This window comes from Festucalex cinctus, chromosome 13 (genome assembly GCF_051991245.1).
Source record: "Festucalex cinctus isolate MCC-2025b chromosome 13, RoL_Fcin_1.0, whole genome shotgun sequence".
NCBI classification, from domain to species: domain Eukaryota; kingdom Metazoa; phylum Chordata; class Actinopteri; order Syngnathiformes; family Syngnathidae; genus Festucalex; species Festucalex cinctus.
This window is the reverse complement of record NC_135423.1, coordinates 5,369,578-5,655,000: the sequence shown is the minus strand read 5'-3', so window position 1 is coordinate 5,655,000 and position 285,423 is coordinate 5,369,578. Positions and strand designations below refer to the sequence as shown.

The 285,423-nt window shown below is 40.3% G+C and overlaps 3 protein-coding genes and 1 long non-coding RNA gene across 5 annotated transcripts in view; 2 read left to right on the top strand and 2 right to left on the bottom strand.

The window, feature by feature from the left end:
* The first annotated feature begins 37,037 nt into the window (after positions 1-37,037).
* On the top strand, positions 37,038-40,549 carry LOC144033345 (uncharacterized). The gene is made up of 2 exons (XR_013287944.1): positions 37,038-37,213; positions 38,595-40,549. It is a non-coding gene; the product is annotated as an uncharacterized LOC144033345 (long non-coding RNA).
* Positions 40,550-47,255: 6,706 nt separating this feature from the next.
* dph1 (diphthamide biosynthesis 1) lies at positions 47,256-273,884 on the bottom strand. Its single transcript, XM_077541010.1, has 20 exons — positions 273,694-273,884; positions 247,382-247,530; positions 247,214-247,301; positions 237,963-238,083; positions 206,087-206,225; positions 185,766-188,567; positions 169,798-169,957; positions 140,943-140,992; positions 111,930-112,096; positions 110,227-110,376; positions 98,459-98,522; positions 77,653-77,774; positions 71,551-71,705; positions 68,719-68,840; positions 63,019-63,087; positions 61,642-61,798; positions 59,807-59,907; positions 49,958-50,036; positions 48,079-48,213; positions 47,256-47,769 (listed from the first exon to the last, which is right to left on the bottom strand). The coding sequence occupies exons 9-20, from the start codon at positions 111,982-111,984 to the stop codon at positions 47,680-47,682; spliced, it is 1,299 nt and encodes a 432-aa protein (XP_077397136.1). The 5' UTR covers positions 111,985-112,096; positions 140,943-140,992; positions 169,798-169,957; positions 185,766-188,567; positions 206,087-206,225; positions 237,963-238,083; positions 247,214-247,301; positions 247,382-247,530; positions 273,694-273,884; the 3' UTR covers positions 47,256-47,679.
* rtn4rl1b (reticulon 4 receptor-like 1b) lies at positions 112,506-257,835 on the top strand. Its single transcript, XM_077541008.1, has 3 exons — positions 112,506-113,071; positions 253,902-254,353; positions 255,334-257,835. Exons 1-3 carry the CDS (start codon positions 113,059-113,061, stop codon positions 256,219-256,221), a joined length of 1,353 nt encoding a protein of 450 aa, XP_077397134.1. The 5' UTR covers positions 112,506-113,058; the 3' UTR covers positions 256,222-257,835.
* Positions 273,885-284,905: 11,021 nt separating the features above from the next.
* The window catches only part of rpa1 (replication protein A1), a 24,046-nt gene continuing 23,528 nt past the window's right edge, over positions 284,906-285,423 (bottom strand). For both annotated transcript variants that reach the window (XM_077541072.1, XM_077541073.1), the window contains exon 17: positions 284,906-285,423. This exon is cut by the window's right edge and continues 108 nt beyond it. The gene's annotated coding sequence lies outside the window, so the exon portion shown is untranslated.

The window sequence follows — 285,423 nt, the reverse complement described above, 5'->3', positions numbered from 1 at the left end:
ATTAGGGATAATGAGGGGCAGGTGAGGAAGGTAACAATCAGGAGCAGGTGAGCACACACACACACACAACATACAGTAGGTTTCATTTTAAGCATGTTTTCTCCTGCGACTTTCTTGATTTTTGCCACGGAAACTTGTAGCTTGGTGTAAACAATGATAAAACTTCTCCCTTCCGTGGCGCGTGTTCAACCCGCGACTTTTCACTGCATCATTTCAGTGGCGTCCTGTCCACGTTTTAACACTGTGCAGCACTTTGCGCTAAGCGTGAATACCTGTCTTTATAAGGCAGCGTGCTGCGGCGGCGGCGTGCAGCGACAGCTCCAGGCACGCCGAACGCGGAGGCCCCCCCGACACGGCGAGGTTACACGCGGAACACGTCGGAGGGCGGTGGAGCGGCGTGGCGGAGGACGGCGGCTTGCCTCCATCACCTGCCTGACATGCAGCTGGAAGTTGGAAAGGTGGAAGGAAAATAGCAGTATTAGAAATATTTGTGCGACATCACTTATTAACTTGACATTAGACATCAGATTAGCTCCATTGTTGTTTTGATGTGGAAAAATGAACCCCTTAGGTACAGTACGTAGCAGGAAAATTAATCTTACGTACAGTAAAATCCTCTCTATTGTTGCGGTTATGTTGCAGATGTAATCGTGAAATCCGCAATATACAAATACCTTATTTCACACATTACTTAGCCTATCTGTGCTGCAGGAAATTTGATGCGCTCAATAGTCGTGATGGTATGTCGTGTGATTTCTTTATTCTTCTGTAATGCAATTAAATAAGCAAAAAATGTCATACATTCTGGATTCATTACAAATCAACTAAAATATTGCAATCCTTTTATTGTTTTAATATTGCTGATTATGGCATTTTTTGAGGAAATATTCTAATAATTTGAGATAGGATATTTGAGTTTTCTTAAGCTATCAGCCATAATCAGAATTTACATGTGTAACGGAACGTATGGTGTTCCACAGGGTTCAATTCTGGAGCTTCTGCTGTTTTCATTGTATCTGCTGCCCCAGTGTTCCATCTTAAGGAAACTGCAACAATGTGTCGATCCCTCTGTGTTTACAGTAAACAAATTCTGTTTTCCCAAACGAGCAAACTTAACTTGCCATCTTACAATTTACATTAAAAAAAAAATCATGCCCAAAGTTGTACGTTATAAAGTGGACCAAAAGCATTTGCTTTCCGTAGGCATAAAAAGCAGGATTCCAGCGAATAACAACAAAACTAAGTATTGTCCTTCTAGAAACCAGAAGTTTGCTGTTCAAGTTTGTTGTTAAAATTTACACTACCTCAGACTAAATAAGTATGCCACCATCTAGTGATCAAAAGTGGAATTCCATCTCAATACACAAAAGTGTTAGACCAAAACGCTAACTAAACAAACAAACAACAACAAAATCCATGAAAGTGTGATACTGCACACCTGGAACCTACGATGGAGGGGGAGTTTGCTGTATTATTTTTCAAATTTCTCTTCTAATCAAATGACATGAATCACATAGAAACCCAACAAAACTGTACCTATGGTTACGACACTTGTTGCTAGGCTAGGTTTCATACGGCTCAATAATAATAAATATGTCCCAATATGCCATATGAGTACTGATGTAGAAAATTCAAAATTTTTATGATGTAAACGTTTTTTAAGTGTCTTGTTAAATTATTTAATTTCCTCAAATTGAGGCCCCTGCTTAAATAGTCCCCATGTGTAACCCACTTGAACAAATAAACATTCCCCTTTTAAATATCAGAACAAAAAGTCAAGAAAACAGAATGATCTCAATTTGTAGCCTACATTAACTGCTCAGCCTATTTGAATTCAGTCACAAACTAAAAAAGCAGCACGTAAACAGTCTCTCAGAATGAAATCTGAAGTCTTATAAGTCATCCTATGACTTATCGGCTCCACAATGTGTGTGTCCTCGCAAACTATTTTGTTCTACCCGGTCTGCCAGTCTGAATTTTTCAATCCCGGTGACGTGTCGGCTGCATGCGCCACATACGCCAAACTGCAAACATATTCGACCAGTGTAATTTGGCGGCTTGGTGATGAATGAACGATCACTTACATGGAATGCAAAGTAAGCAGTGCGGACTTAAGTGAATAAGACAAGTTAGGAGTATTAACTCATTCACTGCCATTGACGGAAAAAGAGGTCAAATGATTACATTTTTTGCTGGGCTGGCAGTGAATGTGTTAAAAGCTGATTATGGGATGTACGGCGGGGATAAAGAATAAAGAAACAGAGGAAGGGGAAGACCCCCAGCAGGCCACACAGACCCAACCTATCTGCTCGTCTGACCCAGCCGGCTTCTTATGAATGGAAGGAAATTGTCTCCATTTAAAAAAAAAAGAAAAAAAAAAAAAGAAAGCCAAGTTAGAAAGCTGGAGTCGTAATAATAGAATCAACTTGAGAAGAGCGCAGAGAATAGCGAGAGGAGATCGTTCGAAGGTAGAGGGACATGCAAGTTTGTTTTATTAGCCTTCAATAAATATCTGACAGATTTCCTGAGGAAATATCTGGGATCACATGTAGAATAGTTTAAGACTGATGTCAACTGCAGCAACATATGAAATCTATTAGCGAGGAGCCACAGCAGACACGCGGGCCTGAGAGGGAGCGAGGGAGGAATCAGCGGAGAGAAAGGGAGAGTGAGAGAATAGAGAGAGAGAGAGAGACAAAGGCAGTGCTGCTCAAAGTCAAGGAGGGGGCGAAAAAAAAAGAAAAAAATCTCTCAGCCTTTCCAAATTCTTCGAGAGGTAAAAAAGTCAGCCAAGACGCAAAATCAGAATAAGGGGAAGGGGGGGAAAAAAAAAAAGGAAAAAGAACAGAATCGTATGCACGCGCACACGCACACACACTGGAGCAGCGATCTCTACATCCTGTCGGGTTCAGGGCCAAACGGTGAAACGAGTGCCCAGACGGCGCTGGCAGCCCCGGGGAGGGATGGAGACAAATTCCCTGGCAGAAAAAGAAAAGTCAAAGTTGGCAAGAGTGGTCTACTGCCATCTGTATTGCAACAATCAAAAAATATATATATATATATATATAGATATATATACTATACTTACTGCATAAGAAAACATGATCCTATATTCTGGGCAAAGCTCCTGAGCCACTTTCGAGTGACTGATGGAGTCTGCACCATCAATTCACACTCACATTGACACCAGTGGACCAATGAACCTAACATGTATGTTTTTTTGTTTTTTTTTGACAGGACAAGACAAAAGGGATTCAAACTCAGAACCCGCTAACTGTGAGACGGACTTGCCAGCCACTAGCTTACTGTGCTGCCCTTTGCCAAGTTGAAAGCGCACGCACAATTTCTACCAACAGATCAACAAGTAAGTCCACTTTGTTTCCCCAGAAAATACAAATTCCACACAGGAAGGCCCGAGCAAAGATTCAAACCCGGAACCTCAGAAATGTGAGGCAGATGTGCAAACCACTATAGGCAACCGTGTCACATACGAATGGACAACTTATCCGAACACGTGTCTGTGGCCTTAAGTGTTATTTTGCTTATCATTGGACAGTGACCAAGAGTTAATCATACTATTATTTTTTTGGGACATCTCAAAAACAAGATGAGATATATTTAGTTGCTTTGCTTAGTTTTTAGAGTCTTGTTTGCGTTTATTTTTCAAAAATGCTTTAAGTAAAAATTTTTTAATTAGTTTTATTGTTAGTTTTAAAAAAAATGGACTATTTGTTGAGTGCAAGATTTAAAAAAAAAAAAAGTCACCTTAGGGCTAAAATGTGGCTCAGTGATGCACAGCCCAGGTACGAGTTGCCCCTCCCCACCCCAACTACATAATTAGTTAAAGTGACACTTGACTCATTTTGCGATTCTCAGCAATAAAAAGTTCATATTTTGCCTAGAATGAATTGATAACGTCATTACTTTTCATGAACAATTAATACCTTTAAATTGGTTTAATAACACATTTTGTCACTTGCTGAAAATGACATCACACGTACTCAGGAAACCGCTAACGACCAATCACGGCTCACCTGTTTTCTGAGTTTGGTCATGTGACGTTTGCAAACGCAGCCGTGATTGGTCGTTAGCGGTTTCTTCAGCACGCGTTGAACGTCATCTTCAGTCAACGGCACATTGCAAAAATCTGACTCCACGCTTCTAGCTAAGATAGCCGCTTTAGAGTGCCTCGTTGTCTGCCGTGAGCACGTGCACATCACGTAGAAAAGGTGGCGCAGCGGGCAAAAAAAAAAAAAAAAAAAAAAGTCTGACATTAAATCCAATGTGTGGATGTGTGTTTCGAGCCAGTGCGGCCGATTTAGAGTGCCCCGTTGTCCCGCTGTGGAAAAGCCCTGCCACGACCTATCGATTGAGAAGATTCACAAACATCGACGTGTATGAAAAGTCACCACGTGGGAGAAAGCTCAAACGCTCTCACACGTACACACAAAGTGGCGGTTCTATAACTTGGAAAGGGGAAGTCGAACTGGGCCGGTGGTGCCAGTATGTCTGTGGCAGTGTGGCAGCCATAGTGTTCCGCCACCCTCACCCTTGCTCTTCACCAACAGACCCAAACCACAAGCCAGAGAGGCCTGGATGACTATACCCACCACACACGCACACACTGAGCCAACCACAAATACCAAGTGAAGAGGTAGAGTTCTGGAAAAATGAGAGCGAGTGAGGTTTCTGTCGTCTCTGAACGATGGGGGCCCGAGAGGGCACGCAGAGTTCAGCGGCTGCACACATGAGCGACGCGCAACACGTAAAGCGGCTGTGCAAGCGACACAGGCGATGACGGCTGTGAAATATGGCGGCGTTGCGAGTTACAAGCCGGGGAAAACGCAGATTTATTGTCCCTTCCCAAGGCTGATGGCATTCATCTGCGCTCGCTTTCCAAGCAGGCGATGCCACACTCGCAATGGGGCAGGACAGCTTTTTTTTATTTATTTTTTTTTTTAAACTAGTATACGCTGAAACATGCTCACTATGAGAAATTTGAAAATCCCAAAGGGGGTGTGCCGGTCAATATGGCAGACATGTTCAACAAGAAAACGTTTCCGTTTGCACTTTGCACATTTATTCTCTTAACTCATTTGCTCCCAATAACGTGTAAATACGTTTTTTTCTTAAGTGCCCCTAAGACGTATTTATACGTTTTTTTATGCTAGAGCATACAGAAGGCTTTGATTCGGCCTCTCAACTGCAAAGAACGGTTGCAGAAATGGTAGTTATTACACAAACGGCCAGCAGGTGGCAGCAGAGCAAAGGAGATCAACCAGAGCCATCTAGAAAAAAAGCTCAATTACTTACAATTTTAAATAGATTTGTGAAAACTGATGAAACTTAGCTCTCTTCTAATGCTAATTGCTGCAAAACGGAAACAGATAGAAACATACTTTTTTTTCATGATGAAAGAAGAGACTTTAATCTTTCTTTTGATAGGTTCCATGCTTTTATAGCCATAAAACACAATATGTGGGCCTTGCAAAATCAGTCAAAATCCAGTAAAACAGCCGGGAGCGAATGGGACTGCTTTTGTGAAAATGGCTGGGAGTGAATGAGTTAATAACAAACTTTTATGAAATTAGAAGCAAAATGTAATTATTTTTCCTGAAACCTTCCCCTCCCAAAGATTTAACTAATACTATAGTTTTAGTTATTTAATAAATGCTTCGTTTTAGTTTACTTTTAGTTAGTTTCAGTATTAGTTTTAGTTTTTTTTTTTTTTTTTTTTTTTTTTTAAATGTGTATTACTTGTGAGCAATATTTTAAAAACAATTGGAATGACGTCATCTGAAGGTGCTTTTCTATTGGCTGCTGCGAGATGACATCGCTTCTGTCTGACACACTTTCAAACATCCTTATTCTGGCGGTTAATATCAAAATGAATCTACTTAACATCACATTTAAAATCATCCCCAAAGGCTCATGCATTCAATTAATTACCAAAGACTAAAATGAAGGACATTTTTGCTATAATTATAGTTCGTTTTGCAAACATGAAATGTAGTTTTAGTTAGTTTTTGTTTTTTAAAATGCATTTTCGTTTTTATTTTATTTTGTTAATGAAATTGTTTTAGTTTTTTCGTTAGTTTTAGTTAACTAAATTAACCTTGGTGACCTTAACGTAATGTATCGTGGCTTTAAAAAGTCCGCCTCCGTGTAAATTCCCCATTCGCTGGGGATCATGGAACGCATCACCTGCGAAAAGTGAGGGAACGCTGTAAATCTTCTAAATACATGTCCGCTACTCAGAGGAGTTAAACGTGTTTTCAAGCCAAACTGGAGTAAAACCACCAACTCTAACTTTACAACTCGACATCTCTGTTGCTTGTTCGACCGTGTTTACAAAGCAAAACTGGCTGAGCCACAATAAAAAGCATCATTTCACTGGAGCGCGGAACACCGTGTACATTGGCCGGCGTGCGCGTTTCCATGCCACACCCAGGACGGCGCATGTCGCCTGTGTCCAAGTTTTGAAGCTGAGGGTTCCGGCATGCGTTCGCCTGCTCGTGTCACGGCCCAGCGGAGTCGAACGTGATGAGAAGCCGGTGCCGGAGCCCAAACCCGGCCCTTATATGGCGCTCTGGAGCGGTTTTCTCTCCTGGCCGCCGTCTCGCCCTCCTCTCCAAAAGCGCTACGAGGTCGAAAAAGAGGAGAGGACGTCAACGTATTTACATATTTTCAGCAAAGTGGGGATATGCAGGCGAGGCGCTGGTCAGCGGGGACGGACGGCTGAGAGTGGACATCTGGGGCCCGGCAGATTTTGGCAGAAGGCCGCCGGCTCCCTCGCCGCCTTATCGTTCCACGCAGACGAAATATTATCCGGCTGACAGCGCCGCGCCGCGCCGCTCGTTATTGGACAAAGGGAGATGTTGGGAAAGTGTCCTGGTGTGCAAGCAGGCAGTGGTGGGGAGTGAGCGAGGGCAAATACTTTGTTACTACTGTACTTTAAGGAGATTTTACAGTACTTTACTGGAGATGTGTTTTTATTTTTTTCCTGATGAATTTTTACTTTTACTCTTTACTAGTGGTGTCAGGCGATTTAAAATTTTTAATCGTAATTAATCGCAGGACTTCAATAGTTAACTCACAATTAATCAGAATTGAATGCATGAGCCTTTGGGGATGATTTGAAATGTGATTTTAAGTACGGTAGATTTATTTTGATAACTGTAAAAAAGACGTTTGAAAGTGTGTCACACAGAAGTGACATCATCTAGCAGCAGCCAATAGCAAAGCATCTTCAGATGATGTCGCTCTCATGTTTTTTGAATATTGCACACAAGTAATAGACATTTCAAAAAAAAAAAAAACATACTGAAACTAACTAAAAACCAAGCATTTCTTAATAACTAAAACTAATACAAATTAACAGAACCCCCTGAAAACTAATTAAAACTAACTAAATTTAAATAAGAAAACTCAAAATGAAATCAAAACTAACTAAAATGAAAATTCCAAAACTATAATAACCCTTATCAGTACTCACCCGTCTCTAAATACAGCAGTGATATCCAAACTACGGCCCGGGGGCCATTTGCGACCCGCCGTCCATTTTTCAGTGGCCCGCGACATATGCTAAAAATGGCATTTGGCTCAAATAAAATAAACGAAACAAAAATGTTTGGAGATGGTCAAAGTAAGAAGGGAGGGTATCGGAAAAAAAAAAAGGGCTACTTTAGTTAACTAAAACTAATGAAAAAACTAAAATTAAAATAAAATAAAACCAATATTGTTACCGAAATAAAATAAAAACGAAAACTAACTGAAACTACATTTTATGTTTACAAAACTAACTAAAACTAACTATAACTATAGCAAACATGTCCTTCGTTTTAGTCTTTGGTATTTAATTTCATGCATGAGCCTTTGGGGATGATTTTAAATGTGATTTTCATTAGATTTATTTTGATATAACCCGGAATAACGACGTTTGAAAGTACGTCACGCCGAAGTGACGTCATCTAGCAGCAGCCAATAGAAAAGCACCTTCAGATGACGTTGCTCCCATGGTGTTTTTTTTTTTAAATATTGTGCACAAGTAATACACATTTTTAAAAAAATCTAATACTAATACTAAAACTAACAAACTAAATTAAGCATTTTTAAAGAACTAAACTAATAAAACTAACAGAACCACCCTGACAACTAATAAAAACTAGCTAAAATGAAAAATTCCAAAACCATAATAACCCCACTGCCATATTACAAATAAATTGGTTTATATATTGTAGCATTTGTCTAAATATGCAAAAGCACAAATAAATTATTTGCACAATTTTTAGGACTAAACACAATTTCTCTTCATGACATTATGTGGCCCTTGCGTCCTTCTGATTTTCTGTATGTGGCCCTCAAATGGAAAAGTTTGGACACCCCTGATATACAGTATATCACAATACTTGGCATTTGAACAGGGGTGTGTAGACTTTTTTTTTTCTTTTTTTTTTTTAATATCCACTGTATGTCATGTTTATCATTAGTGTCTGTTTGATCCTATCGCGTTCATCTTTTTGGCCAGCCGAGTGCCCAAGGGAAGCGCACGTCTTGTTAAACGCGCACGCATCCATTCGTGGTCTCGACCCTTTCCCTCCTCTCATCCCTCCCAGCTCCTGCATCTGCACTGCAGCTCCGTGTTTCTCTTGGCAGAACTCTGCAGGCTGTCCCTGCGTGCCTGAAAACCAACGTTCTCCCCCTCGTCTGCGTCCGCCAACATTCACATTTCTCACATTTTCTGCCTGACTCTCTTTTTCAGCTGCAGCCTCCTCCTCACTCCTCTGCCAGCCCAGGCAGGACAGGGTGGGACAAAGTCGTCGTCCTCTTGCTAACATTACATCCACATGCGCCCCCCCCCCCCCCCCCCCCCCTCCATGACCTGTCTCCCTTTCTTCCGATGTCTCGCCGTAATTCACTTTTGCCTGCGTCCAGATCGTCTCTCTCTGGTGGTTACTTACCCTTTTCGCTCTGATGGAGCGAGCCAACGCAGTGCAGGTGTGTTGGACTGCGCGATTACGTCCTCTTTTTTTTTTTTTTTTTTTTTTAATCCGCCCAGCACTTTTAAATCGCAACTCACCGATTTGGCAGATTTTTATTTGGAACCGGTCCTCAGTTATTCGTTTTTTATGCTCATCTTGACCTCGAGATAGGTGCAAGTGACACAATGTGTTTGCCTTGACATGCAAGCTTAGATGGTCTAGAACTTTTCCATTTGAGGGCCACATACAGAAAATCAGAAGTAGTGTGGGCAGTCTAAGGCACACCTGTGCACTAATCATGGTGTCTAATCACCATCTTGATACAGCTGTGAGGTGGGTGGATTATCTCGGCAAAGGAGAAGTGCTCACTATCACAGATTTAGACTGCTTTGTGAACAATATTTGAGAGAAACGGTGATATTGTGGATGTGGAAGAAGTTTTAAATCAATCTTTGAGTTCATCATAAAAAAATGGGAGCAAAAACAAAAGTGCTGCGTTTATATTTTTGTTGTGTATATATAAGGGTAAAGACATTTTGGCATTGAAAAATATTAGGGGGTGTGCATCTCTCCAACGATTCACGAATGAATCACGATTTGATTCTGTTTGATTTAATATACCGGTAGTATAGCCCAGTTTGACTGGGTATGACGCAACAAGACAAATATATCGAAATTAAGCTGTAGGCCTTTCCTTCAAAAATGTATCTGTAAAAAAAAAAAAGAAAAAAAAGATGATGTCAATATATTTTTAAGTGGAACGATTCGATTCGGTTCAATTGAATGCATGTGCCGATTCATCAGCCGCCAATGCACTCATGACCTCGAAACGTCAAATGTCGACAAGAATGCGTCAGTACCGCTTGTCGCCTTGTCATCTGACATACACGTACTCGTACCAGCACGCTTGTGGCAGGCGACAAGTGTCAGTTTGGATGTCGTGGTGAGATAAGGAAAAAAAAAAAAAAAAAAGGCCTCAGACTGGGGCCCTGTTGTGCAGGTGTAACAACTGATCAGTGTAACCTTTCTCCAGTGTGTGTGTGTGTGTGTGTGTAGTGACTGACAACAGCTGTGCATGAATTCACCGCTGAGGTTTTCACCTCCATCCCACACAGGCCTAAGTATTTATTATTTCATTTATTTCTTCTAAACTTTCATTTAGTTGAGGGGGCTTTATTTCCTCAGCGAGACCCGGCGGGGTCCGGGCAGTGCCGCGTGAACTAGTGTTCTCAGGGAAGAAGGAATGAAGAGGGAGGAGGAGGAAAGAGAGAGAGAGAGAAAGAAAGAGGCTGTCTCTTGGGTGCCCTTTTTTGCCATCCCATTTCCTATGCATCTGGTCTGTGTTTGTGTGAGCGGGAGAAGGAGGGGGGAGGGAGGTAGAGGCCGTCTGGGGCCGATTAATATCAAATGATTTATAGAAACTTTTATGGAATAAAACAATAAAAAAAATAATAAATGCGCATGTGCATGTATGCGCACTCGACCTCAGAGAGAGCGATGCTTTCCTAATTCGGCGGGAATCAAAAACAAATTAGCGCCGGAGAAATTGGACACAGATGGAGGAAAGGAGTCAGTATGCGGGAGACTCCTCGGTTAAGGTTGAACAATTAATCGGATTGAAATCGACATTGAGGTGTAGCAGAATGCACGATTCATTTTGGTTGGTCGGTAGGCTTATAGTTTTGAAATAGTTTGGACCTTTGCATAAGCGTAGGTCGCCACTTTTTTTTTTAAATTTATTTATTTTATAAAAACATACGACATACGGTATTGGTGGTTTATCAGCATTTTTAAACAAGTGTTTGGGCTTTTTTTTTTTTTTTAATCATTGCCTTTCAATAGGCATCAATCATACACTAATTTTTGCGGGCCGGTCTCTATCGCTCACGAATAATAAAATAATTTCACCGTAGAGGCAGAAAATGACTTGAAAACGCTGCGACAATGTATTCAAGTTAGGTGGGCTTAGTGAGTGGCAATGTAAGATGGCCGCAGGTGGCTTCACTTCTGTTAACAACAAGCAAGCGGCACTGTTATGCTGCATTCGAGGATGGTCGGAAGTCGGATACATCGGAGATGATTTTTCCCAGTTCCGACCTGAAAGCGTTCGAGGCCAAAGTAAACAACCAAAATGGCAGATATCGGTAAATTGTTTTTTATTTTGGTCCTCAAAAGTCATTTTGACCTCCAGCAAACTTACCTGCTCGCAATTTTGCTTCATTTATTGTTTTTTTTATCAGCAATTCATACAGTTCAGTAGTTGACCGTATAATTTCATGCTGGGAGATAGCGGCATACTGTCACACACGTTATGTTTCGCGGAGTTATGTCGAATATTTGTGAATGAAGAAAGCTATCTAATTTTATACTCGAGTAAATTGTGTTTTGCCATTCAGAGCGTCCGTCAATGAAGTCGGGCTCCATTTTGTCCGACTTCGCAAGTGGAATTTTGAGTTCCCGTGCACACTTCCTGGTTTGAACTCGGAAAAGTCCGACTTCCGACCTTCCTCGAATGCAGCACAAGTCCATCATGTATAAGTCCGTGGTCTCAGGGAGCGGCCATTTTGTCACTTGCTGCCGACTGAAAATGACATTACAGTTGCTCCGGGCTAAGGTAACGACAAAATCCTAGCTTAGCTTGCCAACGTCAAGGTGAGCCGTGATTGGCTCCTCCTCATGTCATTGTTTGATGAAACACAAAAAGTTGTGAATGGGGTATATGCCACGGGAGAGGCGGGACTGTTTTTTTCCACAACAGTTTGTTTCCGGTTCGGTTTTGCGACGTGTGGGCTGCGTCAAAAATACTTGTGCTTCCAACTTTGTGCCCCTGTTTTGCGCGTTCGCAACCCGGACCGGAAATAAACTGATGTGCAAAATCACGTGCCGCCTCTTCCGTGGCATACACCCCATAAGCATCAGATTGGTTTGCATTATCGTTGTCATCTTTTGGACTTGTTTGTATACCGCTAATTGGCAGAGTATTGTGAAGCTAAGTATTGAACGCTTAAAAGGCTGCAAATCAGTGTTTAGGAAGTTAACAACTTTACCTTTGGTTTAGCAATCATAATCTTGAGGGAGGGGGGAGGGAAAAAAAAAATCATAATTATTGTATTTGTCAAAATCATTCAGCCCTTCTCCTCGGTCAACGGTGGAGGGCGACGCATGCAAAAAAGGGAAGGGGGTGAGCGAAAGGACAGGGATGATGTGGAGGAAGAGCAATGAGTGGGCGGAGGACAAGTGGAGAGAAAGGGGAGGGGGGTAATGCGGTGGGGGGAATCAGGGGAGTTCCCATGCCCTGTGCGCAGGAAGTGGCTTTAAGAGTGAGCATGTGTCCGCACTGTACGAGTGTTTGAGAGGGCAATGAGATGAGCAGACCTCTCTCTGGCACACAGCTGCATTTCCTTGCCAACGAGACCCCCACCCCTCCCAAACTTTTCCCTACCCATCCATTCTCATTCCTCATGTGAGCGACGCACACACACACAAACACACGCGCGCGCGTTGCTGATTTCCATCAAGCCGCAAGCCACCCGGCTAAGTGGCTGTTTGCTGAGCTGATGCGCTCGTCTGGCCCAACGAACGTGAAGTTGATTGGAGCGGGTGTCGCACCACCACTAATAGCAGGGGTGGGCCGCGTCGGCCCCCATTTGACTGCTCGCTGCGCGGAGAGGTTTTGACAAGGAAAGTGCATCCTCATTTGTAGCGAAGGTTTACGGTATATCTGCGGCTTAGACATCAATTGAATAGCATTTTGTATTACTCGCTATAGTTCATTTTGTAGCCCTAGCAAGTTTTTTTTTTTACAAAAATATGTTACATGTGACCTCACTAGTCTAAACATGATATTCTGATTGATATTACATTTGTGGAAAATGAGTTATGAAGCATAATCCAGCCCTTTTTATTCATCTCGGGGAGCGGCCATTTTGCCACTTGCTGTCGACTGAAAATGACATCAGAGTTGCTCTGGCAATGACCAATCACAGCTCAGCTGTTTTCTGAAACTAGATCTGTGATTGGTTGTTACCTGAGACCTGAGCAACTATGATGTCATCTTCACTCGAAAGCAAGTGGCAAAATGGCTGCCTTCTTATATTGATAGAAACGGATGGATTTTGCTGTTAACTCTTATTCCACTAACACAATATGTAAACAGAATACCATAGACCCATAAAGCTGCATAGATTATTACTGTGAAGAATTATTTTTTGGGGTTGACTTACCCTTTAAGAAATGTTTTCTTTTCCTTCTCAGACTGAATTATTTCAGAACGATTGTCAACGTCAGTTACACATTTCAAATTCCTCTGACAACATTCCTTTTTAAATGAATGTTTTGCAGAGGATTAAATTTAAGGGTAGGGGGCAAAAAAACTGCATCTCCTCCACGACTTGCAAAGATATTCAACACTAAATACTATTTTCCCATTAGCCACAGCTTTGGAGCCATCTTGTGGCACTTTAAAATAACACATCAAAATGCGAAAAAAGTGGGTTCAAGTTGACTGCACTTGGGTGAAAAAGCATGCCACAGACTAATGAACACATTTCAAAAATGTTACTAAATTGTTCTACAAATCCGTAATTTTGTTTTGAGATAACAAAAACAAAACATTTGTCCGCCTTCCAGATTTAGAGCTGGTGTGTCACAAGCCACAGTGACTGTAGGCAGCTGCTAACAAGCACTTTTCGGTATGAATGACTTCCTGCTCTGTGGGTCTGGACTTTGGCATCTGTCAACCCACCAGGCCCACAAAGTCAAAATGGAGAAGAAAAAAAAAGAACAAAAAAAAAGAAAGAAACGATCACATATTAAAACGCAATTGCAACACAAAGGGGGTAAAAACATTTGAAAATCTTTTCCCACTCTTGCTGGTCAACCCTCCCGAGCGCCCGCCCTCCTTCCTCATCCCAGCCCTCCGCACTCCCTTGGCACTGCCACCCACATACCACTTCCTGTTGACCCCGCTCACCTTTTATACCTCCCCTGCCGAGCGTGTCTCTGGTTGCCCCCCAGGTAGCGGCCAGCGCCAGGAAAGAGACGGGGGCTGTTGTTGCTCGTTGGCAGGCCGGCGGAAAGCCGAGAAGAGCTTCGCTGGAAACTCCATCAGCGGCTTGGATGGCTCTCAGCTGCGCTGTAGCGAGCGACGAGTGCACTTGGAGCCCCCTGCTGTGTTTGTCTTTCTGTCACATTTTAATAGCTTTTCAGCCCTTCAACAGAACAAATGGCGCAGAGAGAGAAAATACAGTTATAGTCCCCGCGTTAACGGAAATGATCACGTTAATGTACAAGAATACAATCGGCACTAAAAACGCAGTGTCACATCTGGAAAATGGAACCTCTCGTTTTAGCAAACCAAACTAAAATGGGGGAAAGTTTCAAGATATGTAACACACGAAAATAAAAAAAAATCAGTGGCACTTTTGGTACTTTGCCTTCCCTGGGCACTTAATCAACTTAATCAACCTCTTAATGTCGCCACTTTTGGGTCACAAACCTGTTCTGGAGCCTGAGGAACCATAGATTGGTTATTTGTGTTTCTATGGTCACAGCGATGCCACTGTATTTTCGAAGAGTAAAATGACGTACTATTATGAAAAGCCAAAGGGATGTTGCATTATCCACTTCCTCTTTAGCGTCTTGCTAAAGGAAGCAACACAAAGAGCCTCTAAGTATGTATAGTGTATATATATTGTAAATGTTTTGTGTGAAATGTAGAGTCATTATACATTAGAAGGGTTGTTGACTGCAAGTTAGTATCAGAGAAATGGAAAAACTATGTTAACTTTTGATTAGCATTGAGCTAGAGATTAGCATTTAAGATATTAGCGCGCCATTAGCGCGTTAGCTTGCTACAGTCTACCATGAGACAAGTGGAGAACACAATTTTGTTGTAATTTATTTTACAACAGCATGAAAGTGTTTTTATGTGTTTAATGATACGTTTTACACCCTCTGTGAGTTATCTCTGCATTGAACAAAAGTGCAAAACCAACTATAATACACAAAACCTCAACTTTACTGTTATTTCAAGATACATGTCATTCAATAAATAATTTGCTTTGACTTGGGAGCGTTGATTACTGACTCAATTTACAAGTGCTATTTAGCGATTTTATTTCGACCTGTTTGTTTCTCTCAGCTGAACGTTACTGTCACACTAAAAATAAAACAAAGAGAATTACACGTTGCGTATTTAAAGCATTACTTAATTTGATAACTTCATTATTTTCCACGTACAATTAACACCTTTAAAAATTTATTTTGCCATTTGTCGTCGACTGAAAATTACATCACGTGCGCTCGGGGCTCAGGTAATAACCAATCATTGCTCAGTTTGCAAACGTCACATGACCAAACCCAGAAAACAGATGAGTGTTGTTTTTTTTAAATACTTTTTTAAGCCCCAAAACTTGTTTAAAAATGCTGATAAACCACCAATATCGTATGACAAATCTTCTTACCGTATTTCTTTCAAGGTTTTCAACCTGATGATGATTTTCAACCTGGTGCTATCTGAGATCATCACCTACATTCCTGCTGTTGTTGGCCGTATTCGAGTCAAGGCAAATGAGGCAAAAGTTCAAATAACTCGACATAGGCAGACCACGAGTCGTCACGGGTATATATTCTTTATCCTCTGCAAAGAACGGCCTATATTACTGCCGTACTGAGAAGCTACGAAAAGAGCTGAGCCTCCAGTACGTTATATCTGTATGTCTTAATCCTGCCACCAGGTGGCAACGCTGCGTACAATGGAATATTTAATTTTTGTAATTTATAATATTATTGAGTGCTATTTTTGCCATTTAAAAATGACATTATAAAAATGTTTTTGTTACATTATTTTATTATTAATATATTTTGCTTTGGTAAAAATAAACGCCAGACCCCTAATCATTCTAAAACATATTGGATAGCAAAGTTTTTCGGAAATGAGTGTCATCTTTTTCGCTCCACACCCAAAAAAAAACGTCGAAAGTGAACTGAAGGTTAAGTCGCTGTCACAGTTTCACAATGAAACCGTTCGCTCCTTTGGCCGTGTGAAAAACGCGTTCTGCCTTTGCCGCCGCAACAACTCACTACGCGACTATCTCATAGATGTGTAAAAAAAAAAAAAAAAAGACAACGTGTGCTCTCTTTATTGCAGCAAGGCACAAGAGGCCTCCATGCTGAACCCGTGTGTGCGAACATGAGACACTTCCGCCCTCGCGGGACTGCTCAAGTGTGCGTATTTGCGACCGCACTGAAAGGAGAAAACAAGAACGACGGCATCAGAGATGCAGCGGAGGTACGTCTGTGGGTACAAATGTATACATAGACACGCACACGCCAACAGCAGGCAGGCAGGCAGTCAGCAACAACACGAGTTTCACTTCTGCCTGGTGTGGCAGCACTCTCGAAACACCACAGGCGAACCGGGGTGAAGGGGTCATGTGCAGGTCAGGGCACACAAATGCCGCTTTGGTGGTAGATGTTCCCGAAAAAGAACCCCCGAGGGGCATTACGGGGAGAGAAAAGTCAAACGAAAAAAGCGTTTGTGGAATGCGGTGCCAGCGTGTTCACGTCGCTCTCGGGAGGTCGAGCTGGTGAGAGTGCTCAGACTTGCCCGCGTCGCCACAGGGCGGGAAAAGGCAGACACACAAGTGGGGAATGTGTGCGTGTGCGTTTGAAGATGACACACACTTCAAATGAGATGGGGAACTTGACCCTGGGAACTGTGTGAACGCTCGCCGACATGATCACGCCGGTGAACGTCACGCGAGCACTCATGCAAAGGCCTCTGGCGTGCCGGTACACACCTCTGTGGGACGCGCGCTCACGCGGATGTGGATGCACACATACATGTAAAGTATGAGAGAAGAGCGCGTCGCAGCGAAGCGACACAATGGAGTGTGATTCACACTCGTGAAGGGTGTTAACGTGTCAGTGTGTCACTCAGCTCCGTGCAGCTAACAGTCAGCAGCCTGCCTGTCACAGGGGGAGCCTGCCCCTTAGTGGCGCAAGCATGCAACTGCATGTAGAATGTGCAAAATGCAGCAGAGAAAATGGCAGATTGCCGGTTTTTTTTTTTTTTTTTTTTAAGTTTGTTTGTTTGTTTTGAAGTTGTCAAATACACTGACAGAAAACTACTAATTTGACAGACTTTTTATTCCAAAATAATTACCATGTGAGCTTGTGATGAGGACAAACTAACACTTAGGGAAGACTGCAGACGTTCAGTGAAGTAAATAAATGTGTTTATGTGCATTTTAAGCTGACTCCAATACGCGCCTCTCATGTGTATACTGTATAATATTTATACAGTTGTGCTCAAAATATAACCTGGTAGAAGTTGTGAAATGCTGTCAATTTGGATGGGGTTGCGGGGGATCACTAACGACTCAATGAGCAGTATATCATTAGGGTCAACTATGTTTTATTGATTGTGCTATTCTGAAATACACTAGTTTTATTTAAAACTAACTGAAAATAAAATTAATATGTTTTTCCTGATCGCTCATGTTATTTAAAGTATGGCACAAATTCTGACAGGGTATGTAAACTTAAGACCACAACTGTATCATAAAAATAATATACACTATTGGATATATTAATTATTACAATTTTGTCTTATTTAATGTTAACCTTGCTGAGAAAAAAAAAATTCTTTCTGTTAGGAAAAAAGAAAACATTGGGTTTCAAAAGACAATTATCACATTTCGTTTGACGTGGACTTTTGGGAATATTCAAAATCATAAAACCAAATTTTATTCATAACATGCAAAGATGGGCCAAAAAAAAATCATATATGAGGTTTAAAAAAAAAGTTAACATTTAATAATAATAATAATAATAATAATAATAATAATAATAATATAGACCAGTTTTGAATTAATGGACGTTTTAAATTTTAATATTTAAAATAAATCTGATTACAATTAACAAATTATTTAGTATGATACATACGTTTGTATGTAGAATTATTTATTTTTTTAATATATTATTTACAAAAAAAATCTATGAAGACATGATATAATTGAATAAAAATGAATGAATTCCAACTAGCCGATGGCTAAATCAAAGCAACACATAAAACTGTTTATTCCAACAGAAAAATATTAATTGTTGCTCATTTTTAATGGTCTAAAACTTCAATGTACCTGTAATCAATTATTTCATCATATTTTTTGAGTATATGAGGGAAAAATATTTTTGAATTGCATTCACAAATTATTGAATGAGATGAATGAACAAAAGATGAATTACAAATGAATTGATACATCAGAATTAACCAGCTGTTTAAAAATGGCTAAATTAATGTCACAAATATTACAGGACTCTTGAACATGTAAATGCACAGTGGACCGGATTTAACGATGGAGTGGGCCATATATGGCCCACAGGCCATATTTTGCACACCCCTTTATCTACAGTCCAACCATGACGCTTTCCAAAGTAGCTGTGAGTAATTCGCGTTAGCATTGCTGCCTGTGTAACAGCAAGCTCTTAACAAGAAAAACAATTGACAACACTTTCAACACAAACACATCTGGCTCGCAGACGCTTTAGCAGCTGGAACTGCATCTTCATACACGACACGTACTGTACAAATGTGACAACGGTGTCTCTTTGTCGTGATATCGTCATGTTAGCTTGTAATGCTAACAGCGCAAAAACGCGACGGCGCCTTCAAACTGCCGCGACACGAGATTGCGCCACGAGATTTGAGTTGAGAGAGCATCAATGAGATGAACTCTTGCGTTTTGATTTGGCTTATCAGAGTTAAGCTAGGCTGTTTTATTGATTTTGCGCTTTACTCATGACGGTAAATATCTATGTACGTTGGTGTGACAATTAAGAACGTAAAAAAAACATTAACTGTTATACTTTCCACTTCTTAATTATGACCAATTTTATTTTATTTATTTATTTATTTATTTATTTTTACAGAGGTAATGTCTTTTTTACATTTGCACAACAATGTAGAACGTAACGAAATTGAGGTTGGACCTGTAATTTCGCCTCACACTGAGCATGAAAGTATTGGACAGATGCCAGGGAAAAATATAAGAAAATATGCTCACCACTTTATAGGATGTAGTATGCTGAATAGATGAATGGATATGTTAAAAAAAAAAAAAAAAAAATCGAAAATAAATAAATAAATAAATAGATAAATACATACATAATTATAATATTATATATATATATATATATATATATATATATATATATATATATATATATATATATATATATATAAAATTGAAAGTAACAAACAAAAATTCTGGATGAAATCTATTTCTTTTCATCCTATATTTTCTCATTTTATTGCCATTTTAGGTCAAAATGGCAACAAAACACATCACTATAACGAAGCATTAACGCATGCAAACATGACAAGCGTACTCCAGTAACATCACCTGCCAGTTGAGACAAAGCAGGCCAAGCAGGGCTTGTTTAAAAGACGTCATCGGGCACCAGAACAGCGGCCATTAGTCAACGACTTTAATACGCCGACGGGCATGAACAGCAACGGCAAGAATTAAAATGAGTTTATACGGTAGCCCGTGCAGACGCACAAATCACCTGCAGTGTCAACACAGCGTTGAGAGCGTTTCTGTCGATTATACACACTCACTTGTAGGTGTGTATATAGTGTACGGGGTCTGCCGCTTTGGCGAGCGATGAGGTCATTTATCTACGTGGAGATGAAAAGTCTACACCCCCTTTTCCTCAGTTTATTAACCAGTTATTGTGTATTTGGTTTTGCTTAATAATTCAAAAGATAATTACAAAAAAGTGATTTGTTTTTCTAATTATCCAGCTTACTTACGTACGAGTATGACAAACTGGCATGCTAACTACACTCACGCTGAGCTCCATCAGGTTGGATGGGGATACAGCCATTATCTGATCTCTCCACGGATGTTCAATCAGATTTGAGTTTGGACTCTGGCTGGGTCACTCGAGGACATTCTCAAAGCTGTCCTCAAACCACTCCTTTGATATCGCAGTGTGCTCAGGGTCGTTGTCCTTAGAGGATGTTGTAGGTAAAAGTTTGAAGTGGGGAAAAAAAACATCTTAAAATAACACTATAAAGTGAAGTGCTGTGAATACTTTCCAGAAGTATTGCACATCATTTATATTTTAACTAACTTGTTAAAAAACAAAACAAAAAAACAGACATGTTATTAACGAGCTAACAATCCTCTCTCGTTACTATGCTAACAGACTCGCTAACATTGTGACTTCACCGCTTCACCCAGACTGAAAAATGTCAAGAAATCAAAATTGATAAGATGGATTTTTTTGGTTAGACATTTATCACCCCGAGGTGACACCCTAATCACTTTGGCAATTGGAGATTTTCCTCCCCCGCGCCATGAGGTTCGCATTTGTGGCTTTCGGTAGAAAAGATGGTTGGATCGATCCATTGACATTTTGGTAAACATTCAACGAGGACATTTTATGACTTTGGTGACAGCTGAACTTTTTACTCTGGTCCTTCGTCAAAGTTGAAATATTAAATGAAACAGTAGGACAATGTATGGTACTTTGGGTTCTGACCAAATAAAATAAGCTAGTTATTACACACAATGAATAGCGGACATATGACAAAAATAATTTCTGTTACTAGTCAGCAAAACCTGAAAAAATGACTAATATGCTAATTAACAAGCCACTTTGCAAGGCGAAAGTAACGTTTTATGCGAAATCAAAACGTAGCAAGCCATTTTGCATCGTAGCCATCTTATTTGGAACTGCTAAACACACCATAGCAAGATAGTTAGTTACTATTCTAACTTGTGAGCCACTATACGTAACCTAAGACGATACTTGTGAACAAACTGTAGCAAGCTAACCTCTTTTGACTTTTTCTAATGCCCAAGACATTGTACATGGCGCTTACCATACAAGCTAGAGAGGCTAATAAGCTAGTGAGCTAATTCGTATACTAACTATGAAACTATCTTAGAGTATACCTGCCTACATTCATGACCAAATTATTTGATGTTAGCAAAGTCCCCACAAGCATTTTAGCTTGCTAATTGGCAACTTGTCCTAAGCATGGGAGAAAAAATGCTTAGAAAAAATTAGAGAGCTAGTTATAAATGCTTCGCTGTTGTCAACAAACGTTAACAAGCTAGTTAATATGCTAAGTAACAAGCTAATCTGCTTCAGTGTCAGTAGTTTGTTTCTAGCACTTATAATCATATTTTAGATTAGCTGATGAGTCAGCTCATTTAATCAATTTTCAAGTACTTCTGGGCAAAATGTTTGTAGCTAGTATGCTACCTACCAACCAGTTACCAGTTTGTAAATGCGCTAAGTGGTGACCTAATCTCCTTCAGTTTCAGAATAGTTTGCTTTCAGCACTTTGTAAACACAATTTCAACGAACCAATTGTTAGGCTAACTCAAAGCCTGTATCCCACAGAGGGGTGAACATTTGCAGCGCTAATGAATGATGATTTCATATCACATCAGAGAACTAGCAAAACGGTTTCGAGAAAGTTTAGGAAACTCTGCGACCTTGAACAAACCTTGCCAACAACATTCGCTAGCGTCGCAATTTCTCACAAACGTTCAACCCTCAGTGGAATGCGGGCTTAGAACGACCTCTACACATCTACTTTGTGTTGCTATGTTATATAAAGATTTTGAAAATAATTGGAAGAAAACAGTGAATAGATCCCTTGTAATCACGACTATTTATCAAATCCTCCTACTGTCCTTGATAATAGATTTCTATGACAAATAAACGTAAACAAGATCTCACAAGAGCAACGAAAAGGTACACAAGAGCCCTCGGAACATTCGTAATGCACAAACAGCGCAGTGACGCACACTTTTAATGCGCTACAACAAGTGTGTGTTGACAGTAATGAGAAGAGTTGTCTGATGTTGTACTTAGAAGCGGCCTTGTCTGCGCATGAGCCTCGTTCGCCGCGTGTGTACGTGTGTGGCGAGCGTGTTCATGACGAGAGGCAGTAACCATAGCAACAGCTGCCTTGGCACCGCTGTGGCCTCTCTCTACCTACTTCATAGCCATTGCAGTTACGCCGCAACTGTAGTGAGTCATGATAAGCAAAAGTGATTACCCATAATGCCCCAAGAGTGAGCTGCACAAATTTAATAAAAGCTAGTTGCTTGATGGGTTGCTTATTTTTAGAGTAAGGCTTCATAAACATTTGACTCACATTTTTGGACCCATTCTGGCCCACATGACTTCATTGCTGCGTAATGCGCAAAACAAAACAGTCCATGTGAGTGACAAAGCATACCTGCTGTATAACTTTTATTATGGTTATGGATTTTTCTTTCTTTCTTTCTTCTCTTTTTTTTGGTAATAGATAACAGCATAACAAAAGTATTGGGACACGTCACCAGTGAAAAATGCAACAAAATGTGAAAATTGCTCACCCCTTTGCAGCTATGTTGGACTGATAGATGGATATGGAAAAAAAAAAAAGATGTTCAAATAAATATTTAATGGATTAAATGTAAAATAATAATAATAATAATTATTATTATGCTACATAAATAATACGACACCAAATTTCTGGAAATAACCCAAAGTGTACCCACAACGTTGGCAGCATAAATTGTCCAAATTGGCTCGCTAAAGATGAATAAATACTCAGTTGGTCATAGAACTGATAGATTTTGAAAAACAATCGTTTATAATAATCGTTAATAATTGTTTTTTCACCTTAATATTGTGATTTCGATTTGTGATAATTTTTTTAGGCCCTTTATTTATTTATTTATTTAAAAAAAAGCAAACACTGGCAATAAATTATTGTATGCCACAACAAACAATATTAGATGTATTGTATATCAATGTTTTTGTCTTATAAGTTAGGCCTATGGTAAAATAAAGGCAAATGAATCACGAATTAATATAAAAGACATTTTTAAAATCTACTTTTATTACATTTGTTAACTTACTAAATCCTATGTCAGATTACAATAATGCAAATGTTTCATAAAACAATGTTGCCCTTTATAAGCACTAAACTTACATAGACAGTATATGAATAAGTACCTAAGAAAAATAAAGCCTACCAATTAACTTAATGAACATTTTTTTCCCCAAATTGCGTTCTGCTACATTGTAATGTCGATTTGAATTCAACGAATTGCTCAGCCCTAGTTTATGATAATAGTCACATAATAGTAATGATTGATTACTGCATTGCCTGCTGTTCCTTTTGTGTCACACACGTGATGTGAGAATCTGTCTATCGTCGGTGAGTTGAAAAGGCCCTCGAGACATATTTGTAATTGTTATCCACGAGTGCATGAAATTGATTTGACAATGGAAAACCTCCGCCGTCTCCACCTTGCAGCTAAACCTTGCTCGTACACGCAGCAAATTTTGCTCGGCCCGGCCTTAACGCCGCCACATGGAAGCAATATCGGAACACGCACAAGCACGCAGCTTGAATCCATCTGGTGGAGAATCTTCCAGACGATTCCGCAGCTTACCTTCGCCTTGCCGTGCGCAGCTGCGCGCCAGCGCGCAGGTGCTATCCAGCCGCGCGCTCCCCCGGGCGTCCGCCGTGCCGAGGAAGATAAGGTCTGTTTGAAAGGCAACGAGAGACGGCGTTGGTCAGCCAAGCCTCAGTCGGCCGGTCGAGGCCAACAACAGCTGCTCGCGTGTTTGATCTGGAACCAGAACTTGACAGCACATCATAACCGCGTCCAATCGGCCGCTCTGGAACAATAGCGACCATGTAAAAGTCAGCATCGGAAAAATAGAACAACAACAGAGAAACGCACCTTGGCTGATGTGTTGCGAGGGATTGTCGAATGAGGGACTTCGAGCAGACGTGTATGTTTTGTTGGCGCACAAAATTCAATGGAAGTTATGACCGAGCGTGCGAGAACAAATTGAGAATAAAATCAACTGATAATAAGAAAAAATAGGACTCCTCATGCTGAACACTTTTAGATCATTTTATGTATTTTAAGTCAAGGAACCCTATTGGTAATATTGTTATTTCTCCCAAGCCAATCAGCAAAGAATACTAAAAAAATATATATATATCATCCAATATACTGCAAAAGTATTAGTATCAAAATGTGTTTTATTTAATTATTTTAAAAAAAAGTTACACGGACTGGGTTCCTGTATTTACTGAACAAAATTGCAAAATAATTGCTCTTTTTATGCTATTTGATGTCATTTCATGTCTTTCTAATTGGAAGAAAATTATTTTTGTATTTCCTGGCAAATTTAAAAAAAAAAAAAAAAAAAAAAGGTTCAGACTTAAAATATTAATTAAAAAAAAAAAGAGCAAAGAAAAATGTCAACTGTGTCAAAATGTCAAAAAAAAAAAAAAAAAAAAAAGGATGAGCAAGGACTGATACCAAGTATCGTATCGGGCCAATACCAGGCCTTATTTCAAGGTATCAGTACTCGCTATGGCAACAGTTACCAATATCGGGCCAGCCTCTTGTGGCTGTTATATGATCAGGAACTGGAGATTACAACAATAGAAAATTGCCATTAATTTCATGAAATTTGTAAGGGGCGGGAGGTTGAATCTATATTTGGATATAGAAATCATCCTTGAAAAATCTAAATCATAAATACTGGTAGTATATGTACTTGGTATCAGAGTTGAGTACTTACACTGGTATCGATCTGACAAAATATGGTATCAAACATCACTTAAAAATAATTTTTAAAAACATTCTTTGAACGTTATAAACACAGATTCAATGGCTTCTCATGCAGGCCAATTAAAATAAAATGACGGTAATTACAAAAAATATATATATAATTAAAAATGTTACAGTTTAAATAGAATGAAAGAAAAGGGTAAAATACTGATAACTTTTTATTTATTTATTTATTTTTAGGTCTTTTCAGGTTGTATGATGTTTATTACCCCTGAAATTCGCTTTTTTAAAATATGCATTTTATACATTATATTTACAGGCATAATTAACAAACGAAAAAAAGATTTAAAATAAAAAATAATAAGTTAAAAAGGTAATTTAGCTGAAAATGCTTACTGCAGTTTTTCTGTCTCATATTTTAGTCTATCTCCACATAGAGAATAGCTGGTGGAAAATATACATATTAAGAATTTAAATAAAATAAAATTCAATCAAAGAATCCGTCATACGCATTAAAAGGTGTCAGATGGTTTGAACATCTCAAAGGCAGATTTGTTTGACATAAAAAAAAAAAAATCATAAAAATTTAGGAAACAATGTTACCAAGCAGCAACAATAAATAAATGGATAAATAAATAAATACATACATAAATAAAGTACTTTTGACAACTACATAAAGAATCTTAACGCACACACACAGATGATGTGTCGTGTGGCGATAGCGCGTCCAATCTACCGCCGATCTTTGTGAACTCTCGATTTAGCAACTTGACTTCCTCCAAAATGAAGCGCTGTCAGTGATAAGTTACACTTGTGGCCCGCTGCGCCATGGAATGTCACAAGGCGTAAATCACCCACTGGCTGCTCACTTGCTTTTGCTTTTAATTAGCCCTCTAAGTGTGCGTGTGTGTGCGTGGGGGGCCCGCAGAGTGCACCCACGGGGCAAAGTCGCTTGTGCGCTGCAACGGCACCGCATAGCATCAAAAAAGTCACTTTGAGAACAAAAGGTCAACTATGTAGCCTTGTCATTTACATTTAGCTCATCCGCCATTTTGCTCTCTGTCGCGGCATCTTCCTCCCCCCCATAAACACAGCATTGTAATTTGTTTGTTAGCTGGGTTACGCAGAATCGACTTTCTGTGACATTTTGTGGAGGGGCGGGGCTAAGATTGAAATCTTATTTTGGTGTGGATGAAGTTGTCAACATTTTTTTTGGTCAATTTAATTTCCTAATCTAAATTGGAGAGGGGGGGGGGGGGTATACACCTGTAACTGTTAGGGATGTAACGATAAGGGCAATATCGTGATATCGTGATATTAAAACTTTCACAATATCGTCGTCGTCATGTTCACAATATTTAAAAGGAACACATCTGTTCAAAAAGTCAGGTTGATTTCTATTTGTGCAGTTCTAGCACCCTGTAGTGGCTAGTTTATTAGTGCAATTTAATTTTCATTAGAGATGTTTTGGCCTTCTATGTTTAAAATCTATGGTAAATGTCAGATGAAGGCGAACGTAATTTGCTTGTGAAGCGATCAATGTGACCCCCCCCCCCCCCCCCCCCCACACACAATATCGTGATATCGTATCGTGATGTTTGGATATCGTTACATCCCTAATAACTGCATGTATAGACTCGCCAAAAATACCAAGAATGCAGAAAAAAGGTGAAATGAGCAAAATGCCACAAGACAATTTTCCCTCTAAACTGACGTTTGCAAGTAAGATGAAGTGAAACTAGTCAAAAGACGCCACACCACAACAGGCAGCAGCCAAAAGGTCGTGACCCCGGGTCAAAGCAGTGTGAAAGGAGGGGAAAAAAAAAAAAAAAAGTCACCAAAAAGCGTCACTTGTAGAGAAGCAGTCGATACGCGGGGCCCGCGTGGCTTCCCCTTCGCTCGCCACTTCCTCGTCTGCGAGGGAAGTGGGCCGGTGCCAAGGTCAAGTGCTTTATGGCCAAACTCGCCACATTCCCACAAAGTCGGCGACGGCCGACGTGACTCTCGACATGGCGGCCGACCGCGGGGAGCTCGGGGCCGTGCGTCACGGCAAATACTGTACCACATACTTTCAGATACACTGGACCGATTGGGTGTTAAAAGTGAGTTCGGTTGTGTAGTTTACTTGGAAATGAAATGGAGCAAAAAAAACAAAAAACAACAAAAAAAAAAACCTTTTTTTTGGGGGGGGGGGGGGGGGGGGGGGTTAATGGATTAATAGGAAATGATAAAATAAAAAAAGAGCAATTTTTATTTCAATGTATTAAATATTTGGTTACTAATTCAAATTCTATTAAATTATAAATAAATAAAAGTTTGTCAGTGTTGCATTCTAATACAACAACTGTTGAACTCACATTCCCTTTTGAGGATGACTCATAGGTGGCATCTGATTCACTTCTTCTTTTTTATATATAATTGTACACTATTATCTTGTTTTCGTGGTGCCATAACATCTTCATGTTATATGAAAGTTCTGCTTTTAAGAGGCCACTGTGCATGTGTTATATTTAACGCAAAGCTTGGAAAATGTCAATTTCCACTTCCAGAGCATTTTTTTTGTTTAAAGTACACAGGTAAATTGATACATATTAGGGTTGTGCACGAATTGTTGCCGAGTCAAATCGAGTAACAAATTGGCCACTGCAAACAAAATGAGGCACAATGCTGCATTGTACGGTTAGTTGAAAATATCAGGTGCAATTCCACTGTCGACCACTAGATGGCGGTAAACTTATTTCGATTGAAAGAAATATGAATGTTTTTGAACGTTATTGAATGCTATCAAAAAAAATTGGCGTCACAAACTGCACAAAAGAGGCCCTGAGATCCGAACCTGGAACCGTTGGACTGTGAGGCGAACCACTAGGCAACCGTGCTGCAAACGGACTATTTTCTATCTACATGAGCGTAGCCGTAAAACTCCTGCCGGGCGCTCACCCACGCTGCGTTTAGAACGCTATATTTTGCCACAAAAGTGCAATATTTGACCACAGGCGCACTGTATTTTGCCATATTTTCGAAGCAATTATGGTTTTGCGGTTAGGGCGAGCAAAATTATTTTCATAACAAAGCTTCTTTCCCCGCCATAAAAATACGGCCGTTTTTCGACAAAACCAATCACCTTTGGTTGAAAATCCCACTAAAGCGTCCTAATGACAGGCTTGCGCAAGGCGAGTGCCACCGGCTTGGAAGCGGGTTGACCCGTTCCAAAAAGCACAACCCGCAAATACCCCAACACCCCCTCCGTGCGCGTCTCCTTGTGGAGCGAGCCGCCCCCAAATTGAAAAGGACGCCACTGGGCGGCTTTTGAGTGTGTGTTGGCACATTGTGGGAGAGGCTGACCAGAGCCGGATTACACACAGGCAGCGTGTGCGGCGCGTCGCTTGACGTGCCGCGCACTAAATCACTGCGGATGAGCGCCGCGTCGTGACCCGCGCTCGCTCGCTCGCTGCAGGAATGTTAAGTGGCGACGACGTTACAGTCACGCTGCTGGCACCGCACCTGCAATGTGAAGCGCTATCAAGGCCTGCACTTTTTTTTTTTTTTGCATTATGCATGAATACGTCACACTGCACTTGTGGAACATCGGCCCAAGTGAATGAGAAAAAAATACTTGCCAGTGGCTCTGAGGGGAAAGTGGAATTACAATATACCTGCGAAGGGGCTGTTGAAACACCCACGCTTTTCCCATCAGAGGGGCTCCAGATGACCAATTTCCCCATTGGAAGAGCTTAACACCCGCACTTTTTCCAGAAAAAAAAAAGGTTCAACACCCACATCTGTCTTGGCCAAACGGTTCAAAACCGCAACCTTTTCCCACAAAAGTTCTCAACACCCGCACTTTGCCCAGCATAAGTCAAGTCAAGTCATCTTCATTTCAGGGTTCAATACCCACACTTGAACCAGTAAAAAGTTTCAATAAACATGCTTTTCTTACTAAGCAGGCTCAACACCCTCACATTTCTTACTAATAAGGCTCAACACCCACATATTTTTGTCAAAAGGGTTCAATACTCATATTTTTCTCAGAAAAAGTACTCAACACCCGCACTTTACCCAGCAAAATGGTTCAATCACCACTTTAACCAGTATAAAGTTTCAATACACATACTTTTCCCAAAAAAGGGCTTAACACCCAGACTTTTCTCAGCAAAATGGTAAAATACCCACACTTAACCCACAAAAAGTGCTCAACACCCAGACTTTATAGAGCGAAAGTGTTCAATACCCCTGCTTTACCAAATGGACTAAACACCCACACTTTTTCACACTTTCCAATGAACACCCACATTTTTATTAGCAAAAGGGTTCAATACCCACACGTTTTCCACAAAAAGTGCCCAGCAACTGCACTTAACCCAGACAAAAAGATTCAATACACACGCATTTCTTGCTAAATGGGTTCAACACCCACAATTTTCTTAGTAAAAGGTTTAACACCCACATTTTTCATGGCAAAGGGGTTCAGTGCCCACACTTTTGCCACAAAAAGAGCTCAACACCCACAATAAGGTCTGACAAGCACCCATGTCAAGGGCTCAACACCGATAATTTTCCTGGAAAAATGATTCATCAATAAGCACTGAACAACATCCACACTTTTTTCAGAAAAATGGTTCAACACCATCATTTTTCTTAGTAAAAGGGTACAACGTGTTTTTCCCAGCAAACGTGTGCTCCACACTCCAAACAGGCATCCTGAGGAATTCCGTATGCTCGCATTTTACGAAGCGAGCTCATACGACACATGCACACGCACGTGCGCGCGCCTTTGTCTTGAAGAAGACCAACAAGTTGCACTTCCTGTGGATTATTCGTGTGACGGCACCACCGTCGAGGCAGGCGGCGCTCAGGCCAAAGTTGTCCAAAGCGACACTGACATCTGCTTGTGGACAAGTCACATTACAAGTGGGGAGGAGTCAGAAGAGGTTTTGTGCACTCGACATTTTCAAGCAGTCAAGTGGACACAAGTATTGGGACAGTAAATTATGGCGTCACATTTTGCAGCTAAACACGGCAGACACATAAAAAAAAAAAAAAAAGAGCATGTTCAGCTTTCATGGCAAATCAAAACTAAAAAATAATCATGTCTCTGTAATGGTCAATTCATCCATTTTCTGAACCGCTTATTCCTCACAAGGGTTGGTATAACCCAATTCATGCTTTTCTTGCTAAAATAGAATATTTTGTCATACATGAATTTTCTCAAGAAAAAAAAACCTAGTTAAACACATAATTATTTGTTCATAAAGATGACAAACTATTGTAATTGTCACAGTAGGTCAAAGATGGAATGAAAAGATGAATTCAGTCTGTTCAATTTTTCAAAAAGTCAAATGATGGAAATTTAAATGCGTCCACAATACAGCATAACATCATGATGTTGTTTCTCTCTTTTACCTGCACTTTCATACACGCGTTGCTAACTGAGGTTACGGCAGAACAATTTTCAAAAAGAAGCTCATTCAGGTGTTGTTTTTTTTAACCATTTTTTCCCCCCATTGAGATTGTGATTATTTTTCCAAGGTCCTCTTTCTGTTTATTTCTGAATAAACACAAACAGTGGATGAATTTGATTTGCAATGAATTCATTTTCATCAACATTTACTTGAATTTCCAAACCACTATGACTTGCAGTCTTTTAAACTTTTCGCTACCATAACTTTACAAACAACAAAAAGACAAAAAATGGCATGTAAATGACTAAAATATGTTCATTTTGTGAATCAAATCATTCATGCACATTTTAACTTGCCATTTTGTGCAATATTCTAATTAGAGTAGTTTGATTGAAAGAAAGTAAATGTAACGCTTTTATTTCACAATTGATTTTACCATGTTGTTATTATTATTATTATTATTATTATTATTATTATTATTTTTTTTTTTTTTTACATTAAGTCAATTTAAATTGTGAAAAACATTTATTTCTCCATCCATCCATTTTCTTGACCGCTTATTCCTCACAAGGGTCGCAGGGGGGTGCTGGAACCTATCCCAGCTGGCTTTGACTGGTTGCCAGCCAATCGCAGACATTTATTTCTGTTTCAGGAAAAAAATACAACGCCAAATAAAGGTTTGCATTCAAAAAAGAAGACACTTCTAAATGATCCGTGTGCATTCAATTATGCTTCAAATCTCAGTGCGAGACTGCCGACAAGATATTTGAGGCCAATTCTAATCCCCTTTGGCCAAATTGTAGTGCGAAAAAAACAAAAAAAATAATCTAAGATGTATTTGGCATCAAGCAGATCCTCGACGACGCCTTTTATCGCGCGCACCTTTCCGTTCCACTGTCAAGGTTATCCAGGGGAGATGATAGAAAGATGTGCGTGCGTGCGCGTGGGGGAGGGGAGGGGGTGGCGGGGTGACTCATCTGGATGAGTCATGTGCATTGTGTGTGGACAGCTCAGGGATAGATGGATGGATGGATGGATGGAGGGAGGGATGAGGGGGTGGATGGCGACACCTTTGAAGCCCCTCCCCCCCTTTCCACCTGTCTGCCTGCATACAGTAAGCAAATGTGTTACACTACATCTGACACATTTTTTATGCCACGACACTCCAATATGCGATATATGATATAGTTGCTGAATATTGCAATATCGATATGATTGCGATGTTTAACGTACTTAAAGAAATGACATTTTTATTATCTGATGAAAGAATTACATTTTTGTCATGAGGTAAAACAAACTCAATGTATTCTTAATTAATTGTGATTATCTTTTGATAATGTTCAATTATTGGATGGCAGTGCACATTTTCGTGTTCCAACTATGTTTTGCATTTGCATTATTAGGGTTGGAACTCGGGGCGTGGAAACCAAATAAAAAGAGAGGGTGAGGGGGGGATTTTTTTTTAGAGAGTTTCTCTCCTTGAACTGAAAGTTTTCTCTCCTTTTTTGTCATGTTTAATAAATGTCAAACAGGTAAACCTGACAGTCTGACTGGTCAAATTCAGATAAAAGCATAAAATTCCATATCAAACTTATTGCATGTCTTTGCGATGTGCATATTGCATAGGCCAATATTGCGATATCGATATTTTTTCGATATATTGTGCAGCCCTAATTAATATTATTAAGATGTAACTGAAAAGTTGCTTGAAAAGCGAGCCACCCGCAATGAAAGGATTTGCTCATGTTGCACATCTGGGTCAAGATTTTGATCCAATACGGTCTAAAAATAACCCATATTGATGGGTTCAAGCTACCAAGAAATGGGTTAGAAGCTAATCAGGATAGCTGTGGTGAAAACTAATATTTATTACCAACGTTGTCTAAGACCAGTGCTTCTCAAATAGTGGGGCGGGCCGCCAGGGGGGCGCGAGGCTTCGTCTACTATTGGGGTCTTTTTTTTTCCCACCTTAAATTATGCAAGTAATCAACGGATTAGAAAAAGAAAAGGATGAGACGTCCTCTCAACATTAAATGCCGGAAAAATTAACACATAAGAGGTGCATTTTAAATTTGGCGGGCAAAAAATGTTGACAAAAAGCCTTTTTAATTAATTAAGCGATTAATCGTGATTAATCCAAATTTTAAAATGTGATTAATCTGATTAAAAAAAATTAATCGTTTGACAGCTCTAACATATATATATATATATATATATATATATATATATATATATATATATATATATATATATATATATATATATATATATATATATATATATATATATATATATATATATATATATATATATATATATATACAACGGAATCCTGCTCAGTGTCGTTTGCGCGACGGTGACGCTGAGGAGCGACACGAGCCGTGAGGAAGGACGAGTGACGAAGCGGAATACTGATGAGCGGAGCAAAGTGTGCCAATGCTGACTGACTCCCTCTGAAAACGTGGGAGCAGCGTGAGCGATAATGCAAATAAAACACAAAACCACAAGAGGGAATATATCTGAAGCGCTACAAGTCAAGGATACGCGAGCGTGTGCGTGCGTGCGTGCGTGTGATGTTGAGAAATAACGCCTGAGGGTGAAAAGTGACGTATGACATCATTTATTCATGAAAGCCCGTGTGTGAGGAGAGGCAACGCTGGAATGCAGCGCGAGCGTGTCTGTTTGCCAAAACTGACCGGCGATGTCTTTGAATCCTCACACGGGTTCGACTTGCTCATTTTGGCCTCATTAGCTTGTGTAACCGCTCATTTTTTTTGTGTGAAAGGGAGTCATGCCAAACTCTTTAATGAGAAGTTGAAGATTATCTCGTTAAAATATTGATCAAATCCGATCAAAGTGATGCGACTCACATGGAATACGGTATCGTTTAAAAAAAGAGCAATGCATAATGGTATCGGAAGTAGGCCAGACCGATTAATCGGACGATAGTCGCGCTTTTAAAATTGGCTGTTTTTGGAACATATCAGCCTGCATTTCTTTTTCAGAAATTTCAAAAAACACAACCACAGTGTCTTGCACAAGGACACTTGGGCATGATCACAAGGGCTGAGGATCAAACCCACCACCACTCTACCACTGAGCCATGCCATCCCATTTACGTAAGTTCCCCTCCCCCTGAATTTTCCTGTATATCTAATAGGAGCGTGACCATATATCGATATCGCGATAAATCGTGATGCTTTGTCTCCCGATAGATTCTCGACACGCCTACGCATGTATGGCGATATTTGCAGTTAATATACAGCCACTATAACGGTTCCATTGTTGATAACTTATTGAGCAATTACTTGGCGGGCCACTAGGGGGAGCGCCTCATAAGAGTGGCGGGGAAAGACGCTAGTTTTCAGGCGAAGAAGAAGACTCATCAGCTTACTTGTACTTGTGTTTATAAATTATCTGTCCAGCTCAGTGACTCAGTTTTGAAGACATTTCTATGAAAAATGTGTATTATATCTTCAAATTTAACATTTTAAAACATATTTTATGTTTCATCTTTTTGAAGCACACAATTTCTGAGGAATATTAATTTAATTGGATTTAATATTTAAGTAATTTTATTGACTTTTGCAATGTTCCACAAAAAAAAACAAAAAACATGTTGCATGACAATAGTGTTTAAGAAAGACACAAATTTGTTGACAAAAAATTATGTTTGGTCTGTTTTAATCTTGTGTTTCAGTGATGGTACAAAAAGAACCGAAAAACAGTTTGACTTGATCATATCGTGGATTAATTACCTGACCAATATATCGATAATCACTTGAGATAATCGTTATCGTGAGCCTTGTATCACATATCGTATCGTATCCGTATCAGAGGTTCCCACCCCTAATATCAAAGTGCATTTTTCAAAAATATTAAACATAACTTCCATCTCTTCTCCTACTCGACGTGACTTCATGTCAAAAGCAAATGTGCACGTGTACCTAATGTTGTGTCCATCAGAAAGGACATCCGTCCGTCGCGTCCGTCCGGACGATCGCACCATGCGACGATGACCCCCGTGTGTGATGCGATGTCAGCGATGTCAACTCCTCCCACACGGAGCGTCTTACCTTGTCGCTCGCCTTGCACCAGGTGAATCATCATCAAGTGACGCGGGCGCCGCACTTGTGATCCTTTTTATCATCCTGCCGCTTGCTCGTACGATCATCGGCGCGGCAACGGCCATCGAGAGAACACGTCTGAGGAGAACACATGAATGACACGTAAGAAACATTTTGGGTTTTTTCCCCTCCAGTTCCCTTTTTGTGTGATTGAGGGTCACTAATATTGTCAATAATTAGTTACGTTTGACACTGTGATTTATAGTGATTTCATTTTGAGGGCAAAGTGTGCAGTGCGGACTTATCATTTTTTTTAAAAGTTCTGTCATATTTGTAGGGCCAATTTGACCGTCAAATTTGGTTCATCAAAATTTTATCATATTGCATGTATTGTATTTTTGTCATTGTGTATTCAATGATCCTAATTGGATCATTAATTTAAACAATTGTAAAATGATTTGTGCTATGAAATAATTGTAATTATGAATAATACATACTTCAAAATTGAGAATGATTTTATGAAACATTTTAAATTTGTGCAACAAAAAGTGTAAATCAATTTTTTTCAGGGTGTACATATGTGTATATATGTACAGTACATGTTTGGATATACAGTGTGTAGTATGTGTTTAATGTATTTATGCATAGTGTACTTTTATATATAGGTTAAGCTTAATTTATGTGCATCGAATTGCTGATTATTATATCAGGTTGTATTGCACAAATGTTTCCTGTTGCAGCTCAATATGCAATTTGAAAATATAAATGTAATGTAATTTTAATTTTTTATTTAATTAATTACTAAATTACTTTTAGAGTTAATTGGTACATATAAATTAATTTCCACTGAATTAATTGGTGAAAATAAATCTAAATCTGACTCAGTTATTTAGTCGATCTAAATGTTTTTTTTTTTCAGATAGGTAGTAAAATTTTAGATCATATTGCCACGTGAAATTGATTTGAATTAAATCGTCCTACACTATATTATTAGTCAATCCAAAATATTTCAACCAGTGACATCATTAGTTTGTATTTAATAGTTTTGTTTAAAACTACTTAGTTCAAATCAATTGTTTTTAATCAAAGTTGAAGTACTTCAAATCTATTCAATTATGTTAATTGTTGCCACAATTCATTTCAGTAGATCAGAATTTAGTGTATATAGGAACATATATATATATATATATTTAAAAAAAAAAGTACTTCAGCTAACAGTTCTTAAATATTTAACAAATACATTTTTGATAAAAAGTTCAAATAGAATGGAAGTAATTGTTTTGCATACTGTATGAAAGTTTTGCTTGACTTTTTTTTTTTTGCTTTGACTTTTCCACCAAAATGCTCAATTGGAGGTTTTCGCTGACAAAACAAATCATCAATCAAAACTCAACATGATTATGATTATCTCATCAACTGTGTAATTTTTGTGTGTGTGTTTGTGTAGTTGATGGATAGCGATGAGATTGTAAGTAGTGCAAGGTCTGGCATGGCCACAAAAGGGAAGCAAAAATTTGTGCGTGAGGTCATCATGATGATTGAGTGTTTCCGAAAAACAACAACAACAAAAAGACGACGACGACATGCCGAAAACATCATGAAACCCCCATAACCAACTTGAATCTATTTTTAAAAGCTTTATTAACTCACATCTTTCCATATTTGATTGTGATGCAATTTGATGTCAATATTATCTCCTGCCTGGCGTCAACTGAAGTGGCACACCAAAAATGTGGGTGTCATCCCTGCTTTATTATTAGCTGTTATCATTTCCTGTCCTGACACGCCAAAGCATCTGCCGATGCCGTAATAAACATATGAAATCTGCGCACGCACATTTCAATGCATGACTCACGCTTCCATCACAATTCATTCATTTTTTTTATTATTATTTTTTTTTAAAGGGGCATTTTACTGACTCACGTATCATAACTTAATGATTATATAAAGAATGTTGAGATTTGAACCAGCCCCAAATGGGAAACTGTCAAAAAAAAAAAAAAAAAGAAAAAAAAATGAAAGCACAAGAAGTGCCGAGAGCCACGCAAAAAAAATAAATAAAAATGTGTGCTAATTCAATAGCAATAATGATCACTGTCAAAGATTGATTTCATGAATAATATGTCCACTGACAGCTACAGACACAACTACAAATAATAATAAAAAAAATACTTCATATTAAAATACAAACAGATGTATGTTTGTATATGTTTATATAAAAATAAAATGTGTTATTTAGCTTCCAATAAATTCAGCTTTCTTATAATATAGGGCCAAAAAAAATTATAAAAGATAAAACAACCTTTAATTTTTTATTGTTATTATTTATTATTATTATTATTATTATTATTTTACATCTTAACCGATCATTATGGAGGGCACTGTACCTATATACTGACTAGTAATAGTCGACAAACTACATACTGTACCTCTTACAATACAGACAATATGTATATAAATAAAATATTACAGGTTACATGTACAGTACGAACACACTGTGTGTGTCGACTGTTCATGATTAAATTACAAAATAAATACGAACCATAGTCTCCTTATACTAAAAAAAAAAAAAAAAAAAAAAATGTCTGTTCAGAAAATACAATACACGGAATTAAACATAACATCTGTAATGTCTCTCACAAGCAGGTGCAGCAGTGCCGTAAACCAGTGAGACGATTGGATAAAAATAGTTTGGAGTTTTAACTTTGGGTACGTGTGCATGGTGGCCTCTGGGGCTAAAATAAACCCCCCCACCCCCCCTTCTCCAAAAGCCCCCATTCACCCTCCCTCCCCCTCCCTTTGCCAGTTTCCTCGATGACGTAGGAGCCCACGTAGGTCGTTGGCGGAGGTGATGCTTCTGAATGAATGAACGTACCCAACCCACCCCACCACCCCGCCACAACCGCCCCCTCTTCCCTCCATCACCCGCATCCCCTCCCCTCTTCAGTAGCTAGTACTACAGCATGCCTATAAGAGCTCAGCCACGAGACAGCCGGGCGCTCCATTTCAGCGGATGGCACACGCATGCAGCCAATGGAAGGAAGGAAGCTTCTATGATATTGAAATGATTATTATTATTATTTTTTTTTTTTGGAAGCAAGGACACGATATGATTGCTCAGTTTCACCACACGTGGACATAAAAAGGTAAGACTTCACGCTACTCCAGATTCAAAGTCATTTTAATTTTAAATGTTAAGCAAAGTGGCTGGTGAAAAGCGCCCCAAAAAATGTAATGATATTTATTTTATCTTATATTTTTTAATTCAATACACTTTTCTCCCCTCTCTTGTATTTGATTTTTGGCATGCGCATCATGTAGAAGCTTTACGGTAGCGGAAGGAGGCTGGAAGTTACTGCAGTGTGAGTCACTTTGGCGCACATGGGCCGTCACAGCTGTGTGTGTGTGTATGTTAATAAGGCGGCACGATTTACCTCAGTGCTCCCTAAAATCATAAAATCACAATTTTTATGTAAATATTATTCCTCAATTCTCCCTCTCTTTTGTTATCCTCCTTTTCATTTTTTTTTCATCTTTGGAGAAGGGGGTGGGGGGGGGGGGGTGACATCGTGACGCGTTAGCGATGAAGTCAAGTTTGCGTCACTCCTTGCGCACACGCGCGCGCCAGCCAATCAGGCGGCGGCAGCGGGCCTTAAAGAGACAGCGCACCAGCGGGGCCGCTGTCACGGCTGACGTCCGCGCTGCCGGGCACCCTGCAGCGGGAGCAGGAAGAGGGAGGGAGGTGTTTGTGATGCAAAATCCCCAAGGTAACTCCTGGGGAAGAGCGCGTTGAGCAGAATGAAAATGAGGGCGGCGGAGGAGGGGCGGCGGGAGACCCACGGACGGGAGCCCAAACCGGCTGGAGACAGCGAGAAGGGGGAAGAGCGAGCGGCGCTGTCCCTGGTGCTGAACGAGCATCGTTTGAAAAGATGACGCTAAGCCCGCCATCCCTTTTTTTTTTTTTTTTTTTTTTTTTAAATGTACTCGTCCATTTATCTCACTTATTTACACTATCAACCGTCAAATACTTGGTAATCTTCCATATTTAAAAATGACAATCCATTACTTGGTCAAACTGGTCATCCATATTCTTCAACTTAGCAAATATATAGACAACAAAGCGTACAATGTGATATTGTAAGCTTTTTTCTTCCACAGCACTTAGTGAATAATGATACGTCAATATTCCTTGCTAACTTTTTAAACGACGACACCGGGATGAATAAGTGAGTTTTTATTATTTGTCACAGTGTGTTCAAGTGGTTTTGGGCAGTAAATTGAAAACCGGGTCGCGCAAAAGTCGTGCCGACTTTGGCAAGGTAGAGGCTCATAAACTGCCAGTATTGAGAGTGGGGTGGTGGTATGCATGGTGAGCATCGAGTAGGGTCATTTTATACATCAACACGGACCAGTGAATTTGTCTGCTGAGACATATCTAATATACACATCTATTCTTATTTGCACCCTTACATCCTTCCTTTGTCAAAATATAATTTCGAATTCTGAACCTAACAAACTTGTTTTCAGAACCATGGACAGTGACCTGCGCCTTTGTTATTTCTCTCAGTTAGCCCATGATGAGAAGCACCAAGAACAAAACTTGCCAACTAAATGGCAGCCCCAGCTGTTGCTCCCTACACACACACAAGAAGAAGAAGAAAAAAAAAAGAGGAGGAGGACCAAAACACATCAGACGAGCGCTGGCTGACGTCAGTTGCGCTTGCATAAGCCGCCAAAGCCACGCCGCTCCCGGACGTCCTTATCCTGTGTGTGACTCATGGATTATTGGCATCCAAATCGATAGGACATGAAAAACAGAAAAAAAAAACTCAGCCGAATGCTGTGTTGTTGTTGTTGTTGTTGTTGTCCGGCTGGCTGCCAGCTTGTTGCTTTCCAGCCAAGTGAGCTGCTCGTCAAGTTCTCATCATTGTCCTCTTTCTCTCTTTTTTTGTTTTTTTTGTTTTTCTTCAGCCTGCAGTCAAAAGTGTGGTCAGTGCATCAACACCTTGGCTCTAGACTGCTTACTGCTAAAAGTCCTCCCCAGTACAGTAACAGTCTACAGTCATGGCTACTGACGCCTGGCGAGAGCTCAGCGGGGAAGAGGATGCCTGGCAAGTTTTTTTTTTTTTTGGCACCACGTCAGCTGCAGGAGCGACCAATAGCAGCACCTCACATCTCTCCTCTGTCTCCATGGCGACCGTGGCATTAGATTGTTACTGTAGCAACGGCACCGGTGGTAACAGTCTACAGCCATGGTCGCTAGGGGGCAAAAAAAATACACAACGCCCCTTTGGGGGGACAAAGTGGCATGGAAACGCATCTAGAGTTGCTATAGTGAAATATGTAACTGCATAAATGTGTTTTTGGAGAACAGCAGATAATGATTTTTTTTTAAGTAATAAAGAATAGGACCGAATTGATATGGATTTTTAGTTTACTTTTTTTAAATGCTGATTACAGTTTTCGGCAGTTAATATATATATATATATATATATATATATATATATATATATATATATATATATATATATATATATATATCAGAGACCCAATTAGTTATTTATTTCAAAAATTATTTCAAAAGTATAGACTGAATTAAACGATTGTTTTTTTTTGTTTCCATAACACAACAGTATGAATTACAGCCAGAGCATTTGATTATTTTTACTATTTTGTATTTAACTTGTGAACAGTTTGGAAGGAAAAAAAAAAATGAACTGATGAATTTAGCTTAAAGCAACGTGAGTAAAATTGACCTCAGGGAATTATTATTTTTTTTCTCTTCTTGTACTCGAATAAAGTGTAATTGTACATCCACTCCAGTAGGTGGCGAGCTCAATGTCAGAGAGTGCACAAGGAGTATTAGCACCTCACAAATTATATTATATATTGTCAAGGTCAGAGAGTTGGCGGTGTGGGACAAAATAGTTTCTTCCTGGGGTGACAAAAATTAATTGAGAAGCACTTCTATGGTTCCTTACTTTCATTATGGAAAGTAAAAAAAAAATTATATATTTATCAAATCAATAAGTGTCTTGAACTTATTACAGTGTGAGTCAATGAATAGATTTCAAAATCTTGCTGATGGTCTGTCAATCTGTAAATGGTCTTGGAGCAAAATACTTGCAGAAGCAAAAAAAAAAAAAAAAAACCCTCCGGTCGTCTGAGACAGGATGCAGAACCAAACAAAGTGAAGCAGCATTTAGTTGTTATGCTCCTCACTGTCTTTTAAATCAGAACGGAAAACAAAAAATTATCCTTAATTCACATGAGAATATTTTATTCCCTTGTTTTAACCCCCATTTGCTCACTATCTTTTTATCATTTTAGTCAAATTATTTTTAGTTAATTTATGATTTTTGCAATGCCTAAAATGACATTTTGTTTCTCTTTGTGTGATACTTGTAATGCTTTATGTAACACACTTTGAATTGTCTTGAACATGAAATGTGCAATACAAATAAACTTAAATTTTCAAAGCGTCTTTTATTCATGTCATCATTTGTGGATTTAATATATATATATATATATATATATATATATATATATATATATATATATATATATATATATATATATATATATATATATATATATATATACAACATTGTGTCTTAACATGTTATGTCCTTGACTTCCTGCCCATGCATACTGGACAGCATTTATTTCATGACAAAGTAAGCTTATAAATAAATAATATTCTTTAAACGGCTGGGCCCGAATAAATAACGATAGTATGTGCTATAGTTGCGTTTTAAAAAATAAATAAAAGATTAATGGACATGACCTTGTTTCATTCATGTTTCAGGGTTGGCCTTTGGGTTTTAAATTCTGTTCTGCTTATTTATGGAGTGATGATGATGACAAAGCCTACAGTCAATACAATTTTGTATGAAAGGTACGGCAACAAAAGTTGTACAAAAATTAAATCATGCAAAAAAAAAAAAAAAAATGCTCGTGTTTTTTTCTATTCATTTATTTAAACACTAAGTCCTTATTTTGTAATTATGTAAGAAAATCGCAGTTTTAGCAGCATTTATAAGTTATAACCATGTCCGTGGCATATTAATAATTCATTCATCAGGAGGTCACTACAGTATAAAGGTGCCTTGGTACATGGTTTCTTAAGAAAACGGTTTCAAATTTCAAGATCTCAGGAAAGTCGGCTTTTACCGTCCCAGGCAAGGTATGAAACCGCTAAACAGACGACAACAGGGATCCGTTCTCCAAAACGAATTCCGTCCGTTCGCCAGTATCTTGCGATGCAATGTGGAACTATTCACTGCCCTTGTTAACCCTGCGCCCACATTGAACGTACCGATATTCGATTTCCGAAGGAACTGGCGCCAATTGTTGCCTGGGCGATAAACTCGTTGCCCTCGTGAATCATACTTTACGCAAACTTACCTTACACTGGTTGGCACCGCTGCTGAGTCATCTGGAGAAGGTTGCTACGTGATGCGCATCAGTCCGTCCGTCAGTCCGTCCGTCATGTACAAGGGCTGAGGGTGGGTGGAGCCAAACCCTGTGACATCTCCATCAGGTCTGTGATCTGTGAAAGGAAGCACCTGCAGCATCGCCGACACTCGACAGACACTCAATTAGGTGCAAACTCTAAGTGGGGGTAGCAAAAAAAAAAAAAAAAAACTTTCAAGGCTTTTTTTGTTTTTAAGAATTGTTCACTATTAGCCAAATTGCTACTTATTGTGAAGCAAGCTGATGTCACTATGAGGCAACGTTTAAAGACAGAGCACGCGTTTCGCTCTCTGTGGGACTTGGGACCAAGAGTAAAATAAAACGGTAGTTGTGTGCTGGTTAATCTAGAGCGTTCTCTGCTAGCGAAGGTTTGGTGTTAAAACTGTTCAACTTTGGATGAAGACAATAGGAGTTATTTTTGAAATCACACCTATGAATATTACATTATATATTATTGTTGGGTAAAATGTGTATTTTTAAAGCAAATCAACATCAAATTTAAGCTCAAAATACTTTTAAAAAACAGATTTAATATCAATATAATTTAGAAAGGATAATAGGTCAAAACAATAACAAACATAGTATAACAGGAAGTGGAGTATTTGGTGTGATCGAGATATAATTTAAAGGAAGGGGAAAAAAAACAGTGCAGGACCTAAAATTGATCCCTGTGGCACACCACATTATTTTAAAGTCTTTTTAAGGATTATGTATGTAAGTTTATCATAAAATTTCTGATCGTGAGGTGGGATAAAAAAAATATATATATATTTGTGCACACTACCAGGGAGGCCAATCAGGTGTTTGAGTCTATTTAAAATAATGATATACTGTATCAAAAGTGGCACAAAGATCCAGAAGAACAAACACTGATAATTTCAGTCTCTGTGCTGTAGTTAACCTGAAAAATTTTACTCTTCAAAAATCCTGAAATTCATTAAAAAGTAGTGATAGACAGATATGCTTTTTGTCAGCGCCGATACCAATACGATTATTAGTAGTCAAGGAGGCTGATAACCGATATTTCAAGTCAATACTCATTTGCAGTAAAAGAGGAAATACTTGCGTCAAAAAAAATACAAATAATAATAATAATAACTTTGTTGAAATGCCATTAAGAATGTTGGTTAAAACAACTTTTCAAATTTTCAACACTTTGAATGTTCTTTTAATTTTAAATATAGAGAATAGATAGCTTTATTTAAAAACGATTTTAAAAAATGCAAGGAGCTTTCCAGGTCACCACCATGTGTTAACCTAAATTAAAAACTAAGCAAGTCAATCAAGTTTTCCAAAATTTCAACATAAATTCTTAATTTTAACCATTTTTTTCTTTACTTTTTAAAAATAAAAGTGTAGAGAGTTCCCAGTGTCAGCATCAGCATTTAAAAAGTAAAGTGGAAATTTAAATAAATACATAAATGAATCCATCTCATTGAGCGACAAAAATTCATGCAAACATAGCAAGTTTTTTTTTTTTTTTGTCAGGGTTCATAAAAGGTTTCAAATGATCTTCTCAGACAAAAAAAAATGTCTGAACATGTTCAAAATTTCTTTGCAACCTGCATACCTCAGCAATGCTGCAGATTGTTTGTAAGGATGTGTCATTTTAGGTATTTTATTTTTGTTTAGGCAATTTTTGTATTTTTTTTTGGTAACATCTCGGAACCTTTTTTTTTTTTTTTTTTTTAATTATTAGTTTTTTGTTATTTTTGTATTTGGTAATCCCTTGCAATGTTGAGTGCTCTTTGCAAGTCTGTTTATTTGTATGACTTTCACTTTGTATGTTGAAAAATGGTAAAATAAAAAGTTACAAAAAAAATAAAAAATTCTTTGCAACAAGTAAAAACTGTGACTTATTACTAATCCTGATATAAAAACTCAAAATTCGCTACGTTCCCAAGCATTCACCGCTCAGTGAGATGACAGCTTTATCGGCTATCAGATTCGTGAAAAGGCCGATGCCAAAAGTTGTCAAAATGGCACTCTCCCTACTAAAAAGTCACAAAGTTTAATAAAAACAAGAGTTTCTAAAACGCCACTTAAAAACAGGAAGTTACATACTTATGTCACAAATTGTTAAAATCATTCAAAATCTCAATTGCTCGTCGTCAGAAGAGGCGTCCACATTCGTCAATACATGTTAGCAAAACGCTGTCATAAGGGAACAGAAATACATAAGAAAAAAAAAAAAAAAAACGGATCTGACGCGTAACGTTCTTCAAGCCAGTCGCAGAGCAAGCCAAGACATCCTCGAGCGTGAGATGCTGCTCCGCTTATACTTGCAGTGGGCAGCAGCAGCATCCATTAGTCACCAATGAGTCACATTTCCTCCTCGCTCTCTTACTGTTGTTTTGTTTCCCTCTTCGGCCTTTTTAACAATGACTCAGCCGACTAATGGAAGTTCTTCTAAATCAGCATTATTTTTCATAATAACAACGCCACTTGTTCCTCGAGGATCACAAGGGACACCGCAAGCAATAATCACCCCTCAAAAGGCATACGGATCATGTGATCGCTACAGTTGTGTCATACAGGAGCTCATTTGTTTTTGTTTTTTGCTATTTACAACATTATTCAGACATCTTAGAATGGTTAAAGTGGGTCATGGAGAGGGAAATTAAGGACAGTGGGCTGTGGAAGGAGTATGACAGCACTGTGCAGCTTATTTAAGCGCGTGTGTGTGTGTGTGTGTGTGTGTGTGTGTGTGTGTGTGTGTGTGTGTGTGTGTGTGTGTGTGTGTGTGTGTGTGATGGGGGGGCTTGTGGTCCAAAGCATCAGGGACAAACTGAGCTCCTACGCAGGATTAGTCATCTCTTTACACCACTTATTTGTTTTCCTTTGAAGAGTCTTTTTCGAGCTTCATGCACTCGGCGGCCAATATTCACACCTTGAAAATAAACAATACCATCAAAACAATGAACCACCACACTTGTAATAAAGGAGAAGTGCATGCGTGGTCCCACCCAGGGTCAGCAATGACTGTTATATATATTGATTTATTATTATTTATTTTTTTACTTTTAACTTCGATATATACTCATTATTTACGCTAACTCAGTTTAATGGGTTGTATTAACAAATATATGTACTGCTTTCAATTGTATTTATCATATGATTATTTCATCACATGACGTAATATAGCTGACTTATTAGCATTTAGCATGATAGCCTTAGTAGATTTGGCTTATGACCAAAACATTCTCTCTCTGTTTAGATGCCTTTTTATTATTAACTAGAATAATTCAGTTTAATGTGTTGTAGTCTTTTTTCTTTTCTTTTTTTTTTTTTTTTTTAAATTAATCACGTTAACGTAGCTATCGCGTTGATCAGTATTTAAAATAATGGGGTTTGTGGTTTGTTTTAGTGCTTTTAATTCATTTGAAAAGGTTTATGTTTAGGTTTATTGCTTTCAATTGTTTTTATTGTTTGACAACTTAAAGATTTGTTAGCATTTAGCAAACTGGTCTGCATCCTAAAATTAGCTTTATACTGTACTTTCAGTTTTGTTTAGATGCATGTTTTTATTATAAGATTTTTTTTATGATAAGAATAGTAAACATGTACAAGTTTACAACTTTTAATTGTACACACTTTTAATGCATAGATTGCCATCACTACATTATGGCCCTCAAGCATGTTCTTTCTACATATAGAAAATTGAGATACACATTTTCATTATATTGCCACTTGTGAAACTGCATTCCGCATTAAAAACAAAACAAATCTCACAGGAACATCGTCGTCAAGGACGCTATGCAGCTGATGAATGCCTGACAAAAGATGTATATTCGCACCAGACACTGATTGTCATTATTCTTGTCACAACAAACTTAACAGCCTGCGTTCTGCTCCCACATATACTTTCGTTAACTGCGCTTTGTCACCCACCTACGAAGTGTCTCGACAGTTCACACGCAACACATTGAGGTGTTTTTAAATGTAATCAAGATACGAGAGGACAGTGCGCTCTCGAACGCACTTCCTGAGTCATGTGCCAAACGGATCCCATGCATGGACAGCTTCAAAAATGCATTGCAATGACGAATTTATTCATTAATAGCAAGCAAGCAACAAAAATAGGTAGGATGCTTCGACAACTCGGCCTCTCCTGAGAGAGGGGTGACTCAACAGCATTGCAAATAAACTACGCTAACAGTACCACCTAGTGGTCACACTTTGCCATGCAGTTTAACACAAGTGGGATACACGCAGCCATTTTTAATATAGCCAAAGGGAAGGATTTAAACAAATGGACAAAAAAAAAAAAAGCCTTTTGATGAATCTATCAAGCCAGTGTATTGGCAAATATCTGCTTTTTGAGATATTTGACTCAATGTAACTCAAGGTGGATGAAAAAAAAAACAATAGATTGGGGATGTTTTACATTTGACATTGCTAAAGCGCAAGCAAACTATGCCAATAATAAATTACTATAAAAGCAAAATACATAAATTCTGGCTTTAAAGAGGATATATGGAAAACTGAGTTTTCGTTATATTGCACACAAACTGTTGGGCTTTCCACCCCCCAGCTGCCATGGCAACCAAAGTCCGATTCAAAATTGGCCCAACACAATTCAAGGAACAGGGTGTGCAAAGTGTGCTGTAACTTATGATTTTCTGGATATTTTGCCTCCCCGCAAAACAGGCAGATTTTTTGGGGCTTTTTTTTGGCTTTTTGTTTTTTTAAATACCAGACAAAGACATTCTTAACCCCCCCGAGCCTCCCAAAGAGGCTGATTTTTGCCATTTTTTTCCCCTGTTTTAAGTTTTAAAAATAAATAAATAAATTCAAAAAAAGAAAACAAAAAAAATGGGAAGCAGTCAAATTATTATTTTTAATTGTAAGTATTCAAAAAAATTCAAAATTTGTTCGACCGATGAATTGGTTATCGGAATTTCATTCAGTCAAATATCAGAAATGGCATCTGCCAAATGAAAGTACAAAATATTGATAGTCTATAGTCTAATATTGTATTGATAGTGATTGATATGACTGATAGTCATTTGAAATTATGGGGAAAATTGCATAATACAGTACGTCTTGTAGGAAGAAGTATCAACTTTTCCGTCTTTACTGTTCAGAATTATTATTTTTTTTATTGCTGTTTAAGACTTTCAAACAAAATTTGTCTTCAGTCAGCTTTGGAAAAATCCCTTTCTGATCTTCTCTTCAGAGTTGAAGATTAAATTAAAAAGCCACACTTCAGTTTTGGGGAAGGCACTCATTAAATGTTCTTGCTGCCTCCTAACAGGTAAACAACAACTGGTAAAACAAACATGAAGGTCTTTGCGTGGCTGATTCATTTTTTCTTTCTTTCTTTTTTTCTTTTTTCTGCCGTGCATTCGCCCGTACGCCTGAACGTGAGACACATGACGAGGAGGATGGACGTGTTACCAAGGAGACGTCGTGATGAGAAAAGTGTTGGAATTTTTCTCTTTTTTTTTTGGCGTTAACACCTAAGCCCCACCCATGAGGAATGTGGGTGAGGGCGGGGTGGGACGAGTTCTCAGGTTGTGCAGAGGACAGTCTGCTTTTTTTCCTGCAGCAAAATTTGTGTTCTGACATATTTATTTATTTATCGACAGAATCCTCCATCAATAAATAATGAGGACGGAAAGCAGTCGTGACTGGTGGATATTCTCGCTCCAGACTTGCATCTAGTAAAAAAAAATAATAATTTAAGCTGCCAAAAACTCAAACAGAAATAATCAGGATTTTTTTTTTCTCATTTATTGTGTGGAAAAGTGGCATAAAAGAAATAGAGTGTTGTCGTGACAGATCTATTTAGCAGTATTAAATAAATAAAGTGTTCCAAGCACGCTCCGTCGTTTAAATCAAGGTCAAATAGGTCGCCCCCGCAACGACACTCTTGGTTCATTGTCTCTCTTTCATTTTCCTCCACACGCTCCCCCTGTGGCATCTCTTCATTACATTTGCGTGCAAAAACCCGGCGGCTTCTCCAAAAGGGACTCAAGAACATGCATGACGACCTTACTATGAGCGATTACCTCCAAGTGCGTGCACATGTGATCCTGAATGCTGCCGTGTGATTTGCTGGAAGAAGTGAGGGCATTCTTTCTGGCAGGTCGGCTTTAAGTGTAAAAACCCACTTTGTTGTGCTGTCGCTGTGTCATTCCTGTTGGCAGCTGCAGGGGGCGCACTGCGCCTGGGTACACTGCGGGTCGGCTTTCTGCAGGGAAAAGGCAGCTGGAGAGGCAACCTGAAATAATAATAATAATATTAATAAATCACATGGAATCAAAAACGGAAGAACAGTTTTCATAATTGGCGAATTGAAGGTCGTTCCGCATGTGCCACTAGGTGTCAGTATGACCACGTGCATACGGAAATAATCATAATAATGCATTTCATTTATAATGCCTATTATATCACACAATCTCAAAAGGCTACAAGTAGAGAAATATAAATAAATAAAATAAATAAATAATTAAAATAAACACTATCAAATAAAAAATAAACAAACAAACATATAAATAAATAAATGAAAGATATCCCGCCTCTGCCTCACCCGGGCTTGTGCGCGAGGGGGCCGAGCAGGCTGGTTGACCGGGTGGTTGGGGGTCCAAGGCCCCAGGCTCTGATTGGAATAGAAGTCCATGGGGTAGACCTCCTTCCAGGTGGTCTCCTGCAGGGCCACCGCCGCCTGAGGGAAGGTAGCGAGAGAGCAGAAAAATCAACGAGAGACCAAAAAGGTTTGGGATTTGACGGTTTCTCTCCAGCAAAAAGTGAATTTTTAAGAGTGTTTTGATGTGCGGGGAAAGAAGAGAGATTGACAGGAGAGATGAGACAGGTGTCAAAACAGCCAGCTTGAACAGGTGAGATTGTCACAAAGTTGTCGGTGGCTGCATTGGCAAATGTAACACAGGAGCTGCTGGAGAAGAAGTTTTGCTTTTTTTTTTTTTTTTTTTATTTAATTTAACTTGTTATTAACGTTTGTAACTAATTGTTTATCTCTTAGTAATGTTATCAGCCACAGAGTAAAATTCGGCTCAAGGGACATTTTGGCTTTTGGTCTGTGGTTGTCGGTTGCATGTCAAAACAACAAACAGTGGTTTTAAAAAAAAAAAAAAAAAAAAAAATATTGCTAATATTAAAAAATCTTACTAGGTAACTTACAGTAGTAGTAGAATTTATATTCTGCCTGATATGATTTTTTTTTATACTGCCTCCTGGTGGCCAAGGCAGGCACGCCAGAAGGAGAAGCACAAATAATTGGATTGGAACATGAAATCATGTTGCAAAAAAAAAAAAAAAAAAGTTTCTTTTTAATTATGTCATTGCTGGAGGGTGTTACACAGGGTTCAATTCTAGGGCCCTGCCATTTTCATTGTAATTGCTGTATTGTATTTGCCATCCATGCCTTCATACATCTATGCTGGATTACTGTAATGTGCCAAATTTTGTCAGCGTAGTCTTCGTTCAAATATCTCTAGGTGGTCCAAAATGAATTGCTCTATTAAAAAAAAAAAAAAAAAATGAGCATGCTTTTCTAAAGTGCAATATTGCAGATTCAACTTGGTTCAAATTCAAGTGACGGGAACAAAATGAAAGAATGAAATTGAATGAATTTTTTTTTTTCCTCCCCACTCTTCTTCTCTGTCCTTATTTTGGCGCCCCGCCTCTCCATCCTCTCCTCCTCCGCTCTGCGCATGCTATCTTGCGCCGCTAATCCCCACTCCGACAAGAGAGCCGAGTGCGTCTTATTGACTATAAATATAACATGAGAGGCCCTGAAAATAAGTGGCCCCGCCCCTCTCACTCCGCCCTCTCGGCTCCTTTCCCTCCCGCCACTGTCATCTTCTCTCTAAATGCCACAGCACATGTAAAAGCACTCACTTCCGAGAGACGGGATGCGTTCCTTACAACTCAACTGATCTGGATGCAATGTTTAAAAAAAAAAAATAAAAAATGGCTGCAAGGGAGAGCAAAGCAGGCTCCCACACAAAAAGGAGCTGCACTGTATAACCAGAGGAAAAACAATCAGCATTTTCTATTCAAAAGCGGTGAGTCCCTCAGAGACATTTCACGAGGATGTCTGAAATGAATTAATAGCTCACGTTACCAAACCGCGGCCACAAAAACCAAAGCCGTCACAATCCACCTTCCTTCCTTTTTTTTTTTGTTTCTCTAATCCAGCAGCAGCAGCTCGCTTTGAAATGGATCTTGTTGAGGACCAACATGGAGGGGCGGTGGCGGCTGTGCGATCACGCAGCCTGCAGGGGGAGCTGCTCCGCCGCGTCACCATTTGAAAAGACTTTTGCCACCCTTGACAATGGAGCCGCTAGAACGGCACAAGGAGGCATCCGGCCGTCCGTCGGTGGCGCCACCCGCGCGGCTCGTGCGGGCGTTTGAAGAGCCGCGACGGCAAGAGCGAGCGGGTCATTCACCTCATAGGGGGACAGCAGCGGTTTGGAGAAGGCCGAACCCCAGTCGATGGACAGCCGCGGACACGCAATCTGCACCCACCTGCGGGAGACGAGAAGGCACACGAATTCCCAACAAATCAACCAGATGGAATGTCATAGTGAAAGTATTGAGTAATTCGTCACTATGGGATTGAAATAAAAAAACGATGGTGGGATTCACGTGTGAAATGACATTACAAACAGTTTTACTAACTATATAGACAAATTTCTCTATTGCCTCAATTTTCCAAAATTCCTGAGAAACTTTTTTCAGTTATTGGTGTGAGAAGTTTCAAATAATAAATGAAGGTCAGTGCAGTTTCAGAACTCTTGATGGCAATAATCCAAGGAAGAGAAGAAATTAGAAATGCAATTGATCAAAAAGAAAAATAAATATGAAAATAAAATAGATTTTGCCACAATTAATCATTCAATCCTCCTCAATAAGCTTGAAAAATATGTAATTTGGGAAGATGCTGCTGGACGGTGGTTAAAAAGTCATCAAAAGGATAGAGTGCAATATGTCAAAATGGGGCAGTACACATTCAATAAATGTAATATTTCTTGTGGGGTCCCCCAAGGTTCAGTGCTAGGGCCAAAACTCTTTCATTTGTATATCAATGACATCTTGAACATATCTCAAGCACTAAAATGCATTATTTTTGCAGATGGTACCAATATTTTCTATAGTATATACGAGCTCATAGCTACTGTGAACAATGAACTACTGTCTGTATATTGAAAAGTGGATGGACTGGATTTAAATAATCTTGACATAAACAACTGTACGACAAAATAAAAACAAATTACAGCCAACCGGACATGACGCCGACATGGACATGAGTGCGCTGCTTACATTTTCATTCCAATTAATTAAAAATATTGAGTTCTGAATCCTTTTGTTTTCCCTCCTTTAGTGGCGCCACCACACAAACACTCATTTACAATCTGGAACATTGTATGTGATGTTGAAATATAACGGTTATGGACCGTGGATTCCAATCAATGCAATGTTGTGGAATCCGATCTCCGGACAGACGAAAGAAAGGTCAACTTGAATGCCAATGATGGGATGACAAAATGTGAAAAAGGTTATGATACAAAGCAGACCAGCATTTGCGAGGGATGCATTGTAATACAAAGGTGACAAAAGTCAAGCCATTAAAAAGTTTTCATTTCTTCAGATACTTTTGAAGTTCTCAGAAAATGTTCATATTAAACATGAAAGTCTTGGGTTGGGCAATTAATCGAAATGTGATCATGAGTTTGACTGACTTCTCACGATTCTAAAAACATAATATAGGGCTGGAGTATAGAGTGGATTGTTCTCGATTTGATTCAATTCAACCCGATATTGATAAATTATGGAACATCAATTTTTCTTAACTATCAAGGACATCATAAAAACGCCACAAACATTAAATTGGAAATTACATTTTGCGCGGGCAGTAACTGGTTAATGATTTTGTTTATTATTGCAACACGTTGACATCAGCAAGGATGAGATGAAAATATTTTCATAATTGTAAATATAAATTAAAAAGATTCTGAATTGTCTTAAAGTGCAAGAAGTGAGGTCTTTCATAAATGTAAGAAAATACTTTTCAATTCCTGTGAAACTAAGATACAAACATTTGTCCTTTAAAATTCTATTGTCTTATGAATTTATGGGGAAAAGAGCTATTAAAAAAACTGATTCATGGTTTTTATGAATCGATTTCAGGCTCAAAAAGGAAAATCGGTTCGATTTCGATTTGATTATTTAAACCCAGCACTATTATGATGTGAGAAAAACGATGAACGTGATGAAAGTTCTTTTGCGTGATTTTTAAGATGTTTATTGACACCACCGTTGAAGGTTATTGTAAAACTAAAACACACAACAAAAAGAAGTACACACATTGTATAGCACACATTGTTTAGCTTAATGCTAAAACTCAATGGAAATCCCTATTGTCCGGCTAGCAAAAATTAGCATTAGCCATCAAAGTCGGTATTTAAATTCAAATAACGAAACCTCGCACACAAACGCTGTAGGAAAACATACAAAAACAACTTTTTCCTCCAAGTTATATTTAAACTTGAATTTTGGTAGTTGAATTCATGCAACATTTTGAAATCAATGAATAATCGTGTTTACTAACCATGATTTTAATATCAATCAAAATAATGATTATTTTTCCCGAATTGTCTATTAATGTCACATTTATGAGACGTCTTCAATTATTTCAACTTTATTTTATTGTAGGCAAGCATGTTATGTACCACCTGAGTTCCAAGACACCTCACCGAGATCCTATTAGGGAGGCGGGGCACATATGCGTCCACTCTCTCACACATAGCAGCCGTGCAGCCTCCACCTGATCTCAGGCATCTGTTGGCGAGATGTGCCCTGATTCGCAAACAGCCGCGCTACGCTCTGTGACTGCGGAAGCAGTCAGGGGATGAGTGATGTTGCAAAAGGGGGTAGGTGAGAGGTCGGGGGCTTTCGGGGACCAAAAAAAAAAAAAAAAGAAAATGCAGTGAGAGGAAAAAGAAGGAGAGGTTAGGTGAGTGTGAATTAAAAAAAAAAAAAAGCGAGAAAGAAGCACCATTCAGGTCTCCATGGAGGTAGCCTACATAGCTGGCAGACAGCGGAGTGGTGGGAGGGAGTAAGGAGGACTGCTGGGTGGGGCCTGTGTATGAAAGAGATGAGGAAGACGCAGATAGCGGAGGGAGGAAGAGCAATAAAGATGGAGCAGATGGAGATCGAGGGCGGAGGGGCACGAGGCAAGGAGAAGAAGAGAGAGGCAGCAAAGAGTGTCTGCCAGAGAAAGAGTGTTTACTCTTGAAAATGCATGAAGTGGGGGGGGGGGCTAAACAGCTGGAGGGGAGAAAATGAACAATGGGGTTGGTGGGGGGGCAGGTTAGCTTTTGCAGATCAATCCTATGCACGGCTCCATCGCCAGCGAGGCAGCCCACCGTTGTCCCTAATTCCAATGACAGAGCTCCAGCTATTGACGAGGAAAGATGAAGCGACGCGTGTAAAGGCCAAGAAGATAAGGCCAGATGTATGATGCTGCTTAAAGAGGCAAAGATGGAGGAAAAGGGGGCAGGGCGGGTGGGATAAAAGCCTAATCGCCTGAATGTCAAAATTGCCCATCTGTCTATTCTCCCTTTTGCCAACTTTTGGCAAAGTTTCTAAGCGGCTGAATTGATTGCACAGTTGACTCCCGCTCGGCACAGAAATATTCCGCCCGCCCTTTGGGCGAACGCGTGGCGTTTTCTCATTTTCAAATTCTGTTGTGTGTTTTTTTCTTCGCGCTTCTAAACGTCTCTCTTTCTCTCTCTCTCTCTCCCGAAGAGCGAATTGTTTTCCATCCCTCGTAATTTGAGAGCCAGCTGAGTCACACACACTGGCGGCAATCTCCTCACGGCCGGCGTGTGTGCACAAGCGAGCGGGATGGTGAATTGGAAATAAGACCTTTAAGTCCATCAGTTTGAGGCGAATAATTTGGACGCTTTTATGCTTTTTTTTTTTTTTTTTTTGCATCGCCAAAGGCAATCAGCTGAGGAGGACACCTGTAATTACAATAAAAGGGTTTGATTGTGATTGAGTGGATGCGTAACATTCTGCATGTATGTAACTTGCTGTTATGTACAACAGTCAGCTGAAAGGGACCGGAAGTGTGGTTTCAAAAGCAGAACAGCAGTTCATAAGCAAATCAGGACTCTCAGTCCACTGGGTAAGCAAAAAGGTCTAAGAGGAAAGTCAGATGAAGCAATGAACTTGGGGTTATTTAAAAAAACACAAAAAAAAACCACATGACAACCGAAGAAGACAAAGCAAGGAGGAATCTTCTGATCTCCTTTACGAAGCATATTTTAAAGAATGTGGATTTTTGGTGCGAGTAAAACTGTAGTAATATAGATAAAATTAGGTAATTATTGTTTTTTTTTTAGTCTAATTTCATGTATTGACTATTACACTATAATATAAATAAAATCTTAACGATTGTGAATATTTGATCTCTGGAGCAGATTAATTGCATTATTTATCGGTGTGGGAAATGTATGTAAAAAGAAAGAGAAAATTCCTGCAGAAATTTTAAATTTCACTGCTGGCTCTTGCAAATCCTGATGCAATATTTGCTGAAGAGTTTTAAAGTAGGAATGGTTTGAATCACTGAAAAATTATGGAAAATAGAAGATTTATTTATTTTTTTTCCAAGAACTTTGATCACTTCCTGTTCACTTTGCAACATTTGCTGTTCAATTTGGGGCAATTCTGGGTAATTTCCTGTTGTGCACTTGGATCACTTCCTGTTGCTTATGGAGCAATTCCCAACCTGTTCATTTAGAGACACTTGCGGATTCTAAATTCCAGATTAAATTCAGTCGGCGTCTCCTACAGCAACACCTCCTAAACAACATGGTAGACATGCTACAAATAAGATCTATCCACTAGTTTCAAGACATCTGTGGAAGCTATGTGTACTTTTTTTTTTTAATCTGTTGCATTGGTAGATAATTTAACTTAATTTAAGTAGTATATTCCTCATTTCATGACTTTTTTTTTCCTTGTGGATTTAAGTCCAATTTTTGCAGTGGGTGGTGAATTTCTACTTCTGTTCACCGTTGATTCTGCATATTTGCACTGCGCTTGCGTGTTTTTTTTTTTTTTTTTTTTTTTTTTTTTTGCAGGCAGCGAATAAATGGTAAATGGACTGCTTTTATATATAGCGCTTTAACTACACTCCATACACAGTTAATTTGTGACACTATATCATTCATTGCTGAGAATTTGAAATGTTTCTATTGTGCCCTGCGATTAACCGGGGACACATCCAGAACGTACCATGCTTCTCGGCCAATGTCAGGCCCCTGAACATGATAAGTGGTAGAAGACAGATGGATGGATGGAAGCTTTTCAAGAGACCCCAAAATAACTCCATCCCTCTCTCTCTTTCTCCTAATTACACTTCAGAGGAGCTGTGCAGTGCTGATGGGCAGTGAAAGAGGACAGGAGCAAAATAGTGAGCTTTTGGGCTCGTCTCTTATATGGACAAGATTGAAAGCAAATGATCCAAAAATGAGACGTTTTTTAGACTCTGAGACAAAACCTGTCATGTGAGCGCTCAACACAACTGGAGACTTGACAACATGTAGCGCTGCTGTAACCACGCGCCGTACTCGCCACCTTGCCTCATTCCTGAAGCAATTAGGCTTTTCGATACTTGCGAGACGTAACACGCTCACAGAAAACGCTATTTAATTGGGCTGTTGTCAAAATCTCAAATGGAAGAGATTAAATGCGGCAATGCATTGGCTGGTATGGCGGCGGTCTAGTGGAGATAAGCGTGTGTGGCGAGCAGATATGTGTACAATAGTACAAAGCCTGCTCGGGGATCGTCTAATTACACACTTAAGAGAATATGATAATGGCGGCTCTTTTTTATATGACTATGTGGGTGTCTAAAGGCGTAGAAAGCTTGAAATGGGACTGTGCGCCGTGTGGAAAATTCTCTCTCGTGCTTCCATCCCTCCCACAATGCAACACGATGGATTCGGCACATTGCGAGACGCCTGGTGGCTTGTTGTGTCTATTGTAGCCGGGCTCACAAAAAAAAGCAATCATATGGGACGAAGGGGGGTGGGTAAAGAGAGCTGCTGAACAATTTCCAGCTGTGCGGATCAGATAAGCCAAAAATACACGCAGGCGGCGTGTCTGATAAATTACGGATGCAATGATGAAACAATGGCAGCGGCTTGTTTAAAAGACACCTTCCATACCCCATCCCGAAAGTTGACTCGATGAGTGACTGAACGAGCACAGTTGGAACATCTGGACGTCTCTCGAAAGTTAAACTTGTCGTGTCAGGCACCAGAAGGAGCTCTTTCAGCACTTGATACTTTTTTTTCCTCTTTCCTCTTTAAGTCATTGAACGGCAGCCATTTGCACTCATCACAAACTAAGAGCGCCTGCAATTTTACATCATTTTGACTGACTTTTTTTCACACCCACAGAATATTCTGTGCTATGATTTATTACATTACATCAAATCCACCAAATGAAACAATAGACTCTCTTCTTTCAGAAAAGTTGGAATCTACCCATTTTCATTCTCGAGTAATCAGCAGTCGAACATTGGTTAAGTTTCAGGAAATTTAGCCGCATTGCCCAAAATCCAGAAAAAAGAAGAAGACTTTTTGTAAACATATAAATCAAACGTGTAAATGCATCTTTGGCAACAAATAAGTTCATAATTTAACTACAAATACATTTGGCTTGTTGAAAAACTCGAGTATTTAGTAGTACTAAAACATGACCAAGAGCACAATTTCTGTCCTAATAAAAAATACTTCTATCTCATATTATGAAACAAAACTCTGGGAACTTTGGATAGCCTTGGCAAAAGACATAAAAGTTGCATAGAAATTTTCTGTTTTAAAAACTTCCCATCAATATTTCTTTCTTATTCATTTTACCTCCTGAAATCTTATTAATATTCTGGGATCATTTAGCTATAAACCGCTCTAGTCTTAAGTGGATTAGATAGAAAATCGGTGGACAACTGAATTGAGCTACTGTTTATTCCCCTTAATAATGTTTGGGATTTTTATTTGTCCAAAAAGTCAATTTTTCCCCATGTTTATACAGAAAGTAATGACCAAGTCCCGATACTTTTGGATAAAGAAAATACTACCTTTGAATTTAAACACTTACATGTTATTGAAAGAAAAGTCATTTGGTCTGTAATGAGGTTTTGTGGACGGGTGAGCTGGGCCTGACTTACATAACTTGAAAGCTGCACTCAAACATCGGTCTCAAATAGATGGCCGGACAACAAAAAAGCACTTTCACCATTTTCCAAGATCCGACCCCGTTCAACTCCCTCAGCATTGCTCTCTCGCTCTTCTCAATCTCGCTCAAACCTGCCGTCTTTTTCTCACTCACTCACTCCTCCCCTCACATATCACACCTCTTATTAATGCACCGCAGGGCTGAACAATTAATCAAACTCAAATCGACATGGCAATGTAATAGAATGAAAATTTTAAATTGCAAAGGTTGTAAAATAACTGCTTGATTTAGGTCGGGATCGCATTTGCAATTATCAAGGGGGGGGGGGGGGGGGGATTTTATTTTTCAACATGGTTCAGTCGTAAGTGCAAGTATGACAAGTATAATTTTGAGGTCCACATTCACCTCCATCCTCAAATTGCGAAATCCCCGGCAACTTTCAATTATGATTATAAGAGCAAGACTGCGCATTCATTGGCGGGGAGTTTATCACACCGGGATTATCAGCAGCATGTTTTATCGACCTACTATAGATCCCTACGTGCTTCAACATCCCCAGTCTGCATGGCATACAAAGGAATTCTTGTTTATTGAGGTAATCCTTTCCAATTTAACAAATACAAAGACGTGTAACATACAAATCAAATCGCCTTTGATATGCGTTGCCTGTCTGCTGATGAAACTGGACAATGTGTCACTGCTGCAACGGTAAAAGCAGACACACTCCCCATGAATTTCAATTATATTACTGAAGCCGTAGCCTGTTTGTTATCTTCATGACGACGCCCATCCGGCCTTCGACTATTCATGCACATTTCAGTCATAACAGCAGATTGTACAATGATGCCATTCTTTTGAAAAAAAAAAGTGCTGCTCAGAGTGTTTTCCTTGGACCACTTTGGAGTATTTCGAAATACAAGCTGCCAATCGGCCGATTTCTTGCTTTGATTTGTGAGGTCAATGATGTGTGGTGGCAGGGGACTCAACTCACTTCACAGCAAACGCAGTTTGACAGATAACAATAGGAAATTTTCTTGAGGAAAAAAAAAGGGCTTCAAGCTGTTTATTGACACTCAGCTGAAGGTTACTGTCAAACTTAAAAAAAAAAAAAAAAAAAACTGGGGCAGATATTCTTTATCCTTTACAAAGGACAACTAAAAATTCTGCCATTATGAGAAGCTGAGAGATTAGGTCAGACTCCACTCCATTGTATTTGTATGGCTGTATTGTACACATTATTTTTTATAAAGTATAATATTACATTGTGCTATTTTTATTATTAAAAACAAGATTTTTTGGGGTTGTTGTTTTGGGGAGACTGGAACAGATGAATGACATTTCCATTCCCTGCAATGGGATAAGACGATTTGAGATCGGAACAAATTCAACTCGTATCTCAAGGCATCACTTCACACATAAAAAAAAATAGATTAGGAGATAAAAGAGATCAAGTATATTTTAACAGGTTCTAGTTTTGAAGCACATTTTCCTTCTGACATTTCTGTGTTTGGACTACCAAAATCAAGATACAGTAAAAAAAAAAAAAAAAAAAAAAAGGGAAAATGTAGGCAGGCAGTTTTCTTCTTTGTTTCTAATGTGATATTTTCTGAAACAAAGTTTGACAAACACTTCTTTAGGACACAAGTAGCTTTAACACAAGGGGGTAAAAAAAAATAAAACAGAAAAAAAACCAGAATTTATTACGGGCACAATAGGAGGACAAGTGTTGTATTTACTAAACTAAAGTGAAAACTTGTGACCTTTTCAAAGAGAGTATATTAAATCCTCCATGCATGCACTGTGGTAGCGGCACAAAAGGGAAAAGGCCACAATGATGCATTTATTTGCAAGCCTTAAGCAAACGGCACAAAGCGAGCTAATATTCCTTGTCATCTCCTAAACGAATATTTTTCAAGTAATGGTTGCTGCAGCAGGGTCAATATCACAATAATGCACTCTTGGTGTCCTCATCTGAATCGCTCAGTCGTCATGAACATGTAGCCGAATAATGAAACTGCAGCACAATGATACATCTATTAAAATGTGGTCCTTTTGTGTTGTATCTTTGTTTTCCCCTCATGTCCCACAGAGTGTGTATAATAGGTGGTTAAATTGTACCTTTTTTTTCTTCTAAAATGATTTTAATGTTTGGGTTATTGGGGGGGGGGGGGGTCATTTTTTTGGTGATGTGTCTTCTGTTTTCATAACCACATTGAACATTTTGCAAGTGTCACTGAAATTGCAGTCTCCCCTGTCATTATGGGTTAATGGCCACTTTAAGAAACCCTTCTGATGTTTCCAGTGATATTACGCCCAGCGTTTTGTCTTCAATAGAGGCTGACGGAGTGGCTAGTTGAAGAATAAAATATGTTTTGTTTTGTTTTGTTTTTTTCAAAATGTGTGTATAGTTCAGTGCTCATCAATTATGTTTTGTTACTCCCCACCAGGAAGAAGAAAATATTTCACACCTCAGCAACCCTCTGCTGCCACTAAAACAGTATAATTTGTCTGTCTATAAATTTATTTTAAGTACACCTCTGCAAAGGAGATAATAATGAGACAATGAGAGCACCTCTGCCGCCTACTGTAGTGGATGTGTAATTACACTTTATTCTAATACAGGAAAAAAAAAAAATCTTCTTCTTAGAAAATGTTGTTAATAAAATTTGTATTATTTTTAGCCACAGCCTTCCAGTACTGATATGTTACAAATTTTGTGGTAATTCAACAGTATTAGTATTTACGCCTTATTAGGTCAAAATCGTGCTGGGTCAAATCATCAACCCGATACGCTGGGTATAAATAACCTTGCATTGGCTCCATCCTTTTTTGGACCCAGGACTGGGCTAAGCGAGTCCAACCAATTTGGGTTAATTTTGACCCGGCAGATTTAAGAGTAAGTGAAGGTCCTTGGTAAAATCTTAAAGTTCTAAGTGCAGATGTAAGGTAGGCAATGAGAACAATTGGCCAGCATCTTCTTAAAGGCTGTGATCAAGCGGTGCCCTACTTTTGGTAGCGTGTTAGCGCATGAGCATCTCATTACTCACGCGTCGACATCAGGCAGCAGATCCAACTTGCTGGGGAAAATCTCAGACAGAAGAACTCGGGTGAAGCGCCTGCCCAGCGACTGCAGCCTTGATTCCAGGTGCTACAGAGAGAACAAGTGCTCAGAATGTGTAAAACACGATTTTAGGTTGCGGCACCCTAGCCACTTGCTTTCATGAGACGTTCATGCAAGCACGCGCTTATTCAATTGCTTTGTCCATTGAACTCGTTTTCTTTCACGCGAGATCCAGAGGGAATGTTTCCAAAAAGTAGAAAAAATCTGCACAAGGTCAGTGTCAAGTTGAATTCATCAAAAAATTAAGGGTGAAGAGGTCCCACAATCAATTGACTTTTTGAAGGACATATCCTGTTATAACACCTATCCCACGCAGATATGTAGAAATCTCATAAATGTTAGTTTTAGTAAGATAGAAAAAAAAATGTCTCTGTCCATGTGAATAACTTTTTTTTTTAATTCCAATCAGATGATACTTTAAACGTTATCTAGCACTCCACTTCTTAATCTCTACAGATCAATATGGCAGAGAAGTTCAGCTTTTGTAAATCCCCCTTCAATCCTCCTCCTCGTTTATGCTAAAATTTAACCTCTCCCCTCACTGGCGGGCAGAAAGACTGCCGCCATATGCCTTTCAGTGCACACCGATGACATTTATATGTGCTTCACGTAGTGGATTAGCATAGGTTCTAAAGCAAATCATACGTTGAGTCATGGCACGCGTGGTCTTGGAGTATTTCAAGCATGAAGGTTCCAGATACTATCAAGCCCTGCAAAGTTTGATAATGGTAGCGCCGTTTAAAGTGGGCATTAGAGCACTTAGATGTGGAAAACATGCAAGGCAGAAGTCCTGCGGATCGTTTGATAATGATTTACCTGGATGAAATCTTCACATTTATAATGGATCAGTATATGAATACGGTAGTACTTTATATGAATGGGCTTTTTACATGTATAGTTCACACTGTCCTATTGATTTTCATGATGGCTAAGATCAATAATGTGAAGTCTGTGGGCCGTTTAAAGCAGGAGGGAGGACTCTGTGGTATTTTTAGAACAAATGAAATTTTTAGCTAAATTGTCAAAAAATAAATAAATAAATAAATAAATAAATAAATAAATAAATAAATAAATAAATCAAATTACTAATGGTCATCCAATTCATATGAGACCACAAAGTAGTAGAATACAATTTTGAAATTGCAAAGACTGTAGTTAAAATTAATAATTAAAAAAAAAAAAAACTACTTCATTTCAGTCGATTGGGAGACTATTTTTTTTTAAATATGTATATTTTACTTATTTATACAGTTTCTAGATATGTTCAGTGCTTAAAAAGTGCAGTCTACATACGGTATTTTCATATCTTGCAATACTACCTTTATTTTAGCCTATGTCTAACTTTTAAGACCAAAACATTTATGTATAATAAAAGTGATATTATTAATTGTAATACAGATTATTATTGCTTGTGTTTGTTAATAAAATATACTGGAATAGGACCTCAAAAAAATGTTTAATCACAATCCCAATATTGCAGAAAAAAAAAAAATCACGATTGTACAATTTTAAAAAAATGTTCATCGCTACTCATATTTACATATATGTGTATTTTTAAAAACTGTAAACATTCTGTATCCATTTGGTGGATTATATATAACAATTAGCATTGTTTAAAAACAACACTGGCTTTTGCAGCGTCAAGATTTCCAGTGCTGGAACCGCTTGTTACTAAAAATGTCAAACTGAAAAATATTACAAGCTATTGCAGAGCAGGCCTTAAGGACACAAACAATGCTGAAACAAAACGCACACTCTCACCTCCAGAACCTTTGGGTTTCCCTGACGGCCCAGCGTGCCCAAAATGAGGCCCCATCTCTGGGCTGAGCGAGCCTTGTCGATGGCCTCTCGCCTCAAGGCACGCATAGCCTCGTGGTCGTAGTACTCCCTGGAGAAGACTTTATTGTAGGGGTCGTACCTAGACGGAAAAATAATACACATTTTTTCCTAACCGCAATCCAAGTGACGATTGTTCAGATGTCTATCCCAAGGACCGAAATGCAAGACGAGATTAAAAATCCAATCATGGAAACACATCAAGTATGACAGGAGTTGGTGTAAACTCGAGCCACTTCAGACTATCTAATCTGCTTTCCTTGGATACAGGGGCCGTCACTTGAGATTAGAATCTTGTTTGTGACAGAGACCGGTGAGCTGTGCAGCTGTGCATATACCTATAACACAATTTCACTTTGCATATAAACAGCAAGTCATAAAAAAAACAAAACAACATATTTTGTCCTCGTCGGGTGTTATCAGGACACGGCAGCAAAAGATCACAGTTTTGATTTATCTAATGCATCCAGTACAGCCCAAAAGTTTGGACACAGATCCTCATGCAATGCATTTTCTTTATTTCATAACTATTTACATTGTAGATTCTCACTTGAAGGCATCAAAACTATGAATGCACATGTGGAGTTATGCAATTAAAAAAAAGGTGAAATAATTTAAAACACGTTTTATATTCCAGTTTTTTTGTTTGTTTGTTTTTTTTAAAATACGGTAGTCACTCTTTGCGCTGATGATTTTGTGCACACTCTTGGCATTCCATTGATGAGCTTAGTCAACTAGTCACCTGAAATGGTTTACCAACAATATTGAATGAGTTCCCAGAGGTGAAAATGCCAACAATCTCAGCAACGGGTGGCTATTTTGAAGAAACTACACTCTAAAACATGTTTTCAGTTATTTCACCTTTTTATCGTTAAGTACATAACTACACTTGTGTTCATTCTTAGTTTTGATACCTTCAGTGGGAATCAATAATGTAAATAGTAATGAGAATAAAGCAAACATTGAATGAGATGTGTGTGTTTTTTAACTCTGTTTTTGATGGGCAACGTCAAGGTAAAATCTTCTGAATAACACAAAGCGCCCCTTTCTGAATGGCAAAAAAAAAAAAAAAAAAAGTGGATCTGGCTGGTGTTCAGTGCAGTGTGAAGAAGTTTCGTTTCTTATTAACGCACCTGTAAAATACCCATCCTCGACTCGGGATCATTAAAATTTTTTTGCTATTTATTTTTATTTTTATTTATTTATTTTATTTTCATACTTTTGATCCTCTTGACAAACAATACACGACTCCTACATTCAAGAATGAAGAACACAGTTCATGTTACGTATCATTTCGCATACCTGTAGGCAGGAACATCTGGATTTGCGATCATGATGGACTCCAGGTGAAATCTTCCATCTCCCAAATAGCTTTAAAAAATAAAAAATAAAATAAAATAAAAATCACCTTTAATTAAGAGAAATCATGACAGAAAATCAGGAGAAAACAATTTGTGCAAATGTAAATTCCATAAGCAATTTAAATCTCTCTCCCTCCCTCGCTGCCCTGTAGGCCACCTTGTAACAGAAGACTTTAAGACCGAGCAGGTCTCAGGCCCCGAGGCTGAAGCAGAGGATCAGCCCAGCTATGTTGTCCGGGGAACATGACCCCCCAACGATTGGAGCATGCTGTTTACAGAGAATGCAAGCCCTTTCAATTAACCCTTGGCCTTCTACTGGGGATTCAGCAGACTCCGAGCGTAGGCAGTGTGTACAAACAGAAAAGAACGCCGAGGCATGGAGGTACCTGAAAACACCACGCAAGGCAAATCTATTTATAAACCACAATTCTCTCCAGCGAGAATAGGAAGTGATTCACACAGCATATAGCAATGGAAAGAATAAAAATATGTAGTAAAAAGTACAAATTCAGAGCACATAGAAAAATGCTAATTACGGGGAGGATGTTGTCAACCCAAGCTCTTTTCTCTCTCATACTGAGAGGTTTTCAGTTAGAGCCTCCCTGGAGTGAGAGGTTGGTCCACTCTGTCCATGGATTGACATTTATTAGTCCACTCCTCACACTGTAGAGTTCTAAAAGAGTGTTTGGAGGAAGCATTTGCACAGTGCAACCAGGTTTGGACAAGGATTGAAACACATTCTTGCCCTGAGCCAGGACATAGCCTGAGGTGGCGACTCCCTGAGTTGTGTGTGCCACAGAGCAAAGGCGCTTGGAAAAAAAAAAAAAAAAAAAAAAAAATGCTCCATGCAGCTTTTTTAACTGAGCTACGCTGCTGGCAGGTGTTGTTGAAACCCCGTCACGATGCGGCTGCCAACTCGTCTTGGAATCCAAAACGAAAGGAGCTTTGACAACGAAAGCTCACGATCTGTTTTGTTCATTTAGTTTCCCCTGGTTGAAGAAAAGTCCAAGCAGTCACAAACAGAACATGTCAAAATGTTCTCTTTGCTTAATGTAGGCTATTTAGTAGGCTAATTGAAGACTTGTTTATAGGACTGCTTCAATCAATTTCAAGATATTAAATGAAAAAATGGCCTTGCTGATTGATGACTCCACATTGTTTGCACAACTGTCATTGGTTGGCACTATAACACTAATAACCTTACATTACATAGAGCCACTGCGCTTATGTGTCACGTCTCTCATAGTTGCTTGTTACGTAAAAAGAAGCGCAATATCGCAATATTAAAATTTCCACTATATTGTCGTTGTCATGTTACGATATTAAAAGCAGCACGTCTGTGAAAAGCCCAGGTTATTTTTCATTTGTTCAGTTCCATCACCCTGTGGTGGTTAGTTGATTAGTACAGTTTAATTTGAATTAGGCATGTTTTGGCCACCTGTTTAAAATCCACACTAATGTCCAGATGAAGGGGAACGCAGTTCTTGTACAAATTAACTAGCAAGTGAGTGCCTTTAGAAGTGGTTATTTTCTGGACTATAAGTCGCTCCGGAGTGTCAGTCACAATTGGTCAAAAATGGATAATTAGGTAGAAAAATCACAAGTTGCACTGGAGGATAAGTCACATTTTTTTTGCAGGTAATTTATTTTACAAACTGCTTGTCCAAAAACCGACCTTTGGTCATCTTGGAAGGTAAGTTATACATTAAAAAAAAGAATAGAGAACAGGCTGAAGAAGTGTACGATATGCTAAGACAACGAAGGTTCACTACTTGCAGTTTGTACTCTGTAGAATCAAATTTTTTTGGGGGGGGCATTTGTGTTCAGTTGTTCTCAGTTGTCTTTGTAAGCTAACGTTTATCGTTTAAATATTTAATTTGTATGGAGTAGGCGATATCGGTGCATCAGTCTGGACTTCCCTCTTGTGGCTGTCTGTGAAATGATATATTCCTGTATATTTTTTCCATGTATAAATCCCTGTGGAGTGTAAGATGCAGGAACAGCCAACCTATGAACAAAAGTTCAAAACTGAAACTAAGACAGCATGGTCACGCATGGAGAATCCATTCTCTTGTATCCAATCACGGCTTGAAGGTTCACACGGAGAATAATTGTGTTTTAAGAGGGCGGGGGTCGAAGGTCAATGCCCCCTCTCATTACTGCACGCTGTGTACAGTCTCAGTAGGATGTGCAATTAAGATGACTAATTGTTGAATATTTATAGCGGCCGGGAAAGCGCTTTTGATGCTTTGCTGTGTGGTCGACCTGGAAACGTGTCCCGCCAAGATTTGATCGCCATATGTGTTGCATGTGCGTATGTTAAAAGCACACAGTAAAAGCTCTCTGTGCATGTGTTACATCACATAGACTATTGATTGTAAAATGCACTCCAACGGTCTCTTTGTTCCACCGCTTCTCTTTGCTTGAAAACATCCAAGGCCCTCGTATGATTATATGGTGAACAATAAGCCGGCTGCACTTCTGTGACAGATGTCCTCACTTCTCACTCGCTTTCAGAAGCTGCGCTTGCCAAAACCTCGCAACGCGCCCATCTTTGCATGTACATCTGCACATTGGTCTATTAGCAGCCAGAATACGAGCAAAGGAAGCGTGGAAGTGGTTGAGCCGTATGTGAATTGATCAATTATACATTCATTATACGGCACGCTGTAAAGACTGGCTTGAGAAAGAATGAGACCTCAATGATGTGGAAGCCCTAAAAAAGCATTCATTACCTAAATGGATGCATGCTGATAGAATAATTTCCCCATGAGGTTCATGAAGTTTATCTAGTCATCCGTCCACCTTCCTTGGGTCAACGCTGCAATGCACACAGGCTGCAAGGTCACAATCAGTGAACGATTGGTTGGCGCACCACTACTCTGCAGATCATAATAACCCACAAACCATAGTTGCACAAATGGTGGTCCTCTTTACGCTTTTGCAAAAAGCAACATGTATCGATTTGTGAAAGGCATCGATACACAAAATAGATAATTGGTAGTCTCCCATTAATCAAAAGGAAATTTACACTGAAATGACGGAATTAATAACAGATTTAAAAATGTGCTCTAAATTAACTCATGAACATCAGTCGATGCTTTATTTTTTTGTGGTAAAACCGAATTATTATACATTTGAAAAAAATAATAAAACTGGTCTTTGCCAAATGTAGCAAAGCAGTCCCAGAACATAACCATGCATCCTCCATGTTGCACAGTAGGGACAGTATCCTTTTCTCTGTACACATGACAGAGGCAAGATTAATGGTAACCTTTGATTGACTTTCCCATTGTGGGACAAATAAAGGTAAACACCACAATACAATACTGCTCCAGAATCATTGTGGCATGTCAAAATGTGTTACAACAACGGATGTAACAAATATAAAAATGTTTTGTTTTTTTTTCTTCCTTTTGTGGTAGTTACAAAACATTATTGCTTGTAGCAAGGGCAAAATGCAGATGATAAAATAAAAAAACATCTTTGGTTGTAAAATTAGGAATTCATTTTGTTAAAAAAAAAAAAAAAAGATAAAAAAAACTGACTGAATTGTGACATCCCTAATTACAACAAATTCCAGTTTGATTTTAATTTCCTTCAGTGACGATTGTTGCTTTTTCTTTTGACGAACAAAAGGGTACCAACAATTATTTCTGTACCGTGTATACAGAGAAAATAACATTGTGCCATAAAACATGGAGGTGGCTCGATTCTGCTCTGGGGGCTGCTTTGCTTCACAGGCATCGGACATTTTAAATCTGTGCAGGATACAGTGAAATCTCAAGACTATTATAGCAATCTGGGGATAAATGTGCTACCTTAAGTCAGAAAGCATGTCTCCATTGACTAGTCATGACTAATTGGTTCAAATCAGATACAGTTTTAATGTTCCAAATATTTTGCCATCATAAAGAATGGGGATTTGCTGCGCTCCTTTTCTGACAATACTGCTGTTGACATGGTAGGAAAAATAATTGTCTTAAAAATTCCAGCGCAAACATCAGAAAACAATGATAATATGCTGTACACAAGTCCGAGCAGGTAAATAGCAAAGCTAGGTAGAAACTAATAAATACCTTTGTTACTAAAGCAATTATACAGCCTTTGAAGGACGTCTTGTCAGCATTTACTGGATGTGCTGGTGTGAGTGTGAGCAGCGAGCGAGCTCGGCAGTGGGAAAGCTCCAGACAGCAGAGCATACCAAATCTCAGACAAACCAATCGATTCTCCTTCTCATCACAGCCCTCCACACATCAAAGCAAGCGCACATTGGATTAGTAGGTGAAGCACCCTAACCCTTTCACTTTCTTTTTCCGTCACACCCCAAAGGCACGGGAGGGGGGCGAGCACATACTCGCACACGCGCGCTTCGCCACACACCTTTGGAGCGCTCTCCCCGTGGGGCCTGGCTTATGCATATAGAGCCAAAGCTTGGCCTTGTCCCGTCAGTATAATCTCATGCTTCGGGAGGGTTTAAAAAAAAAAAATCAAAAAAAAAAATCACATGGACCGACAAAGACCAGTTGATGCACCTCTGCGTTCTTTCATCTGGGAAATGACCCCTGATACCACTGGACAGCAAAGAGCGCCAGCAGGTGGATACAGATTGTGAACTGCTGCCTCCATAAGCGAAAATTTGTTTTGTTTTTTTAGTGCATGCTCACCGGCGCACAAGAGAGGACGCACATTTGCTGGAGAGATCCAACCCATTGTTGTACAAGCACTGGCCAGCAGGTATGTGCATAGGTAGAAGCCTAGCGGTGCTCAAGAACCTGCCCTTTAACCCCTAATGAGAAACGTGCCCTTTCTGCCGAAGCCCCTTTTGGAGATAAAGTGGTGCCTTGAGATTCAGAAGAGAGGAGTTTGTGATATGAGCACTGTCAGATACAATTAGTATATTTTAAGCTTACATAAACATAAACAAAAGTAAATGTAAAATAAACGTTAAAACAAAATAAATAAATAAATACATATAAAATACATAAAAATAAGTAAACAAAATATACTTACTTACATGTCTATTTAAAATAGACCCCGGTCATCATAGTAACGAAAGCCAGACGCACCATTAGGCAATATACAAGGCGGGATGGCTCACTAGCATGGGACATCCCCGCCCCCCAAAACGGGTAATTTCAGCAAGACAAGAATCACTCTCTCCCCAAAGCACGAAAAAACAAAAGTGTACTATAATTTTTGAGTCTTCATGCATGTAAGACTGGGAACTGTTTGTAAATTGTGAGAAAAAAAATAATACAGTAATGTCATACATCTCCTCATGATCGTTGAAGGTAATTTATTACAAGGAATAAAAAAAATAATTGAAAAGTTGATGTGGGCTGGTTGCAGCCACAAGTGCTCGTGTGCGCTTGTCTGAATCCATTGCAGCGTGATGTTATTTTTAGCTTCGCCTGCTTCTGGCCGCCCATAAAATAAAATAGGCACAGAGTCATATCTACTTGTCACAGCTTGCTATGACTGGTGTGATGTCATGCTGATTATTCCTTGAGTAACAAGGCCATGGCGATGGCAGGGGTAATAACGGGAGTGTAGAGGAGGACTACTATTTTTGGTTATGCAAATGGATCAGCTGACGGATGGGGCGAAAACAATATGGAGGTGAAACAAGATTTCTTACATTATGGCATTGACGTTGCGGTCCAAGCGAGGAGAAGTGCAGCCCAAAATTTCTCCGGGTGACAGAGGTCGACACTGTGGCACCAGCACGTCGTACTCTGGCTTGAGAGCTGCACTCACAGCCTGTATAGCACAAAGAAATGAGAAAGATGGAATACATTTAAAAAAATAAAAATAAATAAATAAAAAATCATACTTTTTGTTTTGCTCAGCCTCTAACCTCGCGCCAATCTGCTCGGAATAATTTGCAACGCTGAACATTTCATCGTTCACTGTCCTCCCCTGCGAAAGCGTGCACAATAATGTTGTCGTGACTACGCCAGGCGATCACTTTTTCATTAGCGCGCACTTCCCATTAATGCTATGCTCGCTTTTATGCTATGTCATATTCATCAAGCTGCTTCGCTTGCAGACATTTTTCATATTTCTTCGCACACGCCAGCAGGCTATTATCATTGTTCATCGAAGCCCCTGATTGCCTTGTTCTTTGCACACATTTTCTCATGTTTTTGCAGTTGACAGCCCACCCACCATTTTTCTTTGTATTCCATACCGGAAAGAAGGAGGAAAAAAAAAAGAGCAGGAGGCAGAGTGAATCCAAAATCAGGCAAAGTGGGATATGTATGCAAATTATACAGGGGAATGAATGTCGGGATTAAAATAGGGCAGTGATGCAAAAGACGGAGAAAGAGGTCAGAAAAGATTACACTGGAGATGCGATCCAAAGTCATCGTCACTCGGTCATTAACGACTTTGCTCCTCTCCGTCACAGGACTGCCAACTTGATTTGAAGCACGGACGCGTCATGGAATAAATCGCTTCTTCTCAGTTGCTTGGACTGTATATTAATTGAGGCAAAGTGAGGAGATGAGAGCGGCGAGAACAAATTAGCTACAGGGCATGGAGGATGACGGATGAATTGAACGATTAAAAGCTAATTTAAGGCAGTCAACAGGGAATGAGGGTGAACTCTGAGCTTCTGCCGCCCATACTGCAGGACCTTTTTGGCAGCCTACACTGCGGGAGTTTGGAGGCGAAGTTCATACGGTGCAGCTAAATACACACATGGGCGCTTTCAAGCATGTGGAAAAAAAGTGACCTGCAAGGCAGAGCGTGGTTTCAGTTTAACAGCAGTTCGGTTAGGGGGAAACCTAATGAGTCTGTTCAAATCATTAAGACAGACTTATAGAACTAATGTAATGAAGTCAAATAAATTCCATAGATGATGTCAGCAAGCAGCTGAGCGGGCTTCGGAGTTCACGCCAGCCTTCAAATCCAAAATAACTTGTGGCGGATTTCTCAAACCCACACTTGAGCTGAACTTGGCTGCAGACATAGAAAATGATTAAATAGAAAAATACGCAGAAATATTTACATGTGCCTATGCAGTGAAGATACAAATACTTAATCGTATCAATGAAATGAAAAACGTAATGATTGCATAATTGGTTTATGCCTCCGCTTACTAGTTTAGCTTTACACTGTTTCACAGTGGAGGAGACTTTCTAAAAAGCCTTTGCTTTAGCGTCATTAACATAAAATGTGCAGAATTACGCCGATTATTTTTGGTGAGAAATACTCTACTACTCCTTTTCCCTCAAGGTATTCCTGTGATAAGGTGCTCACACGAAGAATTGCATCAAGTAAGAATTCATTGTACATTCTCACTGTTCTATCAGCTGAAGCTGTTATGAAAGTGCTATAGAAAGTTGACTTATGAACCATCAACTTTTTTGTTCAGGTCAGTTTCATGAGTTTTTTTCCCCCCCCCAATGATTCTGTTTAACCACTCAAAAGTGATATTGGATTTTCATTGGTTGATTTTTGTGTGGCGGCATGACTCAGCGGTAGAGCGGTCGTCTCCAAATGCAGAGGTTGTAGGTTCGATCCCCGGCCCTTGTGACCATGTCAAAGTGTTCTTGAGCAAGTTAGTAAACACCCAGTTGCTAAGATATATATTATTACTTTTTTAGATTCAAGTGATCACTGTGGGCTTTTCTTTCATTAACCATGGATTAGTATAGACAATTTTGCCCATATATGTACATACCAAATTGAGAAAAATCCTTTAGGACCAGATGATGGGCTGCTGTAGAAATCAAGAGTTAAGAGCTGGCTTGCGCATTTCAAGGTAAAGAGGTTTAGCTCAGAAGTGTGTTATTATTAAATTACTTTTCTTCTTTTCAACAAACGTTTCATGTTTAATTGTTAAGAGCCTTGTTGGAATATAACGTCTTCCCTGGATAAAGATTTCATTGCGCAAAACACACTTGCTTATTAGCCTCAAGACACTTCATTAGTTTCATTTTAAGATGTGCATATATTGGATTTTAGAAGAGCTTCTGTATTCTACCTGACATGAGTTAACCATCTGAGATGGAAAGTCAAAGTGTGGTCAAGCAATGACCTGACTTGCACACGTTGTACTTTCAAGTTGTTGCTGATAAATGTCGGTCCAGAAGGTGTCGGTTTGCAACATTTCTAACTCAGCAGAAATTCTTCTGATCGGCAGCTGTTAATCATGCCTCGCTCTTGCATGACCAAATGACTTGAAAATAATAAAATCATCCCCGTTTAAAAGTAGTTCAAATCAAAATCTGGCCTTAAGTAGGCACCATTTTTAAAGAGTCAAACAACTACTACTCAGAACAGACATGGACATAAAGAACAGTAACACACAATCAGCTGGATGAATGAACAAACTGTCTTGCGATGCCCATCCCCAGCGTGAAGCCAATCCACTTGCCTAGTGGAGGCATAATAAACAGCAAGCGATTCAAATTCTCCCGCAACAAAAAGGCTTTCGTGTGATCCCACGCCAGCGCCACCTTACCTGCAGCGCAGCCACAAACTGAATGGTGCTGACGAGCGCCAGAGACTGTCCGGGTGTGAAGTTGAACTTGACCGTGTCCAGGAAGTGTGCGTTGTCCATCTGGATGTCCACAAACACGTAGAGCATCTTAATTCCGGCCGTGGAGTCTATGGGGACTGTGGAGACGAAGACAAAAGAAAAGAAAAGTGGATGAATAATTGAAATGGCGGTGTCAGGTGAGCCTGTGGCACATGCACTATTGATGACGCCTCAAACATGAGTTCATGGGACATGTTCATGAGTACATAGACGCCGTTGTAATAGACGAACCTCGCTGTGTGATGCAAGGGGCTTTATTATTTAGGTAAGGCAGAGATAAACGTGATTACTATTAATGTCACTTATTTCACGGGCTATTTGGGAAGCAGTTGTGCCTGCTATGTTGAAACACTCTTGGATGAGTTAAATGTTGAACAAAGTCCAAGAAAATGGAAGGAAGAAAACTATTAGCACCATTAGCGCTGATCATCGCAATTATTCTTGCTTTTTTTGCGCTACACCGATTTTGCAGATGGTGGTGTTGTTTTTTACGACAGAGCCAATGGCCCGTTACGTTGCATGTTGCATGAGCCGGTATTTCATGGCCTAGATTAGCGTAACACGGGAGAGGGATGAGAGCGAAGTGTGACAAAGGGGAGAGGAGACCAGCAGGGCTGTGAGATATGACTCGGGGGCCGAAAGCAGCTGGGATGGAAGCGAGGAAGGAGAAATTCTTATTAAAGAGAGATGGAAAATGCCAGAGTTGAATTTAGGAGCTGGAGGTAGAACATTTAATACCATAGTGTATACATTCCGCATGATACAAGGGCTACAAGTGTTATAAAGCAAGTGTGTGTGTTTGAAGGTTGTCAGTTACTTGACAACAGAAGCGATTTATGACATCCGGTCTGAGCTGGAAAGGGATGGCTTGAGAATTGGGATTTTAACAAGTGGGCTATCTTGCGCGGGTTTCCCAGGACTTTAATATGTCATGAGGGGAGGGGATGGGCGGTTGGAGAAGTTGAGTCGAGTCTACAATCAAGCTTGCAAGCTGTCAATTGTTTATGGGCACTCTCAAAAGGTAAAGGGCGAACAATCGATTTGCGCTGAAGTGAGGATGGCAGCCGGCTTTTAAGACGCTACAATTAGAGACAGTCAATGGGATGGACAGAACTCACTGGCCTCATCAATGCGGTTATTGGTGCCGCAAGATGTGCACGTTAACTTAATGATCGTCTGTGATTAACCAAATGCCTCACCTTCAACTTGTCTTTTTTTAATACCTACCTTATGAGACCACTTTCAAGTTTAAGTGAGTTAATTCTACGGACCTTGACATGGACAGAAGTTGCTTCTTTATTGGGGATGTCCATACCAGATTAGTCTTGTACAATAAAACAAATTGTACAATTGTGGCAATAAAATTTTTGATTATTTGGGCATTATTTGACTTCGGTCAAAAAATTGACTATACCCTGGATGTGTGCTCTTGGAGCAATTGAAGTAAAATGAGTTAAGACAAGTGCTACATGTGTCTTTCTAAAAATGTCAAAAGTTCGTTTAGGCAACAGAAATCGACGAAAGTTTGGCGTCAATGGTAAACAACCAAAAGACAGGGATGATGCTAAATTTAGCTGAGGAAAGGGGGATAAAATACTTGCATCAAGAACTTGACTTTTTTTTTGCCAGATTTGACCGCATTGTTCCAATTCATTCTAAAGGTTCTGAAGTTACCCTTGCCATGTCCTTTGGTTCTGAAGAGGGAACACTGTATTGGACCAATGAGGGACATCTGGACATCACACAAGATGCCAATAATGAGGTTTCTAAACTACAAGGATAAAATGGCAGTCACCTCAACTGACCGGACCCAAGAAAGAAATCGGCTATTTGCAACCTTGCAACCAGAACGCATCAGCTAAAGAAACAATTCCTCTCTATCAGCCAAGAATACGCACCCTTGGACACAGAATTTCTCAGATATTCATGGAAGTAAAAGCACAAACCTGAGTGTATAACTGGTCTCAAACTGTGAGGAATTGTGGATGAGTGCAAGTTTGAATTAAAATTAATCACTGAGCTTCTTAGAAAATTGGACTATCAAACATGAGCATGGAAATTGCTCCAACTAGCATAGTGTGATGGAGTTTTTTTTTTGGTACTTTTTCCGCCTCTCGAGTCTACTGTGGGTGGACTCATACTCATTAGGTGGACCAGTTTTCACCATAACAAGAGTCAGTTGGACACCCTCATGGGTGTGGTGAAAGGAGGTGCTGGGGGGTGGAGGGGGGGGGGGGGGGGATTTCATGTTATTTTTGTTTTTACACTTTTAGAGTTAGTGTTTGTAATGCTCCACATGCTTATTATGGTTCAGCTTGCTCAATTTTTTCTCCTTTATTTCTTCATCTTCCTAAAAATGACTCCAGAAGTAAATCCAACTTTGTTTTTCAGAACTTAAAAAGTAAAACAGGTGTAAGGTTTTCTTTAAAGAAACACCTTTGAAGGAGGTGAACCGAATGTGAATGAACCTAATAAAGATTATTCAAAATTATTCGTAGAATTGTTAGTAACTGAGATAAATGGACAATTTGCGATTGTGAGAAATTTACTTGCACATTTGACGCTGGTATGGATAGGTCAAAAGGTGCTTCTCAATCACATACCAGGAATAGTTTTAAAACAATTCATCAAAGAATTTGAATGACATATGATTAAAGTGGAACCCCAAATTGAAGGCATGCTCCTGTGGATTATCAATTTATCAAACAGTTACAAGTCAACAATTTTCTAATTTCATTATATTTTTGCAACACACTTTACGAGCTGAATGTGATTTAGACCGTATACACCATGTCGTTAGGGATGTAAAGGGAAAAAATTGGTTTGAGAGCCATCTAAGTAGCATTTTTTTCCCCAACATAAAAGGTCACCAGATGAATAATGTGTAAGCTATAAAGGAAGGCGGAGAAATGAATTCTTTGAATACAACACTAAGCCATATATAAAAGGAAGTTTTTCAAAAGCATTTATTAGCGTTCAATGTCAACGACATGTCGTGCAGAGCGGTTACAACTGGGGGACAAAAATGTTTTTAAGAAAATTGTTTGATAGAAATAACCAAAGAAAGGAAACAGTCAACTTTAAGAGCAGAGAATGAGGAATTATCTGCATTTAGAGCTACTGCCACTATATTAAGATTACAAACAAACCAAATACCAAATGAATACCAAATCTGAAACGGTGTTGAAAATATGGCAATTAGAATCAAAAAATGAAAATTACAAATATCCTGTAGAATGCATTGAGAAACCTGTCAATTCAACAAATTTGATTACGCTACTAGATGTTTTTTTGTTTTTTTTAAAGATAAATTTGACATACCACACATATCCATCCATCCATTTTGGATATTGTGAAGAACTGGAAACAGAAATTAGTACGAGAGAAATTGAAAACACTCTTGATTGGTACAAAATCAGGAAAAATGGCAGGCCCCTATGGTCTTCCAATTGATTTGTACAAAACATTTTAAAAATAATTTGATTGTGCCAATCCTGGAAACGTTCCGTGAAGCATTATAGAATGGAAATTTCCCATGTCTTTTTAAGAAACTCTTCTACTGAATAAGTATGAAAATCTGAGGACGAACATTCTGCTTAGTTTGATCAAGATGAATAAACTTAGCAATACGATGACAAAATTCTACCGCTAATAATAAATGTGAAATTGTAACAGGCAGACAAGGCTTTCATGATGTAAAAACAAAAGCTATGAAATACAATTCATTATAATAAAGAGATGCCATATTCCGCTATTCTGTCTTTAGATGACAAAAGGGGCCTTTGGCAGGGTGTAATGGTCTTATCTCCTCAAAATGTTTGGAAGATTTAGATGCGCTAATTCATTTATGAAATGAGTTCAATCTAACACCACAGCAGAAATGTTGTCTAATGGAAAAATTTCAGTACTCATAAATATTTTTTTTTATAAAGCTGTCGTCAAGTGTGTCCTCTCTCTCCCTTATTGTTGGCAATAGCAATTAGGTCAACCCACAACATCAGTGACTGGGAATGGGACTGAGGGAATACATAAAGTCCCTTTAAACAGACGGCATCATTTCATTGGTGTCCAACTTGTCAGAGCTTTAATGCATCTCATTAAAACCTTTAGGAAAAGCTACAAAGTAAGTAATAGTACATCTTCTACATTGTTATTTAATCATGATAAAAGAATCCAATTCCTATCGTAATTAAATTTAACACTGTCGAACGATTTGAAGATAAAGGGGTTCAAATTCTGTTTAGACTCCAACAGGTTGTTGATGCTAATTAACCCTCCTGGATGAAGGTAATCAATGAATCAACTGATAGGTCTATCTCATTCCCAATATCTGTAATTGGCAGCGTTAATATATTGTAGATGACCGTGCTTTCAACCAGCAAAGGCGCTGCTGACTGCATTTATGCTCATTTTTTGGCCTGAAGAAGAACACAGGACGTCTTTCAGTCCGCTGCTGCTGTTTCTTTGTCTTTGGTAAGCTAAAAATAATTCAATGTTTAATTAAATGGGTTAGTACAGGGCAACTACAACAAATGACTCTATGGTCAATCAAAAAATAATGAAATGCCCAACATTCCCAACAAACACGTCGTCGTATAGAATTGCCATTTTTGTATTGCTTTATATTGTATGTAGATTGAGAGATTTGAACTAGCTCCTCTTGGTACCATTTTATATTGAGCATTGATTGAAAGGGATGTGTGAACATTTGTCTGAGGGTTACAAAGCATTCTATTTTGATTTGCTTTTTTTAGAATCTGGGTCTATAGCGAGAGGAGCTTCATGATGACAAAACACAAATGATGACAGCGGCACACAAAAGGAAAAAAACAAGAGTATAAACATGAAAGTCGAAGACAGTTCCTCTACGAGTCACGACAACTCTTTTGATCTGTCACAGGTGCCTGACACGATGCGCATGCGACGTCCTTGTGATTGAGTGGCGGGGAAGGTCAAGACGAAACGCACATGAAAATTCATATTTAATACACGCTGGCTTTAGTAAAAAAATAGTGACAGTGAGTCCAAAAATTCATCCAAATCAATGAAAATCTTCACCAGAAGCAATCTGATATTTCTTTTTTTTTTTTTTTTTTTTTTAATGGCGCAGCCTCAGCCAAAAACTATATTGCAAGCCCAGAAAACATGCAATGATGATGGACTCATTTCCCAAAAGACTGAATCAATACATGCACCTGGCCACTTTTAAGTCTTTCCAACACAACTGTGGCGATTATGGGTTTGAAATACTTTTTTTATAATTGAAATTTGATGCACTTAAAAGCGGTGTACTCACTAGAGCAAACTAGCAATCGTCAAAGCAATCGCGTTTGCTTCTATTGGGTTCCCCATTCACAATTGTGTCCTATCAGAGATGTAAACATCAGTAACACATCATCTCACAAGTGGAGGGCATTAAAATTCTGCAGACTATTGCTGGTATTTGGACGAGGCAGCAATGTAGCAGAACGATCGATTTGGGTTTCCTCGCTTGTTCGGTAAAAGCAAGCCAGACGGAGGGTGAATGTCCGAGAGAAGGTGGTGGACACATCGAATGCATGTTCCTCATTGATCTACTGGGTCAATGCCATGTCTAGGTTCCAAAAAGGTCTAATGTGCCTGCCAGATATCCTAGTACCAATGTATGTTCCAGTTGATCAGTACTTCTTAACAGTCTGAACTCAGCCTTCTTGTAGGCCATCCCATTTGTATGATAGTGATTAATTTGTGTCTAAAGCAATAGCGGCAATGCTGCGTTGATTCAACTACAGTATTTTTAAACTATGGAGGACCAAAAGTGCCAAATTAAAAATATTAATAAATCAATAAAAGTGAAACTAAATGAACATAACAATAAAATTAAAAAATGTAATACAAACAAATATAAATGGAAATAAATAAATACAAGTAAAAATATATATATATAAAAAAATAAAAAATGTGACTGAAAAAATAAAAATAAATCTCAAAATAAATCTAAAAAATAAATACAAAAATAAACATGTAAACAGACAAAACACTCACCGAGACAACTGTGGCCATAGTGCACCATGAAGTCGGCTCCCAAGGCTCGGGCGGTGAAGTCGTCCAGGCAGCACGCGCCGTACGTTACGTCCCCCATCACTATGGTATCCGCTTCTGTGAACCTGTGCGAATGCACACATGAACGCTAATTTGTGCAGTCCCGCAGAAAACTACGCACCCCTGCTGACCATCACGCGAATCGATTCTCGCGGCATGTGATAAGGAGAGAGTTGAATAAGATCAATTGCCATTCACTTACGCGTGGGCAGAAATGACCAAATACTATGTGACATCAATCAATGGCTGAGTCACAGCATATCGGGAGCGTTTTTCTAGCAGGCGGTGACATGTGTGAGACAAGCTGTCTGCTGGTTAAATTCCACAAGTCCTCTACATCAAGAGAGGCTCTTGGGTAGTACTGCAATTTTATTCATTAACATTCCGCTCATTCATTCTAGTTCTAATCAATAAAGTGCTTCCTCACATTAAAGGCGTCTTCCGTTTTCACTCAGGAAAATGCACTATATAAATACAGGATGTATACACATGAACTCCTTCTCAATCTACACCTCTGGGCTTCTGTTAATTCAAGTGTTCTCTTCAGTTCAGAGGCTGCATCAAAGCCTTCTGTATGCTCTAGCATAAAAAACAAACGGATAAATACGTCTTTGGGACCATGGTAACATTTAGAATAGAAGGAGCAAATGAGTTAAATAAAGTGGAGTTGAACTGATCACGGCACCATGGCAACAAACCAGACATTGTTTTTATGCACGACAGGTCAACCTCAGCTCATGGAAGGAACAGATGACTTGCACTCTCCTCTTGCCATTTTACAACGCAGTTAAGTCCCTCGCACTAAAGAAACAAGATGCGTGGCATGTACATGTAAGCAATTTATGTAATAGTCTCTTAGCGAATACATTTATGGCATGAATCAACAAAACATGTTGCTGTAAAGAGAATACTGAACGCTTATTGCATTCAGCAGTACAATAAACTATTCAGACGTGCTTGCTTGCTTGGATGCTTTACAGTTTGTGCAAATCACATGTCACATCTTTTGGGTAAACAAAACAAAACATGATGTGATTATTCAGGTACATAAGGTTGTAGCTCTGCTGAGAACAAATCCCACTACAGAAAAACAAGAGCATACTTTCATTGCTATTTAGAGGCAAATAAAATGCAAAGCCAGATCGTAAAGGTTAAGTAAAATGAATAAAGTCTGAGAGGACGCGGTAGGGGAGCGGGAGCAAGCCCGAGGCCTTGTTAGGGAGGTAGATGAGGGGGTGGCTGTAAATGGAGGTACCACAGTTCTCTGGTATTTGTGGCTTTATTCTGACAGATTTCAGTAAGACAGAGAAGCAGAAGAGAGATGAGACAAGGAGGCTTAGGGAACGAAGGCAAGCGATAAACAGACGTGGCTGCACACTGAACAATCTGTAGATACCGACGGACAGTTGATAATAAGCCTCCTGCTGCCCAATCTTTCACACCCGCATCCACTCGATGTGTTTATCCCCGGTTCGGCTCCTCACAAGGGACTTCAGTCAAAGTTTCTATTTAGCGTTCCCTCCCTCACTCTCTCTGATGTAATCTGGTTTGTGGCCTCCCGGGGATCTTCCTCATCATCCCAGAGTTTTTGCTGCCTATTTTTCAGTGTCCCTTCTCCCCCTAATGGCTGCTCACAAGTCAAGGGCGGTAGCAGCTGAGCCCTGCAACACACACACACACGGGCACCCCCACACACGCAGCGACTTATCTGAGGAGAATAAATATTTGCCTTCAAAATCGGAATCACTTACCCTCTCTATTGTCAAGGTTTTGTCTGTGTTGTGTGCATCAAGCCTACTGCGGGGGATAATTACACTCACCATCTGACTGCCGGCATAAGCAAGCACCATGCGAAAAGTGCTCAAATAATGGCCGGCCATTCTGCTCATTTAGCCGACAAGTACGTCATGAAAAATACGCCTCCGCCAAAAATAAAAAAATTAAAAAATGCCATACGTTTTCCACGAGAGAGAAAAAAAGTAGCAATACACTTTTCTCACACATGAACAAGCGTTGGCAGTCTAAAAATGAAGTTAGTATAAACGTGACAGTAGTACATTATTCATTTGTTGTAATACTGTTTCCTCATTCACCGACTGATGAATCTAGAGCAGTCTTGGAAGGTCAGGATCGGACCCACAATCTTCAGGTTAGGAGACAAACACAACTCAGCAATGCAGCCGGCTGGTCAGCCTTCGCTCTTGCCCTGCATTTCTTCACGATAGCCATTTTAGCTTTTAAAGTCGGATTGAATACGAATGGCAGTAGACCAGCAAACCCCTAACACAGTGTTCTCTCACTTTTCGCAGGTGACAGAACTGGTTACACTTGCTATGCTATGCTTCAACTCTTTACTTTCCTTGTACTGCCCCAAAAAATAGCGTACGAGAGCCTGGTGCGTAAGCTAGGCTCTCGTACTGTTTTTTGGGGCACGCTGAACAATCAAAAGACACAACCGAAGAACGTCTGATTGAAGGAGTGCGCTAGCAGCGTATTTCCAAACAAACCCGCAATGACGGAACTGGGATTTTGGAGGCCACTAGCTCTAATGTTCATATTATTGGTTTTTATCAAATGAATTTACTTTTTTTTGTTAATGGTCCAACCTAGAAGGAAGAGAAATAGCCGTAAAATAGTGAGGTAAACCCACAAGAGATGAAGTTATGGTTACAAATGAAAATCCCACGATACAGTGAAGCCACAACAACGGAATTGCAAAGTAGCGAGGCAAGACCGTAGTACTCTCTCTACCCATTTAACTCTTTCACTCCCAACCATTTTCACTTAAGTGTTTTCCTGGATTTTGACTGATTTTTCAAGGCCCGCGAAATATTATGTTCTATTTGCTGTAAAAATATGGAACATACCAAAAGAGAGATTAGAGTCTCTTCTTTTATCAGGGAAAAAAAAAAGTACATTCCTATCTGTTTCCGCTGTGCAGCAATTAGCAATATAACATAGCTAAGTTTCATCGTTTTTCACAATTCTGCTTTGAACTGTGGGAAAACTGTGGGAGTTTTAACATGGCCTGGTTGATCTCTTATACTCTGCTGCCACTCAACCATTTTCTGCAGTAGAGAGACTGCATCAAAGCCTTCTCTATGCTCTGGCATTAAAAAAAAAAAAAAAAAAAAAAAAAAAAAAAAGGTATAAATATGTCTTTGGGACACTTAAAACATTTAAAATATAACGTATTTATACGTTTTTGGGAGCTAATGAGTTAATAGATGACTACCCTAATTGTAGTCGACGCAGTTGACATTCTCACTATTTGTGGAAATACAGTTTGCACTCTTATTCATAAAGAAAATGCACTGATGATTCACTGCAGAGTATTCAGAACAATGTGAGAGGCATTGGGGAGCATTGTATCTAATCAGCCATCTATTTGCAAGATATACCGTTCTCACGTTATCTCAGCTGGTACTACCTATCTCGTCATTACCATAACCAGAATTCTAAACTGTCACAGTAATAAACGCTATGAATTTGATTAAGAAGTCGATACGAGACATGCGATGCGTTCGGACATGGCAGGATAATTACTGAAGCATGCGTGGTCCTGCATCCCAACGGGGCCGAGGCGAGGAGATGGAGTGAAAGGCTGCGAGTGAGGGAATGGAAAGAGCATCGGTGTTAATCAAATCCCAATCATATTCCGTCTCACGCAGGAAATACTGCACGGCAGTTTTTTATACGTATGAGCAACAAATTCGATGAAAACGTCATAATCTTTTCCTTATCTCCTCTGTCAGACGCTTTCGAGTTTTATGTATGGTTTTACTCATTTCCGAAATGTCATTAAGATCTAATTAAGATGTCAGAGAAGCTTGTGAACTGCATAACAGCTCTTCCTAATTAGGTCGGCAGTGTAAGTCTCAATACGGATGAGAAACTACCAAACGATTTGAATCTGTAATAAACTCACTGCCACAAAAACATAAGTCGAGAACAAGACTGGTGTATTCCATGGATGCACATGCGCTCCCACGCACAAAGATTTCAGTCCGAGCCGATTGTACCATCCTACTGCTTGAGCCACAGTTAAAGAAATTAATAGGGTTGCCAAAAATAGACTCTGGCATTATTATTATTTTATTGTGGCAGGAGATGCACTGAAAGCAGAGTAATGATTTGGAAAAGCTGAAACTTGTTGGCATTGCGTGTTGCAGTCTATGGAGATGTCACAGCAGGCGAAGAGAAAAGGGGAAAAAAAAAAAAACACTTGAGACCCACCCAAACTACTTTCATCAATGACACCTAACACTTGACAATACAACAATAGGCACACATGCCTTCCTTGAAATTCCATCCAGCAAAAGAGCTGTATGCAAAATTCCGCCTTTACAAAAATACCTGGAATGGTACTCGGTGGCATAGATCTCCGCCAAGGCCACCCAGCGGGGGTGCTGTGATTGCGCTTCTTTGTTCACCTGTTTGTTAGAAATGCTAATTCCCATTTCAAGGATGGACGACCGAGCGTGCAACGCGAGGATTAACGGTGTCATTTTGAGTCCACTGAATAATGGCAATTCTTCGATCTGCACATTTATCTTTATCAGCCAAACACAAAGTTTCATGGAAATAAGTCACATTGTTTTTGCATAATCCTGTTATTCAACAAACCAATCTCTTTGCAAACTAAACACAATTGATGCTTGTGGGTAACACAACAATGAAACTTATTCAGTAGAGTACAATTTTTTTTCCCCCAAAACAATCCAAATTTGGATCAACGTCAGTCATATTCTGCAGCTACACACCAAATGTCATTGAAATCCTGTGTTACATACTTTGTACAAAACTGATTTGACAAGAATCTATTATATGGGTTGTTGACAAAGTTAAATAACAAATCCATCAAATCCTTAACTCTTAAGCGCCAAAAATTTTCATCATGTTTGTAAAATAAAAAATGTAAAAAAGTAGATACCAGGGTACGTCTGGGTGACAGAAAGTGACTAGCACTGATGAACTAAAAACGACGACATAGCTCAAAGGTATGTATTATTTTATTTTTAGCTATTTGGCAAAATATAAGCTGCTAGCTAGCATGAGCACTACAGCATGCAATCCATTTCTTTGTCAAAAGAGAGCAACTGTGCCATTAATTTGAGCAACATTAAAGTCAAATGGTATTGTAGAAGAGTTAAATCTTATACCTATATTTTATGAAAACTATTCGGCTGATGAATAGGTTATCGGAACTTTATGCTGCCTAACATCAGAATCCAAATCGGACTAAAAAAATATTCCTATTAGTCGAACCACCGTCAATATCACTGCCAATTACAACCAGAATGATACATACTGATGAATACTTCTGCGCCAGTGTCAATCAAGATATTGTACAAGTGGCGGTTTTGAAACAGCTCTTGCACTGGAGTGCACTCCGTAAAGAGAAATCAATGCAACAAACGGCACTAATTTCTAATTAGGAGATTTGGAATGCAATGTTACAGCATAATTAGTATGACCTTTGATGTAATGCTGACGTATAGATCCCCTCGCAACAACCTCATGTTGTTTTGGCAGCAACAAAATATTTGGCTCAGCGTGCTTACAAATGAGAGTCAAAGGCACTTTTGTTGGCTTAGCATGTTCTCCCAGTAGGGGTGAGACTTTCCTCCGGGAGCTTCCTTGTACTCCAAACAAATGCAAATTGGAAAATGGCAAATGTTTGCAAAAATTGGAAATCTATCAGCCTTTCACTCATTGCATGCTGGGATGGACTCCAGCATAAGTTAGCCAGATGGTACAATCCAGCTACGTGTTGCATCGACAAACCAACCATTTACGTGTCCAATTGCTTTACAAACAAAGAACGGTACGAATATGGGTAACTACTACAATTGCATGGGCCGCCTTTAGTGGTATACAAAAATATCCATCTATATTAAATGTTGAAATAGGGCATAACGTTACCATGGTTTGTTACAACAAATATACCTTTAAACTCATTTTTGATGAACACTTGAGCCTACTTGGGCAAATACTGCCTTTTAATGTTGGTCATTATGATGGTAACTAGGTGGAAATTGAAAACCACTCCCATAAATCATTCAGAAAATGGTATTCTGTAATTTTCAGGAAGAATGTGTAGTATTTTGAGACAAAAAATATACGTATATATGTTAATGCATTTGGAATTCTTGCATCATTTTGAGGACATGATAAAACATAGCAAGTCAGCGATCAACATCAATAAAGAGACCAACATTCAGTAACCACAAATTACAGTTGAAGTTAGGTGCAAATTAAAATTTGTGATTTTTAATGTGAAGATACATCCTAATGTAGGCTCTGATTTTCTTTGCCAAGTCTCACAATAATTATGGCTCAAAAGTAATTTTGAGATAAGTTGAACCCTTTTTGTGCTAGTTGTTATTTCCAAAGACCACCACCAAAAGTGGTACAATTTAGAATTCCATCCATCACCGTGTGTGACAAAAAATTGTGCCCTCACAGTTATGCATCCGTCAGATGTTTTCAAAGGACAATTATATTTATTAAGTTTAGATGTAGTGTTTTCTGATTAAATATTTCAAACCTGGAACAAATTCACTTAACTCATTCACTGCCATTGACGTAAAAAGACGTCAAATGATGCATTTTTTGCTGGGCTGGCAATGAATGTGTTAATCCTATGCAAAAAATGTTAGCATTTCCCCTGTATTTAGTTTTATTAGCATATTCAGGCAAGAGGGACTCTTTTGTAACAGCAACCATGTGCTTGTTGCTACCATCCCAGTGGTCAGTCAAGGTAAGGTTTCAGTCGGTGTTGGCCTGCTGGTGACATTTATATATTTAAAAAGAAAAAAGAAAAAAGGTAAGTCTTACAAAAAAAGCAGAGGCGTAAGGCTGCTCTCCTCGGAAGCAACGAGACAAGCAGGTCAGTGAGGTGCGAAGAGGTGCAGCAGCACTGCTCTTGGCACAGTTGCCACTAGTACTTTGCGGGCTGACAGCTCAAATAAGCATGTGCGGTGCCATCTGCATACCAAGTCACGGGCGAACCATCCCCCTTGGCTCATCTTTTATTCCATTACATTTCAGGTATCAGTAACCATCAGTCTATTTGGTGTCCCTGAGTGGGCTTTTGGAACCGGAACCAAGCAGGAAAGGATCTGGAGCAAAGTACCATCATCAGTTCACCTTTGTAGAAGGGATGGTAGGTTGGGAGAAAGCACGTCATGATAATACTGGTTTTCCCCAAATAATAGCTTCTAATACCGTCTGTCTGTCTAACAGGTGTGACGTCCAGTGGAGTGGCTATTTGAGGATATACAATAAGAACAAATCTATTACTACCAGATATTTGAATGGAATTCATTGGGTCATTTATTTTCTTTTTATCAAAATATGTATTTTATGAACAAATAGAGACAATAATATATATCATTATTTAAAATGACCTATATGGTAGGGCTAACCAACCACTCATCCATTTTCATTTAAGATAACTATATAGTTTTTTTATTTTGTTTCTCACGATCATAAATACACTGAAGAAAAATAATGTTGTATTAAGTGCTATCAAGTTGTGACTATCCTCTTGTGGTCCTTTTTTTTAAAAAATCTATGTACAGTAAATATGTATCTCCATGCACCAATCTGCAACAGGTAAGAACAACAGGTATTTATTTGCTACATTTATTTTGTGGTTGTTATATGCCAAGTTATATTAAAAATTGAGATTTGGCATAACATTTTGAAATCAGTGAATAATGGTTTATATTATTAAGTGTGATTTCAAAATCAAAATAAATGTGATTACTATTTTTTTTTTCCCATTGTAGCCCAGCCCTACTACTGTATATAGGAATACAGTACATTTTTTTCCCCATAACGCTGCACAGCTCGACTTGTCATTACCACATTCACCGGCCACTAATTCAACTAAGAGAGCTTTCCTGAATGACACACCGATGATGGGTACTTATCCAACCAGTGGCCTTAAACAGATTCAACTTTCACCTCACCCGGCTGCTTGACGCAATCCTCGACAACTCCGGAAATAGCCGTGTGATTCAATTTGACATCCGATAACACAAGTCCCATTTCCACGGCCATCAGAATGGCGCCGCTAAGAGCTACATCACAACCTGTTATGCCATTATTGTGCTGTCTTGCTGCATTGTGATGCTATCGCCACCAAGGGACACGTACAGCGGTATTGCGCATTAGAGTGTTATTTCCACACTTGGCGACAAGAGTGCAGCCATTTAGGAGCGAACAGATGCTAATGGGCTAGGCGCTAAAACATCTGCTGCACACAAAAAAAAAAAAAGGCAAACCTGTGCGTCTTCCACATGACAAAGAAAGAGGGAGGGATTTGGTGAGGATGACAATGATGGATTTGTTAACTTTGCAAAACTGCTATTTATACTCTGCTTCCTGTTAGCACAACATGGGAAATTACCGATAAAAGTGCTCCCCTTGTCTGGCGATACTTTCGCTCTCATTTTATTGTCACAAGTCTTCCAGAGTCAATATTGAGATATGTAAAATGTGAAACATGTCTCGCAGTAATCACTGAACATCTGCCAGGAATGCTGCATGAGGCAGCTAGTGCAGGATGACGCTTAGACAGATGTCGCTAATACCCTTCGATAATCCTTTAACTCTCCAAAAAACAAGATCATTACTGCCATTTCTGTGAGTGTATGCTATTTGCCGTGACATTTGTTCAGCAGGCTGATCCAGGGATCATTATTATCAAGATTACATCTTTTAACAAATTGGACCAGAAATTGCACAGCAAAAGATCTTTAAAAAGGTTGCTAAACAAAAACAAGGGAGCGAAAAAGCAATCGTTATTAGAACTTTGCCTGTGCATTTTGGCGCCATGAAATGTCAGATGAACCCCGGGAGAAATTTGACCACACAAGATAATGTGGAAAAGGAAACAACAGGGAATGAAAAGGTAAAACGTATTAGTAATGTAATGCCATGAAAAGAACAAAAGATGGCTTTAACCATTGTCTCATGTCTTCTGCAGCCCTCAGTGAATTCATCTCACAACAGGCTAAGGGAAAACACAAAAATAATCTTAAAGGGGGAAGGCCAACTGTCACACAAGAGACCAACTGTTGCACATGAATCAGATTAGACAGAATGAAAATGGAAACCAACTAGTTTGTTGGAAAATTCACCACCAGAAGCTGCTAACTATTGCCTATGACTCAGTAAGCTGGAAATGACATTACAGATGCTCAGCACTCAGGTAACGATCTTAAATCACCCGTTTTCTGAATTTGGTCATGTGACATTAGCAAGTTGAGCCGTGAATGGTCAGTACTTTTTTTATTTTTATTTTTTTATTTTTTATTTTTCCTTTCGGACAATCACTGTGACAAATTTCAAAATTTGAACAGAAAAGAAAAAGGGCTGACGGGATGAAGCCGAAGCTTATTAATTCCCGTCCCCATAACAATCCATAAAATGTACTTGAGCCCTGAATAAATGCAATTATCATTTTCAGTCAACAGTAAATAGCAAAATGGCCGCCCCTTGAGATGGATAAGATTTTGTTGATTTACTCCTATTCCACAAATGCAATATAAATCAGAATACTGTGTTTAGACTACTGCTACTGTGTAGATACTGTAAAGAACATTTTTGGGTGGCCACTCAATACCACTGTTGGCAACAATTTGTAAGATGTCTTAACATAAAAATAATGTACTTACTTCATTGCGTTCCTGCTCTGACAACATTATTTATCAAGCACGGTGCTCCACTGCCATTTAAGCTTACGCTCCTCATGACATGAAAGATGATAAATAAGGCTAATGATTATGAAAGCCCTTTCTGGTTGCAATTGATGAGGCCACATCCATCTAATTCCTCTTTCGCTCATCCCCAAGGCCGATACCCATCATCTGTCACTCTGCTAGTTCAAGTCATTCCGGCCTCTGCCGCTTCATTTTTTTCCCCCTCTTATGCTGCTTGTCACAATTTCCCTGAGCTACCGTCTATCATTTCATCTATCGTTTAAAGGGACACTTTACTTATTGATCCATTTTTAGCAGCAAAAAGTTGCTACTTTTTCAATAATTAATTTGGTGACGTGATTATTTTTTTATGTACATTTAATAACTTTTAAACCATTGTTAAAATGAATCGAACGCCGGCATGTTTGTTACACGTGACTAAATAACCCGGATGTTTACGTCACTAGTGTGTAAACGCTACACTATGGAAGCACTATGCAACGCAGCCGTGCATCTAGCGTCAAACCCGGAAGGATTAAACCTTATCGCTTCGAGCCAACACGACAAAATAACACTACCGAAGGAAAGTCTGCCTTGGATGTGAAAGTTGTGGCGCCAGATGGTCTTTTCGGGCACAAAATAAACTTTGACGAACAAGTGAATCAGGCGGGGGGTGAGTGGTGCTCGTGCGGGAGCTGCAGGAATGGACAATCCGCTAATGAATGTGTGCTGTCTGGAAATGAAAGAACTCGAGGATCGGTTCCTTGCGGACAATCTCAACTGCATCCTGGAACATCAGACATTCAACATGGCAATACTAAATAGACATTCTCAGGATAGCTTTGGTTGCGATGAAAGATGTGAAGAAGAAAAGTCTTGGAGGAGCAAATATCCAACAGGTAAAGTGACACACAGTACGAGCAATGCAAAACGTGTGGAACTGACGAAATATTTCAGGAAAAAGAAAAAATAGTAAAATTAAATGTATCGTCGTTACAGCACCCAACCTCCCCTAGCTGTTTTTTTTTTCTTTTTTGCGTAGCGTCCCACTGCGGTCAGGCCAGCCGCCACTCGAAAAGACGAAGTCAAGCCAGCCGCCCCAACGATTGTTAATACTGTGCATTACGGTAACGTGCCGACGTGCCCCTGCGTTGGCCACCTTCAAATGAATTATGAAATAAAACAGTCCGTGCAGTATAATAACCAATGCCCCCCCACCCCCGAAACATGCCTACCTTTCGCTTTAAATTTGCTTCGCTTCTCCGAGATCTTTCAGTGGCCGTAGTTAGACCTCGATTTGTGCCGGCTGTTGTGAGAGTGAAGGCTCCGTGTTGCTAGCAGTTGCGGCTCCTCCATCGGCTTGATTATTTCCCACGTCTGGTTCTTTAAAGATACTCGGTACTGCGTTGGGCTTTAGTATTAGGCGTGTGGCGTACCCCATCTCAAATTGTAACATATATTCGAAGTCCTCATGCCTGAAATGTTCGCTGCGCGCACGCCTGCTTGTCCTTCGGGAGGTTGACAGCACTTAGCAAACAAACCATTGTCTACTCAAGTAGCTTTTTTTTTTTTTTTTTTTTTTTTTTTTTTTTTTTGGGGGGGGGGGGTCTCGCGGGTTTTTCCTTGCCGACGCCTTGCAAAATTTTGCAATACAGTAAGGCATAACTGACGTTTGTGTCTTCCTCGTTGTTATGTCTGCGTGAACTACTGTTCCCCAAGCGAGTATACACACTAGTGACGTCACCACTTGGGGGCGTTGCAACACGGAAGTACTTCTATGTTGAAAAAAGTTAAATAAATCAATATAGGAGTGTATTCTTCAGCTCTTATGCATGTTTCGTAGCTATACTAACTATTTACTGCCAATCAAGCCATACATGTAAAATTAAAGGAGCCTTCCTTTAATGTTTGCAAACGGCCACTCAGCTGGAGTTTTTGCCCAGCTTGATGAAGTTATCCTTTATTTACAGCCTGCTGCCTCCCTTTTCTCTAACCTTCTTCGCTCAGTAGCAAACATACCGTGTGAAACAATCAATTGCAGCACTCGCTTTTCCTGTAAAATAAAAAAATCCTGTGTTTTTGTGTCCTACCCAAACTTGTACTTCAACTGCACGTGCGCTGTCAGCAGTGACGGGATGTTTTCCAAGCTTATGCTGAAGTCCAATACATTTTATAGGATGTGCAAATTATTTCTTATTTATCCACAATTGCAAGGGCATGCAGGATTGTGTTATACAAGCGAAGAAAGTGTACAAGGCCACAAGACGCGGTGGACGGTGGTGTAGGAGGGAGGGAGGGAGGGAGGGGGAGAGAGAGAGAGAGAGAGAGAGAGAGAGAGAGAGAGAGAGAGAGAGAGAGAGAGAGAGAGAGAGAGAGAGAGAGAGAGAGAGAGAGAGAGAGAGAGACACATAACCTTCAGCACTGAGCACTACTTATTGCTTAGACTGCTGCGAAAGAGAGTAAAATGTGTTTATATCATTGCTTCATAAATGAGGATTCAATCTTCTAACCCAGATGCCATCTTCACAAGCGGAATAAGCAACCGCTGCCTCCACCTGCGTGCACTCATTACTATTGCCACTTCTCATTTGGAAGCCATGGGGCACACATTAGGAGAAAACAAACATAATCGTCACGCTTTCTTCTACGTCTCCGTCCGTTAAACAAGAAGTGCTATTCTCCAACGTGTATCTCGGTATGGAATGAATCTACTTTACTGTCATGACAGCTCAGGTAATTGTGTAAGTGTGATCTGCCAAGAAGATAGCGTATTATACTGTGTCAGAACCAATTGGGTTTTCTCGTCTGTTTGGACATCACGTCCTCCCAGATGAGATGTGAATTGAGCCGAGTTCCTTGGTGCACTTTGTCCATGAGTCTCTGTGGGATAAAGGTGCCGCTGATTCACTTAACACCCCGCTGTCCTGCTACTGTAGCATAGCTAACTTTATCATCAATTTCACCTTCAAGAAAAAAGGGAAAGTACCTGGTCTTGCCGACTGTCAGGATGCGGACATTGTGAGTTCCAGCAAACGAAGGAACCATTTTGGAGGATAATCTTTAACAGGGCATTAACTGCTTTATTTCAGCATTATATTGTCAAAGTTATTAAAGAATAGTTGATGAAGCAATTAGAAAATATGTCACTCAAAAAGACTTGTGCAAAACTATGCAACCACAGAGCAAATGTATCCCACTGTAATAGAAGTTAAACACCTTTAAAGTAGTTATCATTAGTTTGGGAAAATTGAGGCAAAATACAGCCAACTTTTACCATTTAACTTTTTTAGGGTCACTCAGCCATCTTGATTAGGGTGAGTCAATTGTTTTGAATTGATTAATCAAAAATCAATTCCACGCAATTTGCAGGCTACTCAATTAAGAGCAGATTTTAAATAACAACACATTAGGGTGGAGTCTGAAAAACGTTAGCTTAACAACAATGTTTGGGATTTGTTATGTGCCGAGGTTGGATCCCAAAGCGCAGACACCAATAAGATTTTAACTATTTATCAACATCGAAAGGCGGGAAACAACGAGAGCTACACACAGGAACAGAGGTAATAATCCGACAAACACACACACTTCTCAGACCGCTACTACAGACAGTGACTCATCTGATTGGTTGTGACTAAGTAAAGGATTAAAGATTGACATCACAAAGCTCATGACATCACATATTATAAAACCAGTTGAAACATCACGTAGCGTTTTTCCAGTTGAAACCAGATGATGGTTACATCAGTTCAAAACAGACACTTGACCTCACGGTCGTGAACCCAAACTTAACCCTGTGACCCAGACATGACAGGATTGTCCAGTCTTCTTCGTGGCACAACTGCAACTCAACCATGGCAAGAGAGCGAGTGACAATTTTTTTTTTAATACCTTTCAACGCCGCACCCCCCTTTCAAAATTATTGAAACCAACACTGATTATATCCATGCCGGCAAATCAATACATGCCATGCTGGCCGCATGGATACTCAGTCCCTTTTGGGATCTGTGCTTACAGCCAGCATAAAATGAGCTGCTGTGATGATATGAAGGCATTCATCGCAGGCTCCAACAAGTCTCACTTCCTAATGGTAGTCTTGACATTTACCCTGGGAGACTGTATGCTGTGGCTGCCGCTCCCACAGAAATGATTCAAGTGGCTGTCCAGAATACAGATGGATCTATTTTGATGGAGAGAGACGACGATGGCGAAGGACCCGCAGATGCCTTGGGGCTCTGCGGGCAGTCTGTACCTTGATTTACCAACACATTGCCTCTGACAGGTCTGTTACTTTGAGCCTTCTAGTGCCCATGTTTGACAGTCGTCTCGACTTGTACATGATGGAGAGAGACAAAGAAGAAGAGGTACAGTATGCCAATTGAACCATGGAGCCGTTTGCTGTATTTTGTCAAAGTACGCAACGTTTCCAACACAGTCAACAACATAGGTCACCTCACTTGCAAGTTCAGATTTGAATACTGAGCATATTACTTTGATATTCGCCATGTCATGTTCAAACAAATATATATATTTTTTTAGGAAATCCAAAAGTAGACTCCAAATGTAAAACGCCAATTTGGAAACTTATAAATCCAATCAAGCACAAAAGCTGTGTAGCAAATGGCAACGTAAGATGGCCGCCGGTGGCTTCGCTTCTCCAGACGTTGACTAAGCGGCATTGTTAGCTCATAAGTCTTTTGAAATACAGCAAATGCTTCCAGTGCAGTCAGCTGCTGACGTTTGGTGCGGTTCATATTCACAGTGTGCTTTTTGCAAGTGGACTATAGTGCGCAATCACGTCGACTGAAGAATACATAATAAACAAATTTGATTGCACGGTTCATTTTGAACTGGGCCAAGTCGCAGTCTAGGGCAGGCTGTCCAGTCTCCAGACTCAGTGTGGCTTGCCAAGTTATCATGTACAATCTTGAATATTTCATCCAATAATGTAGAAATTGCCCTGTCCAAACCCTCAATGTCACACACACGCTAATCATGTCAACATACAACATTTGGAACCTCTTAAAACTTAGTCCAGTTAAGTCAGGTGTTTTTCTCGTGCTCTTAACTCAAGCTAGCCTTAAGGTGGTAACAAAAACGGAAAACGGGGACTGGGCCAACTCTGGTTAAAAAAAAAAAAAAAAAAAAAAAGAGAGAGAGTCAACGTTATTTCAGTGCAGCCATGAAAAGATGCCCAGTTTTTCCATGGCATTGCATTTTTCTTTCTGCAGTATTTTGCACTTTTCCACTTTTCTTGGCACTTGTATCCAACTGACACTGAAGCATCACATCCCATAAGGCAATACCTGTACAGAGTGAGAATGGGTTCAGGACCGGCGGGATACGGTAACAAAGCTGCCAAGTGTGTGTGTGTGCTGCGTATGTGTGTGCGTTTTAACAGCTTGCAGGTCAGCTGAGGAAGATTGAGTCTGAGTGGATGATGAAACGACGAAGATTTGTCAAGCAAATACAAAAACTGTAACAAATCTAGCCTTGAGTCAACGTGTGTTGCTTTTGGCCACTATTTACAATTATTATGGAGATTTGGTGTGACTCTATCAGCTCTGACTCTTTTGCATTTTAAACGCTATTTATAATGGGGCTTTGCGACGGTTACAAATTGCAAATGCCTGAAATGTTGCTGAAGATTGAAAGCCAGGGCTGGAGGACATGTCTGTGTGGGCTTAGTTACACGTCTATCTTATTCGAGGACCTTTTTTTTCCCCTTTCCTACTCTTGTTCTATTTTAATTTAAAAAAAAAAATGTGGGCCTTGTTTAACTACAGAAAAAAAAAAAAAGATCTGAGATGGCTTCTTTTTTTTTTTACATTCCACAAGTAATATAAATGTGCCACTTATAGCCCCATGGCATGATTTCATTTATAATATGTTATTAACCCTAAAATCTAGTAAATCAGTTCACCTCAACATAATGTATTGTTATGAGCAGCACAATCAATTAACATTGAGAGTTGATTGTGTGGAATTGAGTTTTGATTAATCATGTCCTGAAGTGATTGAGGCAGAATGAATACAGCGTACAGAGGGACCTCGGTTTACGAGATTCCAGAGACACGATTTTTCCAGGTTGTGAATACGCAATGAACTAATTTTGCGCAGCGTCGTAATTAACATCATGAAGCACAAGTAGGCACTGGAGTTCAGGACATTTTCCATTTCTTGACCACTTATTCCTCACAAGGGTCGCGGGGGTTGCTGGAGCCTATCTCAGCTGGTTCTGGGCAGTAGGTGGGGTACACCCTGGACTGGTTGCCAGCCAATCACAGGGCACACAGAGACGAACGAGTTCAGAACAATTCCGATTTAAAACGAAATCACCACTCCCAGGAAGAAAATATAAAAAGATTATTATAAATGTTCCCCATGGTCGATCACGGATATTTAATTAAATGTCTTTACCTTGTTTAGACGTTTATCTAATACACTACCATGAAATTCTCCGTTTCTGGTTACGTCAATTGACACGTTTGCATAGGTTCTAGATTTGTTGATCGGCCAATGAAAAGAGTACCATAATCCCTCTCTCACAACCACTTTTCCCTTTGAAAAAAACCTAAACTCATTTGTTGATTTCTGATGCATTTGGCGTGAAGCAGACCTTGGATTAAGTTCCAAGCAGACATTTCTATCTAGCATCCAGTGAATTTTACACCAGGAATGTCACCATTAAATGCCATGGCTCTCCCTAGGATTTGGACATGGTGGCAGCAGCATTCAAGCGGCTTGCTCGCTGTTGCTCTCCTTGCTGTCACCCAAGCAGCAGCACAAGTATGTTCACAGAAGTATCTTTCAAAGCTACAACGAGACAGCTGACACCATCAAAAGCAATAAAACATATGGTGCGGTGACAGCACATGAATCACTGCCCGTCCGCACAGGCTATCGTTTATCCTGAAAGCTTTTTGTTTACATCTTTGACTCGCTGACAATGTCAAGATCAACAAACGAAACCGGGGTATGAAAAACAGAGAAAATCAGATAAGCAGTGTTTTTGTGGCAATAAATCAACTTTTGTTATTCACTTTATAGTGACAAGATTAGACTTCAATCGATCGTGGGAGTTCAGTGTACAATGCATGGTACGTCAGTCTGATTTAAGCCGAGAGACAGGAATCGGCCACCAACACCACCAACATTGAAGAACTCCATCGGCAACATTCTAAGTGACACGAAACCAGCTGAAATTTCAATACATACTGCAGTTTCAAGTGCATAATATACTGTGTGTGTGTCAAGTCTATCAACTGCAGCTGCCAGCTTGTCCTCAGTAGGAATTAGTTGACCATTCCACGGAAGCTCCTTACTCCGAGGGCAGCTTAGCCCTTTTTATTTCCACTGGCTACTGTGGACCTCTGCCCCGTTGATACTAGAAGTAAAAGTAGAGCTCGTCAGCTCATAAGCCGGGTGACAAAAGAGCGTCTGCCTGCTGGGCCAGCACCCAAACGTTGCATCACTGCCTCAGTCTAGACACTACCTTAACATCTATAAAGTGATTCCCAACCAACTGTGCAGTCAATTTACCAACAACTACATACCGAGCCTTACGCTTAATAGCAACGTGAAAAGTGGCGGCAATCTTTGTGGGATTTTCTAAAAATAACATGGAATGAGCACTTCAAATACCTCTTAAAATCCCTCATAACAAATACAAAAACAATTGACTGCTTACGTACATGACCTATTCTACTGTTCACACTGCTTTTCTCACCAATAATCTTCCATTGTGCTAGTTAACTAGAGTTTATAAGGGTTAAAGGGCAAGTGGCGGCGTTTGTCACGTGACACTTACTTTTTCCCGTTGGTTTCTTGGAATTATGACCTGTCCGAAAAAATTGGTGGCTATTTTAACTGTAGATTGCTAGCAAATCAGAGATACAGGTCTGCTGATTAGCAATCCAAATGAAAGAATCGCGAACGCTGAGAAATAATGAAGTTATACCATTCTACTCTAATTTGAAGATTTGTTAAGGCGCTACCACAATAGCATTCTTCAAAAAGGTAATTTTTCCCACAGAAAAAGCTACTGTACATTTCTCTTCAACTCTTCAGCCGATTTTCAGAATGCTTGCTGCCTTGCACTCAGCTTGAAGTGGCCTTTCCAACCAGACTTTTTGCATTTTAACAGATTTTCATTTTGGGAAATCCTGTCACGTACTTGATACTAACAACATGTTGGTCTTTGGGTGAGTCTGAGAACTAAAATAACGTCAGCAGGTTGGTTCTAAAGAGCATTCTCTATTCAGGCTCCAGTACTCTGAAGTACCCTCACCGTGGAAATTACAACAGCTCCCGCTGTAGAAATGATTAAATCTCGACTTCTACACTCTCATATTTGGTTACACCACTAAAGTTATGCAATTTAGTCTTTTGCGGTGACTTACATTTGGATTTTGGCCTGTTTTACTGCCACTTCTCCTCTGGTGGTGTGCTGTAAGATTTTGCTAATGTCAAATATGTGCCTTGGGTCAATAATTTGGGTTGGGAAACACCACATTAGTAGAATGATAGGTTGACAATAATGGATGGGGAAATGCTGTCTGCTTTTTCACCCAGGCTGTCCTGGATAAATAAGAGTCAACTTTTTTTTTGTGTGTGTCTATTTTAGAGTATATTGTTTGATTGTGTACACCTATTGTGTGTGTTTTTTTTTAATATGTATCAACTGCAGCTGCCAATTTGTCCTGAGTAGGAATAAGCTGACCATCCCATAGAAGCTCCTTACTCTGAGGGCAGCTTAGCCCTTTTTATCTCCACTGGCTGCTGTGGACCTCTGCCCCATTGATAAGAGTGGAGCTCGTCAGCTCATAAGCTGGGTGACAAAAGACTGTCTGCCCGCTGGGCCAACACCCAGAGGTTACATCGATGCCTTAGTCCAGGCACTACTTTGTCATCCATTAGTAGACAGAGGTTGACAATAGCGTATGGCGAAATATGCCTCGAGAGACCATTTCACTCAGGTTGACAATGCTGGCTTCTGGTGCCGTGACCTAACTAATTTGCTTGAGACAAATGAACATCAGTTCGAGGAAACGACTATAGACTTACTCCAAGATCATCTTGGGTTTGTGTCGTAATTGGATAAATTACAACCACAAGGGACTGTTCATTCTCGCACAAGATTCCAACCCTGGTATTTTAAAGTGATAACGGTTGAAATGGAAACAGTTTGGAAGCAATATCTGCTTTTAATTGGCATTCGTCTTCCAGTTTAATTTCCACGCAAGATCAGCTGAGATCATGATGACCTCAGGTCCACTGTTAGTCCTCAAATTCGTAATTACAAAGATGATGCGACCGTCAATTAAAACTTGTCCTTCATGCCAATTAACTAGTAAAGTGACACACCCTTCCCAATTCAATATTTAAACAATCAGAGGCATTTAAATGCAGGTTTTCAGAACTTGGACAACATTTAGCCTCAATGTGTAAATCTTAATTAAAAACTTGCACTCCTTTTTATGAGGGTCATTCTGACCCTGCTTCCCGAGACAGGCATTATCGTACAGACTACTTAGTGAGCAGGATGAATAGTGAAGAGGGATCAAGGTTTATCAGCATTTGCATCTTATTTAAACACTTTCCACTTATCACACCAAATAAATACTTGCATTGTTATGCGTTAGATCTCCGGGCATGATGACTTTGCGAAAAAGGACAAAGAAGATGAATTAGCCTCTTATTTAAAAGAGATAAAGAACTCCCATCACACTTTACTGACCTTTGGAGGTTTAGATATCCTACTAAAATTGTCTTGATTACAGCCTGTCGAATGATTGAATGAGGCTGAAGTGCGAAAAGCCATCTGGTCTCTGCTATTGTAGTCACAAAAAACATCTTAGTAGTCTCTGGGAGAAATTCAGCGGAAGACTAAGCATTAAATGACTCAAGTCATTTGCTTTTTTTTTTTTTTTTACTGATCTCATTAGAGGAAACAGACTTGATGTAGCAGACTTTATAAAGTTTAAATTCAGACCTATTAATGTGGACTGTGCAGGAATGTGATTCTAAAGGCATAGCAGAGTGACAGCTCTCAGTCACATGGAAACAGGGCTGATAAGACCAAAGCCTAGTCATCAGAACTTCCCTTTTTCACGATAAGGAAAGTTACACAGAGGAAATGAGTAATGGAGATACAGTGACAGGTGTGTGATACATCTGGATCTAAAGCCACATTCAAATTAAGTTAATTATTTTCATGATTTGTCATCATTTTCTGACACCGAAGTGCAGTAATGAAGTCAAATGGCTGTTATCCAACTTTCCTGTGTGAGATCTAATATCCAGGAAGCCTTAAAAGTTCATGAAAGCACTGGCCATTACACCCCCTATCTGGTCCATCTAATAAACACGTTAGTATCGACTTAACATCTATAAATGGAACCCACTCTGGGTGTTTAATGACAGAAGGCATTTTCTTAAAGGGGACAGTTAGCAGGCAGCCTTCCTGGGAAGCGGCGGCAGACAGAAGACCAAAGGGACGACAAGAAAAAGGACAAGTGAGCAGTTTTTGTCTGCATATTCCATCGTGGGCCTCAGGTGAGTGCTTTGCACAACACGTGCCTCCTTTTACAGTCATTTTCATTCGGCACTATGTAGGCCAAACCACAGGGTAACAGAGAAGACAAACTATTATGCATGGAGGACATTAATATTGAGGTGCCTCTCACTGAAGAAAGGGAGGGGGAGGAAAAAAAAAAACTTTTAGCTGCCTGAGTGATGGAGTGCTGCTGTGCAACATGGGCGCACACCGACTGAAACCAGATGTAATTAACAAGAATAATATCTTCTCTGTTCTCCAACTCTTAGCGCCAGAGTGCGTGATATGAACGCCGCACTGGCATAATCACGCCTCATTTTGTGCAGAAACCCGCACTGAACGTGATAACGCTCTCGCTCGACTAATGAGCGCAGTGCAAGTTTGAAAGCCACCGGCTTGACTTTTGCTCTTTCCACTCGCTGGCAGGCGCCGGGCTATCTAAAAGCCATCTAAATACGAAATTTCCCCAGCTGCAACATACCTCTCGATGATGTCGGCGATGACACAGGCAAATAACTGCAGGCCCTCCGGAAGCTGCAGAGCCACTGGAATGAGAAGAAGAGGCAAACAAAAAAGAAATGATGTACTTGTGTTTTGAGGGATGGCAACCCGATATGAAATAAGTGCGAGGCAGCAAAGCTATTCATAGGCCAGTGTGCACCACTGGCAGGGAATAATGACATTTCAGGGCAATTTCCCCTCTGCCACACTCGCACTGTTGGTTTATTTTACAGGCTGATGGGCTGTTGGAAATATAGTGTGAACCAATAGCCACAGCTTTATCTCAAGGCTTCTTCTACCCCCGTCACTCTGTGCCTGATAGTGTGGGGAACTACTATGCTTTTTATGCATACAGCCAATCATAATTGCTCACGTTTTGTTCACATCCATAGGCGAGATTTGGCCTTTCACTGACTTTGCAAATATAGGCCCACATTTTTGCTCTTCAATGCAGCCAACAAGGCCCCAAAGCAAACATAAAATATGGATGAACTGATTGATAAACTACTGATGGTCCTACTGATGGTTTCACATGTTTACAAATGAGGGCCATCCAATCGCCTGATACGCCGCCCAGGCTGAGAGGAGCCAATAATGAAAAACATTATTCCTGGTTTCATGTTAGCGTCAAGAGACACATTTTAATAAAGCAGCCAAACCAACTTGGCTGTCATCATCCTCTGCATCCTGACAGCAGGCGGTGAAGGGCTGCTCTTTTGCATGCATACTAATTTAAGGAAGGATTACACAAATGACGACTCGGTGCAAATTCTGCAAGATTTGCTCATGTAAATGCGGGGGCCAGTGATGCATGAAAGGGGTGCTACTTCTAAAAGCCAGCTGGCACCTTGAGGAGAAATACTTGTAAAGCAGTTAAGATTTTAATAAACCTAACGTCTATGAAGCACTCGGCATCACAAGTTCCAACACGGGGGACAATGGGAGTGATCAGACTTCAATTAATAATTACAGTGAAAACTGAACTTAGCCATAATTAAATAACCTTAAACGGCAGTTATGCAAAACCACCAGTGAGCATCTGAAAGAGTAAGTTTACAAGTGTGTTCTCCACACCACAGGTGGGTAACCAGGGCTGTCCCAGTAGGGCACAACCGGAAATTTTACATTTTTATGAAATAGGTAAATGTGACTCTAATCCTGGATGAGCAACAACAGTCCTGATGTTTCACTTTTTTTTTTTTTCTTACGTGAAATGTAAAATGAAAAAAAAAGTGAAATGTTCACATTGACTGATCTTCAGCAACTTCGGGATTCATACAGTTGTTATTTATTTTATTTTTTTAAGCAATTACTTTCCATAACTTCTCCGTAACCTTTCAACTAATTTCCAAGACAAAAAAACATACACAAAGCAAACAAACAAAAACCACGTCATAATCTGATTCATTGTAGTCCAAGCTCTACTCAAACAATAGATACAACTTGGTATAATTTGTCATGTTTTAATTGCAACAGCAGCAACGCTAACACAGTTATCATTAACAGATGAACCATCTGATCTCATTCCATCAAGAAATGGAGAACATGCTTTAGGGCTAGGAATACAATCTACCGAGTTCCCAAAGCAAAGTACCCACGTGGTGTCAACATATTACATTGTTTTTCTCACCACATGCAAATGTCCTCGAAATCTGTCTGTTGCAAAACACTATCTGCCTTGTCATTGAAACTGCAACCATGGCTGCTACGGCTGCAGACGAAAGTGCCATTGCCTATTGCAGCATTCAGCAAGTTTAAATTCCTACTTTCAAAAAACACGTGTTGTTGACATTACATTGCCCTGACATTTTGCTGGCAAATATAACATTTCAAAATCCACAATGGTGAAGAGTGGCTGAGAGTGCCGATGTGCCGATGCTTGTTTGCTCTCTGCTAATGTCAATGAAACATCGCATAACAGATATAGTGTGACGTTGCACTTCTGTGTCAATTTGAACTTCGATCACACATTGTGCCATTTTATTGATTTTACGCATACTAAATATTATCCATGTAACAGTTCCATGACTTTTCCAAAACATTATAGAAAATTTTTAAAATAACTTCGAGTAACCTGAAACTGCATTTTCAATGTCTATACCTTTTCTAGTTATTTCATGACTGTGCAAACTCTGTTTATATGTTGACAATTGTCTAGTTTGTGAAGTCTGATGCCAAAAACCCCTAACCCTAAATTGGGTGCTTCCTCATGTGGAATAGGTGCTAGCACAGTTAGTAGCTAGTCTGAGGTATCTGGACTCAGGGCCCAGCACCCAAGCCTTTATATTGTTTATAGTTTAATGAAGTCAACTGCACAAGGCAATGGCAAGGCAACTTTATTTACTGAGCGCATTTCATACACAAGGTAACTCAATGTGCGTTACAGAATTAAAAGTACAACATTTAAAAGCATTAACAAACAAAACAGCCTAAAACATCTAAAAACAAAGTTAGAGAAATAAAAGGTAACATACTAGATTTACTAAGATAATATAATTAACAATGCAAAACTGCAATCACAGGAATGTGTGTGGGGGGGAGGGAAGACAGTTTTAACCTTGATTTAAAAACATTCACATTAAGGACTAACCACTTCTGCTTGTAAGTTATTCTACTTGCGTGCAGCATAACAGCTAAGTGCTGTTTCACCATGTTCGCATTGAATTTTGGGCTCCACTAATTGACCAGCATCTGTCCCTTAGAGCCCCACTAGCATTTCTTTAATGTATTTAAGACGTAAGCCATTTATAGCCCGAATACAGCAACATACCTCAATTGACAATCCAGTAAACATCAATTTGTGTATTTCTACAAGTTCTGGGCATAATTACAGTTAAAGCATTATTTGTTCTTGTGTCTTTGCAGGTATACCCCCCTTGACTTGACTTATGGTCAATAAACTTGTGCACAAGAAAGAAGATCACAGAGAAAGATCAAAGAAAAGTGTCGGGGTAAATCCAAGACGATATTAGCACTTACCGTGGGAGGTGCTATAGCAACTTTGAAGCAGAAAATAAATCTTACACAAAGACAGAAAATGGACAGCAAAAAAAGCTCTGTACGGACAAAACCTTCTGTCTCGCATGCTTCAGCAAGGTCAAAAGCTTCGTCCACCGAGGCTGCAGCCGCCAAAGCTCGTGCAAAAGCAGAGGCAGCAAAAGCACGTCTGTCTTTTGCACAAAAAGAAATGACACTCAAGTTAGAAAAAGCGCAAGTTGAGGCCAAGATGGATATGCTCTCACTGCAGCAAGAAGCAGCAGCGGCTGTGGCCGAAGCAGATGTCCTGGAAGCTGCTGTTGAAGGCAGTGTTCGAAGCAGCACCAATCTTCACCTCAAGCAGTTATTTGAACCTCCAGTCGACACATTAGAGCGCACAAAAGAATACGTAGCCAAACAGGTTGAAGCACCACTCCAACAGCCATTGATATGGAATGAAACACAGCGTTATGAATCACCAGATGTGTACTCCAGTCATCACCCACAAATCGAGAAAGGGCACAGTGAACCTCGAGATGGCGTTGATTCTACAAAGACGACACCTCTGCAGTCACAGGACACTCCTGCCACCCACCCGTATACAAACAACATGCAAGACAGTCATCAAGCTTACAGATCAAGCTACAGCCCTTATCATCTGCCGTCTAGCCTCACAGCCAATCAGCCTATCCCTGACCAATCCAAAGTGATTGACTTTGCAATATATTTAGCCCGTCGTGAGCTAGTCTCAACAAGCTTGATAAAGTTCAATGATCAGCCATGCAGTTACAGGGCATGGAAACAGTCCTTCATGAATGCAATCAAGGACCTCAATATAACACCAAGTGAGGAGATGGATTTGTTGGTTGTGTGGCTGGGGAGGGAGTCAGCTGAGCACGCCAAACACATCAGGGCTGTTCATGTCAACTCCGCAGAGAGAGGACTAAGAAGAATATGGGATAGACTGGAAACCTGTTATGGCGCACCTGAAATGGTGGAGGACTCATTGTTTCAACGAATCCATCGCTTCCCAACAATCTCCAACAGAGACTATTTAAAGCTCCATGAGCTGAGTGACTTCCTCATAGAATTAAAGGCAGCCAAAGAAGATGGAGACCTGCCTGGTCTTGCATATCTAGACACAGCACGAGGGCTAAACACATTGGTTCGAAAGTTACCATTCAACCTGCAAGAAAAATGGCTCACTGTAGGAACAAACTACAAATTACAACACCATGTAGCCTTTCCCCCTTTTGATGTTTTTGTTGACTTCATTGAAAAACAAGCTAGAATCAGAAATGACCCCGGCTTCAAATTCAGAGCTCAACTTGACACCAAACCACACAAAACCCAACAAAACCCGAATTGGCACAAAGAAATCTCAGTACACAAGACTGATGTTCTGTCTTCTGCTTCTCCTACTTCTGCCAAACCACGCTTCGGGGCTGATGATCCTGAGAAACAGTGCCCTATTCATAAAAAGCCTCACCTGCTCCGAAAATGTCGGGCCTTCCGTAAAAAGCCATTAGAGCAACGCAAGGCCTTCCTGAAAGAGAACGGCTTGTGTTTCAAGTGCACATCTAACCAACACAACGCAAAGAATTGTAAATTCATTGTGAAGTGCACAGAGTGTGAGAGTGACAAGCACATATCGGCACTTCATCCTGAACCGGCAGCAGGGATCCAGCAGCCAAGCCCTCCTACACAGTATGGTGGAGAGAAAATCCCAGAACCTTGTGCAGAGGTTAGTAGTCGTTGTACAGAGGTATGGGGTGGTTATCAGAGCAACAGATCCTGCTCAAAAATCTGCCTTGTCAAAGTATATCCAACCGGCTGTCCTGAGAGAGCTTTGAAATTGTATGCAATCATTGACGAGCAGAGCAATCAATCACTCGCTCGTTCAGAGTTCTTTGACATCTTTAACATTAAAGGCCCTTCCGTTGCATACTCCCTCCAAACCTGCTGCGGGGTGACAGAAACCACCGGGAGATGCGCTTTAAGCTACAAAATTGAATCTATGGATGGAAAAGTGTGCCTCTCCTTACCGACCCTGCTGGAATGCGAGGGTATCCCGAACAACAGATCAGAAATCCCAACACCGAGCGCTGCAGCTAACCACACACACCTTAAATCAGTTGCTTTCCTCATCCCAGAGCTGGATCCAAATGCATCCATTATGCTTCTTCTCGGGAGAGACATCATCTCAGTCCACAAAGTGCGCAAGCAAGTGGATGGTCCACGTGATGCTCCCTATGCTCAGAAACTTGACCTTGGATGGGTGATTGTTGGAAATATTTGTCTTGGAGGCGTTCACAAGCCTACCACAGCTAATGCTTTCTACACCGTTACTAGAGAACAAAAGCGTACTACAGTCTTCAAGCCCTGCCCAAACCATGTAAAGGAGACAAACAGCCAGGTCCCCACTCCTTGTCACCCAAATGGAACCTTCTTAAAGGGATACAGTATGAAAGGTGATGACCTGCACTCGACAGTGTTTGAGCAGAGAAGAGATAACAGAGTATGTCCATCAATTAATAACATCACATTCCTGCAAATCATGGAAAGAAATTTGGTAAATAAAAGAAACAGCTTGGTAACTCCGCTACTATTTAAGACTCCACATCACAAGCTCCCTGATAAAGTGGCCCTCCATTGTCAAAATCAGTCAGTGAAGAATGCTGAGCTTGGTGTCGGCCAGTTCGCCAACCGTGGTTTTTATGCAGTTGACGGGTTAAACTCACTTCCCTCAGTTAAGGCCACATTAGAGGTACCCAGGAGTACACAAAAAAAGTTGTGATAGACTTAAACTTGAGGATACACAAAAAAAAAAATGCCTCAACCAAAAGAGAAGTTGTGAATCATTCCCATCTCAGGAGCATGCCATTTCTCATCTCACTGATGTCACACCCAAGTTTCAGAAGAATCTTCCAGTAAAAGCTCAATGTGATCAATGGATGTGTCACATGGTGCAGTGCAGACTTCATGGTTTGCCTCAAAAGATTGCTGAAATTCAAATTCATCACCTGTCCACTGAACCTTTATTCATCAATTTTGAGTTAGGCCCATGGACAGTGTCCTCACTTGGAACAAGGGGTGGCTTTGTTCAAAGCAAATGGTGGACTGCGCTATTCACCTATACGAGTTGAACAGCTGTGCACGAAAAGGTCTACAAATCATTAGATATGTCCAGTTTTATCAACCCCCTTCAGCAATTCCTGGCTATCAGGGGCCAAGTGGAACTGATCCATTCTGATAGAGGAACCAACTTTACAACTAGCTCAAGATTGAAGTACGACATCAACTCCATTGAAACGTTACTGTTAGATAACAGTTTCAAATGGATTTTCAATGTTCCTCAAGCAGTCTCACATGGGCGGAGCATGCCTAGAATATGGAGAAGTTTGCAAGGGAAGATTAAGTCAAAACAAAAACAAAAAAAACGATAGGAACAGTGTTCCAGTGGCCAGTCACAAACAATGCTGCTTATGGGGCCAAAGAAGCCATAGTGTCCTTTTGGAGAATTAGGTGGCGGTTGTTGATTTGACTCAGTGCTGTTATATTTATTAAAGCTACACTGTGTTAGTAAGTAGGAAACATTTACACCTGTTGTCACTTAACTCATTCACTGACAGTCATTATAGAAAATTTTTACATTTCCAATACTCACGTGATATTACATTCAATAATTATATATAAACCCAATCTACCAAATAACAGAATAGACTCCCTAGTTTTTGTCCCGTCCCGTTCTTTTATAATTGACAGCAGAAAAATGTAGGTTTGCCAAAATACAGCCATTTCTCCCATGGACTCTGAAACTGTGTTTATTTCCTATAAAATGGGGCAATGATGTCATCTACCGGTGGTTGGGCATCAGTAAAGTTGTTTCCAAGTTTGATATTTACAGTGGAGCATGCTCAGATTCGCCCCCATTTAGCACCGCTCTAAAAAATACAATTGACAAGTATACTTGTCAAAGGCAGTGAATGAGTTCACATCTTTTGCAATACGAAGCATTGTATGTATGTACTGCTAACTGACATCTTCATACAGAGGTACCTTGACTTAGGAGTGCCACAACTTGCATTTCTCAAGTTATGAGCTGGTGCTTTGTCGATTTGCTGATTTTCATTGCGAGTAATACAATGATTGAGCACTAGATGGCGGGAATAAACTTCAAAACATCCAGCAACCAGCAGTTCACATGGTTAACTTTGCAGTGAAACTACAATACTGTACATGATCGTTTTTTTTAGTTTTTTGTTTTGCTTACAAGTGATTTTGAACAATTTATATTTTCCGACCACGGCTCCTAAGAACGTGAGTGCTGAGAAGACGACACAGATGATGTTCATTGAATTACAGCTTAAAATCATGGAAACGAGTGAGCTGTGCATGTAGTGGACTTGGTAAGGTGAATGGGTATAGCACTTCTACAATATGTACTATGTCAACAAAGGCTATAACAGCAGGTATGGGTGTAAAAATACAACAGTTATAATTAGTTTTAATCCAAAGGGGTTAAAATAATATTGCAGATCCAGACCAATGTAGGTGAAAAGATGGAGAAGTTGCTGAAAGTGAGGGAAGGGTGGCGAAAAAGGCGAAGGTGAAGTTCAGTGAAAGGGAAAAATATGAGCAGTTAAGGAAAATCAGTATTTAAATTCAATTTAATTATGGTATTACTGTGAGTTTTATACAATTTGTTTACAGTTTGTGTTTTTAAGTAACTTGAACATGTACTGTATTCGGTTTTCCACTCATTACTGTGCACTGGATTTGGTAAAATAAATAAATAGAAAATGATACCAAAAGCAGGCTGGTCTGTGTTTTAGAGCTAACAATATGCACTGTGTTACAAAGCTGAATAGAAAGCGTGCTCTCTAAATCCATTCACAGAAGGATTTGGAATTGTTTCAAGAGTGATCTGTATTTGTTGCCTGCTACTGTGCTATGTCAGGAGATTTTTGGAGTTTGTTGGTTTTCAAATGGCTACAAAAAAAAATAAAAAATAAAAAATAAACATTAGCAGGGACACAAACACGAAGCAATGACTTGCCTTGCGTTATACTTTAAAACAGCCTTTCCGAAGGAGATGCATAAAAAAAAGATGTTTCCATCGCCTCTGTTATACTGTACCTCAGCTCACTAAATCCATCAGCATGAATACTTGAAAATGAGCGACAGCCACTGCAGTGCGCCAGTGTTGTCACATGCCAAAGTAAGAATTGCCAAGACTCTGGCTGCGGCAGCATTAAACAAGAAAAGAATGAGATGGAGCGGTAGATGGCGTGACAGATAGAGCCGAGCCGAAAGCAGTGGTTGAGAGCGCGGCGTACCGCTGGAAAGGTTTAGGGGTCACAGGCAGACAGTGAGAGACAGGTCATTACACGAGAAAGGGCAGTTTTATTAGTGGAGAAAGGTTTCCGAACACACCCTCGCTGCAGCTGACAGAGGCAAAGAGCCGTCTCTTTGCATCCTTCAACAAAAGGCTTAAGGGGATTGCTGGTGGAGGTGCACAAATCAGAGTTTTGCAAACCTTCAATGAAGTGCCACATTTCAACAATTTCCTCTTGGAAAGCATTCATTTTCATCATCATTCTAACATGTTTCTCATCTTTTTTGGGGGCCCCAACATGCCCAAAAATATGCAGGACCAAAAATGCCGAAAGGAAGGAAGAAAGAAAGAAAGAAAGAAAGAAAGAAAGAAAGAAAGAAAGAAAGAAAGAAAGAAAGAAAGAAAGAAAGAAAGAAAGAAAGAAAGAAAGAAAGAAAGAAAGAAAATAAACACAAAAATGAAAACAGATTCAAAAATAAAATTTAAAATTAATGTGGAAATAAATACAAAAATATATAAATATAATTAAATGTCAATCAATAAATAAAAAAGCTTTGCTCTCACATTTATTTATTTCATGCTGCAGCATGTCAGCATGAAATGCGTCGTGAAATGTTATTCAAATGGCGGTCCTAAGTGTGTCTTAGGCATGCATGCATGACTAATCGAACATTACACAGAGAAGAATTAAGTGCGACATGCCAATCTAGATTCAAAACATGTTTTTGTTTAATATGCTGGAAAATCTTAAGAAAATCTGTAAAACAGCCTTTGGGATTTTTGTTGCCCACATTCAAACGGCGTTGGAAACATTTTGAGATGAAAACAATCTCATCATCGCAGCGATTCTTCCCTGCCATGCTTTGCCCAATGGAGCATGAAAGTAAATGTATCACAGAAAGAAAATGAGAAGGAACTAAAAAGCCCCCCAAAAAAACAACTCCACATCATACTGCTTGTGTTTTAGCCTTAGGAATGATTTAAGACCAGACTGTCAAGCGAGCTTATCATTTGGCTGCCTGAGTAGCGCATGCAAGGACCTTGGAAAAGTGAGCAAATCCCAGAGCGCTCCACAAGTCTCCCTGGGAAAGACGGCAGGTTTTCAAGGATGCCGAGACACTTCAGGGCCGCTTCCGCTTTTTGCTGTCTTCCATGTCTTGATTAGTTCTTTGTTTTGCTCTGCCTGTCAGATTTGATAGTCATATTTTTTTAGGGCACACTTGATGTTTCGCATGCAAAAAGCCCATTGTGACATTTTTGTTCACTCAACCGTGAATCCATTTTATATACAAATGGCCATAAAGACACTAATGTTAATATTCCCAAATCGAAATAAAAGTGTGATCTGCACGATACCCCAAATCCAACACTAATAATAGATGTCCATAACGTGGTGGTGGTAAGGATATAACCATCTAACACTAAAATGGAGAGGTTGGACGGTTTCTTTGGAAGAACATAAGTTTATGAAATAATCTGTGCCTTGGAAACCTGCGGCAATGCAGATGGTTATTACTGGGTCCCCTGGCAAAAAATCCTAAAACAGCCAATCACTCCTCTCCTATATTGCTTTAGCTGCAATATTGCCTATACATATCAAAAACATTGTAATATTTCTCTTTCCAAAACCACTAATCCTCATGCGGGTCACAGGTGGAGCTGCAACAATCAACAGATTAAAAGACAACTAATTGATTATCGAATTACAATAGCCATTATTTGACTTAAAATTGTACAAATCCTCCGGAAAAAAAGGAAATATTTATACAATAAATATTTATATAGTGTTTTGTTTTTAAATAAAAAAAAAAGACATTAAACACATCTGTTTTAACTTTGGAAAAAATGATCAACATTTTTCCCTGCTTTCTGACATTTGTTGGACCAAACCAGTGAGTGAGTCATCGGTTTAAATCGATTACAAAAAAAATAAAAATATTTGCAACTGCATTATAAATCACCTGTCATCGATAGTTTAACATAAAGCAACCTCAGAAGTGCACAGTACATCAAACTTCACATTAATTCGCACCCAAGTGGCCAAACAATGATTGGCTAGTAAATAGTAATCTTAAAAAAAAAAAAGATACATCAAAAAAATTATTTGTATCTGATTATTTGATGGAATAATGGTGACAGTAGTCGATTTAAAAAATATTGAATAGAGACAGCCCTAACTGAAGACTCAATTCTGAATTGCGAATTGGTGCGAACATGAGTGTCTATGTTTGTTTGTTTTTTGCTTATGTGAGCCCTGCGATTGACGTGCGACCAGTCCAGGGTGTAACGATAAAGGCAATATCATGGTATCGCAATATTAAAACTGCCTCAATATATCGTCGTCATGTCACGGTATTAAAAGTAGCACATCTGTTAAAAAAAAAAAAAAAAAAAAGTCAGGTTGATTTCCATTTGTGCAGTTGTAGCGCCCTCTGGTGGCTAGTTTTGAGTGCAGTTTAATTTTCACAAGGCATGTTTTGGCCTTAATATGTATAAAATCCCCGCTAATTGTCAGATGAAGGGGCATGTAATGTGCTTATGAACAGAGTCAATATGTGGAGGAATTCCAATGTGTGCTTGCATTAGCAAGCAAGTGTCTCAATATTAAGTTTTTGATTGTAGGTTGTTTATAAGCATTGCTGTAATGTATAACAGCACAATATTGTCTTTTTTTTTTTAGTATGTGCTCTTTTTTTTTTTTTTTTCTTACAATATTGTGACCTTTTTTTGTATCGTCAACCTCCCCTCAATATCGTGAGAATTATATCGTTACCTTCATATTGTGATAATATCGTATCGTAACCTTTGGATATCGTGACATCCCTAACGACCAGTCCAGGGTGCACCTCACCTCTCACTCAAAGGCACTAAAAGCAACCAGAAAGCTGAAAATGAAGCTCCCTGTCAGAGGTGATAAAACAAGGCAATTAAAATAAAATGTGGCTCACAGGCTTGACTTTATCCTGCTCATGGTTATTTATACACATACTGTAGGTAAAAGCCAAAAACAAAAGTCACTTGTTGTTGTCTTTCGCCACTTGAAAAGAACAGTATGGGGGTTTATTTCCACGCCTGCCAAGGAACAGATGGACGTAAAGAGGAACAGGAGGAGACAGAGGTGACAAGTTGTCTTGCTTCAGAGAGGGAAGCTGAAGTTTGATTTAAAGAGGAAAAAAAAAAAAAAAAAAAGACAGCAAAAGCGGTTCGGGCTAGCAGTCTTTTGAAAGCTACTGCATCGCCATCTGTGCAATTCCAGCTTCCTCCCACATCCTCAGGCATGCAAGGTGAATTGAAAACTCAAAAAAAAAAAAAAAAACAAGTGACAAACTTGAAGCCGATGAGTTTTTGAATGGCTGTTTTCAAGTCCATCATAATTTTTTAACAGGTACAGTGCATGCCAAGTGTAAGGATGGCTTGAGTGCAGCTGAGCTCACCTCTTGTCGCCTTGGCTTGTCTCACTCGCCACACGGTCTTGGGGATTTCAAAGTTGTAGTTCGCAGGTAAGGCTTTCATGGCTTCCCGCAACTCGGGATCCTGCAGGATTTCATCTGGAATCTGATTGGCTACCCGCCGAGGTCCACGGACTAAAAGAACATTTCATGACAAGAACAGTCAATCCGAATCTGGTGCACAAAGCCAAAATGTGTCTCATGTCTTCTTAATAAAATACTAAGTTTCATGTATGAGCTTACAGACCCCAATCCACTAATAAGATCTTTCAGCAAAGAAAGTTCATTATTTTCACTTGATTATCCGTATGCTAAAAGTTAAAGAATGGTTATTGCTGTTTGTGATAAGCCCACGGCTGCCGTTTTGTTCGGATCAAATGCTCTGTGTACTTTCCATCTGTTCACAGAACAGTTATTGTTAATCGCCTGTGTGTTTAATTGACTTCAGATGGATGTGTAGCCCAATGCATGAATCATTAACTAGCCACGGTGTTAAAAAAAACAAAACAAAAACAAAAAAAAAAACAAAAACAAAAAAAAAAAAACAACAACTTTGATCCCTGAGGTAATCTTTGTGTGCAGTAGCCTCAATTAGTCATACTAAAAAGGATAATCACATACCACAGTATACATGCAATAGGTATGAACAGGTTTCTAGTAAAGGTATATTTAAAAAAAACAAAAAAAACAAAAAAAAAACACTAGAACATAGTTTAAGAGATCCAAAATCCACATAATTTCAAGATGATCGCTACCAGGTGAAAAAGATTGAACTTTTATTTTTTCTCTTTCTTCTTGAGGTACACAGATATATATAGTCAAATTGAATGCCAGGAAGTTTTATATTACACAATGCAATGTTTTGAGTTTGTCTGGTGGAGTGAAAAAGAAAAGTACAAACACACAATTACTGGGATTCCACATAAATGTTTATCAATTGTTATTATTATTAATTTATTCAAGCTGCTATTTATTCAGCAGTTTGTAAAGCACTTATTTGTTCATGGGAACAATAACAGCGACTTGTCATGTTTTAAATTGGGCGTTTTGTGTAGAAGTGAAATATCTGTTATTTTAATACTAATTAGTTGGTGTATATATTACACACTACCCTAAAATTGGATGTTATTAAGTGTTACTTGTTTACTTTTATATTGATATGTCACACTGTGTGAAAAGGGTTTTATTGACCATTTAAGATGTTTATTTTGTTACTACACTATAGTGGCGTTTCTGTGATTTTGATATTTTATATTTAAGCCTATTTATTCAAGACAGGATATTTGAATTTTTCTTTTTGTCACTACTTTGTCCTTCACCATTTGTGCTATTAAAAAAATACTACTGTTTATTTGGTTTCACGGCAAGACAACTGAGACAGTTTGGATGTAAAGCGCGTTTTTCCTTAACTACATCATCAGCGGAAGCTCCAAATGACTCGGGAAGAATAAGAAAAAAAAATGTGACTTTGAGACATTCCTATTTGGTGATTTCTACATGGTTTGAAACCAAAGTGCGACGTTTATATCTTCGTTTCCTTTTGGCCAATGTGGAATGTTTACAATACGTAACGCCACGACTCGCTTTTTGCGTAAACTCCGTCGTCTACATGCGAGGCACTTTAAAATACCCCAAACATTTATCTGTCATTCGTGTCATTAATAGCAAAAGAAAACCTTGGCAATTACCTGCTGGAGTCTTTTTGACAGGAGCTAGTAGCACGTCGCTCGAGGGCGCCGCCATGTTTTCTCCACAGTCTAAACAGGAAAGGGCCAGGCCAAAGCAATCGATAACAGAGCATCGCCTTGGACTGCGTCGAGCACCGATGAGAAGTAACGACCAGCGAAGACAATATCTACGGATTGAATAAACACCGCGTTACCTTAATTCATCTAAATTACCGTATTTATTTAACTATACATATATAAAATATAAAACAATGTTGTGCGGAATAAGCGGTTAAGAAAATGGATGGATGGATGGATGTTGCTTTTAATAACCAATCATCCCAATTCCAAATCCGATCGATTTTGGAATTGCTTTTGGAAAAGTTTTCTTATTTCCGTGACACCAAAGTGTTTTTCTTGGTGTCTTATTATCGCTATGCTGAAGTTTAAATATAGTTTTGCGCCACGCATGAGTGGGTTTCCCTGCTGGTGTGTCTGTCTGGCTCTCTCCAGTGAGAGAGACTGTGCCCGGAGGAGGGAGGAGGGAGGAGGAAGGAGGAGGAGGAGGAGGAGGAGGAGGAGGAGGTAGGAGGCGGCACAACATCACTTTCTCCCTCCTTGAGCGCCACGGCGTGCTGCGCTAATGCAACGCACAGACCACAGACTTCTTTCTGCACACACATAACTAGTACCAGAGTATATTTTTAAAATGTTTATTTTAAGGATACATCCATGGAATTGTCTGCTTTTACTCCTGTAATTATTAATTTTTGGAAGGAGATGCAGTTGGAGCGACTCTGACTGGTCGGAAGGAGGATCGATTTGATTTATTTTTTTTATATTTTTTCATTTGGAGAAGCATTCAGTCACCAAGCCTCTTTCGCTGGAGTTATCAGCATTGTTTCTGACTGAAGGGATTTTCTGCGCCTTTCGCGATGGTCGCCACCCGGTGTCAAAGCTGCCAATGTTGAACTCTGCGGAGAATAATAACACCTGCACAACGGGAGCGACAATTAAGTGACTCTTAGGTTGGGGGGAAAACAACAACAACAACAACAAAGGAGGGTCTCCGGATCAACTTCCGAAAGTCTGGAATATTGCAATCGATGATTTCCAGCGGACAGAGCAGCAGATTCACTTAATCGACAACATGTTTAAAAGGGGTGAGTGGCATTTAACTTTTAATGAGCATATTTGCTTCTCCGGATCGTGCACACGTGCAAACGATGCGTGTTCATTTTCATATCGCAAGTGACGCTGTCCTGCCTGCCTGGCTCGGATCGAGTGCAATATTCATGTGTGTGCTTGTTGTACCACAACTGATGCCGCAGTGCAGTTTATATGACTTGTGGCCGGGTCACAAGGCTTATGAATTGTTGTTATGATTATTATTATTATTGGGCTTGATGGACCACAAGGTTAGTCACCCCCGGCCACACACGAAATGGGGCCAAGACATCATATGTGACCAAACCCTACCATAATAATATTTTAATATCAAGTTTCTGTGGGTGAGCTGGGGGGGTGCGCCTTATCTTGACTTGTTTATTTTTGGGCAATTGCTTGTCTGAGTCACTTGTCTGCAGGAGATGGATGACAGCAGCAAGACATTAATACTCATGTCTTCTCATCTTTGGAATCCATGCGGATGCTATAGCACCCCCCCCCCCCCCCCTCCCTCCTCCCACTTGAGGAACCAACAACTACAGGCTAGCTGAGTTCTTCTAACGACCTTTTCGAAATATTCCAGTATAATGCTGTAAATACAGATGCAGGGATTAGCAATAACATTAATTATACTGATTTCAATTGAGGTCATACCAAGTAGTTACCACATAATGAGCTTTTAAGCTGATTTTTTTCCCCTCCTTGTAATTTTAATAATGAAGGGATAGCCAGATTTTGATTCCAAAACAGAAACCCACATGTAAATCCTTCCTTGTTTGTGACCTTGGAGTGCAGTTTTAAGCTAATAAGCTCTCTTCTCATTTTCTAAACATGAGCATGGCTTTGCGGCAAGTTTTGTGAAAGAAAAAAAAAAAAAAAAAGCCTGTTTAACATCAGGCACAAGATATAGCACGAAAACAAACATGGCTGACAACCTAAGCGTGTTGACTACACAGATTTACATATGAATGGACTGTCAATAGCCACTGGCGGCCATCTTACATTGCCATTCACTCACATGGATATGGACTTCTCCGCAGCATTTTCACATTATTTGATTTGCCCCAACAGATTATGTTGAACATTTCGGATCTAAAACTATTTCACAAACGATGTTCTCGTCTTTTTGATGGAAAAACAACATCAAACACAATGACAATATATCAATACGTGGCTATTATGGCTCCATGCTATGAGCTAGTAAATTAGCCAGCATTAGTTAGCGGTCAGATTAACATTATTGTTGGAAAGTTATTGCCGTTGGATTGATGTTATATTATTATATTAAAAAATAAAAAATAAATAAATAAAAAAAACTTTAACCTCTCGTTTGTCCCATGTGTTTGTGCATGTTGCACTAGCTAGCTGCAGATTTGTAAGTCACTGTCATGTGACACTCAGTGACAGATTAGCAGAACCAAGATTTTACAAAATCATATTTTCGTCTAGTTTTTTATCATGAAATAAAATGTTCATAGATTTTAGACCTGTTTTTTTTATGTGAAGTACATTGTCTCGCCTTCATTAGTGGACAAAAATGCAGACTCATTTAGTCACAGTTATTGTTTATGAATGAGGGTTTTAGTCTAGTCTAGTCTAGTCTTAGTCCAGTGAAAAATATGTGCTGACAAAATTATTTTTGTTTAGCTTTAGTTGACGAAATTAACACTACAGTACAGTCATATATTTAGGCTAAAGTCTGTGGCTGGCTAGCATGAGGGTATATTAAATAGGGATAGACCGATAATCGGCCCCGGCCGATTATCGGCGCCGATATTTGGCATTTTGACAAATATCGGCATCGGCCATGTTTTGAATCTGAAGGCCGATAAAGCTCACTGAGCAGGGGATACTTGCGAACGTAGCGAATTTGGGGTTTTCATCAGGATTTGTAAGATGTTCGCAGTCAGTTTTTATTTGTCGTAAACACATTTGGAACATATTCACACAATTTTTCACCGCAAAAATCTTTTTGAAACGTTTTTACGAACCCTAACAAAAACCCCAAATGAGCTACATTCACATGAATTTGTTACTCAGTGAGAAATTATATATAGTTTGAAAGAATTCCCCCCCCCTCCCCATTTTACTGCAAATGAATATCGGCTTGAAATATCGGTTATCGGCCAACTTGACTACAAATAATCTGTATCGGTATCGGCCTTGAAAAAACCATATCGGTCTATCACTAATATTAAAGTCAATAGTGGGTAGATGCTAGCAAAAAAAAAAAAAAGTCACATCAAATACTTTCCACATAGTGGATATTCATATTCATATGTGAAGTCTTGCAATGAAAGTCAAGATACTGTTAGTTGTCTCAGCGTCTCCTGTGAGTGGCACCAACTTCTCCAATCCACCCTGATTCTTGTTACTTAAGGCCAACACGAGAAAACGATCTTTTGACATATACACCAATCGCCAGGCACAGAATTGACAACTGGCCTGCCATGGCGGGTGAATTACGCAAAGAGTTGCTAATAAACGCTCACGATAGCACTGCCACGACGACACATCTACTGGTGGCCGTTTACACACAGCGGCGTCTCTTCTCTCCGCCGCGGGTCACGCTGGCACCGGAACACTGTATAGATAGATACCACTGCACACTGCTTTTAGTCTGCTTTGTCAGACCCAATCTGTTTTGGATGCGCGCGTGTGTAGTGTGCCTGAGGGGGCAGCGAGAGAAACAGCCTGTTTTCCTTTGCCATCACATCGATTATTGCTGTTCCAAGAGTCGAGATGAAACACACGGCGGTGATGAGTGCTTATAGCTGGAACAGCTCGGAGGGGAGGACCATTGTCGAAAAACTGCCTTCTGACAGCTTAGTGCAAAAAAGTGCTGCCATATCGTTGAAAAGGAAGCGTCACGAGGTTCCGAATTGTCTGCCGGAACCCGACGTGAGTCACGATGCATATTTATGAACGCGCTCGTTCTCTTCGACGCGTCAGCAAGCATGCGTGTCCTGCTTGCGTGTGTCATACTAAATGAACATGCTGGTAAAAAAAAAAAAATATTATGAGGGCTTCAACATGCCCCGCAACTGTTAACATGAATCGATTAGTCGACAAGTATTCGATTATCAAATTAATCGACAACTATTTTAATTATCGAGAAATCGTTTGGAGCTATTTTTTAATTTCAAATTGTCCAAATCCTCTGATTTCAGCAGATCAACAGCAGTTGACTGATTTATGTAGTTCTTCAAAAAAAGAAGATTTATCTTCTGTGTTTAATCAAAATAAGACTTTTGCAAACATCTATTTTTACTTTGGAAAACAATGACCAAATTTGGTAACATAGTGCATCAATCTCCCCTTATTTAAATCACTATACAAATACGAAGTACAAAATAAACAACCAATCACTGGTTAATAAACAGTAATCAGGGGGAAAATATGCTTTTGTAATACACTTTAAATGAATCAGATTAGTCGATTGAATAATCGATAGATTGAAGGAATGCAAGATTTATGAAAAATTAACCAGCTATTCGGTGAAATGGCTCATTTCAACTCTTCACTAAAAAAAATTGTCAATTGATGTTGAGCAATTGTGATTTCATAGCACTTTTTAATGACTATTTTTGCATTAAACTGATACTTTACTTATTTAGCCATTTTTGGCAGTCAAACATTAATATTTTGCCTATAATAAATTTGATATTCTCATTATTTTTTATGTACAATTAGTACCTTTAAAAATACATTTTGCAACTTGCTGTCGACTGAAAATGGCATCACAATGGTTCAGGTAACCAATCACAGGTCTGCTTGTGAATGTCACATGACCAAACCTAGAAAACAGGTGAGCTGTGATTGGTTACCTGAGCCCTTGTGACGTCATTTTCAGTCGACAGCAAGTTGCAAAATGTGTTTTTAAAGGTACTAATTGTACGTGAAAAATAATGAAAGTATCAAATTAAGTATAGAGGAAATATTAACTTTTTATTGCTATAATGGGCTAAATCAGTGAAGTATCCCTTTTAGCATAAGCATCACCTAATAAGATTAAAACATTGATGTATAATAAATCTGATTGTTTATTGTAACAGATTATTGTTTGTGTTAGTTAAAAAATGTGGGGGAAAAAAATAACTACTACTACTACTACTACTAATAATAATAATAATAATAATAATAAATAACTACCGGCTACATATTAAATCGCAATAAAAAAAAATAAAAAAAATTCCAAAATGGTTCAGCCCTACCCTCTTTTGCCATTGCTGGACGCAGGAAGAGGGACGAAAAATCCCACTTAATTCAAGACAAATGAATTTGAGGTAGAAAATTCACTCTTGTGGCAAAAACGCACGCGTACTACAGGAGGTCTTGAGTCGGCGGCGGCGAGGCAGAGATGTGTCAGCTTTGGCAGGAACATCCAACAAGTTCTGTGATGAATTTGAATGACTTTGCACCTAGAATAACACATTGCAGGGAGCCTGGTTAATGCATGAGGGCCCAGCGCTGTCTGTGACACATCCACCATTCACAAACATACATTGGAGGGAAAAATAATGTCTTAGATGATTCATGTGTGGCGGCGGCGCTCAGTGCGACTTTTCATGGCGGCTGCTTGTGGCTAATTATCACGCTAATCAAGTGAAAAAAAGTAGATTTTGCCTTCACATGACGTCTGACTGCCCACCGGTTTGCTCAGTGGTGGTGGATGGTTACTGTGACAAGGCGGGTGACATCTTGTACTGTTGCCTTTTGACGCTGGTCAACCTCTGATTTGGGTGTTTTGATTGGCTCACCCCGCGAAACTCATGAAAATGGAAACAATCAGTTCCACGGTCGAATCGGCGTGACCTGTACAAGCAATTTAATATTACGGCTCACCAGTCAATCTTCCTTCTATTTTTTATAGCGCTCGTCCTCAATTGCGTTACAAGTGACAAAATCGACTCATTCGATGAGAAATGTCTATTTTTAACACTCTTAAGACTTTGCAATTCATCAAAATTCAATTACAATTTCAATTATTACACTCCACAAATATAAAATCAGAAAATCGTAAAAAAAATTATAATTTTTTAGTTTATTAAATTCATTTGCACCTTTTTTAATATATATATATATACATACATATATATATATATATATATACTAAGGGTGTCACGATTTCGATTTTTTATCGAAATCGATCGAAATTACGTCACGATTTCGAGCATCGAAATAGAAGAGAGGACACACGATTCGATGCACCCCCCCCCCGCGCCCGCCGCCACCGCCGCCACCGCCGCCACCGCCACCTCCCAGGAAAGCAAATGAGACGCAGCCATTCAGCTACTAGCTAACGGCACTTGTTAGCTGACTTCTCCTGCAGTCATGATGGCAAGCGCGGACAGACACAGCAATGGTGCTTCAAGCCGCTCCCGCTTCTCTCGTCACCAGTTTGGAAACATTTTGCGTTCCCGGTGAGTTATGTCGACAACGTTCACGTTGTCGATAAAAAGACCACAGTTGCAAGATATGCTATGTGCGCGTACTGTACTCGGCCACGGTGTTACGCCCGGCTCGTCAAGGGGAAGGGAAGTAACACAATAACAGAAAATATAGAGTAGATAAACACGGGTCGACTTTAACATCTGAGTAGTTTTAATTGAAATTTCAGGCAGGGGTTTGACAAGGGAGTGAAAGTGGAAGGTGAACAAATAATAACCGCATTTGACAGAACTGACAGAACGGAGGAGAAACAACAATACACGGATACACAATAGCGTCGCGCTGGCACAGTCGTCCAATCGGAGTGTCGCGCTGGCACAGTCGTCCAATCGGAGTGTCGCGCTGGCACAGTCCTCCAATCAGAGTGTCGCGCTGGCGCATTCAAACTGAATGGCCCGAGCCGCCAGCCGTAACAACGGGAAACACGACAAACATGACGGGACATTTACGCAGGCATCACAAAGATTTAGATTTATCAAATTCAACTAGAAGTGGGAAAACAACGGTCCAACCAACTATTTCATCCTCATTTACAGTGAAACTTCCACACACTTCAGCTCGCGCGAAACGCCAGATCCATAGGTCTATTTATAGCAGCAGACCTGCAGCCTTGGAAAACGCTGGATTCAAACATTTAATTAGTGTACTTGAACCACGCTACAGTATGCCCAGCAACTGTAAATGTTGGGATATAGTTTGTTCAGGCTGTATTTGTTCCATGACTTTGGATACAATATATTTTTTGTTGTTGTTGCACATTGCACATTATTTTAAGAGGAACGCACAGCACACTGTTGTAACCAAAAACAGTCAATAGATGGCAGGCACCCACTGTGACTTTTTGTTTTTGTTTTTTTATTTTTTATTTTACACTTCAGTAAGAACAAGACGGTTAACTTTATATTGTAAATAAATTCTTTGAATTTGATCATTCCTGCCTAATGTCAATTATCATATATTACATAAATTTACACAAAAATAATATGGAAATTGCATCACCTATATGTAGCCGATCTTTTGAAATAAGATTTACTGTACAATGAATAGAACCAATGATCATAGACTAGCCTTAGCCTACAGAAGCATATGCCTCTGTGTTATAAAGTGGGGGAGCGGAAAAAAAAAAAAAAAAAAAAAATCGAAAAAAAAATCGAATCGTGACCCCAAAATCGAAATTTAAATCGAATCGTGGAGTTGGCGAATCGTGACACCCCTAATATATACATACATATATATATATATATATATATATATATATATATATATATATATATATATATATATATATATATAAAATAACTAATTTAAAAAAATCCTAAAGGAACTTGCATAATTATAGTGTTTCAACTAATTGTATTTAGGCTATCATATTATTTTTATTTGGTTTTTATGTTTAAACATTTTTTTGTTTTGTACCAAAAAATAAATGATTGTCCTACTGCACAGAGCATAAGCTGCACTACAACTTCAAGTTGTTTTTTTTTTCCCCAATATAAATAAATAAATACATAAATAAATAAATTCTGTTTGGTCCAAAAAGGAACTTACATAATTATAGTGTTTTTTGTTGTTGTTTTAATTGGTCTTAACATTTTTAAATGCTTAAACATTTTCTTCTTTTGTACAAAAAATAAATAAATAATCATTTGAATAATCGTGATTTCAATTATTGCCAAAATAATTGAGATTAAGCCCCGCCCCCTTTGCATGCCACTGGAAGTTCTCTCTTCTTCCTTAAGGGTGCAAATATGACTCGCAGACGTCAAATGTTTACAATAACACGGTAAAAGATGGCGGCAATAAAAGCAGCAGGTCTGCACTCATTAACAAAGGACAAACAGCCGCTTTGCCGGAGAAGCGAGACGCGAGCCCCGAGCAGGAGAGTGATTAAATACGATGACATGAATTTGCACGAGAGCAATAAATGCCCATCTGTCATTTAACTATGTTGCAACCGCTCAGCCGCCATCGAGGCCCAGCGAGCCTCCTATTTAAAGAGAATAGATTCCCGGCTTGTCTAATCCTCTCAGTGTCACTCCGTGTCAACTCGCCATTGTCGAACTTGTGTTTCGGACCGGTGACAGAGGGCTCGGAAGAGGAGGATAATGTAGCGAGCCGAGCAAAAATATAAACCCCAAAGCAATCTCCTAAAGCTGTCTATAAGCCGACTGAAAAATGAGAAGCAAATCAGGACGGGAGGGGGATGCGTTTCCTGTCTTGTCACCAAATGCGTCCGTTTATAAAGATTAGGCCAATCAAAACAGCCAAGAAAAAGCCAACTGGAGGGAATACTTTCTTTCTATAACAAGGAAGCAACGTAAAAGTGTAACCAAATTGATGTATTGGTAGTCTGACGATCTCACCTGGAGCGCGCGGCGTCAACAGTAATTTACTGAAGAGCATCTCCAATAATTGGATGTCTGACATTTACTCATGCTCGAGAAAGAGAAAAAAAAACATTGCTATTGCTTACACACAATACACTGCGAGGCATGGACATGCATCCCAAACATCGCATTTGCACCTAAGAGACGCAAAAGCAAACCGCATTTATTTAGTGACTTGTGGAATTTAGTGACACTACTCAATATACCGTATTTTCCGCACTATAAGGTGCACCTAAAAGCCTTCAATTTTTTCAAAAGCTGACCCTGCGCCTTATAATCCAGTGCGCCTTATATATGGATCAATGTTGAGCTGCAACAGGTCTCGCTGTCAAGACGCTATCGGTGACCCTGCACGATCGGTGACGCGCATGCGCAGAAGATCGCACCATCTTGGATCGCTAGTTAATACTAATACTTTACCTCAGAGAAAATAATAAGTTGTCAGAAAGCTGATTTGTAATCTATTAATAAAGTTTGACTGACCTATCTGACTGTTTTGTTGACATTCCCTTTAGCGCAGCACCATCTAATAGATGCATAACGTAACCCCAGCCTCTACTGTAGCGCCTTATATATGGAAAAAGTTTTAAAATATGTCATTCATTGAAGGTGCGCCTTATAGTGCGGAAAATACGGTACTCACATTTTTGATATTTGTCATTTTTCCCTGTGAATATTTTGTTTTTACTTTATATGTGGACAAATAAAGCACCTCCTGTTGTATATGTCTCTTTTTCACCATTGTTTACCGTAATCTCCTTGCCGCTTGCATCCACCATTGTTGTGGAAATCAGATGCAAGGCCAGTCATAAGCAGTTGATAACGAGGTGAAAGCGACAAACAACGTATAAGCATTGTTGTTGTTTTTTGAAAATTATTATTATTAATAATGAATTTCTGATGAAGTGGCTAATTGGAGTTTAAAGGTCAACGTCAATGGCGCAGATGGGAAGCGACGAGGTGTGGGAGTTAAAAGGAGACCATCCAGGAGTTGACAGGAATCCCAGATGTGCTCCTGTTACTCTGCCTGCCCCCCACCCGCCACCCTTCCCCTTTCTGCGCTTTCGTCCACGGAGACGATGTCTTCTGTGTGCTGAGCAAAGCAATTCAGCCGCGCCGGCAGCACCTGGACGTTTGCCCTTTTGCCATTGAAACCTCGCGCGTCCTCAAGGGCGACGAGTGACATTCCGGGGAGAAAGGAACGTGCCCGGCGTGCACGGTCATCCATGCGCCTCGTGATCATCCCCCAAGTTTTACCGGGTATTCCGTGAGACATCCTCCGCAGCGCGTGCCGCCGATTCCGCTTGTTTATCCGGCATCCCATTAATCCCGCACTCCATCCACGTCCGAGTCAGAAGAACTCATTCCGACGGCGGCTAATTCGCTCCCGAGAGGACGCGCGGCTTTACGGAGGATTCCGAAATGAAAGTTTTCCAGTGGGCTGGAAATTAAAACACGCTGTTGGAGATGTGATGAGGGAAACAACAACTCGGGTTCATCTTGGAAGTTGATCTCACTTCGCACCATATTATCTCAAGTGTGTGAAATACACTCAGAGGACTGTGGAGGCTCATTTGAGGACCGTTTTGAATTAACAATACAAAATACAATACAGAATTGCACTACGGTGAATAACGGGTGGAAAAATTTTGCAACGGGACTTCGTCAATATATCAATAAGCTCACTTTTGAGAGATTGGGGAAATGAGAAGCTTACCTGCACTTTCTTCTCAAGCCGGATCCGAAATGGTCCCTTTAAGATGAACGAGGTGAGTTTTATTTTTCGTTGCTGAATGTTCCAGTCATCTAGGGAGGAAACTTGAAAAGTCCATCAACCAAAAGTAGAGTGGACTTCGGGAAAGAAGAGGTTAATAAAACTGCTTAGTTTAGACAAATGACTAACATATGATTTGATCCTTAATCTAAAAAGTATTTCAATGAAGTAGTGTTCTATTCCTGTCCAGTAGGTGGAGGTAATGTGCATTACAAACCGCATGAGCATTTTTCCCACCACAGCTCCTCCTGCTGAGACCCAATGCCAGCTGTCAAGAACCAAAAGGGGAAAGGAATTCCTTGACCTGCACTTTAATCCCGAACTCGGCCAACTAACGAGCGTCAATCAAAACCCTCTCGCTTTTTACATGCAGCGCGGGTAATCATCGTCAATCCTCCATACGAGGTCCCCTCGCAGTCAAAGTGGACCTCCCCGCTCACAGCTTTAATGAGCCGGCCTGCTGTCACCGCGTCACCTGAGCTCGTAGCATCTGTCGCGTTTTCGCCACTCGCGCGTCTTCTGCGGCTCATGCCGAGATTTAGCGGCAATCACATTCACGGTAACTGCTTAACCTGCATGTTCAAAGTCCTGTACCGGGATGGTAAGATACAGTCCTCTCCAAAAGTATTGGAACGGCAAGGTCAGCTCCTTTCTTTTGGTTGGATACTGAATATATTTGGCTTTCGACTATGAGACAAAAATATATAAAATAATTTGTGCTGATTTTTTTTGCTGTGTGCAAAGCGCGCATGCTCAGTGCAAACAAAACCACCGAGCAAATGCTCCCTGCGCACACTCTGCCAATAATGAGAGTGCCACTGCCCCCTTATGTAGTGGAGGCGCAATTGCACTTTATTCTAGGACAGTAAAAAAAATCTAAATAAAAAAGCATGTTTCCCGAGGTCTTGATGGACCCTCGTGCCCCCCTGGGGGGGCCCGCCCCAATATTTGAGAAGCACTGGGTTAACACCTAATATGACTGACTTGGCCAGCCTACAACCTTCCACTTTCCCCCCAATGAAGTCCTTTGTTGTGTTGGCAGTGTTGATTCGGCTCGTTATCTTGTTGCATGAAGAAGCTTCTTCCGATTAGCTTGGATGCATTTTTCTACAAATTGCCAGACAAAATGTTTTTGTGGACTTCAGAAATCATTCTGCCGTGACCATCAAGAGTTACATCATCAATAAAGAATTCGGAAGAAGAAACATACTTGCCACTCATCAGAAGGTCAGACTAGATTTTGTAAAAGATTTACAGAAATGAGACCAAAAAAAAAAGTTTTTATGGTCTGAAGAGACCAAAATTGACCTCTACCTAAGTATGGAGAAAAGAATGAACAGAACAGGCTCTCTAGTCTTTATAGATGTTGACGGCAGAAAACGAGTGGATGAAACTTCCACTTCTAACTACGAAAAAGTTTTTTACCTTAACTAGAATCCCGCATCACATTGTGGCCCACGGTAGAATCCTAGTTGGTGTTTGCACCTTTAAGTGCTGTAAATATTACCGTAAATCCTTACCTTTCGCATTTTAAAAATCTTCATGCGTGTGTCACTCTTAACTCATTCACTGCCATTGACGGCAAAAGACGTCAAATTATGTAGTTTTTTCTGGGCTGGCAGTGTGCCATTGACGGCAAAAGACGTCAAATGATGTAGTTTTTTCTGGGCTGGCAGTGAATGTGTTAAAGAGGATTTTTGCCAGAATCAGATGGAAAAGAGGAGTGGGTGACTATCATTTAAAGATGCAGAACCCGCAGACAGATGGGGATGCAGTAATTACAGAATGCAGGTCAAGATCCTTTCCCCAGTCACACAGTTTATGCAAATCCCTCCCAATTGTCTTAGAAGGCTCTTAAAGCCACTTATTTACAGCAGCAGACGCATGTTTTGACCTTATTAAGGCTTGTATAAGGCGGATAAGAATGCGGATAAGTGGAATTAGCACTTTTTAATTCACCCGCCGTCATTTTTTCTCATGAAATTTGAGGTCGAATAACGCTGCTGTGTGCTTTTTTGGCAAACAGCAGATATACACCTCTCATGCACTGGCTTCCGATGTATTACGGCGCTCCGATGACTAAAGTCCTTGAAAAACAACCGCCCTCCCCACCAACAAGCGCTGCTGCCCCTGCATGTAGGAAGTATTTAAGTCCTTTGCATCTGAAACCCTCCCCGACGTGCAAAGGTGTCATTTCGCGCGCCAGAGATAACCGCACTAATTGATCAACAACATCCATCGCGGCCTGGCTGGTTTTAACAAGATGTAAAAACATTTTTGCTGCATCGCTCGCATCCCGGCGGTTGCAGCGGGGGAGATCCTGTTCTCCAACGCCGGAGACTGCTTGTTTTACATTCCATCCACCTTCACCCTGCAGGGATTCACGCTTGCATCCCAATGACAAGCTTCTCCTCCCACCTTGCTCAGCTTAAAATCCGTGCATCCATGCTCGGAAAGAACTTTGAAAAGTGCAGCGGAACCCTCTGAAAGGTCAAATGCGCACATTTGTTTAGAATCGGTCTTTCGCTAGAAAGTTTGATCATTTGTGGCAGGGTCACACTGAAGCCGTCAAAAAACTATCAACTCATTCACTGCCGTCGGCAATTATATTCGTCAACTGGATTCAAACCGTATACTGCCACCAGTGAATGTATTCGTCAAGCAAAAAAACCCAACAATGATTCGAATCAGAAAATCCGTTTTGATTTGATGAATCAAATCATTATTTTAAATCAGTGCAACCTTGAAAATTGTGTCACACCACACATACCGAGAATTGTATCGAATCACCTTTTTATGAGATATGTACACCAGATATAAATTGGTTTGACGTTGCTCATGATTTGTTCTTTCTTTGAACTAAATTACTGTGAAATCCCATAAATTAAATAACTAAAAATAAACTTATAATAACTTATAATATAAAAATAAACTTAAAAAAAAAAAGACCCCAAATCGAAGGGAGTATTTTTAAAAAATAGGACTGATTCTAGGGATGTAACGATAAGGGCAATATCGTGATATCATGATATTAAAACTGCTACAATATTGTCGTCGTCATGTTCACAATATTTAAAAGGAACACATCTGTTCAAAAAGTCAGGTTGATTTCCATTTGTGCAGCACCCTCTAGTGGCTAGTTTATTAGTGCAATTTAATTTTCATTAGGGATGTTTTGGCCTTCTATGTTTCAAATCTATGCTAATTGTCAGATGAAGGGGAACCGAAAATGCTTGTGAAGAGATCAAGGTGTGCTTGCATTAGCAAATAAGTGCCTCGATATTGTTATTAGAGATTATAGGTGATTTATATGCATTGCATGTACAAAAGCACAATATTGTTCTTTTTTTTAGTATGAGCTCTTTTTTTTTTTTTTTTTTTTTTTTTTTTTTACAATATTGTAACTTTTTTTGAAATATCGCCAACCCCCCACAATATCGTGATAATGATCATATTGTGATAATATGGTGATAATATCGTATCGTGATGTTTGGATATCGTTACATCCCTAATAATAAAGGATACCAACAAATTGTCGACTGTATTATACACAAGTACAGAGAAAAATGTGCTTTTTAAGGGTAATTTTTCAGGGCATATTATACAGGGCTGCTTGGTGTTCATACGATTTTACGGTAATTTGGATCATTGGGGCTTTAGCGAGGTTTCAAATCGAATCGTAATCCTACTGTATCTAACCGAATCGAACCGGTACATTTTAAAATCATTCCATCCTTGAGTCATATCGTACCCTTATTTTACGAGAATCGTAACAAATGCACAACCCGGCTCTCTTTCCTTCCAAAGTGTAGGCGTAGTTCATTGTCATGATTTAAATAGTGAGCAAAAGGGGAAAGCTCTGAGCTGTTTTCATTCCAAAGAGAGATTTCCATCTGCTTTGCTTTGGCGAGGAACCTTGAAGAGAAAGCCGCATCTTGCCTCGCCTGCAGTACGACAGCACGAGAGAGTGAATATAATATAAAGAAATGTGCAGAGTGAATAGATAAGCGACAGTGCATTGTGGCTGCTCCTTCTCAAGGCCTCAATCTAGTGCAGTTCAATTCCCGCCGGGGGCGGGGCGGGGCGGGCAGCGCCGAAAAGAAAGGACTGCCCAATCACAGCACAGCACCCCTCCATATCAATACTTTTTCCCCTTCCCCAGACACCCAGGAACCGCCTGTCAGTTGACCTCCAGCAACGGCGCTAATACGTCCCCAACCCCACGCGGTTTGCGCCGCTCCATGTTCAAAGTATTGCTTGGAAGCAGAAAGTAATCTAGAGGGTTAATAAGCAGATATCGCCGACTGCCGGCTCTCCTGTGAAACAATGAACAGTACACGCCGGCGGATTATTGACTTGTTATATATATGGCCGTGCTGGGGTTAAATAAGATTTATAAACCGTTGCGGGAGGCGGGATTGATAGCGCCTGGGTGCTAAATCGCTTCCGGACTGAGATGCTAACTCAGGCTGATTTGTCCCCGTCTTCACCAGAGCAGCCCTGTCAATTATTTAAAACAGCGCCACAAGCCAGTTCATTTGTTCCTTTTAGTCCTAAAAAGGTGATTATGTGCTCACTGATGCTACGCTCTGACAAGAAAAAGATCATCACGCCACTGAATTGTAGCTTTCATTGACGATTAACAAGAAACTGATTGACTAAGTATTGCCTAGAGTGGCTTTTCGTTTGTCAATGTGATCATTAGTAATCAGTAACCATTCCAACAATGGCATGCCCATTTCGATGACAAATGACGGATTGACGACGACGTCACGGTTTGGCTTAATGATGGAAGTGTGTCCCGACTGTTGACGACTGACAGATGCGCAAAATTCATTGCCCATCTCTGCTGCTTATGTGGCCAAAGAACTGGGTTAGGCATTCATTTTGTGCTCAACGATGACCTACAATATGGTAAGCCCGATCATTTGCGATGGCACGTTCAAGGTCATAGTGTGTCTTACATTTTAACAGTCTCAATAGGTCTCTTTCTTGTCGCAAGGAAATTTTGTTCAAAAATGTTACTTTGCAACAAGAAAGACCATTAAGACTTAACGAATGTTAGAGACCATTTCGTAAACGTTGCAACCTTGAGCGAACCCTGAAATCAACATTCGATAACGTCGCAAACATTCATCCCTAAATGGAATACTGGCTGTAGAAGAACACTATTTATTAGCGCCTGACCCATTTTAATTTTTTTTAGGACGATCCACATTTCTAACCTGGCAATAGCCAGATTGAGATTGCGCTTCACTCAAGGGAGTTCTCCGCAATATCCATCTGGTACCTCTCCATGGTTATTTGCTCGGGAAATGCGGGACATTCTGCATAATAATTCAGCTAATTGGTCGATGCGGCATAGTCCATTTTTGTTTTAACCAATCATGGCCATGGGTGAAAATTTCATGTTCGTTCTTGCCAAAATGGGGTAAAAGCACGAACATCTTACCAGCTAGGAATGCACGAAGCGCCTCTCACTGTTCAACATTCAACAAGGAAACGTTGATTAATTCTGTGAGAACAGAATTAATTGTAGCGTCCATTTGTCCATGGTAGGTTTGTTTGTTAGCCCCTGCGTCGGCGCTGACTTCCTGGTTTCATCACAGTTGCATATCCCGCCCCCAAACACAATGTCGCTCTGTGATTGGTGGTTCGGTTCGGTGGAAATCAACGGGAGCGGTACAAGATGTATTCTCCGGAGTTTGTGAACTCACAAATTCTGCGAGAACAGCACATTTCCACATTGGCAGAATGAAATTCCAATAACCGATTAATTGGCCGATTCATTAAAAAATAACTAATGAATAAAATGAGGTTGCAAAAAAGCTATGAAAGAAAGAACATTTGACTGTTTTATAATATTTTCTCCTTTAATATTTATTTAACATTACAACAGATGGGAAAATGGGCAAAACGTGGCAGATTTGTTTTTTATTTTTTGGTGTACTGGATGCTTGAATTTCATTGTCTTATGCTGTAATGTGTGTAAAAGAAAAAAGAAAAATAAAATCAGTTGATTTTGAAGGAGCCAATATTGCCTGATTAAATCGGTCAGGCGCTCGTATTCATGCTACTTGTACAACCAATGTTCCCTGGTCTCTTTTCTTCCCTACCTGTACCTTTTTCGACCCCGCAGAAAGGATGATAGAATAAATGAGTCCTCCGGGTGACGTTAGTGTTAGATTGGTCTTTGAAGGACATAATCGCATTCACACTGCATGGCCAGTTAGAAAAAACTGCAGCAAGAATTTAAAACATTACGACTACCGCTGTCCTCATTTCTCAGACAAGGACATTTGGTGGGGGGAAGTAATAAAAAAATAAATAAATAAAAAATAGATGTTTTTTTTTAATGTTGTTTAGTGCCTCACCTAGTAAAGCACAAATGGAGGCAGAGGACTTCATTGTGCAGTACGAGGCCAAAGAGTGAGCGAGCGTCCAAGGACACAATATGTCAGGGCTCTAATGGAAGTAATGGAAGAAGGATTTATTTATTTTTTTTATGTTTTTGCGTTGGTGTCGCGCCCGCTCTCGCCACCTATAGATGATGAAGAGGTTGCATTGTCTCCTCTGGCTGTAGATTTCCAGGCAGAGCCCCGCCCACCAGCCGAGGAACCAATCAGAAAGATCAAACGTAAAAAGCTACAACGCAATGTAGAGTATTTTGCTTACACTCGCTTCCAGTATGACATGCAAAATGTCCGCCATGTTGATAGCGAACGCAGCAGTCCAATTCAAAAAAAGGCATCATAGTCTTTTGTAAGATTCCCATTAAAAGTAGGCAGAGGTTCACGTATGGTCAGAGAGAGGCCAATAGATTTTCTGACTTCATTAAAAGCGAGTGGGGCAAAAGTAAGAATGGGAATTGGATGGTGATGGGAGCTAAAGTGAGCAATAATCACACACTATTGACCTTAGAAGCCATAGACTTAATCTACTTTGAGATTTGCTGTCTTCCTTTGTGATAAAAATGGCTCCAGTTAGCTGCTTTCTACAACTCTGAAGGTGCTGATTAGTCCCAATGAAAACTTTGCAACAGTTGCAGGCAGACGTGTGCACAGGTTAAGAACCGCTGGCTAAATGCAACTACTCTCTGTTCCGTCTGATTAGCTTGGGGAATTTTGGTGGGGAATTTTTCTCGTGAATCGATTTGATTCCGATTTTTGGGTCCGCGATTCGATTCAGAATCGATTTGGACAATGATCATTGATTTCTGCTTCAATTTATAGATGAGCAAAGAATCGTCATGATCTACTCCAGTCTGACAACGCTAATGCTAATTAGCTCGCTTCTCGCAGCACTTTTTCGCCTATTCATACAAAAACGCTTCAGGAATGTTTACAGAGAAGCATTTTAAAGTTACCATCCGGCATATGCTATTCCTACGCTGCATAAAACTACTTTTATTGGCATAACTTGATTGTGACTTTTCCCTTCTACTCTCTAATGTGGCTAAGACTTACTAACAGTATATCAGAACGTGCGGAACCACACTGCCCCTAAGTGGCCAAATCGGGTACAACATGAACAGAATTCCCAGTATAAGCACACATAAACAAGGGCAAGACAGCATAAAATAATTTCAATAAAATCGATTTTGGGACATTTCAAATCGATTCTAAATTGTACTAAACGGGTAACCGCGATTCATATGAGAATTGATTTTTTTGCACACCCCTAGTTGTGACCACTTTATATCCTGACCACTGGTAAGTTGTCCTTGAGCAAGGCCTTGCTTGTGAATTGTGGATGTCTTATTGTGGATGACAAAAGGGCACATAAAAAAAACAAAAAAAAAGTGTTTGGTCCCCTTACAAATGGCATTCCCATTCATTTAAATGGGAAATATGACATAATTTAGATCACAAAGCAAAATTAACTTGTATACAAGCTACTGAAAAGTACATTTCCCCCCAATATGTGTCAGAATAATTCCGCAGATGTCCAGTAGCTGATCAGGCCACAACGAGTGGAGGGCTAGCTAAATAGCGCCTCGCTAGTAGCGGCTATGTCATACACTCCATTTAACCTTCATTCAGCCCTCACAAAAACTCAGGATTAGTCCAGAGTAAGAGTGACAACCTTTAGTGAGTTAATAAATTAAAGGAATTGAGTTTGGGTTTCTGACTCACAGTTTCCAATTCCCCCTAATGAACCGGCAGACCTTTTCCACTGTTGTTTCTTCCAATCGGTCACCATTGAAGAGCAGCAGTCAATCATCAATGTGGCGTCAGTGCATTAATGCTGAGTCACAGTCACGGGTTCGTTTTCCATTCGGCATCACTGCTGCAGGTGTATGCGAACGCTCGCCACTTTGTTTAGCATACGATTAACTCATTCACTCCCAGCCATTTTCACAGGAAGAATCCCGTTCGCTCCCGGCTGTTTTACTGGATTTTGACTGATTTTGCAAGGCCCACAGAAAATTGTGTTCAATTGCTATAAAAGCATGGAACCTATCAAAAGAAAGATTAAAGTGACACGGAGCGAGAAGGTAGGACTCAGACGCAGAGTGTAAGTTGGCCAACAAGGCTGCAACTTTAATCCAATTGAACAAAAAACACCTCTCAAGGAGGGAAAAAAGGCAGAACAGAAAAAGCTCCAAACTGGAGATAAAACAAGGGCACTCAAAAACAGGGACAACTAAAGGCGCTCCGCTAGGGAGGAAAACAAGGGGCAAACTAAGGGCGCAAGACAAAGCAAGGCTAGACATCGAACGAGGACTGTGGAACAAGGGCTGTGAGGACGCTTCCATGCACTGAGATGTGACACTTCGGCAACGGAGGGGAGAATGCAGGTGGCTTTTATGTCCGGGTTGATTGGGAACAGGTGGTGGTGATCATGGGCGTGGACCGGTAATCAGTGAGCTGCAGGAAGGGTAAGTGACCTGGGGTGAGAGGAGAGTTAATACTTTCAAAATAAAACGGGAACCTGACTTTGAAAACAAAAGCATGAACCGCCACTCTGGTGGCGGCGTGACAGTACCCCCCCCTCAACGGCCGGCTCTCGACGGCCCAGGAATGTCCGGGTGCTCTTCATAGAAATCGTCGATGAGGGAGGGGTCCACGATGAACCGGGCGGGCACCCACTGCCTCTCTTCTGGCCCGTAACCCTCCCAATCCACCAGGTATTGGTGTCCCCGGCCCCGCTTTCTGACGTCCAACAACTTTCTTACTTTATAGACCGGGCCCCCCTCCACCATCTCCGGAGGGGGCGGCGCGGGCTCGGGCGGGACCAGGGAACTGTCCTGGACTGGCTTGACCTGGCTCACGTGGAAGGTAGGGTGGGTGCGGAGGGAACGAGGCAGGCGAAGGCGCACGGCGGCAGGGCCTATAGTCTTTGCAACTGGGAATGGCCCCACGAATCTCGGGGCCAACTTTGGACAGGGAACTTTGAGATGAAGATTTTTTGTTGAAAGCCATACCTTCTGCCCTGGCTGGTACTGTGGCGCGACCCTCCTCCTCCGGTCAGCAGCTCTTTTCACCCTGTCGCCTTGACGTTGAAGTGCCAGTCGAGCTGCTGACCAGATTCGGCGACATCGGCGGATCATGGCGAGGACCGAGGGGACTGAGGCTTCCTCCTCCAGGTCCGCGAAGTACTGTGGATCGTATCCGTGAACACATTTGAACGGCGTGATTCCTGTGGCAGAGGTGGGTAAGGAGTTATGCGCCAGTTCAACCCAGACCAAGTTCTTGCTCCAGGAGGACGGATTTTGGGAGACCAAGCATCGTAGTCCGGTCTCCAGCTGTTGGTTGAGCCTCTCGGCCTGTCCATTGGCCTCTGGGTGGTAGCCTGAGGTCAAGTTCGCCTTAGCCCCTATGGCTCTGCAGAACTCCCTCCAAAAACGAGAAACAAACTGGGGACCGCGGTCCGACACTATGTGCCGCGGGAATCCATGGATCCTGAACACCTGGTCGATCATGACTTCGGCGGTTCTTTTGGCTGAGGGAAGCTTAGGTAATGGGATAAAGCGGGCCATCTTAGAAAAGCGGTCGACGACAGTGAGTATTGTGGTTTTACCATGCGAAGTGGGAAGTCCAGTCACAAAGTCCATAGAAATCTCCGCCCAGGGCCTTGAGGGGATCGGCAGTGGTTGGAGGAGACCCATCCGGGGTTGATTTGATGATTTATTCCGGGCGCAGACTGGGCAGGCCTTGACATAATCACGTACCGAGGTCTCCATTGAAGGCCACCAAAATCTCCGGGCGACGACGTATAGGGTCCTGCGAGTACCTGGGTGGCAAGAAAGACGAGAGGTGTGTGCCCAATTGATCACCTGCGCTCGTAGACCCTCCGGGACGTAGAGCCGTCGTGGTGGACACTCCTTTGGAGCGATCGTGTCTTGGAGAGCCTCCTTGACATCTTCTTCAACCTGCCAGGACATGGTTCCGACAATGCAATCCCTAGGCAGGATGGGTTCAGGTTCGGCTGTTGTGGTTTCTGGGTCATGGATTCGGGACAGAGCATCTGCTTTGACGTTCTTGCTTCCGGGTCTGTAAGTTAGAGAAAACGAAAACCTGTTAAAAAACAATGACCATCTGGCCTGTCGTGGGTTCAGTCTTTTGGCGTGACGTAGGTATTCCAGGTTGCGGTGGTCTGTCCAGATGATGAAGGGGTGTTCCGCGCCCTCCAGCCAGTGCCTCCATTCTTCCAAGGCGACCTTGACAGCCAGCAATTCTCGGTCTCCCACGCTGTAATTGCGCTCAGCCTTGGAGAGCTTTCTGGACAAAAATGCACAGGGGTGCACCTTCCCATCTTCCTGGCTCCTTTGGGATAGGACGGCCCCGATACCCAGATTGGAGGCATCCACCTCGACCACGAACTGGCGGGTAGGATCAGGAACTCTGAGTATCGGAGCCTCTGTGAATCTTTTCTTGAGTTCCTTGAAGGCAGTGTTGGCTTCCGGGGTCCAGGTGAAGCGTTGCTGTGGCGAGGTCAAGGCATGGAGTGGAGCAGCGATGGAGCTGAAGTTGCGGATGAAGCGACGGTAAAAGTTGGCGAAGCCTAGGAATTGTTGCACCTTTTTTCTGGATTCCGGTGTGGGCCAGTCCCGGACCGCGCTGACCTTCTCCAGCTCCATCTCGACTCTGCCCGGAGATACGATGAATCCCAGAAACGAGACGGTGTCCGCATGAAAAAGGCTCTTTTCAGCCTTTACAAAGAGCTTGTTTTCTAGCAAGCGTTTCAGGACCTGGGTGACATGGTGCTGGTGGGTTTTCAAATCCGGTGAGTAGATCAATATGTCGTCCAGATACACATACACGAACTGGTCGAGGAAGTCCTTGAGTACATCATTAATCATGGCCTGGAAAACCGCTGGTGCATTAGTGAGTCCAAAAGGCATTACTAAGTATTCGTAGTGGCCTCGGGGAGTATTGAAGCCAGTCTTCCACTCATCCCCTGCACGAATACGGACAAGGTGATAAGCGTTGCGGAGATCCAGTTTGGTGAATATCTTGGCTTGCTGGAGCTGGTCGAATACTGAAGACATCAAAGGCAGGGGATAACGATTCTTGACTGTGATTTCATTCAGAGGACTGTAGTCAATGCAAGGGCGTAATGAGCCATCCTTCTTGCCCACAAAGAAAAATCCGGCTCCAGCTGGCGATGACGATGGCCGGATAAGTCCTGCTTTCAAGGAAGTGTCTATGTACTCGTTTAGGGCCTTGCGTTCGGGACCCGACACCGAGTACAATCTCCCCTTGGGGATGGTAGATCCAGGAATCAACTCGATCGCACAGTCATAGGATCGATGTGGGGGAAGTGACATGGCCTTGGTCTTGCTGAACACCTCCCTGAGCGGATGATAGCAGGAGGGAACGGTGTTCAGGTCCGGGTAATCCTGGTCATTCACGAGAGACACCTGTCGGATGGCAGCGGGAGGTGTCTCTGCCGCTGGCCGCTCCACCCCATGGTGGTCACAATCATCTCCCCAGTCCAGGACTCGCCCGGATCGCCAGTCGATGCGGGGGTTGTGCAACTGCAACCAGGGATGACCCAGGACCAGTGTGTGTGATGGGGACCGGAAGACATGGAAGCGAAGGAGTTCTCTGTGCTGCCCAATGTGGATCTCGAGTGGTTCTGTGACGTGCGTGATGAGGAATAGATCTTTGCCATTGAGCGCCCTGGCCCTCATGTGGGTAGTAAGTGGTTCCGTGCCGGCCTGCAATTTCTTCACCAGCCCCCAATCCATGAGGCTCTCGTCCGCTCCAGAGTCAATGAGAGCTAGTAGGTCTGTGGGAGTGGTATTGCAGGAAATCGTGACTTGCGTGAGTTTTCGGTTTTTGCCTTGCTGGTGAGTCGCGGTACTCACCGGAGAGCCTCTCTTGGTGGGACAAGCTACCACCAGATGGCCTTGTTCTCCACAGTAGTAGCATCGCCCCTCTTGACGACGTCGCTGGCGTTCGTGGTTAGACAATCGGGCGCGGTCCAGCTGCATCGGCTCCTCGTCACTCTCGCTGGGCCTTCCCGCGGTGGGTGACTGGGGAAGGACACCTCGCGGAGGGCCTCTTGCTTCCGGATGCCGGAAGAATCCGGAACCGTGTCCTCGTTGATGTCTGCTGGTCTGCAAAAGATCTCGCCGTCGATGATCGGTGCGAATGGCCAATGAGATCAATGAGTCCAGATCGCCAGGTAAGTCTACGGGCAATAGGAGTTCTTGCATAGTTGTGGAAAGCCCCTTTAAAAAGTGGTCAAAAAGAGCTGTGTCATTCCAGCCACTCCTGGCCGCTAGAGATCGGAATCGGATTGCGTAGTCATTCACCGATTCTCTGCCCTGTCTGAGGTTACTAAGCTCTCGAGTCTTTTCCCGATCCATGTTAGTTGGATCGAACACGAGACGAAGTGCCCTGCTAAACCCGGCTGCGGTTGAGCAAGTCGGGGAGTGCCTTGCCCATTCCGTGGTGGCCCAGTCTCTGGCTCTTCCGGTCAGATGTGAAATCATGAAGGCCACACGGGAACGGTCAGTGGGGAAAGCCTGTGGCGAAAGTTCAAAATGTAAGTCGCATTCGGTTAGGAATGCCTGACATTGTCCCTGGTCTCCCGAGTATCGCTCCGGGGGAGCCAGTCTCAAACCAGCCCCGGTCAAGGCTGGAGTCGGGATCGGTGGTTCTGCTGTCTCTGGATTCGTGATGGCCGGCGTGGAGGGTCGCAGGTGGCTCATTAGCTCCTGCACCTGTCCAACGAGCTCTCCCATGCGGGTGGCCATCGCCTGCTGGACCTCCTCCGTCTGCGACAGGCGGACGGCCTGTCGTCGAAGTGCAGCCTCCAACTTCTCCGCTGGGTCCATGCTGGCCGAAGTGTACTGACACGGAGCGAGAAGGTAGGACTCAGACGCAGAGTGTAAGTTGGCCAACAAGGCTGCAACTTTAATCCAATTGAACAAAAAACACCTCTCAAGGAGGGAAAAAAGGCAGAACAGAAAAAGCTCCAAACTGGAGATAAAACAAGGGCACTCAAAAACAGGGACAACTAAAGGCGCTCCGCTAGGGAGGAAAACAAGGGGCAAACTAAGGGCGCAAGACAAAGCAAGGCTAGACATCGAACGAGGACTGTGGAACAAGGGCTGTGAGGACGCTTCCATGCACTGAGATGTGACACTTCGGCAACGGAGGGGAGAATGCAGGTGGCTTTTATGTCCGGGTTGATTGGGAACAGGTGGTGGTGATCATGGGCGTGGACCGGTAATCAGTGAGCTGCAGGAAGGGTAAGTGACCTGGGGTGAGAGGAGAGTTAATACTTTCAAAATAAAACGGGAACCTGACTTTGAAAACAAAAGCATGAACCGCCACTCTGGTGGCGGCGTGACATAAAGTCTCTTCTTTGATCAGGAAAAAAAAAAAAAGTATGTTTCTATCTGTTTCCGTTTTGCAGCAATTAGCATTAGAAGACAGCTAAGTTTCATCAGTTTTCACAAAACTATTCAAAATTGTAAGTAATTGAGCTTTTTTTCTAGATGGCCCTGGTTAATCTCCTTTGCTCTGCTGCCACCTGCTGGCCGTTTGTGTAATAACTAGCATTTCTGAAACCGTTCTTTGCAGTTGAGAGGCTGCATCAAAGCCTTCTGTATGCTCTAGCATAAAAAAACAAACAAACGTATAAATACGTCTTTCGGACACTTAAAACATAAAAAAAAAATCGTATTTACACGTTATTTAGTAGCAAATGAGTTAATAGTAGTGCCTGACCTAGGGATGTTTGATCCCACTTTTGTTTTCAGTACAAGTACAGTGTTTATGCGCTATATAAATAAATTTGAGTTGAGTTTAATGCTTTTCAATGCACTTTAAAATTTATTTAATGCCCACAGTATATTCTGTTTATATATTAGGGTCGTCACTCAATTACAAAACGACGTACTTTTTTTTTTTTTTTCATCCAATTGACCGTGCATGCTAAATTTTTCCTGCAAAATATCTGAATCAGCCTCAAAATTCCAAATGGGTCTGGCCTTTTTATCAACAAGACATGCTGTATGTATCCTTGGAGTGTGCTTGTGGTTTGCGCTGCCCAAAAGCCAGAGGTTTCCGTTTATGTGTTCATCATAAAGACTGTCACGCCACAGGTCAGCACGTTGGGTCCCCGCTGCGTTGTAAACATTTGCAGGGGCTCCGTTTTATCTTGCGGGCGCGAGAATAAACGGCGCGTTGTGGGAAGCAGATATACAGTAGGTGATCGCTTTGTGTTCGTGTGAACGCTGGTTAGTACGGAAAAACTTGCCGGCGGCTGAAGGCCATTTGCAAGCAACGTTCGGTACACGATGGAGCCAGAACAGAGCTGTTGAGTTTTGGCATGGAAAATAAATGTTGGCGTTTTGGAAGAAGATATATTGACAGTGAAACAGATTCCACTCTGGTTTGTTTTCATGCCGATGTCTTTCTCAATTGTCTTCAGATGTCTTCATCATTTTTCATAGAGAGAGCTTTTTTTTTTTTCCCCCGAATGTCATTTTTTTTAATTTTTTTGTTTTAACTTCATTGTTTTTACATTGAATTTTCCTTTTGCACTTTAAACTTAAATGTATACTTGACTCATTGAACCATTTTCAGCAGTAAAAAGTTAATATTTTGTCTATAATGAATGTGGTCACTTTGAACACTGAATACTTTTAAAAAGTATTTTTTCCTCTTGATGTTGACTGATGACGACGTCACCTGTGGTGAGGATGTAGGTAATGACCAATCATAGCTCAGTTTGGTGACCAAACCCAGAAAACAGGTGATACAAGATTGGCCGTGACCTACTTCCTCAGCACAGGTGATGTCATCTTCAGTCGACAGCAAGAGGAAAAATTACTTTTTAATGGTGTTCATTGTATATGAAAAATAATGAAGTTATCAAATTCATTCTGGAAAAAAATATGAACTTTCACTGCTGAAAATTGTTCAATGAGTCAAGTATCCCTTTAATGGCAAGTTTTATTTTGGGAGGATTGATTTCAGTTCCAAATTATACTTATTTTGATGTTTCTACATTTGCTAAAATGCGACATTATCAACACAAAAACATAATGCTAACAAATCCGAATTAATTTGCCACTGTAACACCGAGTTTTCTTGAAATATAAAGTGCATTACTAATACAATTTATTATTATTATTATTACTACTACTACTACGACTACTACTACTAATAATAATAATAATAATAATAATATAATAATAATAACAACAACAACAACAATAATAATATTTATTATTATTATTATTATTAAAACTGATAAGTTCACAACCTATGGGGAATATTATATTGGATGTGAAAACTCAATTTTGGCCCATATATATATATATATATATATATATATATATATATATATATAATTTATTTATTTCCCCCTACAAAACTAATAGAAATTCACCAACTAAACATCGTCTAATATTTTGTAGAGAAGTGCAAGATCATATTTTCAAGGGGTAATTTAATGACATCCAATAAAAGATCTGGATCAAAATACAAAAATAGTCATAAATGATAAGAATGATAATGCAAATGGTGATAATAGTGACAATAATGATAACTGAAATGGTGATGAAAAAAGTATAAATACAAAATGTTAAGAAGTATGTTCTTATGTTTGCGTAAAGCCGGGGATACTTTTTTTTTATAGCTGCAAGTGTCACTTGATACACACACTCATAGTGGCGTACATCTGCACTGCACCCCACTATAAGCTCTTTCTCATATTGAGCCACCTGAGTGGTGCAATTAGACGGACCTGACGTTGTGGCCCGTGTCGACATCATCGAAACCCGTGAGCCTGTTGTGCCAACAGAAAAGAATCCTCCGGCAATTAGCCGGCTCCGCGCTAATGCAATTAGAAACAAAACAGCATAGATTTGAGCACGATGCACGCATTAGTCACACGGAAACAAACACAAAGATAAGAAAGATAGGATGTCAAGTGGTGTAATAACAACACAAAGATCTCACCTCAGCAGCTTCCGCTCTTTCAAGCCTCCCTGGCAGACACTCAATCGCAAATAATGAATAATTAATGTAAATTGGAAGCGTTGGCAAGAGAGGAGAAATCGCAAGGACTCATGCTAATTGCCAAATGTTTTTTTTTTCTTTTTTGGGGGGAGGAGGTTGTTATTTTCCTCACTTCTGCTCATACCTTGTTGCCTGTGGTTAGAATGAAAATTAGTGCACATAATGAGATGTAGTTTAGGCCAGAATTAGGATGAAGTGGAGCAACCAAGTTAATAGACGACAGCCGATTCAACAACGCGTTAACTACAGAACTACAGGAAGAGCCACACCCCCAGACAGAGACAGACCAATCGCAGTGCAGATGTCCGACAACAATGCTATATTTTATAGATATATCTATCATTGCCGATCACAAAAAAAAAACAATTACAATTTTCCAACCTGCAGCCAACTCAAAAATAAAGATGAAATATGGATAGAATTCTGTGATTCATCAAGTAATAGAAAAAAATATTTGACAGGTTAATCAATTATTAAAATACTTGTTAGTGAGCAGCTCTAAAATTGAAAAAATTTTCAGGTAATCTATTTGATCAGTATTACAATTGGCAGGTAAAAACCCTGATTGGAACACCCTGCTAATAACAAAAGGCCAGCTAAGCTAAAACTAAAACTAAAACTAAAGCTAGCCTGGTTGCAACGTTATGGGCCAAATGCTTTTTGTACTATTAATTAGTTGTAATACAAAAACATAATTGAGAAGAACTGCATGATGTAAATATTGATCCTGATTATACTGCATTTTTAATTCTGTGGTGTGACCAATTAATTAATCAGCTGGACAATTACAATATTAGCTTTTTCAAAAAAATAAATAAATACATGAATAAAATAAAATATATAATATACCAGTAAGCCAAAGATAATGACATTCAAACATTCCGCCTACATAAAAAACAAAAAAACAAAAAAAATAGCAGAAAAAAATTGGCACATTTTTGCTGATTTTTCTCTGTGTTGCAAAGTTGTAAAAGTGTCAAATGTACTGCCTATAATTCATAAATTTTTTGTTAATATATATTTGTTTTAATTAATAAGTTATTGGAATTCTACTCTGCCAAATATTAAAAATGCCCTCAAAAAATCCATATTGGGATCCCAGATTCTAAAAATGAACAGTGGCATTTATTATTGAGTTGTCTCATTCAACTGTAAGTTTGTTTTGCATGATTTTATTATGTCACCTTAATATGATCGCCTTCAAAACGGCACGCCACTTTCCCCAAAGCTTAACAAACGAAGCTGAGTTCTCCGAAATTTGGTTTGCCGCTCGCGGTAGCCGCGCCAAAATGTACGCAGAAGTGGCAGGACATGATGTAAGATGTGTCCAAACGGTTTGAAGGCATCATGGGAAGATGATGACATGGAAGCGATGCAGACTCCCCGCTCAAAAGCGTTTGAGCGAGTCAAGGTCGTAAACAACGAGAAGCAGATGGATTCGCCGCGCTCAAATGTGAACTGACGAATAACTTAGCCGTGTAGCACGCGGCTCTTACAGGCCCCACATACAAGAGATTTGGCACACACGGCGCTTGTTGGATTCTTTTCCACCCCCCAGCATCCCCCCCAACCCACCCTGTCATTTCTCTGGCTTCCCTCGCTCACTGCAGACTTTGGCTCTTCATCTTGAATTATTAAAACATGTTGTGAATCCCAGTATGATTGTGAATCTGGGGCTGAGGCGCTTAACTTTTTCTTTTTTTTTTAATGCTTGTTTTTCTTCTATACACGGCGTTCTTCGCCCATCACTCATCATTCTACTCACCTCAAGCCAGATCATGATGCTGCAGTCCTCCGCAACCGGCAAATGTCACACTGAGGGGTCAAAAAGCAGAATAATTAGTACCCAAAAAAAAGCCCTGTAAGAGTGAATATTATTCATTTGGATCTGTATTCAGGTCAGAGTACTTTTCACAAGGGGACGAGGAGGTATGAGCGGACGGATATTTTTCATTTCCCATCATGCACCTGCACCAGTGAGACCCAAATTGGCACACACGAAGGCTCGGGCGCTTTCTTAGGAGAGACGCTTCCTGTCTCGGAGCCCCTGTACCCCTCCACGAGGGAAAAGCTGCCAACGGCGGCCATTCAACACAACACACATGCCTGTTTCCTTCTCAAACATGCAGTGGAGTCTCCAAGGTCGAACCAAACCCGCTTCGGGATGCTGGTCCAAATCTCGTTTGATCACAATTGCTGTTGTTTTTGACAAATGAAATTATGGATGTACACTGCTACAGTGTTTTAAAAAAATCATTTGTTGTTCAGCCGGTGTACCAACTGTCATTTAAGTACAAAATAAAATACGTAAGATGCTGTTAATTGAGGTATAAATTCAAGAAGGTGAGCAACAACATAATGAGTAAATACAGCAGATATAGGAAAACAGTCGAGGCCCCAGAATTGAACCCTGTGGAACACCATACATTCCGTTGTACATGTGAATTCATACTGCCCATATTTGTCCGACCACTTTCTTTTTTCTCAACATAGTTATGAAGAGATTACAATAATAAAGACAATAATAAAATTTGTGACCTTGAATGTCAATACAACAGAATGCAAATCCAGTAACTTCACGTGTTATTCTGTATTATTCCTCATCTCTTCTTACATTTTGATTTGCACCCAATTGTCACAAAAAGGCAAAGAAACAGACACATTTGCACGGTTAATCTTTCGTATTTTGTTTTGTCCAACTTCAGAGGCATATTTTGGTTGAAGTCTGAAATGTACAACCTCAGCTAAAGTAAGCCAGTAAAAGAAATCAAAACCTGCTTCACATGGTTCAACTACAAAATCATAAACAGAACTGCAAAGCTCGATCACCGTTAGTTTATCATCTTGTGTGAGGGACAGTAAATAAAAGGCAGGCAGTAGACCGCAGTAGACCTAACTGGCCAATGAAATGACAAGCACCACCACGTATTGAGGAGTCTGACCATGGAGGGCCCCTGAGGTGACTGTTAACATTTTGCACTGGATCCTAAAATGAATAAGGAGCCATCACAAAGACGACAAAATGGGGGTGATGTTACCGAAACACATCTGGACTAATTGGAGAGTCTAATAATGTTTGCTGAAACAGGTGAAAAGGAAATTGCATTTATCAAGCATGAATGATCATTTCAAGTTCACAATTAGATCACATGGAATAATTTCAGAATATTATAGTGGGGCGGAAAAACCGCACATTGGTTTCAATGCATTCAACAGAGAGTTGGGATTTAACATTTACGGCAGCATACATCTTGATGTTACTAATCGTTATTCAACGTTTCTGTCAAAGAGTTAACAAAAATCAAAGTGTGCAAATTGTTGTTCTGAATTGACATTTATTATGATGCGGTCCTTTTCACTATGAGAGGTCTCTCAACCCAAAAAGTTGGCCAAGCCCTGATTTTCACATGCCTCTCTAAGCAAATACTTGAGCGAGGCAGTCCTCCCACTCCCAACCTCCCCAAATGGTAAGAAGAAAAACAAGCGCCTCATCCCACCGCCGGCGCTGCCGACGTTTATGCGCCAGCGTCTTTGAGGCCGTCCTGAGAAAAGGTTACAAAAACAGCTGCTGGCAGATGAAAAATTCATGCGACGCGCATTTATTCAACTGTCCTCCTCCACGCCGCTATGGCTAATGCGCGACAAACCAGTCAGTGCAACAAATAACAGTCCGAGGCTCTTTTGTCTATGATCTGTGGGTGAATATTAATGTAGTAGCTGCGTGCTGTTGGAGTTGGATAAAACTATTCTGGAAAAAAAAAAAAAAAAAAAAGTTAGTTAGTAGGGATTTGAATATAGCCCTGGCTGAATGTACAGTCTAATAAGCCAGCGAGGAAAACATGAGCTGCATCTACGGAGAGCGTGATTGAAGAAGACATGACGACTCGCAAGGTCTCTGTAGCTTGCCGAGTCGTACTTCTTCAAGCACTTCTAACTCGCATGCATTTCAATTTTATTATTGCAGGCGCCGAATACATAATAAATGTCCGCTAGCGCGTTTATAATGTGCCTTTGAATGTCATTTAAGTAACATAAAGCTCAATAATCAGTTTGAGTAATCTCGGAAAGACAGAAAGTGCTTTGAATTGGATTTTCAACACTTTTCATGTATGATTTGCCTTTTTTTTGGGGGTCAGAATTGTAAGTGATTAGTTTGAGTTGAGTTGTTAGGTTCATCGGCTAATAGGAAAGTAGTAATTGGTGTCAAGGACGTATTAAAGCAGTGGTTCATATGCTGCATTCGAGGATGATCGGAAGTCAGATATATCCGAGTTGGTTTTTCACAGATCCGACCTGAAAGCGTTTGAGGCGAAAGTAAACAACCAAAATGGCGGACAGTGATAGTTTTTTTTTTTTTTTTGGTCTTTAAAACTCATTTTGACCTCCAGCAAACTTACCTTCTAGTAATTTTGCTTCATTTATTGTTTTTATCTTATTTCATAAGCATTCCATACAATTGAGTCGTTCACCAAACAATTTCATGCAGGGAGATAGCGACATACTCTCACGTATGTTGTGTTAACAAACCACCCCCCCCCCCCCCCCCCACCCCGACTTCGCAAGTGGAATTTCCAAGTTCAAAGGGGCGTTCCCGTACACACTTCCTGATTTGAACTCGGAAAAGTCCGACTTTCGACCACTCTTGAATGCAGCATAAATCTTGTTGAAGGTACTGATTCAAAAAGCGTTGTGTTCTTGTATTTCCCACAGATAGGCCGAGCAAATTTCTTCAGCCAATGATGGCCAAGCGGGACGTATCAGAACAAAACATTTGAGTCGGACGTGTGTCTTGACCTCCGTCGAGCCCCTGAAAATGAATCACCAAATCCCTGGGGTTCAGTCGAACCTGGGTTAAGAACCAATGTGGCACCAGAACAACCCCACCATTTTGGTTTTCAATATCAAATGCAAAGCGATTGAGCCATCACACCCGTGAAATCACATTTGGTTATCTTACTCAATTGTCGTTAATGAAGAGTAGATTAAAAAAAAAAAAAAAAAAAAAAAAACGAAGCCATGGATCTGTACTGAAAGCCCATAGGGATGATGTATTGTGCTTTAATTAAAAACGAGGAGGTGGATGTCGTGGGACCGTGACGCCCGGAGCGTCTCGGTGTGGAGTCCTTTATTAGGATCAATGTGTGCTAATGAGGGAGCGATAGGGATTGTCCGAAGAGAGGGGGTACGCAAAATGAGAACATGGATTTTTTTTTTTTTTGTGTGTGTGTGTTTGAAATTAAAAGGGCTTCAGAAATGGGATGGCACAATAACGTTATTAGGCATTCTCCTCGCAGTGCTTTTCAACAGTGGTGGGAAGTAACCAAGTAGACTTTATGACATGTTTCAGGTATATAACACTTATTAGTATTCCATTGTGATGAATCAATTTTTTTTTTAATTTGATCTGTCGACACAGTGACAGAAAATTGCAACCTCCACAGGTACATATGAAATTATAAATATAGTTAAAGTATTGCTGTAAATTATAATATATTGTACAAAATGTGTTTGTATGGCTTGGGGGTAGCGCAGGGGCTAGCTGAGTCTTGCTAGCTTAAAGGAACACAAGACTTATGAAAAACTAACCAGCTGTTTTGTGAAATGGTTAATTTCAACTCTTCCCTGAAAAGAATTATGATTTTATAGCAGTTTTTTATGAATATTTTTGCGTTAAGTACTGTATTGGGCATTTTGGAAAGTCACGTGATCATCGTGACGTATCACGCGCGTAAAATACACATTGAATGACATGGCTGCCAGTGACAACAAATAGACTCACGAGGAACGATCGCATCCCACGGCGGACATCAAAGGTGGAATTACGCCTTACAGCCAAGAAGTACTTCTTCAAAAGCAGTACAGCCACGGAGGACTCGCCAAAGATTTGTTTCTAACCGAAAGCCGGATGAAACTGGCAGTTCCAGCCGCCCGGCGAGTAAACGTCTGGGTGACTTGTACTCTTCTAGGCTAAGCTACATGTCGTATGCTAAGCACGCTTTAGCCCACATTGGAGCGACCACCCCCCCACATGACACGAAACCTGACATGCTGAGGATTTTACTCTGAACAGAATTGGCGCAATATTAGGAATCGAAGAAATCTTTTTCTTGCCCATTATGTCAGCAAATTCCCAGTGAAATGAGCGAAGACGGCTTCCGGTTACGCACGGGATACGTCACCACGATCACGTGACCAGGATAATGGCGTCCTCACGGTACGTTTGAATTTGGATACTTAACTCATTCACTCCCAGCCATTTTCCCAGAAGCAATCCCGTTCGCTCCCGGCTGTTTTACTGGATTTTGACTGATTTTTTTTTACTATTGTGTTCTATTGCTATAAAAGCATGGAATCTATCAAAAGAAAGATTAAAGTCTCTTCTTTCATCAGGAAAAAAAAAAGAAGTATGTTTCTATCTGTTTCCGTTTTGCAGCAATTAGCATTAGAAGAGAGCTAAGTTTCATCAGGTTTTACAAATCTATTTAAAATTGTAAGTAATGGAGCTTTTTTTTTTCCTACATGGCCCTGGTTGATCTCCTTTGCTCTGCTGCCACCTGCTGGCCGTTTGTGTAACAACTACCATTTCTGCAACTGTTCTTTGCATTTGAGAAGCTGCATCAAAGCCTTATGTATGCTCTAGCATTAAAAAAAAAAAAAAGAAAAAAAAGAAAAAACGTATAAATACGTCTTTGGGACACTTAAAACATAAAAAAAACTTATTTACACGTTATTGGGAGCAAATGAGTTAATCGGTTTAATAAAGTAGTTTTTTTTTCCCAGTCATTTTTTTCACAAGCATCTGCATTTTACACACAAAGTGTACGTACCACATCTGCTTACAACCTGCGCCGTTGCCGTGATTCGGCATCTGCACTTGATGACACAAGGAGCCTTGTGTCGCTTTTGTTCGTGAGGCTCTCAGACACGGCTCGTCAAGATATTATCTGTCCGCTCTGGCTGCCAACGGCGTGTTGGGTAAATACAAGCTGCCTAATTGCAGCCAATCGCACCCCCGCAGGAGCTGCACAATTTGGAGCACGAGAAGGGCCGCTGGAATAAGATCTCCCTCTCCTCTCCCCCAGGGGCACGCCTGCGGGCCTCATGTGTCCGCAGTGGAGACACCCTGTGATCAGCCTCACTCAAGAGAAACTGGAGAGCGCCAGGAAGGTTGTTGGGTTTTTGTTAAATCTGATTCCAGTTAGCCATTAGCATTCAATCCACCGCTCCCCTCCATCCTTTTCGACTTAGATACTGCACTTTGGGGAGAAAACACTTGTTTTGACAGGTGAAACTGACAACATGTCATACATCTGCAAGAGGGGCTGTGTCAGGTCTAGAATTTGATTTACCTGATTTAAGCTCTGCTGCCCCTAGTGGCGTGTGGTTTTTAAGAGTGCAGCACAGTGAAGTAGCGAAAAGTATTTCTACTTTAACTTCTTACATGAATTAATTGTACTAGTGTTATTCTATTCTAGTTTAATAATCACACAGATCTGAATATTTTGCACCAGTTCTTGAGCTTGCTTTCCACGTTGTCATTATGAGATAAACCCTTTATACTCTTGGAAAAAATAAAATAAAAATACTGGGTTGTTTTCCTAACCCAATTGCTGAGTAGTGGATTTTGAGCAGGCTGGGTTAATTTTGGCCAAGCAGATTTGGGCAGGTGGAAGATCTGAAGCTGGTCACCAGATGGTTCTTCTGATTCCGTGTATTATTATTTTTTTTTTACAATGCTTTGCTAAAGCACTTCGCCGAAATTCTGCTGATAATCTGGTAACCTATCAAGTAACCTATCAACCCAATTTGCTGGGTATAAAAAAAAAATAAAAAAAATAAAAAATAGGGGCAGTCGTAAAGGCACATTGTGTTGTTACTAACATGCATGCTAAGTTCATGGGAAAAAACAATGTCCGTAGATGTGAAAATGAGTGTAAACGGTTGTTTATCTGGTGTATTCAGAATCAGAATCATCTTCATTGGCCGCGTACGTAAAAACACAAGGAATTTGTCACGGATAGTGTTAGCTAGTGGGCTAATATTGCGGTAATAAGCATCTATGACAGACATGACACAAAAGAAGTACAGAGAGTCTTTACATCATGTAAGGGTGCCATCAGTGCTGTAGAAACATCCTTCAACCCTTAAAGCACTTTCAAGTGTCTAGTGCAGTGAAATATTGATCAACTATAGTTCAACAAATAAAAATAAGAATCAGCACAGTAAAACTGTCACACAGGGTTGCGTATTCTTGCCTTAAGCTCAGCTGGGCTAAGCTCCAGCTCAGCCGTCACACTAATCATAAGTGATTAACAAAATGGATGGATTATTATTATTATTATTATTATTATTATTTTAACTACCTGAATCATTGATGTAGCTTTTCCATTGGACGATAAGAGTCCCAAGACACATTAGGTCATCTTTTGAATTTTGTCAACACGTAAAAATAACCTCACTTGCATGTACTCTTCCGTTCAAAACTGTGGCGTAGTAAAAAGCACTCCGTCACAACTGCTACAAAGTCAAACTTCCTCCTTTACGTGGGTAATAGCTGTTTAAAATGCACCCGCTTCCGTACACGTCCCATGGGAGTTAAACAGGAAAGACAAACGCGATGCATTATTCACTCACTAAATACGCACTAAATGCCTTGCTGCCGTAAACACCGTCACTTCTGTGTTGTCGTGTCATGTGGCAGTCAGAAAATGGCATTCATGTCGGATGGAGCATTCGATATCTCGCTTTATTGGTATGCTCTGTCCTCACTCGTCATACAATTCAGTCCACTGAGCCCGACTATGGCGCACTTGTACTATACTAGTGACATTATAAAATCCACTAGTTAACATAGTGCTTCCCTAATAGATACCGAATGGCAACCTGATGGTCAGGCATGCAAGAAATAGCGATTCAATTCAGCACTAATTACTGCACTAAGTCTTCTTTAGATCCACTCACCGCGTGACGGCGGTATTTGGTTGTATTTTATGGCAATAAAACTAAGACCGCATAACGAGCTCGCAGGCAGGGAGGGGAGGAGGATGGAAGTGAAAAGCAAATGGTCCTTGAAGAGTCGCTCACGTGGACGCACACACACACACAAACACGTCGAGGAGCTCGCCTTTGATATGGCGGAGATACTGTATCGGAGCACATTCATTACATGGAAGCCATCTCAGAAGTGTTACCTGGGCATCGACTGTATATTCACTAATTCCCTGCGCCACCTCTGAAGGTCACAGCGTGATTTAAACAAACTCATCTAAGGCCAAGGTCTATAAATATTGACAATGGTCATGCTGAAGGGTGCTCTCTCACTCTCTCTCTCTCTCTATGGTATCTTTCTGTGTGTTAGGAAGATGAGGTGAGGTCTCTTCCATTCCATTAGTAACTGCTTTGCATCTGTAAAGTAGTCAAGGACTGCAGTTTATCAACACGACAGTCTGCAAATGAGATATTTTGTCCATTGGTGCCAGTTATAACAAGTGTTTACCGATACGATGGCCCTTTTGTAGTGCATCATTAGCGAGCAGTTGGCAATACAAGACAAATGATGTTTGAAAGGGGAGTCTGATGGTTTTGTTTTGGTAGCCAATTTACCCATTCGAGGGCAACCAAATTCATTTGTATACCATGTTAAGTTCAACTTTCTATTACTTACGATTTGTAGCACTTGATTGATCAGATACTAGAAATAATACCATGTCCGCTTTTTTCTATTTTTAGACGTTGCTGAATCTCATGGGTCTTTCATTCATGTGTGGTCTTCACAGCTAACCAACATGTCTGAGGTTTATTATCGAGCTTGACGTGTGGCTCCAAACAGGGCCAGATGGGATTCAAATCGGTGGCCAACTCCATGTCTGGCTATAAAAACCACAGAGGGCAAAGTGGAAACACCGCAGAAAACCAAACTGGTTACTAAGAGGAAGTGTTTGCATAGACCTGCCAAGATGGCATCATTGAAACGGCAAATGTAGCCAAGATAAACTGTCAAATGATTGAGACCCTCGATTACGCCATTGTAATTTGATGTAAAATAATTTGTTCTGTCGTGAATCTCCAAGACTCTCTTTGTTTTTATTTCCCTTTTAGTGGTCCAAAACAAAGTGAACGATTTACACAGTGGATAATGAGCTGCACAACCTCATACAAACCTACAGGGAGGTGGATATGGATGTGGGGCAGAACAGGTCTGCGGAGTAAAAATTGTGCCCGTTTCAAAGGATGTCTAACAGCTTGCGGTTTGTTACCGGCCCACGGCAAATTCTCAAGATAAAATGTCATTAATTTTCTATAGGTGACCCTTTATTGCCTTGACTTCAGCATTCCGGATGCATTGAACTGACTGACAGGTTGCTGTGGTAACGGACTTGCAAATTAAAGTTTTATCTGCGCAAAGCCGCAATTGACTGAAAAAGTCATCAAATTGCCAAAATGTGGAACGGTAATTCAGACTTATAAGCTCATAAGGAAAATGCTGTAGCAAATATTGCCTCACGGGCCCTCGCTGACCCGTTATAAAGTATGCGGACTGAGGACAGTTCTTTTTATAGTCCATTGAGCATTATAAAAGCTGGATCAAACTGACAGGCACAGGGCTAAATAAAAATTAAACGACTTTTGGTTGATATTGATGGATAAATTGTAACATTTAAGCAGCAATGGCTCAGTCAGTAAGGATAGGAGACTGGAAGTTGGTTCAGAAGGATATGGACTTCATATTAATAGGCCAACATTTGATATCGATATGTCATTGTCTGACGTCCAACTATGTGCAGTTTAGAGTATATTTTTCAAAGTTATCTCTAAATTTCTGTATTGTCGTCCTCCATGTGTCATCTATTATCTACACAATGACAATATGTTTTCGTTCAAAACTGAGCTGTTCAGATTGTTCTCAGTCACCCTCTTGTGGCCATTTTACACTCAGGAGCTAGAAATTAGAAGCTATAAAAATAGAAAATTGACATTCATTTTATGCAATTTTGAGGAAAAGTGTTACTGGTGTATACAGATCTTTCTTTGAAATTATGTCATTGTTTTTTTAGGGATTTTTTTTCCATATCAAAAGTACTAATGATATTGGTAGCCACCTTGGTATATATTCACGGGATGACATGATCTCGTGAGTCAGCGCCATTTGGTGTGTCTAGTTTTTCAGCGCCTTCCATTGTGTTTACACTGTTATTTTGTTATTGATATTGTTATCATATTCCTCTAATGTTACTTGTGGAAAGAAGACGTATGTCAATCAACAGTCCTTGAAGCAGTACACATTGAAATATTGTTTGACGAATGGAATTGATAGGATTACAAACATTAGCCATGGCGACTTTCACGTATGCTCTGCGATGTACGGCTCGATCTCAAAACACAGACGTTCTTGCGTCTTATGTAATTCCGGCTTTTTTTGGGTCAGTATGTGGATTATATAAATCGTTTCTGAATTACAGGCAAAGACTATTGGGTTATTTTGAGACCAAGATAGCTAGTTCACCGGCTGCGCTAGCTAAAAGCACTAGCATGTTTACGACAACAACATTGCTAACTCATCACTTAGTTTTGTACACTTTGACTACAATTTCAACTTTTGGGCTGCTGGGTAAGGAAAAATAGAGACCTTAAGGAGACGATTTGGAGAAATCTCAAAATTTTGACCAAAACCGATCAACTTTTTTAGCCAGAGGAAGTTAAATATATCATGATTACATTACGGGAAAACACATTTGAACAAACTTACAATAATAGTTACCTTAAAACGGTCAGAACACACTTTGGTAGTCTTTGCCGGTTGTAAATCTTTTGGATTCATCCTTGCAATCCATGTGTTTCTTCTCCGGACGCTCCTTTGTTCGTTCACATTCGACATTCGAAATTCACTGCACCCGTGAACGGCACTCACATGACGTTCATGTGAATACTATCTATAAATACCTAAATACCCTAATTCGTAGTAAAGTATTAATCATTTTCAGACCCATGAGGTGAAATTGTATAATTTAATGTGGAATGACATCTCAAGACACACAAATGTGTCTTTCCCGTGTGTGTGCGTGTGCCATGTCATAAAGCATTCTATAAATATCACACATTTGCGCTATTTGCTTGGCCTGCCCTGCGCACTCTGACAGCACAACGTGTGATTGATGGCGAATTAGAAGCGATGCGAGGAGGAGCACGAAACACAAAAGCCCCAATGCGCCGCTGTTTCTCTCCACGATCCAGACATGCTCGTGCACTAATGAACTTCAAAATGCCTCACATCTCCACTCTGACTTTTGCTGCGTGACAGCTCGGAAACGACACAAGGGCGCACTGTCTTTTTTTTTTTTTGCCTCTCCTTCCCTGCAGTTTCTGCTGATTTATTGATACATCCGAGCCATTCCGAGTGGAAAAATATCACCAGTGCACGCGCAAAGAAATGTAGCCAGTGCAGTCTCACTACAAGCTTGTGTAAAAAGGCCACCCCGTCGGGGCTGATACATTATGGCTCCATAGCCTTTTCCCTTTCTGCCGTTTGTGTGTGCATGTATGCGACAGTGTCAGCGCAGAAATGAAATCAACTTCTGATAGCAGATTCAGCCGACTGTGTGGGGGGTGGGAACGGAGCGCGGCCTCTCGCGACTGAGGGCGGACTAATTGGTTTGGAAGTGCAAACGGGGCTAAGGTTGTGAGTGGCGGGTTGTCAGACTGTCGAGGGGAAAGCAAAGTAATCACGACTAACGGTAAATGAGGATGGCGGCGATGTAGCAACAACACAAATTCCAGCCAATCAGCGTTTCTTAGTCCGAATAGATCAACGCAAACACTGTAACTTCGCCCTCAGTTGCTGTACTTTTGGCTAGCGCTAATCAATGTAACAATCTATACCTCGGTTTTGATGTTGTTTTGGATGAAATGTTGCCATCCTAGGATTTCTAAAAGCTGCTGATGCTGCCTTTCTTCCAAAACGCTGAGCCTTTTTCGATTCTCAAGGTTCAAGTTTCACTGACAAACTTTAGCAGCAATGAGCGATACCCCATTAGGGAGCAATATACATGTATTTCTATGGGCGGCACAGTGGTTGAGTGGTTAGCACGTCCGCCTCCAAGCGCTGAGGATTCGGGTTCGAGTCCAGGCTCCGGCCTTCCTGGGTGGAGTTTGCATGTTCTCCCCGTGCCTGCGTGGGTCTTCTCCGGGTACTCCGGTCTCCTCCCACATTCCAAAGACATGCCTGGCAGGTTAATTGGGGTGGTCCAAATTGTCCCGAGGTGTGCTTGTGAGTGTGAATGGTTGTTCGTCTCTGTGTGCCCTACGATTGGCTGGCAACCAGTTCAGGGTGTACCCAACCTACTGCCCGAAGTCAGCTGGGATAGGCTCCAGCACCCTTGCGACCCTTGTGAGGAGCAAGCGGTTAAGTAGATGGATGGATGGAACAGAGGCAGACGAATGGCGAAGAGCTACAGCGCTGCTTCAGGTCTAGTAAATTTCCAAAGAGGAGAAATTGAGAAACAAACCTAACAGACGAATGTTCTGTTCTCGCAGAATTCACCGTTTCCTTGTTGAATGTTGAACAAGGCGAGACCGAAGACGACATTTTCATCCGTTACCGTGATTGGTCGAAAACAATGTGCACAACATGCCGCATCGTCCAATCAGCTCGGAGTATTGTACAGATTGTCCCTCCTTTCCCAGACGGATCTGCCGAGTGACATTCCAGATTGATAATGTGAGGAACTCCCTTGAGTGAATCACAATTATCAATCTGGCTTGTACGGCTAAAAAAACAAACGTCGGAATTAGTTACAACTTAGGCTAGTTATGGCAGCACGCACAGGTAGTCCGCTAACCGGGTTTGGTCACATGACAACAGACAACAAACTACTGTAAAGATTTTTTTTATTAATACTATGATGTGACCGAGCGGAACCAGAGGCAAATCCAGCATCCTTTGTGAGAGGAGTCGATAACACCTCAGCAAATATTTGACACGCCCGTTTCCTTTTGACTAATTGAACTTCCGGATAAGAAATCGCAGGCCCACACGAGCATCTCCTGTGAATGAGGTTCACATTGCCGCTATCTTATCATGACAGATCAGAGTTGGGTTCACCTAGCGCGCTGCAGTACAGTGATTACAGTCTCCGATAGAGCGGCCTTTTATTCCCCTGCTTGTTCCCTTGCATGCGAATCAGCCGCTTTTCCAAGATTCATCACCATTGCCTCCCAGCGATCCATCCATCCCTTGTGACAAAGTGGGAAAAAATGAACTCTCTCCCCTTTTCCTTTTTTGTTTGTCATCAAAGTAATTAAGAGAAGAGGAAACTCAATTAATTCTGCACAGAAACCGTTCTCGGTCCACGTCCGTGTGACTGGACGGCTTCCCCACAGGACCGGACCTCCACGCTTCCGTGTTCTTCTTCCTAACCTCCACGCTCTACATTCTGTTTTTTTTTTTGTTTTTTTTCCCCTTCATCCTCCATTGTTCGCTATCAAGGAACAGCAACACTGGCCGTCTTTGCGAGATAATGAAGTAAACACTCCCCACAGCGCATGCAACAAAAAATAAAAAATGCTGATGTATGCAAATGAGTTCTTAGTTTAGAATATTGAGCTATATTTCTCCCTCCTGAAGGGTGACTGTGCACATTGCTTTTCCCTTAATGCTCTTTAGGTGTATTATTTAAGAGCGACATAGACAAATCCGAGCCTGGAGCTGGCGTATTTTTTTTATTTTTTTTATTTATTTATTTTTAAAGCCGCCGCTGTGTCCGCGGGGAACGCTTGGATTTAAAGCCCATTGTGCACGTTGACAATCCCACTCAGGTGCGTTTTCGGTAGCAGCGCTAATAGGGTAGATTGCTTTTTAGGAGCTGAGGTAGAAGTGGGATGAAGCTCAGTGGAACGTTGCAAATGTAGATGGTTGCCTTATTCTTACCCTGTTAATACATAAAAGGCAAATTAGAGTCTTTAAAAAAAAAAAAAAAAGATTTTTCATGCTGCTGTTTTGGTTAGCAATGTAGTGGTCTTCAATATTTGAACAACTCTGTTTTTGTTCCTGCGAGAAAAAGTTGTTTTTTTTTTTAAGTGTAGAATTGTTTACCACTAAAGGAACTGTGGTGCCAGTTTTTGTAGACACTGAAGACAAGTTTTCATTCCTCTTCAAATACATATTTTATCGCAAAAAAACAAAACTAATTGGATGGTACTCATTTGAATATCAAGTTTCAAAACATTCCTGTAGCGCACAAAAAAAAAAAAATCATGTTTGAGATGAGCTCATGTCACCTCACTCAAACGTGTCATACTGCTGTGAAACAAGACCTGAGGGAAATCGTTTTGAGATTTCATGAAACTACATGAAAAAAAGTTGAGGTGAGGTGACTAATTTAATGATAGACATGCCAAAAGCGTTGACATAATTCCATTAAATCCATTTCCAAAGTATTCCTCCCCTTGCCACAACCTCCCCATTTCTATTATTGCCTCTCCTCCTTTCTTCTTCATTACTCATCCGCAAGTTATCACACTTTTTGAAAAGTTCACTTCAACTACGCACTCCATTTCGCGAGAATAAAGAGGTTAACGCACATCAGCAAAGCCCTAAGCCGGCCCATTGCTCAATTCAATGGCATTCAAACACAGCTTTACTCTGCGGGTAATTGAAAACGGCCTGTAGCCTGCCTGTCATCAGCCAGACAGTGAAAAGTCATTCCCTCAATTAGACGGCTGATATTTGCTCACCTGGCTGGAAGGCTCCGACGGTGAGGAATAACCCGCGAATATTTGTTTTGTTGTCTTTGAGGCCTGGAATCCGTCCTTGCTGAGCTTGACTTAGAACCGCACCACGCCAACATCCTACCAGACTCGTTAAATCACTTTGAGGCTCATTTTGATTACCATTGTTATGTGTGAAAATAGCACAATGAGTCGCCAGATTCCAAGGAAACAAATATCAGTAAAGGGAGTTCAAGTTTCAAGTGAATGAAAAAGGACGGATGGAGCTACCGTGATTGCATCGTGGTCACAGAAAAATACATTTTTCTTTTGCCAATTTAGTCGCCATTTTGCGGTTGTTTTAGTGTTTTTCAAATGATGTTTACCAATTGGGGAATCCATTTTTACTAATGAAGGGATTATTATTTACTGGAATGCATGATGTGATGATAAAGGCAGTACAGTGTAAAGTCAAAACAAATAACATTACACTGAAAACCAATTATTATTATGCCTTTTACGACTGGTACTTATTTGACTTACAGTACAATAATAACCAAGCACATTTGCATTTTGCTTCTTCGAATCAAAGCGGTCTTGTGTTGCAGCGTTCCTGCGGGAAGGTTTTTGCAAATCTTAATATGCTTGAATTTGGATGCATCCATCATGTGCTCGTTCACAAGGAAGATAAAAGTGTGACATGCAAACAGAATGCAGCCTGCCAAGAAGAACATTTGCAGCAATATGTAACGTAATGTCAGTTCTCACTATTTTGTTGGTGTGCCTGTAAGAGAGCAGTGATAATTTGTTGATATAACAGAACGTCTCACGCAAACTGTCTTCTTTCCGAAATGATTTTTTTTAAATATATACATTTATATTCAAAATCATGACTTCATCTGTCAAATGCTTAACTCATTCACTCCAAGCCATTTTCACAGAAGCAATCCCGTTCGCTCCTGGCTGTTTTACTGAATTTTGACTGATTTTGCAGGGAACCACAGAATATTGTGTTCAATTGCTATAAAAGCATGGAACCTATCAAAAGAAACATTAAAGTCTCTTCTTTCATCAGGAAAAAAAAGCATGTTTCTATCTGTTTCCGTTTTGCAGCAATTAGCATTAAAAGAGAGCTAAGTTTCATCAGTTTTCACAAATCTATTTACAAGTACTTTAGCTTTTTTTCTAGCTGGCCCTGGTTGATCTCCTTTGCTCTGCTGCCACCTACTGGCCGTTTGTGTAATAACTACCATTTCTGCAACCGTTCTTTGCAGTTGAGAGACTGCATCAAAGCCTTCTGTATGCTCTAGCATAAAAAATACAAAAAAACGTATAAATACGTTTTTGGGACAATTAAAACATTAAAAAAAACATATTTACACGTTATTGGGAGCAAATGAGTTAATGTATGCCAACTTTTATAGATTGATAGAAATCCTACATTGTTTAAATATTTGCAATTATTAACTGCTTCGTTGCAGCTCTCATTAAAACATGTACTCGCGCCGTGCTGGATTAGATCGACTGGATTAGTTTTTCACCGGCACAGGCCGTAAAGTTGGCGAATTGGTCGCAGTGTCGAGGCCTGTTTTGATTCGGACATTGGCTAAATGTCCATGTGAGTCCATCTCTGTTGATATTTGTCGACAAAAACGAGTGATGATGTCTGTTTCTATTAACTCATGCTAACTGCATGTGGCCTGTGAATGACATATCAGAAGTGGTGGTTCTGTTACACGATGCCACCGGTTTGAATTTGGTGGGTATGAAACATCCTCTTTTTGTTTCATTGTCTTTGACTTCACATGGCTGTTGTCATGACTTTTTGTCAACAAATAGGACTTTGATTCGGATCGCCAGTGACTTGTATCGTCCATCTGTTTGACAAGAAGAGGCACCGAGTGAAGAAGTAGATTGTTGGTTTAGCTTCTCGGGCTATCTGCCGCCTGGCTAGCTGCCATATGCTTGTCACTACTGCTTTGAATCGTTTTGTCCTACAGTTCTCCTCTAGTACATTGTCCTCATGGTGTCTTTACAACATATATTTCTTTTTTTTTTCTTCATTAGTTGTCCTGCCCTTTCTAACAGGAACAAAAGTTGCTTTGAATCGAACGCGAGCTAAGCAAGGGTTGATCCGTACCACCGCGTACAATTTCAAGCATGAAAACGAGCGCAAACAGGAGGAGCAAGCGAGCTTCATGCATGGACGCCGTCACAGTAATTAATCTCCCTTTTTTTTGCCGGGTTACAAACGCTTGGCCCGCTCCCGAATTAACCTCCGCCAAGTTCGTCGGCACGCTAATCTCTTCTCTCTGACATTCACGCTGATGAATGTGGGACGCCATGGCCCATCTTCCGCCCCCTTCCCGCCCCACGCACACACAACTTTTCATTCCACTTTCTAATGTTGTCCGCTGTCTCCGTCTTTGCACAGGACTTGCTGGGAGTAGACTGACCTAAGCGCTAGGTAGCAGCAAATTAGGCTGTCAACTAACGATGAAAAGCGCATATTTACATGACGCACTTGGGAAGAGCATGTTGATCTTCACTTGGCTCAGCGTTATCAGCACTAATTTGAACGGATTAGGACGTTAGCATGTTAGTAAGGAGAGCACAAGCTCGGCTCTGTGAATACATGTTTGTATGGTTGCTCCAAGTTTTTATAATCAATTTTGTCACAGAAGTGAACAACGGGGTAGATACTTGGAATCCTAACAGAATGTCTTATATCAAAGAGCCTAACTGGTAGTATAATATAAGATTCGTTCTCTTTTAAACTCTATTTGATCAGTCCTTCAGGAATTACATTGCAATTTTTTTTTTTTTTTTTTTTAAAAGGACGGTTTTGGTTTTATAACCAAAACCAGATTGATCTCAGGTCAACATTGGAGCTATTGCATTTTCGTTATTTGTCTGGTCCTGCGTTTTATACCCCGCACGACTTGTTTATATTCAAATTATAGCTTGGACTGGCAGCTATAATCCCCGTTCACTAATTGTGTTGGTGGTCTCCGAATACTTTTGATGCATTACTACAGGTGGTCCAAAGATGGCGGGAAGGCATCAAATATATTTGCCAACTGCCGAAAGAAAGCAGAAGAAGAAATTGAAGAGGAAGAAGTAAGAGTAATATAATAATATAGTAATATATCAAATTTATATGACACTTTTCTGTAGCACACTTACACATTATTCACATACTCACATTCACACTCTTGCCCAAGGACACAACACTTGACTCGAAGAGAGCGGGATTCAAACAGCTAACCCTTCGGTTACTGGACGACCCGCTCTACCTCCTGAGCCACAACCGCCATACACGTAGCAGTAGTCATGCATTTACCGCCGATAGCCAACTTGACATCCTTCCGTCATCATCAATCCGTTAATATTTCAAGCCAAACCGTCAATCCGTCATTCGTGGATCGCTCATCAAAATGAGCATCCGTCAATCCTTCCGTCAATGTTCCGTCAATCCGTCAGAAAAATGGGATGTCCGTCATTGACGGATTGAGTAAATTATTGACGGGTTTGACGATTATATTGACGGACGAAAACTCCTTTCCGTCAATGCTAACTAAGTTAGTCAATTTCTCAAAGTTTCCCGCTAATCGTCAACGAAATGGCCATCAGTCATTGACGGATTGATGGACCTTCAGTTAACTCATTCACTGCCAGTCATTATAGAAAATTTTTACATTTCCAATACTCACGTGATATTACATTCAATAATTATATATAAACCGAATCTACCAAATAACAGAATAGACTCCCTACTTTTTGTCCCGTCCCGTTCTTTTATAATTGACAGCAGAAAAATGTAGGTTTGCCAAAATACAGCCATTTCTCCCATGGACTCTGAAACTGTGTTTATTTCCTATAAAATGGGGCAATGATGTCATCTACCGGTGGTTGGGCATCAGTAAAGTTGTTTCCAAGTTTGATATTTACAGTGGAGCATGCTCAGATTCGCCCCCATTTAGCACCGCTCTAAAAAATACAATTGACAAGTATACTTGTCAAAGGCAGTGAATGAGTTAATATTGACGGAATGCCGACCTCTGCTTTTATTCATGGTTGTATTTCCTTTTATATGGTAATTACTCATCATTTTTACTGGTACCGTATTTTGCAAATATTTAAGGCAGTAAGTGGATGGTGGGGAGCTTTAAAAAGTGTGGTGTCTTTTCTTTCTACCCGCTCTTAGCAAGGATGTAGCCATCCGTGCACTCCCCTGAGCGACATTCACCTGACAAAAGTGCTCCGAGGCTCTTCTCTTAAATCCATTTCCCTTCAAAAAGAAAATGAGTGGCGTGGCGCACGTCAACGTGACGGCGAGGGCGGAAGGCGGAGCCTGTCTGGCACGCCGTCGGATTACGGCGGGAAAGCGAGGTGGAGAGGGGGGGGTTATAGGACGAGGGTGCGGTGGGTGTGGGGGGGGGGCATCAGTGAGAGAAAACGCTTTCATCTGTCTGACTACTTCAAAGTCTTCAAAGAGAACGCGCAGCACTCGGAACGCATTAACACTCTTAACACACACGCGGCAAGTCAAAAGATCTGAAAGGCACACACACGCGCACTCCCTGTGCAAACACACAAAGTGCCCTTTACGTGGCACAATGTCAACAAGGGCGCTGTTAATAAGCTACACGCGTGTGCTCGTACAGGTGGGGCGTGTTTACAAGCCTTGAAACGACAGCTGGCAAAACATGTCGGCGGCTCTCGTGTTGTCTCGTCATGTTATTGATGACTTGGCTGACGGGAGCACGTGAAGGGCAAGTGCGACTCGAGCGAAATGAAAAACGCTGCAAGCAATGATCCCACCCCGTTTTTATTGGAAAGTCCTTGAAAAGATCATCAAACTTGGGACGCCATGGTCTACCAACGTTTGGCAAAGGCAAAAAAAAAAATTAATAACTTGGCAAATTAGCATCGCCCATCTGTCTTGGATACCTGCTTCCGATTGGGGATCATTTGGGCTTGATCAGCCCTGGAATTGACCAGAAATGGTTGCTTGAAGATTCAAATTAAAAACGTCCAACATCCTGTTTAATTTCAGGCATGGGTGCTTTTTCCATGCATCCTGTTATGGTAGACGCGGCCAACTAATTTTGTGTCGATTGTGAAATTGGTGATCGGGGCCGATATTTTCCTCTCTCCATATTTCCAGGGTGCACTACTAAGTGAGAGACTTTGACGCTATGTTCGTCAAGACATGAGCTCTGGAATTCACCTAAAATGGTAGAGATGGTAGATTTTCTGTTCAATTTCAGGCATGAGAAATGTCCACCCAATTTATTATCGTCTCTTATTACCCCAGATTACGGTACTGCATGAGAGACTTTGAAGATACTCTCTGCCCACAATAGATGGCGCCGTAGGCCTATAAGCTTTATGATTTAGTGCCAACCATCTAGCTAGGATACCAGCTTTTGATTCGAGTTCATTTGAGCAAAATTCCTAGTAGGAATTTCTATGCAGGTCTGTACGAAAGTAGGAGCCCTGAAATTCACCCAAAATGGCCACGTCAAACCAAAATGGTTGACTTCCTATTCAATTTTGTTGAGAGTTTTTGCGTGTCATAACAGACATTTCCATCCAATTTCTTGTTGATCGGTGAAACTGGTCTCAAGGGGTTTTTCCAGGTAGTCCCACTGAGTGAGACTTTGACGCGATGCTCCGGTTAAACTTAGTTTTGTCAAAACATGAGCCATGGCTGCCTCAAAACAATATGGCAGATTTCCTGTTCGATTTCAGGCATGATTTCTGAGATCTTTTCAGGCATCATGTAATAGACATGACCACCCAATTTAGTATCGTCTAAGATCTTTTAGTATCAGGTATGTTGGTAGGCGGAAACATCGAAAACCTGCAGTACTCCGGACCTCGAGGACCGGAATGAAGCTTCACAGAAGCGTCTCATTTTGGAAAATTCCCTAGTAAGAGTAAATACAAAAGTAAGTTGGTATGAAAGTATGAACCCTGGAATTCTTCCAAAATGGCTGACCTTCTGTTCAATTTTGTGTGTGGATCCTCAAGACTTTTGTCCACCCAATTTCTTGTTGATCGTTGGAACTGTTCTTATGGGATTTTTCTGACCATTTAACACCTGACTCTGATGTCACCGCACATCTAATCATCAGCCATTGTGTACGTAAACGCACGTTTGTGTGAATTTGCAATTTGCCAGGAAGGCAGTGTGAAAGTGTCATGTCTGGGCCTGGGCGCCGGAGTTCATGACCCCATTACATGTCTGTTTTGAAATTGTTGTAACAGCATCCAGTTTCAACTGTTTTTTTTTTTTTTCTATGTGACAGTTTGGTGATGTTGTTCTTTCGTCCTTTACTTAGCCACAACCAATCAGATCGATTCACTGTCTGTAGTAGCAGTGTGAGAATTGTGTATTTGCCGGATTATTGCTTTCTGTTCATCTGTGCAGCTTTCGTTGTTTCTCGCCTTTCGATGTGAATAAATAGTTAGCTTCAAACCCAATTTGTGTCTGCACTTTGGGATCCGACTCCAGCACAGAACAGAAAGGGGCTACTGACTGATTTTTGGCTTTGACTACACTGGATGACAAAGTCCAAAAGGTTTAATACTGAACTTAGTTAGCCAACTGGTCCACCGGTTAGTGGATGTAACTACAAGCAGCAAGCGCGCCATTCACCAGTCTCAAACCCGTGTTGGTCACAGGCCAAATTTTGCACCACTGGTGTGCCTGTGTCATGAATAATAAATATTTGTCAGTGAATGACGCTAGTTAGCTCTCGAGGAGGGCATTAGTTTACACAGCGAGAGTTCTCTCGAGTGAGTTGTGCGAGATCTTGGCCAGCAGCACTGGGACGCGCCCGAGGCCCTTTGGCACTCTCCGAGCAATGTCAGCTGCCAGCGCCACTCGTGTGCGTGCGTGTGTGTGTGTGTCTGTCTGTGCGTGCAAGGTGACAGCAGTGGTACCTGGGTGAGCAATGAGCATCAAACTGACTCGCGGGCCATCTGTAGCAAGATAGCAGCTCGGCCTGTTCAGAGGTCAAATGACGGAAGGCGTGCAGACCACTGGGAAGCTAACAAACTACTTCCTGCCGATGAGGCAACGCAAGCTGAGCCTTGTAGCGGTTTCCGATTTCCAGTGTTACGATATGTGATTGGTGCGAGGTAAACGGCACAGCCAGTTTCCAAAAACTGTCCGGATTAAAAAATAAATAAAATTGAATTGAATTGACTTGATTAGCGCTGTCCCCGATTGACTAGCGATTGACATCCATCCATTTTCTTGGCATTCCTCACAAGGGTCGTGGGGGGTGCTGGAACCCATCTCAGCTGGCTTTGGGCAGTAGGCGGGGGACACCCTGAACTGGTTGCCAGCCAATCGCAGAGCACACAGAGCCGAACAACCATCCACACTCACAAGCACACCTCGGGACAATTCGGAGCACCCAATAACCTGCTATACATGTCTTTGGAATGTGGGAGGAGACCGGAGTACCCGGAGAAGACCCACGTGGGCACGGGGAGAACATGCAAACTCCACCCAGGAAGGTCCGAGCCCGGACTCGAACCCGAGTCCTCAGAAGTGGGAGGCGGACGTGCTAACCAGTCATCCACCGTGCCACCCACGATTGATTCAATTTGATGAAATTCATTGCATATTTAAACATCCTGGTTTTTAAGTTAGAAAATCTGGTCACCCTATATGTATTAGCGCAAGCCGCCACCATAAGCAGTGACGTACGATGACGACCTGCATTGTTGTCGCACTTTCCTGCTACTGAAACTTTTCATCTGCATTTCCAGCAGCCACATCACGCACAAAGACTTCAAGAATACTAGAGACACAAACTCATTCTAAGCTACCACTCCGGTACCATTTGCTAATATGCGCTAAACAGGACACTGATGGAGTACAAGCACAAGCACAAGACAGTGGATTTGTTCAGCAAGTTAGTGGAAGACAAAAGTAACATGACTGCTAAACCGCCTACCTTGCTGAAGATAAGCAAGAACCACCTTAACCCAAAGTGGCAAAATAATTTAATATTGAATTAGTGGACACATGGGGATTCAACAAGAACAGTTCTTATGAAAGTAACTTTTCAGTTGCTTATGTGTGGTGGACATGAAATAATCCCTCATATACATTTGGACTCTTATCAGCTCTCTTTAGCATTGGGACATGCTTCATATCCCATTGGGATGTCCAGTATCGCCACAATGCTAATCTCAAGTAGCCAACCTCGTCCCCCCTCATCTCATTAAGAACTAGACACAATCTCACAAGTAAATGTGATAAAACTCTTGACAAGTTCAATTTAGGACTTCACACTTCTGACTGATAATCTATTTCCAAGTCCGTCGCACCAATCTGGATGACACTTGGTTGACTTTTCCATCCCAGTTGTAAAATGGAGCAATTTACGAGTGAAAGTGACCCCCGAGGGAGCCGTCGTGGGTGGCAACAGATGAGCGAGTCGAGTCCACATGGCTCATCAGGTCATCTCCCAACCTGCCTTTCCTGCAGCGAAGCACATCTGGCTCCACCTTTGCCTTTTTGTTGAAAGTCACAAGCGCGCACACAAACACGCATCTGCGTTTTCACATTTTCACATCACCTCGAGAAGTGCCATCATTCATCACAGAAAAAGTTGCCGTGAGTGAAGTGAAGCAGCATGTGGCTAATTCTGTGCTCTATTTCAAGTAATTGTATGTTTGTGATCACGAGGTAGCTCACATTTAGTATGACAACAGCTGCTGTGTTATTATGAAGACCATGTATACTGCATTGTATTCCAGATGCTTTACACAATTTCTCCTCTTTGGAAATTTATCATCCACCGCCATCCATCCGCCCCAACAAAAACTAGACAAAAATCATTTCGTCAACACACATTTTTCATTGGACTACAACTAAACTAGACTAAAACCCTCATTAATAAACAATAAAGGACTAAATCAGTATGCATTTTCGTCAACTAATGAAGACGAGAAAAAATGTCCATTTAATAAAAACTGGACTCAAATCTATGGACATTTTAGTTCATGAACAAAAACGAGACGAAAATGACATGATTTTGTAAAATCTTGTCTCTGAAAATCTGTCACGTCTGTGACACTGTCATGTGACACACGGCACAAGCACATGGGACAGACAGGAGGTGGATTCACGGTGAATGGTTAAAAAATAAAAAATAAAAAAAAATGTAAATTAGAATTATAACTTAACTAACTAATCCAACAATAATAATGCAACTGCTAACTTACTAGTTCATTCGGATGGAGCCATAGTATCCACTGTAATTGTGTGTGAAGTTGTTTATAATCAAAAAGATGAGGAAAATTTTATGTGAAATAGTTTTAGATTCAAAAAGTTCAATAAATCTGCTGACAAAAAAATATACAGAGGTAAAATGGTTGTCCTGACTAAAACTAGATGACAGTTTTGTTGACTAAAACTAGACGAATAAAATGTTTTCTTGGACTAAAATAAAAACTAAAATTCTAGATTTATAGTCGACTAAAAATGGACTAAATAAAAAGGGGATGAGGTTAACTAACGGTGATAAAAACTAACAAGCGAGACTGAAATTGGACTTAAACTGAGACTAAAATTAAAAATAGCAGACTAAATTGAAACTAATTCCAGGTAACTGCAAACAATTGTATGTCTTGTTTTTTGTTTTTAATCACGATCTTGCAGGAAAAAAAAAAGTATAACTTCTACTTTCCCACCAGTGTAAATTGCAGGTTCGACTGCGGTTATATTTGTAGCAGGCTTTGTCGCACGTAATTTGGGCACATCCTATTTTTCTACTCGGCGTCGTGTGCAGAGTATTCAGATAAGCTTCTAATAAGCTTCACGCTGCTTACATTGACTGAAGCCAATATTGTTTCCAAGCTCTTTTTGGAACCAGCGCTCGCTCGTCTTGCCGTCTGTCTGAACTCATCACTTTCGCGAGACGGGAGCACACGCGCACAAAAAAAAAAAAAAAAAAAAAAATGGCGCCGGCAATGATCTATTCTCATTTGCATCAACCCTGAACGCATCAAAGGCACTACATCCTCAAAGCACTCCGGATTGTATATTCATTTTATTCTTTAGAAATATTCCTGGGTTCTTTACAACTGCATCGAGCTGACGCAAGCGCTGCCAAAATTTTTCCTGTCGCTGGACAGTGTCGGCGATAAATTCCGTCACTCTGGCCCGTGTTTGTTTTTGCTTTTCCATTGTTAATTTCACACTTTGCTCTCTTGAAATGCCTCCAAGGCAGCAATGGCATTTGTTCACCACCACCGACCCCCCCACCTCCCAAAAAAAAAAAAAAAAAAAAAAAACCTTTGCATGTTTTCCATTTTGTGTGTACTTTATATTAAGCTCAGTGGCATTTGTAAGAAAGTGACTGCATGCCACGCAGATTTGTGCGACTATCAACAATGTGCAGGGGACTACTTTTTTTGTGACAGGAAGCAGGTTCAACTGCTTAAGGATCAGCTTATTTTTTGTTGTGTTTGTTTTATACTGTACACTCACACAGACACAAACATACCCCAACAGACAAACTATTTTGGGCCAGAAAGGACAGCATAGGAGTGAGAAGGAGGTACAAATTGCGCTTTGGCATATCAAAAAATTTGTGCTTTTCTTTTCTTTTTTTTCCTTTCAGAATTGCCGTTTATTCTTCTTCTCCAAATAAGAAGTTGTGGGCCTAAAATTTCACAAATATTTGCAAGAGGTGGAAAAAAAGTGTTTATTTTAATAAACCCCTCAAAGCTTGATCTGTAGCGCCCCCTAGAAAGTATTAGCCCCGAAAACTATTTCACCCATTCTGTAATATGACAGCACGCAAAAATAAATAAATAAATAAATAAATAAAGTCTCAATCATCCATGCCTGAAATTGTGTCAGCCCTCTTGAGTTGAAGCAGCCATTTTAGAAGAATTTAGGGTTCGTACTACCCCCCCTCCCCAATCTCAGGGGCGGCCATTTTGTCCTGTGCTGTCACTTGCTGGCGACTGAAAATAACATCACAGCTGTTTGCCGAGTTTGGTCATGTGACATATACAAGCTGAGCCGTGATTGGTCATTACCTGAGCCATGGGCGACTGTGATGTCATTTTCAGTCGACATCAAGTGGCATCACAAGACAAAATGGCCACTGTGATGTATTAAAAAAAAAACAGGCGGATTTTACTGCTTAATTCATAATCCACAAACGCAATATTAATCTGAATACCCCGTTTAGACTAGTGGGGTTGCATACAACATATTGTAAAGAAATTTTTTGACTTGAGGTTTCTTTAAACATTCCAATTTCCGTCTATTAAAAGCGTTTGACTGTTACAAACATCACCCGTAAGGTCAATAAATGTTTGGAGTTTTCGTGGCGGTAATATGAAGGATGGAGGAAGTTTGAAGACGCAACAAAACTTTAGAAAACATATTAAGGATTGTGCTACAAGTCATGAAACACCCAAAGGGGTAAACATCCACAATGAATATACAGCAGAACTGAAATCACTCTAATGTGACAGCATGGAAAATGGTCGCAAGCGTCGTGGGTATATCAAGTAGAAATATTTTTTGGGCCCAAAACATTCTCTTCTCAGAGCTAAAAAAAAAAAAAAATGTTTTTAGACTAAAATGTTGTGAAGAAAACAGAAGAAGCGCATGGATTCTCGAGCTGCCTCTCAGACTCCATTAAGGCTGATGGCGCCCCCGTAAAGCGTTCCGGTGCTCTTCCCGCTTATGTTCAATCCCGCAGCCGGTGCACAAAGTGACGTTTGAACGTGACACATTCAGGCCACAGCTGGTTTCGCCTTTTCGCGCGCTCATACTTCTGTCATACCCGCTTCGTCGCCGACGTAGGGAAACGACGACGGAATCTTCGCAGCGCCGGTTCGCGACTGCAAAGAAGGCAGGGAACGTCTCGGGGGAGCTGTCCATGGTTCTGAATAGACACAAGCGCGGTGTTTTATATGTAACACTGCGTAACTGGTGCGCGCGCGTGTGTGAGTGTGGTCACTGGGTTTAAGAAAAGGAAAATGTGATTTCGCTTCACTATAGTTAACGGAGTACTGCATGAAGAATACTTTCACAATTTAGCTGGTGCAGCTAAATGCTGTTGCCAACATATTAGCACAATATTAGCATAGAATGGAAAAGACGCGCGAAATCCACCTGGGGGCAGCATAGACATACAGCTCCTCCCCCGTTTTCTCAGTACGGCAGTAATATTACTTGTTCTTCACAGAAGATAAAGAATATACGGCTGTGAATTTTGTGAGATTCTGTCTACCTGTGCTGCTGCACTTTGTTTGCAGATAAACATTACTAATGACACTGCCATGTACCCACTGATAATAGCATTCAGCATTAAGATAGAAGAGGCTATGTGATGAGTTTAAAAACCTCAATGTGTAATTCTCCTTTACGTTTAGTTTGACAGCTTCAGCTAAGAGTGGCAATAAACGATTTGAGGCCTCTTAAAAAAAATTAAAATAAAAAAGTTGAAGAAATAACCATAAATATAAAATAAGTAGTGCTGTCAAAGTTAAAGTGTTAACTAATTAATTAATCATAAAAAATTATCGCATTAATCATGTATTAACGCAGATTAATCGCACTTTTAATTTTGACTGCAGATGATCCTTTAGCTGGATAGCGGATGGCTACGTTAAAGGTAGCACAGGTTGTGTTTGAAAAATAAACATAACATGCATTAAAGTGAAGAATTTAATAAATGTTTGAGTTTGACATTCAGAATATTTGTTCATGTCACACTATTGGGGTCATTTTTTTTCCCACTTTAAATCATGCAAGTAATTAACTGATTAGAAAAAAAAAAAAAAAAAAGGATGAGGATGTGCAGTGGATCAAAACAATTTTTACGACGTCCCCTTAACATTAAATGCCGAAAAAATTAAAACATAACAGGTGCATTTTAAATTTGTCAGGCAAAAAATGTTGATGAAAAGCCTTTTAAATTAAGCGATTAATCGTGATTAATCAAAATTCTAAGATGTGATTAATCTGATTTCAAAAATTAATCGTTTGACAGCTCTAAAAATAAGTTAAAAAAAATGCTAGTTGTAATTTAATAAATTCTGCAACATCGTTGATAAGCCTTATAAAGACAATTTATGAAACGTTCGATTAAATTACTGCACCTCCCACTGATTGAAATAATTAAAAAAAAAAAAAAAAAGTCCATTCAAACACTATTATATCATTAGTCTGGTGGCCAAATGAGTCCCATGGGAAACAGAAGAACGCTCATGTGTGGTATCATAAATATTATGACATATACTGTAGCAGTAGGAAATACAAGACACAAAGTAACAACAACTCAAGGTTATATAAAAAAGAAATCCTTGAGGAGATGAAGAAAAATGAAGAAAGTGACAGATGGACATTTCTTTTTATGAGAGGAGGAGGCGGCAGCTGCATATCCACCCAGTAAGTAAATGTCAGCGAGGAGTGTCGGTCCAACGGGACGGCCGTCACACGAGCGCCGCCGCTCTTTGTGCTTCCGTCGCTGGCATTCATGTGCTCCCTGCAGCTCTACTAGGTCTTTACTACACTATTGCTTTTCATTGTTTGCTCTATGGACTCGCTGTCATGCTGACAAATTGGAAAAGAATACATCAGATAAATACTAGATAGATGATATATGTATATAGAGTACTGTGCAAAAGTCTCAACTTTGTTGCTTTACTGTTGTTTTCACAGCAGTCAGTCATAGTAGGACATACAGTAAGCAGTAATTAAGATTCCATTACATTTAGCATACAGCCGCCATCTTTTAAGCTTGATGTGCATTTTTTTTTTTCATCCAACCATGATTTTTTTTTTGAAATCTCTTTTCTATGTTTTAGTAGGCTTTTATTGAATTTGTTTTGCGTTCTAACAAAAACTTCCAAGGTGGAAGGAATTCTGAACACTTTGAAATAGGAGTCAATGTTAGCACAAAACCTTCAAGCTTCAGCTAGAAAGAAGGAAAAGCCTACTGAAACACCTGAAAACATATACATTAAATCAGACACTTTAAAGGGTGGCAGGTGTCCGCTGACACTCATTTAACATGAGTTGGAATGTGATTGGTTCATGCAATATTTTAATTTATATTATTTGCAGATTTTTATTTGCTTATCTATTATTTTTTTTATCGCACAAATCTGGCATTTGAACAGGGGTGTGTAGACTTTTTATATTCATTGTACAATACTCACATTAAGTTGGGAAATTTCAGCACAGTATGAATTAGTGATTGGTCCTAAAAAAATGACATCATTTTGTATCAGTTAAGTTTAGAGTTGAGTTCTTTTTTTTATGTTAATTCAATTAAATTAAACTTTTTTCGTGTTTTTCTTTATTTTTTTTTTCCCTCCAAATTATACCATATACTATATCTACAGGACTGTCTCAGAAAATTAGAATATTGTGATAAAGTCCTTTATTTTCTGTAATGCAATTAAAAAAAACAAAAATGTCATACATTTTGGATTCACTTGGAAACACTTGCAGGTGTTTCCAGTTAATTAGACGATTCAAGTGATTAGTTGAATAGCCACTTGTAACTTTTTCATGATATTGTAATATTTTGAGATAGGATATTTGAGTTTTGTTTAAGCTGTAAGCCATAATAATAAAGGCTTGCAATATTTCAGTTGATTTTTAATGAATCCAGAATGTATGACACTTTTGTTTTTTTTAATTGCATTACAGAAAATCAAGGACTTTATCACAATATTCTAATTTTCTGAGACAGTCCTGTACACAAGTTAAAAACAGTGCAATATAATACTTGATATGTTTAATATTGAACCATTGGGGCTCCAGCTCAACTGTGATCATAATGAGGACTAGAAAGAAGGATGGATGGTTGGATGGATGGATGGATGGATGGATGGATGGATCTCGTACTTACACTCGAGGACCAATGACATTTCTCGCTCCCTTGTAGCCATTTTCCAGCCAACTGTTCTTGATATCGAGCGCTGCTACCTTTCATTTGTAAGGAATCTCTCAAAGGTTCTATTCCCTCCTCGAGGCCTATGTGCAAGTATTGCATTGTGCGGAAGAAAGGCCTGTGGGTGGGAGAGTAAATGAGCAGAAAGCGAAGCTTATTAGAGAGAAGGAGGGTCTGTAAAAAAAAAAAAAAATCTGAAAAACAAACAGCTGCAAGAGAATTGTTGGAGTGCCTTAAATTCTATATTGTAAGCTTCCTGCCGGGAAGGCACAAGCGAGCTTGAATAGAAAGAAGAAGATTGCGGATTTTGCCCCTCGAGTGAGGCCGTAGGAATTAAAATGAAGCAGCCCCGAGAGTGACAAGACTGTCCATCAAATCACGAGTGGGATTTCACAGAGGAATGCTGGCGTCACCTCCATTCATGTAGCAGGTGCAAGTCCCACACAGGTACTTTTTTTATTGCATCTAAATGTGGTATCCTAGCAACCGGGCTGTGTGAATAAAGCCCCAGGCCCAGACGATGCTGCAGCCATCAACATGGCAATTGTGACTGAGGCCAGTTTGCGACGGTGAGACGGTGGTGGGGGCTCTCAGGGGTTGAAGGCCCTTGATTTTTTTTTTTTTTTAAGCCAAGAACATGCAGTTGTTCAAGTGAATGCCTGATGACTCAGCAGGAAATGCACTTGAAGTTTGGATTTTCTTTTTCATTGAGCTAGGTTCTTAAAACGGGTCTTTTATAATTGCGGGTAAAGCATTTTGTACTACGTCTGAGTCTGTGCTGGCCCTACTTGCATACCTACTGCAAGTCTAGCCAGTCTAATAGTGCACATGGGTGGAGTTATCTTTCTTTTGGTATTTTCCGGGACTTTGCACAGGTAGAATTGACCTTACCATAAACCACGGCCACGAAATTGTGACATGCGCTGGGGGCACGGACGCTGGAATACCCAGCGACAACTAGCACATCTTTCTTCATACACAATCCTGCTAACTAGGCTTGCTCTAGAACGAAAATTCAAGACAGTCCCAAACACGGTAGACTAGACTTGCCCTGGCATGAAAATGTAACGAGCGTGACACACTACTGGAAACCGTTATTTTGGTGGCAGTCAGAACAATGGTAGCCGAAATGCTGACCTACTTCACATCATGTCCGAAGCGCAGCTGCTTCGTGGCACCCTGACTCACCCATGAGCATCACCCTTCACTCATCCCCAGATACCGTTTGCCCTGTTATTCCAACCCCGATTAGTTTAGTTGCAGGAATGTACTGTACATGACTGACTTGGGGTTCAATCAAACCTAGGTTAACTCATTCACTCCCAGCCATTTTCACAGAAGCAGTCCCGTTCGCTCCTGGCTGATTTACTGAATTTTGACTGATATTGCAAGGCCCACAGAATATTGTGTTCAATTGTTATAAAAGCATGGAACCTATCAAAAGAAAGATTAAAGTCTCTTATTTTATCAGGGGGAAAAAAAAGTATGTTTCTATCTGTTTCCGTTTTGCAGCAATTAGTATTAGAAGAGAGCTAAGTTTCATCAGTTTTCACAAATCTATTTAAAATTGTAAGTAATTTAGCTTTTTTTTCTAAATGGCCCTGGTTGATCTCCTTGGGGACTGGTTGGAATTTACATGGTTCTCTGAAGGCTACCATGATATCAAAATCATTTTCCCTCCCAAATGTTTTATGTATAAAATAGGTCAAAATGAGCCTGTGACATGGTTTAAGTTTGACATACGTTTGCTCCTAAGAGATTAAGTATACAAACACTGCAGCTCCTCACTCCGATGGTGTTTGATCTGTCTCACTTGTGCAGATAATAACGGAGAAGAGGACTACGAAACATTCCTTTTCTTATTTAAGTTGACTTCAGAGACCTTTTGTGGGGAGAAAGCATATCTATAGCTGCTTTTCCACCAACAAGTCCAGGATCGTTAAGTTCTGGGTAAAGGGAGTTCTTGGTTGTAAAAGTTCAGCAGGGAATTTATAATTGTGTTTCCACAGTGTCTTTGAGTTCTTGGTAATTGATTCAAATGAGTTTGATGAGCCCAGCGGGTGTAAAAACACACCCCCAAATATGACCATCCAATCAAGCCTTGGTCATTGCAGCCCGCCCCCTCAAAGTTCTTGCCTGGCTCAGCAAGACCCTGCAGCTGAGATAGTACTTGGATGCCCCCTGGGGAATTTAATTACCCCGGAAATTGTTGTTGGTGGAAAAACGCGCAAACTGAATTTTACCAAAGTAAACTGGAAAGTTCTCCAAAAGTTCCAGCGGTGGAAAAGTGCCTTATGTGTGCATCCTTGGATGTGGGTTGAGCCCCGGTCTTGGGAATCAATCAATACACAGGATTGTGTGAAGAGGTCATGGAGACATGCGCCTCTTGTCGTCTTTTTTTTTTCTTCTAACCTTCTCTCGCTCTGTCATCAAAAGCTTTCCTCCATTGTGGAACACACGCAGATTGTTGCACTAATGATGACAGTTTTTGACTGTGTGCAGTATAAGACTAAAAAGCAAAGCGATTGTAACATGTCTACACTGCAGTCTCATTGCTTGGATACCAAACTTGTTCTGTAATCTTGTTAATTGTATGCGTGACACAAAGTAAATGTTGATAACTTTGATTGTGTCTGGAGTATACAAAATACACAATTCTGATTAGAGGAACACATTGTAACGGCAGTTGGAGTCTGTCATTTCACACCGAGATGTTGATGAGCAAAGTTAGACTACTAAAATGATGAATTTAAACATGAATGTGGGAATTTTGGTATGTTAACCTTAATGCTCCACATTCAGCAACGAAGCCCATTCAAACTGCCAGAAAAGGAAATGGACTTTTCAATTGTTTGTACACAAATAGCTGAATCTCTAGAGTGCCTGTCAAACTATCACGTGTGAAATTAAATGAGCAAGTTAAAATTTTTGAGCAAGCGCCATTCATTTGCAGGCTCATGAGCATCTCCTGCATCCCCAGAAGGATTAATAGCTCAAAAAATGACACAATTTTGCTGCCCTTTTTTTTATTATTATTATTATTATTATTTTATTTTTTTATTGTAGAGATGTTGGAAAAGCTGCAAACTTAGCAACGCTGAGCCGGTTTGGTCATGAAAATTATATTTGACATTTGAACATGCTAAAACAGTGTGATTGCATACTAAAAGAAAAGAAAACAAATTTTTTGTATTTATTTATATGTAAGGTATATATTTATATGTAATTTTCTACTAACCGTTTAAAATTGTATCCATCATAAATTTTAAGTAAAAATGGAGATTTTTTTTTTTTAATAAATAACACTGATGTGCATTTTATTTAAACAATGTCAGGGGTAAAATGCCTAAATTAATTTAACAAATATTACAGGACTCTTGATAAGTAAATACCGGTCAATATGGGCCACATTAAAGAACGGAGCGGGCCATTTGTGGCCCCAGGCCTTACTTTGCCCAACTCCGATTTCAGCACCAATTATTTTTCCTAACAGCACAGCTTTTGTAGCTGTACCAAATATTGGGACTGATGAAAGCTTAGCAAAGCATTTTTGTTATTTCCATACAAAGAAGGCGTGCTTTGTCAGATTTTCTGGGCGTCGTGATCATATTTAACCTCATTAAATGGATGGGAAACAAAACAAAAGCAGCATGGCATCCAATCTCCCTTCTTTGTTCTCTAAATGAAAACGGATACGTTGCGTTAGAGCAGGATGGAACGGGGGGGGTGTGGCCTGCCACACTCCTCTCTGCAGTGTTGTGCAGACAACATAAATCATGCAGCGTGGCCACACATCAGTGATGGATGACCAGAAAAAGAAGTAGGCCAGTCTACATCACTTGTGATCTGCAGCTTCATACTGGATCCAAGTCACAGAGGTTATTTATACATTGTACACGCTCCCCTCCCTTCCACGTCCTTCCACTCTGGCTCGCCCCGATGCGAGGCGGCGTCAGGGTAAATTCAAGACATCCATAATGGAGACATGATGTTCCGGCCTGTGGACAAAGACGACTCGGGCGACTGCTGCACTCAAAGTGAAATAGTGACAAGAATGTGATCTAGTGCAGCTTTGACTCGGGCTGTGGAGACCGAGGTTGATTTTAAACATGTGTCCTTAACTATAGGCTGTGTTTGTAGTTGTAGTCAAATAATTTGCTTCGGATCGAAATGATGACCAAAAAAAATAATCATACAGTGGGCGGACGGATAGACTTGACTTTATTGATCCCTTTGGGATGGCTCCCTCTGGGAAATTGACATGTCCAGCAGCAATGAGAACAGATAATAAAATAAAAAATAATTCAATCAATCAATAAATAAGGTTATTACACCAGAGATTGAATTAATAATAATAATACTACTACTAATAATAATAATAATAAAAAGTACAAATTCAATCAATCAATAAATAAGGTTATTACACCAGAGATTTAATTATTATTATTAATAATAATAATAAAAATAAAATAAAAATTCAATCAATCAATAAATAAGGTTATTACACCGGAGATTGAATTAAATAAATTAAAGTACAGTAAAGTAAATATGTGGCTCCATGTAAACCCAGCTCATGCCTAATGGCTGTATTGTACACTGGTAGGTGTGACTGCTGTCACTTTAATGCTGGTCTATTGTCTTTCCTTCGTGCTCTAAGTTGGAGTCAAAAGATTTGACTTGTAAAAGCTCTACCACTTGTGTCAACGCTTCAAGAACTAAAGACTGTGACCATCCACACAGACCAAAGACATGGGCCAACTGCAAGAACCAATGACATGGATTAGCAAGATACATAGACTGGGCTACTAATAAATGAGGTTTGTGTGAACGCCACAGGCGTAAGCTCTGAAAATGTTTTTTGGAATTATGTTTCTATCTGCTTCAGAAGCTGAGATATCAATTATTTGGTAGACATTGACAATATTGCTGAATTTTCAGGAAAACGTCGGGTTTTCAGGGGTGAGTCTAAAGTCGCCCATAGAGGCATGTTTGTTGGCAGGCGCTTTAGGCCTTAGCGAGTTAAAAGAAGAGAACAAGAAGTGCATCGTGATGCACCCCGTAAGACAAATAAATGAATCGTGCTCATCGTGGCTTAACTTAACAGCTGCTCTTAATGATCCTTGAGAGAAGCCCTCCCACCACAATTACCACAAATGGTCTGACAGCAAGATCTCTGCTTCCGCTGCTGTAAATACACCTTGCGGAATGGCTTTTACTATTCAGGAGAATGGAGTTGATTAAGCGTCAACATGAAGTGTGCACAGTGACTTTAAAGCCACGCGACGCTGTGATGCATCGGTGTCTTTTGTGTTAACGCACAAAAAAAACACCAACTTTATTTCAACAACAACAACAAACGAAGAGCTATTTTTGGAGACGTCCCCACGCGGAAACGCATCAATACTCGCAAGAACTTTATGACTCATTGCGTCTTTGGTTGGCACGACCGCAACTTGAGTGTTTTTTAACACCAGGCAACAGGGAAGGGGGAAATAATGTCTGTTTTTTATGTTGTCACCATGGCAACCAAGTCTAGACATTTCCCCACTTTAAGTGGGTGGTTTCAGAAGTAAGAGGTGTCAAAATACCTCGCAAAAAAAAAAAAAAAAAGAAAAATTCTCCTTGCAAGTCTTTATGAATTAATCATTGAAAAACGTCTCGCTGAATCATTTCTGAAACCTTTGCTAGACGCAAACGTCCCTTGAAAAGATTCTGTTCATCACAAGAAATATTGTGAAACACTCGAGATGCTTTTGTGTGCATCTGAATGTAAATATTTCTAGCACCCGCAGCACGTGTTCATGCATTTATTTACAGCATTCAAGGTGGCCCGCAGGCAGCGGTATATGAGGAGACGGGATTTTTGACAGGCGTATTCTTGGGCTTTCACTAATTCCGTCGCCACCGACGTGCTTAAATAACTCGACTGCACAAGTCGCCTTTATTCAGCAGCAGGCACTCGAAGAGGGCACGAGACAGCCACTCCAGAATTGTAGTCGACTTCAAGCATTAACCACGGAAGGCTTGAAGGCATTTCAACTATTTTGTCACCCTCTTAAAATAATGGCTGAACTCATATTTTGACCAAAAATATACTGTATATATTTTTTGCCTGTACCATATTTTAAGACTATAAGTCACACTTATTTTTTTCCCCACTTTTTTTTTTATTGTAATTGTGGGTTTCATAACTCTGGTACTACACTGCAGCCTACTGACATACATCTTACTGTTTTTAGCCACACGCTATATATACTGTCGATGAAGGCATCTCTTGTTGACATTATGTTGTAAAAGCAGAGTAGTGGCTCTACTGTAACTCTTTGGATCATGCGATTGTGCGGGAGTACGTATGGTTATGGTACAACAAATACCTTCTACAGTCATTACTCATCGCTCTTCACTTCCTGTCAGCTGAGTGTATCTATTTCCACGCGTCCAAGTGTCAAGGTCACACAGCTGACGCCACACTGAAGCATATCGCATCCCCTGGAAGCTACAATATTAAAATACGCCAGAGATGCCGCCCTGCTGCCCTGCTCATCATCCGCAGCGGAAGACTGTTTGAGTAGGAAACAACTTGAGTGTGGCACTGTATGATGTTTCCCCCCCAGCTGTGACCAGAATAGCCTCACGCTCATTAAAGCCTCTCCTCTCATTCATCCCAGCCAACAATCGCAGCTCAAAGCATCACATATCTCCTGTTTTGCTGCCATTTTTATTTGTTATTTTTTTCCATGGGGCCACATAGCGAGCGCTATCCTTGGTCCACGCCTCATGACTCAGAGGAAGTTGGCAGCGAGGAGCTCCGTCTTTATCACATCCTCATCAAACACAAGCGCGGCTGCCGGCTCAGGCTTCTCTGCGGGCTGGCTGCCAAAGAAGCCTGTTTTAGCTGCCCTGATAGCCTGGTGGCCTCGTTGGAGCCGGACATGCAGCCACAAACTCTTACCCCCCAAAACGCCAAACCCCACGGCTATAATCTGGGCTTTGAGGGCGGTCAGCGACATTTTAGAGGGAAGATAGGATGCTACAAGGTGAATTTCGAGTACATTTTAGAGACTGTGAAAATTAATCGATTCGTCGACAAGTATTCGATTATCAAATTAATCTGCAACCACTTTAATAATCGAGTAATCGTTTGAGACATGTTTTAATTTAAAATTGTCGAAATCTTCTGATTTCAGCATATCAACAGTAATTGTTCACCAATTTCTGTAGTCTTGCAGTCATGAAAGAAGGCTGATTAACTTATGTGTTTAATCAAAATAAACATTTGCAAACATCTGTTTTTAGTTTAGAAAACAATGACCGAACTAGTAAAATAGTACAACGCCCCCCCCCCCCCCCCCCAATGCCTTTTTTTTTTTTTTATCACTATACAAATACAAAGTACGAAATAACACCAATCAATGGTTAATAAACAGTAATCAGAGAAAAAAATATTTTGTAGCACACTTAAATGCAAAATTAATCCAATTCATCCACTGAATAATCAATAATCAATTCTAAAAATATTTGATAGTGGCAGCATGAGTACATTTCGCCCTAAAAAAAAAAAAAAAAAAAAATTCAGCACATTCAGCCACAGTCTAAACAGAGTAAACTTGACACTTGGAAGAGTAAAATACTAAACAAACAAACAACAACAACAACAAAAACACTCAATGATTGAGGAACGATCCCACCATCTTAAGCATAGGAGGCAGCCACTCTACCACTTGAGCTATGTGACTTATTGTTAGTTAACATATTGCAGGTGTGTCCAAAAGGAGAACAAAAAAATGTGTTATGTGCTGGAGGTTTGATCCCACAGCGCGTCTTTCCAGTTGAAACCAGATGATGGTTACATCAGTTCAAAACAAGACACTTGACCTCACGGTCATGAACCCAACTTAACAGGTCATGAACTCAAACTTAACCCTGGCGTGACCCCAGACATGACAAAATGGAGGCACGAGGATTCCACCTGACACGTGACATATATTGACAGAGAGTAGAAGTGTCATATGGGTCAGTGGGCAGATTGGCTGTCTTCCAACCTGAAGGTTCTCTGATTGTTCCTCAACTTGAGTGATATTTTTTTTTTAATATACTTTTTTTTTTTTTTTTTTTTACTCTCTTCTGAGTATAAAGTTTACTCTGTTTAGACTGAGACCGAATACCTGTATAGTCTTTTTCAGATTAAAATTTACTGAGTAGTGCAATGAAAGATTAACTGGGAAAACTGCAAATCTTTTTGTAGGACATACAGATTTTTGCTTATTGTGGATTAAAAAGCTTTTAACTCATTCACTCCCAGTCATTTTCACAGAAGCAATTCCGTTCGCTCCCGGCTGTTTTACTGGATTTTGACTGATTTTGCAAGGCATACAGAATATTGTGTTCTATTGCTATAAAAGCATGGAATCTATCAAAAGAAAGATTAAAGTCTCTTATTTCATCAGGACAAAAAAAAAAAAAAAAGTATGTTTCTATCTGTTTCCGTTTTGCAGCAATTAGCATTAGAAGAGAGCTAAGTTTATCAGTTTTCACAAATCTATTTAAAATTGTAAGTAATTTAGCTTTTTTTCTACATGGCCCAGGTTGATCTCCTTTGCTCTGCTGCCACCTGCTGGCCGTTTGTGTAATAACCACCATTTCTGCAACCGTTCTTTGCAGTTGAGAGGCTGCGTCAAAGCCTTATGTATGCTCTAGCATAAAAAAAACAAAAAAAATGTATAAATACGTCTTTGGGACACTTAAAACATAAAAAAAAACGTATTTACACGTTATTGGGAGCAAATGAGTTAAGAAAAAAAAAACGGTTCCGAAAAAGTTGAAACGTTATGCAATGTTTCGGCTAGTTCGGTGATTCTTTCACACACCACTAGAGGGAGCTTGATTACCACTAGTCTTTATGAATCACTGATATAGCAACCCGCACTAGACCCTGTGAGATCGAGTTCAATTTTTTTTTTTTGTCAATTTGCCTCCTGTTCAGACTGTGACCTTTCAAATGTCCTGGCATTTACATTGTGCTTATCCAAAAACACAACGCTGGGGAGATGCTGAATTATTGATGCGGGAAGCAACAAACAGTGGACCTCGACCAATCCACATCATATTTCATACCTCGTCTGTGACGCTTTCTTGGCTTATCCGACAAAGCAGGCTTTTCATGTCATTGAATTAATCCCCCCCACCCCCCCCATCCCTTTGTTTTGCCCGCCTCGTCATGAAGTCACAATGGAATACGATGTGTGGTAAGCGGATGCTCGTCATTGTCATTCAGCCGGAGACAGGCGGCGTACTTAACAAGCCAAAGCTCGTTAGATTAATTTCTGTTTCCCTCTCGCTGGCGCCCCGTCTGAATGTAAACACTCTGATGCGTCGTATCATGGCTTTTGAGCTGACACCATGCCGGCAATAATGACAGTATTACGCACGTTGTTAGTGTGGTGCCCTCCACCTCACCTATTTTAGTGGTTGACAACATTGGCGCCAATGTTACTTTTCAGAACTTGTCAATTTAGTTCAGCGGTTCTTAACCTGGGTTCGAGCAAACCCCAGGGGTTCGCTGAGTCAGTCTCAGGGGTTAAACGGAGGTCAAGAGACACACCCGACTCAAATGATTCGTGATGATACGCCCAAATTGACTATAATTGGTTGCAGGTGATCACGCCAAATTTGCTTGGCTTATTTGTGATGCAGGAATTTGGTGCACTCAGTAGTCAACTTGGGGTTGGTGTGATGATACGTCATGTAATTTAGTAATTATTTTAACCTCTTAAATATTGATTATGCTGAATCTAATTGTTACATTTGTTTAACAATTATTGTGTGGGCCAGTTCATATGCAAATTACATAAAAGGAGGAGTAAAAGACTAGCATGGTGGTTAGCGTGAAACTACGACGCAAACGACTCTCTTAATTCAATTGTTATGGGATGTTTGCCCTCCGGGAGGCGCCGCGGGAGCTATGCAGTGACGTCAGCTGGAAAGGTATAAATAAGTGGTGTCCAAACTACTGCCCGGGGGCCATTTGCGGCCCGCCATCCATTTTTCAGTGGCCCGCGACATATGCTAAAAATGGCATTTGACTCAGTTCAAATAAAATAAACGAAGCAAAAATGTTGATGAGATGGTCAAAGTAAGAAGGGAGGGTATCGAAAAACAGGTGCCTTTAAAAGGTTATTTTAGTTCACTAAAACTAATGAAAAAACTAAAACTAAAATTCAAAAAACAATATTGTTACCGAAATAAAATAAATACAAAAATGCTTTGTGAAAAACGAAAACAAACTGAAACTATATTTGACTAACTAAAACTGACTATAATTATAGCAAACGTCCGTTTTAATCTTTAGTAATTTCATGCACATAAAAAAAACAAACAAACAAAAAACTAATACTAAAACGAGAACTAAACTAATAAAAACTAACTAAAATAAAAAATTCCAAAACTATATATATATATATATATATATATATATATATATATATATATATATATATATATATATATAAATATATATACACATACACACGATTTCAGAGAAAAGGAGTAAAATGCCACAAATATCGCCTGACTTTAGATCATGAGATGCTCAGTGGGCCGGTTTAAGCACAGACGGGGCCAAATGTGAAGCCCAGGCCATACTTGGTGGACCAGCCAGGACACCAATTTTGCCATTGGCACTCATGTTAGCTGTTCCAAGCATTGTGCATTGTTTCTGTCATGTAAAATCTACCACACACTAAAAATGATCTGGCAAGAGTGAGAGGTAGTGGGGGAAGATACTTATTCCTTAGCTCTTCTTTAAGGCATTATCTCCACGGGGCTTTTAAGCACATTTCTTTATTCTGTGTCTCGCTGTGGATGTGTCTCATAGACCACATCAGTTATTTACTGTACATCCTTGTATCCACTTATCTGGTTCAGGATTGTTGTGCGGCAGTGCGGCGAGTGTGCTTTCTTTCAACAACTCTGCTGAGTCCTTCCCGCTGATTTGTTTATATTTTCATTCGCACTGACCTCACACTGTTACTACCATTTCATTTTCTTTCCAATCCAAAACAAAATCTGACAACACGCATAAAGCTCAACAACACCACTGCTACTACCGTATCAAAACACAAAACCTGCAATAAGTGTAGCATTGACCGCATTGATCCTTCTTGTTATCGCTTTCGAAACGCATGGAGGGAGCAGAAAAGCGCACATTTTTCGCTGTGTCGCTGCTTATAAACTCACCGCCGATGCTTGTAATGGAGCCCAGTGGACGTAAGCGATTCGCTCCTGCGAAACCAAACGGATGATGAGACATAAAGTCAACACAGCACTTAACACTAACTGCATCCAGTTCAAGGATAGTAAAAGCACACAAGCTAGCACAAGAAAGTACATTTAATGTCGTATGTGAACGCCACAAGTGTTGTTGGAAGATAAACACTAAATCAAAATGTTCAGAGATAAGAACAAATTATTATTATACAAATTATAAGAGATTATAACAAAGATTCTAAGAAAATTCTTAAATACAAGGCTATGCTAAAATGCTAACAAACGTCACAAAATGGCTGCCATCAAGAATAGGCAAAACAAGCTTATAGAGACTGAAATAAAATATTTTCACTACTTACATGTAATGTCTACTAAATTATGGTTGATTTGAGACAGCCTGTTTGTCAGGTGAAACACATTTGCCTTCACCTTAACACAGGATGTTGAAAAAAAAGCTTCCTGTTTTCACAGGAAGTCAGAAAAAATAACTTCCTGTCACAACTACTGAAGCCAAAGTAATCTGACAGTTTCAAATGATATATTTATGTAAGTATTCTTGGTGTTTGTTTGTTTGTTTGCTAAAATTTCTTAAGTCAAAGCGGCAGGAGAAAGACCAAATGTGATGCATTCATTCACTCACAGTGACTAAATCCAAATTCAGTTGAAACTATTTCCATATGCAAAAAGCTGAAATTGAAAGACCTGAAAATGGTGGGGGGGAGAAAAATCTGCTTTAAAAATATATATATCACTGGCGTCGGGCCAAAACCTCCTAAGTCACAATTTGGTACATTCCAAATTAAAAAGAAAAAAAATCGATATTGTTGGTCAGTCCACCATGTGTTATTTTTACAATTTATTGAGCCATCTAAAATGTTAAAAATGACTTGCTCTCATTTTAATGATGCAATATTAATACAATAATATAAACAAATACTTAATGGTTGAACATTTTTGGGGGGTCTCCTGAAAAGCAACTATTTTGGGGGTACAAGGTTTCGGTTATGTAACCTCGTGAAACTTGTACCTTGGAATTCACACCGTCTTAATGCATACAGTGTTTGTATATAATTCATTTAATCAATTTTTTAAAATTATATTTCCCTTTAAATATGAACTAGATTTTTTTTTTTTTTTTTTTTTTTTAATACTAGTAGTAGTACGCTAAATTATATTATTCGCGAGGATGAAGAGGTGCTAGGACCTACCATCCACATCCACGAAACAATTTTACTGCTGGAAGAATTTTGACTTCCCTCTCAGATGACAGTGAGGTGTCTGCTTTTCCTGTAATTAAAATGAACCATCTCTTACTCATGGACCCCCGAAATCAAATCCTTAATTGCTTCCCTCATTAAAAAAACATGCCTTGTGTCTTTGTGACGTGCGCCACATTAAACTGGATTACTGCCGTCACCACGCATGCACTTAATCACGCATTTATTTATTTATTTATTTAAAATCATTATTGCCAGGTCATTTAGTGGCTACAGAGATTAGTGTACTTGTTATAATATGTACTATTCACCGTATTAATTTTTGCTGAATCATGTTTTAAGATAGCGGTTCCATCGTTAAGGTTCACAAGGTTACATAAATACACAGCCGGGAAAATCCACAAGGCCGTGTACCCAGGTGTCTTGTTGTTATGACAACTCTTTGACAAAGTACACAACACACGTCACACGTAGCCTTCACATAGCAATCAATATGTTGTATAAAATTGTCCCGGGTGAACTCGAACAGGGTTTCACTTCCATCTTTTATGTAAAGAGAACAAAAGAACAATTATTTTCCTCAATAAATTGTTCCTCCATTGTTGACTGAGCCTCATTAAAGGGGTCTTGATCTTCGGATCTTTAATTTGGGAGTCCAATCACCACCACCCTCCTTGTTATTCTGTCTCGATTGTTATGGAATTTAATTACTGCTATTGAATCAGATGGATTATTCACAGTGGTCATGAATCTTTATGACTCAAATTGTTCTTCGACATTTTTTTTTTTACAGACACGATGTTGAAAGAAAATGCCACCACTTTCCATTTTACCAGCCTAACATTAAATATGGCCTTGTGGGATTCAAATATATGCACGGCAACCTATAATCGATGCTCAGATATTTAAAAAAATAAAAAATAAAAAATAAAAAATCATAATTCTTACAGCGTTGTCATTAGTTCCCTTTTTATCAAGTATAGTGCACGGCCAGACAGGAAGTACAAAGTTGTGTATTAATGAATCAAAAGTGTTGGGACAGGTGTCAGCCAGATTGCTGATGGATAACCTCACTTTTTAACGGAGGGCCTGTCTCTGTGGAGCACGCCGAGACGGTTTGAAAAAGCGCTGAATTTTTGATGGGAGCACCCCCCACCCCCCACCCCAAACAACGAGCGCGCCCGTCATCGAAACACAAGAGGAGTAATTAACCAACAGCTGAACTGCTCTGATTTCATACTTAATACCTTCTTGTTTTTTTTGTTTTTTTTGTTTTTTTTTGCAAAGTGGATTTCAAATGGATTTCTTTCAACGACACGTGAGCGAAGTTCGGGAGTTCACGAGCCTTTTTTAAAAAAAAAAAGAGCATTGTTGAGAGTCACACTCTTGTTCTGCTTTTTAAACAGTAGTGCAATCTATTCAATTTTGCTCAAGAGTGAATTGGAGGACCATTCAAATCACACTCATGCAGTGTCATACTATATGACCTTTCAAAACTAAAGCTGCACAGTGAACTGATTCTGCTATTTCACTGATTTTTGTTTTGTTTTTCTTGTTCAAGTAATAACTAAATTTGGCGAAACATTTGTTTATTTTGTGCGTAATTCCACTGTATGCCACTAGGTGGCATCACACTTATTTAGTTTGAGATGGCGTACATTTGAAAGAAGAAGAACAAAAAATAGGAAGTATTTCAGCACAGTCTATTTTTTGGCTGTTTTTCAATATGAAGAATGCAGAAAATGGTTTTGTGAACTTACCACAGGTGAGAACATTCTTCCTAAGAATGCAAGTCTCTTTGAAAATTGGAATGGTTGTTTTGTTTCTTGGTCAGCAATGGATGACATTTCATGAGATAACATCAGGGACATAAGAATAGACAAGAATGGCTACTAGTATTAAAAATGATTGCCATCTGCTATCATCCTGCTTTTTTCGCCTACAGAAAGTAGATTCATTTTATAATGCACATGTTGCGGCACAATAATAGATCTACTGTGTTTTGTGAGATGATACGTTAAATGCGGTTGTTTGAAAAGCAACAGGAGTTTTGGTCCAATTAAAAATTGGTCGATTTTAAAAGAGTGAATACCGGGTGAATAAATCAGCCGACCTATCGTTGGGGCCCTAGTATGGCTACCAAGAGGCTTGGAGTGGAACAACAGCACCCACCATTTGACGAGTATTCGCTGTCACATAGCAGTAAAGTTACATCCGGAGTTATTTAATTTAGTAGCCCCACTTTTTAGTAAGTCTCAACATTTTTTGAAAGGCTTCAAACGGGAGCGCTGTTAATATTCTCCTTTATGGTTTTGAAAGGGGCACACTTGACACTTGAGTTGTCACTCTGTGTGGCCTATATTACATTCCAATTCAAACCAACAGCGGCTCAAAATGACACCCAACTGAAAAAAAAAATCATCATGTTCTTTTTTTACTGCAGGCGGATAATCCTCCAAACAATCCCGTCTATTCTCTTCCACCCTCGTATTACATTAAGCTAATTGTGCTGTTAAACACAAAGGGGATCCGGGCGGACTACTGTACTTTAGATAAGTTAACAATCTGCTAATTAATTTAAAGAGGAGCTTGGTCATGTTTAACCTAAAGAGCAAAGAGGCACTGATGAAAGTTAAATGGTGAGGCTTCACGGAAATACACCGCATGCTTGAAATCACATCATTCCAATGTCTTTGCTCTCAACTGGCACAATCGGAATATGCGGAATGCCAAGTGTTGGTCGAAAATAACACATGGAATCGGACAGCTCCAAATGGGAGTCAGACCTTTTCCAAATGAGGAGAAATACCCGAGAAACAACGTATACGGAAGCATAAACAAACAGATTGGATACACATGCTGTTCACTAATCACAAATTCATCTACAGTGATACTTTGAGGTAAGAACTTAATTTGTTCTGTGACCATGCACTTCTCAAATCACTTTTTCTCATTGAAAATAAATGGAAATATTATTAATCAGTTCTACTAAGCCTTCACTTTTATATATATATATATATATATATATATATATATATATATATATATATATATATATATATATATATATATATATATATACATATATATATATATATATATACATATATATATATATATATACATATATACATATATATATATATATATATATATATATATATATATATATATATATGAATAAATGTCATTCTTTGCAGAGGATAAAGAATATATGACTGAGTACTGTTAGTACTGTTATATTGTCTTCCTGCATGCGTTGTTGTATGGTTGTTTTCAGTACATTGCTTAAAGTGTATGCTAATTAGATCCATAAAGAGGCATTATACCAGAATTGAGCACTTGGCCCTGCAGTGTAGATCCATCCTAATTGAGTTCTGAAAGTCAGAATTAACTACATCCAATTTTCCAAAGTTATCGGTGAAAAGAAAGTTGAGCACTCACAAGTCCCGCATGATCTCCGTCGTCCAATTTTCAGGAATAATTTTCCCTCTTTTCAACTCTGTTGATCGTCACGTCGCCGCTGACATTCTCTGCTTAAATGAATCTGCAGAGGATTGGCCTTCTCCTCGTCTGGGCTTCATCCAAATCATCAATCACGTCGTATCATCGTTGCGCCATTTCTTCTCGCGCTGCACCCGTCTTGACTTTCTCTGAAGTGAGAGCTACAAAATGAAAATGGGGATTTCTTTTTTAAGGAATGGGACTGTGCTGTTTTGTTCCTAACGATCAAAAATAAAAACTTAAAAGATTCCTGATTAATTGTATCTCACAGTGGAGTTTTATTTTGAATCGTGCTCCAATACCTCAACAGGAGCCAATTTCGTCTGATAGATGAATGGATTTTTTTCCCCTCCCTCAGACTGTGAAAGGGTTTAATAAAATAACAACAATAATTTTTTTACTTGTATTATTTTTTAAAGCAAATAACAGAGGATAGGTTCAATCAAATCAGTAATGTGCAGGGGCAATGCGTTCAAAAGTCATTACTTACATTGCACTTAGCTCCCACATTTGCATTTCAATTGAGCTTGTTGATGCTTTTTGCACACAGAATCACTTTAAAATTACCTTTTCATCAGCTGTGTGTCAGCCCAGCTGTCACTTTTACACACTCCCACTTATCATCGCCTCCATCTTTCCAGGATAAGACCCGTTTACCTTTCCTGGTGGCGGTGCTGTGTGGGCTCACATCGCGGGACACCCTCACTGATATTAGCATTCCGCTCATATTGGTCTGACTCATCTGAAGAGACAGGCAGAGAATTAAAAAAACAAAAACAAAAAAAAACATGCCTCTCTCCTTTCCGAGGGTCTTAATTCCCTGGCAGCAGGGAAACTTTTTATTTCTGGAAGGCATTAAAGAGATTTTGGCACGAATCCCAGTAAAACTATGAAGTGACACACGGGTACGCCCAGGCCGAAGGGTCTCGCTGACAGGTCCGCCCACAGATGGAGATCACCCCGGAGAACGGCGGAGGTGGCCAATAAGAATGTCTTCCATCAGCATCTGCAGACACAGTAATAACACACAGTCAGTGTAATCATTTTGACAATGACACAGTGATGAAGCATTTCAGCATACTGACGACAGGATACGGCTGTAGTCACTGTACTATGAAAGTATGCCACTTTAGTCCTTGTAAAGGAAGGAAATCAAGGAAAAACCAATAGAGCTCAGAATCAGATGAATGATGGGTAATAAACTTATTGTAGTAGCTGTTAGGTTCAGAACATTATTGATAACTTAATAGCTATGGAAAAAAAAAAAACATTTAATGTTGAATCAGTTAATTGTACTCGTTAAAATGTAATGATGATGATCTAAGACAAGCACAACCACATGAATTATCCCATTAAAGCAGGAGACCGATATTAAATGGATAGATAACATTCTAGTTATTATGAAAGCCATACATACAGTATCTATTTTTTAAATATACAGTATGTATCAGCAGATAAAATGTCTCCTAAAAGTCACTTGCTTCAATGTGTGTCTCTGAATTTTGTACAGTATTTACATCTATCTACTTAGCTACCTAGCTAAGTAGCTACTTTTATCTGTCTAGTTAGCTAGCTACACTCAATATCTAGCTTAGTTAGCCAGTCTATCTGCTTAGTTAGTTAGCTAGCTAAGTAGCTACTTTTATCTGTCTGGTTAGTTAGCTAGCTAGCTAGCTACACTCACTATCTAGCTTAGTGAGCCAGTCTATCTGCTTAGTTAGTTACCTAGCTAAGTAGCTACTTTTATCTGTCTAGTTAGTTAGCTAGTTAGCTACACTCACTATCTATTTTAGTGAGACAGTCTATCTACTTAGTTAGTTAGCCAGCTAGCTAGGTAGCTACTTTTATCTGTCTAGTTAGTTAGCTAGCTAGCTCGCTACACTCACTATCTAGCTCGTGAGCCAGTCTATCTACTTAGCTAGTTAGCTAGCTAGCTACTCCAGTTATCTATCCATCCATCCAGGCAATAGAATTGAAACTTTTCTACTACCAGCATGCAACAGAATCAAAAAGTTTCCCGAAAGTAACATATACTCCGGTCATAGTCGGAGGTTGAAAAGAGGAAGGAAGAACGATCTCCGCCATTTTGTCTCGCCCTTGGCTGGCCACCTATAGTGTGTGTATGTGTGCGAGTTGGTTTGATTGTAGGTTGAATAATGTATTTGTTTGCGGTCCGCTGCCACATTTCCCCTCTACATTTCTCCTTATTTATTCACCATAATAGCATCCTATAAGACGCGGCGTCAACACTGAGGCCGTCACAATGCATTATGCAACAACTTTCCAACTGTCGGAAATAAAGTGTATCGACACGTCTCCGTCGCGAGGATCTGTTCCCTCATACGGGACGCTATATTATGTATTTTTGCGGGAGTGTGCAAACACATGTGAGCACACGCGCGTTATCACGCGACACAGAGCCACTTTGCCAGCTCAGCTAACACAGCGGGACCGACAAAGCGGCCCGCAGAACTCTCTAAATTATCCAGCTGCCCCCGGCTCGGTCCAGCTGCCCTCTTTGCGCCGCGCTCATTTATAATACAAGTCATGTGACAGGCTACTGCATTAGCACACGGTCACGTTCAGCCCCACACATAACACGCAGACTTTTCCCAGCACTTAGCTGCAGCTGGACCAGTCGCCGCCCCCCCTCTTCAAAGATGGCCGTCTGTTTGCCACACGCCGCCCAGTTCTGTCGCTGATGGTGTGAAAATTAATTCAGCAGCTCATTGCGCATTAACACTGCAAAAAGAGATAAAGAGATTAGGGGAATAAAACCTGGCACGCACGCACAAACGCACACACAAACTGTAGCTGTGGGCCCTTAACTTTAGGAAGCACTACAATAGGGAAATTAGTTTACTTTGCTTAATGAAATTGATCCGTTTTGTGGTGGTTGTTTTTTTTTTAGCCTAGCTAATTTTCCTGCATGGCCACTTGTTGCTAGGCAGAGTTCAAAGGGCTGCATTATAACTCCCTCGCTTTATTTATTGACTTGTTTACATATCATTGTTTCATGAATTTATGTATTTTGACGACACCTGAAAACTGTTTTCAATTGTGGGGGAAAATGAATGCATAATGTTTCTTTAAACAGCCCACCTTTTGGGTTCAAGCAGAGTTTAAAATTCTAAACGTCCTCTCATCATTTTTCACCACTTTTTTTTTTTTGTAATCCTTCTGTGCCCTGACACACCTTCCTGCACTCCTCCGTATCCACTTGACGCCTTTAATTGATAGCGCCACACACCATTAGTGCCATTCTTCTGCTTTGCTGGCTGGTTTTAAATGGTTTTCTCTTGATGATTCATCATAGTTAGATTCGACCTTTGCTGTCAGTTCTTTCACGTTCCATCTCAATGTTTGCCTTACTTTGGCTCCAGTACAGTGTATCCGTATGTCTGTCCGGTACTACTCATAGAAAGTGGCCAATTTGCATTTGTTTTAAGTAGAGCTGTCAAACTCAATCGATTAATCGACAAGTAACGGATTATCAAATTCACCGACAACTATTTTTGTCATGGCCTGGGTCGCATGCGCCAGAGTTCATGACCTGTTGTGTGTCCGTTTCGGTCCTGATGTCACAAGTGTCTGTTTACAAAACGTGATGTTCGTGATGTCAACCTTTAATCCTTTAGGTGATGTTTGGACCTTATGTGATGTCGTTCTTTAGTCTTTTACGATTCACTGTCTGTAAGTGAGGTTTGTGTCCAACTGTCCTGTGTACAGCGTCTCTGAGTTTCTGCCTCTCGATGTGAATAAATGGAGAAAATCTTATTTGTGTCTGCATTTGGGATCCAAACCTTTCAGTACGCAACAATTTTAATCATCGCATAATCGTTTGGAGCCTATTGGGGGTTTTTTTTTTCCATTTAAAATGGTCCAAATCCTCTTATTTAAACAGAGCACCTTTATTAAACAAGATAATCAATCTTGTTTAATAAAAATAAGACATTTGCAAACGTTTTCACTACAATGACTGAACCGCTAACATAGTACAATATCAGTCCAACTTGTTTTTAATCAATTTATACGAATACAAAGTATTAAATCAACACCAATCACTGGAAAACTGGGGGGGGGGTTTTATAATACACTAATGCAAAATTAAAATGAATCTCATTAGTCAATTAATTAATCAATTGATTAGTTGATTCTAAAATTATTCAATAGTGACAGCACTAGTTTTTTTTTTTATGTTTTAACAAATTAACTGTATTTATTAAAACATCAATTTTTACGATTGAGAAAAGAGAGCAAAGCTTGCATGTTGTGATTGACCTCCTTTTGTATTCTTTGTCCTCTTCTTAACGCGGGACAGTTTTCCGTAACAAATTGCCGTGGTCGGCCCCAAAACAGGCGACCGCATTCCTGCTCTGGCAACGGTGGTGGTCCGCAGCTGTCAGAACGGCGGGCGCTCGCTTCTCTTGATGATGACATGATTGTAGTCTGCCTCCAACACCAATTTAAACGTCAGGTTCACTTAAGAACAAACAACTTGTTTTTAACCGGGCCCAAAAAGGAAGAGAAGAGACAATTATTTACATTGATGGTGTTTCCAAAGTGACTTCATTGCATTTCTCTTGAGGTTGTCTTTGTTTTTGTCTGCCTCCCAAATCTCTAATTGGGCTTTTTACAGCTGCAGTTTATGCGCTACTTTATTTTTAAGTGAGTGGTTGGAATTGTAAATTAGATCCTAAACCTGACAAATGCCATCGGTGAACACCTCAAAGCCTTTTGAGTGAATAAAGAGGCTTGGAAGTGAAAATGACAGGACGCTCATTCCGAAGCGGTTTGATGGCGTTCTTCAACCTCAAGTCATGCAAGCGTGCCTGTGGGATGTCTCGAAGAGATGATTCTGATCCTACGTTGCGACGTCGCGTGTGTCCTGAGCAGGAGTGCGGCGAGATATCGATATCACGATAAATCGTGATACTTTGTCTCCCGATAGATAATTGATACGTCGACACAAGTATCGCGATATTTGTAGTTAATATTCAGCTGCATTGTTCATTACTTATTGAGCAATTACTTGGCCAGCCACTAGGGGGAGTGCCTCATAAGAGGGGCTGGGAAATGTACCGAAGTATTCAGGCGAAGAAGACTCATCAGCTTACTTTGACTTGTGTCAGACATTTATCTGTCCAGAAAATGATTCAGTTTTGTATACGTTTCTAATTTAGTAATTTTATTTTTTAATTTTTTTTTTTTTAAATTTACTTTTGCAATGTTACGCAAAAAATTGTGTCACAGTTGAAAAAATCAAACAATTGACTATGTAACTGTAACTGACATGTTGACATGAACAGAATCAACAGTGCCTCCGCGCAATTTCTTGACACCTGTTGAAATACTTTTGGATGTGAGGAGTTAAAAAAAAATAATAATAATAATAATAATTAACACCTCAAAACAAAGCATGTAAAACCTGAACCTCTGCAGGCGATGTCCTTCAGTAACGAGCACATTTTCACACCACGATAGCAGAATAATTTCTCTTTAACGACACGCTGGCCATAAAGTAAAGGGTGACACATGCTACGTTACATGCGGAGAAATGGATGATGTGGGTCACTTGCCGGCACACATGAATGAATGCGGCGTGGAAGTTAAATTTTAAAAAAGCACCCACCTGGAAAGGTGATGTTGGGGATGACAATCAAGGCCGTAGGAGACGAACGCCACTGTGATGAATAGTGCTGTCACGAACATTTTTTTTTTTTTTTAAATTGAGTCTCCTATTGATTATTTCATCGAGTAATCGATTCATCTGGAGGAGTGAGTCTTGCTCTGTGTTTAACAGAGACGTAGCCAGCACAAATGGCATCCCTTTAAATGTCTTCCATTTAATTCCAATTTGGTTTTAAATGTTGTTGTTTTTTTTATTTATTTGTTTTATTCCAGATGTAATTTAAGAAAATGCCTTCTAAAAGAAATTGAATTGGGCTAAAAACATTGAATTCAGATTCCAATGAGGGGAAAACACATTTCGAGAGTTTTAGTGGGAATAGAGAATGTCACCCCCCCCCCCCCCCCCCCCCAACTGTTGATGGCTAAAGATTGTGGAGCTTCCGCCTGCGGTTTGAATTGCAGCACACTATCGTTCTCCCTTCATCTGGGAGATGAAGGATAATGACATCTTTGTGGCATCCTTCTTTTTTTTGTATTCATGCAGTAAGTGCACACGGACTACTCTCAAATTCTCCTGCACTGAGCTGATATGTGAGAAAGCCTCTTTTCTCCCCTCCACTCTTTAATGAATAGGAAGTCAACAATAAATCCTCACAGAGTGTGGAGGCAACCTATGCTGCACGTGGCCGGGCGCATATCGGCTCGAATGTGCAGGAGTGATGTTTACTGGAGTGGACTTGGACAAGGAGGATTAGTCCTGTGCCACTTAAGCTCCGGGCTCGACTTGTGCTTTGGGACCAGTCAACTTGCACCCTTAGCCTGATAAGACTGGAAGAGGAAGCTTTGGAAGCACGATGCTAACGTGCTATATGATCTCATGAACAACACATGGAAGTGGCGGGCAGTTGGTGCCTTCTAAACAGGCCTCAACCCTGTCAAAAGTATTTGTAACTTAACACGGAATTATCGTTTGTCTTCATTTCATATCTCTCGTCTTGGTTGCATAGCTTCCAGTCGTTTGCAGGTTCTTTTTTTTTTTTTATTGTCCAATCAGATTTCAGTTGCTATGTGTTGGCATGCAAATATATTCATCAAGGTAGAAATCGCTGTTTTTTTTGTTGTTTTTTTAAGCAGTCAGAACCGATCAGATTTCAGATTCACCACTCAGAACATCGTTTTGTTTTTTCCCCATCCTCTGATTGGTTGGCCGTTACTGTATGAGTAGGTGACTCAAAAGAAGATGACAAATGACATGAATTCATTTTCAAAGCGGACTTTTGAAGTTGATGGGAACGTGAGGCTGCGATTGGCTGGCAACCAGTTCAGGGTGTACCCCGCCTACTGCACGAAGCCGGCTGGGATAGGCTCCAGCACCCCCGCGACCCTTGTGAGGAGTAAGCAGTCAAGAAAATGGATGGATGGATGGATGGATGGATGGATGGATGGATAACCAAAAATAGCTTCATAATTAGAAATGGGAAAACATTTTCATTAATGCAATAAAATAAAACTGAAAATGCTTAAAAAAAAAAAAAAAACTAACTGAAATTATATTTAATGTTCACAAAACTAAATAAAATCTAGTTAAAAAAAACTAATATAAATCTAAGATTATAGCAATAATTTCCTTCATTTTCTGTTTTGGCAATTAATTAAAACATGAGCATTTTGGGCAGCAAATAAAAAAAGTGTCACTATATCAGCCCGAAACGCGACACTAGGTAACAACTCTCCTGTATGGTTCATATATAAAATTATGTTTGTTGTTTTAAATTATGTTTTTGTAATTATGCACATAAGAAATATACATTTTTTTAAATTAAAACTAAAACTAATAATAAATTAAAATGAAGCAAAAATTAAAAAATAAAACTAATAAACACAAACAAACCAGCTCTTAAAACAAATTAAAAATGAATTTAAAAAAAAATAAAATAAAACCAAAAAGAAACTATAATGAAAACTCCAAAACTATTAAACCCTAGCTCAGATAACGCTATCGCTAACGAATTTATTCAGCACACACTGGGTTTCTTTTCTATGAACAAAGTTTGATCTGAATAAAAATGGATTTTAATTTATTCTTGGAATAAATACCGTATTGATCGTTCATGAGCAATCGAGGAAACGCCTATTCCGAGTAACCGCCGCCCGCGCACGCATTGAACGTCTTATTGTGGCCGGATTGAGGACGGCAACGTGCGAGCAGAATGAAAGGAGAAAGGACGGCGGTTGAGGAGGGGCGGGTTCCCACGGAGGAGCTTTTGCGAGGTGTGATGCAAGGGATTGGAGCTTTCAAACGTTAATCGCTTCACTACCCAAAGGGGACGACTCCCCGACTCTCTCTCTCTCTCTCTCTCTCTCTCCCATCAGGACGGCGACGGATTGAAACGGAAAAGAGGCGCGTGGATCAGAGACGGGCGGAAAATGAGAGGAGCAAAAGGGCACGCGAGACGGGAAGTGCCGCCCGTGCACGCGTCGTGTTCTTGTTTACAAGGACTTCTTGGACCGCTGAACTGGATCACTCCAGTGCCGCTTTATTGAAATGCTAAAGCTATGTGATTGTTTACAGAACGCGTATGTCCATTTTGCCAGTCAACTCCTACAGGGAGTGGCGATAAACGGCTCTTTTTGAAAAAAAAAGTAACAAAAAAAAACATGTATTTTAAGAAAATAATTATATTTATTACAGCTTGGAAAATGTCCATATAACTTTGTTGTATATATATATATATATATATATATATATATATATATAAAAATACTATTTCAAGAGCGTGTTGATATGGGAATAAATCTACCACTATAGTGGTAGAGCGCCTACCGCCTACCACCTTGGAGGTTGTGAGTTCAATCCCAGCCTGGGTCAACTCAACTTTATTTATAAAACACCAAAGATAATAAAAATGTGACCCGTTACTTCCCTGCTTGACACTCAGGCAAAGTTATCCAAGAGTTAAAAAAAAAAAAAAAAAATGTATTTTAAGAAACCAGTTATATTTATTACAGCTTGGAAAAAAAATGTTTTGGGGATAAAAATACTATTTTCAAGACCGCTGTGGTTGATATGGGAATAGTATTATTTTCTTATTTTTCTAAATCTTACAGGTAAATTTAAGTAATTTTTTCTTGTTCTGTTGGCAGATAATTTTGCTTATTTGAAGTAAATTTTCTTATTTTACTGTATTTTTTTTTTCTTAAATTTTCTACTGTCCTTTTTGCGGTGGACCACACGCGGTTTATATAAATTTATATAAACCGCATGTGGTCCTCAAAAAAGAAGCTTCTACCAGCCAACTGCACTACGGTTCTCGAACTGCATTTTTCATTATCACACAAAAACAAGAAGCAAACCAGGAAAGAGTCGTCCTCTCCATGTGGTCCCGCTCAAAAGCCGCCGATCAGCACTCTCGTTTCATCACTCAATTCATCATCACTCTTATCGTTTCAACGCAGGGCGAGGACCAACCATGCATGTGTCACGTGCATTTTCATTTGGACAAACTAACCGTATGAATTATTCATTGACCCAATTACAGGCGTGACTCATTACCGTGAACGTACCGGACTCCGATCCAGAAGTCGTTGTTCAATAAATAGACGTTAATTGGGCCCAGAGAAAGAAGTTATTTGCATGCAGAAGCCAAGTGGGAATGGAACCAGAACACCGCCACATCGTTTCTTTTACGTCCGTGTTGAGGTGGAGATGACATACTTGACGTAGCTCTTTAACATAGGTTTATCTTTTTTTAAATCTTTTATTTTATCTTTTTAGAGGCAAGCATGGGATTGACTCGTTTGATGTGCTTCTCTCACTTTTCTCGAGATAGCGCCACTTTCGCTGAGGAACCTGGCACAAGTCAGACATAATGACGTGAATGCTGGTGGATGTCTTTCACTTCGTTGTGTCTGCGGAATGACTCATTTCTCAAAACCAAGCGTCTGTCCCATGGAGAGGAAGACAGATTTATGTGTTTGCATTGTGCACCTGCTTGCGTATCTATCAATCAATAGTTATGAACCAACTATTCAACCCCAACAGGCTTAGTCCCATCCATACGTCTCACCCCAGGAGCTGATTGAATATCAGTGCTGAGTCCACACTTACATTTCCTTAGGCGGGATTTCTTGCAACAGTATTTTGTGTTTTTCATTTTTAGGAACATTCACTGCCTAAAAATGTAATAGCAGTAAGAAAAAAAATGCTTAAAACAAGAGAAAGATGCCTTAAAATAGGTATTGCAGAGTACTTTGCTTGTTTGAAGCGTATTCTAAGAACACTTTTCAAGCAGTGGTGAAAGCAGATTTGTGGTCCAGCTATTTCACAGATTTTATTTTTTTTGTACAGTTAATAAACACTCCTATAATTGGGTGCATTGTAATTACACTTTCTGCCACTAGATGGTGGAACACTTATTTAGTTTGAGAGTGTGTAAATTTGAAAGAACAAGAACAAAACAGGACGTATTTCAGCACAGCCTAGTGATTTGCCATTTCTCCATATGAACTATTGTGAAATCGGCAAGTACGGTATTCTTAAGAACGTAGCAGACAGCGTTCTTCCTGAGAATGTGATTCTCTTTGTCAATTAGAACAGCTGTGTACTTGTTCAACAACCGATGCGTCCTTGGTTTAAGCCAGCTGACCTTTGAAAGCTAGTTTAAGAACAACATCCGGCGGGTTTTCTTGCTGTTTGCGAACTTTCAGTTGGAACAGTAGCTACTTGGGTCGTGACTGATGACATTTCACGAAATCACAAAGTATGGAAGAATATGTCCTGGATGAATCTATCTTGTGAATACCGTTTGTTGGTGATATATGCAGGACGCAATAGCAGGGCAGCAATTGTTGCTAGATGATTGTGATACGCACTTAAGGCAATACAACAGCGCCTTGCTCTATTATTCTTGCTGTTTTTTGGGTTGTTTTTTTTTTGTCAACATGCACCGTTTTTCGCATTTACATGGCAAGGGTAAAATAGCTTTGAAACCCATTTTCATATCTTTGCATTTGTATGTGATAAAACAGCATTTTCATTCACTCAAAACGACCCCGATTTGAAGCCTTTTCTGTTCAAAACGGTAAACGGCCCTTCTGATGTCACGATGCGGAGAACGCGCCATGCACAGCCACACTGTTTGTAGAATTCCCAAATCCCCAGTGGAATATCGTGAATGCCACAGCTGTCTTACAAAAGCGCAAAAGTAGGATTTAACAACACATTTGGCGAATGTAGGCCATTTATTCTACAGCGTCGGCCATGAAATAACTCCACCTGACATCAACCAATCAGGATAAGCGGCTGGTTTCTGCATTTCTTTCATCGCGCATATCTGATGCGGTCTATTTTATTAGCGCCGGCTGGAAGCTCCATCCAGCCATGGAGGAAGATTTCAAATTGAAAACTTCTGCTATAAGCCTTTATCATCCAGGACAGCTCATTGATATCGACCAGTTAAACCATTTCACGCCTCACGTTTGAGTACCTGTTGAGAAGAGGAAACGCTTTGTGCAGGCATGTCCGGGTTTAAATCTATGAAAGCTCCTAGCTTGCCTGCTAAAACCTGCATCGGTTGTCAAAGGCAGTATTGAGCATTTTGAGATTTTTTTTGGTGGGTAGCCACGTTTGAATGCATTTTAAACCAAAGGTATCACTAGTGCCTTGAATAACTTGACTGGATTACCGTTGCATTGACGCCATCCATTTGTGAAAGGTCCCAGCAAGCAAACGCTAGCAGGTGTAATGGTGACACAATTATCCCCAGATATTTACAATACATATTTTAAAGACATGACTTTTTGGTCAGTGAGCACTGCTCCCAACCATGTGCAAGCGCACATTGCGCACATGCCGCACTGCTGCTGATTGGGGTCACGGGTTGGCTGAAGCATATTCCAGCTAACAGTTGTACTACGGGGGTCTATTTTACAAAGCAGGTTTAGTGAGAAACCTGCGTCGAGAAACTCTGAAATGTAGGAAACTCTCCGTCTTCCATTTCAGAAAGGGAGGTAACTGAAACCAGTGGAAAAGAGGCAACGCTAGCAAGTTTTTCACAATGAACCTTGAGGTTTTCTCTGTCCCTCCTTTCAGCCACACACAACATTTCATTTCCTCATTTATCAAGTCGGCTGCGGCGAGTTTTTGCGTAAATACGCCTATAGTCTACTTTTGTCACGAACAAGGTGTGTCCTTGACAATGACCCTATTGATGAAGGTGCCGCATTATTGCGCAGTGAATTAAATATTCATCGTCAGATTGTTATCAGACCGCGCGTAGATATGCTGGCATTTTCGGACAGTTATCTTTTTGAGCGGTACCGTTCCACATCACAGTCCATCATCTACATGCACAACTTAATCCGTCCTTACATTTACAACATAGCCGTAGTCGTGCGCTCACATCGCAGCATAGCTCGTGTTATTGTGTGCTTTTTTTTTTGTCTTAGAACCGTTTGAATAATGTTTTTAAATTTCAACTTATGTCAAGTACGCTTCTCCCCCGCAGTGTTGCACCTAAATTAAATAAAATAATGAGCTAATTCAACAGGTTTCCCCTGTAGTATTATTGTAATTGCAAAGGACTGCATTTAAGTTGACGCATTGACCCGACACCCGAGCAGCAACGTTCTCTCATGTCACCTTCCTCTAGGGGGAGCCGCTGTGGTGTTGCACCTTTTTTTTTTCAAATTCGCCAAATGATCACATTTACATTTCCAGTTGAGAGGGGTAAAAAAAAAAAATGCGGAAGCAGAGTACGGCTTCCCCGTTTGCATGGTGACTCAATGAATCGGGGCTCCATTGATGTGGTCTTTTTAGTGTACTGGTGACTCCATGTGAAACTACTCTGCCATGATATAACTACCCCAAATCAGATGTCCTGGAACCAAAACTGCAGTGTTTCCCCTATCAGTGTATGTCAACTCGCTGTTCAGGGTTAGTCTCAGTGTTTGTTGAACATGCTTTTTGTAATGGACCCCAGGTGGGGTACAAACTATTCACATAATGAACACAATGACAAAATCACACACAAGCAAACCCCATAACAGAATTCAGATTCAAAACAAAAACTTCGGAACTGTGAGGAAAACATGGCTCGTGTAATGCAGAAGAAAATCTATCCATCTCCAAAAAAAAAAAAAAAAAAAAAAAGCTTTGGCACAATAGCGGCCTATTGTGTGCACATCACAATGCATCTGCATGGACCAAAAGAGCTTGGCCATTACGGCCATTTTGGGATTCAGAATCCAAGATGGCGCCCGCACAATCGACGTAATCGGATCATCTTGGTGACGATTATCTTAATGCTAAATATTGCTTTGTGCCACGGTGCGCTTTCTCAGCGTTAAATGGATTAACGTGCGTCCCTCACGGTGACACGTGTCTCGTTCTTTTCAGGTTTAATTCTGTTTGTACGCGCCACGCTATTAGTAGCAGCTCGGTAGCTGTGATGGGGTGATTGGGGAACGGGAGCGGCAGGAGGCAACGCCGGCAGTTGATAAAGTGTGATTAACTGAAACCCCTCTTTCGCTTCGTCACCATTTCGCACATGCAGAGCAAGCAGTTGACTGGTTATTTACTTGGACAAAGATGAGCAGGGAAATAAATGGAAACGACGCAGAGGCAGTCATTTAAGCAGGAAACAAAAAAGGTGAAAACCAATTAATTCAATTAGCTGGTGCACAGAGGAGGGGTGATAAAGTCAAACGCTTGCACGGGCAACACAAGGCGCAGTCAGCAGGAAAAGCAGCAGATATAAAAGCACAATTGTTAAGGGGTGAAATGGGAGCTGTGCAGTGAAGACCTAACCCACTTGCGCCAGTTTATGATGATTGTGACTTTTTAACAATGAGATTCCCTGTCCTCTCCTGCATGCTCTCTAACTATGTGGCCCAGCAACCAATGAGAACAAGCTTTATTTAGTAACACCATTTTACAATATGAACCCCACAGGCTGGCAAAAAACTGTCCTTAAAAGCATCCAGCCATCCATTTTTTTTTATATTAGGATCACAGGTGAAGTGGACCGAGGCCCGGCCGGGACAATCTAGAGCACAGGGAAAGTTCCCAATTAACTGGCCTGGTTTATGGAATGCTATTCCTGCCCGTAAACCCAATTTTTACGGCTTTCTTACAAAGAAAGTGCCTTCAAATAGTCCTGGCTGTGATATCACCTTCTTGTTACTCCGTCAAACGTCTGAGGGTAACGTGAACTTTCGTGAATGTGTTTAGCAGTATGTCAATCGAGTCAAGTCATCTCGCGCTTTGTTAGCATTAGCCGTAGTCTGTTTTCACCACAATATTTGGTTACGAGTGTTTTATGTGGCGTACATGTTGCTGTGTAGTGATCGTGACGTTAGTGTCAATCGGCCAAGTAGTGTACTGGAAGTGGTGTAAATTTGTTTTGAATAAGAGTGCGAACAGGAAGTGCCATGTTAGCTGCCTAAATGCTGCCGATTTAACAGCATTTGATGAATCTTGCCTTTGTAAAGGAGAAGTCAACCCCCCCAAAATTTCTGAACAATAATATAGTCTATGGAGCCCCACTTGTCTAAAAACGGCATTCTGGTTAATATTGCGCTAGTAGGATATGAGTTAAGCAGCAAAATCCAGCAGTTTTTATCACTATCAGAAGGCGGCCATTTTGCCACTTGCTATCAAGTAAATAACAGTTGCTCAGGTCTCAGGTAACGACCACTCATAGCTCAGCTTCAGAAGACAGCTGAGCTGTGATTGGTCGTTGCCTCAGCCCCGAGCAACTGTGATGTCATCTTCAGTCGACAGCTAGTGGCAAAATGGCTGCCCCTTGAGATGGATAAAAAACAAAACGGCTGGATTTTGCTACACAACTCCAATTCCTCAAATGTAATATTAATCAGAATGTTATGTTTAGACTAGTGAGGTCACATATATCATATTATAGTCAAGAAATGTTTATGGTTGACTTCTTCTTGAAGACCCAATATATGCAAATGTGAGCACTTGTTTGCCTAAATGTGCCTGTAATTGACTCCAGCTCACCCGGGACAAGCTCAATAGAAAAGAGATACATTTGTGCCTAGTTTGTCACAAAACATTTGTGCTTTTAAATTCTAACAAATTCCGAGCATGTCTGCGAGGACGGGAGTCAATTCTGAGCAAATAGTGTGTGAGTAAATACAGTGTAAACATGTCGCAGTCTGTCTGTGTGGCTGACTTGCTTGAGATGTGGTGACAAAGGCTCATTTTCAAGCATTGACTCACCGCATCAAAAGGCAGAGCTCACCCAATCACTGGCTGTCAACACACGGCCAGTCGATTGTTGCGGAATAAAATTAGCTGGTAAAGCAGCCCCACAGTGACAAATGTACCCCCCCCCCCCCCCCCCTCCCCAATTCTCCCTCTGCCACACAGTGTTTTGTTGAGCTCTTTACATCAACAAGGCTATTTGCTGCTAAATAAAGATCAATACGAAACAAAAGATCCATGCAGATACAAGGACTTGGGGACAGTCACTCTTGTAAATCCTCACTGTCTGGTGAAAAGCATGTGGTACGTTTTTAGGGTGTCTGAGAGGCTCTAATAAAAAAATAAAAAAATAAAAAAGTTTTTTTTTTTTTTTTTTTTAATGACAGAATTCATAAAAACACACCACAAATGACTTTTTTTCTTTATAATATACACTAGGGCTGGGTATTACCAACAACCTCACGAAACGATAAGTATCACGATACAGGGGTCACAATACGATACGTAAAGTGATACATATATATGTATCCCAAAACATGATCTTTAAGGCGATATGTATCCCGATGAATTATGGACATTTTTGAGCAAGAAGATGTTAAACAAAAAAAAAAAAAACAAAAAAAAAAAAGGCCTTAGCTCTGCGGTCCGGTGTTTGGGGACCACTGGTGTTAGTCACAACTGAGGCTTTTGTTTGTTTGTTTTTTGTTTTAACAATTTTTTTAAAAGTACAGGTAGGCTTCAGTTTACATGTTTGTTATAGTAAACATTTTTATTAAAATCACTTCTAGACTGGGGAGGCGCTGGGTCCAGGCATCCACACAACTTTGGACTTTCTGGGTAGTATGTCAACCAGATAAATTAACCCCCACCGCCATCAACTAAATTTGAAAGGGCATCCGTCTTCGAGATGGGTATCATTACAGACAGTGGTTGTATTTATCAATTTCAACGTAATTGATCGTTGAATGACCAACGGCGACAAACTCCACAATTCATGTTCATTATCCGACACTTGGTTTACTAATAGATAGATAGATAGATAATGCCCTTATTTTGGTCAGACTTATCACAACAAAGTCAATGTAGGAGGTGTGGCCTGAAGTACGCAACATTTTGTACATGTCCGATTCACTTCGACTGAGACTAAACTAGCTCTATTTTAAAACACATCCAGACATATATTTGAGTAGAATTCTCAGTGACGTGTAGTATGTATGGAAATATATGAATATTTATAAATCTATCTCGCATCTTGACCTTTTAATAAAACATGCAGTGCTGCAGGATGAGCTGCTTGGGTCTGACAGCGTCGCTGTCCCACTTTTTTTTTTTTTTCGCAGTAGTGAATTTGACAAATACTGCGTAGCGATGTTACCTGAGGTAGCAGATGGCGAAGGAGATGAGCCAATAGCCCAATTCTGAGCGAAGAAAGCACACACAGGACTCTTGACCCATCCAGCCTGATCATTCTGAAGAATATGAGCACGATTACAGAGCTCTTGAGCGCTTGCTCTTCAAGGCAAGGTCAAGAGGGGGACGCTATCTTCCAATAGTGCTTGGGGGGCGGGATCAAATCCTCCAATCTGGTCATTTCTTAAGCTTGCGGCATTTTTGTGGTGAAAACTATTGCTTCATTGAGCTGGGTTTTGACTGGTTATCAGCACTCGGCTGAATTGGGCCAAGTCGTCACAGCACAGCCAAGGAGGAAATGTAGACTTGTGCAGAGCTCTGCTTATTGCACTGCTTTATGCTCAAAGCTACTCTGAGAAACCTGAGCGCTCCAGAAATTATTAATAATGACTTTTTTTTCTTATGGAACCACCCAAAAAAAAAAGTGAGCGATCAAAGACATCCAACGGGAAAGTTGATCCGAATTGGGCAGTTTCTGTTCTCCCTTTCAAGGTGCGCTTACGCAATGGCTGGCAGGTTGTGAGGAACAGGCTAAAAATAACACGAGCTTACAAAACACGGAGGAGATCGTGATGCTGACGTATATTTGGAGGAAGCTCAACGTCTACAGAAAACCACATTCACATTACATTTGAAGCAGAATTGCAACTGATTTTCCCAATATTGCTGAAGTCAACAGCTAGCTAAACTCATGCTACGTCGTAGCATATGTGTAGTAGCTGCGAATGGTGTTATGTGGCTGCATCTCCTTCTTTGAGCTTTTGGCACAATTAAGAAGAAGCATATTGCTTTGTTGGTCATGCTGTTTTTAGTATTAGGAGGAAATCCCTAACCGTGCTAGTAGGGTGACCTGATTTTAAAAATGAAAACTGGCAAGGTACAGTTTAGGTGAAAATCAAATATACAACCATTTCTCACCGATAATAATCTAATCACTAGCCAATCTTCGTCGACGTGGGGATTGGGGCAGGTGGGATCTTATTACTTTAGCTAATGTTAAACGCTGTCTTCGTTGACAGTTCAATCACGCTAAACAAAGCAAGGCAATCACATTATGCAACCTTTTGGAAGCTGGCTGTGAAGTTTATCTTGTGCCAGTCCCACATTCAAAATATGCTGCCATAAAAGCACCTGTGCCTGGGACTACATTTCCCATGATTCTTAGACACAGAAGCAGGAAGTATTGCTAGTTCCGGTATAAGGAAAACACACCTTCTACCAATTAGATGCGGATGAGAGCGCAAACATCAATTTGGAAGTAAATAGGAAGGAATGTCACAGTTAAATAATCTTGTAATGGGCTTATCATATAAATAAAACTGTGTGATTGACATATACATGGCAAAACGAAACAACGAAATCTGTCAAGACAAGGGACCCAAACAAAAAACAAACAAATGAAACGAGACATCTGGTTGTGTTTCGGAAAATTAAAACATACAGTCTGAGTCGGAAATGAACAATTATGAAATAGTGCACAAGTCAGTTTACTTCCTAAATGGCCATCATTCTCTTTCACATTGCAATTATGGAGACCGTGAATACTTCCCAGATGCACTGTTTAATTCATCGTGAGCGTATGTAGCACATTATGGCAGAGAGTGAATTCAATACACACCCTAAGTCAAGAAAGACGGCAAAGCGAATATGTCAGCCATCTAACTTGAGCACGCAGGGTGTGACCACGGAGCTGTCGATTGGTAGTGTTGGTTAATCAGGAGAATCTATTCGATGTCAGGAGCGCTATTGATTTTTTTTTTAGGGGAGTATTTGGCATTTGTGCAAATATCACATCATCATCATCATCATCATGCGAAGTTAGCGTGAGGAAGATAGCTTTGATTTAACAACGCATGACGCAAAGTGCAATGTTATGCTCTGTAAGATGACGAGGGGTGAAATAAGGAATGACCTTGAGCAACTCCATCTCTGAATTATGTTTTTCTTCTCTCGCGTCTTAAATATTTCAATGGGAACAAGACAGCATCTGCAGTCACACATACAACAAAACACAAGGGACTAGTTTCCTCTATCCACACGGTCAGGAAAAAAGGTGCTAAAGTTGTACTTTTATGGGTTCAACTGCTGTCCAACCGGGGCGGGATAAAGGAGAAAATTGAATTAAATGTTATGGATAGTCAATGATAGCTCATGAGGGTATTTCCGACACTAATATAGGACACTGGATGCAGCATCTTGTGTCTTGCTTGTGCACGACATTCACTGATGTGTGACATGTTCACTGCATGCCGATCTAAGAAATCTTATTGGCCCTTGACTGCTCTGAACCAATGGCTGGACAGCTTTTTCATGTTGCGAAAAAAATACCTTAGGTATCGATATGGTATCGGCATCGGCATCGGCCAATACTGCAAAGCTGGGTATCGGAATCGGTATCGGGGGCCAAAAAATGGTATCGGAACAAAACTAGTACCTACCCACTGGGTGATTTGGCAAGGAATGATACTACATGTAAACGATAATGATTAATGACCTTATGATGAAGTCAGTTCAGCATTATTTCCCGCAATGCATCCTGGGAACTGAAGAGAGCTCAAACGTGCACAAACAGTAGTGATTTTTTGTTCACAAGAACTGTTAACAGTTTTGTTTTGTTTTGTTTTTTTAAGTGCATTTTTTAAGTGCATTTGTACCATTTATGCACCTCGACTAACCATAAACAGTACTTAAGTTGCGAACCCTGTTTGGTACATAACAAAAAGTTGCTTTTTGGAGAAGAAATATTGACTCCTACAATCTTTTTTTTTTTTTTTTTTTCCCCTCCAGGCATGATTTGTCCATCCGGCTTGAGAAAAATCAAAACATATCGACATGCTCCTGCTATTCACGCTCTATTGTACGCATGTGTGAGATGATCCTCACATTACATTCCATCCCTGCGCACACAAAAACATGTGTTTGTGCACCACACGCACCACCAAACCTCTTCCCAACCACGCGGCAAAATGAAAAATTAAAAACGACATCTCTGTTTCCCGTTTTAATTGTGTGTCAACATGTGCCTGCGCTCAACCCGGGCCGCACGATTTGAGACTCAAGTGTGTCTGGGGTCATGCGACAACACACAAACGGTGGCGAGAGAAGGGTTTGGCATGTGTGTGTCTACACTATCACTTATTCATGTGTTGTCTTCGCATCTCTTGGGACATGGCTGCCCTTCGAGTGCCCTTTTTTTTTTTCTTTCCTTTTTATGCCATTCTCGCTCTTCACAGGAAGGAATAATAGAGTATGTGCTTTGATTAAAGAGCAGGCACACCTACAGGGATGTCGTACAGTACATTAATTTGCACTATGGCCGCTTCATTAGATACACCATTTCATGAGATTCAACAAAATGTGCTCCGGCTATGATAGCACCATTCACCGAAAGCATAACGTAAACATTCATGTATCCAATTTGGCAGCAACTTTGCTTTTTAGCCACACGCATCTTAAATCACAGATTTTTTTTCTTTCTGCGGCCCTTGAATACATCTTCTTCGAAAGAACCGACAAAGTGAACGAGAAAACTCCCTCCCAATGCAGATATTAAAAGTCGGTGTGATCTATTTTGCTGTTATTTATTATTGTGCGTAAATGCCTAAGGGTGAGATGACACATATTTGTTTGCCCCTGCATGTTACGATCCCGTGTCGGTGTTTTGACCTGCTGATTAGTTGGCTCTGCCTGATTACAACCACGAGATTGGTCAGAGGAAGGGCAGGAGCCCTTTTGAACCACCATATGATTGCAGCCTGGCTGCTCTCCAATCACGTGCTTTGTTTGCTAGCTTTGAACCTGCTGTGTAGCATGAAATGATCGTGCCATATTATATATATATATATATATATATATATATATATATATATATATATATATATATATATATATATATATATATATATATATATATATATATATATATATATATATATATATATATATATATATATATATATATAGATGCTTGGTGTGCGGCAGGCTTTCGGCGTACCTAATGTTGTGACCCGTGACTGGAAGCACGTCGGCTCCATCGAGGACTGCGCTCGTTTGCTCGCTTTGTGGTTGCCAACGGCGCCCCTCTGTGCGGCGCGTGTCACCGCGGGTGATCCATGGATCGGTGATCCGCCTGTCTAGACATGGCAGGGGAGGGGATGGAGGAGGCAGATGTCTTGACAGTTGATGGTGGTACAAAAAAAATAAAAAATACATGCACACATTAAAAGCAATGCTGCAACTTTTGTCACATAGACATAATTATTCATAGCACTCCTCAAACTCCATGACCGTCTTCCCGCTGCAACGGCAGGGGGAAAATAATGATACAAATACGCTAGCAAGCCACAAGAGATGTCATCTGGACGTATCATCACAGTGCGATAGAGTGCAGATCATGCTGATATACACTTCACTAATGTGACCTTGCACCTGTAGCACAGCGCTCGCCCCTAGAGGCAGGATGAGCACCGCGCCGGAATGGCCCACTGGAGTCTGAGTGTGATAAATAAACAACCTCCAGGACTGTACCTTGTACTCCCAATACACTGCTGTCTTCTCAGCAAGATTTAGGCAGTGTTAGGGTTGTGGTTGAACAACTGGGGTTGTTTATCATTCATCAAAGTGCATACCTTCCGAAACAACATACTAATACATAGAGTTAATCTACCAACAAAACAAAGAATGTTGAGGCACACATATCCCACGTTGTGTCGTTGTCATTATTCATTAATAGTTTCTCCGCTTTACAGTTGTTAACTTAGTTTTTGACAGTTAACTCGTTCACTCCCCAAAACGTATTTATACGTTTTATTAGGTTTTTGTATGCTAGAGTTTTTGTATGAAGGCTTTGATGCAGTTTCTGACCTGAAGCGGTCGCTTAAAGCGATGGTACTTATTACCAAAAACAAAAAAAAACAACAAACAAAAAAAACGCCAGCAGGTGGCAGCAAAGTATAAGAGATCAACCAGGTCCATGTTGCAACAAGCTCTTTTTCCCAGTATTTTCAACAGGTTTGTGAATAATGATGAAACTTAGATAATTCTAATGCTAATTGCTACAAAACCTAAAAACAGATAAAAAATATACCGTACTTTTTATTTTTTGTTGTTATTTTGTTTTTTTTCCCTGATGAAAGAAGAGACACATTTTTCTTTTGGTAGGTTCCATGTTTTGATAGCAATAGAACATGAAAATGGCTGGGAGTGAATGAGTTATCAATGTTAAAATGTCTTTTCGTGATGGCCACCGTTTTGTCCTAGAACAAATTATTTTTCAGTATTTCCTATGGGAATAATTGTGTTGTCATTTTTCTTCTTAACATCTATGGGGTAAGACTCTTTCATGTAATGGCAGCTTGTTTACATCAGACTGAGCAAAAAATACTACCCAGACAACAATTAAAAGTGCAAAAAAAAGGCATAGTAAATCAGTGCACAAAAGCAAGATTGCCTTCTGAATACTTGGATGACGAATGTGCTGGTGGTGCTGCCTTATAAACCGATCCATTTCAAAAGCTCTCAGGGCAGGATGAGGCGCAGCCAACTTGTGAATGCTAGCCGTGGGGATCAGATGTGATTAAAGCTAACCTGAGCAAAAGCACAATGCACGCAATCGATCCTCCGAGCGTCAGCCTATGGAATACTCTGCAGTCTTTTCAAAACGACATGATTTATTGAGTTTTGTATACAAGCCAAGGACTTTGCTTTATTATCGTGTTTAATAGTGATAATGTGTCTTAAGTGTAATTTTATTTACAGCAAAATCTGTTGCAGTGGCCGACTTGCGATTTCTTCATATTTGTATTTAAATGTGTCCCATAGAAAATGAAAGGGATTAGTGATCCTGAGTCAGAATTAACAATTTTAACTGTCGTAAAGTGTAAAAAGACAGTTAAATACTGTACTGTATAATAAAAGATTAAAATAATATGCTGCGTACTTGAGATTATAAGCATTTCATACATTTAACTGAATAACTTCATGTCAGTCCAAGAAGATAGTGGCATATCTTCGCAGCAGTCAGTAGCTAGCTCACAAGCTAGATATAGCTTGCTAGCTAGCTAGAGAGCCAGATAGCTGGATATATCTAGCTAGCTAAGTAGCGAGCTAGCTAGGTAGATATAACTTAGTTATATCTAAATATAGCCAAGTTATAGCTTCCTAGCTATAACTTAGCAACAGCTCACTTAGCTACGTAGCTAAACACATACCTAGCTAAACGCATACCAACAACCAGTCCATATTTACGGTAAGCATTTTCGTTTCTTGAGATCAAAGTCAGCCTTTTTGACGGATGTCTCTAAAAAATCTTATCACGTGTTTTACCTGAAAACATGCAAATGAGAACCAAGGACGTTTTCAGGCCAATTTTCAAGCCACAACACCATTAATTGTGTCGTTATTAATTACGAGTTCATTCCATTTGAATGAATGGCTCCTAATCACGTGTGCTGACAGATATGACCGCCTGCCTGAAATGAGTCCACGCACACGTGCGTGCATATTAATATCGTGCATGCATACTAATGGCGGCTCATGGTTCTCGCAAGAGACCCTCCAAGCTGTTAGTGGCCTCCCCCCTTTTCCCCTTTTCTCCACCCCCACTGGTGGCAGGCTGCTGGTTGTGATATGTAAATTATCACTGATCTGACACCGTCAGCCATAAATCTTCATTAGCGGACACGAGAAGAGGAAGAAAACTGTTTCTGATTCTTCAAAAGGTGAGCACTTGGATAGGTCACGGTTGTGCCAACGAGTCGCCCCGGTTTGGCTTTTAGTGTCGTCTCAATAACAGATGCAACCTTGACGCGTAGGTCCTTTCTTGCACAGGCGTTGTTGTACATTCACAGCTCATTAGCACCAAAGCAGTAAAGCTAATTAAAGTGAGTCGTCACTCGCAAGGGATACATTCCAGATTCCACATTAGGTGATAATCTATAGGCTAATATAGAGACATGTCAGTTTTTTTAAGGGTTTAAATGCATTTACATCTATTAAAATACACTTGCATGCATAAAAACACCATTTTAAAATATTCCTTAGCTTAATGTTAATATAAAATACAGGCTAATGGAAACTCAAGGTAAAAAATAATAATAATAATAATAAACATCTTTGCATTAATATATTCTATGTGCCCCCACTAGTTCAAACACAGTATTGTGATTAATATTACATTTCTGGAATAAGAATTAAGCAGATTAATCCATCCATGTTCATCAGTCTCAGGGCACTGTCACACAACTGCATTTATTTCCTCTCATTTCTCTTCGCGTTTGCCTGTGAAAGCTCTGTCAGAGGTCCACTGATTGATTTTCATCCCAGCTTGTTTAGGATAAACGTTCTGAAAATAGATCAAGGCAGTCATTTATTTATTTGTAGCCAAGAAGAAATGTGCTCTCTGAATAAGACATCAATGAATGCATATTTTAAAAGTTGCAGCTAAGAGGGAGAGAGAGAGAGGGAAAAAAAAAAGTCAGATAGAGCCAAGCGAAGGTGTAGACATTTTAAAATGCCAACCTATCTCCCTTTTACATCTTCCGCGGCGCCGTGGGAGGGGAGGAAGTCCTTTACTCACAGTTACAACGAGCAAGAGCTGGCACTTCACAAAGTCAGCATATTCCCTTCGTTCAGCATATCAGTGATTCCACTTTCACTTTCACGCTATTGAAACACCCCGGCACGACAGAATCCCGATGTTTATCACGTTAGTCCGACGGACGGAGGACGTTTCCTCCCTCGGAGGATCGTCTCAGAACTTTTCGCTTCTCATTACTGTGGCTCAGGCAAGCCAACTTTTAGCCAAACGACTCCGCCAAAGCGGTGTTGGTGTTTACCAGCCACATGAGGATTTGGAATGGGAAATATTGGACAGGTTTAACATTTACAGTTGTCAGCCCTGACTAATTTACGAGCTCACCACAGGATAAACTTTTAAGGACACCCGATAATTAGGCCTTTGCTGACTTTTAGCGGTGGAAGGGCTGAACATTTAATCAAATTCAAATCAATATTGCAATGTAGTATTATCAAGTCCTAAGAATCTGGAGGGAAAGAGTCTCAGGGCCGTCTAGCCCAAAGTGCAATCTAACTGTCTGCATGGATGGAGTTTTCTTTCTTTCGGTATTTTCCTAGACGGGTGCCGGCTTGTTTCAAAGCCAGTGGAAGCGGTTCTCTCATTCTCAAACTCACCAAAATCATATTACACCACCAGCGTCACAACTTTGACCTGGTCTAAATTCTAGTCTACTTTCTGCCATCAAATTATAAGATGTGTTGGGGTTGTGTAAAAGAAAACACGGTAAATTAGACTTGCACAAAAATGAAGATCTGCCATTTTTGCACCTCCCTAAAAAAAAAAAAAAGAGAATAAATTACACTCTAAAAAGAGAATTGTTGAACCAATTTAAGGTTGCAGATTGAATTGCTGACCAATTTAAAAAAAAATCACTTCAAATGGTATGGTAACATATGATAGAATTAAGTTAAGCCATAGTGAATGTATTAAGTTTAATTAATTATTAGTTCATTAAACTTAATCTAGTCACTTGAATTAAGGTAATCCAAAATTAATCCAAAGTGAATATATTAAGTTTAATGAAATCATAATACAATTTAATATATTCATTTTGGCTTAACTTACTTCAATCGTGTGTGACCGATTAAAGCAATTTTTTTTTTTAAATTGGTCAACAATTCAATTTGTAATCTTAAATTGGTTCAACAATTCTCTTTTTAGAGTGTAGAAAAAAAAAGTATAATAATAATAATGTAGTTGAGTCTTGCAGTCTACTTGATATTCAATCAGAATTGCAACAGAGGGGAAAATAAATTGCGATTACATTATTTTTCAAAATCGTTCAGCCCTTGTCGGCAGGAGGCTGAATCACTTTTAATGCACCGCATTCCACAGCAGAATCGCTCAGAATGTTTTCGAAACCTGATAATTGGGCTTCTGCCGACTTTGATCGAAAGTGGGGCGTATACGTTTCTCAGCCCCGTCATTTTCCCAGCAGGGGGATCACCCTTAACACACCCAAACACCACGGGATAATCGCTCAGGGTAATCTTTCGGAGAAGATGGGGTGGGTGGGGCCAAATGCTCAAATTTGGCCCGTTAGTCGGTTACCCCCTTTAAGTTACTGAAAGGACCAACACAAGGCCTGACTTAAAGTAGGATTAGCGAGCTGGGAAACATCTGCAACATCCCTCTGTGTGTGTGTGTGTGTGTCTCTCTCTTTCATTCTCTCATGCATGTAGCAGAGACTTTAGGAGGGAATTGAATGCGGAAAATCTCAGGCAAAGCCGGTCAAACAGATACAGTGAGAGGCAGGGCCCCTCTGCTTTTCATGCACTGATAAGATTAGGCTTGGATTTCAGCCCGCGGCGGATATGTCACATAAGGAGACGATTCTTACAGATGTTCTCGCAGGGCACACCATCCGTCCTTCCCTTTTCTATAGCGCTGGTACTCGTTAGTGTGGCTGGAGTTTATGCCAGCTGACTTTGAGTGAGAGGCAAGGTACACCCTGGACTGGTCGCCAGACAATGGCAAGGCATATACTGTCAAACCTCGGTTTTCGAACGCTTCTGTTCTCGACCAAATCGGTTTTCAACCAGAAAATTTGAGAATTTTATGCCTCAGAACTCGTCCAAAAATTCGGCTCTCAACCAAACTGAAAAAAGCCGAGCGTGCCTGAGCGCGACTCACTCGGGAGCCGAGCTAACTCGAATGCCCAGGATGCTTCCTCCGCAGCACATTCGTGTTCAAAGTTCGTTTGGAGCAGACCTGTTCATTGTTATTTACGCAAATTATTATTATTTTTTTAGTTTTGCATCATGTATTAGCCCCTAATCATGGGTCCAAAGAAAGCAAGTACAATGTGGTAAAGCTGGTGAAGAAAAGAGGAAAGTAGTGTGCAGAACTATTGAATTTAAAAAAGAAATGTTTGCATTTTGGGGGTTTTTTCCCCATCATTTTAGATAGGATATCTAAATAAAACAGTGTCTATTTCTAACCTTTTCTATTTATGGTAAACAGTATACAGTGCAGTTTATGGTGTAAAATAGTAAAAAAAAAAATTTTTTTTAAATTAAAAAAAAAAACTTTTTGGAAAACGTTTTTTTAGACTTGGAACGGATTAAAATTATTTACATTAATTATAATGGGAAAAATTGTTTCGGATTTCGAACAAATCACTTTTAGAACAGCCTTCTGGAACGGATTATGTTCGAAAACCAAGGTTTGACTGTATAGATAAACAAGCACTAACGCTCACAGTGAGTCCTACAGACAAAAAAAAACAAAAAAAACATCTTCAATTAATGTAACGTGCATAATTTTAAAGGGAGGGAGTCAGAGTACCGAGAAAGAGCCAAGATTCGAACCCAAACCTCTGAACTGTGACGCACAAGTGCTAACCACTATCTCACCATATAATAATCTTGGATGCTATTGTTCACATGGACATTAGAGTCAACTTCCAAATTGAGCTCAGTGGCTAACCAAAACAGCAGCAACCTACAGAGGATGCTTTGCATATTTAAATATCATTAAAACCCACTTACATTTCGTTCAACTCATTTCGACACACACAAAAGTGCATGTATGGTAGAATAAATGAAGTGAACCTCCATAAGGGAGTTACGGTCACTTTGCCCCTTTGTGAAAGTGTACAAAAACGGTGTCTGCGTGTTTGTCCTGACTTAAGTTGTGACCAACAACAGCTCCTGCGTTGGTGCGCTCCTTGTGTTTGTGTTTTAGTGCTACGTTCAAAAAATTATTTGTACGAATAAAAGCCTTCAGTCAATAGACAACTTGCTCCAGCTGTACTTTCAGATCTCAAACATGCACAAAGACAAAACGTTGCTTAGAAATAGGCCAAACTTCTCGATTTATTTTTTTCCCTTTTTCTTCTTAGAATTTCTCCAATGTTAAAAAATGCTGTTTATGGAACAAATTGAGGTGAAAAAAAACAAGCTGAATGAATTATCTTTGTGCCATCTTTTTTTTTTCTCAGGCATCCACTCCATTACTGTTTAATATGTTGGTCAGCAGACAAGCCCGAACATAAACTGGACTCAAAGGCATCTTTGCATCAAACGCACTGGACAGAAGTGGAGTGCATGCCTAATGCATTTTGTTGGCACCACTCTTGTCGTCAGTTCTTTATTTATTTATCGAGACGTTTGACTTAATGCGAGTTGGCAACAGCGGAAGCAGTGAAATGCAACCTGGAGGCAAGTTGCGCCCGACCGGCTTAACATGTTTTTTCCTAATCCACACAAATCACTTCGGCCCCGTCATTTAGAACCGATCGACCGAGCTCCATTTGCACTGTACTGATTTCTGTGTCTGTTGTTTAGTGGGGGAAATTCAACCGCTAAAAATTCAACACTGGTTTGCCAGGTTAAAGAGGAAGTCAACCTTAAATATTTGAAAATAAAATGTTTTATGTTATCTGACTGTTCAGGCCTCAGGTAACAACCAATCATAGCTCAGCTTCAGAAAACAGGTGAGCTGTGATTGGTCACTGTGATTGATCGGCTCAGGCAACGACCAATCACAGCTCACATGTTTTCTGAAGCTGTGCCGTGATTGGTTGTTACCTGAGACCTGAACAATTGTGATGACATTTTCACTCAACAGCAAATGGCAAAATGGCCGCCTATTGATATTGATAAAAATGGCTGGATATTCCACTTACACAATATTAACTAGATTACTGGATTTAGACTAGTGGGGTTGCATAGAACATATCCTCAAGAATTCCCCTTTTAAAGAAGCAAATGAAGAAAAAAACAATCAAATTTGATTCTTTTTCCTTCAAATTCTGCCAATGTTCATCATTAGTCAGACTCTCTATTAGCATCGCAGTACGTGAGATGGCTAATTGCCTCCATAGTCATGTCTGGCCAGTGTTTTAGAAATTTTAGACCAGTATTTGGAAACTTTTAATTTTGGGGGAAAATATGCATAGTAAGTTGGTCATTTGTCTGGTTTCGTTGATAAATACAATCGGGTGATTTTCTTAATCAGTACTACAAACTTGAGGTCTAACTTGGACCTACTGTGCAATGCTGGTTGTCCACTGTTGACGACATTAGTGATGAAAAGTAGCATGTAGAAGCGCATTAGAGGAATGCTAAATTTGCCTCCCCGTCTTTGCATTCATTCTAATATCATGTACAGCGGGACTTCAAAATGGAGGGTGATTACATTTGACATTGTGCGTATGCTAAAGGTTATGAGAAAATTCTGCCTGATTTGAGGGGAAGCAGGACGAAGAGACCAGAGTTGGAATCCAATAAAGCTTAGCGGTGCCCCAGAAAGAGATGATGTTAAACCAAAGCTGCTTTTTTCATTTAGCACCCTCTCCCTTCTCCTTCCGTTCTCCTGCCGGCTTATTAGCCCGCAGCTCGGTTAGCGAGGGACATGATTGGGCGGGGAAGAGCTGAAGTGGTACACCATTCATGAATCCTGTTCATCTTCCTTTTAATGTCCCGTCCCTTGAAGGTGATGTGAGGACTGTCTCCAGATGGCTAATGTTTAGTCCGCTATCTCAAGCTATTCTACTTATATCTCATCCTCCATCACTCTCTTTGCTTTTATTCCAACAATTAAAGGTGTAGTCCGAACAAAGGATTTGTTTCGGCCTGTCCAGGACGTTTCTGGGCAGAGACTCAATGTTTACCTTCCAGCCAAGCCGCGGAGCAAAGCTACTATCAGTGGCATATGCAAATTTTGCTGTGCAAACGCCCGCACTCCTGATTGGTGGGCTGGTGTCACGCTTGTTCCTGGTTGGCTGCTGTCCTCGACTTCCTCGAGCATCACTTTTGAATCTTTGTGTTTACAAACAGCAACGGGAAAACGTCGGACAGGACTGTCATGTCTGGGGTCACGCCAGGGTTAAGTTTGAGTTCATGACCTGTTAAGTTTGGGTTCACGACCGTGAGGTCAAGTGTCTGTTTTGAACTGATGTAACCATCATCTGGTTTCAACTGAGAACGCTATGTGATGTTTCAACCGGTTTTATGCTATGTGATGTCATGAGCTTTGTGATGTCAACCTTTAATCCTATACTGAGTTACAACCAATCAGAACGATTCACTGTCTGTAGTAGCAGTCTGAGAAGTGTGTGTGTTTGCCAGATTATTGCTTTCTGTCCTTCTGTGCAACGCTCTTTGTTTCTCGTCTAGCCTCTCAATGTGAATAAATAGTTAAAACCTTATTTGTGTCTGTGCTTTGGGATCCAACCTCCAGCACATGACAAGGACCTTTAAACTCCTCACAGAACTACAACGAGAGGCCAAAAACTGATGAAACCAAAACCATGTTGACTTAGTCATTGACTTGGAGTGAAGCCAGAAAACAATTGAAAACCGGTCTGAAAGTTTTTTAAAGCAACAGCATTATATTGTTTTTTAAGTAAATGAAGCAACAATCAATTTTCTAGAAAACGCTCCAACCAATAGTCCTGCGATCAAATGATCGCTACCGTTAGTGACCTCTGGAATTCAGGAATACGCAACCTTGTGAACTGACTGAAAACATTCAACAACTGCTAATTCAATTCAATGTGACGCCCCTCCTGGTATGCCCACCTTGACCACCAGGAGGCAAAGTAATACAGTAATACAGACACAAACAAAGAAGAATAGTCAGACGTCTTCTATTGCTACAAGTAAACTCAATATGTTGCTGTAGTTTTATTGTTTTTCAAAGAGGATAAAGAATGTGTCTGTATATTATGTCTACATGTGTTATTTAACTATTTGTGTTGAAATATCCATTGCTAAAAAGGGTTATAAAACCGCAACGAATCGATGCTAACTGTTAGCAGTCACCGAGGCTCTTCGCGTTGCTTTATTCCCACAAGTGACAGAATCCACATTCATTCAATCACCAGGCAATTATAACAAAACGATGCAATATTCAGCTTGACTTACTGCACCTATTTACAAAGAGTGCTACAAAGCATGCTGGGAATCATATCTCAAGAATTGTAGTTTGCTGTTTACAATTCTCAGAGTAGTAGTTGTGTTTGTGACATCGCCAACTACTGGCCTGGCATGCAAATAGCTGATTTTATTGTTTTTGCATGTCTGTGTGAACAGGGATTGTCTTGCCGACTTTGTTGGGTTCGTACAGAGTCACTAAGTTCCATGTGTTGAAAACGATTGTATAACCCTTTTTAGGTAACGGAAACTGTCATGGTGATGTCTGTTGAGGTGTTGCTAAGGCGAGAAAATACCTTCCGTATGAGGTGTGAAATAGGAGGTGCAAAACATACCCCGGTGGGAATCCTGTAGGTGACAGAACATGACGCACCGTCAATTTGTCCAAAAAGGATAATGATATGCATAAATCGTGTCATAACACTACGTTGCATAAATGGGACTGCTTCTAAATGGATACGCAGAAATGTTAGAATGCGTCCAATCTGAGGTTTGCTTGATTATTATTCGACCGGCATCTCTTGCCAAACGAGGAGCATTTGCTTCTGTTTGATTTAAGTACCTCGATGAAAGAAAATATAGACAAGCTGCTTGAGTGAACAAAGAAAAGTGTGGGAGAATGATTCGGGAAAAACTGCAGCGAGTAAAATCAATTTGGAAAGGTCAGTGACTAATATATGGACAAATATGAGACAGGGAAAACAACAGTTACACAAATTAAAATCAAATCATTATGCCTGCTTAATTTGATGTTGCTAAGTAAGTGCGATGAATTGATTTGCACGCACAACTTCAATTAGTTTGAACAGCAGACGAGTTATTTTCTTCCAAAAAGCTTTTGTGTGTCCAGTTTAAAATATGCCGTTCATCGCATGATAATAATGGCTGATTCCTTTTTTTATTTTTTTAACTGTAAATGAGATTATAATGAGCCGGCGCACTTGACTGTGTGGAGGCGAGCGTGTCGGCGTCTGACATGCTTGTTCACCAGGGATTGCCCGTCAAGTGTTTTGGCTGAGAAGGTCCGCCGAGGCCCCGCAGGCGTTTGTGAACATGATCATGACCTTTTACGTTCCGTGTAAAACACATCTACTATAAATCAAGTGCATTTTTGGGGAAGTCAGTAAGGTCCTCTGCTGTATGTGTTTGTCAGTGAGCAGGATTGTACAAAAACTGAAAAGTAGACCTAGCTTCTGTATCGCTAGCAGCATTCTTACAAAAAAAAGTTGGCCAAGGCTCAGAAAGAAGCACTGGAAAGGTTAAGTGCAGGGTGGATTTCCAGTCATATAGTTAATAAATTATCAAAATATATTTTTGTTTTGCTTGTTTTGATAGTTAAGAGCATTCTATTTTCTTAACATGGTAGTATTTTGTCATTTGTGTTGCGCGAGATCACAAATTGATGTGCATTTGTTTATTGTTTCTATTTTGAGTTTTCATGACTAAAACTGGCTTAAAACGATCACATATACAAATGACAAACGTAATTCAAACAATTTCGTTAACAAAATAAACTAAAAGCAAAAATGCTTTTTAAAAAACAAAAACTAAGTGAAATTACATTTTATGTTTACAAAACTAACTAAAACTATAATTATAGCAAAAATGTACTTCGTTTTAGTCTTTGGTGAGATTTTTAGTAGATTTATTTTGATATCAACCGGAATAATGACGTTTGAAAGTATGTCACACAGAGGTGACGTCATCTAGCAACAGTCAATAGAAAAGCACCTTCAGATGATGTTCTTTAAATATTGCGCACAAGTAATACACATTTAAAAAAAAAATCTAATACTAAAACTAACAAACTAATACTAAAACTAACAAACTAAACTAAACTAATAAAAACTAACAGAACCACCCTGAAAACTAATAATAACTAACGAAAATTAATAATTCCAAAACGATAATAACCCTGCTGCCATATTACAAATAAAATGGTTTATATACTGTTGCATTTTTCTAAATATGCAAACGCACAAATACATTATTTGTACAATTTCTCTTCATGACATTATGTGGCCCTTGCGTCCTTCTGATTTTCTGGATGTGGCCCTCAAATGAAAAAGTTTGCACACCGCTGATTTCAAACATAGCCTGAGGCAGGAGGTTTATTCGAGACACGTAGGTCACCTCGCCAACAATCTTTAGCTAACCTTTCTGTTGTGTAATGAACACTTTACACACAACATAAACGCGTTTCACATAATGCAGAAAGTGAACACCAAGTGCAAGAAAAACAAATGATTATCATGTTTACTTTCATAGCATCCCATCAGGATTATTTGGCCGCACAAAAAAGGCCTGAGCCACATCAAGCCAAACCTCAGCCAGTCCTACCGGGCGACGACGGGATAATATAGCCTGTGACCCAGCGATCAATAGGGCCTGTCCGTGGGGGGAATACCGCGCTGCAAGTGGAACGGCAGAGCTGTAACGAGAAGCTTCGCGCCAGGCGGGGTGGATTACAAGAAGGAAGCATTGGAAGGAGGTTCAGCCGAGACTATAATGAGGCAGCCCTTGTCCAGCGCGTCCCGTCACACGGACCGCACCGCCTGTCATGCTGACTCGCGCACGCGGCGGATTTTCCAAGGCAAAGTCGACCGTGTCATTTTCACAGCTCCGGCACCTTCTATTTGTTTTATCCCGAGCATATGCGCACGGGCGCTCTTTCATCCCTCGCCCGTGTTGTTTCGCCACCGTCACAGATCATAAGCGTCTCTGCGGACGGGCGCCCCGAAGATCCCTCTCGCATCCTTGTCGGGAATTCAAAGCGGCTCTCCGCCTCTGGTCGACAGCCTTTGCCGTCCGAAAGTCGAGGCCTACACAAAAGGACGAGCAGCCGAAAGACAGACGGGCAGTTTGAAGTTGATTGACAGCGACGGAGGGGACGGGGATGCATCGAGAAAGCAGAGTAAACAGAGCGCGGCACATGAACAGATGATGATAGATGATGGACGGCCTGATACGGCGAGCGGAGACGAGGGGGCGGCGAGTGGGTGGGTGGGGTTGGCGAAGAGGGCGCTTTTGCCCTGTCCGAGTCTGTCTGGTCTCTGTCTGAGAGGGTTAATGCACGCTGCACACCAGCCCTTGAATAATACACTAGCCATGGAGTTAAAATGGATAAACACATAAAAGATTCATCAACCTGTCAAAGCGCTGCAATAGTGTGTGTGTGTGTGTGGGGGGGGGGGGGGGGGGGTAGCTGTGAATAGCAGTCGGCTATGTGGGCCAATTCAGTGGTACATATTACACAAAGTACTATATAACTTGCTTAGAGTATGAGTGTCGGAATTCTCGCTATGGATATACACAAAGAGGACAGTCACAGCTACTCAGAGAGCTGCAGTAATATTAGAGTAGTAGTTTTTTTGTTAAGGGAAATGAGATTTTTAAACCAAATTAACTCATTGACTCCCAGCCAATTTCATTGAAGAAACCCCAAAGATTTTGCAAGGCCCACATAATATTGTGTTCTATTGCTATAAAAACATGAAACCTACCAAAAGAAAGATTAGAGTCTCTTCGTTAATCAGGAAAAAAATTGTATTTGTATCTGTTACCGTGTTGCAGGAATTAGCATTAGATTATAGCTATTTTTTTTAGCAATATTCATAATCCTGGTGAAAACCTTAACAAAAAGAGCTTGTTGCAACGTGGCACTGTCTGATCTCTTATACTCTGCTGCCACCTGCTGGCTCTGTTTTTAATAACTACCATTGCTTTAAGCCACCTCTTCATGTCAGAAGCTGTATCAATGTATGCATGTATGCTCTTGCATTTTAAAAAACAAAAAAAACACACAAAAAAACATGTAAACACATTTTTGGGAGTGAAAGACAAAGTATTAAAAAAATGTACACGTTTTTGGGTTTGAATGAGGTAAAAAGGCTACTATGGAGAAATAATGAGGCAGTAACGAGTAAGTCGCAGTGACAGTCTATAGCCAAAGTGGCTAAACTGAGAAAACATGAATATTTAGAGCTAAAAAAAAATAAATAAATTACAAATTGCTGTCCTTTGGCACACACATGGTACTACTTTACCGTTGGTTTAATTGGCTTTAGTGTTTATAAAGGGTCCTTGTAAAAATGGCTCCCATATTTGGGCACCACCGACCAACGCTAATGTCTGATTTGAACTTTCAGTGGGAGTCTGTCCACATAAATCGATTAACAAACAGTTTCTAGCAAAACACACCAGGTAATATTTTATCTTCAAGATCTTGATGACTACTTTCCAAATCAGTCATCATCATTTTGTCCCTTATGTATTCTTGTATGCTTTTAACGCTAGCGCGTAATCGTCCATTGATTTCCTATAGCGATGGTCCTCATTAGGGTTGCGGGTGTGCTGGAGGCTATTCCAGCTAACGATGGGCGAGAGGCTTTAGTCCATCCTGAACTGGTGGCCAAGCCAATCGCAATCGTGATCACACTCATTTTTACACTCTATTGGGGGGGTTGGTAAAGAGAAAAAATATATATAAAACCCCCTTTTGGTCAAAATTTGGATTCATTTGCTACTACTACCAAACTTTGGGTTTTTAAATATCAAAACAACTCAATTTTGAGGCGCTACAAACAATTTATGTCAGGTTGGGACCCAAGTAACAGATTGGTCCAATTTGTGACCAAAATGATATTGTTTTTTGCACAAAACAACCTTTTTTTTCCACAAATGACCATAACATTTATTATTTTGATGCAAAACAACCCAAAGTTGGGTCAGATTGACCCAAGTAGTGGGTCGGTCCAATTTTGGGCCCAAACTGTGAAACGTTTAATAACGATTACTAAAATCACGATGTATGCCGCCATAAGACGTCAACTATGTTATTTTTGTTTGTTTGTTTGTTTTTTAATCAATGGGCAGTGCAACATCTAAGTGCAGCGTGCCTGGTCAATAGGTTGTGGAATCAAAAACACTCACTAACTATGGCCAGAAGATGGCAGCATTGTAGCTCTTTTCAATGGGCTGCCGGTGTATGAAATTACAATGAAACATGACAAAATCTGATGAAATAGAACTTTTTCAAAGATGAATCATCCAAGCCTTTGTCATATTAAAGTTGTTGTTTTTAAAAAAAAAAAAAAAAAAAAAACATGTGGCAGCAAAAGAGTTAAGAGTGTGATTCATTGTTCAGCCCTCGTGCATTTTCTAGAAATTCCTTTCCTTTTCTAGAAATTTGGGATTCTCATTAGCTACACCTACAGTCACTGTTAGGTGTTATAGTGCCACCTGGTGTTTTGACTTGTGAACCTCAAGATTGTTCAGTTCCAGTTTTTACCTCAAGAGTCAGGAAAATATTCATGTGGACAGATTGATGTAAGAGACCTCATAAAGTCAGCGTTTGTTGTGGATGATAAACAGCCAAAGTAATGATACACTGACTAAAAGTAGGAGCTGTCAATGGCGAGGCGCGGCCTGTCAAAAACAATCGGCGGCAACAAAGGGAAATCTCAATCAAGGCGTTCTGTCTTCTCTGCAAAAAAGGAAAAAAAAATAAATACGCCCCTCCACCAGTGCTTTGTCATCGGCCCTGACAGACTGCAGCGTCATTAATAAACATACAAATGTGCAAACGCACACGGGCGCAAACACAGACACACACAAAGAGGATCCATTACATAACTCGAGCAAAAATAGTCCAGCTCTTTGAAAGCTCTGCTGCTCCCTCAGATCAATTAGTGGATTTCGATCCATCTCTGCACTCCCGGTGGACTCGTCACTCTTCCAGTGAGGCACTGGCGCTGCCCTGCTTTCAAACGGCCCGTGCATGCGTCCGTACTGTAAGTGCATGACATGCAACTGCTCCAACGTGTTCATGGTCAACGAATGATACAAAACTGACATGCTAGCTGTGCTTGGGGGCGAAAATAGTTGATGGATAATGAATGATGGATGCGCTGCGGAGGGATCATTTTTGTGGTTGTGGTTTTGTGGTTGTCTGGTGTATTGCCCAGCAAAAATACATTTTGAGGACTAGAGAGTTGGGGAAAGGGGTGGGGTATTGACGCCCCCAATAGCCCCCCACCCCTTTTGCATGCCACTACAGACCGCCAGCCAATCAAAGAACACAAATGGGCAAAAAAACAACTTAGAGTCTGCAATGCCTGTGGCACGTTTTGGAATTTAGAACGAAGCTGGAGATCCCCGTAACAAATCCCGCACAAGGATGGGGAGCGCCACACACACAAAGTGCGGAAACAAGAATCGAAACCGGAACCTCAGAACTGAGAGGCAGACGTGTGAACCACTATCATACTATGCTCATCCTTTGTCATCTTTAGTGTCCAGTTCAGAGTTATTATAGTTTTGGATTTTTATTTTATTTTTATTTTTTTTATTATAGTTAGCTTTAATTTCATTTTGACTTTGTTGTTGTTTGAATTAGTTTCATTTTTTAGCAAGTTTGTTTTTATTTTTACCCCCCCCCCCAAAAAAAAAGGTTTCATTTTAGTGTTTATTAGTTTTAGTATTATTTTTATTTATTTGCTGGTGTCGGGTCAAGTCACAATTTGGCAAGTTTCATATTTTTTCAAAAAAAAATAAAATTTGGTCAGTCTCCGCGGGTGTGGATGTCGTTTTATGGAATTATTGACTAATCTAAATGGCTTTGGAAATGGCTTGCTCTGTTTGATGATGCAATGATAATAGTTGAGTAAACATACCATTCTTGCGGATTCCTAAAAAGTAACGATCTCGGTTTTGGGCTCCCCACCAGCAATATATATATTTGAAAAAAAAAAAAAAGGTATTGTGGAATAAAGTAAAAACAACTTAAACAACTGACCTTGGTTCTTCTGTTGCTACTAAGCTACTTATTGGACAGAGACAAAAACAAAGGACATTTTCACGATAATTATAGTTAGTTTTATAAACCTAAGATGTAGTTTCAGTTAGTTGTCTTTTTTTTTTTTTTTTTTAACCATTTTTGTTTAATTTTATTTTAACGAAAATATTTTAGTTATTCCATTAGTTTTCATTAACTGCTAAAACACCCATTTCTGATTAACCTGCCACTTTGGCCATATTTGTGCTCATCTCTCACCACTGTTCACACGTTCCTCTAACTGCTACTATGAAGGGTGCTGAATTGTAGCTTCATCTAGGACTCATAATTTGTAGGTGCGAATGGTTTGTCTATAAGTGTGCTCGGTCCACAGTGCAGCACAGCTGTGGGTAGGCTCCAGCTCACTCACAAATCTAATTACGGCAAAAAAAAGCTTTCGAGAATGAAGATGATTCGTGATGGCAAAAAGTCTCCCTGGCAGTCGTTTAGCATTTGCAGTTTCGCATCGCCGTTACCTGTTTTTGTCAGGCGGCTTGCAACGGCAGTCAAAGCAGCCGGGCTGTCGTGATGGATTTGTATGGTATTGCAGCTGGACTTGTGTTGATCAATGCAGCGCGAGCTTGCGGCGCGACTCCGCAGAGAGCGTGAACGCTGCCAGAAAAATCAATCAAAAGGGAGAGCGCGACAACAAATGCATATTTACATTGACCGAGTATCTTTCCTCGGCGCAAACGGCTCCTCGTGGACCGTGCTGACAAGGCGGAGGGATAGTTTGTTGTTGGGGTGCACATTTTCAAATGCCTCTGAGGATTTGGGGGCATTTTTTGTTGTCATCTGCATTTTTGCATTTTTGGCACAATTTCTTGGCTATGTTTTTTAGACCAGTCCAAGGAGTACCTCACATCTTGCCCAAAGTTAGACGCTACACAGCAGACCAACCAAACACATGTCAAAAATTGCCTGATTTAAATGAACCTTAAGGTTAAGTGGAATGAAATGTATACAATATTTTAAACACTTTTTTTTTACAAATAAAAAACTGAAAAGTAGGGCATACGAAATTATTCACCCCCTTTTCTCTAAGTGCAGCCAACTTTACATCCTAATCTTGAAATGTTTGGCCATCAGACTGTAAATGTAATTACTTATCATGTATTACGTATAATGTAGGTCAGTGGTGTCAAACATACGGCTCGCAGGCCGGATCTGGCCCGCAAATGGATTTAATCCGGCCCGCGAAATTATTTTGTAAAGTTAAAAAATAAAAAATAAAAAATTGTACACGATCAAAACATATAGATTTGTAATTTCACAAGCAGTCCTCAGATGAGCAATGCAACTTGTACGGGCAATCGTCATCCTGGGTGTCATTATTTTACACACAACTTAAACTACAGTTTGTTTAATTATTATTATTTTTTGGTAATCAAACACCGACATAAACATGTTAAATACGACACGAATTCAATTACTGGTAACACAAATATATGTTACAAGGATTAACATCCTTATAAACATCATTAACTGTGCCATGCAATGCATTCTGGGAACAATATATATGCAAAACAGGTCGATTTAACACGTCCGGAATGTATACCGGCAAAATGTTGCTACGTTCCATTTGCATTCGTGTTATTTTTTGGAACAATATGATTACAGTTTAGCTCCGTAATTTAGGGCTGATCCAAAAAAATCTGCGTATAAATGACGGCATTCGTTTTTAAGTTATATACCGTTATTTTCCAGATGCGGCCCACTTGATAATATATTTTCCTCCATGCTGCCCCTGAGCTAACATGAGTTTGACACCCCTGATTGTAGGTCATGTCGTAATTTACTGTCCAGATGTTATTTAGTATCCCATTGCTCCGATGCAACAAAGTGAAAAAGATCAAATACATGCTGTCGACTTCAGTAGGGTCATTTATAAGTGAGAGATTTCTCATCGCTAAACCCCAAAACAACAATCCTTGGCGAAAATACACCAGCAGCACCAATCAACTAACCTCGCAGCAGTCAAATTAGGAACGAAACAACAATTCAGACAAAGCCTGTGCTCAATTGGGTTCTTTTCCCCTGGTCCCCCAGCCTTTCATATTCATCCAAAACAAACCAACATCAACACACAAAAAAGAATGTCTATATCCAATGCCCCGGTCACATTGAGATGGAAGAAAAAAGCGGCACAGGTGTCCCCAATCGTCCTGCTACCGACAAGCTAATCTTGCCGAGTATCTTCGTCTGCCTTTGGAGCATTAGGATTACACGTTTAATCTATAATTATCTTCTGCTTAAATCACTCACAATCTCATTATATGACAAAGTGCGACTCTTTTCCTCGGGAGACTATTCATGTCATGCACACCGGCAAGAGGGGGAGAGAAGCGGGTGGGGGGTGGGGTTGCTCTCGCTGATATATCCGACTTAAATCCCTCCCAACAAATCAATTTAGAGGAGAGTGAAGCAGACAGTGCTGAGACAGAAAACATAAGCGGACGCGCAGAGGGGGTGACGCAGTATAAAGCTTAAAAACCAACAGCTTGAAGCGACAGAGCAAAAAAAAAAAAAAAAAGGGGGGGGGGCAGCATAGGAAGCATCAAGGTCTTTAATACCACCTATTCTTGAACAACCGTAACAGATTTGTGTTTTGTGATTTTAAATAGGGATGTCACGATAAGGGCAATATCGTGATATTGTGATATTAAATCTGCCACAATATCGTCGTCGTCATGTTCACAATATTTAAAAGGAACACAACTGTTAAAAAAAAGTCAGGTTGATTTCCATTTGTGCAGTTCTAGCACCCTCTAGTGGCTATTTTATTAGTGCAATTTAATTTTCATTAGGGATATTTTGGCCTTCTATGTTTCAAATTATGCTAATTGTCAGATGAAGGCGAACCTAATTTGCTTGTGAAGCGATCAATGTGTGCTTGCATTAGCAAGTAAGAGCCTCACTGCTGTTATTAGAGATTGTAGGTGGTTTTATATGCATTGCTGTTATGTACAAAAGCACAATATTGTGCTTTTTTTTTAGTATGAGGTCGTTTTTTTTTTTTACAATAATGTGATCTTTTTTAAATATCGCCAACGCCCCCGCAATATCGTGATAATTATCGTATCGTGACCTTCATATCATGATCATATCGTATCATGATGTTTGGATATCGTTACATCCCTAATTTTAAACTATTCTCCAAATTCATCCTGTTTATCGGCATGTGTGTACCGCATTCATTTTGAGCCAAGCCTGGTCTTGTTATCATAGTAATTGTTTGTTGGCCTGGTTTTGTGAACTAGCAAGAAAAAAAAAATGTTTTGAGCACCTGGACTCAATGCCCTCAAAACCCAAGTCGGAACGAAATAAAAAGAAACAGATTGTGAACTGGAACAATCAACAAGGGAAACAGGACGAGGGCAGACAAACAAACAAACAAGCCACAGGTGAACAAAATAATGAACAGGAATTCAGAAAATAAGAGCGCATGGGAAGAACTAATCTTTCTATCACTATGACATAAAACCTAAAATGTCTTTTCCACAGTCAATAAATGAGCTTCATTTTACCCATCAGATAAAACGAATCGGTTGAGTGGTTCAACTAAGAAATGATTTAAAATGTTGGCTTGTAGAGAAATGAGGGGAAGCCAGCTTGAGTCGAAACAATAATCCATTAAATGACTATTATTTCTGATGATGTATGTTGAGTGTCGGAAGCTAAGAAAGTGTTCATCACGCATAACAAAATGTGAGTGTGTGCAGTGAAAGTACAATCCGAAATTGAGAACATTTGGGGGAAACAACAAGTCTTCAGTTTGCAGTTTTTACAGTATAGTAAAAACCCCAAAATTGTTGGGGGCGTCGAGATGGAGCCTTGCTGCAAATGGCCAGTAAATGACATACCCCAAAACAACTACTTATATTAATAGATTAAACCATAGAAGAAGAAGAAGTCAATCCAAAATACATTTCTTGGAATATGAGTTAAACAGCAACATCCAGCAGTTTTTAATCAGTGTCAGAAGGCAGCCATTTTTTTTCCTTCTTAAATTAATTAAATTAAACATGAAGGGTGTTTCTGAACATTTGTTAGTACAAGTCAGCGGGGTAGTATTTAATACAACGAAACGTTTAATTTGAGTCCTGTTTTTCAATATATTGTGAGCGTTGACTTGTCGCCATCAAGAATGTAGCTCAGCTGCTAGCTTACTGCTAATGGCTAGCTTATTTTGACAGAAGGTCCCTTGTCAAGCAACAGTTTATGTTCTGTACTTTTAAAACGACACCTCTGAAACATCCACAGCAAGAAAGCAAAACATGATCATTAAAAAGATAGCCTAACGGATCGTAAAATCCCTTTATCGTTACCCTTGAAATACTCGCCTTTCTTTGGTTTTCCTGTCGAGGTGTTTTTTTTTTTTGTTTTTTTTGTTTTTTTAGAAGGCGGCCATTTTGCCACTTGCTGTCGAGTGAAAATGACATCACAGTTGCTCCGGTCTCATGTAACAACCAATCACAGCTCAGCTTCAGAAAACAGGTGAGCTGTGATTGGTCGTTGCTTGAGCATTGCGCAACTGTGATGTCATCTGAGATGGATAAAGAGGCTGGATTTTTGCTGCATAACTCATATTCCACAAATGTAATATTAATCACAATGTCATGTTTAGACTAGTGAGGTCACATATAACATATTGTCAAGAAATGTTTAAGGTCAACTTCCTTAATCTAATTCCCAAAACAATATTACCCGGCTTGCAGATGATTACATTTCTAAAAAGAGAAAAAATAATAATAAATACCAGTGGAATTGTGAGGTCGCTGGCGTGTCACTGCTTAGCAAACCTAAAAAAAAATACTAATTGTCAAGCAAGAATATTAATTAGCATGAGGTTCTTAAAAGCCACTTTTTTTTTCTTTTTTTGTTGTTGTTGTTTTTAAGTGAATTTTCATAAATTCCGCTAACAACCAATGCTAAACTTTGCTTCTATCAGAATGATCTTAAAACAGTTATCTTACGGCACCTGAAGACGTGACAAAAACACAAATAGGTGGACTGGTGAACTGTGTACTACAAAATATCTGGGAGCGAACTCTATTTGATCTGAAGTCATAGGGAATTTATATTAGACCCCAAGACGCTTTTGGCACTGTCATCAGTTGAACTGTACAGTATACAGTATTGTGCTGCAGTACAATAGATACTCTTCAGGCTCTCTTTCAGACTGTTTAGTGTTTATTTTTATTTTTTTATTTTATTTTTTTAAGGAGGGGACTGAGCTTGCAGTGCCGGCAGGCAGAGTCAAGACTGTGAAATGTGAAGTGAAAGCTACTGTGTGTGTGTGCTAGTTACTGTATTAATCATGGCAGTGACACATTTAGGAAGGAAGCAATTGCGCTTTGAGAGACTTTCGAAATAATTTCGAACATGAGTGGACATTTCTTGCTTTGCATAAACAGCGAGTTTGAGAGCGTAATACGGGTTGCTGACCTTTGCTAATAATGTCCCATTCTTTGATGTAAAATTCAATTGGATGGAATTTCAGTTTCTTTGGACAATATGCTGAGCTCTTACATATTGATCCCTTTTTAAGGTTACGTATGAATTACAGGGCAAAATCCCTGCTTTGCCCCGAATATGGAATATTCTGCAGGTGCTACCAGTTGTCATGGAGTTGAGCCAGCAGTCAGTCAGGGTGAACACATCTGTGTGAGCTGCCACTCAGCGGCATGTCCTGACCTGCAAAGGCTGTCCCTTCAGCCATGGTGATGGCGTCTGTCAGATGCACTATGGGCGCTTATTAAAAAAAAATATATAGGATGGATGGACGGATGGACAGATGTTGGGGTTTTGTGCAAAAGGCAATATAAATCATAACCGACTGACATTTTTTTATTTTAATGGATGGGCTAAAAGACAGAAATGATTCAATAATGATTTTTAAATGTGTTATCAGCTGCACACTGGTATGTAATTCAAAATTCCGTAAGGATTTATAAAACAAAAATAAGTAATGTAATTTGTCAAATAAAAAAGGCTATTATAAAGATATTTTTGGCCAAATTTTGACATTGTACAGCTTTAAATATAGAAGGTACAAAAAGCAATGTAATTTCTCACACAAAAACATTTAATTAAAAAGTAAGTCTGTTAAGATAGTACATTATATTCCTACGTTATACTCACTAATAAATTTAGTGATGATTTGTACAATTAGTAATTATCATACGGAAGTGTATTGCTTTCACTTAAATAAAATCTCTTTTCTGAGTAATTCTTCGGGACGTTTTGTTTTGCTTTTAATTTTAGATTCCGTTTTATTTTATGGATTATTTTTCTGTTCTCAGAATAATTTTTGACTGTTTTTCAGAATGATTTTTATTTATTTTTTTGCAGGGTATTGAATCTAATTTCTTCAATCAATTTGATTTCAATTCACAAGCGTTTAGAGAATTTATGGGAAAAGGATTAAAATAATCGATTCATGGCTTTATGAATCGTTATCAGGATGGAATAGGAAAATCAATATCATTTATTCAATTTTTTAAAAACCTACCCTAGTTTTTTGGAATATTTTTTTTCAGCTTTTCAGAATAATTTATTTTTCAGTTTTCAAGAGAATTTTGGGGGGATTTTTTTTTTTCCCCAAAACATAAAAATATTATTCAGAAAAATAGAAATGGCTAAGATGCATGGCTAGGTGGCAAAGATGAGATAGCAGTTAACAAGAAAGAATATTAACAGCTCCTTTTGTCATGGCCTGGGCCGCATGCGCCAGAGTTCATGACCAGTTCATGACCTGTTATGTGCCTTTTACGCGTCTGTTTAGGTACTGCTGTAACAAGTGTCTGTTTACAAAACGTGCTGTTCGTGATGTCAACCTTTAATCCTTTGGGTGATGTTGGGGATCTATGTGACGGTGTTCTTTAGTCCTTTACTATCCACTGTCTGTAGGTGCAATCTGAGAATTGTGTGTGGTTTGCCGGATTATTACTCAACTGTCCAACTGTCCTGTGTACAGCGTTTCTGCCTCTCGATGTGGATAAATGGAGAAAATCTTATTTGTGTCTGCATCTGGGATACAAACCTTTCAGTACACAACACCTTTTTCCAATAAGTGGAGCACTGTAATTGAAGGATGCGAGCTCGCATGAAGCCACAACACGTGTTAACACGGCGATGCTTGAAGAAACGTGTAATTACTGGCGATGTTGGAGCGTGAAGATCCTCCAGCAGTCAATCAAGCCTCGGAGGAGAAAAGTGCAGAGCGCTTCGACTTAAGACGTTTTTTTTTTTTTTTTCACCCTCACTATGTATCTTCCAAGAAACTTAGTTGTTGCGTATGCCGTCGAGTTTTGATCTCCAACTCCCGTGGTTGTTATTAAAAATTCATCGGCGAGATGACAAATGGGTCCACAAGAACATGAGAACAAAGTGGAACATTTCCCAACAGTGCCGTAAAGATGCTATTAAAGGGGCTCCATTAAATGTCTGGCACTGGAGAAGTTCTGTCTGTTGCCAGATTGCTCGTCTTAGATCTTAAACAGGGGGGTGCACTCAAAAAAAAAAAAATTTAAAAATGGAGCTTTGCAGGCTTTGCAGCCGGGCCGACAGGTTCAAAAAGGATTTAGATGAACCCAGTCAGAAAATTACAAGTTCGAAGCGAGTTAGTGCAAACAACTGAACAACAAGACGTTCCCTTTCAACTTTTTGTTTCGTTGCTTGCTTGAACTTTACATTGGCTGACAGCCTGCCATAGCTCATATGAAAATATTGGCATCGTCAAGGAACATCATTGCAGCAAATCAAGTTTAAAAATGCATGAGAGAGTACGTTATCATTAATTCTGGTTCAGATTCATCAACGTTTTCTCGCCTGTCAAGACGGTAGGTTCTCGTCTCGTCTGTCTGGTAGCAAAGTAATGTAAGATGTTTTTTAAGGCAAGAGGCCCACATAATTGCATCATTTTTCTTCCAGGCTTTGCACAATCAGGATTTGTCGGCCGAGAAGCGATCAACGAGCGAAAAAAAAAAAAGATACGATCAGACGATGGAACAATATATCTATTTCAAAAATGTTTATACTCGACAGTCGAACGCCGCCATTTGTGGACAGTGTTATGTTCTGGAGTTGATTGGATCCCAGAGCGCAGGCACAAATAAGATTTTAACTATTTATTCACATAACTTGACTAGACGAGAAACAACGGGAGTTGCACAGAGGAACAGTGGTAATAATCCGACAAAGACACACGCTTCTCACAAGGCTTATATAGACAAGGAATCGATCTGATTGGTTGTGGCTAGACATGTGGGTAACAGGACTGATGTGGAATTATCTGATTGGCTGTTGACCAGGTAAAGGGATTAAAGATTCCCTTGACATCACATAACATCACATAGCCTAAAACCAGTTGAAACTAGATGCTAGTTCCATCAGTACATAACAGACACTTGACCTCACGGTCATGAACCCAACTTAACAGGTCATGAACTCAAACTTAACCCTGGCGTTACACCAGACATGACAAGGGGTAGCGAAAACCAACATATAATTGACATCAATTGGAATGCATGGGGAAAAAAAATACGTAAAATTCTTTAAAAAATGCTGATAAACATGAAATATAACGTACCGTCCTAGTTCATGGATGAGATCAATGGCGTCACTTGATCGATTTGGCAAATTAAGACATTAACAGCCGATCACCGATTTTGCATAAAATGTTAAATATGATCCGATCCCCATGTTTGTGCTGTAATTCGCGGTGTGAAGAGGAATTTTTCTGCCCCAATCTGATCTCAGCCGTCAATTGTAAATGATAAACCTGTTCAATATTTTACGACAGCAAATCAAGTTGGGTTGCGATTGTGACATTGAATGGAATAATCTTGTTCTGTTGCCGATCACAAATGGAGTCGGACTGAACAATTTTGAAAAATAATTTGCGATTTTCTTTGCCCTTTTTTGTCTGCTGCTATATGGAATTTTTCCCCAAAATATCTTTACAACAGCCTTTTTATGTGACCATTTATGACTGAAACGTCTTCTAATGAGCAGATTAACACTTTAGCTGTTCACAATGGGTACTGCTGCAAGCCTCTTGCCAATAGTTTTCAAACTGGACTCGGGTTTGAATTTCCCGCCTTCTGTCTGCGGCTGTGACGTCATGTGTGCGTTGTGTATGTGAAGAAGGGGATGTGCAGTTTCATTTTTCGTCAACAGGTGGCAGTAGCGATTTGAAATTGAATATTCTACGTTCAGTAAACTTTTTTTTTTTTCAACATTTTCTTTCCATGTGTTTTTTAACAAACAATATGTTAAGCTGTATTACAATAACTGTGATAATTACTTTTTCAATAATAGCCCATCTACGTTTCTTTATTGTGGTCTAGTCCGAAACCTCGGCGAACTTTCTTCATCAGCCAGATAGAACACGGGGCTCTGCATCATTATTTCCCTTCCACTGCAAGCGAGAACGTATTAAACTATTTGTGTTCGTACCTTCTCTTGCTCCGACAGCCTAATTTGCAGTTGCAAATACAAATGTAGGTTTCGCAGAGAAAACATCACGGCGCTTTGCATTCGTCGGCTTTCATCACGCGCGCCAGAGAGAAGCGCGGGAGAGACGCTTCTTGTGTTGATTACTAATGATACGATTAAACGTCTAATTTATGGCACCAGATCAGAGCTATGAGACGCCGTTAGGAGTTCGGGCGAGGCCACGGGAATGGAAAAAAAATAATAATTTGGGCTTTTTGTGTGTCTTCTGGAGGGAAAATCATTAGCTGGCTGAAAGAAAAGCTGCTGTCCTGAGATAATGAGCGCCTGTCGCATGTTGGGACAGCCATTAAGAAGATTGTTTGGAGTGTGAAAGGGCCTCAAGCACGGACGCTTTCTTCGCAACATCCATTCGAATAAATATTCTTCCACTGTCACTAGAGTGAGCGCTCCGATCGCTGGTTTGCATAGCCGAGCGCTCCGAGGTGAGCCTTTGTAACCGGGGGGAAATTCTCGTCCAAGCCCAGCAAGCCAGTACCTGCAATAACTCATGCATGACATTGCATCAGATGGGACATTTAAATTCCAGCTACAAGTTTATTACTTCAATGTCATGCGGGGTGTTCTCCCTCACAGTAGCAACTTTGCATTGCATTGCATTTCTCACTGCATTAGGCGATCGCATTTGAGCTTGTCAAGCGTTTCCAAATGGAATTCTTGAAGTTGAGGGCTTTAATAAGTGTCAAAGTAAAATGTCGACTGAACTCTGCCATGTATTTTCTCTGGTTTCCCAGTTTTCTCACCGCCTTCTTATGATATAGCCTTCAGCAAGCAAACATAATAAAACTTTTTTTTTTGGGGGGGGGTGGGGGGAAGACGTGGGCTTCTAAATCTCTTTTATGTTTTATGAGAGCAGCATCAATGGCAATTAACGATAACATTTCAACAATCATTATTGATATCAAATAAAGTATAATAGAGGGAATTGCAATTTGCACGTTCAGCTTGTCTTATCTATCTTGGTTGAATTGATTGATGTTTATTTGAGAATGTATACAGTAATGCAAAAGAAGTATTACAATTTACCGTTTTACAATTTTTAACAAATGATATAATGGATTTAAGACAGTGGTTCTTAACCTGGGTTTGATCGATGAGACTGGCTCAGGGGGTTAGACGGAGGTTAAGATCATAATTTGACTCATGATTTGTGATGATACGCTGGCTGCAGGAGATTGCGCTACATACGTACATATTAAGACATAGATGTGTAAAAATAATTTCAAGTTCTTTTAAAGTGAAAATAACGACTACTGTAAATTTGGCGCACCACAGAGGAGAGGGTTGTTAATAACGACCTTGCTAAATTTGATAGAATCAAAAAATAAAAAATAAAAATAAAATACACTAAAAGCTCTAGGGGGAAACATACCCCACTCAATTTTCACTTGTCAATCAAATGTATTCAAGTATGTCAAGTCCACAGATAACTTTCCCTAAAGTGACTCTCTTATGTGGACCCACACACCAGCCTGGACCAGCCTGTTTGTTGACATTCTACTCCGGAGCTAGCAAGCTATCATCCTAGCGAGCTCACTAGCTTGCAGGCTAGTGACTGTAATAAATATTCAATATTCCTTAACGTGTCTGTTATGTGGACCCACAGACTGACAAAACACCAAGCAAGGTGGTGACAAATTGGACGAGCCCACCACCAATATGATACTAAGCTAGCAAGCTAGCAAGCTCGTTAGCTAGCAGGCTAGCGACCGTAAGAAACATTTATCGTTCCCACGATTGGATTGAAGGCGCTGAATACTTCCTATATAGTGGGGGATGGCTGCCTAATCTAATGCCAGATAGCCCAAATGCATACTTGGGCTTGTTTTTAGGCAAGCCCAGAAAAAAATCCAATAACTGAAATGTTAACGAGTGTAAGGTTATATCTCAATAATTCAGCACTGAATTGTTTTCAGTCTTTGCACGTTTGCAGCACTAATCCTCCAAAATATTCTTTGTATTTACAATTTACTGAAAACACTTTACAAGATCTTTAACTGCTGTTAATATTCAAACAAATACAAAATTGATGGGTTCTGGTTTAAAAATCCAACAGAAAGTAAGACACATCATCATATAAGCTAAATTGCCATCATCAGGAGCGCACTAAGGGGAATATGTTGACATCTTCGTTTGTGATCAGAACCTTACAGATACTGTTAAATGTTACTGAGTGTTATTGAGTTTGCCCGGGATTAAAAGTAAAACTTTCTGTTTACTGTGACTCCCCCTTTTTTTCAAAGAAATGAAAGCTCTCGTTCCGAATTGAAGCTTCCTCTGGGTTTTGCCTGCCAGTCTTATTGATGCTTCAAAATATTGAATTCCTGATGAAAAGTATGGCGTTCACACAAACACACAGCATGCAATATCAAATTATTGATTCCGCACAGATTCTATTTCACCATCTACGAGTGGAATAAAAGCACTCCCGCTGCTTTTATGGCCGCTGAAAACCAAATGTGCACATCAGCGCTAATATGATAATGTCTTTGGGGCAGGTGGATCGTAAAACTGAAATGCAGCGTTCACCAGACACGTTGTTGATACGCAAAAGAGATGCTTTCATTTTCTATTTTGTCATTTTCAAACTGGGGCAATCGGATGGAGTTCTTCCCAGAGTAATAGCTAACTTTCTCCCTGAGGGAAAAAAAAAAAAGATGTCCCAAATCTAATATTCATAAAACAAATAATTCTTCTTGATTGAGAGGCTGTAGTTGCATCACTGTTTATCATCGTTAGTTCATAAAATATCTAGGTTGAAAGAAAAAAAAAAAGAAAAAAAAGGATAAATTTTACAGTCAGAGCAGGGTGCATTATCTTGCACTGTAGCTAGCCGTAGAAAGATGGCTGCAGTACGAATGGAAATCTGGTACACCAAAATAGGGAGATAGAGCAAGTCAAAACCCTACTGCCAGAAAAGTGACAAAAGCACCCAAGACCACCAAACTTTATCATGTCTCCTAACTCAAATCCTGAACCTTTCCTAACCAAACTCAACCGTCACCCCTAACTTGTCAATCCTAACCTCTCAAACCCAAACATTAAACACAACTCTTCCTCAACGCAATATGATCCACTCCAAACCTGAACGTAATGCCAAACGTTTCTATTTATACCTCCTTAAAACTAGGGATGCTCTGGCACCATTTGTCCTCTGACCAAAAAAAACAAAAAACAAAACAAAAAAACATCTCCTTACCAGCCTGACATGTAACTTCCGGGCAAGTGAAATAGGAGCATTTCAGCTGTGTTTACTTTAAGGTAAACACGGGAGTGGTTGGACAAATATGTGCAATATGAATTCACACTTGGTGTTCCACAGGGTTCAATTCCGGGGCTTCTGCTGTTTTTATACAAGACAAGAACACAACACTTTCCGAATTCAAGGTGAAGTGAGGCATATTCGATGAAAAAACTACTCTCCCTGTTCATTTTGTTTACCACTAAACCTTATACTTATGTCTAGAATTTTAAAAACAAAACAAAAAATCATTGTTTTCAATAAATAATATGCATATCGGAAAACTAGTATGGTTCTATACCTTCATCAAGGTTAGTAAGCACTAGCGTAGTGTGAAAGTGTGCACTGCTCATGTCATCGCATGATCTGATTGCACCCATTTGAGGCAACAAGGCATGATTGACCCATTTGGGTTGTGCAGAAAAGGCAAAAAGTGGGTAACACTGAATCTTCTGTCCCGGCTCTCACATTGAAATTTGGCGTGAGGCAAAAGAGGCGAAAGAGTGATTGTGCTGCCACACTGCAACTGTTGTGTGTCACTTGTTTGCGACAACTTGTCCTTCTCCTCTCGAGATGATCTTATCGCAGTACCGCATGGTTGGCAGTGAGGAAATAAGCTTGACTATCACACATTCACACTTTTGGAAAACAATCTACAAAACATGCGAGATGTGCAATAAATGGGCAAATTCAAACATCCCCAAGCCGCGTGTGTGTGTGTGTATGTTTTGCTTTTTTGCACATCACACATGATATAGCCCGGTTCATGTTTGCACGTGTATTCCTCTGAGGCTCACAGTTATGAAGCTTGACAACACGGAAACTTTTCCTTATTTTATCAACCATTTGAAGAAGAAAACTACACGCAATCTTTTCAAACTCGACAATTGATATGCAGATGGCTCAGAGGTGTTTGCAAAGAGAGCGGAGTTATTCTGTGTCAAACATTTTTTAAACGATGAAATGCCCAACAAGAGCAGCGGGTAATCTAAATGCTCAAACATAAACTCAGATATTTCCTAAAAGTTGCCAAAATACTTTTTAAATCTACTGAAATGCCCACCAAGAGTAATCTAAATACTCCTAATACTTCCTCTAAAGGTTACAAGGTCATCGAGATACTTATAAATGCACTTAGATACTTCCTACAAGTTACCAAAAATACTTAAATCTACTGTAATATTCACTAAATGTAATTTAAGTACTCAGATGAACTGAAATACTTCTTAAAGGTTACCGAAATACTCTTAAATCTAACTGAAATATTGAATAGATGTAATCTAAATACTCATAGAAATACTCAAATACTTGCTAAAAGTTACCTAAATGGACTTAAATATACTGAAATGCTGAAAAGTAATATACATATTCCTAGATGCTAGATGTACACAAATACTTTCTAAAAGTTATTGAAATACTCTTAAATCTATTGAATTACTAACTAAATGTAATCTAAATACGGCTAGATATATTCAAATATTAACTAAAAGCTATCAAAATAGATCAACTGAAATGTCCACTAAAACTAATCTAATTGCTTAGATGTACTGAAACACTTTGAAAAAATAAAAAAAATTAAAAAAATGTGCCAACATACGTTGAATTAGAAATATACAAACTGCATTCAAATGATTAGAAAAAAAATATTACATACATAAAAAAATAAAATAAAATACAAATTTCACCTGAAAAATATCTGTAACCAAACAATTCTAAAATGATTGAATACACACATATTGCACTTAAGTTAAATGCAGTGGAAATGTTCTAAACAAATGTGCTGGACTGATTATTATTATTATTATTATTATTATTATTATTATTATTTAAGTTACAGCTAATTTACCATTATCTAGGCTTTAAGATTGAATTCGGTACAATGATTCGAGAATGACTGGCATATGTTCTTGAATTGAAAGAAAAAAATGACATTTGATGCCAAATGGAGCCATTAGTGCATAAAAAAAGTAGAAGTTAGTTTTGGATTGTATGATCATTAAAACACGAATAGTATAGACATCATAGAAATTATTTGCGAATAAACCTGCTCATTAACGCTGTTTTCTTCAGCGCCGCTGTTTAATTATTTAACACTTTGCTCTAAAACTTGATGCGAAGCGTTTATCGTGAATAAGAAGCCGAGCCAAGCGTTTGCATCATGCACGATATGCTCGCTCCATTATCCCACCATGAAATGCGCTCATTGTCTTTACCTCTAATTATCATTAACATGATACTAACCCCCCATGCCCCCTCCTTTGCTTCTCCAGACAAGATAAGTTGTATGCCGCATATTAACGGTCCCCAGGCTAAACCTACCGTACGGACCGCCCACCTCTTCCCTCTTCATTTGCGTATGATCTCCCGGCCGCCCACACGTCTTCTTTCTGTGGCGATGGGCAAAACAAACTGGTGGGCTGGTTGGAGCAGAGCAGAACATCTGCAAGGGAACAAACAAAAGAAGCATTTAAAATGATTGTTCAATGTCCAGGGGAGCGCGGCACGCAGTTGACTTGTTGCATACGGCGGAGGATTAATGAGCGTTTAGCGCTCAGCTGAGAAAGCAGCATTGTGTTGAAAAGGGCAACACGGCGCCAGCGTTCGGCATTAAGCCGCAAAATGGCACGCAGCTACAACGTGATGATTTGTTTACGTTTTTATGGGAATCACAGTGAGATGATTGGGATTGTCTAATGGGATTTGTTGTCGGCGAATTAAACGGTAAATAGATATGGCAATTATCGTCAACAGTCATCATCAGCATCATTATCATATTGACTTACAGTTAAACGGGTGCGTCAAGAGGACGTTATGGAATAATCGATGTCTTGATTGCGGGTAACGGTGCGCTCGTGGCGGTGTCTCAGTCACGAGGTTCTGGGTTGGAATCTCAGCCCAGGTTCTACTGGTTCAGGTTCTACACGTTCGAGATTTGAATCACAAACCTCACAACTGTGAGTCGGATGAAATGATTCATTGAAATTGGAATGACATCGCCATGGAGGAGAATTAATTTGAAAAATCGCAAAAGCTGCAATTTGGTACGAGGGGCGGAGACTGCCATAAGCAGGACACGAGATTCTCTCTCTCTCTCTCTCTCTCATCTCCTTTTCTCTGTGTCTCCTTGTCTTTTCTCTCCCTCCCTCCCTCCCCCTCGCCCCTCTCTCTACCTCCCCCAACAACAAACTGTAAAAGTTTAACTGTAATAAATAAATAATTAAATACATAAAATGACTATTGAATAGAATTGGATGAACCAGGTAAACAAACTTTTTTTTTGCAAAACTTTTTTTACAAAGAATACGCAGCAAAGCAACAAAAACAAAACTCATGGGTAAAGTTCTACAATAAATTATATTTTCTAAAATTTCCCAAACAAAAGCATTTGTTTGTCCTTTCAAATACTATAAATGAGAAGAGTGTCATGACTCGAGTCATGCAGGAGTAATGTCTTGTCTCATGTCTGGGGTCACGCCTGGGTTAGGTTTGAGTTCATGACCTGTTAAGTTGAGGTCAAGTGTCTGTTTTGTACTGATGTAACAATCATCTAGTTTCCACTAGTTTCAGACTATGGGATGTCAAGGATCTGTAATGCTATATGATGTTTGGTTATGTCAGGAACTATCTGTAATAACATTGTGATGTCAGGAATCTTTAATCGCGTTGCTGGGTCAACAGCCAATCAGAGAATTCCATGTCAGTACTGGTACTCACATGTCTAAGCCACAACCAATGAGATTGATTGACTGTCTATATAAGTGTCTGAGAAATGTGTGTGTTCTCCGGATTATTGCTCACTGTTCTCTGTGCATCTCCGCAGCCCAAGGGGGCTTGGCGTATCGTGATTCTCGATGCATTCTCGTTGTTTTTCATTTAGTTAAGTTGTGTGAATAAATAGTTAAAACCTTATTTGTGTCTGCGCTTTAGGATCCAAATCTCTCAGCACACAACAAAGAGGACCTTGGAAATAACCGCCATAGTGGCAGTTTACAAAACTCCACTGTTGCACATTTCCACCATTCGACATTACTAGGCAAGCAAAGAGGACAAAACAAAAAGAAAAAAAAACAAGAGAAAATGAACTCATACTGAATCACAATCGCCATATCAAAAGGAGGAAAAATTTTTACTTTGCACTTAGATCATTTACCCAAATCGTTCAGCCCCAACTAGGCATAGTAAGTTACCATAGTACATTTTCCATACATCAATGAACTTACTTGCTAAGCAGAAAGTACATTCGCCGTAATCCCTTCATGGCACGCACGCAAAAGTGCCATTTGTCAAGTTCAACACAAAGAATCTGTTTTGCAAACGCGGAGTGTTTGAGTTTGGGCTTTTGGCCATTACGGCTCCCCCATGGTTGACTGGGACCTCGTTTGACCTCTGAGAAGACCCCAGCGACGGCCATGGGAGGTTGCCGGTGAGACGGGGTGCGGCGCCGAGGGCACAGAGGTGTGAAGATAATGGTCCCGATGGGGCGCAACATTCGCCGTATTGGAGGCTTGGCTGCTCTCCTGTGAAGGAGTTCTGAATTGCACGCTGAAAGACAAACAGTCAACTTGAACTTTTTGTTTGTACAAGTCTCACGCGATTTGCCAAAGCTTTGCAAGATGTCATAACGACGATGGTTGGAACTTGTGTTAAATTTAATCTCAGTTTTAGTCCAGTTTTAAACACACTTGTTAGTTTTTATCAATCTCATCCCGTTTTATTCAGTCATCTTTTAGTCTGCTATAAATTGTTGTGTGCTGAAGGGTTGGATCCCAAAACACAGACACAAATAAGGTTTTAACCATTTATACACATAACTTGACTAAACTAAAAACAAAGAGAATGCATCGAGAATCCCGACACGCCAAGCCCCCCTTGGGCAGCAGAGAAGCAGAGCGAAACAGTGAGCAATAATCCGGCAAAACATACATAATTCTCAGACCCTTTCTAGACAGTCAACCAATCTCATTGGTTGTAGCTAGACACGTAAGTACCAGTACTGACATGGAAATCTCTGATTGGCTGTTAACCCAGTCATTACAGATAAACCCTGACATCAACAAACATCATATAGCATAAAAGATTCCTGGCATCACATAGTCCAGACATCATATAGCCTAAAACTAGTTCAAACTGGATGCTGTTACATCAATACCAAAACAGACACGTAACGGGTCGTGAACTCCTGCGCACGGTCATGAACTCTACTCAAATTTAACCCAGGCATGACCCCAGATATGAGACAAGACCCAAACATTACTCCTGCATGACCCGAGTCATGACATAAATGTATTAAATGAAGTACATTTCTGTCTCGTTCATGAGTCGACGAAAATGCATACTGATTCCCAGTCCCAGTTATTGTTTATTAATGAGGGTTTTAATCTAGTCTAGTTTTAGCCTGGTGAAAAATGAGTGTTGACTAAATAATATTTGTTTAGTTTTCGTTGACGAAATTAACACTAGCTGGAACTCAAAATAGTACAACCTTGACCACGCTCAACTTCTTTGGTTTCACTTTTACCCTTTTGCACTGATCATGTCATACATGATATATATATTATGACACCGGACTGTAACTGTGTGTTTGCGTAATTCTCTATTGTGTTACAGTACGCACTCAAGACCTGACATCTCTCAAAACATATCTGGTGTGCTCGCAAAGACATTCTGAGTGATGCCAGGAGAATACATACTTTACTTTTATCTTTAGCCAAATGCAGCTTTAAAAAAAAAAAGAAGAAAAACACGCTCTAATATTCTTATCCTCAGGCGGTGACCTGATCTAACACTGTTTTCGAAGCCATTTCTTCCTCCAGTCAATATTGAACGCTGCCAGTTGTGGCAGAGAATACAGTCAAGAGCCTCAGAGGCAGCCGAGTGTTGTTTTGTTAATGAAAAGAGCCAATGTGGGTTTGTTATTTGTGGATCCCCGTGTTGGTGTCAACCAGCACGGCAGAGGAGGCTTGACATTTTTTTTGTGCTTTTGTCGGCGCATGTCCGTTACTTTTATTCTTTTGCCGGCAACACAATTCAAAACTGAAGTGTGCTGGGTGGAGGAATGGAGTTACTTTTTCCTATTGATAAAACAAAAACAACAACACAAGCTTCGAGATGATAAAAAAAAAAAAAAAAAAAAAAAAGTGGAAATATGGCCTCCAGGGGCTTTGAGACAGAACGATATTTCATCATGTAGCCTACTAAGATGGAGCATGACATCTCTCGGGACGCCATTTAGGACTCATGATGATGTCATTTTTGGTCCAGAAAAGTCAGATCAGGCGAGCGCAATTAGACCGTAGGAAGAAAATCGAGCACTTATGAATGGGAGCCTGCGTTTGGGAGCACTCACCACGAGAGTGGTGTCGTCGAGGGAAGACGAGGAGGGGGCGCGTCCGGAGCCCTCAGAGGGTTCGGCATGTCGCCACAAAGCGAGTGATTTGTCATCACCCTCCGACGCGACCGCTCGGGCCAAAGAACGTGAAGAGGCGCCCCGGATGTTGCAAGGTTTTGAGATGGAGCCCTTTGAAGTGAATCTTGGGTTGGGTGTATTGTGCCTTGTGTGGGTCTCACTAAATCCCGTAAGCCGACGCGGTATCTCTCGCAGCCAGGCCGTGTTTCCTTTAAATCGCCGCTAGACAGCGACCGCGTCCCGTGCGGCGAAGCTTGGCGCTTTATACTTTCGGGAAAACAGCAACGGAATCAATTAAATTGCGCGAGGATCAAGTGGCATGCAGTCGGGACTCATTTGAAAGCGTATATCCATTTTAGAAATCTAACATTCACTACCTAGGACTCTCAAGAATCCATTCTTCTCATTTTGTTGCGTTTCTCTTTGCTGCACTGCATCCAGGAAATGCCATGTTTGATTTTGTTGTCCAATCAGATTTCAGCCTCTATCTTCTTCTATGTTAATCCAGCTAACTATTTGAGCAATGATATTTTACATTTGTCTCAGAGAGCAAACTCGCTGGCCCACAATGACGACATCATTTTTCCAAAGCTACTACTAGCTAAGCTAAACTAGCAAAACACGTCTGTCTCGATCTGAACACAAAATAATTAATAATCAGCATCTCAGTTAAATATTGATTCTGAACTATTTTAAATGTCCATGGCACAGTTGTATGCTGGGACATTGAAGATTTGTATAATATTAACAGAAAGACGGAAAAGCGATGCTAATGCTAAGCTAACCCAAGACTGAAACTGCTAGCGCGTTTTAACACTTAATTAAAGTACTTTGCGCGATCAAGTCCACTTTTCACGGGCATCTGGCTTTCATCTTTGAACAACAAAATGGCAGGCAAATTACTGTTTGTACACCGGAGCTAAAATCTACTTCGTAAACAGAACCGGAAATGGAAATGAATGACGCTACGCCATACGTCAGACAGATATTAAGCGGTTTGGAAAATAATATTTCTATTATCAGGAAGTTGAAACCCCACTGAAAGCCCAGTTACCATTAAATTGGAAACAGTCCATAATGGAGGCACCGCATTCAATAAGCATGTGCAGGTATGAGCGTCTGCAGAATGTCTGAAGGGCACATCTCAAACACTGCGCAAAATGAAATGACAGTCGTCATCCTCCTGGCGAGATGGACTCCATGAAACCCGAGATGGAGATTGAACGACGAAATAAAACATATTAAGATGGGATCCAATCAGGAGTAACGGCTGATGTGGCGAGACAATCAATTGAATTTAAAGTCTGCCGCTTCATTGTGAGCAGGAGGCCAAGTGTTGAGTGTCTGAGAGCGAGCGCACAGTGGAGTTCTTACGGTCTTATAAAAGAAACAACACTTCATCTTTTTATTCCGTTTAACCAAACAGATGATTGCAAGTGCACAAAGACTTGCCCTGAATGGAATTTTCAATCACTGCCAAGCTTTATGTTCTGAAAGGACAATCACAAAGGGCAGAGAGTAGAAAAAATAATGAAATTTGTCTCACCAGAGACGTAACATAAGAGACGGCCTTTAACAGTCTTTGTCGGTTTGTCATGGGATCTATAAATAAATATTTGAGCAGAAGGGGTGAGTGTCGTATGTTAAACATCACATCCCTGCCTCTGCATTGCAACAAACTTATCTAACAATACAAAAACAATAACCATGCCCAAACACGTTTGTTATAAAATAAACTTGCAGCTGTCACTTTTTATAGACGTAAAAAGCAGGATTGATGAGGATTTCACATTTAGTAACCCTCAGCAAAAGTTATCTGAGGTGAAATACTTCCTGTTTTCATTCTTCTTCTTTCAAACTGTCAAAGAAAACAGTGTATCACCACCTAGTGATCTACAGAGGAGTTACACCCAAAATGTACAAAACAATAGTTACAAATTGTGGGGGAAAAATCCGCTAAATAGTGGAACGGTGAACCAAGAACCCGAGATTGAGGGGGGATGACTGTACTTGTGTGTCACTGTCACCTCCTTCAAGGTCCGTCTTTCAACTCGAGCGAGCGTGCTCTTGGTCGCCGGGTCATCCGACCATGGCTCAAACTAATGAGTCACAACACATTACCGCTGCTTGCTTCACGTGCCCACTTTTCTGCTTGATTTCCTGTTGCTTCTTGCCTCTTTGAAGCCATTACTCGAGACTGTCGTAACTCAGCGCATGTCCGTCTCTCACCTGCTGTGAATAATTGATGTTTGAAACTATAGCTCGCTTTTTATATGCAAGGAGGCAGCAGCTGCAGTGAGGAGATGCCTTACTGTTTGTTTTAGGGCAATGAGCTGGTGGACGGGGCTGCGGGGGGGTAAGGGGGTAGGTGGGGCGCTCAAGTGGAAACACCCACTCCCACTTTATTTTTTCCAAGCAGGCAGAGTTTCACACAGACCTGACGGTCCCAAAGTGCAGCCGTGCCGGTGCTAAATATTAAACCACAAAAAGCTTTTAGCGGCATTCGACTGTCGCGGAGAATGCGATCTGAGCGCTTGTCTTCGAGGCTCAAGAGCGTCACGTCGCGTCACCTCGGGGTTGGGGACTTCTTAAAAGGCAACAGCGGGAAAATGGCGACAAACGGGAAGGAACATGGAGATGTTGAACAAAGGGTCCACCTCCGCAGTTCTTGATCGTCGTGTGGCAGCAACATTTGGAGAAATGTGACATTTATCGTGTGGTTACCTTGGAACGGCTGTGTTCACATTGACAATTGCACTTAGCCATTACGAAGATCATGTTTCAGCTCATGTTTCAGCTGATTAAGGGGCCACACAATGTTGTATTTTACGGAATGACTAGGAAAGAGATTTCATAAATTGTTTAAAACCTTGCTTGCTCTCTGTTACACTGATAGAAACCCCCCTGGGACACAATATCATAATTAAACCTTTGACTTACTTATCATACATGCAGTGTACTCCTTGTCAAATACGTCAAAGGTTAAAAAAATAAATCAAGGGGAAAATATAAAAGCAACTGTTCACCTAGTTTGTGAAAAAAAATTATTTTGCGTGCAAAACGACACGCTACACGCTTTGGCGACCGCCCCGCCCTGTGGGCGAGGCTAACAACATGGCCTCCGCTTTTTCAGTTGGCCAGACTCTCTATATACGGCTCTGGTGCTATTAAGTGATATATGCCATCTAGTGGTGAATGGTGTTATTAAAACTTAAAGGGGAAGTCAACCCCCCAAAAAAAAAAAGTATTGACAAAAATATATTCTATGCAGCTCCATTAGTCTAAATGTGGTATTTTGGTTAATATTGCGTTAGCAAAATCGAGCTGTTGTTATCAATATCAGAAGGCGGCCATTTTGCCACTTGCTGTCGAGTGGAAAATGAGATCACAGTTGCTCAGGTCTCAGGTAACAAACAATCACAGCTCAACTTCAGAAAACAGGCTTAGCTCTGATTGGTCATTGCCTGAGCCCTGAGCAACTGTCAACACCAAGTGCCAAAATGGCCGCCCCCTGAGATAGATAGAAATGGCTTTACTTCACAACTCATATTCCACAAATGTAATATGAATCAGAATGTCGTGTTTCGACTAGTGAGGTCACATATAATATGATTGTCAAGAACGTTGACGTCCCCTTTAAAACTGAAATTTACAAATGATGCCCAATGACCCAGTTTGAGTCGTACTCAATTTGATTATTTTCTATTTTTGTCTATGTGAGCACATTTTATTATTTCCTGTAATTATGACTTCACTACCCTGTTCGCTTGGGTTAGTGATTGACTGCAGAGAACGGAATTCAGTCGTAAACGGCGCATTTGCAGAGTTAAGGTTTTGAGTTAGGGCGCACATTACCACATATTACAAGCCTCAACAGTTGTTTATCGGCTTTTTGAACTGGCGACAATTGCATTTGGAATGCCTTCCATCAACGTAATAGCACTACAGCATATGAACTATAGGCACACTTTGGATGATTTATGTGAGTCGAAAGGAGCCATTAGTTGGCTCGCACCAGCGCGGCGCCGTACCGCTGCGAGGGCCCCGCAATGTTTGTGCATCGTTTTTTCCAGTTTGTTGCCGTGATGAATGACAGCGATTGCCTTCGACGCTGCTGATTTGGCCACAGAGACTTTTCTATGAACAGAACGACACGAGAGCCTGGAGAGCGAAGAAGCGCCTGTCAAAGTGAGCAGGTGAATTAGCGATTACGTCGATGAAGAATTTAATCCAATGTGCATATTAAACCTCCGCACCAAGTTTCCCCTCAATTCCGCCTTTGAAACCGCCGTGCATATTTTTAGCTTCTTTCCTAAGAAATTCGGCTGTCAACTTGCCTGAGCGTTACTCTTCTTCTTATCTTTTTTAACGTTCAGCATCCCTCTGGTTTTATCTTGCTTACTTTTGTTTAGTGTTTGTTGATAAGCACTTTGAACAAATTAGATCTTCATCTGTGCGGCTGCACCCTTCAGCTGACTCTTATTGTTCTCCCACGCACAAACAATGTTACTCTTACTTTATCAGCCATCTCTCCTTGCAAAAGGGAACAACAATAACAAGACAGCCGGTGATGCTAACACTATCAAATAGGGGGCAGTGATTATGTTTTACTCGCATGGAAGAAAAGGCCTTTATTTTTTACAAATGTAAATTCACACTAAATTTAAAAATGTTTTTAATTTTTTTTGTTTTAATATTTTGTATTTTTAATATTTGTCTCTCTTAACCCTGACTTGGTGACTGGGCTTTTTTTTAATTTTTATTTTTTTTAAGATTAACACAAACATGTTATACTCATACCTTGATTTATGAGTGCACTAATTTACAAGTTTAGGTTGATTTTTTTTGTATTGTGAGCAAAGTCAGCGGTTGTCTATTCTGTTCTCCCTGAGGGTGCCATGTTCAGTTTGGCAAATAGTATTTTTTTCTTTCCTTTCCAAAACAAAGAGGTCAAGTGTGCTTGCTTCCAGTTGTTTATTGCCATTAAAGTCTACCGTGATGAGGAGAATTGAATAATGGGTATTTATTCAAACTTCAAAACTTTCTTACGAATCTTGTAATGCCAAATAACTCCTGTCTGTTTTTACAATACACAAACTTTTTTTTTCTTTTTTCCTTAAATCAAAAAACACAAGGCTGACAAAGTAGCCTTTTCCCAGCGTACCTGATTGGAGGCTGTGGTCACAATGTAGACAGACTCAACATGAGAATCGTTCTTGTCATCCAAGGTGAACTCCGCCAATCAGAAATTCCTGCAGATAGGAGGTTTTGCATGTCAGCCATCAATATAATCTAAATCGTGATTGGGGTAGAGAAGTGACAAGGAACGCACTAATAAAAATGACATTTGAGCGTTATTGCGTTGATATGGCCATCATCTTTGGCGGGTTTTCAGTCGGATCCCGGTGACTGACAAGAAATCCATGCTATGATGGGGTCGTGGGCGGGGCCTGTGTCCTCCCACCGTGGGGACCGATTAAACTGAAAAGCAGCACAAGACCATTAGGCTTCTAATGCCGCGTTTCTGAGCATATCATTTGCAAGCGAAGCTGACGCAATCAGCGAGGAGCTCGACCACAACAACAACCAAAGACAAAGAAAAAAAAAACACACAAAATGAGACGTTGCTTGACAAAGCTAAGGCAATTTTATTTTTAATGGGTCTTTTACTTGTTATTGGGAAAAGGGTCCCTAATGAGGCTGTTAAAGTGTTGGCAAAAGCAGACAACAACAATAGACGGGCTTGCTTTTAATTGAAGGCAGCCACTTGCTATGTCAATGCCTCTGCAACAAAAACACTATTATACATCTCTGGAATGTTCTTTCCATTGCCGCACAGTGTCACCGATGTCTGCTGTGTCCCTTTCACTCTCTTTCTTCACTCCTGCATACGGGGCGAGCAGACTCGAAATCTGACACGTCTTTGTGGACCCGCCAATGACAAATGAGAGAAAAATCTACACTATCGCGCAGACAAATATGGCGTCGGGGCAAACGTCTCCACCGCGCCCGTATGCGGGTTCGAGCTTAATGGCGGCAATCAGCGCTCCTAACATCATCATAAACATTTGGAAATGTCAACGTGGGATGATGATTGGTGTTTTGGAAGCCCTGCGAGCAAATGGCCGCCCTTCTTCTGTTGCGCGCTGCTTAATTAGAATAAATATGCAATCACTGACTCACACTGGAAAACCTTAGAAGAGGATGTTTTATTCAGGACTGTATTCCCCGCTGGGAAGCGCAGGCTTATATAAACTCATATATTTAGAGCATGTTTCTATGTAAACCTTATAGATGTCACATCTTATTATGCTCTTGCTCCAGTTTTACCTTACAAACGTAATAAAATGAGATGCAGGAGTGCTAGGAAGTTACAGCTGGAGGCTTCGAAATGACCACCGTACGAGGTGGTACAGAATCTAAGCTCTATGTACTCACGGGAACACCTTAATGCAATCCCTGCCCATATATGGTCTTGTAATTCGAGCCAGGTCATGCTGCATTTTCATTATCATGCAATTTTTTTGGTGTGGTATGGGACAAAGTAGAACTCGAACAATGTTGATGCAAACCCTCTATGCTAATAGTGTGGACCCAGAATTTTGTTGACTATTTTATCGGGGAATTATCACTTAGTTGTTTGTGTAACGAACAAAATGGTGAGATGAAACATCCATCCATTTTGTATACCACTTGTGTAAGATGGCAGGTGAGAGCTACAACTAGTACTATCAGCTGTTAGAAAACTGCGGTTGTTTGTTTACATTCAAAATTCAAGCAATAGCAAATAAGAGTGACATCATGCGCACTTTGATCGTGAGATCAGTGCTGGTGGTTGGTCAGTTGCCGTTTAAATGAACTATGAATATTAAAAAATATTGACCATACAATATGGCACAGCTGTCGTGTCTTCGTCCAGATCAGAACGAGGTTATTTTAATGAAAATGAACGAAATATCTAAAACTAAAATTAACAAATATAACAAATAAAATATAATAAAGAAATAAAAAAATAAAAAAATAAAACTAACTGAAACTACATCTGTTTATAAATCTAAAATTAAACTAATTATTGCAAAAATGTTCTTTGCTTTCGTCTTTGTCAATTAATATCATAAATGAGCTTTTGCAGTGCATTTTAAAATATTTTTTTTCAAAATACTCCATATATTTAAAAAATAAATAAACTAAAACTAATAAAACTATTAACAACTAAACGAAAACAAAGCATTTTTGAAAAAAATAAAAATACATTACAAACTAACAACTTGCTCCAAAAACTGAATAATTTTTTTATTTTATTTTTTTAAGTCAAAACAAAATAAAAACGAAAATCCCACACGATTGCAACCCTGGAACAGACAAGAGTTGGTGATCACACGCACGACCTCGAAAGCTGCGTCCCGAGCTCTCCACTGTGCTCTCTTCTTTATCTCCGCGCTCTTTCTGCTGATGCGAAGCGTTGGGTCAGATGCCAACTCGACTTGCGTCTGTGCCGGTGACAGTTAATTGCACTTGAAGAGACTCGCATCGCGTGTTGTGACACAAAGGGAACGAGAGCCATTAATAATACATGTTAAGATGCTTAAGCTGCCCTCCATCAATTCCTCCATTGACACAGACTACATCATCATCTGATGTCACTGGCGCTAATTGTTTTAGCATTCCGCCCGCGTGCCCGTGCTTGTTTGTCACAGGGGGGGAAAAAAAGCCAAAAAAAGCTACATGTAAACAAGCTTGCCAGATAATGTAGTGCTGGCACACAGATTCCCGCCTTAACTCAGCGTGCCAAGCAGAATTTTACATAAACCTTATGTATGACGAGGCCATGTGTTGACAACAGTAGGATAAACAGCAGTGTGTGTTCATGCATGTTGTATGGTGTTGACACACACAGCCATCTGATCCCTGCGGTGATTGTTTTCTTGTCATTCAGCAGGAGATGCCAAAACTACCACAACCTCCTCGGCAGACACACAGCGAGATTTGTATAGTGCACAAGTGACATTTTTGAGGGAAATTTAATCTTTTCCGAAGTCTGGTTTTACCTATGATACATTTCATACAGTAAAAACATGCACATCTTTATTTTCGTGACTGGGCAATCCTACTTTAGCGTGTTTGGGAATATGGCACATCCCCGACGCACTTGTCAATTTAATGACAGGAAGTAGACTAGACTTTAAACTAGCTAAAAGCAGGTCTAAGTTGTGACGCAGGTGAGTCCAAGTCAAGTCCAAACTACAGCCCTGGTGACAAGTTCATTTATTTGTAAATTACGTAAAATGACAAGAAACTTACTTCATCATACCTTCTTGTCCTGAGCCGTATTATTAAATCAAATGTAATCCTAGTAAAATGAACCAAATAAAATTGTTGTACTTTAAAATCAAAACAACCTTGAATTGCATTGCTATGTATCGAGATACGTGTCAAATGATCTTCAATTGACCAGACTCTCTACACATTTTGTAAGATACTGCAAATTTAACAAAGCTATGCACTAGTACCCTGTACTTCCAGTCATCAGGGTATAATATGGAACTTTTTTTTTTCTTGGCAATCCAACAGTCCACTCTATTAAATATAAAGAAACCTCATTTCAACACTAATTTGAAAGGCTTATTTTATGACACGCGCTGCACTTGATCAATAAAGCAGCATTTTGCTCAGATATCATCCAGCGGGGTTTTAAACACTCGAGTTGGTGTGGTATGACACTTTCCAATCATCTTCCAGTGGAAATACGGAGGGGTCCAGTCGTGGTCTTTGGAGAGAAACAGGAAATGGCGTTTGTCCCGTCTAATAAGTGCCACAGTCATGCAGCTCAGCCGTCCCTCATACTATTAGCAAACATGCTTTATTCATGAGGGCAAATCCGGTGTGAACCTTGTTGCGTTTGTATTCCGCACAATAGCTTCTTATTGTCTTTCAAGGGACTATAGCCATCCCATTTGGTTCTCTTATCTATTTCCAGTCCTCGGCTTCGCAGGAAAAAAAGGGAGCTTGATGATGAAGAAGTGAAAGGGGGTAAAATAACCTTCTGCGAATAAAAACAAATTGAGAGTGTCTATCATGCCTGGCCAGTAAGGAGAGGTTATAGCTTGTAATGAGCTAACACAACCCAGGAACAATAATCTTCTTTTCAGGGCTTGTGTCATGTTGTCAAATGATAACCTTGCAAGCCCACTAAATTGTAACATAATGAGATTCTCTGTTCTCCCTCGTGTACTGTTAAGTGTGTCAAACAACTCACAAAAAATAAAAATCCAAAAACCTGCCAGAATTGTCTTTTTAGACCATTCACTATGTTTTAATCAGTCACAACACTGTCAAAATCTGAAACGATTTGAAACTTTGTTTTCATTAGAGCTTGGCCTCGTACCCAAAATCTCCACTTCATAATAACGACTAAATCAATTTGCATTTTGTGCTTTTCCGGAACAAAAAAGAAAAAAAAGAAAAAATTCAATTCTTTCAAAATTAAATGGTAAACAGAGTGCATTTATAAAGCACTATACATTCATCAGACGTTTACAGTCATATTCACTTGCTTCATTCAAAAGTATCGTAGCGCATCAAACCAGGGAAAGGTTTTCCTTTTTAGTTGGAAATAACTTACTTTAATTTTCAGGATCCTGCGTATACCGCGTCCAATGGCAGAACCCAGGACCGGATGTTGTTTTTTTCTCTTTGGTTGCATTTCAAATCCATCCCTGTTGTGTTGTAATAGCTTCGTCCTAGCTAGCGCTAAGCTAGTTCATCCCTCAGGCCCAACCTTAGCTTTACAAATACACTTTCGTTTCATGCTAGGACGGTCTGAAAGTCAACAGTGCCTAGCTCAGGGGTAGGGAACTTCGATCCTCAAGAGAGTTGGGAGCCGCTGTCCTGCCTGTTTCAGATGTCTCCCTCCTCCAAGACACCTGATTGAAATGATGAGCTCATCAGCAAGCTCTTTAGAAGCCTAGAAACAATCCTGATCATCAGGTGTATTGGAGAAAGGAAACATCGAAAACAGGCTGAGTAGCAGTTCCCTACCCCTGGTCAGCCGGACTTTATTGACTGACTGACGGCCATCTAAAGAGTCCTCTCCTCTGGCAACAGTGTGCTTTGAACCACTGTCAATCAGAAAATTCTAATTCGACGTTCGTTTTCAGCTACTCAAAATGAGTAGCTGAAAAACTGCCCTGCAAGTACCTGATGACCAGTCCAGGGTGAACCCTGACTCTCACCTAATGTCACTTGTGACCAAAATGACAATAAACATTGAAAAAGTAATGATGGGTGGCCTCCCTGCATACATAAGACTAGGTGCACGTCAGCGACTTAAAAGTGTGTCACAATCTCCACCACATCTACATTCTCATTCCCTCACACTCCTTTTGTATCACGCTTATCTAGCTGTCTGCCCGTCTTCCTCCTGCCGGCTCAGATCATTTTCACCCTTTGACATCTATCTAATTCCACCGAGGACATGCATGAATCAAAGCGTTAATGGAAATAGTATTAAAGAAATATAATTAGTAAAAAGAGAGCAAGATCATTTTCTGAATAATGGAATCTCCTGGATGGATGACTCGTTGCAGAGTCAGGAGACTGTAATGACAACTGTTTAAATGTAAAACTAAAACTTTGCACCAATGTTTGTGGTGTTTGTTTTATGTTAAACGGACCAAGATGAGAAAGATCCATCTCAATTACAACACTGAGCTCAGGAGCTGGGAAAAAAAAATGTTTCTTGTCGAATAAATAAAGCAAACCTTTATTTCCCGAGAGCCAGGCAAACCTATTTACTCAGTCAGTCGAAGCCGAGCATGATACGTCTCTCCCGAAATGGCAAAAGATTGAGATAGAAACGGGGCGACAACAAGTCGGAAGCCGCTTTCTGGATGACTGAGAAAAACATAGCGGGTAAAACATGGTATCCATGTTTTGATAGAGGTCAAAATACTTTGGGGAGACACATTCTGACAGTGCTCAACGGTGTGAAAAATGTTATAGGTTCAGGAGGATGCCTGCATGTGGTGTGTTGCCCACTGGCAGGGTTTAGAACCCCGGATTAGAGCCCGGGCCCAGGAGAGCATTTGGTGGCACAACAGTGTGCAGAATTACTGTTAAAGGTCGGTGAAATCAGACGCTCAATGTCACAATTTGGTCGCAGCTTGCTGAGAATGCGCAGAAAAAAAATATGCTTGTCTCTTTGGCAGAGAGATCCCAGCATAAAAGACCCGGGATTATAGGGTTAGTTAAAAGGCAACGGAGGCGTATCGATTAGAGGCAGTGAATCAGGCCTCCTCTGTGCGGTGAATAATAAAGTGAGTGGAAGGCAGCCAGGGGTTTGTCAGACAGAGCTTGCCATGCGCCGGGCTCATTTAGGACGCAAAGAAATGTGGCTGAGTCGCATCTCCCGTCCCCCAGGAGACGGCAAATCATGTCACCGATCAGGAAGTGCCTCGGAGCTTCTTACCACAAGTTTAAATAAGCGCTCCATGGCCAATTTAACTGGCAAATGGGCCGATCACAGCCTACGTACTCTGGCTGACAAGTAGCGCCAACGGAATAGAGGGCAATGGGCCCGTAATGGAGCATCCTCACAAGGTGGCACACTGGCTGTATGAAATCGCTCCATTTGTGTTGCTCAGTGGAGCGCTTGTTGTTGTTGTTTGTTCTCTGCAGCGCCATGGGCGTAAACACAGCGGCTTCGGGCTGTATGGGGCAACGGAGACCATCTTTATGTTTGTGTACAAATTATCGGCAAATTGGGAAGCATTCCCTCTTGATTCCCGTTTACTTGCGACTTTATCAACAAGAAAAGTCTCATTCTAATTTGCTTCCTTTCATGTTGATCGCAGGCTGCGGGCTGGAGTTCCTGCTGGTTCTCTGCGGCCTGGAGTTTTCCTGGTCCTGCCCCCGTCACTGCATCTGCTACACGGCACCCAGCACCGTCTCCTGCCAAGCGCACAACTTCCTGACGGTCCCAGAAGGGATCCCGCCTGACAGCGAACGGATCTTCCTGCAGAACAACAAGATCCACCGACTACTCCGAGGTCACTTCAGCTCCAATACGGTGACCCTCTGGATATACTCCAACAACATCACGTACATCGAGCCATCAACCTTCCATGGCTTCACACTGCTGGAGGAGCTGGATTTGGGAGATAATCGCCACCTGCGCTCCCTGGCTGAAGACACATTCCACGGGTTGAACCGGCTCAGTGCTCTGCACCTGTACCGCTGCGGACTGAGTTCGCTTCCGAATAACATCTTCCAAGGACTAAGGAGCCTGCAGTATCTGCACTTGCAGGTAATCCAAAGGCTTTCCTAATATCCACTTCGAGTTAATTGGAAACAACATTTTAATTTACTCAAATGCTTCCGTAAATAATCTTAAATCAGTTCATCTGCAGTGCCTCCGCTTGTTTGCTGGAGGGTCAAGACAACATAAGTGAGGAGGCGGCATTTTACGAAGTCAGCACAACATTTCCACCCGTGTTTTAAGGCGCCTGGGCAAAGATGTTTTCTCAGATTTTCTCTCTCCGACAAGCTACGAGTCATTACTATTCATCGGGCACGGCTCATTAGTTTTCTACATTTTGCACGAGTTAAGATCAAAAGCCGGTTTATTGGGGCCAACGGGGCATGCAACGGGTCACCCGCACACGGCAAGAACAACCAGTTGCACGTAGAACGTATGGGGAGAATATTAAAGACACACACTTCTTAATTATTTACCTAATAGATCTTGGATGGACTTGGTCCCCTTCACCCACCCCTTAAGTCTTCAAAAACAACATTTTAAACCATTCTGGGCATGGAGAAAGTTTTGGTAAGAATTATTATTTTTTTAAACCCTGCCTTAAGCAAATCAATTACCTTTGGGGTTAGGGTTACAACATATGAAAACCAACAGTGGTGGGCACTTCCTTCTCTCTGTTGGCCCCATCGTTAAAGGGCGCCTACCGACTTAAGCAGGTTTTCTTTTGTCGATCTGGGTCAGTCCAGACGATCCTTCTCAGTCAGTGTATTTCTTTGTGGCTTTGCGTCATAAAGTACTCGCCGAAAATGTGGGCATCCTGACGGATGCCTTGTTGACACAAGGAGGCTGATGGAGAGACAGAAGTACCCAACTCTGAAAACCAAGGTCCCTTATCCAACAACACAGACCTCACAAGAATTCTCAGATTGGTGAAAATATTCCAAAAAGAGTGATATTTTTGCACTGCTGGTGTAACCTTTCATCCGGAGTGCAATTAACGACATTACTTTGTCATCTTGTCTCCTCAGCAAAATCATCTGAAGTTCCTGCAGGATGACACGTTCTCTGACCTCCACAATCTGAGCCACCTGTTCCTGCACGGCAATCACCTGTGGAGACTCAACCAGAACACTTTTCGAGGACTTCGTGCCCTGGATCGCCTCCTCCTGCACCAAAACCAGATCGAGTGGGTTCACCATCTGGCATTCCATGACCTCAAACGTCTCACCACCCTCTATCTGTTCAACAACTCCCTCATGCAACTGTCAGGGGACAGCCTGGACACGCTGCCCGCTCTGGAATACCTGCGTCTCAATGACAACCCCTGGTCATGTGACTGCAAGGCCCTCACCCTGTGGGAGTGGTTGAAACGTTTTAGGGGCTCAACGTCCACCGTGGGCTGCCAGGCGCCTGTGGACATGGTCGGCAAAGACCTGAAGGAACTGCGCAAGGAGGATTTCTCCAACTGCTCTCCAAATTCAGAATCTAGAGCCCAGACCAACAACTTATCTGGCACGGTCAGCCCACCATCCGTTAATCGCGGTGTTGTGGCGGGCTCTGGGGGCCAGAGCAATGTGGTGAACCCCTCCAGGGCCGGCCGGCCTCGTAACTGCTCGAAGAACCGCAGTCGGGGGAGCAAGGGGAAGGGTGACAACGAGGTCCACCACTCCAAGGAGGTCATGGCGGACAAGGAGGATTCCTCTCCGGATTTCTCCGATGGAGGGAAACACGATCACACGTCCCCAGACGGCACCGTCACGAGAAGGAAGCACAAGTGTGTTCCGCGGACCACTGTTCGACCCCCGAGTGGGGTTCAGCAAGCCAACAATGGGGCAAACTTATCCCTGCCCTTATCATACATCTACGTCCTTGTGGTTGCCTTGATGACAACAAACACTCACGTTATTTTGCGCTGATCTACGGCGGGTCTGGTGAAAAAAGGAACACTATCACTCCTGGCCCCTGTGTCTTTTCTGTGTACGAGTGTGATTATGTGTAAGTGTTGTACAGGAACCGTAACCATTCCTATGAGCACAAGCATCAAAACATCAGAAGGACTTGCAGGGAGTCCCCCTGACTAAAGGTTCAGGCAGACCAAGCGTGCACTGCCAGCTAAAGCCAGGTTTCATGTTCATGTCTTTTTGTTGGCCCGTTTCAGCTCTGGACCTCCAACAACCAAATATTGTGCAGAGGCGAGCGTATAAACGGTTTAAGTCATAAATTTGGCCTTCTTTAACATGTTCTATCGTGCGAGAGAGTTTAACTGGATAGTCGACGACTGACCGTCACGCTCCAGTTCATCTCTTGCTAGCAGCAGATCCAAAAAGAGCCAAAATATTCATTAACAGACCTTGGAATGTAAATATTCCTCCAACAAAATGGAATTTATAGCCACTGTTGATTCAAGGCCATAAATAGCACGGATAACAAGCTTATTCACAGCAAGAAATCGCTCCAAACTAACTCCACCCAGTAAGCTAGCAATCGCCCCACCTCCGACATGCGAGGCTGCCTTCTCATTTACACTTTCGCTCCTGCCCCACTGGATGTGAAGCTGCTGCTAATTGTGTCGGGATCCTGTGGACTGAACCCATTCTCTCGCTTACGTCTTCAGACGAAACCGCGAGCGTGTCTGTACGTTGTGCTCGTATGTTTTTTTTTGTTTTTTTTTACTTTCCAAGACACAGAGTGGACCTAGCTAGCGATGATCCCGTGCTGCAGGGCCAGCAGGACAAGTCAAATAGGGCTTTGTCAGTTTCCCCAGTGAACTGGTGTCCAACTGCTGTCACTTATTGTGGATGATGTTTTTTTTCCTGAATTATTTGGTCACTGGCATACAAGACTCAAAACATTTGCGAGCTATGTGTGCTAGCTGAACGGACTTTTGTGGTTTGAACCCAATACAAAAGTACAATTCAGAAGGAGCATGGCAAACGGGGAAAGACTTTTGCCCTCGTTCTGGAATCTGTCGCAATCCAAGACACTGACGGAATTATGTAAAGCACACACACTGTCTGACGGACGAGAACGTGATGTGCCGGCAAGCTTCTGGAGCTTATGTGCCTCCCTCTGTTGGACTTCGATGATGTTTGTATTGATGATGTAACAATGGAACGGACTATAGTACTGATATTATACATTTACTGTCAAACATTGATGGGGGAAAAAAATATCAGTGGCATCAATTTATGATAACAGGGTTCTGGCTCCTTAAATCGGGAGATGTTTTTATTTTATCAAGCTCATTTTTTTTCATGGTATTTTTTTCAGAACCTTCATTTGTTAACGCACAAAGTTGTCAACCTGCGTCCTCTCTCGTTCTATGATTTTGCATTTGTGTATTATTTTTGTTGCCAGTGCGTTCCGCGTGGCGTAATCCCAAGACTCCGAAAAAATTTATAAAGATATTAAAATCTATATCTTCTTATGTCTCACAGTGGCAGCCTGGGTCTGTTTATTGATGCTGTTATGTTTTATAGGCGTGTTTGGCGATAAATCAATGTCGCTCTCATTTCATTGCTATTCCATTCATGTATTTTTTTCCCCAGGTAAACAAGAAATTGCTCTGTCAGCAAATTTGGCCCTCTTTTTTTTTTTTTTTCCATGTTTTTCATCTTTTGCTCTCGCTCGCACTTGCAATAAAGCTCCCCCTATGGAAGTACAGCCACAGCATGCAAACAAAGAAATCCTCCTCCTGCACACAGTGTAGAATGATCTTTGCTCAAATATACGAGCAACCTCGAAGGACGTTCATAATCATGAGCAGAATCAAGAAGCAAAACAAACAAAAAAAAGCCACAATTTCATAAGCCACCTGAAAAGTACTTTAGCGCTATTGGGAAAATAAAATATTTTGTTTTCAATAATCAACTTGAGATTCACTTTTTGTTACGACCTTTTAAATGAACAGATTGTCAGATAATGAATGGGCACAAATGCCTGAAATAATTTGTGTTTAATTACATTATTCAGTTAAACACATCTCTCAGAATTAGCACATGCCACCCAACTAGCAACATATTAGCAGCCAGACGTCAGATTTGATGCAATATAAACACTCCCACAAAGTGTCTGAAGAATTTTCTTTTGTCTGCGTTGATGTATGAGCGAGCCGTTCAATGACAAATGGGGACAGCAGTGAGCATGCCCGCATCCATTTGTATGTTGGCCAGCGCTCACGTGTGAGTGTCGCTAACAAGCTTGTTAGCACGCACGCAAACATCCATCATGCTCGTTTAAAAAGAGGGGGGAGACGGAGACAAAAACTTGTGCTGTCAAGATTATTTTCAAGTGAGACAAATTTGGTATCACGCTCTACATAAGGGCTGAACCTATTTTGAAAAAAAATAAAAAATCATCTAATTGCAATATTTTCCCCCTCGCTATTGATACGATTGCAATCTAAGATGTGATTTTTTTTCAAGGTCTTCTTCCTATATAATTTTTAAACAAATACAAGCAATACATAAATCTGTAATCTTTTTTTTTTTGTCAATGAAATACAATATAAACAAGAAACTATCTGAAACTAACAACCTGCTCTGAAAACTAACTCAATGTAAAAAAAAAAAAAAAAAAAAAAATTCACTATGATGAAAATTCACAAACTCATAATCCTGGTGTGGAAAAACAATAACTACATGTACACAGTGTAGCGCAATATAGCGAGAGATGACTGTACTCACCTTCGAAATTCAAATCTTGTCTATTAACGTTGAAACAAAACGACGTGTTTGTCGCGTACATTTCAGTCAAACGACAATGTGTCATTGAGTTCCCCTTACACAGGGTCATCCGCGAAAACACTGTTTACTTGTATGGATCGCTCTGCTCTGCTGTGTTGCAAACGCGATGGCTCCCCGCCGTAAATGCAGCTGTGATTTTCCTAATTACAGAGCCGCTCGCTCCATGACGTCCCGGCTCACCTGGTTTTCTCGGCACACGCGGCGACTCGTCAAAATGTTTGAGGAGGAGGAATCGCAGTCAGACTGGCATTTATAGAATAAATCACCCGGAGATTAATAATAGGGACTGAGCTCTGCCACAAATCGCCAAAAAAATAAAAACGAGAAATTGATGCCACGCCCAAAAAATTTTTAATTGCATATGTTAATAGTTTAAACAGGGGGTGTCAAACTAACTTTTGTCTCAAGCTGTTTGGTACCCTCGTTACAACAAGCTTGTTGTATAGCTTCCGCCTCGCTAATGCTAAGCTAATTCGTCCAACAGCGTCCAAACTACTGTACTCTCTTTCGTCTGTTGCTAAGAAGGTGTGAGAAGCGGCTAGCGTCTATGTTTCCAGAGCCGGCCAACAACTACATGGTTTTTTTTTTGTTTTTTTTTTCAAATTGACACAATCTGATGTACATGCATTAAAAAATTACAGATCAGAATGTCAGTAAGACATACAACAAGCAATGCACACAAAAAAAAAAACAACATCAACTAGCTATGAGCTAATTTTTCCTGTAGCTACTTCCGTGTTACGTTTACGACGACCAATCCGTTAATCCAAGTCACCAGCGATTTGTGCCCAGCGCTACTAAATATAAATGTTTTACAGATGATTTGAGCTCACATATTAGCGCCGGTGGTCGAAGGCTTCTTTTATATAAGCACCACATGAAATTGTCCATTACACTTTATGGCAGAGCCACTAAAATAACATCCGCTCGGTTTCCATTTGGCTTTTAACTGCTTTACTGTCACTGCTGCGTGGCATTTGATTAAAAGCAAGCCATTAGAAAAATGGAAAGGCTGAGAGCTGGAAAGGAAGACCGAGTGACACCGTGATTAATCGCCAAGAAAAAGAAAAAAACTAACTTAAAAAAAAAAAAAAAAAGTCATAAAATGCTTAGCACCTATTTTCCCCCAACTTAATCACAAAGTTAACACCTCTTTCCCCACAAAAACACTTTGTCATCCCAGCTGGGTTATTTTTGGTCTATTTACGGCGACTGAAATCCCCCCCAAGAGCGGCGGCGTGCTCCACTTCTAGCGAGCAAGAAGGGGCTGCATATTAAACTCCTGTTAAAAGTGGCGGCCCGAGGCCTTGACGGCACCTGCGTGGATTAGAGGCCCGCTAATCCGCTCGTCTCTCACCTCGAATCAGACAGATTACGCGAGGGGGGAAATGACAGAGTCATCGTCGCATGTGCCCGTGTGACAATACATCTCGGTTTCATGTCGTCTCTCTTGTTAAGATATTAAGAAGGGTGGGCTGGCTAAGTGCAATACATCTTTTTCACCAGTCAAAACATCCAACGCTGGCTCTTACGTGCCACCATGAGGAGCTTTTCCTCCACTCTGCCGCAGATTTTTATTTAATATTTTTTTTATCCTGCGCTATTTATGTCACCGCTCGCGTCACGTGTAATCAAAGTTAATTGAGCCGTTCCGCCGCTTTGCTTAGCCGCGCCAGACTGCTGAGCGAAGCTCGAGTCTCCAGCCGTGAGCCAAAGACAGACAGCGGAGCGCTACTTCGTCCCCCCTTTAAAGTTTCGTTTTTCCACTCAGATGAGAGTTTGGATGCGTCACGTCACAAATGAGGCGCTTGCAAAATATCTTCATTCCAAAAGACTTCCAGTCCGTCTTCGCTTTTAGCTAAAAGTTCCAATGACTTTATGACGGAAGAAATTAGATTACCGGAAGATCCGTTGCATTTGCACACTAAAAGATGTAGTCTATGCCTCAAAGTGGTAATCACTAATAAAGTTAAAGATCACTCAATCATCTACATAACCTATTAGTACAACTGCGTACCTAAAGCACTGCCTCTTATAGTACTTTACATAATGTTTACCCATCAAATGTCCTAGACATAGGGTTCTCATTAGCACTCGAGTGTTCGTAATTCTTAAATTCAGCCAAATCAAGAAAGATATAACGGAGAACATTTAACCTCTAGAAGGATTCTGTATGTCTCTCATCGTTATTAGCGTTTTAAGTCAACCATTTCCTGACAATAATATGTTATGTGTGACCTCACCAAGTTTAAACATGACATTCTGATTAATATTACATTTGTAGAATAAGAGTTATGACGCAAAATCCAGCCGTTTTTATCCATCTCATGGGGCGGCCATTTTGCCACTTGCTGTCGACCGAAGATGACATCACAGTTGCTCAGGGAACGACCAATCACAGGTCACCTATTTTCTGAAGCTGAGCTGTGATTGGTTGTTACCTGAGACCTGAGCATCTGTGATGTCATCTTCACATGGCCGCTTTCTGATATTGATAAAAACTGCTGGATTTTGCTTCTTCGCAATATTAACCAGAATACCGTATTTAGACTATAAGGGCTACATAGAATATATTGTTTTGGGGGTTTGGGGCTTGACCTCTCCTTTGATAGTGGACAAAAGACGATGTAGCGATTAAGAAATACTTATTTAAGGGGATATTTGTCTCATTGAGCAATTTTCAGCAGTCAAGAGTGAATATTTTGTCCAGATCTTGATGGTCTTGGATGGAACTGGCGCTCCATGAACTGACCTTTCTGACAGTTGCCATTTTTAAGTCTTTCTTGTACATGGTCGCATGCAACCGTGACAAATAATTGGAGTTGATTTAGCAAGAAAAGCCACAGAGATTTGTGTGAGCAAACACCTTGAAATTGTGCCCAGTTGTCACGTATTGACGACAGCGCGAACATCCTTGGGAAGTCTGCTTTTCACAATTCTGTAAAGGATTTGCAAATATTTCCGCCTTTCCCCAGCACAGTGAACTCAGCGTGCGTTTCGCCGATGACTGATGTGCGGCGGATACTTGGTGGCTCTGCTTGGCTGTCTTTTGATTACTGGATTTTGCCACTCCGGCACGCTGTCTGTCTTTATTTCCTGCTTGGCGAGCCGCACGTTGTCAGGGACGTGACCGACATCACTGCCTATCACGTTCATGCCAAGTCTGGAGTCTGGATAAATATAGCAACACCGACCCACCTAGAACGTGTACTGCAAACATCTGAAGAAAAACACGCCGTTTGGATCTTTGTGGCTTTAACTCATTTACTCACAGTCATTTTCTAGATTTTGACTAATTTTGCAAGGTCCACAGAATATTCTATTCCATTGCTAAAAAAAAAAAAAAAAAAAAAAAAAAAAAAAAAAAAAAGAAAGATTAGAGTCTCTTATTTCAATCCATCCATCCATTTTCTTGACCGCTTATTCCTCACAAGGGTCACGGGGGATGCTGGAGCCTATCTCAGCTGGCTTTGGGCAGTGGTACAACCTGTACTGGTTGCCAGCCAATTGCAGGGCACACAGTCTCTTATTTCTTCAAGTGTATCTGCTTCCATTTTGCAGCAATTAGCATTGGAATATAGCTAAGTCTCATCATTCACAAACCTGTTGAAAACACTGGCAAAAAGAGCTTGTTGCAACATGGCACTGGTTGATCTCATACTCTGCTGCCACCTGCTGGCCATTTTTTGTAGAAACTACTATTGCTTTCAGCCACCTCTACATGTCAGAAGCTGCATCAAATCCTTCTGTATGCTCTAGCATTATAAAAAATAAATGCATTAAAATAACAAACAAACATATAAATATGTATTAAAAGAATGTATTAAAACGTATATGTTTTTGGGTTTGAATGAATTTTAATTTTGCACGTCAACTTGCGATGTTAACACAAATAAACAAAAGACAATCATTGCAGTGGAAAGCAAACAGGAGTCCGTTGCTCCTGGATTATAGGTTTGGTTTAAAAGTATTTGTTTTTTAGGGGGGCAGGGAGAATTTTATGTATCTTGGGAACAATATTTGTACTTGGTATTGGTGACTACTCAAGAGTTGAGCACTGGCATGACATCTGTCTGGGGAGAGGAAAAAAAAAAAAGGTAGAATTGGTATGTATTTTGTTTCACCTGAGCCACAGTTAATAATTTGACATTGCAGATACTCCATTTTGTTCGATAAGTTGTATTTTCCTTGGCAAAAAATAACAACAAAACATTATCTCTTAAAATTAACCACTAAGTATCCATTTGGAGAAGTAATGACTTGTTTTATATGATCCTTCTCTGTTGTTAAATGATCTTTTAAATTAAATCCACCCTAAAGTATATTGAGGGACATTAAGCGGCCCTGCTTCATCAAAGAAGACTTTTTTTTTTGTTCTTTTTTTTTTTCTTTTTTCTTTTTTTTCTTCCTACACTATCAGTTTGGGCCACCATGTCCAGAAATCGCCGCCTCTTTTTTTTTTTTTTTTTTTTTTTTTTATTTAAATGAAAATGTGCCTGTGATCGCCTGTCAAAGACGCTTTCTAACCGCCGGCTGTAAAAAAAAAAGACGACGCTATGCTGATGTGCTGCTGATTTTGTTGCTCACCGTGAGGTGAGCCGGCGACAGCGGCCACTTAATCCCATCTGCCGCTCCGAGGACAGACATCTAACGGCCTTCCACCCCGCTTGAAAACTCCCGCCTCGCCGCAGGTGCCGACGCCCCGCTGCTTCGAGTGGAATGAAGACTTTCACACAGAACCACAAGGTGTTTTAATTCGCATGTCGTATTCTCTTTCCATACCAGTGGAACAACTCTCTAGACTCGTGCTGCGGTTATGGTTCAAAAAATAGCTGCAATAGATGAAATCCACGTAGTAGTCAGCTTTGTTGTTGTTGTTTTATTTACATTTATTGTCTATTTTAAGGATGTAAAACCCCCTCACACAATTTATGCACTTTTCTCAGACAGGCATTAATATTTTCTCACATGTTCACTGCATGCCGAGCCAAGATATCCTATTAAATAATACTATAATTAAATATAATAATTAAATAATATATATATGGGCTGCACAGTATATCAAAAATATATCAATATTGCAATACTGGCCCATGCAATTTGCATATCGCAAAGACATGCAATAAGTTTCATATGGAATTTTGTGCTTTTATCTGAATTTGGCCAGTTAGCCGCTAACTAAAATGTGCACCGTCATCCAATAGTTGAACAAGAGATAATTACAATTAATTAAGATTATCATGAGTTTGCTTATTTTGCTGCATGAAAAAAAATGTAATTATTTCATTCGATAATAAAAATGTCATTATAATAATATTGATAATATTATAATAATATTGATATAGCTATATTCAGCAACTATATTGCTTGATTTTCCAATATCGTGCAGCCCTTATTCATTATATTATATATATATATATATTCAATTCAATACATTTCTTGCTATATTATTAGGTTCAATTTGACGCACTCATGTCTTGTAAATCCATACAACAAAGGTAGTAGACAGTACATAGAATAAAAAACTAAAATAGGTCAAAGAACGCGTAGGTAGCAAGTCCTATGTCTTTCTGTCTTTTCACAGGGACTTCAAAAGGTGCATGAGAAGCTTGCTCAGTGCTCACACTCTGCAGCGCACCACCAATCACGCACTCAACACACAGTCAGGAAGCTGCAGGGCGTCGGAGGTTTGAGTTCAAACTTGTCTCACTCCCTCACTGCGAGTGTTGCTGCCCCGCGGTGTGGCATCGCTCACATAAAAACACACACACACACAAACATGCTGCCTCTCGCACTACAATAATTCAAGCGATAAAAACACATATTTTACATGGAATGCCCGTGACCCTAACTGTGTGTTGGTGTGTGTGTGCGCCTGAACAGCTTCCAAATAGGGTTGGAGCACCCACGCAAGCACCAGGCCGCCGTTTTGTTTGTTTGTTTGTAGAAACGAAGCCCCGCTGATGAAACTCAAACGGTGGCCACAAGCCAGACTCTACATACTAACGCAACGTTATGGATTTGCGAAGGAATACGCACGCACACACAAACGCCGTCAAATCATTCGCGTGATATCACCAGGAGTCAGTTCGCTTCTCCGTGATGCGCCTTGGAAAGTGAAAACTCATCCTGGCTTTGGCCATTACGACATAACAACGGGAGCCTGAAACTAAAGTAGCACAACATAACATTTTCAGTTTGATGTGAAGGGAATCGACACGGAATGGGGGAATGATCACGATCGGACAATATCCTGGCTTCGACATACCTTTTAGAGGCATGACGGCGCCTGTGTGGAAACATGCTAGCCATAAAAAATCTCCTGTGGTTCAGTTTATTTTCATTCTTGTCAAAAATACAAGTACTCTTTTTTTACTTATAATATGGATAATCATCCAGGCGAGATTCCATCAGGCAGCAATTAGCAGAGTATACTTTAAGGCACAGGTCTCAAACTCCAGTCCTCGAGGGCCGCAGTCCTGCATGTTTTAGAGGTTTCTCTCCCCAAACACACCTGATTCATCAGCAAGCTCTGAAGAAACCTGATGAATCCTCCTTATATGATTCAGCTGTGTTTGAGGAGAGAAACCTCTAAAACATGCAGGACTGCGCCCCTCAAGGACTGGGGTTTGGGACCTGTGCTTTAAGGGAATGTCTCGGCAAATTATCCTACTGAAGATGACGTGCGTAAACAGACGATAAACCACATCCGCGTTAAACCGAGGACCATGTTTGGTAAGTTAATGACCGTCCGTCTCAACTGTTCACAGCAGTTGTTACGTTTCGTGTCTGACGTAGTTGGAACCATACGTGTTGGACTTGTTGATTTGGTCGCTAGTTGAGTTTTACTACCTTTGTTGACACCTGACCAGACAAAATCGCAGGCAGGGGGAAAACAACCAAGACTTTGATTTGACACGAAAGAAATGTGGAAGTAGCAGAGGGGAAAATGTGTGATGACACATTAGTCATATACAACTAATTTAAACGGGACGTTGATGCCTCTCTAAAGGTTAAAATTAGCATAGGTGTTGGGTTGGGGGCTCAGAGCATCGGGGAACTCTACAACTACTGCTCGAGTTGGGAGAATCGAAGACTCAAAGAATTAAAAGGATTGTTTGTTAAATGAACCCAATACAGTTGACTGGTTGGCAATACTACGGCAGAAAAATGACAAAAGCCAGGAAAGGACTTTGTTCACACAGTCGTAGGCGTCTTTTACACCAGCGGGAAAGAAGTGAATTGATTTTGTGGCCACTCTAATTGGTTGGCTCCATCCGTGGTCCTCCAAGCAGATGGCAAAAGGCCATGAGACATGATAGAAACGCCGCAGGGGTGCAGCACCAGTATTGAGCTCTGGTGTGAGCCCCCATTACAACAAAGAATCAACACTCCGGGTCAGTGGGGCAGAAAACCGGTTACAGTTCATCACTGCTGTGCCTTCTTGTGACAGCATCGTGACACCAATATCCTCTCCAGTGACAAGGGTTCTTGTCCCGTGTTGATGTGCGGAGGGCAGAGGTTGGAGATGGAGTAGCTCGGACTGACTTGGCTGCTGAGACGCTGCTTGGTCAGGGGTCAGCAACCTCTACTGTCAAAAGAACCATTTTAGGCCAAATAAAAAAATAAAAAAATAAATAAATAAAAAAAATAAATCTGTCTGGAGCCACAAAACATTTTAACATGATGATGACGGAAAGATTGGTTAGTGTTAGTCTGATGTACTGAGTGAGGGTCCAAGAGCTAATTAGAGTGTGCGTCACCATAACAGAAAAATATTCATTGTTGAATACTTTGAGGTTCATTTTCATCTCACTTTCGTCTTCCACTTTTGGATTTGTTTCTGCCTTTTTTTTTTTGTGGGGGGGGGAAATTTTGCGGACATTTTATGGTCATTTATCAGGATTTCTTTTGCTTTTGCGACATTTTATAGTAAATATTAGGGGTGTGAATTGCCTAGTACCTGACGATTCGATTCGTATCACGATTCACAGGTCACGATTCGATTCGATACCGATTAATCCCGATACGAATTTATAAGTCGATTGTTGCGATTTTTTTTCATTCAAATTTAGAAAATACTAATCAGTAAGCTTGTAGAGTGTAAGATTTATATGAAAATGTATTATTTATTTATCTGAAATTTCAGTCTTATAGAGGTTGTAATCTGTTTCATGTTTGAACAGCATTAAAATAAAATATTAAGGCTTAATGTTCCGTTCATATAACATTCTTCCATGCTCAAGGTGTGAATCCTTAAAAAAAAAAAAAAAAAAACGATTCTGCCGATTATTGAATCGATTCGAGAATCGCGCGATGTAGTATCGCGATATATCGCCGAATCGATTTTTTTTTACGCCCCTAGTAAATATATATATTTCTTTTCTACTTTTTTTAAAATAAATTTTCTGACTTTTTTGCAATTCTTTTCTGCCTTTTTTTTTTTAAATCCAAATTGACATTTTTGGGCAATTTAGTTGGATTTCATGGTAATTTTCTGCTTTTCTTCATTTTTGGATATTTATGGTCACTTTTTTGACATTTTTAAACATTTATCTACCTTTCATCTTTCTTTTTCTTACTTAAAACTCTGGACTGTCATTTTTTAGATCTTATTCATTTTTTTTATCTTAATTAATTCATTTAAATAACATTTTATCTCAAAAATAAATATGTAAGGAAATAATTCCTTTTTTTTTTTTAAGATGCCAGTACTAAGCTGGGTTCTAATTGTGTCAGGTCAAATTGACAGCAGTTGGGATTCACTCACACTGTCAGAGAGGCAACCCAGAGCTGCGTCATTATGGAACCAACATGACCTCGATAGCAGAGCTGTCAAATCCAGGTCCAGAAAGTAAAAACGCTGCCACAGTTTGGCTTTAGCTAGAGAGACTTTCTTTAAGTAACCTTTAACACCTCGTTGGTGTTAGTCCGGCAACAGTTTTGCGAGCTCCAAATAAATAAACGTATACTTAATCAATACTGAGTGTTCGGTCATGGATGCTACAAAAAAGGCCTCAAGATTGTTTGTAGTGTTCCGTTTTTCACTGATTTGTTTTGTGCCAATCTTCGCCGTTTTTATTAATATTGAAATTAGTTTTCCCACGAAAAAAATAAATAAATAAATTGCTGCAGTGTTATTAATGTTCTAGTGGACACTGTTGTTTTGGAGCGATACAGGGGAGGAAAAAAAAAAAAAAAAGTTGCTGTGATCCATTACCGCAATAAGGGAGCGTTAAATGGGAATTTTACTCAAGGCCGCTAGTTAACTGCTGATCAGCAAAATGTGAAGGGAAAAAAAAAAAGTGGGCGAAGGGAAGTCTGTGTGACAGCCATGATGAATGGTAAGATAGATGAATAGATAAACAGAGTGCAATGAGAATGAAAAATGGGACAGATTTTCTCTCTGCTTTTAATTTAATGGCAAAGAATGGCCTGCCACCTTCTGTAATAACTTTTAGCGAGCGTGTTATAAAAATGTAAAAATGTACCGAGCAATGTCCTTTTGCCACGTCCCCTGGGGGGAGGGGGGGGGGGATTGGGGTTGAGCTGAAGACGCACGCCGCGGCGTCACATCCCAGCATCGAGTGCTACTCCGTCACAGGAGACTCGTCTTAGCGCCGCTCGTGTCGGCACGCGCTTCTTCTCCTCCATGCTAAAAATAAGATGTTAAGCCCTTTATTTAAAAAAAAAAAAAAAAAAAGTCGCTGCCTCCCTTCTCACTTGGTTTGCAAAGTTGTCTCAACAGGGAGATCCTTTTAGATTCCAGCTCTGGTGCAAGTCTCCTCAACAAGCACCAGCACCAAAGAATCAAACGAAGGCTTCACATCTTTGCAAAGGCTTTTGTAGCGAACACGGCTTCCTCACCGATGATTTTAAACAGAATAAAAATAAAATAAAAAAAAAAAAAAAAAAAAGAATGCTGTGAAGTGAAGAATTTGTAAACCAGGAAGATCCGACTGTTTGCCACAGCTGGAGATCCGTAAATCCTCTCTGAAACTGTTTGCGCAATAAGGGTGGGAACCTCACGATACGATACAAGGATCACGATAACGATTATCTCACGATATGACAATACCGCGATTTTCGATATATTGGTCAGGGAATCAATCCACGATAATCTACTATACAATTAAATCAATATTAATATTCTTCAAAAATTGTGTGCTTCAAAACAGTCGAAACAAAGTATGTTTTAAAATGTTAAAACTGAAGATATAATACACATTTTTCATAGAAACTTGTGCAAAACAGTCAGTTGCTGGACAGATAAACAAAAGTACAAGTAAGCTTATGGAGAAAAAAAAAAAAGTAAGCTTATGAGTCTTCTTCACCTGAAGACGTCCATCCATTTTCCCGCCACTTTTACGAGGCACTCCCCCTTGTGGCCTGCCAAGTAATTGTTCAATACTGTAAGTCATGAACAGTGGAGCTGTTATAGTGGCTGTATATTAACTACAAATGTCACGAGACAAAGCATCACGATTTATCGTGCTATTGTCACACTCCTAATGCGCACTACATGATGTTTCTCATCACATCACATCTTTTGACACCTTGCCCATCGTCCCACATCTTGACCACTGTGCGGATTGTTAGATGCCCTCCACACTTGACGTTACTAAAGGTCAGTACATTCTTGGACACTGCTCTGCCACCATAGATCTGCAGACGACATCTAATACACTTGCACACTCTTGTGAAATCCAATTAAAAGAGTTGTAGAATGGCATAAAGTCAAACAAAACTCCACCAATGCCAAACAATCCTAAACACATTCATCTAATTAACCCGACAAAGTCTAAACCACAAAATATGAGAGAAAAATTCTTATTCTTTGTGAATAGATTAGTTATTGGTCCTTTTAAACAAACTTTTTTTTTTTTTTTTGTAAATCAACTTCCACATATGACTTTTGATTTGTGTCATATTTGATACATCCGGTCACAATGCACTAAATTCATATGTTTATAACTGTCACAAATATAAAAACAGACATATCAAACATATTAGTATTTCCAAAAATCAGAAAGAACATTTCGCACTATTAATAAGTATAGATGTCTCCCCTTTTTCAATTGGGACACTCTTGCAACGTCGCTGGAAAAGCCATCAGCTGGGTGATACTGCCCTCTAATGGATTATCCGTGCAGTGCAAGTGTCAGATCATATACGTCAGGGTTTTAATGAGGGGAAAAATATATTAGACTCGTGAAATAGAGGACTCAAAATGTCTTATATTTAATATGATACGTTTGGCTTTTTAGGGTTAACCCTAAAAAGCCGATGTCCACTTCACTGACAAAAGTCCGAAAGCCGGATGGGACTTTCATCAAACAGAAGATTTTTGTTCAATTTTGGTCTTGACACCACACAGTGTACTCAACTGAACTGTTGCGCAATGGGCCGGGTTTTCAAAAATTCCAAAATCTGCAACTAGTTTTGCTGCGGTTGGAAATTTGAAAAGATGGTTTCTCTATGAACTGTATGGTGGATTTTCGGTCTGGAACACGGAACTGGGCAAAAATCGGTGTTACATCAGATGCACACCTTTCAGCGAGTGCTTTCTGACCTGACAAACCGACTGAAACAGGTTTTTGTGCGTCGATCTGGGTCAACACAGACGATCCTTCTCAGTCCACGTATTTGTATTAGGGCTGTCAAAGTTAAAACTTTAAAGATTTAACTCGTGAGTTATACTAAATTAAACTCCGAAAACATCAATCAAAACATGAAGGCGTGATTTTTGTCTGATGAGTCTTCTGTAAATGAAATATTTTCTTTAAAAAGACGTTGAAAGTTTTCAAAGACTTTTGCAAACACGCCGGCAAAATCAAGTAGTCTCCGTTCGACACCACCAAACAAAAGGAAACGGACGCTGCCTTGCGTCCGCTCTCGTATCCTCTCACGTATCTTCTGTAGTCGCATCTTGGGAAATTAAAGTCAAGCCTGTCAGATCAAACGGACCACCTCAGCCTTTGCATCCCCTTTTAGAACATGTAACAACCTTTGACAAGGATGGCGGTCAGCAAGACCAAGCCTTTAATGAGTCTGTTTTCAGGTGAAGTTCGAGGCAATTTGGGCAAAAATGACTATATTGGATTTTAGTGGAAAACTGACCTATTTTTCCTTTACATCAGACATTCCAATCCCAAGGTCGTACTATTTGTATAACCTAAATTTCACCTCTAAAGTGACACAAAATGGAGTGCTGTCACTATTGAATATTTTTAGAATTGACTAATTGGCTTCATTTTAATTTTGCATTAAAGGCAGGTCTGTCATTTTCACTCAGGAAAATGCACTTTTTAAATACAGGATGTACACACTAACTCTTTCTCAGTCTACACATATGGGCTTATGTTAATGTTTGGTGGAGATTTTTTCCTCTCAAAATAATTAGTCGATTATTGAAATAGTTGTCAATATTTTGATAATCGATACCTTGTCGATTAATTTTGACAGCTCGACAGAAAATGCAAGACGTCATCGTGCGTCACTCGTGAGACAGGCTCAAATGTTTTGCATTTACTGGAGCTTTAGAGAGAACATTATGACAACTGCTAGCATGATGGATAGAACCACAAAAAGATGGCGTGGGCGACATCGAGACAAACGAAATACTGTGCATAACGAGGCGTTAGGGTGTGAAAACCATTAACATGTCATTTTCATCTCAGCATGTGGAAGGTGCTCCAGGCAGGAGCACTTTTTGTTTCATTGTCATGAATGGAAAGTGGTCAAGCGACTATTTCCCCTCCAAAAAAAAAAAAAAATGCTTATTCAATTTATGTCAGGAAACAAAAGGCCAATATCTTTATTTTCTTTTTTTAGTGTTAGTCACAACGCACGCCTGCTGTCCAGTGCACTCACTGTGAAAGCCTCTGATGGGCTTTTATTGTCGAGGCTCAGCATCTGTTGCGCAACGTTCGCACCTACGTACATCTACCCACAAGTGGAAGAACACAATGTCCACACAAGCTCGCAACACACACGCACACACGGGAAAACATTGATGTTGTCAATGTTAAAAGTCAGCAGCCCTGGGAAGAAATGGCCTCCCTTACAAACAAAAAAATCAAAAAGGTTGTTGTTTATCAAAGAAAAAAGGAAAAAATAAAAAAAATTCCCCACAGTTAAAAGACTGCACTATACTGACACTCTTGATAGGCCTTGCACATTCTCACTGCGGCTCAGAGGTGCTAGCTCAGGCAAGGTCAGGCGAAGGTCAGACCGATTGAAATCTCAACACACGTGCGCGCTGCATTAAAAATGAACGACGGGCGACGGCAAAAATACTTAAGAGGAGCCGGCTTTTATCGCCGGTATAAAGTGAACGGCTGCCGCTTCTGCTTCAATTTTACTGCGGCGTCAAACTCGAACAAACAAGGCGATGAGCGATCATAACGGCGAGTGATAAACATGACAGCAGTCGAATGAGCTCGGAATTAGCGCGTAACTGTTGTGCATAATGGCTCATCTGTTACTTGTTTGACAAAAACGGCAGAGGGTAATTACAGGACGTGAGAATGTGACAGGCTGAAATTCTGCTGGGAAAAAAAAACTCAAACCAAACTGGCAATGCTTCGATGTACATTCATCAGCAACAATTAGCTTTGTTTTTATTACGCCATTGAACGACCTGCTGAGTGTGGAGATGGATTCTTGCATTTCGTATACAAAATTGGAAAGTAAATAAAACAGTCAAATGTACTGTACGTTTATGGACCAAGTGCAAATATGAGCGTAAATGGTTGCTCCTCTGCCTTAGCCACTAGGAGGCAGCAAATTATACAGACATAAGTACAAATAGTACTACTCATCCTCGCACTATTTCAAATGAATTACTTTTATTTATTGAATTTTTTTTGTTTATTATTAATTCAATGTCTGGTGTAATAACCTTATTTATTGATTGATTAAATTATTTCATCATCATTATTATTATTATTATTATTATTATTATTATTATTATTATTATTATTGCTGCTGGACATGTACATTTCCCAGAGGGAGCCATCCCAAAGGGATCAATAAAGTCAAGTCTTAAGTCTCTGTAAATGTCTTGCTCCACCATGTCCTGCTAATAAAGCTACCACCATCGATGCTAACTGTTAGCATATCAATGACATTTTGTTTTGTAATTACAAGAATGAGCAAACTTTTTCAAGGCAGAGTTATGCAATAAAACCGCAACTCTTAATGTTAACACGTCATGATGTTTTCCGTTCTGTTAGCATTAAGCTAACACGCCGGCCTCGAGGCAGCGTTTGTGGTTGTTAATTCTCTTTGTTTACGTCAAATGGGAGTGACAGTTGAACAGCTTGAAGTATTTTTGGGGTATAAACAGTTCACTATTTGCCAAACGGCTTCTTTTTGCGGACTTGAATTGTGTTCAAGGACACCATTCAGTTAGCCTCTCTAGATCAAGCTTGTTCTCACAACTCAAGACAAAAACACAAAAAGAAACTCTCAAAGTAAATCTCAAACAATTTTATCACCTGGTTATATCTCTTGACACTAATGTGCCACGGTTGTGGTTAAGAATTGTGGAATGATTTCAATCACTGGTTTTTACAGTATGTGCGAAGAAGAAAAAAGAAAAAAGAAAAAAGAAAATAAAGTGGGGCAACCTGAACTTACCTCTCGTCACGGGATGATGCAAATCCAATGATTGACCTGGTTAAACTTGAAGGACGCCCTAAACAACCTTCAGCCACATTGTGACCAAAACATTGACAAGCTAGCGCTCAGAGGATTCATCGGCGGCAGCAGCCCAAGTCAATAAACGATGCGGGCGGTCATTAGAGCTTCTACAAACAACTGTTTGTAAAAAAAAAAAAAAAAAAAAAAAAAAAAAAAGTCAAACAGCTGCATCAATTAGGACACCAGGAACTGATCTGTGCAGTCACCGCCTCGCTACTGCCAGAGAGCAACAACACACGCGCCCCATGAATGCTTCATAACGTCCAGCATTCCCCAATTGATGATACACTGGAATTGAAAAAATAAAACAAAATACAAAAAAATGCTAATCTGATGGCGAACAACGTCCACCAGTGTCCAAAGGCACGTCTTTCAAAAACACAATTTTTGGAACATGATGTATAATAATAATAATAATAATAATAATAATAATAATAATGTTAACATAATGTTAACATCTTCTAGACATACCACAAAATAAGATAATGAAATGGGCCAGAGTCTAATGCAATTTTGACAATTTGCTTTCAAAATAAAAGGGTGACAAACGTGAGTGTCAGGTACAGTTCGTGCATATCAGGAAGATCATTCTGGAAAAAGCTTGTTACAGATTGTATCTGATTGATTCACGAGGTGTTTATCGGTAGGAACTTTTTGTTCTTGCCACCAGGCTTAAAGTGTTCTTCACAGTAAATGTGATAATAGCTAGCTTAATTAGTCTCTCGGTAAAGAGTACAAAAAAATATGTCCCACTTAATGAGAACTCATTTAAATAATATTGTTTGTTAGTGATTTCTCTGACCAAAAAAAAAAAAAAAAAAAAGATGAACACAAAGGATTTTTCTGATAACAGAATTGTCCGTCATTCTCTGATCTTGAAACACAAGGTCATAGTGGGTTACCGGGGGGGAAAAATACAAAATAAAAGAGCTTTTTATCCCTTTGGAATTGATTTTCCAAAAAGACCAACATTGAAGAGGGAACAATTTGTGAATTGATGCCAGCCAGCCTTTGCAGGCTTGACACTAGCCTCTGAATTCTTTCATCAGCAGTGGCGGTGCTGATCTTGACCTTGACCTTTGGCTTCATCTTCCAAATGATTTTGTGTCACACACTCGGCTAAAATGAAGCCTCTTGTTTGGCAGCTTCGATTCTCTTTACTCCTTGGGTGTCCAAACAGAAGAATTAGATGAGCAAACAGAGTTTGATTCAAAAGGAGAAATGTCCGAGTCCCAAACTAGAAAAAAACAAACAAACAACTGATGATCTCACGCTTTTGTTTTCTTGTCACTCCCGTTGGCAGCCCAGGACACTCGGTTGCACGTGAGGCCAAATGGTCTTGCGGCAATTATCAGACACCTCCAGACCGAGATCAGGTCAAATGTGCTTCGGCATTGCCTCGCCGCGCTAAATAATTGTCAGCGTGTGCCACAAATGCATACATCGGACATGACAGAGGCCTCCGACCCGCAGGTGGAAGGTTTCTCGTCTGCCACTCATCATTCCAAATTGGCCCCTTTAAGTGAATGGGGGTCAAGTCATAATGAGATTTAATCATGCTCTAGCTCCGATGTTAAGTTAGCTCCCAGCGCTGAGACATACACAATATCTTTTGTACCTCAAGAGATGAGATTGCTCTCAACTTATTAAATGTCCTACTCACATGGGAAAGTTCGTGGAAGCTGTTAATTTCTAAAGTAAACACTTTTTTTTTTTTTTTTTTTTACCAGATGAAATGTATGAAAATAACATCATCCTTTCCAGCAAAAAATAAATAAATAAATAAAAATAAAAAGAATAAAAAAACATGTAAAAAATAATAATAAAAAAAGGAAAGTACTTATAAAAAGAAAACTAGCACTATAGTACTTCATTAAAAAAAACAAAAAAAACAAAAAAAAAAACAGAATATAGCGAATGATTAAATAGAATGTAAACAATGATTCACTGTGGTTGTGTGGCTCTTTCTGTTGTGGGACCCATGGCCACATACACTTTTTACACTTAATAAATTTAATATTTAAAATGCAAGCTGTAAATAAATACCGAGCTGCCGATTAGAGGCTGGGTTCATAAATTAATGTGAGTGGATGGGCGCGATTGGTTGCACATGAGGACGATGACATCTACACTCGTTTTTTTCAAATCTTAAAACGACATTGTGTAATACTTAGCCCATCTAGTGGCGAAGTAATTCATTCTAAAAAACGCAATTATCATCGTAGATCTAATAAGTATTTATATTACATTAGTGTCATCCGACATGTTTCGCTGCCATCTTCCTGCTACGGATAACATAATGACAATTTCACAGTTGACCGCCGCTTACCTTCCCACAGTCGCCATCGCTTATGGTTCGGGCTCCCGCCACTTGTCACCTTGTCTGCTTTGCTCTCTCAAGCTTTTATTCGTTTACTTTTTTTACTAGTTTCGCCCGCTAGCCGCTCTTATTAGCCACTCTGGCCTATTGCGCCGACTAACTCCCGCTAGCCGCTCTTGCTAGCTGCTCCGGCTAAATCAGGCTTGAAAACAAAAGCGAATGCAGGAGACGTGAACATTTCGATACTTGCAAAACAAATTGTCATTGGTTGTTTAGCGAGACAATTGGTTTTCAGTGTACATGATGTGTAAGCTGGAAAACACAAGCGCATCTTCACCAACGCAGTCCATCGCCGCATTGCTAAGACGCACTAATGTGTAACATTATGGTGAAATATTGATTGAAGCAGCTTGAAGCCGTTTTAATCTTTAATGAATCAGCAGGGCCACATTAAAGTTTACTGGAGCACTTAATATGGCGTCGTTAAAACTATGAGAATGTTTGCTTGCTTGTTGGAAGACTTGGAGAGGCTAACAGTAGCGTCTAAGCAATCCACAATACAGATACACACACACAAAAGCTGAGCAAGATCAATGGACGCATAATTATGGGGAAACTTTGGCTCAGCTCTTCTTATCCTGCGTATGAATGATGATGGTTAATTAAGAGACAGCTTCCAATGAAAGGCCAGATTGTAGCTAACCCAAGGAAGCGGCTAATATTGTCTTCTTATTGGCTGATGGAGAAGGGCGTGATAAAAGAAGCTAATTCAGGTGCTTTGTTCCATTGGACAACAAATGTTAATGTCAAGTTTGGCTCGGTTTAAAACAAAATCTGATCATGGTCACTAAAATGGGATACACAAATACCAGTTACGGCAACCGGAAAAATGGATGCTAAATGGTATAGCATCTCGGATCTACAAATTTGAGCCACTGATGTGTGCTTCAAAGCCTCCGGTGCCTTGAATATATTGCATCGGGTTGTCGCAAGGCTTTTCTAAGCTGCAACGGGGCACTCTAAAGCGACTAAAGTTTGAACTTTGAGGGTGTTTAAACAGAGAAATGTGAGAAACTGTTAACTGCCCGTCTGAGAAGTCTATAAAAGTGTGTGGTGAGGGGTTTTACAGCCGTAAAAACCCTTATGATAAATGGAAGGAAAAAAAGTCATTTTGGACTTGTTTCTAGTTCTATTGTGCTATAACAATTACTGATTGTCACCAAAATTTATGTGTGCATGAATAAAAATAATCGTAATATTTTGGGAAAATAACTTGTAATTTAACTGAGTTACTTTTAAAATCAAGGTATTGGTAAATAAGTTACTTTTCCAAGGTAACTGTGGCATGGCACCACTAAAATGTAAATGTAATGTATTCTTATCATTCTTGTATCATCAAACAAGTTCAGCCCTTCAAAGTTCTTTATTTTGTGACATGGGTCGCTGCCACCACATTAACAGAGAAAATATCAACTACATTTGCTCATCATTAAGCAGCGTGAGCTTTCAGCTGGAGACGCTTTAGCTTCTTTTTTGGGGGGGGTTTCATTCTGAAACGACTACAAAACCGTTGCAGGAAAGGCAGCTTGTTTATTACATTTGCTGCTGCAGTATTACAGATAATGTGGCCCAGTGTGCTATACGGTCGGAATGAATGAAGTGTTTCACCAAAATAATTGCTTTTTGCTTGCATATGCATAAAGCTTCCAGGAACAGCACAGCCAATCTCATCCGGGTTACAGACTGTACACCCCCTCCGGCACTTTATTTTTCCAGTAACCATCAAACAAAAAATACCCTTCATCTCCGCAACATAAAATAATTCATTAGTTTCCCCCCCCCAGTAAAAGTCTCCAAGAATGATAATGAGAACAGGGTTGCAGTTAATAGACAAAGTGGGCTCATGAATGGGTAGGAGACTGCAAAATGGGAGAAATAATCAAATGCCACTTTTTGTTGTTGTATGGGTAGCGAAATAAGGTGACGCTGGAGCAGAGATGTTTCATGGGATGCGCCAACTGCCCTTAATGGAGCTGTGAGTGTTCAGCTGACGTTTACTCTTTCAACCTGCGCGCGTGGGAAGGTGATGTAACTGGATGCCATCATTAACCATTAATCAGGCTGACAGGTGTGTCAATATTTGTAGTGGGCCATCTCAATGGTATGTACGGGGTCTCATTTAACCTCACAGGGCCAATGTCAGCAGCGCCAGGCAAGCCTTCAGTGAGTCTTTCAGGCGATTAATCACACGAATCATTTGGTGTTTAGTCCCCAGTCAGTTATAGTTTTTTTTTTGTTTTTTTTTAAATCCGTTTTAGAGTGTACATTCATCGTTTGGTAACCAGACATCCAGATTCACCTTTTAATGTCCAACTTTTGAGAGAATGCGGTCACATGACCGAGTAAACTGATCACACAATGTGTCATAGATAAGGTAAGAACATTGATTTCCACAACGGGTTGGTTTAAAACCCACGTTACAACTAGCTTGTAGTAGCTTCGTGGTCGCTAAAGCTAAGCTAGTTCGTCTTTTGTCCTTGCTAAAGCTAAGCTAGTTCGTCTTTACGGACATTTGCAAATTAACTGCTCCCTTTCGTCTGTTGCTAAGATTATTACTATGTGTTTTTATAAATACTGTAGTGTGCTAGATTTCTTATTTAAAAAAACAAAAAAAAAACAAGGAGGCCCTGTTATCTCATTTTTGTTCCTGAATTTTTGTACAAAAAAAATTCATCAAATACCATTTCTGTTCCACCCGTCTTCTGTTCTGTACTTCTTCACTAAGCTTTATTGACAGTAGTCCCCACAATCTAGCAGTCTAACTGTAACAATCCCGATAACACCGGACCCTGGGCTCCATTTTCTTTTATCTGGCTGCCCAAGACGGCAGGGACAACAGAGTGTGTCGCCGTCTTCGGGGGTGCTCGCCGATTCCAGCCGCGACAGGCATGAAAGAAAGGATTAAGTTGTTGACCCGAACATCTTCGCACCTGCTTTGATGGCTGCGACTGAAGTCTGGATTGGCTCGCAGCCGCCACCTTGCTCTCTTCCGTGAACTATTCCGGCTCCCAATCTAATCCTGTACAGGGTGCGACGTGACATCTTTTCTTTGAGCATCTCCGCTCTTGTAATGTTTCCTGTGTGGCTTAACGTGCAGCCACTTGACGGGATAAAGCATCCGAATGCGACGGGACCATTAAATTCCCCCCAGCGGGCGCGTAAACTCGGGTCACTGCTGGGTCAAAGGACTTACTAGAATTAGGAATGGAGTGTGGCTGCTAGTTGTGGAAGAGACATTACCACCCACACTAGAGCGTTATCTGCGCCACCACAGACAAGCATGCATCGCCTCGGGCGCCTCACATGACAGAGTTGGCGTGCTTATATTCGCCAGTAATTACCGTTCACCTCTTTAAAGTCATGTCGCACCTTTATTTGTGCCACCTAAGAAGTGTCACAAAGCATCCCCTTGGCTTGGCCTGCGATCTATTAGTTTCTACATTTTGTTAGTCAAATATGAAGGCAAATGTCTCGCATGTGAAAACACAGCTGCGGGGCATCTGCCGAATTAAAGGCACGGGCGAGTCGGCAGCGCGCAAGATGAGGTCCCTTGACAGATGGCGAGCGCGCACGGTGGCCGACAATTGGTCGGTTATTCACTTAAAACAACCATTTCAAATCTCATGTCAGAAAATGAAGCAAGCACATGCGACGCCAGGACTGGCTGTGCTCCATGTAGTGGCTCGGCCCAAACTGATGTTAGATGTGTCACAACAAAGAGGTCATGCTGAAGAGGGCTCACAATGGTTTGCCCACACAACCATTTCCATTTTCCTTCACGCTTATCCTGAAGTCGAACCCGGGTGGACGACACACTCGACTGATTGCCTGTCAGTCAAAGCGTTATTGTGAGCAACATTGTGAGTGGTCCGCACGACTGCTGTCTGAAGTAATTTGTTAACCACATATTGGTGACACATAAACATAGAATGATGGAATCTCACGGGGGGGTGGGGGGGAGTGAGGAAGGGAATAAGGAAATGAGGAAGGAAGAAAGGAAGGAAGGAAGGAAGGACGGGAGGGAGGATGGAAGGAATTTGGGAAGGAAGGAAGGGAGGAAGGGAAGAAATGAGGGAGGAAAGGAATTTAGGAAGGAAGAAGGGAAGGAAGAAAGGAAGGAAGAAAAAGAAGCAAGTGAAGAAAGGGAGGAAGTGAGGGAGGAAGGAAGGGAGGAAGGGAGAAAGGAAAGAAGGGAAAAAAGGGAAAGCAAGGAAGGAAGACATTTAGGAAGGAAGGAAGTGAGGAAGGAAGGAAGTGAGGAAGGAAATGAGGAAGTGAGGAAGGAAGGAAGGAAGTGAGGAAGGTTTAACAAATTCTTGCCTTTTTCAACTATTTGATTAAAATAACACATTTGTATCAAATTGAATGACGTAATGGTATCAAGTATTGGCAAATTGTCAAATATACTGTAAGTTAAAAAATAATAATAAATAAATTTTATTGGTGCATCCTCGGTCCTCTGCATTCTATTTTGAAGTGACTGCATCAAGTCTATTTCAGCTTATACTGACTAACCCAAAAAGTTGCTAATGGGCGTGAATATTTGATACGTTTTGGGCTTTGCATTCATCTGAATATAGCTTGAAAAGGAATTTGCAAGTCATTCTGTTTTGATGTTTCACACAGTGGCCCAATTACTGCATTGCAGTTTTGCGTTTTTGGATTCACAAATCTCAAAGCAGGTCGTGTCTCTTGAAACACCTTCAAGGAAACGCAAGTCACCATGTGAACGCATCTGAAGCACTGGAATGAAACCAGTGGAGAACATTTTGGACGCGCTTCACGTATTCAGCTGCATCGCGTTCACGCCGACTTTTTAGATCCGGTCTGGTCTTCAAGGGTCAGCGGAGAGATGTCAAACTAGGAAGGGCAGCAAGGCTGTCAGTGCAGACGCGCCGTCAGCTCCTGCAGCCATTAACCCCCAACCCCTCCCCTTCCCCTTCTATTTGACAGTTAAGAAGTCAGAAGCTCTGCAGTGTGAAGGAGGCGGGGGGAGTGGTGGTGTTGGTGGGGGGGGCACTGTGTAAATGTGCCACAGTGTTACTGCGGCAAGGAAAATGACTGTGTCACCACGGTGCATCAATCAGAGCAACGAAGGGGCTGAACTACTCAAATGTTTTGTAACCGGGGCCCAAGGCTACGGCCTCCCCTGGAGGGAGGGGGTATGGTGGGTGGGTTGGGGGGGGGGGGGGGGGGGGGGGGGTCCTCACTCCTCTCCCAGCCTACTTGACATGGAGATATAATCTGTAAGCCCGGGAGAACAGCGGGGCGGCACGCAAATGTTTTCCAAAATGAGACCACGCTTGGCATAAATTTGAGTAAAACATGCGAGAAAATGCATGTCTTGGACTTGGACTGCACTTAACGGATAACGTGCAACCTCCAATGCTGCAGCGCTAACGCTGGGTGATGGTGTCAAAGAATGAATGCGAAAAATTAATAGTGTAAATTTTGAAGCTGTTTTGTGAGAGGGGAGAATGATGCATGGCGATTATTCGACAAGTATTCAACTTTTTTTTTTTTCCTGTTACTAGCAGCTGTAAATAAGTAACTTGTTTTTATGGGGGGGAGGGATGGGGGGGTCATGACAGAGTTCAAACGAAGTCTGGTTGTGTAACCAAAATATCTTGTCTAAACTTGTCATTAATAATGTGGTGTTATTAGCTCATTCACTGACAGTCCAGTTAAAATTGATTTTTGACGTGTAAAGCCGTCAATGGCAGTGAATGATTTATAATAATTTAAAAAAAAAGGCCGGAAAACAGTAAGTGCAACTATGGAAGGAGAAAAAACCCACAGAGAAATTATTGGAAATACAGTCAAAGGCGACAATTTGTGCGGGATTGAGATATTGGCACAGATTATTATTAATTATTTTTTTATGATACAAGTATATAATAGTGAGTAGGGATGCAACAATAACGGCAATGTCGTGATATTAAAACTGCTACAATATATCGTCGTCGTCATGTCACGATATTAAAAGCCGCACGTTTAAAAAGTCTGGTTGATTTCCATTTGTGCAGTTCTAGCACCCTCTGGTGGCCAGTTTTTTTTCTTGTGAAGTTTAATTTTCACAAGGCATGTTTTGGCCCTTCTATGTTTAAAATCCACACTAATGGCCAGATGAAGGGGAACATAATGAATATATGAACCGAGTGAATATGTGGAGGAACTCAATGTGTGCTTGCATTAGCAAGTAAGTGCCTCATTTTTTTTATATATGATATTTGTATAGTATTTTTCATTGCTCTATTATACAAAAGCACAATATTGTGGTTTTTTTTTAGTATAAGATTGTTTTTTTTTACTATATTGTGACCTTTTTTGTATCGCCAACCTCCCCACAATATCGTATGGTGATGTTTGCCATCCAATTAAAGCCAGCCCCCTGCTGGAGATAAGGTCACCTGCGCCCGCACGCGCGCAATGACAACCTGATGATCGTGTCGCCGCCTTTGAGGGGCTTTACAAAAGACTAACATGAAACGTCAGTTATTTTCATATTGGACGGCGTACTCGGAATAGTAATCTCTGCCCGGGTGATGCCGAAGCTTTGATGTGTCGTCTTTTTTTTTTTTTTTTATATTCATTTCTTTACCCTTCTTCAATGTAATGAGGATATGGAAATGATTCCACTGGCGCCGTTCAAGGCGCCCCCGTGGTGCCGATACTGGTCTTCTCCAAAATAAAATGTCCACAGGACGTCCCACTACTATTATCAATCATTCATATGGAAATTACACCCAAGACTCACATTAGATCTCACGAAGCAAAAAATGCGCACACCAACACACTTTCTCAAAAACCATATTTTGACTTTGACCTTGATTGGGGGGGTGGGGTGGGGAATCCCATTGGAGTAACTGCCTACTATGATTAGTCTTAGATATTAAAAATGCATTAGATATAAAATAAATTGAAAAACTGGACTGCCTTTACGATAATGGTGCAATGCCGTTAAATTCAAATTAACACAATTCAAACGCATTATTCACGATACATACACTGAAATAAAATGTTTTATACTCACAGAATTGAATCTGTTTTACCGTTTAACAGTTACTTTGTGTAGTAGAATACTGAAATAAGAGAAGTAGCTTCACTTTATAAAACCAGTTCATTACATACACTGTCATGAATTAGTTAGTGGGCTCACTATTTCATTTTTTTTCCCACTCCATTTTGTTTTGCCTCCCATTTATTTATGTAATTTCAATGTTGACCACAAGATGGCGGAACACTAGCTTGACACATTCATATAAGTACCTTTCAAGCAACACAGCACAAAATGCTTTGCAAACAAAAATTCTATCTATACGGGAATTGAACATAGAAAGAAGAACGAAAACAGGACGTACTTTTAGCTGGGCCTAGTTTTTGCTGACTGTTAATGAATCGCAATCCCCTTCAATCCTGCTTTTTATGCCTACACAAAGTGCTGGCTGTTGGTTCATTTTCTAATGTATATCTTGGGGCATGATTAGTGATGCATATTGTGAGCTCGGTGGTTTTGGGGGAAAAAAGAAAAACAGGTTTTGTTTACAGTAAACACGGAATCGTTACACTTTTGTACAATGTTTGTTTTCTAGCCATCTTGCTGTCTCAATGTGTTTGAATATGTTTATATGCTGCTACAAAAACATACCTAGATATTTAATTTACCCCTCGTGACGGGGCAGAGGTGTGGATGAATTGAGCTACACTCGCAACTCAGTGTACCACTGTATAATCAAAAGCGCCTCGGGTCCATGGCTAGCTGGATTCCGCTCCACACCGCCATGGGACGAATCGGTCTTAAGACAAATGGCTGCTTAACAAGCTGCAGAGTGGGCAAGGTCACAGCTTGACAGTCTTTCAGCACAATAACTCAGCACTTGTACACTTGGGCTGCGTCACTGCAGTAGAGGAGAGCACAGTGGGGAGCTTTTATTGTAGTAGACGGGATCAATGTTTGACTTGTTTACTATTCGGGCTCCTATTCCAGGGGCCGTTTTTTATGGCCCACGGCACAAATTTCATTGGCCCACGATGCATTCTAGTGCCTGACCGATACATTGACCGAATGTTATTTGATATTATAAGATCAAGAGAGTGGTAAAAGGGTCATGAGGAAGAAATTAAAAATGCTGAAAAATAGCACACTATTATTTTTAAAACATAAAAATCTAAATAAAATAAAAAAAGTTGAATGTTTATGCTGCATTCAAGGATGGTCAGACTTTTCCGAGTTCAAACCAGGAAGCGTGTACGGTCGGGAACGCACCCATGAACTCGGAAAGACCCCGACTTCACCGACGGTCTAAAATGTGACGTCTCTGAATGGCAAAACACAATTTACTTGAGTATAAAACTAGATAGCTTTCTTCATTCATAAATATTCGACATAACTCCATGTAGCGCAACGTACTGAACTGTATGAAATGCTTATGAAATCAGATAAAAACAATAAATGAAGCAAAATTGCAAGCAGGTAAGTTTGTTGGAGGTCAAAATGAGTTTTGAGGATCAAAAACAAACCAAAAAAAAAAAAAAAAAAAAAAAAAAAAAACACAATTTACCACTAGCCGCCATTTTGGTTGTTTACTTTCGCCTCTAACGTTTTCAGGTCGGAATTGGGAAAAAACAACTCTGATATATGTAACTTCCGACCATCCTCGAATGCAGCATCACTTTTGTCTGCTGTACAAAAATCTGTAAAAGAAAAAATAAATAAATAAATCAACTTGAGAACATGTCCCACCATCAAAATAAAAACCAAACCTACCGTACGTCCAAAAGAAAGTTTATTTATTTTTATTGCCGCAACAAATCATTTCACAACATCATTACAAAACATAACGAATGACACCCAAAATGGCGTCTCGATTACGCGACAAGTCGAAAGTTAGAAGTGAAAAGTCGCACATCAACATTGTAAGGTCTTTTCGATCGAAGATCTCCTGCGCGGTGTGCTTGCAAGTCAGAAAAGGAAGACGGAGCATAAACAAGACTTATCAGGGCGAGCACAGCCTCTTGCAGCTTGTGAAAAAGGGGGGCTGGCTGGCGGGGAGGGGGGAGGCGCTCGCGCCATGACCGCGGTGCCGTGAAGCGACAACGGGCGGACTTAAAACAGACGCGCAGCGCTGTCTTGCTTGTGCTGGCGTGACCGCGCTCGCAAAAACAAGAACTGTTCAAACAAAACGGGCCAACATTCACTCGGTTTCGGGCCAAGAGGATTTACTCACAACTACATCAAGAAAAACAGGAAGAATATGTTATACATTTTAGAAGCCGTTTCTTGCGGC

Bases quoted from the DNA above. Each gene is read 5' to 3' on its own strand.
- dph1 (XM_077541010.1), bottom strand. From the start codon at position 111,984: ATGGCGGCGCCCTCGAGCGACGTGCTACTAGCTCCTGTCAAAAAGACT. The intron at 110,377-111,929 runs GTAATTGCCAAG...ATGTTCTTTTAG, and splicing joins TGTCAAAAAGACTCCAGCAG to TCCGTGGACCTCGGCGGGTA. The intron at 68,841-71,550 runs GTAAGGTGGCGC...TGTGCTATACAG, and splicing joins AGTTTGTGGCTGCGCTGCAG to GCTGTGAGTGCAGCTCTCAA.
- rtn4rl1b (XM_077541008.1), top strand. The intron at 254,354-255,333 runs GTAATCCAAAGG...TTGTCTCCTCAG, and splicing joins TGCAGTATCTGCACTTGCAG to CAAAATCATCTGAAGTTCCT.